Genomic DNA, 288358 nt, shown 5'->3' on the forward strand with positions numbered 1-288358 from the left:
GGTTGGTGTACGTTCACACTCGCTTATTGGCAATCATAAGGTCAGGCCCTCTTTAGCACTTGTCTTTCGTTTCCGTTCATTATAAATATTCATGTACTGTATTGAGCTTGCTTCATGGTGGGTGTACATTCACACTCGCTTATTGGCAATCACAAGTTCGGGCCCTCTTTAGTGTCTGTATTTCGTTTCCGTTCAATACAGTATATTTCATTGTAGGTCTCAGCATTAGCTTATTGAGGTCATTTAGTCAAGCATTAATTTCTATCTAAGCCACCACTAGTAACCACTGCAAAAAAGCGCACACCAATTATGAAAAATGTGTATACTTTATTAAATTATGTCATAACTAGTGTTGCTCGCCAATATTCGCAATTCGAATATTATTCGCGAATATCGCATATTCGCGAATTCGCGAATTTCGCGAATATAGCGCTATATATTCGTAATTACGAATATTCTTTTTTTTTTCTTCACAGTACACATCACAGTGATCACCCTTCTCTGCCTCCAGCTTGTGTGGTGTAAAGAAGGTTGTAATACTACTGTGTGAGACTGGCGCGCAAACATTCGCATATGCGAAAATTAGCATATGCTAATTTTCGTATATGCGAATGTTCGCGTATGTTAATTTTGTATATGCTAATTTTCACTTATGTTAATTTTCGCATACGCGTATTTTCGCATATGCGAAAATAAAACGCGAATATGCGAATATTCGCGAATATATGACGAATATTAGTCCATATATTCGCGAATATTCGCGAATTCGAATATGGCCTATGCCGCTCAACACTAGTCATAACATGAAAAAAAGAGCAAGGCTAAAATCATTTAAAAACTCTATAAACTAGAGTACACAACATGGGAGAGGGGCCATGAACCCCCCTCCACACAATCCCGTCTAACAAGGTACAGGTAATATATAAACAGAACTGACTGTGGAAACAAATTAGCATGAAGCAATCACTAAATAAATGACCAGTGACCCTCCTTAAGCACAATGCACATTATATATATAAAAAAAAAAGAGATTGACAATGATATACAAGGCATGAGCCACAACAAACCACAGGCAGAAAATCCCTATACTAGTACCAGACGGGATGCCAGAGCCCCACGCGTTCCGTCACACTGTGACTTCCTCAGGGGTATGAGATACCCCTGAGGAAGTCACAGTGTGACGGAACGCGTGGGGCTCTGGCATCCCGTCTGGTACTAGTATAGGGATTTTCTGCCTGTGGTTTGTTGTGGCTCATGCCTTGTATATCATTGTCAATCTCTTTTTTTTATATATAATGTGCATTGTGCTTAAGGAGGGTCACTGGTCATTTATTTAGTGATTGCTTCATGCTAATTTGTTTCCACAGTCAGTTCTGTTTATATATTACCTGTACCTTGTTAGACGGGATTGTGTGGAGGGGGGGTTCATGGCCCCTCTCCCATGTTGTGTACTCTAGTTTCTAGAGTTTTTAAATGATTTTAGCCTTGCTCTTTTTTTCATGTTATGACATAATTTAATAAAGTATACACATTTTTCATAATTGGTGTGCGCTTTTTTTGCAGTGGTTACTAGTGGAGGCTTAGATTGTGTTTTTCAATTACTGACTAGCAGCACCCATAGGATTCTTATGAATAGGTTGAGCCCTCTTCTATACATCTTTTTAAGAATTAATTTCTAGTCATAATTCACATTCTGTTACGCTCATTTCGGTAGTAGTGCTTGATTTTCTTCACGGTTGGTGTGTGTTCACCCTCAGTTATTGGCCACCACAGGGTCGGGCCCTCTTCGTGTTCAGCATTTATTTACGTTCACTTACAGTGATATTTCATCATAGCTCTCAGCATAGCTTTCATCATAGCTCTCTTGTTATTTTTATGTTCCATCGAGCTCATCTTGGTAAGTAGTGCTTTGAGTTTTTCATGGTTGGGTACGTTTACCCTTGGTTATTGGCCATCATGGTTCGGGCCCTCTTCAGCGTTTGATTACTCACATGTGTTGACAATAACATCTCATTTTATGACTCATCTTAAGTCTACTCAGTCAGTTATTCAAGCATCAATTCCTGGTCGTAATTTATTTCTTGTTGGGTTTAGTTCGGTACAATACAGAAATTTAGGTGCACTACTGTGGTAGATGTATACAGTGACATTGGCTAATCCCTCAACACTGATGTTAAAATTGAGACATTCGCCAGTGTATCCTTATATAAAGGACACACCAGAGCCCGCACACCAACGCCAAGGTTTCTCAGATGGCACGGGACCTAACGCTAACCTACCTGTGCGTAATAAGCAAAAACCAAGGGCCAGTGGGCAATTACAGCAGCACTAGGTCGACATGCAGCCTGCTCCCAGTTCCCTCCAGCGTGACTGAGCACACATACAATGGAAGGGGGGAGAGAGGCTACAAGCCCCACCCAAGTTGGCTGATATAGGTGCATGGCCTCACAGGTGCAACCCTAATGCTGCCTGGAAAGTGTTCAAGGCGCATTAACATATGGAGTTTTGTAAATTTCTGTATTGTATTATTCTAATTGTTACACATCCACACCATTTATCTGGTGTAGGATTCTATTGTGGCACTTGTAGTCCGCTGCAGGCATCCTCCATTGTATGCATTTTTATGCTGGGGATCGCCCCTAGCAACGGACTACAAGGGCAGGATCTGCTCCCCCAGTATAGATGCACAACTGCATTTGGGGTTGAGCACCTCCAGCCATTTGAGACCACGTTTTTTGTTGTTGTTTGTAAATTTATACGTGGAGGTGTGTAAACTCCATATGTTAATGCGCCTTGAACACTTTCCAGGCAGCATTAGGGTTGCACCTGTGAGGCCATGCACCTATATCAGCCAACTTGGGTGGGGCTTGTAGCCTCTCTCCCCCCTTCCATTGTATGTGTGCTCAGTCACGCTGGAGGGAACTGGGAGCAGGCTGCATGTCGACCTAGTGCTGCTGTAATTGCCCACTGGCCCCTGGTTTTTGCTTATTACGCACAGGTAGGTTAGCGTTAGGTCCCGTGCCATCTGAGAAACCTTGGCGTTGGTGTGCGGGCTCTGGTGTGTCCTTTATATAAGGATACACTGGCGAATGTCTCAATTTTAACATCAGTGTTGAGGGATTAGCCAATGTCACTGTATACATCTACCACAGTAGTGCACCTAAATTTCTGTATTGTATTATTCTAATTGTTACACATCCACACCGTTTATCTGGTGTAGGATTCTATTGTGGCACTTGTAGTCCGCTGCAGGCATCCTCCATTGTATGCATTTTTATGCTGGGGATCGCCCCTAGCAACGGACTACAAGGGCAGGATCTGCTCCCCCAGTATAGATGCACAACTGCATTTGGGGTTGAGCACCTCCAGCCATTTGAGACCACGTTTTTTGTTGTTGTTTGTAAATTTATACGTGGAGGTGTGTAAACTCCATATGTTAATGCGCCTTGAACACTTTCCAGGCAGCATTAGGGTTGTACCTGTGAGGCAATGCACCTATATCAGCCAACTTGGGTGGGGCTTGTAGCCTCTCTCCCCCCTTCCATTGTATGTGTGCTCAGTCACGCTGGAGGGAACTGGGAGCAGGCTGCATGTCGACCTAGTGCTGCTGTAATTGCCCACTGGCCCCTGGTTTTTGCTTATTACGCACAGGTAGGTTAGCGTTAGGTCCCGTGCCATCTGAGAAACCTTGGCGTTGGTGTGCGGGCTCTGGTGTGTCCTTTATATAAGGATACACTGGCGAATGTCTCAATTTTAACATCAGTGTTGAGGGATTAGCCAATGTCACTGTATACATCTACCACAGTAGTGCACCTAAATTTCTGTATTGTATTATTCTAATTGTTACACATCCACACCGTTTATCTGGTGTAGGATTCTATTGTGGCACTTGTAGTCCGCTGCAGGCATCCTCCATTGTATGCATTTTTATGCTGGGGATCGCCCCTAGCAACGGACTACAAGGGCAGGATCTGCTCCCCCAGTATAGATGCACAACTGCATTTGGGGTTGAGCACCTCCAGCCATTTGAGACCACGTTTTTTGTTGTTGTTTGTAAATTTATACGTGGAGGTGTGTAAACTCCATATGTTAATGCGCCTTGAACACTTTCCAGGCAGCATTAGGGTTGCACCTGTGAGGCCATGCACCTATATCAGCCAACTTGGGTGGGGCTTGTAGCCTCTCTCCCCCCTTCCATTGTATGTGTGCTCAGTCACGCTGGAGGGAACTGGGAGCAGGCTGCATGTCGACCTAGTTCTGCTGTAATTGCCCACTGGCCCCTGGTTTTTGCTTATTACGCACAGGTAGGTTAGCGTTAGGTCCCGTGCCATCTGAGAAACCTTGGCGTTGGTGTGCGGGCTCTGGTGTGTCCTTTATATAAGGATACACTGGCGAATGTCTCAATTTTAACATCAGTGTTGAGGGATTAGCCAATGTCACTGTATACATCTACCACAGTAGTGCACCTAAATTTCTGTATTGTATTATTCTAATTGTTACACATCCACACCGTTTATCTGGTGTAGGATTCTATTGTGGCACTTGTAGTCCGCTGCAGGCATCCTCCATTGTATGCATTTTTATGCTGGGGATCGCCCCTAGCAACGGACTACAAGGGCAGGATCTGCTCCCCCAGTATAGATGCACAACTGCATTTGGGGTTGAGCACCTCTAGCCATTTGAGACCACGTTTTTTGTTGTTGTTTGGGTTTAGTTCGGTAAGCAGTGCTTTGAGTTTTTCTTTGTGGTTGGGTTCGTACACCCTCGATCCCTGGCCATCACGAACTCGGGCCCTCGTTATTGATTAACTATCAATCTTAGGATGTCTTTGGTGTTGCATGTTAAGCTCTCACGAATGGTCATTCATTTCGGACCATCGTTAGTGTTCATATATTCTCCCCTGACATACCCATGTACTTACGTTTCAGGGTGTTGGGTCTTTTTCTATTCTTACCCTCTCCACAAGTCAGTTGTGCACATGTCTTCGGTCTATTAGTTTCCTTGTTATGTTTCTTTCAGACTGCGCATGTCACTCGGAGGTTTATGGCCATATTCAAGGTCGGGCCCACGTACGTCTCATCGGTAACCTGAAGTATCACAGTTCATGGTCGGCTAGTTCTTGGTGGAGTTGTCACTGCTCGTTCTGCCGAGAAGTCCCTTTTCAGTTTGTATAACACAATAGTGCTAGTCCATTACGAGTCTTGTTTAACGTGACTTTTCTTTCAGGCTCAAACACTCAATTGCTTTCCATCTATTCTTCTGTTATTCTGCAGGTATTGCATATCGTAGCGTGTGCGCTGTATGTGCACTCGTATAGTTTGTGCTGTACAGGTGTCGGTAGTTTCACTGTACATACACTCGTAGCATTTACACTGTATAAACGCTCATAGCATTTATACGATACATATGTTCATAGCATTTATACTGTACATATGCTTATTACATTATGCTGTACATTAGCTCATAGCATTTATACTGTTCATATGCTCATAGCATTCATACTGTGCATACGTTCGTAGCATGTATATCGTTCAAATGCTCATAGCATTTATACGGTACATACACCCATAGCTTCTAAACTGTACATATGCTCATAGCATTCATACTGTACATTCGTTCATAATATTTATACTGTACATACGCTCATAGCATTTATATTATACAGTCGCTCATAGACTTATATTGTTCTCATGATCATAGCATTCATATGTTCATATGCTCATAGCATTTATACTGCTCAAACGCCCATAGCTTTATATTGTTTATAAGCTCATAGCATTATACTGTACATACGCTCATAGCATTTATACTGTACATACGCTCATAGCATTTATATTGTACATGCACTTATTAAATTATGCTGTACATTAGCTCAACGCATTTATACTGTTCATATGCTCATAGCATTCATACTGTACATACGCTCAGAGCATTTACATCGTTCTCATGCTCATAGCACTAATACTGTACATTCGCTCATAGCATTCATACTGTACATATGCTCATAGCATTTACACCATACATATTCTCATAGCTTCCATACTGTACATATGTGTCACGATTCGGCTGGCAGGAGGTGGATCCTCTGTGCCAGAGAGGGATTGGCGTGGACCGTGCTAGTGGACCGGTTCTAAGCTGCTACTGGTTTTCACCAGAGCCCGCCGCAAAGCGGGATGGTCTTGCAGCGGCGGTAGCAACCAGGTCGTATCCACTAGCAACGGCTCAACCTCTCTGACTGCTGAAGATAGGCGCGGTACAAGGGAGTAGACAAGAGCAAGGTCGGACGTAGCAGAAGGTCGGGGCAGGCAGCAAGGATCGTAGTCAGGGGCAACGGCAGGAGGTCTGGAACACAGGCTAGGAACACACTGGGAAACGCTTTCACTGGCACGATGGCAACAAGATCCGGCAAGGAAGGGAAGGGGAAGTGAGGTTATATATGGAAGTGCACAGGTGAATTCACTAATTAGAACCAGGCGCCAATCAGCGGCACACTGGCCCTTTAAATCGCAGAGACCCGGCGCGCGCGCGCCCTAGGGAGCGGGGCCGCGCGCGCCGGGACAAGACCGACGGAGAGCGAGTCAGGTACGGGAGCCGGGATGCGCATCGCGAGCGGGCGCCTGCCGCATAGCGAATCGCATCCCGGCTGGGAGAGGTATCGCAGCGCACCCGGTCAGCAGGTCTGACCGGGGCGCTGCAATTGCGAGAATGTTGCGAGCGCTCCGGGGAGGAGCGGGGACCTGGAGCGCTCGGCGTAACAATATGTTCTTAACATTCATACTGTACATGGGCTCATAGCATTTATACGGTACATTTGCTCATAGATTTTTTTGGTTCACACACGATCATAGCATTTATATTGTCCATACGCTCATAGCATTTATATTGTCCGCATGCTCATAGAATTTATACTGTTCATACGCCCATAGCATTATATTGTTTGTATGCTCATAGCATTCATACTGTACATACACTCGTAGCACTTATATCATTCAAATGCTCATAACATTTATACTGTACATACGCCCATAGCTTCCACACTGTACATATGCTCATAGCATGCATACCGTACATATTCTCTTAGCATTCATACTGTACATACGCCCATAGCATCTTTATATGTTACATTCGCTCATAGTTTTATATTCACACTATCATAGCATTTATATTGTCCATATGCTCGTAGAATTCATACTGTTCATATGCCTGTAGCATTATTTTGTTTACACGCTCATAGCTTTATGCTGCACATACGCTCATAGCATTTATACAATACATAAGTTCATAGCATTTATACTGTACATACGCTTATTACATTATGCTGTACATTAGCTCGTAGCATTTATATTGTTCATATGCTCATAACGTTCATACTGTACATACGTTCGTAGCATGTATATCATTCAAATGCTCATAGCATTTATATGGTACATACACCCATAGCTTCTATACCGTACATATGCTCATAGCTAGAGATGAGCGAACTTACAGTAAATTCGATTCGTCACAAACTTCTCGGCTCAGCAGTTGATGATTTATCCTGCATAAATGAGTTCAGCTTTCAGGTGCTCCCGTGGGCTGTAAAAGGTGGATCCAGTCCTAGGAGACTCTTTCCTAGGACTGTATCTCTACTCATAGCATTCATACTGTACATTCGTTCATAATATTTCTACGGTACAGACACTCACAGCATTCATACTGTACATACGCCCATAGCATTTTTATATGGTACATTCGCTCATAGTTTTATATTGACACGATCATAGCATTTATATTGTCGATATGCTCGTAGAATTCATGCTGTTCATATGCTTGTCGCATTATTTTGTTTATACGCTCATAGCTTTATGCTGCACATACGCTCATAGCATTTATACTGTACATACGCTCATAGGATTTATACGGTACATTCACATATAGATTTATATTGTTCACACGATCATAGCATTTATACTGTTTATATGCTCGTAGCATTTATATCGTTCTCATGTTCATTACATTCATACCGTACATTCGCTCATAGCATTCATACTGTACATATGCTCATAGCATTTATACCGTACATACGTGTATATCTTTCATACTGTACATATGTTCATAACTTTCATACCGTACATGCATTCATAGCATTTATACAGTACATTTGCTCATAGATTTATATTGTTCACACAATCATAGCATTTATACGCCCGTAGCATTAGATTGTTTATACGTTCATAGCATTTACACTGTACATATGCTTATTACATGCTGTACATTAGCTCAAAGCATTTAAACTGTTCATATGCTCTTGGCATTTATATTGTTCACACGCTCGTAGAATTTATACTGTTCATATGCCCGTAGCATTATATTGTCTATACGTTCATAGCATCATACTGTTCATACGCTCATAGCATTGGTACTGTACATACGTTCATAAATTATATGATACATTTGCTTGTAGCTTCATACTGTACTTACACTTGTAGCATTTACGCCGTTCATACGGGCATATCCTTTTTATACTATACATACACTTGTAGCATTCAAACAGTACATACGCTTGTAGCTTCATGCTCTACATACATTTGTAACTTTTTTTGGTTCATATGTAGTCTTTCTGTACGTACATTTACTGTAGATATGTGGCTTTTACTGAACAGTTTGATACTGTACATATGCATAACTTTCATATCGTACATAGCCTTGTTAAAAAAATGCTAAATATTTTATCAAGAAGTCTCTTTCACGCAATACTACTAGAAACAGATCACACAGAATACTTCAGAGTGCTTCTCGGGGGAATACAGGTGCGATCTGGTTAACTCACCTAGTAGACAACCGCCTTTGGCAATTGTCCAAGAAATCTCTCTGCCTCCCTAGACACAGCACCTTTTGGCCATCTACCTAGACGCGCAGTCAAGGCGGCTTTGTATCTCGGTTTCGGCGGCTTCTTCCACACTAGCGAACTCACCAGGGTTTCTGCCAGCGATAAGGGATTTTCAAAAGGTCAGATGTCTGGAACCAGGATCATTACATTATTTTTGTTTCTATTATCCAAGCGACACTTCAGACGCCAGTCCTCAACTTCCTTTGCAGGTCATGCTTTAACCTCTTCCCAGTTTATAATTCACATTAGTCCTAGTCTTCAGTCTGGGCATTAACCCTTTGTCTTTCTCTGATTTAGGGTCGATCCCACCCCAGCCGCTTCCAACATATACTTCCTGGTCATTTCATTAGGAAACTGGGTCACTGGCGGTCTTCTTGTTTTCCCGTTACATTCCAAAACCATTCGTTAAAATGTCTCATGCTTTGAAAACTGGCGTTATAACTATTCTATAAATCACTTTTCCTACTTTGGTCAGTTTTTGCCCCCTTATAGGTTTTACCCTCAACAATGGTTTGGGCACACTGTTACCATCCTAGTTAACTACACGGATTCAGGGTTCATAATTGGTATACTGCTGTAGCCATGACCACATAAATTTAAGGCTGATTTATCAGCCTGTGTTTGTGGGAGAGGCGGAGGCTCTATAACAATAGAATGGTAAACCTTATTTGCAATGGGGTTATATGTGTGATTATACGGAGGCTCAATCCGTCTCAAGTGGTATCCAATATATAAAGTAATTCACACTTGACAAATATGTGCATTTTAAAGTGCTTTAGTAATTTAATTTTAGTGCTTTAGTAATTTTTTTCTTACAAAATGTGAGAATTCTCCACTTTTCAAATGTATACAATACAAAAAGTACTTCACCCACAGTGCTCACTAATCAATGTCCGACACCTCCTGATCCAGCCACCGACAGACTTTCCCCCTTTCACGGGCATAACGGAACTGATCCTCCTTCCTCTCACGTAGGGGTAGACAGGTTAGTGTTTGCCGGACACTTCTGATGTTTTGGAGGACACGCCCCCATTCTCAAGTGACCCTATCGTGTACCCATCACCAATTACATAGCATTCATCTCTCGTGAGAGATCTACATATGACTGTCATGCACAATTAATTAAGAAGACAGTAAATAAATATTGGGGTCTGTTGCGTGCTGACCCCAAATATGGAAAAATGTTTGAAAAATTTCCGAGATTAATATAAAAAAAAGGTAAATCATTAGCCAATTATTTGGTCCGGGCAGATATGAAAGAAAAAAGAAAAACTAAACAGTCATTTTTGTGTACAAAAAAGAAAGGTACCTTTCTGTGTTTGAGTTGTCAAAACTGTAACAGCATCATAAAAACTGATGCAATTTGCCGTCCTCTCAAAGGTATGAATATTCCAATAAAAGGCTGTTACAGTTGCAACTCGAAACACGTAGTTTACATGTTAAAATGTCCCTGTGGGCGTGTATATGTAGGCCAGACACTGAGGAATGTGAAATGCCGGATTAACGAACATCGGTGTGCAATCCGCAACATGAAAAGTAAAGAAGATCAAAGTCAGGTGGAAATAGAAAATACATTTGGGGAAACAGGAGTAGCGAAGCATTTCCATGAATTTGGTCTTAAAGTCAGTGAATTACGCTGGTTGGTTATTGAAGAAATAAAAGGCGAGTCAGAAGAAAAATCTAAAGAAAATTACTACAACGAGAAGTGTATTGGATAGAAACACTTAATTCATTGAGTCTAGATGGGCTCAATGAGTTATGCAATTCTTCAGTTTTTCTGTAAATGCCGGTAACATCTGATTAAATATTGCTGCAAGGAAATTGTTTTAAGCATGTATATGTTTATGGTTTTAAATTCGTTATTTCTCATTCCAGAAATGAACTCTCGCGAGAGATGAATGCTATTTAATTGGTGATGGGTGCACGATAGGGTCACTTGAGAAAGGGGGCGTGTCCTCTGAAATGTTCACCTGTCTACCCCTTCGTGAGAGGAAGGAGGATCAGCTCGGCTATGCCCGTGAAATGGTGAAAGTATGTCGGTGGCTGGATCAGGAGATGTCGGACGTTTATTAGTGAACACTGTGGGTGAAGTACTTTTTGTATTGTATACATTTGAAAAGTGGAGAATTCTCCGATTTTGTACGAAAAAAATGGAAAAATTACTAAAACAATTTAAAATGCACATATTTGTCAAGTGTGAATTACTTTAAATATATTGGATACTACTAGAGGCGGAGGCTCACCAAATACGGGCTGCTGCTCTCCAGATAGTTATGGCTGATTGTCAGCCTGTGTTTGTGGGAGGGGTGAGGGCTCGCCATAAATACAGCCTGTTGCTCTCCACTATTGTCGCAGGTCTCATTCTTGTGACCCTCCCTCCCCTTTTCTCACACTTTACTTTTTTAGGGTATCCCCCCTTATAGGTTTTACCCTCGACGATGGTTTGGGCACACCATCACCATCCTTGTCAACTACACGGATTCAGGGTTCATCATTGGTATACTGCTGTAGCCATGACCACAAATATTTTATTTTGTGTCTTTCCTTTGTGTTGTTTCCTCCTTTCCTTTGTCCTTTAGAAAACTGTACTTTCTCTCCCTACTTTCCCCTACTGTTATCTCTTAGTAGTAGAGGTTGGGATCCACCCTCTATGCCACCCCGCTAGTTAACCATCTAAAAAAGACAAAGGGCAACCTTTCTCTGAGCTGCTCTTGTACGCCAAACACTGCAAAGATTCAACATGCTGCTGTCTCCTTTGGGTGGGTAACTACCAATTTTTTATTTACCAAACTGTTCAACATGTTGTAACCCTGAACAGGGGTCTTTGTCAGGTACTTACACAAAGCATAGAAATAGTTATCGAAAATTGGCCTGCCAAAAATGCCCCAATAAAGAATGAGTCTAAACTATTCTTTGACCCTGAAACTTGATGTTGCTTCTTTAATGCTGTAGGATTGTTGTGATACATGATACACCATAAATATGTAAAAATTGTGTGATTGTACAGGGTGTATTAGATACTACAGGGGGCACTAGAGACCTCAATATCATATTTGCTAATCAGTTACCTTGTTTAAAATATAACTTTTAATGTGATTAACTTAAATTGTGGCAAAAGAACAAAAATACAGAAATTTAAAAAATCGCCCCGTAACCGACTAAATTGTATAGACAGGGCTGGACTTATTAAGTGGTCGGAGACTGATACAAAGAATGTAGAATATTAAGAGGGCATCACTGATAGTAGTTGTTACGCCGAGCACTTCGGGTCCCCGCTCCTCCCCGGAGCGCTCACAGCGTTCTCTTGTTCGCAGGGCCCCGGTCAGACCCGCTGACCGGGTGCGCTGCGATAATGCCCCCAGCCGGGATGCGATTCACAATGCGGGGCGCGCCCGCTCGCGGTGCGCATCCCGACCCGCTTACCAGACTCGCTCCCCGTCTGTGCTGCCCCAGCGTGCGCGGCCACGCTCCATAGGGCGCGCGCGCGCGCTGGGTCTTTGCGATTTAAAGGGCCGGTGCGCCACTGATTGGCGCATGGGTTTTATTAGCGTCTTCACCTGTGCACTTCCTCCTATATCACCTCACTTCCCCTGCACTTCCTTGCCGGATCTTGTTGCCATTGTGCCAGTGAAAGTGTTCCTTGTGTGTTCCTAGCCTGTGTTCCAGACCTCTTGCCGTTGCCCCTGACTACGATCCTTGCTGCCTGCCCTGACCTTCTGCTACGTCCGACCCTGCTCTTGTCTAATCCCTTGTACCGCGCCTATCTCAGCAGTCAGAGAGGTTGAGCTGTTGCCGGTGGATACGACCTGGTTGCTACCGCCGCTGCAAGTCCATCCCACTTTGCGGCGGGCTCTGGTAAAAACCAGTAGCAACTTAGAACCGGTCCACCGACACGGTGCACGCCAATCCCTCTCTGACACAGAGGATCCACCTCCAGCCTGCCGAATCCTGACAGTAGTAATATTCTTCTAAAGATATTGAAAGCTACTATAGTGGAGAACACAGTAGTATGATATGTAACCATACACACATACATAGCAGAGGTAAGGGGGCGTGTCCTCTGAAACATCGGAAGTGTCCGGCAAATACTCAGCTGTCTACACTTTCGTGAGAGGAAGAAAGGAAGATCAGCTCCGTGATGCCTGAGAAAGGGTGAAGCTTATCCGGTTAGCTGAACAAGGATTGTCGGGCGTATCTAGTGAGCACTCTGGGTGATAAAACTTTTTGTATCTATTGATGAATATGAAATAGGTGGTCTGTGGAACGATTTTTGTACCATGTATATTTGAATACTAAAGAAAAAGCATTAAGAAAACCTATTCAATTGTCAAGTGTGATTTATACTTATTAGTGATTGTGATTATGTAATATCTGTACCCTCCATTATCTCTGTGTAATCTTATATGCTTTTTCATCATTCATATTAGCTCCTCCCAGCCTCCAATTCCTTCTCCTGTGCTACCATTGTATCTCTCTTTATATGTTTTTTACATGGTTTTATGTGATATTTTCAATAAAAATTTATACATTTGTTATATATACATACCTTGGTCTTTTGGTATTTGGTGTTGCTGAGGGTTGTAGGACTGCGCAGGATTTTGCGGGACCTCCTGTATTTTTTGTGACAGCCTGCTTCCACCTGCTCAAGACTAAAAACTGACTGATCCCAATCCCATTGCAGTCCTCTAGTTCATAGCTTGTACCAATACATGATCAATGTGTCTTTGTTAGCATGCAGCCAGTACCTCTGTATATGTGTGGGAATGTAGCCCATGTCAATGAACGTGTAATCCTATATAACTAGTGTTAGGGTCTAAGCTGCATTGTTTTGCAGTCTGTGTCTTTGTACAGCCTGTAGAGAATGTGATAAGTTACACGCTGTATGAGCATATCCTCGGGGTGGAGAGTCCACAGTAATGTAATGTATCAGAAAGATATTTGCAGGTATACTAAAGCCATCTGGTGTAGCTGTTCTCTGACCATATGCCATCTGCTTTGAACAGACTAAAATTAATGTGGTCTAAAATATCACCTAACTGAGGTCTCCAGATTAATAAAAAAATATATTTATGTATGTGAATCAATAGCTACATTGGGTGCATGACAATTGAAGAGGAAGAATATTGCTTTTCATAAGAGTGAAAGATATTTAACAGAATTTCTTAGACTTACAGTCATAATTATGATTTTTCTCTATCTACCTATACTACAGTATATGTGAATGGAGAATCTATTATCTAACTCATATCTATCTATTGTTAGTATATAATGCCACATTTAAAGGGGTACTTTGACGCTAAGACATCTTATCCCCTATCCAAAGGATAGGGGATAAGATGCCTGATCGCGGGGGGTACCGCCGCTGGGGACCCCCATGATCTTCCACGCCGCACCCCGTTAGAATCAGCCCCCGGAGCGTGCTCCGCCCCCTCAATGCAAGCCTATGGAGGGGGCGTGACAGCAGCCCCCTCCCATAGGCTTGCATTGAGGGGGTGGAGCATGATGGCACATGGGGGCGGAGCCATGACATCACTATGCTCCGTCCCAGCACGCTCCGGGGGGCTTATTGTAACGGGGTGTGGCGTGGAAGATCACGGGGGTCCCCAGTGGTGGTACCCCCCCCCCCCCCCCCCGCGATCAGGCATCTTATCCCCTATCCTTTGTATAGGGGATTAGATGTCTTAGCGTCAAAGTACCCCTTTAAATGTGGCATTATATACTAACAATAGATAGATATGAGTTAGATAATAGATTCTCCATTCACATATACTGTAGTATAGGTAGATAGAGAAAAATCATAATTATGACTGGAAGTCTAAGAAATTCTGTTAAATATCTTTCACTCTTATGAAAAGCAATATTCTTCCTCTTCAATTATCATGGGATAAGATGTCTTAGCGCAGGAGTACCCCTTTAAGTCATACATCCTTTCCGAATAAGCCACATCCTTTTCCTATAGGCTACATCCTATTGTCCAGTTAGGGGCAAAAGTGTCTTTAAAGTATCTAAATTTACACATAATAATAATAAACTAAAAATCTGAAATAAATAATTCATTTAAGCTAAAAAAAAAAAAAAAATCAAACAAAAAGCATTACAAATAACTGCCTTCTGTTACATTGAGGTCTTGTTCAAAAAAAAAATGTCTGACAGAAAGAACGTGTTTTAGATTAAATTAAATCATAGAAAAAAACATTACAAACAACTTGCTTCTGCTTTATGATTTATGAACTAAAATAAATTAAAAAATCTTGTTAAAAAAAACTGAAAAAAAGACAGGAGGAAGGTATTCACTAGCTGAACAAACTCTGAACTTTGCCATCCGACTCTATGATTTCTGTGGGTATATGTCTCTCTAATTTTGGTTGCATCCTCCTCCATTTCTCTCCTTTCTTCGGGTTCAGTTTTCAGCTTGACTCAATGTTGCCTTGTCTGAACAAAAATTGGCCTAATGCTAGACTATGTGCCGAACCCTTTGCCCACCACCCCTTGCTGCAAACTATTCCTTATGGTTAGGGACAAAGCAGTTGGTGATGCCATGGGGGAAGCCAATGGCCCCACTGCCACATAAGAAAACATTGGTCTGCTATATTATACACGGTAAGTTAGGGATGGGGGAACTGCTTCAGATTTTACAACAGGGCCCCTCTGCCTAAGTTACACCTCTGCCTATTTTATGGTACTGTTACACTTCCTGCAGAGACATCAGGCCAGTGGATGAATAAATTGTTCTGAAGCTTCATCTTCTTCCCTGAAATGTTCTACAGCACCAGGGACAATACTCATCCTCCAAACGTATGCTGTAAATGCAAAAGCATATGCTGATCATTAGTACTAACCAATTGGTGAACACCGGTTCGTAGAAGAAGTCCATTCCTTAATGAAGAGGTAATGACTATAGGCAGGGAATAAACTAGTCAATATTTTGGGTTTATACATGTTTTACTCGTGCAACTGGATAATCTGACCTCGATATTAAAGTTTCGAAGGAATAAAAGTTGTCTTCTGATTTTCAAGGCGTGTATAAACTACAGTCATACTGTGCCATTCACATTTCCATTCTTCACACAAACTGGGTCTATTTTGTCTTTCTAAGAGTCTGTTATTTGTATGCTACATTTTATTATAAACCATCCCTTATGCATGCACATCTATTGTTCACCATACACTTATTCATCTTTTCTCTGTTCTGCAGCCGCAGCAGAAGTAATTGGTTGGCTGAGCCTGGGCAGTCAGTTTTTATAAATGGCACGCTTTTTCTCTCTTATTTTCAGCAATCAGACAAATAAATATTTGTAACAATAGACTAAAATAACTATAGCCTTATGAGGCTTTGCGCATTTCTATGTACGCAAACGGGTTCGCCAGAAGTGCTGTATTGTATTATTATCATCATTATACTTGATGAAAAAATGTAATCTCATGAGACGAGATGCTGAAGCGTTCTCTAAACAAATAGCCACTGAGCTTTGCTGAAAAGGTGGGTCAAAAGCACATTAAACCAATGAGCAGAGTTGTATGAATATATTACCAGTAATAAATGTGCCCAAACATTCTGGCAGCAGATTCATTCGGGAGCACTCCTACCTTTTCCCATCAGGCGAAATAAAAGCTATCAAGAAAGAAATAGTTAATAAAGCATTTTATTTGAGTAATAAAGATAAGGACTTGGAGAAGATTTAATTACTGGTATATTACTCGTGTAATATAATTCTGTATTCACAGTCATGATTGCTTTGCTTCAACAAGACATAAGGGCCCTTTTCATTTATATAAGTTACACACCAGCTACACTGTATGCCAACACCTTTATAATATTACAAAATCTCTTTCTACAAACCCTTTTTAATTTCCTCTTCAAATAGCTTCTCACTAGCAGCCAGACTACTGGGAACCACAATGAGCTACTTGGTGTTTGTTTTTTCAGTGCTATAGGATAAATAAAGCATAACATGGAAGCCATTAAAATAAAGTGGTCCTCGAGACCAAGAGCTACTTTATACCAGACACTTCGCTTTGGCTAAGAATGGGGCCTTGGTTGAACTCCATGGGTCCTATTAAGTCATGTGTTAAAGAATTGGTGGCCTTGTTTGTAGATCTAGCCCAATGTTAAAAAAATGTAATAAATTAATTTAATAAATCTGCTAAATAAAAAAAAATATATGAAAAAAGGCATGTGGAAGGTACCGTATATACTCGAGTATAAGCCGTCCCGAATATAAGCCAAGGCCCCAAATTTCTCCCCAAAAACTCAGGAAAAGTTATTGACTCGACTATAAGCCTAGGGTGGGAAATACATCATCCCCCCCATGTCATCATCCCCCCCATGTCATCATCCCCCCCTTCATCATCACCGCCTGTCAATCCCTTTATCATCCCCCCCTGTCATCATCCAGACCCCCGTCATTAACACCCCCGTCATCATCACCCCATCATCATCCCCCCTCATCATCACCGCCTGTCATCATCCAGACCCCCGTCATTAACACCCCCATCATCATCACCCCGTCATCTGTAAAAATCTAATAAAAACAGCAAAAATTCAAAACGAGAGACAGGTGGCCAAAGAAAGCAAAACTGATCCTAAATATTTTTTTAGATATATAAATGCAAAAAAAACAAGGACAAAGCATGATAATGGGGAGGTTGTCGCGGGCGATCAAGAGAAGGCGGAGCTACTGAATGGGTTCTTTAGTTCTGTATACACTATGGAAAAAGGAGCTGACATTGGCCAGGGCAATGCTGGTAACACATCATGTAATGTACTGAACTGGCTTAATGTAGAGATGGTACAAGGTAAGTTAAGTAAAGTAAATGTAAGCAAATCTCCAGGGCCGGATGGACTACACCCAAGAGTTCTTAGAGAGGTAAGTTCAGTAATATCTGTACCCTTGTTCATGATATTTAGAGATTCTCTGGTGTCTGGTATTGTGCCAAGGGACTGGCGCAAGGCGAATGTGGTGCCAATCTTCAAAAAGGGCTCTAGGTCTTCCCCAGGAAACTATAGACCGGTAAGTTTAACGTGCATTGTGGGTAAATTGTTTGAAGGACTTATAAGGGATTACATACAGGAATACATAGGGGATAATAGTATTATAAGTGATAGCCAGCATGGGTTTACTAAGGATAGAAGTTGTCAAACCAATCTAATTTGCTTTTATGAAGAGGTGAGTAGAAGCCTTAACAGAGGAATGGCTGTGGATATAGTGTTTCTGGATTTTGCAAAAGCATTTGATACTGTCCCTCACAGACGTCTGACAGGTAAGTTAAGGTCTTTGGGTTTGGAAATTTTAGTTTGTAACTGGATTGAACACTGGCTCATGGATCGTACCCAGAGAGTGGTGGTCAATGATTAGTACTCTGATTGGTCCCCGGTAATTAGTGGTGTACCCCAAGGTTCAGTACTGGGCCCGCTGTTGTTTAATTTATATATCAATGATATAGAGGATGGTATTAACAGCTCTGTTTCTATCTTTGCAGATGACACCAAGCTTTGTAGCACAGTACAGTCTATAGAGGATGTGCATAAGTTACAAGATGACTTGGATAGACTAAGTGTCTGGGCATCCACTTGGCAAATGAGGTTCAATGTGGATAAATGTAAAGTTATGCATTTGGGTACAAATAACCTGCATGCATCGTATGTCTTAGGGGGGGATTAAACTGTCAGAGTCACTGGTAGAGAAGGATCTGGGTGTACTTGTAGATCACAGACTACAGAATAGCATGCAATGTCAGGCTGCTGCTTCCAAAGCCAGCAGGATATTGTCATGTATCAAAAGAGGCATGGACTCGAGGGAAAGGGACATAATACTCTCCCTTTATAAAGCATTGGTACGGCCTCACCTGGAATATGCTGTTCAGTTTTGGTCGCCTGTACATAAAAGGGACACTGTGGAGCTGGAAAGGGTGCAGAGACGCGCGACTAAACTAATATGGGGCATGGAACATCTTAGCTATGAGGAGCGATTAAAGGAGTTACAATTGTTTAGTCTTGAGAAGAGACGTTTAAGGGGGGATATGATAAACGTATATAAGTATATTAATGGCCCATACAAAAAATATGGAGAAAAACTGTTCCAGGTTAACCCCCCCCCCCAAAGGACGAGGGGGCACTCCCTCCGTCTGGAGAAGAAAAAGTTTAGTCTCAAGGGGCGACACGCCTTCTTTACCATGAGAACTGTGAACTTATGGAACAGTCTACCTCAGGAACTGGTCACAGCAGGAAAAATTAACAGCTTTAAAACCGGATTAGATACATTCCTGGAACAAAATAACATTAATGCTTATGAAGAAATATAATATCCCATCCCTTCCCCAATATCACCCCTACCCCTTAATTCCCTGGTTGAACTTGATGGACATATGTCTTTTTTCGTCCGTACTAACTATGTAACTATGTAACTATCACCCCCCCCCCCCTTCATCATCACCGCCTGTCATTCCCTTCTCAGTGGTCTTCAACCTGCGGACCTCCAGATGTTGCAAAACTACAACTCCCAGCATGCCCGGACAGCCATCGACTACTGGGAACCAGAATGAGCTACTTGGCGTTTGTTTTTTCAGTGCAACAGGATAAATAAAGCATAACATGGAGGCCATAAATATAAAGTGGTTCCTTAAGACCAAGATCTACTTTATACCAGACACTTCGCTCTGGCTAAGAGTGGGGCCTCAGCTGAATTCCATGTGTCCCAATAGGTCATATGGAAAAAGTTTGTCCAAACAGAACCTTCTTTTAAAAAAGTTTTCCAGGCTTTAAAAAACATACTGAAAGCTTTGTCATGTGACATGTAATAGTAAATAACAAAAGAAAAAACAAAAATCAGCGCACTCTTCTGTGTGCTCGTGCGCAGATACAAAACGCACTTACTAGAGGACGTTGTGCAAGTCGTTGTGCAACTCAGACAGCCATAGTCAATAAATGACAAGTGGTCTTTAGAAGTGTAACAGCATCTCCTCACATCCACAGTGTGAATAATATTATGAGACTTTATTTAAACTTAGTGACCACCTCAGGGCATTTGGGGGGCAAACCAAGTCCAAGGCACCTGATGAAGGGGTCAGAGCAACCAAGAAACATGTTGTACAAGCTGAAAATTAAATCCACTATAGCCTTTATCTTTTGACTGTGCTTTGGCCTTGGTATGTGCCCAGATGCCCCGAGGAGGTCACTAAGATTGGTGAAAGTTTCACAACATGTGTAATATACTTACTTAACCATGTTCTTGCACTGATCACCATGTCCACTACTTCCGGCACTGTAAGCATCATTTTGTTCTCATGGTCATTAGCCTCACTGTCAATGGGGCTGGTTAAGCAATTAGAGGGCAGGAACACCAGGAAAATCACTCTGTATGTTTTGGCATCCCATTTAAAACTGACATCTACCCATGGCAGATCATTTTATTTTCTACATGGCAAACCTTAAAACATATTGTCTAAGGAGATAAGTTCTATTATTACAAATAGTCATCAAACAAAAGGAGATCATGTGTGGAAGCGGGGTGTGCTGAGAGCAGATGTTCTTACCCGAGGGGCAGATGGCATTAACCCCTTGTATTCGTGACGCCAGGGCGTGGGTTAGCCTAAAACCACCCCGAAGGTATACCGCTGGATCCTTGGATAGGCACGTGGGCAATAAAGACTCCGACGCCAAGTTCCGGAGAACGGTAGCTTTACTGAGAGTAGACAGTTATTCAATCTATACAGTTCAGCCAGGGCCCAAGGAGGTGACCAGTGACAAAGAGACCTTAAGGGCTTGCTGGGACTTGTAGTAGGACTGGACAATTGAATTCAGACCACACTGACTTGACAGATGACAGGGACTGACTTGACTCATAAAGCTGTGACTTTAGCTTACTTGAATTGATGGTGGCTGCAGGACTTGACTTTGAGGCCTCCAACACTCTGGATACACACGCTAGGCACGACTGCCCTGGACCTCTGCAGGAAGGAAGAACTAAGCTCCAAGCGAGCAAGGAAATAGAGCGAGCTAGCTCCTCCCAGGGCTTATATGGGGAGACTAGTAGGGAGCCCATTGGTCACTCTTGGGATCACCTGGTCACTGGTACCTCCTGGGTAACAATCACATGACATAAATCTTAAAGATACAACACATTTTATAATACAATACACAGCAGAACATACCGTATGTACAGGTAGGTAACAGGTGCAAGGGGCCCTTGGGACACTGAAGGAGGCTGCCTGACAGGGCAACAAGGGTACAGGGCAACATCTCCCATACTGGGCCACCACACATGCGTATATAATTTATTCAGCAAAGGTCAGAGAGCCTGATTTGTTCTCATTCCCCTCTGAATATCCAGGACTCCATGTGTCCTAGTAGAACAGAAAATAATGGGTGTCCACAAAGTAGGCACGTCATGTCACAACCTTCTGATTGTTATTACATAACATTTACGATGTCTTATTTCCAATAACTTAAATGTAAAAAATTTATTCATGGGGCTAAGCGGCTTCTTTAAAGACAGTATATATTGTTTAATACAATGTTTTATTTGAATTTTCTTAGCATTACAGATACATTAAAAAGTATATCATGGGGCACAGTAATGCATGCGGTCAAAATTTAAATAGGAGAAAACAAGTATATATACTAATTGGCCATTTTATTAGGTACACATGTTCACCTTGTCTTTTTTTACTTTTCATGCCACCTTCAGCCTATTTTAGTATAGCTCAAAGAAAGGTCCATTAAAGTCAATGAAAGTTATGCAAATTGTTTCCCTTTCCTGCTTTGGCTGCTTCCAACTCTTCCGACCACCTCTAGTGGTCGCAAACAGGCTGGAGGAAAATCAAAACAAAGAGATAGGACAGCCCCTTTGGCTTTGAACGTGGCATGTTTGTTGGTCAGAATATTTCAAAACTGATTTCCTGGACTTTTCACACACAACCATCTCTAGGGTTTGTAAAGAATGGTCCGGAAAAAAAAGATATGCAATGAGTGTCAGATGTGTGGACGAAAATGCCTTGTTGATGTCAGAGAAGAATGGGCAGACTGGTTTAAGATGACAGAAAGGAACAGTCACCAGATCCTGATCCAATAGAGCACCTTTGGCATGTGGTGGAAGAGATTCACATCATGGATGTGCAGCCAGTAAATCTGGAGGACCTGAGGGATATCATCATGTCCATATGGACCAAAATCTCTGAGGAACATTTCCAGCACGTTGTAAAAAGTATGCCATGATAATGAAAGCAAAAGAGCAAGGTGTACCTAATAAAGAACCCAGTGGGTGTATGTTTGTGGCCACAGTGTGGTTTGAACTGTATGAAAGGTTACACTGAGGCTGCTGCATACTGTAATTTTGAAGAAGGAAAGGTTATGCATCAGCTGAGCTACTGTATGTATCATAAGTTAATTCTACCTATTATAATTTCAGAAATCACATAAATGTTACATCAATTCCATAGTGGCTCTTAAGATTCCTATTGTTCAGCCAATCACTGGCGGCAGCAGTACCCCTTCCTGCCCTAAGAATCCAGAAGAAAAACTGGATGGAGCCAAACGGGGGCTGCGGGGGGTAGGTAAGTTATGTTAAAGGAGTACTCTGGAGCAAAATATTCATAGCACATTGTAAAGCTAGCCCAAAGTTATATAATATCCTAAATTACCTCTGTTGCGCTAACTGCACGCCTATACGATTTTTCGGAAAACCAGAAGTGCAGCCAGTATCTTACAATTATGAATTTTGTACCCCTGTATTCAGCCTGCCACGGCCATCTTAGTAACAAAACGTTATCACTGTAAAGATCCTCCCCGCTCTTGCACGGCCCCCCTAGCTGCAAGTAGGTCCCTCCCATATATTACATATTCATATATTCCTCGTTTGCGCAGCCGTCATTGGCTGGACTGCGCAAACTACTCTGAATGCCTCCCGCCTATCACATGAAGCTGAGCGCGCCGGCGCACTCAGCATTTCGCCGGGACTGAACATGTGACCACTCCTGGCCAATGATATTCCGGTTAGTTACGCTGCTGTAACTAACAGGGATATTCTTCAAACAAGTTACACATGATTTCAATGTGTAATGTTTCAACGGGGCGGGTTTAATATAATTACTAGGGAGGGGAAAGGATGAGGTAGAGAAGGACTTGAGCATGGAGGGACTGGAAGCTGGAGCAAGGCAGCATGGGGGATGACGATATTTACGTCATCCTCCACACCACCATAACCCGGAAGAAACAGGAACTTCGCGGCGCTGCAGCGGGAAAATGGCCAGACCGACTTCTGAAAGAAGGACATTGATAGAAAGGTACAGCCGTGGGGAACATTTTGGGCTAAAAGAATTGTGCACCATAGTACTCCTTTAAGTAATGTTTTTTTTCTATTTTTGTTTTTCTTATGGGACCCAGCATCAGAATAATTATAATTCAAGTGGCAGAACACACCTTTTAGTAGGGAGTAGGGGCATATGCATAGGGACCATGTCATGTTTTTAGGAACCCCATATAGTTGAATATTATAATGGCGCACAAAGCCACCAGCTCCCTACTACATAGTTACATAGTTAGTATGGTTGAAAAAAGACATACATCCATCAAGTCCAACCAGGGAATTGAAGGGAAGGGTGTAAGGGGATAAGGGGAAGGGATGTAGTTTTATAATTCTGCATAAGCATTAATGTTATTTTGTTCTTAGGAATGTATCTAACCCTGTTTTAAAGCTGTTAATTGTTTCTGCTGTGACCAGTTCCTGAGGTAGACCGTTCCAAAAATTCACAGTCCTTATGGTAAAGAAGGCGTGTGGCCCTTTAGACTAAACCTTTTCTTCTCCAGACGGAGGGAGTGCCCCCTCGTCCTTTGGGGGGGGGGGGTTTAACCTGGAACAGTTTTTCTCCATATTTTTTGTATGGACCAGTTATATACTTATATACGTTTATCATATCCCCCCTTAAACGTCTCTTCTCAAGACTAAACAATTGTAACTCCTTTAATCGCTCCTCGTAGCTAAGATGTTCCATGCCCCATATTAGTTTAGTAGCCCGTCTCTGCACCCTTTCCAGCTCGGCAGTGTCCCTTTTATGAACAGGCGACCATATTCCAGGTGAGGCCGTACCAATGCTTTATAAAGGGGGAGTATTATGTCTCTGTCCCTTGAGTCCATGCCTCTTTTGATACATGACAATATCCTGCCGGCTTTGGAAGCAGCAGCCTGACATTGCATGCTATTCTGTAGTCTGTGATCTACAAGTACACCCAGATCCTTCTCTACCAGTGACTCTGCCAGTTTAATCCCCCCTAAGACATACGACGCATGCAGGTTATTAGTACCCAGATGCATAACTTTACATTTATCCACATTGAACCTCATTTGCCAAGTGGATGCCCAGACAATTAGTCTATCCAAGTCATCTTGTAACTTATGCACATCCTCTATAGACTGTACCGTGCTACAAAGCTTGGTGTCATCTGCAAAGATAGAAACAGAGCTGTCTATACCATCCTCTATATCATTGATAAATAAATTAAACAGCGGGCCCAGTACAGAACCTTGGGGTACACCACTAACAACCGGGGACCAACCAGAGTACGAATCATTGACCACCACTCTCTGGGTACGATCCATGAACCAGTGTTCAATCCAGTTACAAACTTAAGTTTCCAAACCCAAAGACCTTAACTTACCTGTCAGACGTCCATGAGGGACAGTATCAAATGCTTTAGCAAAATCCAGAAACACTATATCCACAGCCATTCCTCTGTCAAGGCTTCTACTTACCTCTTCATGTACTACCCCATACACTTTTAAGGGAATCTGTCATCTCTGTAGCAGTTATGAAATTGCAGATCCTGGCAGATAGGTACTAGGAGGATAAAATTGCCCCTACCTTTTGTTTTGCTGATTGCTGTTTGTAAAGTTATAAAGTGTCTTTTTTGTTAGCAACCGAAGAATGGTAGAGGGAGGGAGCAGAAGTGTATGCGGGAACTCAGTGCCGCCAATTTTACTCTTCAGCCACTAACAAAAAAGCCATTTTTATGACTTTCAGTATGCTTAATTTGTCCAAACCTGCAGCTCTTTTCCTGGAATGGAGCAGCCAAGTAGTCTTGACAAGGGGAATTGCTAGCACAAGGCATTTTGACTCAGTGCCCTGGATTTTGTCGAAACTGCCACCTAAATTGAATGTGCGTTCTCCATTTCCTTAAAATATGTTATCTAAAATAAATTAATATATGAAGTGATGTTGTATTACATGAAAAAGGCAACACCAGTTAGAAAGACAAAAGAGGGTCACCTTTGACTTCTCCAACATGTCAATAGTTTATTCAAATGACAATGATGCTTAAAGGGGCACTGTCAGATACAAAAACTTTTTATATGTTGTAAAGCATTCAAAACCAAAGGGTTTTGCAATTGCTTCCATAAGAAAATTTTCAGTATTTCATACTTAAAAAGCCAAACAACTGCCCCCCCCCCGCCTCCTTGAACACATACTAGTCCTGCTGTGTCCATGAGTCATCACCTATGTCATGGACATACAGACACACTTCCTTGATTGACAGCTGTGAGCGCAGGGCTCACAGCAGGAGGAAAAATCCTCCCACTGTCAGCTTCTGTCCCGATACGGTCAGTGAGGACAAGCTGGGAGTTGTAGTTTTGCTAATTCTAGGGGAGATGTGAGCAGACAGCATACTGAGGGAGGGGGCGGAGACCTGCACAGTGAGGCCACACCCCCTCCCTTTGAGATGAATTCAGACTAGTGAGCTAAATTAAAAGTGTAATAAAAAAAAATAAAGGTGCTAGACACATAAAAATTAGATATACATGGTCAGGATTAGGTACTGAGTGATATATTTAAAAAAAATTGTTGGATCTGACGTGTACGCTTTAAGGGATACTTGTTAAAAAACTGTTTTACTGCAGAAAACTGTCACAAATGTTTCTGCAGTGAAACTATTAAAAAGGGAAGCATCCCTAAGGCTGGGTTTCTACTTGTTTTTTTTTCTGGCATTTAAGGGAAAACTGCCACTGCAGTTTGAGTCAAGGTCAGAGGTGGATCCAGTAGTAAGTATAATGTATATGCCCTTTCCCATACACTTGGCTTTGCCTCAAGAACCGCAGTGGCAATTCCCCCCCCCCCCAAAAAACAATGCCAGAAAAAACAGTGAATTCCTAGCTTTAGGGATGCTTACCAACTTTACAATTTTACTGCAGAAACATTTGTGACAGTTTTCACATGGAAACATTTATCATTAAAAGTGTACCCTACTCTTTTTTTACCGGTCTTTTTTCCTTCTAACTTTTTGCTTAGCAGCGTGTAATTTATCATCTGTGTCTACCGTAGATAATGAATTCCCCGTGGCTGTGCACGTTTGTTTGTTTTGCGCAGGGTACAGAGGTTTTGTACGTGTGCTTTTGGTATGCGTACTTTTGCGCCTAGAAATCAGGGTTAGCGCAATATTTTGTGACTTATTACAAATGTTGCATATGATAAATAAGGGTGCAGTGCATGTCTAAATCAGAAAACGGTGTACTGCTACGCAAAACGCTAGGAAACTTCTATTCAAAAAGTCGCATATAAGTTGCTAAATTTACATAACTGCGACATTCAAGTGCCAAGGATAGACAGAAAAAACGTCTATATTGAATGATATATGTCCCCCACTGTATATAAATGTTATCACAATGTCTCTGCAGTAAAACTGTTGTTAAAAATGGTATGCATTGCTGTAGTATTTTCTTTGATGTCAACCTGACTACACCCCCTCTCACTCCTGTTCCCCACAAGGACTACCACAACCCCCCCCCCCCCATTGTTATAGGTTTGTTATTTTGTTTTATGACTTCTTGTACCTTATCTCTGTTTTATGCAATGTCCACTCACTTTGGCGGTACCCAACTGCATGTACGTTGCTTGTTTTGGCACCAAAATAAATTTATACGTTTGATACTAAAAGTGATAAGTATCCCTTAAGCATCTTTGTCATTTGATTAAACTATTTATATGTTTGAGAAGTTGAAGGTGACTGCGGGAAAGTCAAGGTGAGGGGGTCCTACCTACAGTGGCATCCTTCCTACAAGTGGGTCCTACTTACATGGAGCAAACTACATATGGGGAGGGAGAAGTAAACTACCTACAGGGCAGTTTTACCTACATGGGGCAAACTACATAAGGAGGGGGTTACACCACCTACTGAAGAAAACTACAGGGTAAACCAACCCAGTTTACTGTGTGTGACACCAAACTGCGGAATGTTTACTGTATTGGACCCTATAGGTTGTACAAAGTGGTTGTTTAAGATGGTTGTCTGGTGGGCTGTGCAAAAATGAGTTGTGGATGGAAGAAGTTGTCATGATGGTCCTGGCAAAAGTAAATGATCAGAGACAATATCGATTGTTTGTCCATGTATATCACTGTTACAGAACTGTAGTTTACACAGCTACCGATGCATGCATGCCACGTTTTTGCTATACAGTTCCTGAATACGGTTTCACGTTAAAAACCATACGGAACCGTATAGCAAACTGTATGTATTGACTTAACATTGTAAACCGTATATCAAACGCATCATCTGGTTAAGTCCGTTTTCCGTCTTATACGGTTTTGTGTTTCGTTTTTTTTACCCGTACCCAAAACCATAGACTACTACTATGTTTTTTGGTCCAGGTGAAAAACCGTATTAAACCGTGTAAGTTTTTTTTAACATGGGAGTCAATGGGAACCATACAAAACCTTATGTACAGACGGTTCCATCCGGTTTGCACCACGCGGTTTTTGAATTAGCAAATTTTTTTCTAGGAATTTCAATCAAACAAGTGAAACTTTAATCAAAATAGAGTGAAAGTTAAAAACGTATATTGTTTTTTCTTAAAAAACGGATGCAACCGGACACCATTTTTCCAACCGGGAACTGTATTGCAAAAATGTGGTGTGCTTGCACCCTAACAGAGATATATTGATATTGTATTTTTAGAATTTTTTTTTGTCTTTCATAGATTATTTGGTATGGGTGTCCCGTTGTAAAAAAAAAAAAAAATAATTACGAGGGGTGTACCGAACTATAAAAGGTTGGAAAACACTGCTTTTAATGTTGGAAGCTTTTGCATTCTTTCTTACAATCCAGTATGAAACAAAAATCAAACATTCTTGCTTAGAAGACAAAAGGGAATGTAAGAAACAACATTTAGAGGTTCAATGTATGAAATGTTAAGTATGCAAGGAAATGTACTGGAAATTCAAGAACACTAATGCTAAACTTGGCATATCCTATTTCATACTATGTAATGGTCAAATTAGATTTACATAGCTTGTTTATTAGAATATATCAGACCAAACAAACTCATTTTCAGTGTATATAGAAAGTCTTCAGACCCTTTTCAATTTTTTTTCCAGCCTTATGCTAAAATAAAACAAATATATGTTTATGCAATTTTACAGTCTCCATTCTTGCCAACATTTAAAAATCCAAAATCCACATCAGTAAGGTTCATTTACAGGAACCATATACTATCCAGGTAGTGTGGTGGCTTTGAAGATATATATATATATATATATATATATATATATATGTAATTGTATATTGTCCCCTATGTTATGTATATAAGAATGTTGCATCTTTAAGAAAGACTAACATGTTATCACCAGTTGTCATGTGAGTTGTCATGTGATTGTTACCCAGGAAGTATCAGTGACCAGGTGACTTAAGAGTGACCAATGGGACCCCACCAGAGTCTCACACAATAAAAGCCCTGGGAGAAGTCTCTTCTCTCTCTTAGTTCCTGAGTCTTTGCTGAGGTGCAGTCGAACCTAAGAGAGTGTCTGGAGTCATAGGAGGCCTCAAGTCAAGTCTGCAGCCACAAGCTACAAGTCTACAAGTAAGCTAAAGTCACAGCTTAGTCTGTCTCCAGTCAAGTCAAGTCAGTCACTGTCATCGTCAAGTCAACGTGGCCTGCACTAAATTGTCCAAAACCACTGCAAGTCCCAGCAACCCTTAAGGTCTCTGAAGTCACACAGAAGACGAGATTCTTCTCTTCTATGTCTTTATTAAATACCTCTCAGTAGCAATAGCAGCAGCATGGAAAGCATTATAAATCAATAGAGAACTGTCACGTATGGGCAGAGAAGGAGTGCAGCCCTGTTGTCACCCACTCCCTCTGACCCTACCTATCCACCCTTAAACAGCGGATCGACAACCACTGTGATGGTCCCTTTCTAAATAAGTGAAGGATGTCACTGTCAACAAACTTAACTACAAAAACAGACACAAGTTAGGATACAGTCAGGAAGCACTCAAACTAACAGAAATAATATAAAACCAATACACACAATAAGTCAAAGTCGGCTAGCCGAGTCTTTACCAGGATATCTCAAAGGTGCCAAATCACAAGTACAAGGCAAAGATCAGAAAGCCAAGCCAAAAAGTCAGGAATACCAGAAGATAAGGAATACAATATAAATGCTAGCTACTGGAGATAACCTCTTTCATAGGCGAGGTCTGATACTACACTGAAGGTTTATATAGGCAGCTACACAGATGAAAAGCCAACTGGGTTAGCTGACCAAACAGAAAGCTAAGTTGCTGACATGTTAATGTTTGTATATGCACATTTGCCTGAGGAAGTCCCCGATCCGGGCAAGAAACGCGTTGCCACTGTGTGCTCAATAAATACCTCTACATGAATTATGAATGACTATTGAAATCTTCTTCACTGCTGTTTACTGCGCCTATTGAGGATCATCTTTCCTTTCCTGTTCCTGATATCACTGCATGCCGGCCAGCTACGCTGATACCGAAGGATCCAGGCTACATTCAGCACACCACATTAAAACTCGAGCTCATCTAGGTGTTGTGCGCATAGCGCAACACCACTCGGTAAGTGGAATATTAACCCCTTCCCTTACCTCAAGGTCTGGAAGTATCACACTAGGGGCGCGTGTCCTTTTTCTTCTTTTTGTCAAACAGAAAGCTAGGCGTAGCCCAACAACCAAAATAACAAACTTTCTCAGGGATGTTTAACCCTTTGGGTTCTTACAGTACCCCCCCCCCCCCCCCCTTTAAGAGGGGCCACTGGACCCTTAACTACCTGGGAATACAGAGGTACCAATTTGGATAAAGATGGATCATCAATATCTTCATCTGTATCCTCATCCTCAATGTCACACCCCTCATTAGTGTCCTCACAATCATCCTCCAAAACCTCATCAGCAACATCCTCGCATCCTCGCAATCCCTACAATATCTACTGGCTTATTAGCAGCTCTAGATGGCAAATCGGAACAGACTGCAGATATATTAATGCCACCCAAAGGAATGCTACCAGGCTTAGATGCCTGAGAGGTGAGACATACCTCCATGAATACCACTTGGATGCTGACGCATTAGACTGGATGAAGTGTGTGTCCTCTTCAAAATAGAAACACAATCCGTTGATTTGACGAAATCTATCTGCATGGGTTCATCCTGAGGCACAGGTTGATGAAAAGAGACAGTTGAGGAGTCAAACAAAAAAGGTGAAGTAAAGGAAGATGAACACTGCCATTTGCGTTCTGGCAGATGTCTATCCAAGACCACAGCTAACGTCAAAGCTTGGTCAAGGCTGTCAAGAGAAGGGTACGTAACTAGCATGTCCTTTAAGGTATCATATAACCCCAGTCTGAACTGACAAACTAACGCTGGGGTGTTCCATTTAGAGACTATGCACCACTTTCTAAAGTCTGCACAGTATTCCTTCACAGGTCTGCGCAACTGGGACTCAGCATGTGCAGATCTGTCAGGTTCTGCATACAAAAGTCCCAAACCAGCAAACAAATAATCCACTGAGGACAACTCAGGTGTATCAGGATCTAGGGAAAAAACCCACTCTTGAGGACCACCTTGTAAAAGGGACATTATAATCCCCACTCTTTGGGCCTCAGAACCAGAAGAGTAGGGTCTTTACCAAAAGTACAGTTCACAGCTTTCACGTAAGGTCTTTAACGTCTTCCGGTTACCGGGAAAACAATCTGGGAGGTTAACTTCAGGCTCCACTGGATTCTGGCTAACAAGCCCTGGATTAGCTTCTCCTGGTCTTGCTGCCTCTGGGTCAAAGTCTGGACTAAACCAGATTGAGACTGAGATGACTCGTGATGCTGAATTCCTGGACCAGCTGAGTAAGACTCCGCATTTGCTCCAGCAGAGCAGACATAGCTTCCATAACAGCAAATGCAGATATTGGGCCTGCAAAAATGTCATGTGTGAAGTGCAGCCCTGTTCTCACCCACTCCCTCTGACCCTGCCTACTTGCCTATCTGCCCTAAACAGCGGAATGACAACCACGGTGCCTCATACATTTCAACAAGCTGCCTCAACTTCATAAACATTAGCAGAGGAGGCAGGAATAATTTTTCAGTGCAATTCTGTGTATTTGTTCCACAACAAATCGTCTGCTGGTTTTACTAGTCTGTAGATGGTATAATACACAGCAGTCCATTCCTAATAGTCCTTGACAGAGCAATTTTGTGTTTAGTGCACAGCTTTTATGTGCTGCAGCACAGTTGTGTACTGCTGGTGTTGTGCAAAAATGATTTTTTTTTTTCAAGTATACTGTACCGCATTTTTCTGCCCTCATAAGTGCATACCACATACGTACATCTAAGTTATGTACTATTTTGTACCTGTTAATCTGTCAAGGGCCTAGAAACTGTGAAAGTCCAGGCAAAAGTAATCACCAGCTGGTGTTTTACAAAAATTACAGAGTTTTTAGGCTCATTGTAGCCCATTTTTCTGCACTCATAAGTGCATACCACATACCTACATCTAATTTAATCAATTTAAATTTCAAAATTAAAGGGGTATTCCCGGAAAAAACTTTTTTTATATATCAACTGGCTCCAGAAAGTTAAACAGATTTGTAAATTTCTTCTATTAAAAAAATCTTAATCCTTTCAGTACTTATGAGCTTCTGAAGTTAAGGTTGTTCTTTTCTGTCTAAATCCTCTCTGATGACATGTGTCGGGAAACGCCCAGTTTAGAAGCAAATCCCCATAGCAAACCACTTCTAAACTGGGCGTTTCACGAGACAGGTGTCATCAGAGAGGATTTAGACAGTAAAGAACATCCTTAACTTCAGAAGCTCATAAGTACTGAAAGGATTAATATTTTTTAATAGAAGTAATTTACAAATCTGTTTAAATTTCTGGAGCCAGTTTATATATATATATATATATATAAAAGTTTTTTTCCTGGAATACCCCTTTAATCTTTTAATCTTAGGGATTGTGAAGCCCTAGTGTCTACTCATGCTCCTGCAAGCTCCAGGCTGTGTCATTCAGCAACTATATGGTCTCCTTGTGCTTCAGCCACATCCAAGCTGGGGGACACGTTTTGATCAAAAAGTGCGCTAAGAGCCTCCATTTTGTTGACCAAGTGTGCTGCTGCCATTTTCTTTTTTTACATGTTTTGTACTTGCCACAGCAGCGTGCACCCGTGTATTGGGTTTAGGTGCTGGCTACATTTTCAGTTTTTTTTTTCTTTGCTGTGCAAATTTGGGGGGAGTGGCTCCCTCTGTAGCCGTGCATCCCCTCCCCTATTTTCATAGGAGGTGGTTTGGATCGTTAGTGGATCCAACATGTCACCCAGCCTGAGGTAGGTGAGTGTTTAGGGACCCATCAGATAAGAGGCCACCTCCGCATGGTGGATGTGGGACACGTTTTGATCAAAAAGTGCGCTAAGAGCCTCCATTTTGTTGACCAAGTGTGCTGCTGCCATTTTCTTTTTTTACATGTTTTGTACTTGCCACAGCAGCGTGCACCCGTGTATTGGGTTTAGGTGCTGGCTACATTTTCAGTTTTTTTTTTTCTTTGCTGTGCAAATTTGGGGGGAGTGGCTCCCTCTGTAGCCGTGCATCCCCTCCCCTATTTTCATAGGAGGTGGTTTGGATCGTTAGTGGATCCAACATGTCACCCAGCCTGAGGTAGGTGAGTGTTTAGGGACCCATCCGATAAGAGGCCACCTCCGCGTGGTGGATGGGGGACACGTTTTGATCAAAAAGTGCGCTAAGAGCCTCCATTTTGTTGACCAAGTGTGCTGCTGCCATTTTCTTTTTTTACATGTTTTGTACTTGCCACAGCAGCGTGCACCCGTGTATTGGGTTTAGGTGCTGGCTACATTTTCAGTTTTTGTTTTTTTTTTCTTTGCTGTGCAAATTTGGGGGGAGTGGCTCCCTCTGTAGCCGTGCATCCCCTCCCCTATTTTCATAGGAGGTGGTTTGGATCGTTAGTGGATCCAACATGTCACCCAGCCTGAGGTAGGTGAGTGTTTAGGGACCCATCCGATAAGAGGCCACCTCCGTGTGGTGGATGGGGGACATGTTTTGATCAAAAAGTGCGCTAAGAGCCTCCATTTTGTTGACCAAGTGTGCTGCTGCCATTTTCTTTTTTTACATGTTTTGTACTTGCCACAGCAGCGTGCACCCGTGTATTGGGTTTAGGTGCTGGCTACATTTTCAGTTTTTTTTTTTTCTTTGCTGTGCAAATTTGGGGGGAGTGGCTCCCTCTGTAGCCGTGCATCCCCTCCCCTATTTTCATAGGAGGTGGTTTGGATCGTTAGTGGATCCAACATGTCACCCAGCCTGAGGTAGGTGAGTGTTTAGGGACCCATCCGATAAGAGGCCACCTCCGCGTGGTGGATGGGGGACACGTTTTGATCAAAAAGTGCGCTAAGAGCCTCCATTTTGTTGACCAAGTGTGCTGCTGCCATTTTCTTTTTTTACATCCAAGCTGTGTCATTCAGCCACTATATGGTCTCCTCATCACTATATGGTCTCCTCATGCTGACAACACCTCCACACTGTGTCCTTCAGCAACTATATAGTCTCCTTCTGCTTCAGTCTCATCCAGGCTGTGTCATTCAGCCACTATATGGTCTCTTCATGCTGCCACATACTCCAAGCTGTGCTATTCAGCCCCTATATGGTCTCCCCATGCTGCCACAAACTCCAGACAGTCATTCAGCCACTATATGGTCTCCTCATACTAATGCCTCTTCAAGGCTCTGTCATTGTGCTGCCATGTGGCATGTGACTCCTTGTTTGATTTGGTCCTTTGTACCCACATCCCAGGGCCCAGGACATTAAAACTTGGGAGTTAAAATTTCAACTTCAAACTTAAAATTAAAAATGTTAAATTTCAATGGTCTCCTCATGCTTCAGCAACCTCCAGGCTGTGTCATTCAGCCAATATATGGTTTACTGATGCTGCTGCGCCTGGGCCTAAAAAATTTTAATGGTAGCACTAGCTACCATAAATCAGCCCGTGTCTACACATTCTGTTGCCAGCTCCAGGCTGTGTAATTCAGCAACTATATGGTCCCCTCATACTGATGCCACCTCCAGGCTCTATCATTGTGCTGCCATGTGACACCGGGGCCTGGGACACTTAAACTTGGGAGTTAAAATTTCTATTTCAAAATTTCAATTTTAAAATCTTCCAGGCTGTGTCATTCAGCCAATATATGGTTTACTGATGCTGCTGGGCCTGGGCCACGGCCTAAAAAAAATTTATGTTAGCACTAGCTACCATGAATCTTCAATTTAAATGTCAAAATTAATCTTTTAATCTTAGGGATTGTGAAGCCCTAGTGTCTACTCATGCTCCTGCAAGCTCCAGGCTGTGTCATTCAGCAACTATATGGTCTCCTCGTGCTTCAGCCACATCCTAGCTGTGTCATTCAGCAACTATATGGTCTCCTCAGGCTGACAACACCTCCATGCTGTGTCATTTAGCCACTATATGGTTCCTTATGCTGACAACACCTCCACGCTGTATCATTTAGCCACTATATGGTCTCCCCATGCTGACAACACCTCCACGCTGTGTCATTCAGCCACTATATGGTCTCCTCATGCTGACAACACCTCCACGCTGTGTCATTTAGCCACTATATGGTCTCCTCATGCTGCCAACACCTCCACGCTGTGTCATTCAGTCACTATATGGTCTCCTCATGCTGCCAACACCTCCACCCTGTGTCATTCAGCCACTATATGGTCTCCTCATGCTGACAACACCTCCACGCTGTGTCATTTAGCCACTATATGGTCTCCCCATACTGCCAACACCTCCACGCTGTGTCATTCAGCCACTATATGGTCTCCTCATGCTTCAGCCACATCCAAGCTGTGTCATTCAGCCACTATATGGTCTCCTCATACTGATGCCAACTCCAGGCTCTGTCATTGTGCCGCTCTGTGGCAGTGATTCTAAAAGCGATGCCTGTAATCTGCATGTCATACTGAATAACAGTATTATTTCACTACCCCAGCACACTCCATATGCGTGTTAGATCAAAGCAACTTTTTCTACACCCCCTATTGAGGCTTTCTGAAGACCAGAAATAGCCGTTTTAAATATAGATTTGCCATGAATAAATTCGGATCGTGCCACATTTTTTTTGAAAAATTCGGCAAATCATCCGAATAAAATTTTTCAAAAGTTCACTCATCTCTAATTAGTACATTTTGTAGTGGATCTCCACATGAAACAAAACCATTATTTCAGTTTTTAAGTTTTTGATTCCTGCTAAGAGCTTGAAAGGTTTGTAATAATGGAACATCTTGTTCATAAAAATACATGGGATTGGAAAAAAAGGAACAGAGAGTGGCGGCAATGCATTCAGTTGCTAGTAGTGATAAACATGCAAACACTTGTGCACACATATATACACACTCTATACATATGTGTGTGTGTGTGTGTGTATGTATATATATATATATATATATATATATTGTTATATTGTTATATTGTATATATAGTGTTTTTCATTTTATAACTAAACCTCAACAAACCAATGATTCAATGATTTAATATAAGCAATATGACTGTCAAAAATAAAACCCAGAACAAATGACACATAATTACTATAAGTGAAAGGAAATTGTCACTGGTAGAAATATGACACGCACAGTCTAATCACTGTTCAGCATGTGGACATCTGCTTGTTAGTTTTTAGTTGGGTTTTTATTTTGCTGCTTACTGATTTTTGACCCATAACATAAGCTTTTAAATTACCTTTTTTTTTTCGTGACTGTTGTTTCTTCATTTATGAACTTAAAGTGAAGCTGTCTCTTTGATGATTCTAAATGTGCTGCAGCCATTATGTTATACAGGAAGAAGAGCTGAGCAGATGTGGGTAAAGTTTCATGATAACTTGTCGTCTGCTCAGTCTGGACTAAGTAGTCAAGTGGGCAGTACTACTCAGCGATTGACAGCTCTCTCTATGCACACTTATACATTGATAGCTTTAAATCACTGAGTAGGACCACTCACTTGACTACTTAGAACGACTAGAGGTTTTCATGAATAAATAAGTTGTTCCAGGATTTTCCCACAAAACAATACAACAATCTGCCCAGTTTCTCTTTGTGACACAACGTGAATGAGACGCGACAGTTGTGAAAAAAAGCATTTTTGATGGACTTTACATTGCAGATTGGAATTTGCTGTAAGCTGCTTGTAACTTCTCTGAGTGTTTACTATTCTTTCAACACACAAATCCCAACTATAATAAAGTTGAGCGACAATTTTGACAAAATCTTCGACATGTGTATAGTCTTATAGTCCTTGCTTTTGATTATTTTTGGGTCATAGGTAACATGGTACTTTGACAATATGTTACTTGCACGCAGCTTTTCTGTGATTTGGCTATTCTTCTAAAGGCCAAATCGCAAGTGTAATATAGGAGTGTGACAGCAAGTAGCACAAATTGTTTGGTCATGCAACATACATGTGACACATGTCGCCAGGTAGTCTTATCCTTATAGTCAACGGAAAAGCTTTTATTGATCAGTGAGGGTCACAGCAAAAATGCAGGTCATATCGGCTATCTTTAAAAAACTTGTTTGGCTGAGTTCACACTGCGTTTTGTGCTTACATTTCACTGTTTCCACCTCACTACATTTAGTTTTGCTGAGGTAGATCAATTGTTTTTTTTTATTTTTTTTATATAAAGAATTTAAGTCAACAGGAAACGGACCCAGGAAACGGGTGGAATACTGGAGAATCTGTTGTACGTATCCATTATCCTCTTGACGACAAAGACGAGTATGCTCATCCTTCGGCTGTTAAGAGAGTATCGTGCAGGATCGGGACTCAAGCCCGCTTCATACCTGGCAGCCCACCCGCTGCTGGCTATTAAGCCCTTAGACGTCTTTCTAACCATACAGATGTACTGCAATGCTCCCTTGCAAGCCATTCTATTAAGATCTGCACTCTAATAGAGGAGTTCTGGCAGTCAAAGAAGTCTAGGTAAGTGTTCAGGCTGCAGTAACAATGGGTCAACTCCCTGCAATGACCTGAACTATATTGGTGCAATGGTTTGGGTCATCACAGGGAGCGGACCGATTGTTACAGCAGCCTGAGCCCTTACCTAGACTTCTGTGACTGCCAGAACTCTTCTAAAAGAGTACAGATCTGATTTAGGGTCGCCACCTGGCCGGTATATCACTGGCACAGCCAGTATTTTGGCTACCCTGACGGTATTTTTATGTTAAAATTACCAGCAATGCAGTGGACGGTATTTTTTCAACAAGCAAGCAATATCTCCACACAGTGTCACCTATACAGCAGAGGGATATTGGATGGGCGAAAGACTGTAGCATATCTGAATCATACTTTAAACATGAGTCCCAGAGGTAAAGCAGACCTGCGCTATGAACATCAGTTATAAAAAGCACCAGAAATGAGCACATGACGATCCAAAAAAGTTTGAATTAATAAAATACTTTATTAAACAAATATGCTTAAAGTGACATAAATTTTAAAACAAAGGTGCTGGAGGAACCAACTAACAGGTAGAGACTACGCACTTAGCATGAAGCTTAATAATAAATGTGAATATAATCAATATGCATCATAGGAACCATAGTGGTTACAGTGTATTAAAAATAAGTAAAGTGGCATAGTGCATGAGACATATGAGTCGCAGAGGTCCACAAAAAAATCACACATGTAAACAAAAGCATATTAACACAGTATCATTACTACAATGGAGAGGAATGAGCGTGCGAGCCTCCACCACCCAACGTTTCGCCAAGGCTTCATTCGGGGCGTGCAATGCCCCAGATGAAGCCTTGAGCGAAACGTTGGGTGGTTGGGAGGCTCGCACGTTCATTCCTCTCCAATGTGGTAATGATAGTGTTAATATGCTTTTGTTTACATGTGTGATTTTTTTGTGGACCTCTCTGATTCATGTATCATGATTTGGCCCATATTCAGCATGATACGCAGCTCCATAGAGGTTGCATTACTCGATCCGTAGTACTGTGGTAAATGTAGCAGGCTGTCAGAAATGGGCCTGGACGGATGGGTGTGGCCTTACACCTCAATCCTGACAATCAACACTCCTGCAATCTTCTCTTCCTTGTGAACTGCAATGATGGACAGGCAAGTGGGCAAGGTTTGCTGTGGAGGCGTGGTGTAGCTGAATCTAGTCCTCTTTGGTTGCTAATTTCTGCAGCCAGCCAGGCACACTGCAGACACTGGGGGTCACTTGGTGCAGACCACTTATAACCATGCTGTGGGCTGTCAATCAGTTCTTCAGGAAGTTCACCACTAATACTGTATGTAACTTGGCAATGCACTGGCATACATTAGCACTGGACCTCAGATACTAATTTAATTATAAGTCCATCAGCCCTGTAGATTCTTGCCATATGGCTCAGTGGCTGAAGGATTCTGAAGTTATTTGGAAATAAGCTAGAATTACATACAATCAGCTGTATGTAGTCATATGTGTTCTCTATAGGCTGGCATAGACATGTAATACAGTATCTAGCTGCTGGCGTTGGGGTGAACGCTGCTTTGTCGTAGTGGCTACATATGTTGCTTGCATCAGGAAAGAAAAACAACATTTACTGAGGACTAACCATAGATTTGTCTAATAAACAGTGTTTGTAGAAATGAATGGGATGCAAGAAAGGTATGAATTTTTGCAAGAAAGGTGGCAACCCTAATTTCATTGATCAATGAAGTACATTTGTAGCAAAGAACTGATTTTACATGTTCCCTAGGGGGATTAAAAAAGTCTAATATAAATATTCCAAAACTGATTTTTAAAAAGGTAAACAAATCCCATAATAAAGTAAACAAATTCCATAATAAAACTTCCAATCACCCCCACCCTTCTCGAACTGAAAAAATTTAATAGAAAACACACCCCAAAAACATATTTACTATCATTGGCCCTCATTTACTTAGAAAATCGGGTTGTAAGTCTATCTTGCTTTCTTACCCGACTGCTTTTTTCGCCTGGTATTTATTATTATGTCGCATCCTGTTTGTCGCACGTGGGTTTTGTAGGTTTTGGTTTCCAACTCCTCTGAGTTGTCGGGAAAAAATCCACAACAATTCAACATATTTGGGTTGGAAACCTTTATAAATACGTGGGAAAGCTCAGAAATGTCGGGTTACGCCCCTTTTTCGGGTTTGGGAGAATCCACATCGGGTCCGTCAGGAAAAAATGTTGCATTGTGTCGCAGACTGGCGCACGATGTCTGCGACATGGCGCAGACAAAGATGCGCCAAACAACCCGACAAAAGAAGTCGGGTTTAGAATAGTAAATGAGGGCCATTGTGTACAACAGCAGGAGGTGACTGCTGTGTGCCTCCAGCTGTTGTATAATGCAACTCTCAGCATGCACAGCCAAAGAGCATGCTGGGAGTTGTGGTTATGCAACAGCTGGTGGCACAACTACAACTCCCAGCATGCCCTTTCGCTGTCTGTGCATGCTGGGAGTTGTAGTTATGCAACAGCTGGAGGCACATTTTTTCTATGAAAAAGTGTGTCTCCAGCTGTTGCATAACTACAATTCCCAGCATGCACAGACAGACAAAGGTCATGCTTGGAGTTGTAGTTGTGCCTCCGGCTGTGGCATAACTACAACTCCCAGCATGCCCTTCAGCTGTCAGCACTTGCTGAGAGTTTTAGTTTTGCAACAGCTGAAGTAACACTGGTTGCGAAACACTGGGTTAGGGTTTGTTACCTAACCCAGTGTTTCACAACAAGTGTGCCTTCAGCTGGTGCAAAACTACAACTCCCAGCATGCACTGAAAGACCGTGGAAGCTGGGAGTTGTAGTTACGCAACAGCTGGAGGTACACTGCTGCGGAAACACTGCGGTAGCCTGTTAAAATGGGGTCACATGTGGGGGGTGGGGGGTCTGCTGTTCTGGCACCATGGGGGCTCTGTAAATGCAAATGGCTCCCGGCTTCCATTTTAACCAAATTCTCTCTCCAAAAACACCTGCCACTCTTTTTCTTCTGAGCCCTGCAATGCGCCAGCAGAGCACTTTACATCCACATATAGGGTATTTCCATACTCAGAAGAAATGGTGTTACAAATTTTGGGGGGCTTTTTCTCCTATTACCCCATGTGAAAATGAAAAATTTGGGGTAACACCAGCATTTAAGTAAAAAATAAAAAATTTTCATTTTCAAGTCGGGGGTGTAAAGGCTCACTGTACCCCTTGTTACGTGCCATGAGGGGTTTAGTTTCCCAAATAGTGTGCCATGTGTTTTTTTTTGTGGCTGTTCGGGATGTCGTATATAGAGATGAGCGAATTTTAGAAAATTTCTAATTGGCCGATTTGCCAAATAAAAAATAAAAAATCTATATCGTTCTGAATTTATTCGCAGTGAATTGCTATTAAAAATGGCTATTTCTGGCATACAGAGAGCCTCAATAGGGGTGTAGAACACCTTGCCTTGTCCTAACATGCATAGGGAGTGTCCTGTGTTAGTGAAATAATACTGTTATTCAGTATGACATGCAGATATTAGAATCACTGCCGCAGAGTGTCTGGATGTGGCAGCAGGGAGACAATATGGTGTCAAAATTGAAAAGAATGAATAGATTTTTTAATGTCATTTTGATGTAATTTAATTTCAATTTATTTACAATTTTTGAGTACCCCTGGTGGTCCGCCGCAAGGCAGGCTACTACCTGTTCCAGCCCATGCCTCTTAGCAGCCCCGCCCCCTAATGTATGATGTTGACGACCATAGGGCCTCAGTCTTGAAAAGATTACATCGATTATTTTAAATTGAAATTTATGATTTCACTCCCAAGTTTATTTTAGACCAAATCTAACAAGGACTCACATGTCACATGGTGGCACAATGACAGAGCCTGGAGGTGGCATCAGTATGAGGAGACTATATAGTGGCTGAATATCACAGCCTGGAGTTGGAGACCACATAAGGAGAACATATAGTGGCTGAATGACACAGCGTGGAGGTGTCGGCAGAGTGAGGAGAATATATAGTGGCTGAATTACACAGCGTGGAGGTGGTGGCAGCATGAGGAGAACATATAGTGGCTGAATGACACAGCCTGGAATTGGCGGCAGCATGAGCAGACCACATAGTGGCTAAATGACACAGCCTGGAGTTTGCAGCACGAGGAGAACATACAGTGGCTGAATGACACAGTGTGAAGGTGGCGGCAGCATGAGGAGAACATATAGTGGCTGAATGACACAGCCTGGAGTTGGCAGCAGCTTGAGGAGACCACATAGTGGCTGAATGACACAGCCTAGAGTTGGTGGCAGCATGAGGAGAACATATAGTGGCGGAATGACACAGCGTGAAGGTGGCGGCAGCATGAGGAGAACATATAGTGGCTGAATTACACAGCCTGGAGTTTGCAGCAACATGAGGAGACAATGTAGTGGCTGAATGACACAGCCTAGAGTTGGTGGCAGCATGAGAAGACCATATAGTGGCTGAATGACACAGAGTGGAGGTGGCGGCAGCATGAGGAGAACATATAGTGGCTGAATAACACAGCCTGGAGTTGGTGGCAGCTTGAAGAGACCATATAGTGGCTGAATGACACAGTGTGGAGGTGGCGGCAGCATGAGGAGAACATTTAGTGGCTGAATGACACAGCAAGGAGGTGGCAGCAGCATGAGGAGAACATATAGTGGCAGAATGACACAGCCTGGAGGTGGCAGCAGCAGCATCAGGAGTCCTGAAAGTGACCCAGTGACAGAGTGGTGCAGTGGGTGGCAATACCAGTACCCGGTGACGAAGGTGGTAAAGAAAAGGAGAACTTGGCATCAGGCGGGTGACAGGATCAGCATAGTAGCTGAGGCAGGTAGGCAAAAGAAAACGGTCTCTTTCGTAAAAGTGTTAGTGTGCACAAGTAGGTATTGAGGATATGCATTACGTAAAACTTAAATTTTAATAATATGTTTAGGATAAAATATATGGCCCCCAATTTTGTTTTTTAAATCAAACCAAAGGAAAGGTGTGTAAAAAACACCATGTACCACTTACACCACCAAGTATCTATGTGATGCAAAGACCTCTTACAGGTGGTAGGGAATAACGTATGGTCCATTGTAACCGGTGGGGGTAAAAACTTCCCCTGTAAGGCCCTACTCTCTCATTATTAATTCCCTTCTTGGAAAGCGTTACTCGCCCTTAAAAGGGCGTCCCCACACAGGAACTTCTCCCTATTTCCACCTACAAACACTGCCATTTCCCAGGGTTTTTAGGTGGAAATAGGGATTGGTTCCTGTGTGGGGCCGCCCTTTTTAAGACGAGTAACACTTTCCTCGTAAAGGTGGAAGGGAACAACGTATTGTCTATTGTAGCAGGTTGGTGTAAAAACTTCCCCTGTAAGGCCCTACTCTCGCCCTATTAATTCCCTTCTTGGCAAGTGTTACTCACCCTAAAAAGGGTGGCCCCACACAGGAAACTCTATTTCCACCTATAAACCCTAGGAAATGGCAGTGTTTGTCGGGGGAAATAGGGAGAGGTTCCGGTGTGGGGCTGCCCTTTTTAGGGCGAGTAACACTTGCAAAGAAGGGCATTAACGGGGTATTCCAGGCAAAAACTTTTTTTTATATATATATCAACTGGCTCCGGAAAGTTAAACAGATTTGTAAATTACTTCTATAAAAAAATCTTAATCCTTCCAATAGTTATTAGCTTCTGAAGTTTTCTCTCTAACTGCTCAATGATGATGTCACGTCCCGGGAGCTGTGCATGATGGGAAAATATCCCCATAGGAGCTGCACAGCTCCTGGGATGTGAGTTATCAGAAAGCAGTTAGACAGAAAACAGCAACTCAATTTCATAAGCTAATAACTATTGGAAGGATTAATATTTTTTAATAGAAGTAATTCACAAATCTGTTTAACTTTCCGGAGCCAGTTGATATATATAAAAAAAAAAACATTTTGGCCTGGAATACCCCTTTAATAATGCGAGAGTGGGGCCTTACAGGGGACGTTTTTACCCTCACTGGTTACAATGGACCATACGATGTTCCCATCCATCAATACTTGGTGGTGTAGGTGGCACATGGCGTTTTTTGCACACCTGTCCTTTTGTTTGATTTCAAAAAAATTTGGAGTATGTATATTTTATCCTTAGAAAAGTTAAGTTTTAGCTAATGCATATCCTCAATACTTACTTGGGGTCTGATGGTGAGAAATGTCTGTAACTGGGGAGCAGCACCTTAAACATGTTTTGCACTATACATATTTGTGAAGTGTTGTGTGGCACCATGGTCAATCTACTCTGATGCATCAGGCATTGGTGGGTGGAAATCGTGGCTGATCCATGCCTGATTCGTCTTCACAAAGGTCAGTCTCTCCGCATTCGTGGACAGACTAGTTCTCCTTGGGGTTGCTATGGTCTTCGCCGCACTAACACCTGCTCTGATGCCACACTACTGGCCAGGCAGAACAACTTTTCCAGGGCAAACTCTGCTAGTTGCGGCCACAAATCAAGTTTGGCTGCACAGAAGTCCAGCGGATCTTCAAGGTGTGTTGGAATGGTCATGTCAAGGTATGCCCTCACCTACTGGTTGTCTTGCTCCATGTCTACCTGCTGCTGAAGAGTTGCTTCACTATGCGAGTGAAGAAAGGTACTCATCAGCGATTGTAGACTCAGGCTGCTGCTGATGGAGCTGGTACTGCTCCTGCCACCCCCCCCCCCCCCACCCCAGCAGCCATGATAGTGGAAGGTGAGTGCAGAGGGCCTCCCGAGTCAGACCTGCAAGAGGATGGACGATGGCACCGACAGGCATCGGCCAACTGACTACGTGGATGTCTCTGTAGTAGGTCAGTTTGTCCTCCCTCTCAGTGGGTGTAGAAAAGTCCCCCATTTTGTGCCGGTAGCAAGGGTCCAATAAGGTGGAGAGCCAGAAGTCATCCCGCTGCCGAATGGTGATAATTCGGCGGTCACTACGCAAGTAAGTGAGCATGCTTCGTGCCATTTGTGCAAGTGACTCAGAGGGACTCCCCGCCTCCATCTCCACTGCATACTGCCACCGTGTGTTTGGGTCCTCTGTCTCACATTCCTCATAACCCTCTAGCTCCTCTAGCTACACCTGCTCCTCCACTCCTGTTAGATGACTAGAAAAACCACCCATCTTGCGAAACCTAAGCTGTGCTCCACTGTGCCCCTCCCCCTTCTCCTCCTCTTCCAGTTCAGTCCCCACAGGGCTCATGTGGCCGTGAGATGTAGGCGCCACATCTCCAGTGCCCTGACCAGCCATTGTTTCCAACACGTGTTGTAGTAGATGAAGCAGTGGAATGACGTTGTTCATCCCGTAATCCTGGTGACTGACTAATATTGTGGCTTCCTCAAAGGGCCTGAACAAATGGCAGGTGTCATGTATGAGATGCCACTCACTGGTTGACATTGAAGTTACACAGGGAAGTCCCCCTATCCGCTTGGATCATCAAGAAATCAGTGATGGCTTTTCTCTGTTCGGTCTAACATATGGAGGGTGGAATTCTAACGTGTGGAAAGGTAGCAAATCAGACTATGTTGGGGGATGCCGTTCTTACGCTGCAGCTCAAGGAGGGTGTGCTTTGCGGTGTACGAATGGCTGAAGTGCATGCAAAGTTTCCTTCCCATTGCTAGGATGTCTTGCAGATGGGGGAACACTTCAGGAACCGCTTGACAACCAGATTGAACACGTGTGCCATGCAGGGCACATGTCTCAGGCTTCCTTGTCGCAGCACAGACAAGATGTTCTTCCTGTTGTCGGTCACCATGGTTCCCATTTGCAGTTTTCGTGGAGTAAGCCATGATTCGATTTATTGATAAATGACTTTTAGCAGTTCCTCCCCTGTGTGATTCCATTCGCCATGGCAAACCATGTGTAGAACAGCGTGACAACGCCGTGCCCTGCACACATGGTATGCTGGAGGGGCACTGAGACTTGTCCATGCAGTGGAGGCTCAAGACATGGTCGAGGATGAGGATGAGGAGTTGCCACTGTAACAGGACCAACAGCCTGAGAGTGTGGAGGCAGAAGCGGTGTGACCTGTCCAAGTTGCTGTTGTTGTGGCTGTGCAGGAACCACATTCACCCAGTGGGCTATAAAGCACATGTATTGTCCCTGACCATAGTTACAGCTCCACACATCGGTGCTGCCGTGCACTTTGATACACATTGACAGGCTCAAGGATTGTCCCACCTTCTGTACCATAAAATTGTGCAGGGCTGGTACTGCCTTCTTTGCAAAGAAATGAAGGCTTGGCACTCTCCACCTCAGCTCAGCACAAGCCATCAGTTCTCTGAAAGGTGCAGCGTCCATCACTTGAGAAGGGAGGGACTGCAACACCAGCAACCTGGACAGGAGCACATTCAGCTTCTGCACTGTTAGATGAGTGGGCACATACTGTTGTTTCTTGGACATGGCTTCGACGATGGATTGCTGATGCCCTCCATGGCTTCGACATCACTGATGCCCTCCTCAGGTTCCTCAAAAGTGTCTGCTTCAGTAGCCTGAATGCTTGCAACACCACCTCCCACGCCAATCTCCTCATCACTACTTTCTCGCCTAGTGTAGGAAGCAGTGGATGTCTCCTACAATTCTTGGATGGGCAGTAGCTGCTGACTGTCCTCTAGATCGTCTTCACTAAATAGTGGAGCTGAACCCACAGCATAAGATACTTCTGTGGGGGAGGGAACAGCATAGGACAGAGGCAATGGGAGGACAGGGACTGCTCGCGGGCCATGCCAACTGAATTTTGTGTCTAAGGAACCCACCGACTGTTGACTGGGGGTGTCAGATGTCACTTGTGATGAAGTGGATGTCCGTGTTAACCAATGATGGCAGATGGGTTGCTGGTCGAGACACAACTGCTAGCTGATACTGGGAGCTCAGGCCTCTCACTGCGACTCCTGCTGCCACGCGCCCCTAGTCTGCTGTGACCTCTGCCTCATGAATTTAGGCCTCTGCCACTCCTCTGTGCACGTCCTGGCACTTCTCTGCCTGACATACTTAGTGCGATATGAGGGGAGTACAATACGCTCCACTGCGCTTTATAAAAGTATTTGTGTACAACACCAGCTGATGAGTACTTTTGCCTGGTCTTTCACAGTATCTAGGCCCTTGAGACTTTAACAGGTACAAAATAGTACACCACTTAGATGTACGTATGTGGTATGCATTTATGAGGGGAGCACAATGCACTCCAGTACACTTAAAAAAGTATTTGTTTACAACACCAGCCGGTGAGTACTTTTGCCTGGCCTTTCACAGGATCTAGGCTCTTGAGACTTTAACAGGTACAAAATAGTACACCACTTAGATGTACGTATGTGGTATGCATTTATGAGGGGAGGACAATGCACTCCAGTATGCTTAAAAAAGTATTTGTGTACAACACCAGCGGTGTGTACTTTTGCCTGGCCTTTCACAGTATCTAGGCCCGTGAGACTTTAACAGGAAAAAAAGTACACCACTTAGATGTACGTATGTGGTATGCACATATGAGGGGAGTACAATGCGCTCCAGTACGCTTAAAAAAGTATTTGTGTACAACACCAGCGGTGTGTACTTTTGCCTGGCCTTTCACAGTATCTAGGCACTTGAGACTTTAACAGGGAAAAAATTGTACACCACTTAGATGTACGTATGTGGTATGCACTTATGAGGGTAGTACAATGCGCTCCAGTAAGCTTAAAAAAGTATTTGTGTACAACACCAGCAGTAGACACCAGTGCTGCCGCACACAGTCCCTGTGTACTACACCCAAAATTGCACTCTCTCTCTCAATCTCACTCCCTTCCCTATCAGTGCTTCAAGGAAGGATTTGTGCTTGAGCTGAATCGCTGCTGTTCTGTGCAACACACTGCTCTCTGTAATAGAACGCTGTAGACAGTGACTCGGAGGTGAATCACTCCAGTAAGAATGCTTTTCTGTGAAACACACACACTGCTCTCTGTCGCTCTCGCTGTGCAACAGAACACTGACTTGACAAGGAGGTAAATCACTGCTGGAAAAAAGCTTTTCTGTGCAACACATAGTCCTATCTGTCCCTATCTATTTCTCTGTAGTGAAAGGCTGAAGTGACTGTCCGCAATATAGCTGCCGATTATATAGGGCTGTGACATCACAGGGGTGACTGGCTGCTGATAGGCTGCATGCTTCATGTGATTCAGGGTCATCCCGCCTACCCTTGTTCCCGCCTTCCCAGGATTCCTTGCCCCATGTCCTCACATGTGGATCCGCCATTTTAGATGCCCTGGAGCCTGGACCGCACAAAATGGAGTTTAATGAAGTGATTTGTGCGATAGAATCGCGGCGATATTCGCATTAGTTGCAAAAAAATTTTTCCTGAAATTCATAACGAATTTAAGTAAATAGGTAAGTAACTGGCTCAGTGATAGGAAACAGAGGGTGGTTATTAATGGTACTTATTCTGATTCGGTGACTGTTACTAGTGGGGTACCATAGGTGTCAGTCTTGGGTCCTGTTCTATTTAATATATTTATTAATGACCTTGTAGAGGGGTTAAAGAGTAAAGTAACAATCTTTGCAGATGTTACTAACCTCTGTAAAGCGGTAAACACCTGCTTTAGATCTGGATAGGTTGGAGGATTGGGCTGGGAAGTGGCAGATGAGGTTCAACACTGATAAATGTAAGGTTATGCACATGGGGATGAAAAATCGTGGCTGGGATTATGTATTATATGGGAGCACACTTGGGACGACTGACGTGGAAAAGGACTTGGGAGTCTTAGTTAACAGTAAATTTAGCTGTAGTGACCAGTGTCGGGCAGCTGCTGCCAAGGCAAATCAAATCATTGGGTGCATCAATAGGGGCATAGATGCCCACGACAAGGAAATAATTCTACCGCTGTACAAATCACTAGTCAGACCACACATAGAATACTGTGTACACTACTGGGCACCAGTGTGTAAGAAAGATATAGTGGACCTGGAGAGGGTTCAAAGGTGGGCAACCAGAGTAATACGGGGAATAGGAGGACTACAGTACCCAGAAAGTTTATAAAAATTAGGGTTATTTAGTTTAGAAATGACTCACGGAGCACTTTATATCCACATATGAGGTATTTCCTTACTCGTGAGAAATTGGGTTACAAATTTTAGGGGACACTTTTTCCTATTAGACCTTGTGAAAATGAAAAATTTGCGGTAACTCCAGCATTTTAGTGAAAAAAATTAGATTTTTTATTTTTATGTTCCACTTTAATGAAAGTTCATAAAACACCTGTATGGTGTTAAGGCTTACGCTACCCCTTGTTACATTCCTTTAGGGGTGTAGTTTCCCAAACAGTGTGCCATATGTTTTTTTTTTTGCTGTTCTGGCACCATGGGGACTTCCTAAATGCGACATGCCCCCCAAAACCATTTCAGTAAAATTCTCTCTCCAAAATCCCAGTGTCGCTCCTTCCCTTCTGAGCCCTGTAGTGCGCTTGCAGAGCACTTTACATGTACATATGAGATATTTCCTTACTCAAGAGACATTAGGTTACAAATGTTTCTCCTTTTACCCCTTGTAAAAAATGGAAAAAAAATGGCTCTACACGAACATGCGAGTATAAAAAAATTAAGATTTTTGAATTTTCTCCTCCACTTTGCTGCTATTCCTGTGAAACACCTAAAGGGTTAACAAACTTTCTGAATGTCATTTTGAATACTTTGAGGGGTGAAGTTTTCATAATGGAGTGATTTATGGGGGATTTCTAACATAAATACCCTCAAATTCATTTCCAAACTTAACTGGTCCCTGAAAAATTTAGATTTTAAAATTTATGTGAAAAATTGGAAAATTGCTGCTAAATTGAAGCCCTCTGTTGTCTTCAAAAAGTAAAAACATGTCAACTTTATGATGCAAACATAAAGAAGACATATTGTATATGTGAATCAACATATAGCTTTTTTGGCATGTCTATTTTCTTTACAAGCAGAGAGCTTCAAAGTTAGAAAAATGCAAAATTGTCAAATTTGTCATGAAATTTTAGCATTTTTCACCAAGAAATTATGCAAGTATTGACAAAAATTTTACCACTAACATAAAGTAGAATATGTCACGAAAAAACAATCTCGAAATCAAATTCATAAGTAAAAGCATCCTAGAGTTATTAATGCTTAAAGTGATAGTGGTCAGATTTGCAAAAAATGCTCTGCTTCTAAAGGTCATAATGGGTTTGGTCCTTAAGGGGTTAAAATATGTTAATGTAGTAAACATTAAAAAAAGTAACAACTGCCAGAACTGTGGAGTTTTATTTTTTGGTTATATAACATCCCACAAAAAATGGAACAAAAAGAGATGAAAAAAATACAAATCATGCCAAAACTGTACTGGTTAAAACTAGATCGCATGGTGCAAAAATAAATTTTTGTAGACAGAAAAGTTAAAACGTTATAGGCTGCATTCACACTGCGGTTGGAGCGTATGGTTGCCGGATCCAGCTGGGGCAGGGGAAAACTGTGCGCTCCCGTACCCCAGCCAGACTGGCGCCGAACTCCATTGACTTTAATGAGCTGACCGAAGTCAAACAGTGACTCCGGTCGGCTAATTTTTGCCCCGTATCCGATTTTGTGACCGGACCTAAAACCGTAGTTTACTGCGGTTTTAGGTCCGGTCACAAAACCCGATACGGGCCAGAAATGAGCCGACCAGAGTCACTGTTTTACTCCGGTTGGCTTATTAAAGTCAATGGAGTGTGGCGCCGGTCCGGCTGAGGTATGGGAGCGCATGGTTTTCCCTTCCCCCAGCCAGAATCGGCAGCCGTATGCTCCAACCATAGTGTGAATGCAGCCATAGGGGTTCAAAATGGCAATAAAATCTATATATATAAAACTCAACGTGTGTGTGTATGTATGTATGTGTGTATGTTCCAACATCACGTCCAAACGGCTAAAGATATTAACATGAAACTTGGCACACATGTTACTTATATGTCAACAACAAACATAGGATAGGTGATTTAACCCTTACTCCCCCCCATTTGCCAGGGGCGGGGTTTATGTTTAAAGTCCCATACAAGTCAATGGGAAATATATATTAGTGGATAACTTTCAAAAGGATGGAGATATTTCGATAATACTTGGTCACATGTTACTTATATGTCCACTTAAATATAGGATAGTTAATTTAACCCTTAACTACCCCCATTTGTAAGGTTCGGGGTTTTTGTTTAAAGTCCCATGCAAATCAATGGGAAATGTATGTTCCCACATAACTTCCATACGGCTGGAGATATTTCAATAACTGGTACACATATTACAGGTCGGGATAGGAGGTTGGGATAAGAGGATGGGATAGGAGGATGGGATAGGAGGACAGGATATGAGGTCGGGATAGGAGGACGGGATAGGAGGACGCGATAGGAGGGCACGATAGGAGGAAGGGATAGGAGGTCAGGATAGATGGACTGGATAGGAGGACGGGATAGGAGGTCGGGATAGGAGGTCGGGATAGGAGGTCGAGATAGGCGGTCGGAATAGGAGGTTGAGATAGGAGGACAGGATATGAGGATGTGATAGGAGGTCGTGATAGGAGGTCGTGATAGGAGGACGGGATAGGAGGTTGGGTTAGATGGACTGGATAGGAGGACGGGATAGGAGGACGGGATAGGAGGACAGGATAGGAGGACAGGATAGGAGGACGGGATAGGAGAACCGGGATAGGAGGTCGGGATAGGAGGTCGAGATAGGAGGACGGGATATGAGGACGTGATAGGAGGGCGCGATAGGAGGACGGGATAGGAGGACGGGATAGGAGGTCGGGATAGATGGACTGGATAGGAGGACGGGATAGGAGGTCGGGATAGGAGGTCGAGATAGGAGGTCGAGATAGGAGGTCGGAATAGGAGGTCGAGATAGGAGGACAGGATATGAGGACGGGATAGGAGGATGGGATAGGAGGACGGGATAGGAGGTCGGGATAGGAGGACGGGATAGGAGGTCGAGATAGGAGGACGGGATAGAAGGTCGAGATAGGAGGACGGGTATAAGGACGAGATGTGAGGACCGGATATGAGGAAGAGATATGATGATAGGCTAGGAGGTCGGGATATGGGGTTGGGATATGACAACAATATATGAGGACAGGATATGAAGTCAAAAGCTTCCTCCTTTTATTTATCTTCCTCCCAAACAAGGATTAGGAAGGAAAAACCGGGCAACGCCGGGTATTCAGCTAGTAAATAAAAAAATCAAAGGTGAATGTTAGGATTCGGCAGGCTGGATGTGGATCCTCTGTGTCAGCAAGGGATTGGCGTGGACCGTACCGGTGGACCGGATCTAGCTTGCTACTGGTATTCACTGCGGCGGCGGTAGCAACCAGGTCTTATCCACTGGCAACGGCTCAACCTCACTGACTGCTGAGAAGGCGTGGGACAGAAGGACTAGACAGAGGCAAGGTCAGACTTAGCAGAAGGTCAGGGCAGGCGGCAAGGTTCGTAGTCAATGGTGATAGCAGAAGGTCGGGAACACTGGTATGGCAAACACAGGAAACGCTTTCTTTAGGCACAAGGGCAACAAGATCCGGCAATGCTGGGAAGGGGAAGTGAGGTTATATGAGCAGGGAGCAGGTGGAAGCTAATTACAGTGATTGGGCCAGGCACCAATCAGTGGTGCACTGGCCCTTTAAATCTTAGAGAGCTGGCGCGCGCGCGCCCTAGAGAGCGGAGCCGCGCACGCCAGGAAGTGACAGCCGGGGACCGGGACAGGTGAGTAGCTTGGGATGCGATTCGCGAGCGGGCGCGTCCCGCTATGCGAATCGTATCCCCGCCGGCAGTGTCAGTGCAGCGCTCCCGGTCAGCGGGTCTGACCGGGGTGCTGCAGAGAGGAACACACGCAAGCGCTCTGGGGAGGAGCAGGGACCCGGAGCTCTTGGCGTAACAGTGAAGTGCAATGAAAAGTAACATATTCGGTATCCAAAGGATAGGGGATAAGTTATAGATCGCGGGGGGTCCAACTTATACCCCTCGCAATCTTCTGAATGGGGCCCCGTCAGTCTGCCAGAAACGGCCGTTCAAACCCCCGAGTTAGCCGTGCCGACACGTCCCCTCCATGTATCTCTATGGGACACTTGGAGGAGGCATGTCAGTAGCTGCTCTGTGCTGGGGTCGGCACGCCCCTTTCCAGCAGACTGCCGGGGCCCTGTTAAGGAGATTGCAGTCTGACCCCCGCGATCTACAACTTATCCTTTGGATAGGAGATAAGTTATCTTTCACTACACTACTCCTTTAATTAATTCATTTAAAAAAAATTATATATATATATATATATATATATATATATATATATGGATAGTAAGACCACACCGGGAATCTACCTCTGTGCCTGTGGTTGCCCAGGCTGCCAGCCCAGGGTAAATAAACAGCAAATCCAGAAAATCACCGCACAAGCATATATATATATATATATATATATACCGTATTTATCGGCGTATAACACGCACTTTTTAGGCTAAAATTTTTAGCCTAAAGTCTGTGTGCGTGTTATACGCCGATACACCCCCAGGAAAGGCAGGGGGAGAGAGGCCGTCGCTGCCCGCTTCTCTCCCCCTGCCTTTCCTGGGGTCTAGAGCGCTGCTGTCGGCCCTTCTCACCCCCTGGCTATCGGTGCCGCTGCCCATTCTGTCCCCCTGACTATCGGTGCCGATAGCCAGGGGGAGAGAAGCGGCGCCGACAGCCAGGGGGAGAGAAGGGGCAGCGGCACCCATTGCCGGCGCCGCTGCCCCGTTGCCTCCCCCCATCCCCGGTGGCATAATTACCTGAGTCGGGTCTGCGCTGCTGCAGGCCTCCGGCGTGCGTCCCTGGCGTCGTTGCTATGCGCTGAACGGCGCGGCGCATGACGTCAGTGCGCCGCGCCGTGCATAGCAACGATGCCGGGGACGCACGCCGGAGGCCTGCAGTAGCGCGGACCCGACTCAGGTTATTATGCCACCGGGGATGGGGGGAGGCAACGGGGCAGCGGCGCCGGCAATGGGCTGCCGATAGCCAGGGGGTGAGAAGGGCCGGCAGCAGGGCTCTAGACCCCAGGAAAGGCAGGGGGAGAGAAGCGGGCAGCGACGGCCTCTCTCCCCCTGCCTTTCCTGGGGCTGTATCGGGGTATACACGCGCACACACGCACCCTCATTTTACCATGGATATTAGGGTAAAAAACTTTTTTTACCCAAATATCCTTGGTAAAATGAGGGTGCGTGTTATAGGCCGGTGTGTGGTATACCCCGATAAATACGGTATATATATATATATATATATATATATATTTTTTTTTTTTTCAACTTAGAAAACTATACAATTGGGTATCATCGGAATCGTACCAATCTGCGGTGTACAGATATATCAATGTTATAGCACAGTTAGAAGTATAAATATAAAATGCCCTAAATTAGAAAAATTTCATTATTTTTTTTTCAATTTCCCCTCACGAATATGTGTCCTTGTGGTGTGGATGTGGTGCAAGGCAGATGGAATTACCCTGGAGCAGATGGCATTAACCCCTTGTGTTCGTGACACCAGGGCTTGGTTTAACCGCTTCACCACCCAAAGGTAGGCCGCTGGATCCTGGGCTAGGCACAGGGGAAAATAATGACTTTGACGGCAGCTTTACTGAGTCAGACAGGTGTAACAGTCTATACAGCTTGGCTAGACCCAAAGAGGTGACCAGTGACTTCAGAGACCACAGGGCTTGTTGGGACTTATAGTGGACTTGGACAATTTCATGCACGGTCACGCTGACTTGAGACAGATTGACTTGGACTGACTTGACTGAGACTGACTATACCCCGTTTGTAGCTTACCAGGTTTTGACTTGGACCTGGGGGGGTAGTGAACTTGTGGATCCGTGGCTGCGTCGTAGACTTTAGGCCTTCTCTGGACTCCATACACACTCTTACAGGACTTGACCTTACTGCAACTCAGCAAAGCAGGAAAAGAGCCAGCAGAGACTCCACCCAGTGCTTATATGGGGGAGACTGTGGAGGAGTTACCTTCCCTGGTAACAATCACATGACAACATGTACAATACATTATATAACATAGGCATAGGTGAGGGAGGGCCCAGACATAGGTGAGGGAGGGCCCATGGGACACAGGATGGAGTCTACCAGACAGGGCAGCTAGGGTACAGGGGTGCAACTCCTGTACTGGGCCACCACAAACTCCCCCTCTTAACAACAGCCATTCTTGTTGCCCAGTCCTGTAGGACGGACAACAGAAAGTGGCCACAGGGGCCTGGAGAAAACATAAGCAGTTCCTGGGGCATTTGTGAATGTCCTTCTTATGGCTGATACAGAAATCACTGGGGAAGAGTCCATGTGGCATTGATGGTAATGTCCTTACATGCTCCATTTTTGACAAGGGTATTTGAAAACTGGGATCGTGACACGTGTGGAATTTTTAACTCTTGGAACTGCATACTTGAACACATATTTAATTTGCATCGGGCTGCCAGAGGCTTTCTATCCGAAAGCCTTAGCTGCTGGGGCCCTTCGGCAATAGCTAATTCTCCCCAGAACATTATATAAACTGATATACATTTTTTTCAATGGCAATAGAACAATTTTACCTACATACATGGTAGCTCTGTCACTGTACATGTTTATCTAGGCTTCCAGGAGAACTCTCGAGCACCCTGTACACGATGGACAGGAAAATGGTTAGAAATAAGACATTACTGACTATTATGGACTTTGTAATATACATAGGTTAGCTACAGTCCTGACTAGACATGACATTTGACTAGTTAAGATACACACAATGCTATGTACAACACTGACTTAGCTATACATGAACTGACATTAGCATTATTTATGCCATAATGACTATAATACAAAGGTACTATCACTCTCTGTACCTGGCTGGTAACTGTCATGGCAATGAGGTAGTAAATACGCTTCTCCCGACCTAATCAGGATACCTTCCATATAAATTGCTGAAAGGATCTGCTACTCCAAACTATATGTCCCTGGAATAATTGCCCTGGTTCCCCCTTAGTTTGTGTGACCTTCCCTGGCACCAGGAGAGTTTCTCCCTCATAGGAAAAGATGACAGACAAGTAGTTATGAAGAAAACACACTGACTTTATTATTATCAAGTATCAGTATATAAAAGCGAAGGGCGTATCTACCAATTTTGGGGAGCTGACGCAAGCAAATAGTTGTAGTTTTAGCCAATCACAGAAAGTTTCAATTCTTCGGTAAAGCGACGTCAGCTACGGGAAACAAAACTTATTAAGAACAAGACCTTGAAAGAAACTGGGAATTTAGAGGAAGAGATAAAAAATAAAAATAAAATACTAATGAAGGAGAACTCTCCTGCAACCTTTCAATTGCCATGGCCAAAAAAACATGCAATATTCCAGACATTTCTGTCTAAACACGTTATATACATTTTATTACACTGGGCCTTAAACAGTACAACAATGACAATATTTGCATTCAATATTGTGCAAAAAGTAATAAACAAAATATAGAGTACAGCTCCACAGTCCTGGTACATTTAGAGTTCTCAGTTAAGGATCACGGCTATAAGCTAGGCACGTACACTTATGCAAATAGTTACAGGAGTTCTTGGTGAGTCCACCAGGCGTTTTTCTTGAACGTTGCAGGAACCTGAAAACAACAATAATGCTTCTCAAAGCAAAGTTAGTCTCATGACTTATTAGCAAAGTTATCACACACACCCTTCAACCTGTGAATTTTCCATTACGTGGAACCATGGCTGCATGGTAGACTCCAGACACACTCTTACAGGTCTTAACCTTACTGCAACTCAGCTAAGCAGGAAGAGAGCCAGCAGAGACTCCACCCAGGACTTATATGGGGGAGACTCTGGAGGGGTCCCATAGGTCACCCTGTAGGTCGCATGGTCACTGGTACCTTCCCTGGTTACAATCACATGACAACATCTCTTGAAGGAAAACTGTCACGTTTTCTCCTGCACTATCCATATGGTACTGATGGATAATGCGGGAGAAGCTGATTCTAATGAGCCCTACCTTGCCCGGATCCGCCCGGCCGTACGCCCACAATGGTAGTTTTATGACATGTGGAAATCTTGCTGTAACTGGCATGGGTGGGGCTTCTGCAGCTTAACTGGCGCTGACGTCAGAGCCGCTTATGAATATTCATCCCCCCTCCCTCCAGATCTCCCTCTTCGCCGCTCCTAACTGAAGGGAGGGGGGATGAATATTCATAAGCGGCGCTGACATCAGTGCCAGTTAAGCTGAAGAAGCCCTGTCCGTGCCAGTTACAGCCAGATATACACATAGAATAAAACTATGATTGCCAGCGAACGGCCGGGCGGATCAGGGCACAGAAGGCTCATTGGAATCAGCGTCTCCCGCACTATCCATCAGTACCTGTGGATAGTGCGGGAGAAAACATCTGACAGTTTTCCTTTAAAGGGTACCTCTCATCAAATAAACTTTTGATATATTTTAGATTAATGAATGTTGAATAACTTTCCAATAGCATGTTAATAAAAAATATGCTTCTTTCTATTGTATTTTTCCCGATCAGTCCTGTCAGCAAGCATTTCTGACTCATGCTGGAGTCCTAAACATTCAGAGCTGCCAGCCTGCTTTGTTCACAGCCAAACAGGCTGTGAACAAAGCAGGCTGGCAGCTCTGAGTGTTCTCCTTTGTGAACAAAGCAGACTGGCAGCTCGTAGTGTTTAGGACTCCAACATGAGTCTGAAATGCTTGCTGCCAGGACTGGTAGGGAGACCCCTAGTGGTCATTTCTTCAAAGTGGAAAATTAAATAGAAAGAAGCATATTTTTTTTAATAACATGCAATTGTAAAGTTATTCTGCATACATTAATCTATAATATATCAAAAGTTTTTTTGATGAGAGGTACCCTTTAAAGGTATTACACATTATATGTACAATACATTATATAACAAAGGCACTGTTGGTGATTTATACAAGACATAGGTGAAGGAGGGCCCAGGGGTCACAGGATGGAGTCTTCCGGACAGGGCAGCTAGGATAAAGGGGTGCAACTCCTGTACTGGGCCACCATATTGTTTTGCAGTACATTTAATGGTAAAATGAGCGGTGTCATTACAAAGTACAATAGGTCCCGCAAAAGTCAAGGAGGAAAAAAAACTAAACAAAACGTAAGGATGAAAATTCAAGGAGATAAATACAAAATTATAGAACATATATGTTAAATAGAAAGGCAGTGTAAAACCAAGCCTTACCAGACTATTTTATTAATATTTGCAAAAAACTAGCAGCAAACATATTTTTTTTCCCTCTTTACATTTTACAATACTGGAGCACTAGTCTAAGGAAGACCCCACAGAAGTGTTTCCCAACCAGGGTGCCTCCAGCTGTTGCAAAACTACAACTCCCAGCATGCCCGGACAGCCAAAGGCTGTCCGGGCATGCTGGGAGTTGTAGCTTTGCAACAGCTGGAGGCACCCTGGTTGGGAAACACTGCCTTAGAGTGATGTACAGAGCACAGAGGAAGAACCCGGAACTAAATGCATGCATCCAGTGTACTGAGGGGGACTGGTATGTGAAGCGCACGCCTGCAGTTGCTAGGAAACCATTGATCGTCCTTTTGTGGCCTGTGCTGTTTTTTTCGAGAGGCTGCGGGTACAATGCAGGGAGAAGAGGAGGATTTGTCAGTGAGCATTGCCCATATAGTGCAGAAACTGAAGGGCACCACGCTGCACTGCCAGCTGGAGAAGGAAGCTCGGGTGAGTCCTGGTGCAGACAAAGCTGGCATCGCCCGGCTCAGCTGTCACGTGTCATGTCACGCAGTGGCCACTAGAGGCGCAGTGAACACAATACATAAGAACAGCGAGCTGACTTGTCACAGTCTCCTATCTTTTCTATATGCACCATGGCATATTTTACATTGGCATCTTATGTGGCATGCCCAGTGCAGAGGTATTTTATCCTAGAAGCAACATATGGCTCTGTGTGCATGAGACTTTTTATTGAGTGAGGGAAGAGTGACTATTGGGTACTATACTGCAAAATATCTGCACAATAGGAGAGAATGGGAGTGTTGAATGGCATTCTGGAATTTGTTGTTCCACAAGCATGCAGCTTGCAGCATGCAGCTTGATCGGCACCATGGAGGTGCTAGCACTATGTAACCAGATGACTGTGGACCACATGGTCTTCATGTCATGTATTCTAGTACTGCATCAGGGTGCAATGTTATACACCACTCTGATCCTATGATTTAGACCAGTGGTCTTCAAACTGTGGCCCTCCAGATGTTCCAAAACTACATCTCTCAGCATGTTTTGCAATATGCAGAGGTTCACAGTTTGGAGACCACTGATTTAGGTTATCCGGGACAGAATGGCGCCTGTCAGGGGTGGGATATATTTGCTCTCAAGTGAACCATCTACATTTGATGCTGATTTGTTGGAACCAGAAAAAGTGGGTTAGTGTAAGGCTAGGTTCAGACTATGGAATCTCCAGGCAGAAATTTTCCGCCCAGAGATTCCGAGTGCGGCCAGCGCTGACTGAATCAGTCGGCGCTAGGACCGTGCGGACACTGCAGTCTCCAATAGACTGCAATGTGTTCCGCACGGATTTCCGCCTGAAGAAAGAGCAAACCCTTTCTTCAGGCGGAAATTTCCGTTCTCAGATTCCGCTTCACAAATTCCGAAGTGTGAATTTGTGAACGGAAACCCATTCACTACACTATGCATTTTAGCAAGGGGAATCTCCGCCTGCAATTTCAAAGAGGAATTGCAGGTGGAAATTCCGTAGTCTGAACCTAGCCTAAGGGCTAGTTCACGCTATAGAAATTCAGACCGGAATTTCTGCAAGAATTGCGCTTGCAGCAGCCTCTCATTAAAGGGGTACTCCGATGCTTAAACATCTTATCCCCTATCCAAAGGATAGGGGATAAGATGCCTGATCGCGGGAGTCCCGCCGCTGGGGACCCCCGGGATCATCCACGCAGCACCCCGTTTGTAATCAGTGCCCGGAGTGTGTTCGCTCCGGCTCTGATTATGGTCGACCGCAGGGTCGGCGGCGTGTGATGTCACACTTCCGTCCCCCGTGTGATGTCACGCTCCGCCCCTAAATGCAAGCCTACGGGATAGATAAAAAAAAAAAAGTCCAAAAGAAAAAACAGCTGAAAATTCATCTGTTATTTCATTTAGTGGTCTCCAAACAGTGGCTCTCCAGCCAATAGCTGTCCTGGCATGCTGGATTTTGTAGTTTTTCAACATCTGGAGAGCCACAGTTTGAAGACCACTGATTTAGGTTATTGGGGCACAATAGCACCTATCATAAATGGTTCGCTAAAGAAAAATAAAAACCAGCTGAAAATACAGCTTAAAAGCTATCCATTTTTTATTTTAAAAAAAGTCCCTTTTTTGTATTTTGTAAAATTACAGCTCAAAAATGATGTGTGAACTTAGACGTATCTCCTATCCACAGGATAAAGGACAAGTGCGTCATTGCGAAAGGTTCTCGGCTATCTTCACCAGCTCCCATAAACAACAGTGAATATTCCCCAAGGCAACCAACCATTTTCCAAATGTAAATGGTTGTTTTGAGCAATCCCTTCATTTCTCAATTTTGGTAGTTTTCATAAATTGGCTTACCTCTGCTTCCCTGGTGTCTGTGGCTCTCTCATTGATAGAGCCTGGCTGGACTATGCTCTATCAATGGAGTGCAGAGCACACAGATAAATGGAGTTCAATAGAACTCTGTTGATCTGTATGAGGAATCTAATGATTCCTCCTAAAAGTCCAATAAAGTGTAAAAAAAAATAAAAAAGTTTTAATAAATGTTCAGTCACCCCCTTTTCCTATATAAAAACATGTAAATATAATAACTATATTTAGTATCGCTGCGTGCATAATTGTACGAACTATTAAGATATAACATTATGTATCCCGTACGGTAAATTATGTAAATGTAAAAAAATAAATACCGAACCACAGAATTGCAATTTTTATAATATCCCAGAAATTTTTTATTTTTTTTTAAAAGCGATTAAAAAGTCACATCAATACCAAAATGGTACCGATACAAAAAACGATTATGGTGCCCAAAAATGAGCACTCATACAGCCTGGTATACGAAAAAAAATAAAAAATGAAAGCTACAGGGGTCAAAAAATGGCAATTCAATTTTTTTTTTAAAAGTTCAGAATTTTTTTTTTTAATTTGTAAAACATGACGGAAACTATACAAATCTGGCATTGTTGTAATGAGGCTGGCCTAAAGTATCAAAACAACATGTTATCTCAACCACAAGGTAAATGACGTAGAAAAGAAAACCACCAAATTTGCTGAATGGGGAATGCAGGCGGAGGTAAGTAAAACTTTTTTCCTTAAAACAATTAAACATTTGCGACTTTGACAAATGGGGGGGAGATGAGGGTGCATTAATGACTGTGGCACAGAAGGAGAAGTAAGGGGACAGTAATGACTGTGACACACGGAGGTGAGGTGACAGTAACGACTGTGATAGACAGGAGGGGGATGAGGGGACAGTAATGACTGTGACACACGGAGGTGAGGTGACAGTAACGACTATGATAGACAGGAGGGGGATGAGGGGACAGTAATGACTGTGACACACTAGGGAGGTGAGGGACATGAATTATTTTGACATATGGGGGAGATAAAGGGACAGTAATGACTGACACGGGGAGAGATGAGGGGACGTGAATGACTGTGACTAGGGGAGATTAATTACTGTGACACAGGGTGAGAGGAGTGGACACTAATGACTGTAACACATTAAGAGACGATGTCCTGTTGCATGACATCACATTATATGTGGCATCCTGGCTCATAACTTTTTGTACTTTATATATTGGAGTAAGTACAATGCTTCATTGGATGATGTATGCTGTGTGTCAGCACTATAGAAGATTTCTTCGTGATTGTTGAAGTATCGGTGATCTGCGGTGAATTATCATTGCTTTTTGTAACAATTTTGAGTCCCCTTGACATTACCTTGAAGGAACCTCATTACTTACCTTCATGGCTGGGATCATGAAGTGTGAATCCTATAATTAATGCAATATGTGTCATTTCACCTTGTTCTAATTACATAGAATGACACCTAAATGACTCATATATCTGATTTCATTTTCTTTCAGTACTGGTTTTACTTTTTCTAATTGTTATCTAAGGGTGGAAAAAGTTCAACCTATAGACCTACTGTGTTGATACAGAGAAAGGCAAAAAAAAACTTGTGAGGCTGATGCCAGTTGCCCCATGAGAGGAACTTAGCTTGTCCAATTGTATCTTATAGAAAAAAAAAATCACTTTTTTGTTTTCATGTTACATCATTGCTGTTTTTAAGAACCATTTGCAGTATTTAAAAACAATGGAGACATCGATCAGTCATAAAAGTAAAGCCACCTGCCTTGAATCCTTTGGCATCTGGCACCAAGACTTTAGCAGCGGACTCTTTAATTCATTCATTTAAGTAGTGAGGTACAGCCTCCATATGTCAGATTTGTTTTTTTCAGCACATCCAAAACATAATCAATTGGCATGAGATCTGGAAAGTCAACAGATGGGGAATTTATGAACATGGTGTGCCAGTTTTCTGGCAGGAAAAAGTCACACATTTTTGTGCAAGTACCGTTTTTTGCTAGTTTTTACCATTTTACGCCACACTCACTGGGACTTAACATGGATGGTGCGTGGCCTTCCACAGCGTGGCCAGTTTACTATAATTCACACCGGATCTACTTATATTTCATTCTTTGGTGCACGGTCAGCCACAAATGCAACAAATGTAATACACATGCTCTTTTTAATAAATATGTAGCAACTTATTCCAGCATAGATTAGCTAAAGACTGGCCATTCTTTAGTAAATCTGGTCCTTTGTATTGTTTCTCAACACATCCCTGAACAATTTTTGTATTGTGTATGGAACATTATTCTGACAAATGAGGGCACTGCTAAGACCCAAGGTGTTCCAGCAGAACGTTGCTTAGAACATCACACTGCCTCCTTTGGCTTGTCTTCTTCCCTTAGTGCCATCTCTTCCTCTTGTAAGTGATGCACATAGACCCAGCTGTCCATGTGGTATAAAAGACAACATAATTCATCAGATCAGGCCATCTTTAGTCATTGCTTCTTGTTCTAGTGCTAATGCTCATTTGCCCATTGTAGACACATAGGCTTGGACAAGGGTCAGCTTTGGCTCTCTGCCTCAACCTGTGTAGCCCCATGTGCTCAACATGTAGCCCCATGTGCAGCAAACTGTAAAGCATTGTATTTTCTCTCTCCTTTCTATCATAGCCACCATTAACCTTTTCAGCAATTTGTTCTACCGTAGCTTTTTTGTGATATGAGACTGGACAGGCTAGCCTAGACTCCCAAGTGCATCAATGAGCCTTAGGCGTCTATGACCCAGTTTTCATTTAACCAGTTGTCCTTTCTATGACCACTTTTGGTAGGTACAAACTACCACTATAACACTCCACAAAACCTGCTGTTTTTTCAGATGCTCTAATTCAATCATTTAGACATCGCCATTTGGCCCTTTTCAAAGTCGCTCAGAAGCTTACACTTGCCCATTTGTTTTTTTTGTTTTCAATACATAAATTTCAAGGACTGACCGTTCACATCCTGCCTAATATAACCCACTCCTTCAATAAATATAAAATAAAAATTAAATATGTAAAGTTAACATTTTAAACCATTTGAAAGTTTTAGTTTTCTGGTCCTGTCGTAACACACACTTTTGGCATCACTATGATCATGAGAATTACAAGATTTGTTTTGGGAGTAAACTTTATCTTAGGTCAGAATGTTCAAAAATAAAGGCGAAAATAATTTTCTGATCTCAATAAAAATGTACTGTCTTTCAATTAGAATCATAAGAAAGACAATAAAAATGCTTTATTATAAAAATTCATAATTATAATGATAAAAATAAAGTTTTAAACTAAAATATATTTGTAAATAGTAATAAAAAAAATAAAATAATAACCTTTTTAGTATTCTGAGTTTCAAATGGTTGGCACTTTTGGCATCAAGACCAACAAAAACATGGTAATGGAAAGGATATAGGGGGAGATTTATCCAAACCCATCCAGAGGAAAAGTTGCTGAGTTGCCCATATTGCTTCTTTCACTTTTGAAGAGGCCTCTGAAAAATTAAAGAAACGGTCTGCTTAGTGGCTATGGGCAACTCAGCAACTATTCCTCTGGACAGGTTTTGATAAATCTCCTCCATATATTTTTTTTCTATTTATCATAACCTTGCGGTGTAATCTTTGTACACGTAGTGTTAGTGTTTTTGTAAATGGTACAAGTTAGTTTCCCTGATTTCTTGGCCTCATTTCTATAAATAAAGCGTTATCATTTCTTGTGTTTGAAATTTCTTATTTCTACCTCCTAGAAACAAGATTGTAATAATGGAGACAATACTAACAAATGCTGTTCTCTTTGGTGGTCTCAATCCAGACAGCGATTGTTATTTTTCGTTGTAAATAGATTATCTGCAAATCCAAACATGTCTAAGGGCTCATACACAATGCAGAGCAATCCTCCTATAGGAGTTTACCACTAGAGATGAGCGAACTTACAGTAAATTCGATTCGTCATGAACTTCTCGGCTCGGCAGTTTATTACTTATCTTGCATAAATGAGTTCAGCTTTCAGGTGCTCCGGTGGGCTGGAAAAGGTGGATACAGTCTTAGGAAAGAGTCTCCTAGGACTGTATTTTCCAGCCCACCGGAGCACCTGAAAGCTGAACTCATTTATGCAGGATAAGTCATCAACTGCCGAGCCGAGAAGTTCGTGACAAATCGAATTTACTGTAAGTTCGCTCATCTCTATTTACCACCATACACATGGCAAAAAATCTGTTTCCCACTGTATAAAATCAATGGTATTCAGAGATGTAGAGAGCCCCATGTAGCCCTACTATGGCTTTATATGAAATGGAGCAGTATAACAGCCAGGGCACTGCTAGCTGGGAAACCTGATATCATTATAGTCCTCCCTCTACCTAAAGTTTGACACCATAAAGCAATTATGCCTTCTGGATCCTCTGATTCCTCCACCAATCAGCTGTTTAAAGGGGTCCCAGTATTCATCTGCTGCCTCTTCAATGTGCTTGCCCGTTCATTGTGGTACTTTTAGTAGCAGAGGTGCAAGATACTCTAGCCTTGCATTGTCCACTTGAATGGGACAATACTGCAGTTCCTTACACCGCCGCCACTGAAAGGATAAATGTTGGTAAAGAAAACAAAACAATGTACATTATAAAAATATCATCCACACCTGCTGACTATTCCCATGTGGTCCTATGAGCCTGCAGGTTTGTGCTGGATTTCACCACTGACAGTGCCGCATCCATGGTGAATTCACAGTAAATTCCATGTCTAATATATGTTGCTTTTGCGGCTAATACCCTATGTGTAATAATTGTATTTTAAGGTCAGGTTTTCACTACGCAATGTGCATCTGGATACATTCGGGGCAGACATTCCGTGCACAGCAGTGCCTAGTTAGTGCTAGAACGGCTCAGATATGCACCATTACTATTACATTGACGGCAATACATTTCTGAACAGATACCCCAAAAGCATGAATATTTTTATTCTTTCAGCGGAGTCTGGAATTTGAATTCAAGTGTGTACAGTCTAGCAGAATCCCATTAAAAAGAATGCAAGACTGCTGTAACAGAATTTCCAAGCAAAGTTTTCACGTTGGATTGTGCCTGGACATTCTGTCATGTGAATGGGCCCTAAGGCCATGTTCACATGGCAGAAATTTAGCAGAATGTCCGCCTGGAAAACACAGGTGGATATTCTGCAAATAGCAGGTGCTGGAAGAAAATGCTGGTTCTAGGTCTGCTTAGAAATGCACCGTCTTCATAGATGTGAACATAGGCTCATACTGCTGTTCCAGAGATTAGATCCCCATTAGTGACCAGTCACTGTGTGTACAATTCTGGTTTGTTATCTGTCTATTCTGTAGCATTTAAGTCTATGACAAATCGTCTGGGTGACTCATGGAAATTGATGGCTGTCTGGGTGTCCTCAGTGTTTGCTGAGATTTTTTTTTAACCAAAGGAAATTCAATTTATGAAATAGTTACCATATCTTTACTCAGGAAATGACAAATTCCACTCCGCTACCTCTGTATATGTAGATATTAAAATATTTATGCCTCCCAACAAAACATTTAGATTAACGTTTCTTTGTGTACTCAGTTCTTATCTAATATTAATGACAATAAATATTATGAATTGAATATGTATTGAGGTATGGCAGATAAAGAATTATTTTGTGTGGCTGATAATGATTTTGTATACTGTAGTTTTATGGTCTTTACTTTGTGTATAACTTAAACTTGGAACATTTGATTGTTAATGAATTTGACACGTTTTAATGTGTATTCCTTCTGCGGACTCCACATGGAAATGCATTGCCGTCTATGAGATGGCTCACTTCTGATCGATCCTAGCACCAGCATGTACTGTCGACACTCCACTGTCAGGGGAATGTCCACATAGAAACATTTTCTGTGCAGACATTGCTTCATGTGAATATAGCCTAAGGATACATTCACATGGACGGATCTTCAAGTTTTCTTCTGTGTTTTCTATCAGTGATTAAACATTGTTGGCCTCTTCTGACAATGTAAAATTCCTTGAAAACCCCTTTAAAGGGGTACTCCAGCCCTAAACATCTTATCCCCTATCAAAAGGATAGGGGATAAGATGTTAGATCGCAGGGATCCCGCTGCTGGGGACCCCCTGCGATCTCTCTTGCAGCACCCCTGTTATTCATCTGCACAGAGCGAGGATCACTTTGTGGCTGATGACAGGCGATGCAGGGGAAGGAGTATCGTGATGTCACAGCGCCGCCCCCTTGTGATATCAAGCCCTGCCCCCTCAATGCAAGTCTATTGAAGGGGGTGTGGTGGCCCCTGCACCGCCCGTCATCAGCCACAGAGTGATCCTCGCTCTGTGCTGATGAATAACAGGGGTGCTGCAAGAGAGATCGCAGGGGGTCACCAGCGGCGGAATCCCTGCGATCTAACATCTTATCCCCTATCCTTTTGGAAAGGGGATTAGATGTTTAGCGCCGGAGTAAACCTTTAATGCTATTTACATTACCTGTGTACCATATGGACCAAATTTGTAAAATTTCATCCATATAAATGATACTATATTTCGTCTTGAATTTTGTCTGCCAAACCTACAGATAACCTCCGCAGTGAATTGACCCAGTCACACGGGCAGATCTTCTGCAAGTTTTCCACTGTGGAAATCCGCAGTCGATTTTGGTCACTTCATTGGGGGGGTCTGCTATGGATTTTCGGCTACAGTTTAGCCGCAGCGGATCTTCCACAGCAACCCATAAACCCACAGCTAAAATGGGTGATCTGTCCCCTTTGGATAATAACATCATATTAGTAAGTTGCTTTATTATACATTTTGACACCATACAAAGGTTGGTTCTTTCGCTAGATAATCCCTTTAAAGTGTATGACTATATGCTTGTGAATTGATATGCTCCAATACACATTAGTTGGTTGGCTGGTCCTGTTACCCCACAAGTAGCCATTCGAGACATGTTTTATAGTTCTATGCAGCACCTAATAGAGCAGAGGAGAACAGTGTCAGAAAGCTCCTTACCTGCCAGGTCCTGGGGCCCATCTATGAGGCACATGGGACCTGACAAGTTCTCTATAAATAGAAACTGTGGGCCAAGAATTTAAAAGCTTTGTGAGCAATGGCTTTTGATACTTTTCACCTTTTCTTCATCCCCCCTTTATTTCTAGACGTACATTTTCTTGTTATTAAATTTGTAAGGTCTATAAAAGGTTTACAGCAAGAAGAGCAGGCGCTTGGTGTAAAGAGGTTTTAGACACGTTTTTTTTAGTCTCCTTAGAGAGCTATTTGCTGCAGAGTAAGTGCAGTATTTTGTACACTTCAGTGATACTCTAGGTCTGGCTTTTGTTCTTCATTACATTTGCCAAGAGAACAAAGGACTTTGGTAAGTATTAAGACTGTAAAGGGCTGTATTTGTGCGAGGGGCATGAGTATCCATCACCCCCTCCACCTCTAGGCAGGGTTATAGGAGTTAGGGTGGGGAAGGATGTGTATATATAACGCCCCCCGTGTTCCTTAGGGCAGAGCGTACATGACGTCTTTGTAGAAGCAGGAAGTTGTTCTGTGGTGGACATTTGAAGAAGCAGGAAATAGTGCTGCTCCACGTGGGGATGGGGTCATCCAGGGGGTAAGAGCCGGTCTCCGGCATTCAGGTATGCAACCGGGTGCCACAGCATTATGGGCCAGGGACACGTCTGCCTGCAGTGCACTCTGATTTTCTTTTGGTGCCTGTGTTCTGCAGCAGGCATTTGAATTTCCCGCCAATTTTTGCCACTTCGGCACCCAGCTGTTGCTGTGCCTACTCCTGGCTTCCGTTGCAGCCCATCTGCTGCTTCAGTGCTGGATGCTGGGCTGTGCATTGCCCGTGATAGCACTGGGTGAGTGACGGTTTGCTGTGTCCAGGGGGGAGCGGAGGAGCTTGGGGGCTGTGGCGGTGAGTCTGGTGGTACACAAGGACATAACCACTATGGAGATCCCTCACATGGTCCCCTCGTTTCTAGCTATGCATTATTATGTTCACAGTGTATTATGTTATTTTCTTCAGACATCTAAAACAAAAGCAGTCCATCTGGCAGTGAACAAAAGAATATGTGGATAATATGCAATATGCAGGCCTTAGATTATAATTTTATAGAACTACTAGCCCTCATTCAGAAATATTCTCTGGAAAATGTATTTCACGCTAGATACAGTGGCTATTGGTCTTCTTATTAGTTAAATTTTGTATATTACTACATGGTGCATGCCTTCATAGCAGGTATTCCGCACATACTTGCATGACATTATTGCCGCATATATATTCATAGCATTATTTCTGCACATGCCGTCATAGCACTCATTCCGCACATACCTTTATAACATTTATACCTTTTTATAATATTTTTCTGTGTGCATTGTACCGTATGTACGCTCATTGCATTATATGCTCATTGCATTTATACATTACGTACGGTCATAGCATTACACGGTATGTACGCTCATGGCATTATGCGGTATGTACGCCCATAGCATCACACGGTATGTACGCTCATAGCATCGCACAGTAGGTACACTCATAGTATAATGTGGTATGTAAGCTAATAGCGGTTATTCAGTACAGATGCTCTTTGAATTTATACAATACATACGCTCATAGCATTACACCGTGTGTATGCTCATAGCATCACACAGTATGGACGCTAATAGCGGTTATTCAGTACGGATGCTCATTGCATTTTATAATACGTACGCCCATAGCATTACATGGTATGTACACTCATAGCAGTACACTGTATGTATGCTCATAGTATTACATGGTACTTACGCTAATAGTATTACACGGTACTTACGCTAATAGTATTACACGGTACGTACGCTCATAGCAGTACACGGTATGTACGCTCATAGCATTACACAGTAGGTACGCTCATTACAGTACACCGTATGTACACTCATAACTTTATACGGTATGTACGCTCATAACCGTTATACAGAACAGATGCACATAGTGTTTATACATTACATACGTTCTAGCATTCATCCAGTATATGTGATCATGGCATTGGGCAGTACATGCGCATATGGCACGCTGTACACATGCTCATGGCATTTGTGCTGGGTGTATGCTCATAGCGTTCATACAGTATTTACGCTCATTGCTTTTACACAGTGTGCACGTCGATACAATAAATACGCTAATAGCGCTCTTACAGAACGTACTCTGCTAATATTCATATGCTTATAGGGTTTATACAGTATGTACGCTCGCAGCAGTCATATATTGCGGAAGCATTTATCTAGCATTTGTTGCTCATAGCATTTACAATTTTCTGTGTTGGCACCCCTGAAATTTTTCGAGAAAATGAAGTGTTTCTCACAGAATAGGATTGCAGTAACACATGTTATGCTATACACATGTTTATTCCCTTTGTGTGTATTGGAACTAAACCAAAAAAGGGAGGATAAAAAGCAAATTGGACATAATGTCACACCAAACTCCAAAAATGGGCTGGACAAAATTATTGGCACCCTTTCAAAATTATGGAAAAATAAGATTGTTTCAAGCATGTGATGCTCCTTTAAACTCACCTGGGGCAGGTTACAGGTGAGGGCAATATAAAAATCATACCTGAAAACAGATAAAAAGGAGAGAAGTTCACTTAGTCTTTGCATGGTGTGTCTGTGTGTGCGACACTAAGCATGGACAGCAGAAAGAGGAGAAGAGAACTGTCTGAGGACTTGAGAACCAAAATTATGGAAAAATATCAACAATCTCAAGGTTACAAGTCCATCTCCAGATATTTACCTTTGCCTTTGTCCACAGTGCGCAATATTATCAAGAAGTTTTCAACCCATGGCGCTGTAGCTAATCTCCCTGGGCATGGACGGAAGACAAAAATTTATGAAAGGTGTCAATGCAGGATAGTCTGGATAAGCAGCCCCAAACAAGTTCCAAAGATATTCAAGCAGGCTCAGGGAGCATCAGTGTCAGTGCAAACTAGCCATCAACATTTAAATGAAATGAAACTCTATGGCAGGAGACCCAGGAGGACCCCACTGCTGACACAGAGACATAAAAAAGCAAGACTACATTTTGCCAAAATGAACTACATTTTGCCAAAATCCTTCTGGGAAATGTCTTGTGGACACACGAGACCAAGATAGAGCTTTTTGTTAAGGCACATCATTCTACTGTTTACCAAAAACGGAATGGGCCTACAAAGAAAAGAACACAGTACCTACAGTGAAATATGGTGGAAGTTCAATGATGTTTTAAGGTTGTTTTCCTGCCTCTGGCACTGGGTGCCTTGAATGTGTGCAAGGCATCATAAAATCTGAGGATTACCAACGGATTTTGGGTTGCACTGCACAGCCCAGTGTCAGGAAGCTGGGTTTGCGTCTGAGATTTTGGGTCTTCCAGCAGGACAATGACACCAAACATACGTCAGAAAGCACCCTGAAATGGATGGCAAAAAAGCGCTGGAGAGTTCTGAAGTGGCCAACAATGAGTCAAGATCTAAATCCCATTGAAAACCTGTGGAGAGATCTTAAAATTGCTGTTGGGAAAAGGCGCCCTTCCAATAAGAGAGACCTGGAGCAGTTTGTAAAGGAAGAGTGGGACAACATTCCGGCTGAGAGGTGTAAGAAGCTTATTGATGGTTATAGGAAGCCACTAATTTCTGTAATTTTTTCCTATGGGTGTGCAAGTAAATATATTAAGTTATTTGCTTTTTTCCCTCCCTTTTGTGATTTAGTTCCAATACACACAAAGGGAATAAACATGTGTATAGCAAAACATGTGTTACTGCAATCTTTTTCGAGAAATACTTAATTTTCTTGAAAAATGTCAGGGGTGCCAACATTTACGGCCATGACTGTATATATAATATATTACGCATGCTCATGGCATTATATAGTAGGTACGCTCATAGCATTATAGATCACAGATGCTCATAGCTTTATTTCATTTTATACGCTCTCGTAGTAGTCACGTCAAGAGCACTTTCTCATAACAATAATTTCATGTATAGGCTCATAGTAACATAGTTCATAACATAGTTCATAAGGTTGAAAAAAGACCAGAGTCCATCAAGTTCAACCTATAACCCTAATAAGTCCCTATTGAGTTGAGTTGATCCAGAGGAAGGCAAAAAACCCTCATACTAGAGGTAAAAATTCCTTCCCGACTCCAATATGGCAGTCAGAATAAATCCCTGGATCAACCTTCTGTCCCTATAAATCTAGTATACATAAACAGCAATGTTCTGTCCCTATAAATCTAGTATACATAACCAGCAGTAGTCATTTTTACGCCCTCAGAATAGTCATGTCATGTATATGCTTTCATAGTAGTCACTTCAGGTATTTTCTCTTATGGCAGTCATTGCAGGTATACGCATAGTAGCAATTCTTACACTCTCGTAGTGGTCACTTCATGTATTCACTCTTATAATAAGTCATTTTTATGCTCTCACAGTTGTCACTTCGCGGATACGCTATCATAGTAGTCGTCTCATGCATACGCTTCCATAATAGTCATTCTTACGCTCTCATAATCATTTCAGGTATACACTCTCATAGTAGTCATTCTTACGCTCCCATTAGTGGTCACTTCATGTTACTTTCTCATAGTAGTCTAGCTTACGCTCTCTTAGTTGTCACTTCATGTATATGCTCTCATTGTAGTCATATTTTACACTCTCATAATAGTCATTGCATGTACACACACATAGTAGTTCATGTATATGCTCTCATAGCAGTCAGTTCATGTAGACGCTCTCAGAGTAGTCACTGTATTTATACAATCTCATAGTAGGCATTTCATACGCTCTCATAGTAGTCACTTTATGTATACGCCCTCATTGTAGCTATTTCAGATATACCCTCTCATAGCAGTAATATCATGTATATGCGCCCATAGTAGTCATTCTCACGGTCTCATATGTGTCACTTCTTATACACACTCTCATAATAGTCACTTCATGTATACACCCTCATAATAATCACTTTATGTACACGCTCTCATGCATAGTGTTTACGCTCTCATAGTATTCACTTCATGTTACGCCCTCATAGTAGTCGCTTCATGCATACACTCTCCTCGTAGTAATTTCATGTATACGCTGTCATTCTTACGCTCTCATAGTTGTCACTTCATATATACGCTCTCATAAGTCAGTTCATGTATACGCTCTCATAATAGTCACTTTATGTTTACGCTTTCATAGTATTCAATTTATGTTTACGCTCTCATAGTTGTCACTGCGGGCATACACTCTCTTAGTAGTCATTTCATGTATACGATCTGTTAGTAGTCAATTCATGTATAGGCTCTCATAGTAGTCAACTAAGGTATTTACGCTCATGGTAGTCTTTCACACACGCTCATAATAGTCATGCACATGCTCTCATAGTGGTCTTTTTAGTAATTCAACACAAGTGGCATTCCTCACAGTACCTGACACGTTGTCAGGTGAGAAGCGATTTTCATAATTATAGTTACTGACACGTTTTCAGAGCAGTAATACCTCAACATATGGGTGGTTTATCCCCACAGTACCTGACACGTCTTCATGTGAGAAGCGATTTTCAAAACTATTGTTATGGACACTTTTAAGAGCAATAATACCTCAACATATAGGTGGGTTTATCTCTACAGTGCACAGCAAAAACAAAAAGAAACATAGCCAGAACAACCTACCTTATACACGGGTGCACGCTGCTGTGGCAAATGCAGAGTATACAAAAAAAGAAGGTTGCAGCAGCACTCTTGGTAAAAAAAAAAATGGAGGCTCTTAGCACATTTTTTGATCAGAACATGTCCCCTATCCACCATGCAGATATGGCCTCATTTCGGATGGGACCCTAACACTCATTTCACTCACCTCTGCTGGGCATATGGCCTCTGACTGGGTGACACTATCAATTTTGATCAAAAAGTGTGCTAAGGGCCTCCATTTTTTGACCGAGTACCTGACAAGTCTTCAGGTGGGACGCGATTGGCTCAATTGTTATTATTGACATGTCTTCAGAGCAATAATACCTCGACAATATTGGTGCTTGTATTCCTACGGTACCTGATTCGCAGTCAGGTGGGAGTTTAACAGTTATTGTTAGTGACACGACTTCATAGCAATAACCTCTTGACACATAGGTGGTCATAGTCTCATGGTTTGGGATGTATTTTGGTGGGATGCATCCTTGTGGTTTAAGCTTGGGAGGTAAGCAGCATACTGTTACTACAGCAGATATACCACGTACGTTGTTACCACAGCCTAGTTTATACATAGCATGCCTTCCTTGCATACGCCCGCAATAGCAGATATGTCAGACATGCCTGTGCTGTGGTATCTTTCTACACATATGGTTTACTATGACACTGTTACAATGCAGTTGATACTACAGGGAATAAGCGATGCATTCAGTTATCAACATTAGGCTGTTGTTATAGTTTAGTCTCATAATTCGCAAGTCTATTTCTGTCATTAGGCTGGCAAATTGGCGTTGTTGTCACAATAGGCGATTAGGGTTTTGCGTTTGTTTGGGACATGGCTGTCACTTGTTAATACATACGGTCATGACTAGCGTTTTCGCGCCCCTTGACAAAGCCTTAGCGAAAACGCGTTCGGGGTGAGGTGAGGTATTGTAGGAAGGGTATATGGTTTGGCCGGTCTTTCTACTTTCTCCGTTGACTTTACTGTTTTCCAGCCGTCATCCGTATCATTTTGTACAGATTATTAATTGAGTCATTTTCTGCTCCTTTTCTTTTGCCACCAGACACATCACTTAGTTGTGCCTGTGTCTTAGTTCATTACCTAGTACCAAATAGGTTGTTTATTATTGCCAGGTGCTATATACGATATCCTCATCTCTCTTTTCTGTATGTACAACCATCCATTCATGTAATTTTTTAAAAAGTTGAATGTTTTAAAGAATTTTTTGTAATAAACATTTATATTTGTCATGACCATTCTTTTCGGCCTTTATTTTTTGGTGTTTAGAACTACAACTACCAGCATGCCCAGACAGCTGTTTGGGCATGCTGGGAGTTGTAGTTTTGCAACAGCTGGAGGTCTACAATTTAGAGACCACTGCACAGTGATCTCCAAACTGTAGCCCTCTAGATCTTGCAAAACTACAACTCCTAGCATGCCCACACAGCAGTTTGCTGTCTGTGCATGCTGGGATTTGTAGTTTTTCAACATCTGGAGGGCCACAGTTTGGAGATCACTGTGCAGTGGACTCTAAACTGTAGCCCTCCAGATATTGCAAAACTGCAAAACCCAGCATGCCCAAACAGCAAACAGCTGTCTCGGCATGCTGGGAGTTGTAGTTGCGTACCTCCAGCTCAGTACATGCTGGGAGTTGTAGTTGCGTACCTCCAGCTCAGTACATGCTGGGAGTTGTAGTTTTGCAACAGCTGGAGACACACTGGTTGAAAAATACTGAGTTAGGTAACAGAACCTAACTGAAGGTTTTCCAACCAGTGTGCCTCCAGCTGTTGCAAAAGTACAACTCACAGCATGCTCGGTTTGTCAGTACATGCTGGGAGTTGTAATTTTAAAACAGCTGGAGGTTTGCCCCACATGTGAATGTACAGGGTACATTCACACGGGCAGGTTTACAGTAAGTTTCCTGCTTGAAGTTTTAGCTGCGCCAGTGCGAATGTACCCTAAAAACACTACACTACACTAACACATAATAAAGGGTAAAACACTACATATACCCCCCCTTACACTGTCTCCCCCCCCCCAATAAAAATGAAAAACTTATTGTATGGCAGTGTTTCCAAAACGGAGCCTCCAGCTGTTGCAAAACAACAACTCCAAGCATTTCTGGACAGCCACTGACTGTCCAGGCATGCTGGGAGTTTAGCAACAGCTGGAGGCACCCTGTTTTGGAATCGCTGGCATAGAATACCCCTATGTCCACCCCTATGCAATCCTTAGTCCTCAAATGTGCATGGAGCTCTCTCCTCTCAGAGCCCTGTTGTATTTCAAGGAAACAGTTTAGGGCCACATATGGGGTATTTCCGTACTCGGGAGAAATTGCACTACAAATTTTGGAGGGCTTTTTCTCCTTTTACCCATTATGATAAGGAAGCGTTGTGGGCTACACCAGCTTGTTAGTGTAAAAAAATTTAAATTTTTACACTAACATGCTGGTGTTGCCCCATACTTTTTATTTTCACAAGCGTTAAAAGGAAAAAAAGACCCCAAAATTTGTAACGCAATTTCTCCTGAGTACGGAAATACTCCATATATGGGCGTAAAATGCTCTGCGGGCGGACAACAAGGCTCAGAAGTGAGAGTGCACTATGTACATATGAGGCCTAAATTGGTGATTTGCACAGGGGTGGCTGATTTTACAGCGGTTCTGACATAAACGCAAAAAAAGAAATACCCACATGTAACCCCATTTTGGAAACTACACCCCTCACAGAACGTAACAAGGGGTATAGTGAGCCTTAACACCCCACAGATGTTTAATGACATCACAAGGGAAAATAGGAAAAAAGCCCCCCAAAATTTGTAACCCCATTTCTTCTGAGTAAGAACATACCCCATATGTGGATGTAAAGTGCTCTGCGGGCGAACTACAATGCTCAGAAGAGAAGGAGCCCCATTGGGCTTTTGAAGAGAAAATTTGTCTGGAATTGAAGGCCACACACGTATGTTTACAAAGCCCCCATAGTGCCAGAACAATGTGACCCCATTACACCCCTCACGTAATGTAATAAGGGGTACAGTGAGCATTTTTCCCCCACAGGTGTCTGACAGATTTTTGGAACAGTGGTCCGTGAAAATGAAAAATTTAATTTTTTATTTGCACAGCCCACTTTTACAAAGATCTGTCAAACGCCAGTGGGGTGTAAATACTCACTGCACCCCTTATTAAATTCTGTGAGGGGTGTAGTTTCCAAAATAGGATCACATGTGGGGGGGGGGGGGGGTCTGCTGTTCTGGCAGCACTGGGGACATTGTAAACGCACATGGCCCCTGACTTCCATTTCAAATATTTTTTTTCCCAAAATCTCAATGGCGCTCCTTCTCTTCTGAGCATTGTATTGTGCCAGCAGAACACTTGACATCCACACATGGGGTATTTCCATACTCAGAAGAGATGGGGTTACAAATTTTGGGGGGCATTTTGTCCTATTATCCCTTGCAAAAAAAAAATTATTTGAGGGAAAACTAGCATTTTAGTGAAAAAATTAATAAAATCATTTACACATCCAACTTTAACGAAAAATCGTCAAACACCTGTGGGGTGTTTAGGCTCACTGTACCCCTTGTTACGTTCCTTGAGGGGTGTAGTGTCCAAAATATAATGTCATGTTTTTTTTTTTTTTTTTGCTGTTCTAGCACCATAGGGGCTTCTTAAATGTGACATGCCCCCAAAAACCATTTCAGAAAAACTCACTCTCCAAAATCCCATTGTCGCTCCTTCCCTTCTGAGCCCCCTTCTGCGCCCGCCTAACTCTTGACATACACATATGAGGTATTTCCTTACTCGAGAGAAATTGGGTTACACATTTTAGGAAGATTTCTCTCCTTTTACCCCTTGTAAAAATTCAAAAATTGGGTCTACAAGAACATGCCAGTGTAAAAAATGAAGATTTTTAATTTTCTCCTTTTAATTTGCTGCTATTCCTGTGAAACACCTAAAGGGTTAACAAACCTTTTGAATGGCATTTTGAATACTTTGAGGGGTGCAGTTTTTATTATGGGGTCATTTATGGGGTATTTCTAATAAGAAGGCCCTTCAAATCAACTTCAAAACTGAACTGGTCCCTGAAAAATTTCGATTTTGAAAATTTTGTGAAACATTGGAAAATTTCTGCTATACTTTGAAGCCCTCTGATGTCCTCCAAAAGTAAAAACATGTCAACTTTATGATGCAAACATAAAGTAGACATATTGTATGTGTGAATCAATATACAATTTATTTGGGATGTCCATTTTCTTTTTAAGCAGAGATCTTCAAAGTAAAAAAAAATGCAAAATTTTCAAATTTTGGAATTTTTTACTAAGAAATTATGCAAGTATCGACAAAATTTTACCACTAACATAAAGTAGAATATGTCACGAATCAGAATGAAAAGTAAAAGCATCCCAGAGTTATTAATGCTTAACCCCTTAAGGACGCAGCCCATTTGGGCCTTAAGGACGCAGAAAATTTTATTTTTACGTTTTCATTTTTTCTTCCTCACCTTCTGCGCGACCAGATGTCCGTTGTAATGCCATCACTCACTTTACCATAAAATGTATGGCGCAACCAAAAAATTACTATTTGTGTGGGGAAATTAAAAAGAAAACCGCAATTTTGCTAATTTTGGAAGGTTTCGTTTTCACGCCGTACAATTTATGGTAAAAGTGACGTGTTCTTTATTCTTTGGGTCAATACGATTAAAATGATACCCATGATAACATACTTTTCTATTACTGTTGCGCTTAAAAAAAATCACAAACTTTTTAACCAAATTAGTACGTTTAATATCCCCCTATTTTGAAGACCTATAACTTTTTCATTTTTCCGTATAAGTGGTGGTATGAGGGCTCATTTTTTGCGCCGTGATCCATACTTTTTATTGATACCATATTTGCTTATATAACATTTTTAATACATTTTTTATAAATTTTTTGGGAAATAAAATGTTATAAAAAAAAGCAGCTATTTTGGACTTTTTTTTTTTTACGTTCACCCCGTTCACCGTACGGTATCATTAACATTTTATTTTAATAGTTCAGATATTTATGCAGATATTTATTTTTTTAACACTTTTTGGGGGTGAAATAGGGAAAATGGGGCAATTTAAGTTTTAATTGGGGGAGGGGGTTTTTCAAAATTTTTTTTACTTTCTTTTTTTTACTTTCTTTTTTTACTTTTATTTTTACACTTTAATAGTCCCCATAGGGGACTATTTAAAGCAATCACTCGATTGATAATCCTGTTCAGTGCTATGTATAGGACATAGCACTGATCAGGGTTATCGGTCATCTTCTGCTCTGGTCTGCGGGAAGGCGGGACCTGCCGTGCATGATCTGGGCATCGCTCCGATGCCTGCGGTTATGCTTAGGATGTAAATGTACGTCCTGGTGCGTTAAGTACCGCATCATCAGGACGTACATTTACTTCCTTCGTCGTTAAGGGGTTAAAGTGACAGTGGTCAGATGTGCAAAAAATGGCCAGGTCCTACAGTGAAAATTGGCTGGATCCTTAAGGGGTTAATAGCTGGGACCTGGGATAGCATTATGTTTATGCCTGGCAAGCATAGAACAGTTCCCTCCTTGCCGAATTGACATAGGTAAGTTGGCAAATATATACAGTAGCTAGGAGGTCAACCTGGTTTGGCATTGATTCAGTATATTCAGTATGGGCGTCACTACCACAGCTTCTCATTAACAGGTATCAGCTCATGTGGTTACCAGTTGGCAGCTGCAATAATGTCTCACGAAATATAGTTAAGCCTAGGGGACATGAGGGTTGGGGTGGCTAGTGTGTGAGGTATAATTACAATAATTTGTAATTGTTCTTTCTATTAGGTTGACTTTTGCCCTCTATAGGCGTGCCCTCGAGCCCGGTTTATGGCACACCTCTGTCCGCTTTACTAAATGTTATGTTATTTCTTACAGGTAGGTATGCAACATTGCAGCCACATGTACGAGTTTGTAGCCCCGAGTACAAGTATTAAGCCTTAAAGGGCTGTATTTGTGCAAGGGGCATGAGTATCCATCACCCCCTCCACCTCTAGGCGGGGTTATAGGAGTTAGGGCGGGGAAGGATGTGTATATAATGCTCCCTTGTTCCTTAGGGCAGAGCGTACGTGATGTTTTTGAAACCCGCCCAACCCTCTCTTATTTATTCATTCATTTATTTATTTATCCACAGGGTATGCTCTCTATAGGCGTGCCCTCGAACGCGGTTTATGGCACACCTCTGACCGCTTTACTAAAGCTATGTTATTTTTTACTGGTAGGTATGCAACGTTGCAGCCACATGTACGAGTTTGTAGCCTCGAGACCAAATGATTTTAAAGATTTTCTGTAAAATGTATCAAGAATGGATAGAACTTGAAAGTTCAGTATAATTTCTTGCCTCATAATCAATGATAACTGCAGCGGCTTTTGCGGTGCCAGAGACCGCCGCCACCCGCTTCTCTCCCCCAGCCTGCCCTGGGGTCCTGAGTCCTATCACCACCACCGTCCCCCGCACCGTGCCACTGCCTCATTGCCTCCCCCATCCCCGGTTTTATAATTACCTGTTCCCTGGGCCCACGCTACTTCTGGCTCCGGGCCCTTCGTCCTGAGCTGTCACTGTGCGCACTGACGGTGACGTCGCGTTGAGGACGTCACTCGTCATTGCGCTGCGTACAGCATAACACAGGATGGCGCAGGACCCCGGGCCCCGAGAACAGGTAATTATAAAACCGGGGATGGGGAAGGCAATGGTGCAGCGGCCGGTGCGGTGGTGGGGGGTGCGGTGCGGCGCAGTGGGGACGGGGGGCTTTTATCATTATTGGATTATCGGCAAGGTATCATTATCATTATCGGATTATCGGCCCATAATATCGGCCAAACCGATAATCTGTCGATCCCTAGTCCCAAATATGTATCCAGATCACAATAGTCTGCGGCCGGATAATCTCGAGATGTACACTTTAAGGGAAAAGACATGAGAGTTAAGTGCAATAAATCTATTAAGAGGTGCCTTAATAAATCTAGTACAGTAGTGGCTGGCCAGTTAGGCTGGGTCCAGACGGAGATTTTGGGGGTGGCCAGCACCAAAACAGAATCAGTAGGTGCTAGGACCATGCAGACATTGCCATCCCCATAGAGGGTGATCTGTTCTGCAAGGATTCCTCCAAAGAATGAGCAAGATCGTTCTTTCTGTGGCAGAATTTTAGTGGCGGGTAATATTCCATAGCAGGACTACTTGTCCAAGGGACTAAACCGGAACACAATCTACTTGTCCCTCATGAAGATCCACTTGTCCTGGTACATAAAATAATTTCAACCAAAATAGTCTGTAAATAAGGTCTTTATTAATAGAAACTTAATAGGTAGAACAGTATGTGACCCGATTAGGTGGATAGGGCCCCTGATAGGTCCGCCCCATTAAATAGTTAGTCCCCCCTTCAGGTAGGTATGTCGCTTTACCATGTAGGTACGTCCCCTCATCACGTAGGCAGGCATGAAGGGCTCCCCTAGTATGTAAATTGGGCCCCAGATATATATGTCCCCCCAGTTGGTAAAAAGGTAGGGCTCCCAGACAGAGCCCCAGATAGAAATGACCCCTATTAGGTAGAGCTCCCCCAGTAGGTAGACAGGCCCCAGATAGATATGACCCCCATCAGGTACGCAGGTAGGGCTCCCATTTAAAACAATTATGCTCCCTGAGTCAGCGCTTTCCAAACTTTTCATGGTGACGCCCTTACATAGTTTGATGACACGCTCCTTGCTATCCTGCCAATTGTATGCATCGCGTTGCGAGTCGACAATGCACAACGTAGTACCAGTATCAGCATTTAAAAAGCTGCTACCATCCTTTGCCAGTTCATTCCCCCCTTTATCACACCCTGTGCCATATCATTCCCCTGTTCCATTATATTCCCCCTTCTCTGATGCTCCCTGTGCCATTATATTTCAGCCCCCCCCGTGCCATTATATTTCAGCCCCCCTGTGCCATTATATTTCAGCCTCCCCTGTGCCATTATATTTCAGCCCCCCGTGCCATTATATTTCAGCCCCCCCATGCCATTATATTTCAGCCCCCCTGTGCCATTATATTACACCCTCCCCTCCTTTGCCACATCATTCGCTGATTCACCAAACCCCCTCCCCCTGCTTTTACCTGTCCTCCGTCCCCCTGCTTTTACCTTTCCTCCATCACCATGTGCGCTCTGGCAGGCTCAGGGGGTTGGCGGTTATGTTGCTGCACCACATCCTCGGTCCTGACTGAGGTGCGCGCGATGAGTGACTTCATCGCACGCACCTACGCCAGGACGCTGAAGTCCTGCGCGACTCACTATAGGCTGCAGCATACAGCTGCAGTCTCTAGGAGTTTAGTGATGGGGCGAGAATGATTGCCCCGTTATAGGTGAATTCCTCAGGCATTTAGCCCTGCTTGCCCGATACAATTTCCACATCCCTGCATAGTGTGCTCTGTGCAGCGTAATCCAATTGACTGCATTTCACATTTAGTAGGGCTCCTAATTGCTTATTGATTCTTAAGCCCCCACATCCTTTTCTCTGGATTGCCAGCAATGGGACAGAATAAGGCTCAGAAATTCCTTAGTCTGAATCTTGCCTTACAACAAATACTAATACACCAACTATGCACTCGCGTAGACATCAGCTAAAAGTTTTGCTATAAACTATATTAAATGAGGCTTGAGCAAAAATGTGTGACTTTTCTATGAAACTGACATACATGCCATAATAACATAATACAGCACATTTCAGTTTTTGGTGTATTTTGAGTCAGAACTCACACTGCAGGTCAATTTCTGTGCTGAATTGTTCCACAATAACAAATCCTAACCACTTTGTTTCTATAATAGCTGTGTACTTTCTCTCTACAAATCCATGGAACAGAAAATCTTTAGTGTATCCAAGCCATGTAAACATAACACTTAATTTAAGGATTGGTGCAGTGATGATGGTTTAAGTTTTGTCGGTATCTTGAAAGATTTATAAGGACCCATGCATACAGTAAAGTTCACTCAAAATTTCCAATAGGAAATTTTGAGCCAAATCGAATTTCTTTTTCCTTTGGTACCAAGAGGCGTTCCCAAGACTCTGAAGTGATGAAGGTATACTGAAGTGCTGAATGGCTTGTATGCTTTCTGCTCCCCCTTCCATCCCTGTCCCTGCCTGATTGACAGTCAGCTGGAAGCTGAGACTGGTTCCTGCTGTGTGCTTATAAATTGTGCACAGGTGTGAAGTCTGGAAAAAAGGCTCAGCTTCCAGCTGACTATCATACAAAGAGCAACAATAAGAAAATAAAAGCATTGTTCTAGGTTATGGAAGCACATACAGACAGTCATGGCCATAAATGTTGGCACCCCTGATATTTTTCAAGAAAATGAAGTATTTCTCATAGAAAAGGATTGCAGTAACACTTGTTTTGCTATACACATGTTTATTCCCTTTGTGTGTTTTGGAACTAAACCAAGAAAGGGAGGGGAAAAAAAAAGCAAATTGGACATAATGTCACACCAAACTCCAAAAATGGTGTGGACTACATTATTATTGGCACCCTTTCAAAATTGTGGAAAAATAAGATTGTTTCAAGCATGTGATGCTCCTTTAAACTCACCTGGGGCAAGTAACAGGTGTGGGCAATATAAAAATCACACCTGAAAGCAGATAAAAAGGAGAGAAGTTCACTTAGTCTTTGCATTGTGTGTCTGTGTGTGCCACACTATGCATGCACAACAGAAAGAGGAGAAGAGAACTGTCTGAGGACTTGAGAACCAGAATTGTGGAAACATATCAACAATCTCAAGGTTACAAGTCCATCTCCAGAGATCTAGATTTGCCTTTGTCCACAGCGTACAACATTATCAAGAAGTTTGCAACCCATGGCACTGTAGCTAATCTCCCTGGACGTGGACGGAAGAGAAAAATTGATGAAAGGTGTCAACACATGATAGTCTGGATGGTGGATAAGCAGCCCCAAACAAGTTCCAAAGATATTCAAGCAGTCCTGCAGGCTCAGGGAGCATCAGTGTCAGCGTAAACTATCCATAGACATTTAAATGAAATGAAACGCTATTGCAGGAGACCCAGGAGGAACCCACTGCTGACACAGAGACATAAAAAAGCAAGCCTACATTTTTCTAAAATGAACTTGAGTAAACCAAAATCCTTCTGGGAAAACGTCTTGTGGACAGATGAGACCAAGATAGAGCTTTTTGGTAAAGCATCTCATTCTACTGTTTACCGAAAATGGAATGAGGCCTACAAAGAAAAGAACACAGTACCTACAGTGAAATATGGTGGAGGCTCAATGTTGTTTTGGGGTTGTTTTCCTGCCTCTGGCACTGGGTGCCTTGAATGTGTGCAAGGTATCATGAAATTGGAGGATTACCAACGGATTTTGGGTCGCACTGTACAGCCCAGTGCCAGAAAGCTGGGTTTGCGTCCGAGATCTTGGGTCTTCCAGCAGGACAATGACCCCAAACATACGTCAGAAAGCACCCAGAAATGGATGGCAACAAAGCACTGGAGAGTTCTGAAGTGGCAGCAATGAGTCCAGATCTAAATATTATTGAACACCTGTGGAGAGATCTTAAAATTGCTGTTGGGACAAGGCACCCTTCCAATAAGAGAGACCTTGAGCAGTTTGCAAAGGAAGAGTGGTCCAACATTCTGGCTGAGAGGTGTAAGAAGCTTATTGATGATTATAGGAAGCGACTGATTTCAGTAATTTTTTCCAAAGGGTGTGCAAACAAATATTAAGTTAGGGGGGCCAATAATTTTGTCAGCCCATTTTTGGAGTTTGGTGTGATATTATTATGTCCTATTTGCTTTTTTTCCTCCCTTTTTTTGTTTAGTTCCAATACACACAAAGGGAATAAACATGTGTATAGCAAAACATGTGTTACTGCAATCCTCTTCTGTGAGAAATACTTCATTTTCTTGAAAAATTTCAGGGGTGCCAACTTTTACGGCCATGACTGTATATGTGAAAGATACCATGTGTCTTCTTACCCTAACAGCTAACCAACAGTATCTAAAGTTTGAAACGTTTATTAAAAATGTACGACTAAGCTAACTAGACCTTTAAAGGAGTACTCCTGGCAAAAGCTCCAAATGATCTTGTGAGCAGGGCCTTTTGTCAGTTCGCGGAGAACCGGCTTCTAAAGTGATGCCACAGCCTAGCCCAGTGTTTCCCAACCAGGGTGCCTCCAGGTGTTGCAAAACTACAACTCCCAGCATGCCTGGACAGCCTTTGACTGTCCCGGCATGGTGGGAGTTCTACTTTTGCATCATCTTGAGGCACCCTGGTTGGCAAACACTGGCCTAGCCAGACAGCCAGGCCCATTGAAGCATGTCACTACATGGGAAATCTCTCTGCCTATGTCAGAAAGGCAGAATTTGAGGACTTCCTCAACCATGTGCTGTGTGCTGAAGTAGGACTATGCACATATTTTATCAAGTTCATTTATTTTATGTTTCAGAAACAATAAGTAACTTTTTCTGCAATTGAACAACTGCAATAAGGGGTTAATAAGCTCCATAAGCAGTTCAGTCCTCTCTTTCATGATTATTTGTGTAGTGTTTTTGTGCCGTTCTGTTGTTTTCCTACGATGCCTATAATTTCAACCTAAAAATAACCATTAATGACATCCCTCATCGTACGTTGGTGATTTCTCTAATCTGTGACATCTCTTACCTTGTTAGCCAATTTCCATTTCATTACACTATTTGTTTAATGATTCAGCATTTCCTATGCCTATTAGATGTGATAGAGCTGTAGGAAAGTTATTGAGTGCTTTCCTTTTAATGCACAGAAGTGAAATGTACAAACACGTAATTCTTTTAAAGTGACAGTTAATGTTTGGTTTAGTGAATTACAATGATAACAAGCTAAACAGTGGGGAGCCGACCGGTCAGAGCTGTTGGCCGTCTGGACATGCTGGGAGTTGCAGTTTTGCAACAGCTGAAGGCACCCTGGTTGCAAAACACTGACTTAGAATGTCTTTTTTTCCCCACAACCTGCAGCCAAAGGATGGAGAATCACAGTTTTTTTTTTTTTTTTTTTTACACCAATGATGCATTATATTTCTTGGAGAAATTCTTTTGCAAAGCATTGAAATATTTATTAGAATTGTCATTAGGATTCGGGAGCTTTGCAGAAAACATCTCTGTTAATTTATTTTAGACTATTGATAAACATTAATGTGCATCTTGCTGTTATGAAATAGCTATAAGTTCTTTTTTGGGGGGCTCAAGTGCCCTTTAAATGTTTGTTATAAGCTGTCCTGACATTTTGCAAGTTTAAATACAATAATATTGTCAGCTTATTCTGCTTCTATGTGTGTCAGAAAGGTTTCCATGAAGTTATCTTTCAATTTGTTATAGGGAAGTCTGTTCAGTCCGGATATTAAACTTGAAACCCTTAAGGAAGATGTCAAAGATTTTTTGAAGGCATCAGGTATGTCACTGTACCATTTTATAATACTTATATATCTGTATTTCTTCTGTATTGCCATCCCACTTTATATATTTATATATAAATACAACAAGCATCTATGTAGATGTATATGTTAACATGGTTTATTTACCCCATTCAAATACATCTGAAAATATTCGAAATATATTCAAAACAAGACAGCTTGCCATATACATAAGACATGTCGGCCAAACCCACTGATTTTGGTGGAACCATCCATCTAAGATGTTTGGTGGTCGTGGCCTCGCAACTTTATGCCTAAACGGTTGAGGACCTGATCGGCATGTTGGAGCCTAGCTGCTCTATTCTTTTCTTATTAAAGGGGTTGATTTTTTTTCTAAATCAACTGGTACCAGAAAGTTAAACAGATTTGTAAATTAGGAATTATATAGATGAGTGTAGCTCACAGAAAAAAATGTAACAATAAATGTGGCAATGTACAGTATTTAAATACATTTCAACAACTGTAACATTCTAAACCTGTAAAGAAAAATGGAAAGTGTTGCCCTATAAGGGTTTCAACGTCCGTCCTGCAAGAAAGATGAATGGACAATTTGTGTAGTGTCCCAGGGATATAACTGAAAGTTCTATGCAGGGAATAATGAGCACCTATAGCTGAGAGACCTGCTGTGCCGATGGCAATCCTGATATGGAGAAAAAGACACAGGCACTTACGTGCCACTCACCCACTCTGCGATGGACCTGGTACCAGTGGTCTTCCTGCTCTAGCTAAGAACGGCTGGAGCACCGGCAAGTGCTGCCGCCGCCGCGAGCTCCCGGCGTCTGACGTAGCGGGTGGGTGGTCACGTGTCTGGCAATCAGCTGGTCAGATGGATTCGGCCTGCTTCTCAGTGGTTCAGTGGTTTGCAGCAATATTCAATACTCAAGTGGTGGTATGGATAGCAACCAATGAGAAATTCCCGCACAGATGAGTCCCTGTGATGGAGACACTGGAAAGTAGGTCCGGTAATCTGGTATAACTGTAAGGATGATGCAGAGATGGAATATCCCTTGTAAAGACAGATCCTTATCGATAGGGTGTTCTTTAACAAAATGGATAAAAACAGTAGTCCGGCAATAGGGATAATTCCAATAATCCGGAAATAGGGATAAATCCAATAGTCCGGAAATGGACAATAATATTGGGGATTGGGAGTATTCCCCGTTGTGGTTATAGACAAAGTCTCTCCAAGATTGTTAAGGTCAAGACCATTTGGTTGTTCACGTGGTCATCGGATTTTATTTTAGCCACTTTAGATGTTAGTTCACTATACACTGTCATAGAGCATAAACTTGGGATTTCAGCGGTGGGTAGATTTTTGAGGAAGGGCAACATTCAACCGGAACAGATTAATTATGTCATGACAGCAATAGAGTATATCCTTACGCACAATTATTTTTAGGGTAATTATTATTTACAGTTAACTGGTACGGCGATGGGCACCAGGTTCGCGCTGAATTATGCCATTCATAGGAGGAAGACAACATCACCCCCATACTTGGCGCGAACCTGTTGCTCTGGAAACGCTACATTGACAATATTATTTTGATTTGGCGGGGGTGCCCAGTGTGAACTTGAAAAATGCATCCCTCAACTCAATTGCAATAATTATAATCTTAAATTTACTACAACATTGGTTAATCAATGTTCCAAAAGGTCAGTTCAGAAGACTTAAACGCAATTGTACACTAGATCCATACTTTCAGGAGGAAGCTAAACACCTAACTCATCAATTCTTGGAAAAACAATATCCTCTGAATATTCTGGAAAGATCTCTGGATCAGGTCAATCGACTAGATCGAGGGCCAAAAATACTGATGGTATGGGTCAACAAATAAAAATTATTCTTCCATTCAATAGGGAATATCGAAAAGTGGAAGAAATAATTTCGAAACATTGTCATCTGATTCAAGAAGATGAGTTAATAGGGAATTCAATACCATCTAAACCCCAAATCGTCTACCGACGGGCTCCGAATCTGGGGATCACTGTAGCCCCCACTTTTAAACCCCCTAAGAAACAAGATATTTCTCAGACCTGGTTATCTACTAAAGTTTTTTTTTTAATGTGGATCTTGTTCCAGCTGCCAGTTAACGGGGGGGGGGGGGGGGGGGGGGGGGCAAAAAAGTTAAAGAAATCCAGTCTACTGTAAATTCATTCAAATGGAAAATTCCAGAACTCATTACTTGTAACTCTAGGGAGGTTGTTTATGTTCTGCAGTGTAGTTGCTCCAAGCAATACATAGGCAGGACTAAACGACCCCTTAAAGTCAGAATCTCGGAATACATGTATAATATTAAAAAAGGTTGTCTGAAACATCCTTTGTCTAGTAATTTTTCCCAATTCCATAACAAGGATCCCTCAGGGTTGTTTTTTGCAGGTATTATGATTATTAAGAAGGACTGGCGGGGGGATAGGGGTGGCTGTTTTTGATTAAAATGTCCAGGGCTGAAAGCCAAAAAATCTTTGAATTTGATAGTATGGAACCCAGTGGACTTAAAGGGATACTCCGCTGCCCTGTGTCGGAAGCTCCGCTTCCCAGCGTCCGGAAGTTTATTGTTCTGGACGCTGTGTGCGAGCTTCCATGTTCAGGGCTGCCCCTTCGTGGTGTCACGCCCGCCCCCTTGCTGACGTCACGCCCGCCCCCTCAACGAAAGTTTATGGGAAGGGGGCGTGACGGCCATCGCGCCCCCTTCCCATAGACTTTCGCTGAGGGGGCGGGCGTGATGTCACGAAGGGGGCGGGCATGACGTCACGAGGGGCAGCCCTGAACACGGAAGCCCGCACACAGCATCCGGAACAATAAACTTCCGGACTCTGGGGAGCGGAGCTTCCGACACAGGGCAGCGTACCTCTTTAATTCCAATTTGAAACTCTTTGGGTTCCTATAGGTGCCTCTCTCTTTATTTCAACTCCATAATTACTGTATATAAGCATATATGGAAATCCCGGCACTCATAGGATTATCTTCAAGCATTTTTTTTCCTGTTTATTTTGTCATAGCCTATGCAGGATAACGCAGCATGCGTTCTGCCATTGTGTTGGAAGGTGTGCTGCGTTATCTTATGTGTATGGACATTTTTGGTGTATGGGAAAAAAAGGGAGATGATGCCTAATGATGTCGAAAGTAGTAATGTTAGGGTATTGTGAGTATGGAAAATGTTTATGATATTGGTAAATAATTTTTTTTCTTTTATATATATTTATATTTTTCATTGCTCTGACATTTTTTTTCCAGGTTGGGAGAAGAAACTTCAGAATGCAGTGTATCGTGAGCTTAGTGTGTATGTATAGTCTTCAAATAAACTAAAATGACACATGTACAAATAATGTATATAATACATTTCTGCTAATCTGCATACTATATTGGAGATAAACAGCTAGACAACCATTCTTTTAACCTTTTGACCAAACAACAAGGCTATTTTTATATAAATGTAATACTGAAAAAAAAGATTGGCCAACTCATCTGCCATGTCTGTTTTATAGCATTTCACCCAACTAACAATCTTGTCTTAAAACTCTACATGGTGCCATATCTTATTCTTCTTAGAAATGTATAAATAAATTAATTATTCCCACTCATATAGATTTGTTTCTTCACATTCAGCAGTGGTTGGGCAATGTCAGAGTTTAAAGGAACATGCACCTGTGTCAAAGGGAATGAGTAACACCTATATGCCGATGTTATTCATACGTTTCTAAGAGAAATAACAGCAAATGCGCAGTGCAGAAAGAAGCCCTAACATTGCTATTTCATGTAGTATACAAGTATTTACTTTAAAGGGAACCAAGCATTAGATTTTACCATATATAATGCATTGTCAAGCCAATCTTTATCCTCACCATCCCCGGGGGCATTTTTTCCCCAGGGATGATGAGGGTATGAAGTTAAAAGTCTCCCCTGCTGCCCCGTAAGTAGTCCCCTGGGTGGGGAGCTGTACTTACTTGGTCCCGTCACTCTGGCCATAGTGATGCCCCCTCAGCGTGATTGACGGCCCGCTTCATCGCTCTGCTGCCTATGTAGACAGAGCAGAGTGGCGACACGGGCCGTCAATCACCCTGAGGAGGTGTCACTACAGCGAGAGGGGACTATGTAAGTACAGCTCCCCGCCCATGAGACTACTTATGGGGCGGAAGGGGGGGATTTTGTAACTTCATATACTCACCATCCCTGATGAGGATAAAGCTTTTACCATATATAACGCATTGCCAAGCCTTCTATATGGTAAAATGTAATGCTTGGTTCCCTTTAACAACTGACATAGCAGAGATCCTGACAGGTCTACTATAAGTGCAGAAAATATTTTTTGATCCAAATTTGAACACAAATCGGCTGTAAAATCTGCATGTTTCACATTTGTCATGGTTTATCACCAAAGAGTGAAATTTGTTGTAAATATCTTTAATAATTCTACATGCGAAGGATGATACCCTTATTTCCATAAAATTTTTTTCACCATTGGTTCTTCAAAGCCCAATCCACAAGTATTTTACTATAAATTGCTGCAGATTTGCGGTGTGCAATATGTCTATAGTGTAATGCTGAGTTCTTATCCAGGTCTGTATATGGTACAAAACTGTATAAATTATCATTTATGTCTAATTTGTATTAATACAAATAAATGCAATTCATTCTTATTCGCAGACTGCGAGAATTACTGTCATTTCCCCTCATCAGTTTTATACAGGATCTGGCCTAAGCATATGAAATCAGAGGCAATTTTCAAATACTCTATTAGGGAATTCTCATATAATAGAGTGGATCTGCCATTCAGAAACCTCTAATAGCAGTGTGGATTGGCTTCTCTCACTCTGGATGACCTGACGTGTCCATGCATCTCAAACAGTCCTTTCTTTTTAAAGGTTACTATGCAATGCTTCATTACACATGCGGTGGTGCTGTAGAAGGATAGAACCTCTGATTCCTTCACAGATTCCATCTGATTGCTCCGGATCCCTGCATGGGAATCTGCTGTGATCATCTTGTTGTTGGGAATCTTCTATTATATTGTGAATGTGCAAAGCTGGCAATCCTTACCATGCCAAATAAAATGAATTTTCCATTTCATTCCTGTTATTATGTTCTAGGCTTCCAGCTCCTTGTCATCCAGCAGCATCTGCAGAGCATATTAAAGAACCCCTGGCATATATGAGGCGCGCTCAGGTAGGTAGTGAACACATCAATCGCTCTGTCATTGCTCAGCGTTTATGTACAATTATGTTTTAGTGACCTTTAATGTTATTTCCTTCAGGCCTGGCAACTTGTGGGGAATAAGTTAGAAATGAAAACCCAAAGATAATATATATACATATATAAACATGCATAGGAACAGAAAAATATTATTTTCTGTGAAAATGCAATTTTCCATTTGACTGACTAAAGAATGGTTTTGTTTATCCAAATCTGCAAGCAGATTAAATTGGACTTATGTGCAGGGCTATACTGATGATTTGGTGCGCAGCTTGTGATAGAGCAGGAAGCACTCACACATTATATAGATATAGTTAATGTAGGAAATGTATTTAATTGTTAGTTGATATACTTAGACTTTCTCATAAGGTTCCAAGAAGTCTTCAAGCCTGACCTCCCTAAAAGTGGATACAGGGAAGGCTCTCAATCACTAATAGAAGGTGGGTGAACGTGTTGTTACCTCCAGGCCCTGGTTTCTAGAAGGAAAATCAGGAGCAACATAAATATTATTTTACTTAAAGAGTAGTAGATGCTTCCAACAGATGTGGTTGTTCCACAGTAAGTGAATGTAAGCCTTTCCTTTTTTTTATCTTTTTTTTTAATCTGTTATTTTTATTAAAGAGATTTTGAGGTACAATAACAAAACAAAAAAACCTCCACAGTAAAGAGGGTATCATAGCAAACAAAATAAGGCACTCAAAGCAAAACAAGTACAATATGCCTACATATCAAGAGGTTTGAGAATAGCAGTACAATACAAATAGACATTGGAAATATCAACGACAAAAAAAGAAGGAAAACAAAAAATAAACATGAGAGTCTGGGACAGAGGGGCAGTAGTGCCATAGAACCTAACAAACCGCCACTCAAAAAAGCACACCCCAAAAACAAGAGGAAACAACAAATAAAGAAAACAAGACCACAGAGTCAATAAAGACAACATAAAGGACAAGGAGAAATAGGAAGGGAGAGGGAGGGGGGGAGGTAAGGGAAAGGCTCAAGCGGGGAACAGAGTCTATATAACTGTCCAAAGGCTCCAACACTGAAGTGAACAGATGAACTTAATTATTTAGGGAAGCTGTAAGGACTCTAGAGAGCGGATATCCCTCATCGGGCAATGAGATCATACAGGGATGGGGGGAAGGCGACTTCTTTCAGAATTTTGCCACCAGCATTTTAGCAGCCAGTAGGATATGGAGAAACAGCTTAAGCTGTTTCCCCCCCAGGTTCTTAGGGGACAGATGCAGCAGGTAAATTAACGGGTAAATGTAAGCCTTTCTGAGATAAACATACATCTGTCCTACAAAAAAAACTAAGAAAATCATATGGACAGACTAGAGTGGTCTTTTTCTGCCGACAATCTTCTATGTTTTGACATTTTAAAAGTCCCATTAGGTTCAGGAAAATACCACATCAAGTATTGATGTGTTAATTTTTGTTGCAGATTTAAAATTTCCCGTTGAAATTAAAGTATACCTGTCATCAACAAAAACTGTTTATACTAAGTAGATAATACCGTTATATGTATATTTGTAATATACATTGGTCAAAAAATTTGTATCATTTTGTCCCTGCAGCTATTGCCTGTATGTCTCTATGATGAGTCCAAATACAGGAAGTGAGGGTGGACAAGTGGGCCCGGTGCACTAAGGAAAAGCAGGACAGTGTGCACGGAGACTCTATGACACTTTCTAGGCTCCCACAGCAGGATGATTGACAAGCCAGGAGCCTGCACAGAGCCCTGCTTGTCCCGCCCTCACTTCCTGTATTTGGACTCCTCACAGGGACACACAGGGAATAGCTGCAGGGATAGAATTTTTTCAGCCAAAAATATGCAAATTTTTTAACCAATCAGAAAAACCAAAAGAGCACAACGGAGTCATTTTTAAAAAGAAGTGTGTGTCCAAAAGACACCTGATTCTATTATTTTCGTAGAAAAAGACAGTGCATTAATCAAAAACACGTATATTGAAAAAAGGAAAACAACAACAAAACGGTGATATTACCGGCTCTGCACTGGTAATGAAGACAGTACTAGTGGTTGTTATATGTAAGGTATATCCCAAAATTAATGTAAAAAATTGTAAAAACTATAATAGAGATGGTGACAGCACACCTATTGCACATATAAAAGTTACTATGCCGCACCTATTGCACATAAGTATATATTGCACATAACAAGATTTAAAACTCAAGTGAGCTTATAGTGCTTACATATAAACAAGGTGCAGCGTGCATGTGGCGTCAAACCTGCTAAGCAGGCATGAGGGATACAGACCGAATACAATCGTACCAAAGGGTTAAGATACACTGGCAGAGACCGAGATAGCAGGTGCAGGCCTTAGGGTGACCTAGTCACTATGAATAAATATATTTTTTAAGATAAAGATCCATATACTGACCTTTTTTATGCTGTACATGTACAGGGTGGTGGGGATTCCTTACTGTAAGGCTATGTATACACTGAGGAATTTCAAACCAGAAAAAAAGTGCAGCTGGCACCAACTAAATCTGTTGGCGCTAGGACTGCACAGCCATTCCCGTCCCCATAAATGGCAATGTCTTTCTGCCTAAGGAATTATGCCTTAAGAATTACCAAGATCATTCTTTTGGTGGCACCATTTCAGTGGCACAGTTTCCATAGTGTGGACTGTGCAGTGGAATCCCATTGACAGAATATTTTAATTGGCTATTTTTTATAAAAGGTTCCTCAGTGCCTATTTTGACACTACTTATAGTAAAAGTTCTTACTATTTATTATTTGTGCCATTTTTGGAATCAGAAAGCAAAGTTTTCCTATGATGAGGAAAATAGACCAACAGTATGTGTATGGTGGCCATTCGGCTGCCCCCTCAACCTACTGGAAAGATAATCATGTTTAATTTTAACATGCTTGACCTTTTTGTTTTCTTGAGAGATAAGCAATGCCAGACACGTATGGCCTTACACGTATGGCCTTAAAGGGGTACTCCGGTGGAAAACATTTTTTTATTTTTTATCAACTTGTGCCAGAAAGTTAAAAAGATTTGTAAATTACTTCTATAAAAAAAATCTTAATCCTTCCAGGACTTATCAGCTGCTGTATTTTACAGAGGAAGTTGTTTTCTTTTTTTTTTTAATTTCTGTCTGTCCACGGTTCTCTCTGCTGACACCTCTGTCCATGGAACTTTTTAAGGAGAAGTAATTTACAAATCTGTTTAACTTTCTGGCACCAGTTGATTTAAAAAATATTTTGTCCACCATAGTACCCCTTTAACTAGTCTACCTCTCCCTATTGTTTAAAGATTCATTCTCGTGTTTATGGGCCCATTGGGGCTGAATGAGCATTTGACCAACAACTATCTTGTGTATAGACAGTTTTATGTTATTGGCTGCATCCCTTTATCCTTATCCATGAGTGCAAGTTAAAGTTTTTATAATGCAAACCTCCTTCTCCAGCATTGGTAGTGTCCACAGGAAGCTTAGTCTAGTACAATTTTAGTGTTTCAGATAACTTCTATTTTAGTTCATGTTCTCATCAGTAATTGGCGGAGGTGAAACATATATTTATAGATAATCTCAGGTCTACATTCTTGTTATTTTGCCAGTGTCCTTTTCAAAATAAGCAGATAAATTATCACTTCTTTCTGTTCTTTTATTTTAAACTGTGGTATAAAAAAAACAGACATCTTAAAACAACTCATACTGTCGGTCAAAAAATGCAGAGAAAAGAAAAGCTCTTTAATACATCTGATTAGGGATCGACTGATATTGATTTTTTAAGGCCGATACTGATAATCTGGGAACTTTGAGGCGGATAGCCGATAACTTATACCGATATTCCGGTATAAGTTATCGGCTATTTCCCCCCCCCCCCCCAGCCCCGCAGAAGCCTCTGCAGATCAATGATTTAAAGCGGGTGCTTTAAATCAATGAACTGCAGCGGCTTTTGCGGGGCCAGAGACCATCGCCGCCACCCGCTTCTCTCCCCCTGCCTGTTCTGGGGTCCTCCTGAGTCCAACCACCGCTGCCACCCCCTGCCTATCCTCTGGCCAGAGACCACTGCCGCCTGCTTCTCTCCCCCTGCCTGTCCTGAGTCCAACCACCGCCGCTGCCCCATTGCCTCCCCCATCCCCAGTTTTATAATTACCTGTTCCCGGGGTCCGCGCTACTACTGGCTCCGGCGGCGTCCTGAGCTGTCACTGTGCGCACGGACGGTGACGTCGCGTTCAGGGCGTCACTCGTCATTGCTCAGCGCAGCACACAGCAACAGCGATGGACGCCGCCGGAGCCAGAAGTAGCGCGGACCCCAGGAACAGGTAATTATAAAACAGGGTATGGGGCAGGCAATGGGACAGCGGCGGTGGCGGTCATCTCTTGTCGGGGGGAGGGGCATTATCGGCATATCGGCTAGGTAAATGCTGATACCGATAATGTCCAAAATTGTGAATATCGGCACATAATATCGGCCAAACCGATAATCGGTCGATCCCTACATCTGATTAAAGGGGTACTCCCGTGGAAAACTTTTTTTTTTAAATCAACTGGTGCCAGAAAGTTAAACAGATTTGTAAATTACTTCTATTAAAAAATCTTAATCCTTCCAATACATTTTATGGGCTGTATACTACAGAGGAAATGCTTTTCTTTTAGGATTTCTCTGATGTCACGACCACACGGACCTCTGCTGTCCATTTTAGGAACTGTCCAGAGCAGCATATGTTTGCTATGGGGATTTTCTCCTGCTCTGGACAGTTCCAAAAATGGACCGCAGAGGTCAGAAGATAGCACCGTGGTCGTGACATCAGAGAAATCCAAAAAGAAAAGCATTTCTTCTGTAATATACAGCCCCTAAAAAGTACTGAAAGGATTAAGATTTTTAATAGAAGTCATTTACAAATATGTTTAACTTTCTGGCACCAGTTGATAATAAAAAAAAAAAAAAAAAAAAAGTTTTCCATGGGAGTACCCGTTTAAAGAAAAATTGTGGCCTTCAAATGTTTGTCGGTTCAGTAGTTTTTGTGTACAATGGTGCTCAAGCAGGGAAGGGGTTTTGAATTGGGCAAGCCGATGCATGTGCTATTCCCAAACCTGGAAGTGCTGTATAGCGGGACTGGGAAACTTTAATATGTTTGCAATAAACTTTGCCAACTGTAAGAAATACAATTCCAAAAAAGTAAATGCTGTTTTCTAAAAACTGGTCTCTTTAGTTAGCAGTCCTGTTATATAACAACTATTAATGCAGTGAAAAGATAACACAAGTGTAGAAAGGCTGTACTTACGGGTAAAACACTAGCACCCAGCAGTACTTAAACATTGCCGGGCTACTCATCTGATGCAATAGTATAGGTGGGACCTAGTTGACAGCGTGGTGCACTAGATGTATCTGTGTGACTGACGCTTTATTGAAGTCTTATTTATTTGCAATTGGAATCCTAAGCATCCAACCACTTACGGATAGTAGATGTGTAAGTAGGTGTTCATCAGTATTTTGCACACACTTTTCTACTAGTATGATAAACGTGAAATAGTTCTATGTTCAAAACATAAGGGGGGGGGGGGGGGTTGGGGCTGCTGCTGATCCTGCACCAGGGCCTTTCTAAAGGTGCTGGTCACCACTGTCAGAGCTTCCTGTTCTGTCGCCTGACATGTAGGTACTGCTTACTCACTGCCAGTCACTGACCATAGAACTGACCCACATCAGCCAGTGATTGGCTGACTGGGCATTTTATTTGTGTTGGGATGGAGGACAGGAAGCCCTGATACATGGGGCCAGCAGCATCAAAACGGCAATGGCAGAGGTTAGGTAAATTCACTAATATTACCTGTTGTGCTTTTTTTTTTTTTTTTTTAAATATACATTTTGTCTTTATTCTCTTTCTTTAAGGCAAGCTGGGAGAAGAGAGTCCTGAAAAGCTTGAACAGTATGTGCACAGAGCTCAATATTCCTCTTGCACGCAAGGTACTTTGTCAGTCTACTTCAAGTGTTTACTGTGAGGTGTCATGTCTTCTGTGCAAAACAGCATTTTATAGTGACAAGTGATTGCTTGGGCCTGATATGGAAAGTCATGATGCCTTACATGATCTGTCACTTTGTATAACCAGCTCACTGTCATTTTATTAAAGGGGAACTCCGTGGAAAATTTTTTTTTAAATCAACTGGTGGCAGAAAGTTGAACAGATTTCTATTTAAAAATCTTAATCCTTCCAGTACTTATCAGCTGCTGTATATTGCAGAGAAAGTTTTTTTTTTTTTTTTTTTCTTTTCCGTCTGTTCACAGTGCTCTCTGCTGACACCTCTGTCCATGTCAGGAACTGTCCAGAGCAGAATAGGTTTGCTATGGGGATTTGCCAGAGAAGAAGCAAAGAACTGGAAGGATTAAGATTTTTACTGTTTGTCTTTCTGGCACCAGTTGATTTAAAGTGTAGCTCCCGCCATCCTTTTTTTTTTTTTTCTGGCCCTGCCTATTGCCCATCTATCCCTAACCCCCTCCCTGCTTTAAATTTATTTTTTACTATATTAAAAATGCTTTTTTGCCTGCCTGGTAGTGTGCTCACTACCAGGCAGACTTCCCCAGCAGGCACAATGTCACTGATGCCTGCTGGGGGGGCCGACTTCCGCACCTTAGTTCATCTGCACAGGGTTTCTCCAGCTTTTTCACCACTACAACTCCCAGCTTGCCATGACATCTATTGGCTGTCAGGGCAGCAGCGGCGACATGTGCGGGAGGAGTGCCTCCCGGCCAGTGGCCAGGGAGCCAATGCGCTCGCTCCCGCTTGTCTGATTAACAGGCAGGGAGAGAGCGCAGGCTGTATGAATTCGGACTGATTGCCCGGCCGGCATCGGTCCGAATTCAGGCGTGACTCCACGCCAGGCTGCAGCCGGGCACTAGTAGGGAGACCCCTAGTGGCCGGTTTTCAAACGTAAATTAAAAGGTTTTAATAAAAAAAAAAAAAAGAATGGAAATATATTAGAGATATGTTGGAGTACATATATACTGCAACATATCAAAAACATTTTTTGATGACAGTGCCCATTTAAATAAAAAGATGTTTTCCACTGGAGTACCACTTTAAATATGTTCTTATGGTCTTCATGGTCTTCTTTTATTACATTCATGTAAATAATTGCCATGAAGCCATTGATAACATTGTCTATCTTAAATAAGATATATGTTTAGTCTGAGAAAAATTATTTGAGTTATTAATACCACAATGACAGATAGAGTTGTACCAGGTGCTGCACAAACGGCCTTGTCATGTTAAGGCATTAACATAGAGTACCATTCATACGTTTTGTTTTAGAACACCCACACAATGTAAATACTGTTGGGTGTTGTGTTTAAAAAAAAAAAATTACATTTATTTATAGTAGATAACTTTGCTGTGTTATCAGTGCTCATCAATAATATCCTACATTAGCTGTACTGTACCTCAACATGAAAACCTTTCCTCTCAGTCCTCTGTTCTTGCTTAGCTTTCTCATAGGAAATGCATGTGGATCTAAAATACCAGTTATCATTGTTCACATTACAACCTAGTTGAATATAGGCAGTTGGCACCTGGGTCACTCACTACCTCAGCCCCAAGTGAGTGAACTCTCCACCTGGAGAAGACCTGAAGGTGTCCAGGTCTTTTTGCAAGACTTCTTGTTCCATTTGTGGATCAGTGAGGCATGTGGATTCTGTCGTAGCCCCTTGAAATAGTGTGAGCCTGCTCAAATGCTTCTTCCTCATTCATGAGATTATTATACTGGGCATGACAGAAAGGACCAACATTCCTAGTAGCTCTGGATTGTCATGGTACACCAAGGTGGTGTCTTTATTGGCAAACACACCCTACTGCTTGACAGACTGGAAAGATCTGCCTCTCAAGGACTGTACTTCTACCAGAGTTTAGTCAATGCGTTTAACATTGTGGCTGTTGAAGCTGCTGTTTTAGGGGATTGTAGATATTCATATTAGTAATTCAAACCATGCTTTTGGCCAGGAAACCATCCATAAATGTTCGACCTTTATTGCAAATCTTAGTTTCAGACTTCATAAAACTGTGTCTTTTCTTATCTGGCTTATTGTCTTTCCTGGTGGCCTTCAAAATGGTCTCTGCCTCTGTTCTCTTCTATCTCCGAATGATCTTTTAGTCAGGCAGCCATACATATCTGCAGGGTATAGCCCATGCTGTGCTCCAATACAAACATCCCACTCTAAAATTGGGTTGGCTTATTAAATCTTCAGTCATGTTTTAAGGATTTTTGAAGGAGCCAAACATTGACTGGCAATGAAAGCTACCATGAAAAAGTGGTGTCAGAGAGCTGCTCTGCATATCTGTTTTAGTAAATCTGTCCCATTGTTCACTTTTGCTTCAAGGAGGTCTTAAAGTATTATTTTTTGGACTGATTCCAACACTGTTTTTACTTTCTTGTTATACCCCTTTGTTCCTAAAATATTGGGATTTTGCAATTTGGCTGACTATTTGTACTTAGCACTGAATTGTCAGAAGGACAGTAAGTTTCTGCTTATCTGACAGTTGACGAAAAGTATAGTCAACCACATAAGATCCTTATATCTCAGGAACATGGGGGTATTGTAAGAAAGTTTAAACACAATTGGAAACAGGGCACCCGAAATTACAATGTGATATAAATAAGTCACAACCAAGATTCCATGTAAATACATTTTACAGAAATAGTCAATTATTCTTCTTATAGTCTGCATACAATGCCTAGTACTGACTTAGGCTGAATCAGAGTGTTTGGTAACATAACCTGCAATGCAAGATGCATCCACTTTGTGTTACATGTAGCATAAACTTTTGTTTATTTTTACAGAGGCCAATTGATGAGCAGAAAGAACTGCTCAACAAGTGGAATGAAATGGGAACCGATGAACCAGGTATATCATATCATCAAAACCTGTTTCCAACTTGTACATTATTTGAGGCTAAATTATAGTAGAACACAGTTTTGCGCCACATCACATCTATTTTTTATTATATGTTTCAATATCTGCTAAATTATTTAATGGTTGAATTTTAATGTTTTAACTGTAGCACAGCGCAAATGGGCACTGTTGTTTCAAATCACTTTGCTCCCTTTGAAAAGCCAGTAGGTCTTAACATATTTGTAAATCACTTAGTGTACCAAAAATTATTCCTTACTTACGAAAAAAAGCTCTAATGTCTTGTCCACTATGGCACAGATTTCAGTCTGTTTTTTCCATAGCAACCAGTCACATCTCAGCTCATTTCTCAAATTGCTTTGGAAAAAGCTAAACTGTAATTGGTTGTTGTGGGCAAAACCAGACAGTTTTTATCTTAGACTAATTGATATATTTGGGCCCATGTGTCTCTCCTCTTTACAGTCTGCGCTCCACTGCCTGTTGTAAAGGGATGAATGTCTCTAGTAACAGAGAGACCCAGGATAATACAGAGGTAGTGGGTGGGGCTTTGCATGTGCTATGTGCAGGAGAGGAAGAGAGCCTGTGCTGAGCAGGAGAGGGAGAAAGCCAGTGTAAATGGACGTGTATCTACTGCCTTACGTTGAGAGTATTGCAGTGTAATCTCCCTCTCCCTTTAGCTTCTCAGTAGATGTTCAATGCTTATTTTAAACCCATCATTGCTGTCCATCTGTTCTTTGCATTTCTGGTCACACAGCACCTTGCAAACTCAGTTTGTCAGTCCCGTCTCCCATCCACATGCCATCTATAGTACTATACTGTGTAAATCATCCTCCAGCATTATGTCATAACATAGCAGTAAGGATTCAGAGGGGCATTTATCATTGTGTGTCTTTTGAAAGTGTATTTTTTATGTGAAATTCGCATTTGATAAATTTGTTACCAGTGCAAAGTGAGATGCCTAAATCACAAAATTGCCTAACATCCAAATCTCACGAATTGTCTCACAAATCTATGCTTAAGTGCACCTGGGACAATCAATGTGCCCGAGCTAAGAAAAAACAGTCTCTACATTCAATGATAAATGTCCCTCTGGATACACAGCCCAGCTCAGGTGGTGGCCCCCGAAAACAAAGAGCATAAGAAATAGCTGTGCACCATTAAAGGTTCACAGCGCTTTTATATTGATGGCCTTTGCTTAGTATCCAGTTGGTGGTGTCTGACTCCCGGCACCCTGACCAGTGAGCTGATTAAGGGGTTCACTGTACTCATGTAAGCGATGAAGCCTCTTCACTTCGTATCAGGCATGGCTTGGTACACTGGGTAGCAACCAGATCTAAATTGAGCTAGAGGCAGTTCCAAGTATAGCCACTACACAATATGCTGGAAGAGAAGAGGCTGCAGCATGTGCTGCATGAACACAGTGGACTCCTCAATCAGCATATTGGCGGGGTGTTAGGAGTCAGACCTGCATTGATTGGATGATAATAATGGCTTATTTAAACACAGGTACAGTCTCTAACCAATGTATGGAGCTGTATCTGATAAGCGATGAAGGCTGCAGCCCCCTTTTAGTCAGCTAATTGGTACATGGGGAGGACAAATCTGGGCTGGGATTATGTATTAAATGGGAGAACACTTGGGACGACTGACCTGGAAAAGAACTTAGGCGTCTTATTAAACAGTAAATTTAGGTGTAGTGACCAGTGTTGGACAGCTGCTGCCAAGACAAATAAAATCATGGGGTGCATCAATAGGGCTATGCCCACGACAAGGAATAATTCTACCACCATACAAATCACTAGTCAGACCTCACATGGAATACTGTGTACAGTACTGGGCACCAGTGTACAAGAAAGATATAGTGGAGCTGGAGTGTTCAAAGACAGGCTACCATGTATAAATATATCAGGGGACCGTACAGAGATCTCTCCCATGATCTATTTATACCCAGGACTGTATCTACAACAAGGGGGCATCCTCTACGTTTATTGGAATTTTCTGCCTGAGGAGGTGGTCATGGGGAACTCTCTGTAAGAGTTGAAATGGGGCCTGGATGCATTTCTGGAGAGTAATAACATTACAGGTTATGGATACTAGATTTGTAGGGACAGAAGGTTGATTCAGGGATTTATTCTGCCATATTTGGAGTTGGGATATAATTTTTACCTCTAGTATGAGGGTTTTTTGCCTTCCTCTAGATCAGTGGTTCTTAACCTTGTTGGAGGTACTGAACCCCACCAGTTTCATATGCGCATTCACCGAACCCCTCTTAATTGGAAAATTAAAATATGATTTTTTCAAATTCAAAACATAGGAGGTATATATTTAAGTATATATTTATACATAGGTGCACAAAATAAACAAAACCATTAAGAACAAAGAACTAAACCATGAAAACATGATTTTCACACAAAAACATAATGAATATTTACTGCAAATCAGTGTGACTTCTGCTATTGTCTTTCAGAGACCAGTTCAGAAATGCACGGCTTTACCTTGGCAAGTGCCACTCTCATGTCATTTTCCCAACAATGGCAGTGTTCCCCCAGATTAGGCAGGCAGTGTTCCCCCAGATTAGGCAGGCAGTGTTCCCCCCACATTAGGCTGGCAGTGTTCCCCCACATTAGGCAGGCAGTGTTCCCCCACATTAGGCAGGCAGTGTTCCCCCACATTAGGCAGGCAGTGTTCCCCCACATTAGGCAGGCAGTGTTCCCCCACATTAGCCTGGCCGTGTTCCCCCACATTAGCCTGGCCGTGTTCCCCCCACATTAGGCAGGCAGTGTTCCCCCCACATTAGGCAGGCAGTGTTCCACCCACATTAGGCAGACAGAGTTCCCCCACATTAGGCAGGCAGTGTTCCCCCACATTAGGCAGGCAGTGTTCCCCCACATTAGGCAGGCAGTGTTCCCCCACCTTAGGCAGGCAGTGTCCCCCCACATTATGTAAGCCAGTGGTTGGCTGTCTGGGCATGCTGGGAGTTGTAGTTTTGCAACATCTGGAGGTCCATAGGTTGAAGACCACTGATGTTGGCAGTGTTCCCCCACAGACATACAGCCTCCAGCCATATACAGTGTTTGGCTGGAGGCTGTATGCCTGTGTACTGCCCACTTAAGTGCTCCGGCCACTGCTCCGGCTATAGCAGTAGGTCTCGGGACTGGTGGTCGGAGCACCGATGATGACGTGCTGCTGGTCACTTACCAAGCTGGCAAGCGCGCTTCTCCCTCCTTCTCTATCCTCTGGTCCTCGGCGCCTTTGTTTCTATGGGCGCACGCACAAGACGTCAGTGACGTCCTGGCGTGCGCTATGTCCCGGCAGCCCTGCGTTTTTAAACTTAACACGGGGCCGCAGGGAGTTAATAGTGATGGGGGAATTGCCCCGTCTCTACAGGATGGGCAAACACCGGCTCTGCTCGGGGCCCCGAGCCAGCTCGGGGCTCCAAGCAATTGCTTGGTTTGCCTGTCCTGTTGCGACCTCCCCCGCCGAACCCGCGAGACTGACTCTAGTAGGGACTCATTAGGGATATAGGTTGAACTTGATGGACTCTGGTCTTTATTTAACCTTATAAACTATGTAACTATGTATGGGTGTTGGTAGGTGGAATTCACTGATCCTCATGATAGACCATGAATAAAAATGTCCTTGAAAAAGCCTTTAACTTTTGTGCTATTTATGCATGTTTGTGCCTATTGGTTTCACAAAGTTATTACATTTTTGCATTTCATTTTTTCTTTCAGACTTAAGTCTCTTTAGACCTGTTTATGCACCTAAGGATTTTCTTGAGGTCTGTAGATATTGTCAAAGTTGGGATCACATTCTTTAAAAGGGTACTCCGGCACTAAGACAACTTATCTCCTATCCAAATGATAAAGGATAAGATGCCTGATCACGAGGGTCCCGCCGCTGGGGACCCCCACAATTTTTCATGCAGCACCTCGCGATCATCAACCTCTGGAATAAACATCCCTCTGGGTCTGATGACTCACGATCACGTTGCCGGAGTATCGTGATGTCACAGCTCCGCCCTCAATGTTCGCTCCATAGGCTGATGATAGTGGGGTGCTGCATGAAAGATTGTGGGGGTCCCCAGCGGTGGACCCCTCTGTTTATTTTTTTTACATTTTATTTATAACATTGTCAAACCAGTGTTTGTTGAGCAGTTCTGTGGCAAATACATGTAAATTTTGATGTCCAGGCCATATGCATATGTGTGTGTGTGTGTGTGTGTGTGTGTGTATATATATATATATATGTGTATATATATATATATATATATATATGCATAGGATTAAAGTTGGCTAATGCACCAATTTAGGTGTGAATAACCAGATATATAGGGAGATTTATCAAGACCTGCGCTGAAGAAAAGTTGACCCGTAGCCCATAGCAACCAATAAGATTGCTTCTTTTATTTTTTGGAGGCCTTTTCAGGCAATCTGATTGGTTGCTATGGGCAACTGGCAGTCTTTTCCTCTGTACAAGTTTTAATAAATCTCCCCCATAATGTGTATTCTGTTAACTCTACAGTCTTCAGATAGCAGAAGCAAATGAATTCAGGAGTATGTCTGATCCTTTGCTCTGATAAGCTACTGCATGAGATACCTGGCAGTGACTAATACCCCTCTAATCATTGATTCATATGTGCTATGCCAAGCTAAGTGAAGGTTGGAAAAATAGCTGTCTTATATGCATGCCTATCTTAAAGGGTTTGTTCAAGAGGTTAAGTGGATATTCCCAGTTTCAAATCTGACTGCTGTGACCCTCACTGGACCGGAAATGGAGAAAAATGTCACCCCCAAATGAATGGAGAGCACAGCACATGCATTTCCAATGCACCATCCATTCTCTTTATTATTGCCAAGTGCTGAGCCTCCATGAGCCTAAAGGGGTGCTCCGGGGAAAAACTGGAGGAACATACATTTCTTTTTAAATGTATTTTCTGTCTGACCACAGTGCTCTCTGCTGACACCTCTGTCTGTCTCGGGAACTGTCCAGAGCAGGAGAGGTTTGCTTTGGGGATTTGCTCCTGATCTGGACAGTTCCTGACATAGACAGAGGTGTCAGCAGAGAGCACTGTGGTCAGACAGAAAATACATTTAAAAAGGAAAATAACTTTCTCATTAGTATACAGCAGTACAGGTACTGCAGAGAATTTTACAGGTGGGCGATTCTTGATTTTTCTAATTTTTATTTTAAACCTTCTTCTTGTGCCAGGTTAATTTCCTAAACTCTCAGCCACTCTCTTTAAAAAATAAGATGGCCCAGCTTCACCTTTGTATTGTAATGTTATTACAGCATATACCGTGTAGGTAACAAGTTATCCACTGTATACTTCTAACTTGCAAAATGTTATGCTTACATTGTTATTTACCTGCAGGTACTAATAAACCTTCGTAACCCTAACTATGATATTGGGGAGCAGCCAAGTTTTACAAATCATCTTGGTTTAATTCAGGTCCCACTAAAAATTAAGGATATGCCGGAACTGGTGAGTATTAAGTAGGGATACTCCTACCATGCATGTATTTTTATCTATTTGCCTAAAAAAATCTAAATTTTTTACATAAAGCAGTGATGTACAGTGTGGAAATATATCCTTTAACCGATCTATTGTTTATTCCACTATTTGTCATTTCAGCAGGGACAGTTCTGCAAGATTGGCTTGTCATTATACAGGGAAATCCCCAAAGTATAAAAAGACGCATTTCTGCTGGGGATAATGGAAAGTACAGTGCAGAAAGGAAATTTATCTTTATAATGAGTGTGCTTGAAATATCACATGTGTAAGAAGACATTGTAGGACATTGGAAAGCTTGTGATGTTGCTCATGACAGCCTGTCACATTCTTTCCTAGTTATATGGTACAGTTTGGAAAATTTTATATATATATATATCAATGATCCCAATTTTACTTTCTGATCCATGCTCTTCAAGGTCTCCACCCACCTCCAGTTTATGTAATAGACAAGAGGAGAGCAGTCCAGCATCACTTTCAGTGTATGTTAGGGTTTATTTAAAAAGTTTACCCTTTGTATATGGGTTGGAACATTGCTGCTGTTTTCATGTACATGTTTATTTGAATAAAAGGGATGCTGGCCTGCTCTCCTCTTTTCTATTATGGCAAAAGTTTTGATCAGTCGGGGTCTCCATGGTGAGACCCCCACCAATCAGGAGAACAAGCTCTTCGCGTTACTCAGTGATCTTTGTCTCGCTGCTCCATTATAAGTCTATGGGGCAGTGACATGTCAAGGATAACAGGTACAGTACACTTTAATAAATTACTCCTTTTTGATCCTAGTGTAGATGGCTATAGCTGAGGTAGTTTAGCTCTCTTGGTGTGTCTGGGTGTACAGATTTAAGAGGTCATTTAACTCTTATAATGTCAAGTGGTGTTACCCTATAAACTTGTTCTAAAACATTACATCACATTCAACTTTAAAAAAAAAATGACATGTATTCTTTACATTTTATATTTTTTACTTGCCGTAAATTGATAATTTAGGTCTAAATTAAAGCCAATACAGTCCCTTTAAAGTACATTATTTAATTTTAGATAATTACTAAATTAGCTACATCAAAACCTGTTTATTATGTTTACAGAGGGAATTTTTTAAAGAACTGAGTCTGAATACTGGGCAGCTTGGCGTGGATGACTCTACCCCAGTCCCTCCAGGTAGGCAAGCATAATGCATTTATCTTTTGTGAAATGCGTTCACTAGTTTTCAATGATTGGTGACATTTGCTGATGCTATGTTTCCTGTAATTACTTTTTCCTAAGTTGTATAAAGCACTATAGAGCAGGGCTATATCTAAATTATTGCTGATTTTGAACTTTATTTTTGATTTAGACTTAGAAATTGCCCTGAATTACTTAATTCTTCATCTTTTTATGGTTCGAGGCTCTGTTTTTTTTGTTAGAGGGACATATTTCCTAATTCTCACATCATGGATTAAAGGGGTTGTCTAGAACAATATTTTTACCTTTTTTAAGGCTTGGTTATTTTATTTTGTGGCCTAATTTTTGTGGCAAATTGGTGCATAAAACTAAATATGCGCCCAATTTTAAGCAGTGTGAACCCAGCCCCAACTGCTCAGGGCATCAAAAAAACCTGTTCTTACCTCCACTTCTGGTGCAGTCCCCCACTGTCAGCCCTTCTTTTTCTCCATCTCAACACATTGAGTGAGATGGAACTTCCTATGCATTGATCAGGAAAACTCTTACAGCAGGGACCAGCACAGTTGCAGGGGATTGGTAGCAGGTAAGTACATTTTATTTATTTTTTTAAATACTGACACCCTGAGCAGTTTTAACGATAAAAAATAACTCCGGAATACCCCTTTAGTGATAAAAAGTTCTGTTTGCCTACAGTCATATAATTCACTACCCAATGAGTAATATGGGTAATTAGGAGCTCTGTATCAGCAATATGGAGTCTCAACCTTGATAGCACAGTGCTGAAGTTTTGCCTATTATGCATTGATCTTGCTTCTCAACTCAAGTTAGGTGTACAAATTGGTTTCTACACATAGGAGGCCAAATTGATGGATTGTTGACTTGAACTACAGTGGCCTGCAGCTGTGCTCAGCAGGTCACCTCATATCCAATAGTTGCTCTTGTCTATGTTTCTGAAATGTGTAATAACAAAGTAACTTGCAGAGTAATACATAATGAACTGCAAGGGGTCCAATTGCTCCCAGCTATAGAAAATAAAGAAAAATGTACTAGAACACAGCAAGTACAGTGGGGAGGTGCCTAAAACTTAAGTTTTAATAACGTATGTAAAAAACACCACGTTGTGCTCAAATCCAAACCCAAAATAATAATAAATATTAAAACTGACTGGGTTTGTCCGGTGTTTTGTTGCCAAGTTGGTAGTTACCATACCTAATGTCAGTATGCGAACTTAGTAGAGAAAAAAGCAAAAAAGTGAAGATCAGCTCACCAAAGTCCATATGAATTAAGCATCTGTCAATGGTCCCGGAGCACGGGTGCAGGGAGCTTCCACTCCCCGTAACATGTAGAAAAGAAGATTGTAGCAAGGGTCCAGCTCCTGGGTATGCAAAAATCAATAAAACGTAGCCTTTAATAGTGCGCATAAAAACATGGAAAAATCGCCACTCGGTGGCAAGTGATATGTCACTTTAATAGAAAGGCGAAACGCCGACGCGTTTCGAGCTGTTGCTCTTAGTCATCAGAATCTTATTTTAAGACTAAGTTTGCATACTGACATTAGGTATGGTATATTGTTTTTTTTATTGCAGGAGAAAAGAAAAACACGATTCCTGCCGGATTATCAGATTAAGTCTCATTGGTGCTCAGTTGCAATATATTGTGATTTGTGGAAATTAACCTCACTATCTATATACTTTGTTTAATGGTTAATATACTTGATAAATTGGTGGCGATTTAGTAGGTCTCTCCTGAGGACACCACATAATTTTGGCAGAAATGCGTCGACAGCTATATTATTGAGAGAGCTATATTGTTCACTCTTTGAGCCACACTGTTGGACAACCATTGATGGGTGAATAAATAGACCCTTATAAGGGCATATTATGATCCTTTGATTGTTTTGTTGGCCGGTTGCTGGGTGTAACGACATCCCGGCAATTGAATAGCCACACTGCTAATGGATGAGAGCCACGGTGAGGGACAACAACTGTTGATGAGTGTTCAGATAAATGTAATTTGAGCACATTATCATTATCAGTTTGTACTGTTGACTGGTTGCTAGGGGCAACAGCATCCTAGCAATCTCAATCATTACTTATAGGTGATATATTGGACCCTGTCTGATTCTTACCTAGTTATCATCGTATATAGGTTGTTAAGGGTAACTACCAACTTGCCAACAAAACACCGGACAAACCCGGTCAGTTTTAATATTTATTATAATTTTGGGTTTAAATTTGAGCACACGTGGTGCTTTTTTTTACATATGTTATTAAAAGTTAAGTTTTAGGCACCTCCCCAGTGTACTTGTGGTGTTCTAGTACATTTTTGTTTATGAAATATCTAATAGAAATCCTTTTGAGATGCAAAAAGAAAAGCTGAGGATATCAGCATTCCCAAAATCATCTTTTATTGTACCATAAATGACTAGTAGCAACGTTTGGAAGCTGGAAGCTGTTTTTAAAGGAAATGTGTCATCATTTACCGTATTTATTTTTTTAAATCATGTTTTATGTTAAAAAAATCAGAATTCGTATGGTTGAATCAAAGATAAAAAAAAGAGAGCATTTTGGTAATGCTGACTATTTTAGTAATGCTGACCCATTTAGGCAGACTGACGCATTATATTTCTCTTTGTGAAAAGTGTGTTGCTTTTTACTGCCCCATTCTTTATTTGATCTAGAAGTCTTTTCGTCTTTACATTCTGCCCTCTTAATGATCTCTTAAGTATAAGAAACAGATATTTATAAATTCCCCTCCATTATTTAATGTATGCTAAATGTCATATTCTTTACTTTAGTTACAATCAATTTTCATGTTTTTATTTGTAGAATTGTTTGAGAATGAACACTTCCAACTTGGCAAAAAAGGTAATTGTAAATATTATAAATATTATTTTGCAATGTCTTTCCAGCTGCTTCTAACTACAACTTCCAGCATGTCCTGTCAGCATGTAAGCGAGGCAGGATAATAATGTGTACTCCTCTCAATTGTCATGGCAGAGGAATAAATAAATAAATATGTTTAGGAGTTTAAATGTCTTCTCTTTCCTTTTTACTATCATTGTGTGTATAGCATTTTATTTTTGCCATACCCTACTAGTGTTCCTTAACCCCTTAACGACGCGATGGTACTTAACGCACCAGGACATACATTTACTTCCTGTAGATGACTGTGAGTATCAGAGCGATGCTCGGATCATGCGCAGTAGGTCCCGGCTACTGATAGCAGCCAAGGACCCGCCGGCAATGGCCGACATCCACGATCGCGCGGAAGTCCACCATTAACCCCTCAGATGCCATGATCAATACAGATTACTGCATCTGCGGGAGTGCGGTCACTAAATGAATGATCTGATCGCCCACGGGGATCCGATCATCCAGAACGGCAGATGGAGTTCCCCTCACCTGCCTCCGTCCGTCTCCCAGCGTCTTCTGCTCTGGTCTGAGATCGAGCAGACCAGAGCAAAAGATGACCGATAATACTGATCAGTGCTATGTCCTATGCATAGCACTGAACAGTATTAGCAATCAACTGATTGCAGTAAATATTACTATTAAAGTGTAAAAATAGAAGTAAAAAAGTAAAAAAAAAATTTAGAAAAATCCCCTCCCCCAATAAAAATGGAAATTGTCCCTTTTTCCCCATTTTACCTCCAAAAAGTGTAAAAAAAAAAACAGGCAAACAAATTTTATAAGCATATTGGCTATCACCGCGTGCGTAAATATCCGAAGTATTAAAATATAATGTCAATTATCCCGTACGGGGAACGGCATGAATATAACATTTTATTCCCCCCCCCCCCCCAAAAAAAAAAATTATGTATTTAAAGTTTTATATATGCAAATGTGGTATAAAAAAAGTACAGATCACGGCACAAAAAAATGAGCCCTCACACCGCCGCTTATACGGAAAAATGAAAAAGTTATAGGTCAGCCAAATAGAGGGATTTTAAACTTACAATTTGCTTAAAGAGTTAGCGATTTAGTTAGCGGTACAATAATAGAAAAGTATGTAATCATGGGTATCATTTTAATTGTATTGACCCACAGAATAAAGAAAACATATCTATATTACTGTAAAGTGTACAGCGTTAAAAAGGAAACCTTCCAAAATTAGCAAAATTGCTGTTTTCCCGACACAAATAGTATTTTTTGGGTTGCACCATACATTTATGGTAAAATGAGTAATGTCAATACAAAGGACAACTGGTCACGCAAAAAACAAGCCCTCATACTAGTCTGTGGTTGAAAATATAAAAGAGCTATGATTTTAAGGCGAGGAGGGAAAAACAAAAACGTAAAAATAAAATTGTCTGAGTCCTTAATGCCCAAATGGGCTGCATCTCCTTAAGGGGTTAAAGTGGAGTAATGAGATATATATATATATATATATATCTCTTTATCATTACTCCACAAGGCATCCTAGCTGATTTGTTTTAAAATCGTCTCCCATAGCCCCCATAAACAGCCTTTGAAAATCCAGCTGTGTAAGGCAAAAGACCATCAGCACCTGCTCTGGTTTCCTGTGTGAGCTGCTGAGCTGGGTGGCCGTTAGATAGCGAGAAGGTCACATGGTTAGAGATATAGTGTATAATTATGAGGGAGGTGTGTGGGCCTCAGCCAGTCAGGGACAATCACACACAGCACACTGAAGCACGGCTCTTTAAGATGAGAAGAAGGGAGTGTGAAATGTTGTCTACTAGTAGACGCAAGTCATCATGTGTGATAAGATCTACTGGACTTCCTACCTGGGGGGAAAAACTGAGAAAAACAGGGTATGTGCTCAGTAAACATTACAATTCGTATTGCAAAGTTATAAAACTTTAACAAGTGCAGCTATATAAAGGTAATGAGGAGTACATATATAGAAAGGGAACAGAAAAAAAGAGCGCTCTCTAAGTGTAGATGTTTCCCAGATAAAAATCAAATACTGTTAATACAGTGATTCGTGATGTCAATTATAAGGTGAGATTTTCCACTCACCTTTCAGTGTTGTGCTGCATGCACAACACTGCGATGCGCATGTATGAGTGTGGACACTCAGTAGGAATCCCTGTAGCAGCCTAGCGTCCTGGTCCCGGTCATCAAGGATGGCGGTCTGGCAGATCAAAGTTTGGAGAGGTATGCACCCCTCACTGGTGAGGATCGCAGTCCGGCGCTGCAGGGAGGCTGCCTGTCATGAATTCACAGCCGGCAGCAGAGGTAAAAACCAAGCAGGCGCTGTGTAGCAAGCAAAACTACCAGAGCACCCGATATATCGGAAATCATTATAGAAAGACACCAACGCCGCAAAATTACTAAATATACTAAGAAACCAATCATGCAGAATATTATTCTTATATGTATATACACACCCTTCCACATATCTGTATACAAGGTGTCAATATAAATGCACTATGCTTCTAACCATTATTTTGCTTTCCCTGTAATGCGGATGTGACGGAGATAATTTATGATGTTACTCCTGTTTTGTAACACTGCCGCGTTTTTTAAATATTTAAAGCCTGTTTTTACAGTAATACTCCAGACCTGATGAAGCAAGGGGTTCCTTGCGAAACGTGTTGTCTCTGTATACTTTACTTTTAAATCAATAAACCTGCTTGGTTTTTACCTCCACTGCCACTGTGAATTCATGACAGGAAACCTCCCTGCAGTGCCGGACTGCGATCCTCACCAGTGAGGGGTGCATACCTCTCCAAACTGATATATAAAGGTAATGTCATTTGGCTAGAGTTCTTTAACGTTGGAAAAAAAAAAAACACCTCTTTTAGATTTACTGAATTCTGAGGCCTCCACTACAATAATGTGATCAGCTGCTATCAGCCCCATTCTGTCTCCTTTTAAAGTTAATGCACATTTCCCAGGGTGAAGACTGTTTTTTATTATGCTGACTGACAAGTTTTCAGCTAATCTAATTGCTGCCCTAATAAACCTTCATATCATCTGTTTCTGAACTGTCAGGGGGTTCTCTGAAATCTCAGCCAGTCTCATAGCTGTGAATGAATTGGCAGTAATGCAAGATGTTGTCTCACCAATATAGGTATTTATTTTCATAAATGTAAGTGTCAACAATTATTACTCTTATCAAATGTATTTTCAAATGTCACTTACCCAGAATGCCTAATTAAGGAGAAAACATTGTCAGAATAGTGTCAGTTTGTGAAGAAATAGGTAAAAGTAAGCAGAGTGTACAAATGTGTATGCAAAGATTAATCGGTGTGATTTATCGAAACCTGTCTAGAGGAAAAGTTGCTGAGTTGCCCATAGCAACCAATCAGATCACTTATTTAATTTTTCACAGGTCGTTTAAAAAAATTAAGTAAGCAATCTGATTGGTTGCTATGGGCAGCTTTGCAACTTTTTTCTGGACAGGTTTTGATACATTTTCCCCCAATGTGTTTATTCACAGGTTAAAAAAAAATGCATGTGATTAGACTTTGTTTTCATATTGTATATTTGGACTGTCCTTAGTTCTTGCAGAACATGACAGTGCGGCTGCTCAGCAGTATGTGCGGCAGGGATGTCCAACAGCTCTTCGGGCAGATTTATGGGCACTTATCCTGAACATCTCAGACCAGCCCGAGGTATGTGATAGAACATTGGTTATGGTTTTTACAATTTTAACAGTTGGATTAATTTTCGCTATGTAACTGCAATATACCATAAATGAAAATATCCTGCCTTAAAGGGGTTATCCAGCCTTGAAAAGTTAATGGCCTATGCACAAAAAGTACAGTGTTTGCAAGTATAAACCAGCCTGCAGCCAATGTAAACAATAAGTAGGCTGCACAAGCATTAAAGCCCTATCCTAGAAATAAATGATAAATAAATGAGAACTAGAACGATAAGTATAAACCTTCCCACGCATTTTATCAGTCTGCAGGATATCATAATAACAGTTTTATTAAAAATCTGCAAAGAATACATGGGATTATTTCCTTCTGATTTGTTCCAGTTTGACTGTCAGATGGAGACAGTGCTTAAAGGGGTACTCCTATGAAAAACATTTTTTTTAAATCAACTGGCTCCAGAAAGGTAAACAGATTTGTAAATTACTTCTATTTAAAATTCTTAATCCTTCCAGTACTTATCAGCTGCTGTATGCTCCATAGGAATTTATTTTCTCTTTGAACTTCTTTTCTGTCTGACCACAGTGCTCTCTGCTGACACCTCTTTCAGGAACTGTCCACAGCAGGATGGGTTTGCTATGGTGTCAGCAGAGAGCACTGTGGTCAGACAGAAAGGAAATTCACAAAGAAAAGAACTTCCTCTGTAGTATACAGCAGCTGATCAATAGAAGTAATTTACAAATATGTTTAACTTTCTGGCACCAGTTGATTTAAAAAAAAATAGTTGACCCCTTTAAAGTGTACTTGTTATTCATAAAAACTTTTGACATGTCACATAGGCAAGTCAAAAGTTTTGATCAATCGGGATTCACTAATCAGGGTAATGAATGTGAAGAAACAGGTGGTGCCGTGCTTCACTCCCTGGTTTGTAGCTACCTTCTTTCAGCTTCTGCCCCATAGACTTATAAAGGGTCTGCAGGATGGAAGAGTAAAGCACACGGAGACCCCGACTGATCATAACTTTTGTTAAGATTTTTTTTTCAATGTCAGGTACGCTTTAATGAGCATTCAAATATTAAAGGGGAATTCAAGTTTTTTTGTTTTTTAATTATGTATAGACAAGGACAAGTGTGAAAAATAGAAAAGCTTATAACCACCCCTCCTGGGCCACATGCAGTAGATTTCCTTACGGCCTCTTCCTGCAGGTACTTCACATGACCACTAGATTAGTGATTGGCTGCATGTGCACATATAGGGTATGTTGCCCCAGCTTTTTTACAGATCACAGATAGGACACAAAATATTATTTATTAGTTAAACATTCTAGCTGGCTTTCAGCTTTAACTACCATGAACTGAAAATTCTCTGCTCCTGGTAGTTTAATCCCTTATATTTTGCCTTAAAATTGTGATCTCAACATCTAGGGATATGCACAGGAAGAAAATAAAAAATGCAAAAAGATGGGTTCAGTTTATTTCTGAAGACAAGGGTACATCTTCAGTGTAGGAAGGGAGAGACACAGATACCAGCTCCGGAGGAGCTGGAAGAGCAGAGACGGTCCGTTTTGCAGAATATACTGATTGATCACGCTAGCTTGTGTGGGATGGCCCCGAATTATATACATGGTCCCTATGACCAGGTGAGGGTGCGCCTCCACTTGGACAGATGTGTGTTAGAAGCCAAACATGTGATGTGAGGGATGATGTAATGGATATGACGAGATGCAGGAGTACTAGCGCCGGGGATCTGGAAATCGATGATCCGCAGCTGGGTCCTGGATCGGCCCAAGTGTACTGTATTCTGCACAGTCATGGGGCAATAGAGGAAGGAGGGATAAGGTGAGATGATGTGCGAAGAAATGTTAAATATCAATATGGAGCAAGGAAAATAAATTTAAGGGGTTCTCCGCTGCTCTGCCTTCCGGAGCTCCACTCGCAGGATCCGGAAGTTTATTACTCTTAACGCTGTGTGTGGGCTTCCGTGTTCAAGGCCGCCCATTGACTTTTGTTGAGGGGGCGGGCATGACGTCCCGAGGGGGCGGGCGTGACGTCACGAGGGGGCGGCCTCAAACACGGAAGCCCACACACAGCGTTCGGAGTAATAAACTTCCGGACGCTGTCGTTCATATATTATAGGCCAGTCTAAATCTAGGAGTAACAAGAATGAGTCATATGATGTGAAACCTGCTGGATCTAGCAGAGCTTATGTGGAGCGAAGCCTTGCTCTGAAGGAAACCTAAAAAAAATAAATAAATAAATAAAACATAGGCAACAAGTTAATGAAGAACTCTCTATTTGAATTAGTTGCCTCAGTTTATGCCCACCATGTAAGATGGACATGCATTCTCAGATCACACTCGGTGTTCTGTGTGCTGCTTCCTGCTCTTTATACAGACAAGAGAAGCGGCAGTGCCGGGCTAAGTGCACATTTGCATTGTCAAATAAATGTTCCTGTCTGTCACAAGAGCAGAAAAATAGGAATAATGGACGTCTGATTCTGTTGCACGTTTTTACGGAAAGAACAGTGCTGCATGCTTTTCTCTTCTGCCCATCAAAGATGATAACACTCAAAACAGTGCCTCGCACGTAGAGGTGGTGTTCTTATCTTATGAGATAAGAGATACAGGTGGTACTTACTGCTGCTCGTTTCTACTATATAGCAGTTATCTGCTTTCTTAATGATGTCATGGTTAATCCTGTCCCCCTGATTCCACAGTGTATGTCTATTAGGTATGTTGGACCCACCCCCCCAAACAAATGCTGAACTGATATCCTGTAATTGGACCCATCGCTGTCCTATTGATTTTCTGCCTGAATGTTTGCTTTGTCATGTATTATTTTATTATATATTGAATTGTATCAATTATATTTTTCTGCAATTCACCCAGTCATAATTTTTATAATTTTTTGTTTGACCGTACCGACAGCCGACACATGTTGGGGGTTCTGTTTCATTTTGTTAGCTTTTGATAGCTTCTATTATTGCTGATTATATTTGTTTGTCCTTCCCTCTTATGTTGATTCCACTTTTTTATCCTAATATTTTGCCTTTGCACTTACTGACAGATGTTTCTTTCACTTTACTCTCTCTGTACAACCATACCTTATATTGTATAATTCTTACATATTATTCATTGCATTTGTACTTTCTAGTTTCAGTACACAGTTTTTTGAATGACACACAAACAGCCATAATAAAGATTAAAGAGGTTATCCAGGAATAAACTTTTTTTTATATATCAACTGGCTCCAGAAAGTTTAACAGATTTGTAAATTATAAAAATAGGATATTAGTCCTCAGCTCAATATCAAGAAACATTAATGGGGGATGTCTGGTATCAATAATAGAGAAAAAACATAATTGGTATATAAATAATATTTAATAGATATTTAATAGTGCGTTCCCGCAGGGCCCTACGGTGGCGCACAATTGGTTAAAAAGTGATAAATATAAAAAATGCAACAAGTTATTACACTACAGAGCGAATGATACTCCTAATAACAAATGTATCTAGTATGGCTAACAGCCGTATAATGATACACTGGGTGATGATGTGACATACAGTGTTACTCTGATCAGAATGGTAATAAATTCAATGTGCACAAAAAATAAATATAAAACGTTCCTCCTGGAAAGGAAATGGCTTAATAGAAAAAATAATAAAAAATGCAAAAAGTCCTGTAAATAAAAAATGACAGTCCTATAGATGATGGAGTTGTGTCCTGTAGGGTGGATCCTACAATTGGCCTGAAACAATGTCCTGTGAAAAGATCGTATGCTGTATATGATTATAACATATGAATTAATTAGTGGGTATTAGAATTGGATCGCTGTTGCCGGTTTCTCCACTCCACAGCCAAATGGCCTGCAAATAGAAATATAGTCGCTGGCACGATTGTGCCACTCACCGCACCGCTGGTGGACAGATGGACGATGGACAAATGCGCTCTAGCCGGGGCGGCGTGATGGTCACAGGATATACAGCCGTACTCACCGACGAGCTGTCCCTTGGCGTCAGGTGTACTCTAGCCTGGGCGGAGTGTTGGTCGCAAAACATCCAGCCGCTCTCACCGGCGGGTTGACTCTTGGCGTCTGACGTAGCAGGTCAGCTGATGGCAGGTCAGCTGACCTTGTGCGGGAGGTTAGTTGATACTAGATGACGTTGGATATCAATGATGCATGCAGATAGAAATATTAATCCAATGATGGAGGGTTCTGCACCGGTTCAGCAGATGGATTAGAATACAGGACCATGTAATGGATGAATAGTAAATGAGATCTCTCCAGAGAGGAACTATCCGATCAATGCTTGTGTAACCGCAGCTGTAGTGTGAACTAGACCAATATAAAAAGGCTCAATCACAGTCACCAAACGCGTTTCGGGGTTCAAAGCAGATTAGTAGTGCCCCTTCCTCAGTGGTGTATGACCATATGCGGTCTCTGTTCGTTTTTATAGGCCTCCAAACAATTAGAATTATATCTAAGACCAGGTAAGGAATAGTGGCATGAACTCTGACTATCGGGTAAAAGAAAAAATCGGACATGGGTGATATATCTAAGTGAGAGAATATGCCAACACAGGTTTTTATAATGTATCAAGAAAGTGATCATTAGTATTTATATAGGACATTACATGATGTATATAGAATATCAGATAAAGTAAAATTAGAATAAAGATGAAATTGAAATGAAGATAAGGGTAATAAAAATACAGATAGAGTGAATATTAAAAATTAATAATTAAATAAATAAAAATAAATGTAAATAAAAATAGGAATAAAAATAAAAATAAAATAAATTGAAAAATAAAATAAAATATAATATATAAATAAAAATAAATAAAATTAAAAATAATAATAAAAATAAATAAAAATGAAAATAAAATAAAAAATAAAAATAAAGATAGAATATAAAAAATAAAAAATAAATGGAAAGAGCAAATGAATGGTGTATAAAAGATGATGAAAAATAAATAATAAATAAAAATTAAAATAAATAAAATAAATGAAAATAATGATGATAACCAAGAAGGGATCATTGGTGGACAGGGTACAATACAGGAGACCAGGGGATAGCATATAGTGTTATCTAGAACATCAAATGAGATATTACTAGAGAAAACCAAATAGTTCTAGATTGGAATTAAGGCCTTTAGGTTCAAGACTTTCAAATTCAAAGATTTTTTGGGCTTCAGCTCTAGACATATGAGTTAAATAACTCCCTCCCCTCCAATCCTTAGAAATGACTTGAATCCCAACAAATATGAGTCCAGTAGGGTCTCTATTGTGAACTTGGGCAAAATGACACGATAGAGGATGTTTCATGCAGCCTTTTCTAATGTTGTATACATGTTCAGAGATCCTAACTCTAAGGGGTCTTTTTGTTCTGCCAATGTATTGTCTGTTACAATTACATTGTAACATATATAGGACACCCTTAGTAGTACAAGTGATCAAACTCGGTATTTGCCATTTGAAACCATTGATGGTAGATATCACCTCCAATGTTTTCTTTGGGCCTCCTAATTGAAGGCAAATTGGACATTTACCACAACGAAAGAACCCTTTGGTGGTCAGCCACGAAGATGATTTTTGGGAAATAGTTTTTTTAACTGATGGAGCTATAGTGATACCTAAATTGGGAGCCTTGGTGTAAACTATCTGTGGTCGGAGTGGCATCAAATTCCCTATCAGTTTGTCCTGTTGGGCCAGGTGCCAATGTTTGAATATGATGTATTCTATTCTTTTATAATCCCTATTGAACGGTAGAATAATCCTAATAGATTGGTCATTCATTTCTGAATTGTCATCGACAGTAAAAAAGGATGCCCTATCTAATTTATTTACTTCATCTAATGCCCTATTTAACACATGTTGGGGATATTCTTTCTCTAAAAATTGTGAAGTCAAAAGTTTGGCTTCCTCCTGAAAATCAATATCTGATGTGCAGTTGCGTTTCAAACATCTATACTGTCCTTTTGGAACATTGATTAGCCATCTAGGTAGATGGCAACTATTGAATTTGATGTAACTGTTTTTTGCCGTGGGCTTTGAATATGTTTTACAATGAAGTTTTGTGTTCACTGGGAAAATTTCTATATCCAAAAATTCTATCTTGGTTTTTCTGTAGCTAGAAGTAAATTTCAAGTTGCGGTCATTGTTGTTGATGCCGAGGATGAAGTCGGCCAACTCACACTGGGTACCCCTCCAAATTAAAATGACAGTATAGACGTTTGAAATGCAACTGCACATCAGATATTGATTTTCAGGAGGAAGCCAAACTTTTGACTTCACAATTTTTAGAGAAAGAATATCCCCAACATGTGTTACATAGGGCATTAGATGAAGTAAATAAGTTAGATAGGGCATCCTTTTTTACTGTCGATGACAATTCAGAAATGAATGACCAATCTATTAGGATTATTCTACCGTTCAATAGGGATTATAAAAGAATAGAATACATCATATTCAAACATTGGCACCTGGCCCAACAGGACAAACTGATAGGGAATTTGATGCCACTCCGACCACAGATAGTCTACACCAAGGCTCCCAATTTAGGTATCACTATAGCTCCATCAGTTAAAAAACCAATTTCCCAAAAATCATCTACGTGGCTGACCACCAAAGGGTTCTTTCGTTGTGGTACATGTCCAATTTGCCTTCAATTAGGAGGCCCAAAGAAAACATTGGAGGTGATATCTACCACCAATGGTTTCAAATGGCAAATACCGAGTTTGATCACTTGTACTACTAAGGGTGTCCTATATATGTTACAATGTAATTGTAACAGACAATACATTGGCAGAACAAAAAGACCCCTTAGAGTTAGGATCTCTGAACATGTATACAACATTAGAAAAGGCTGCATGAAACATCCTCTATCGTGTCATTTTGCCCAAGTTCACAATAGAGACCCTACTGGACTCATATTTGTTGGGATTCAAGTCATTTCTAAGGATTGGAGGGGAGGGAGTTATTTAACTCGTATGTCTAGAGCTGAAGCCCAAAAAATCTTTGAATTTGAAAGTCTTGAACCTAAAGGCCTTAATTCCAATCTAGAACTATTTGGTTTTCTCTAGTAATATCTCATTTGATGTTCTAGATAACACTATATGCTATCCCCTGGTCTCCTGTATTGTACCCTGTCCACCAATGATCCCTTCTTGGTTATCATTATTTTCATTTATTTTATTTTTATTTTCTATTTTCATTTTTATTTTTATTTATTATTTATTTTTCATCATCTTTTATACACCATTCATTTGCTCTTTCCATTTATTTTTTATTTTTTATATTCTATCTTTATTTTTATTTTTTATTTTATTTTTATTTTTATTTATTTTTATTATTATTTTTAATTTAATTTTTATTTATTTTTATTTATATATTATATTTTATTTTATTTTTCAATTTATTTTATTTTTATTTTTATTTCAATTTTTATTTTTATTTACATTTATTTTTATTTATTTCATTATTAATTTTTAATATTCACTCTATCTGTATTTTTATTACCCTTATCTTCATTTCAATTTCATCTTTATTCTAATTTTACTTTATCTGATATTCTATATACATCATGTAATGTCCTATATAAATACTAATGATCACTTTCTTGATACATTATAAAAACCTGTGTTGGCATATTCTCTCACTTAGATATATCACCCATGTCCGATTTTTTCTTTTACCCGATAGTCAGAGTTCATGCCACTATTCCTTACCTGGTCTTAGATATAATTCTAATTGTTTGGAGGCCTATAAAAACGAACAGAGACCGCATATGGTCATACACCACTGAGGAAGGGGCACTACTAATCTGCTTTGAACCCCGAAACGCGTTTGGTGACTGTGATTGAGCCTTTTTATATTGGTCTAGTTCACACTACAGCTGCGGTTACACAAGCACTGATCGGATAGTTCCTCTCTGGAGAGATCTCATTTACTATTCATCCATTACATGGTCCTGTATTCTAATCCATCTGCTGAACCGGTGCAGAATCCTCCATCATTGGATTAATATTTCTATCTGCATGCATCATTGATATCCAACGTCATCTAGTATCAACTAACCTCCCGCACAAGGTCAGCTGACCTGCCATCAGCTGACCTGCTACGTCAGACGCCAAGAGCGTCTGGATATTTTGCAACCAACACTCCGCCCCGGCTAGAGTACACCTGACGCCAAGGGACAGCTCGCCGGTGAGTACGGCTGTATATCCTGTGACCATCACGCCGCCCCGGCTAGAGCGCATTTGTCCATCGTCCATCTGTCCACCAGCGGTCCAATTCTAATACCCACTAATTAATTCATATGTTATAATCATATACAGCATACAATCTTTTCGCAGGACATTGTTTCAGGCCAATTGTAGGATCCACCCTACAGGACACAACTCCATCATCCATAGGACTGTCATTTTTTATTTACAGGACTTTTTGCATTTTTTATTATTTTTCTATTAAGCCATTTCCTTTCCAGGAGGAACGTTTTATATTTATTTTTATTTTTATTTTTTGTGGACATTGAATTTATTACCATTCTGATCAGAGTAACACTATATGTCACATCATCACCCAGTGTATCATTATACGGCTGTTAGCCATACTAGATACATTTGTTATTAGGAGTATCATTCGCTCTGTAGTGTAATAACTTGTTGCATTTTTTATATTTATCACTTTTTAACCAATTGTGCGCCACCGTAGGGCCCTGCGGGAACGCACTATTAAATATCTATTAAATATCATTTATATACCAATTATGTTTTTTCTCTATTATTGATACCGGACATCCCCCATTAATGTTTCTTGATATTGAGCTGAGGACTAATATCCTATTTGTATCATTTTTCTATATCTCTCTGTGGGGGAGAGCTTTTAGTTAACCTCGCTCATTTTTTGTGGTTGAGCTACACATATCTGCATTCCTAGATTTGTAAATTAGTTCTATTAAAAAATCTTAATCCTTTCAGTACTTATGAGCTTTTGAAGTTAAGGTTGTTCTTTTCTGTCTAAGTGCTCTCTGATGACACGTGTCTCGGGAAACGCCCAGTTTAGAAGCAAATCCCCATAGCAAACCTATTCTAAACTGGGCGTTTCCCGAGACAGGTGTCATCAGAGAGCACTTAGACAGAAAAGAACAACCTTAACTTCAGAAGCTCATAAGTACTGAAAGGATTAAGATTTTTTAATAGAAGTAATTTACAAATCTGTTTAACTTTCTGGAGCCAGTTGATATATATATATATATATATATATATATATATATATATATATATATATATATATATATATATATATATAAAAGTTTTTTTTTCCTGGAATACCCCTTTAAAGCTGACTATGAATCATTTGGATTGGGCCCCTCCTCATCCAAATGATTCATAGACCACTTTAATCTTTATGATGGCTGTTTGTGTGTCATTTAAAAAACTGTTTACTGAAACTAGAAAGTACAAATGCAATGAATAATATGTCTTGCGCTCTGTGGTTATTTAGGTTGGTGGTAGACAATAGGGTGTAGACAATAGGGTATAGATAGGATAAAAATCCTGTTCTCCAGACCATTTTACAAATACCTAATGCAAAATGTACATCAGTTTTCTGATCAGTGATGACTCATATGGGTCATTTATATGAATTGGAATGGGAGAATTTTGATAATGTCCACTAAATGTCAGGTCTCCAGAAACAATACCCACGATATGCAGGCATTCCATAAATTCTTTGCTGCAAGATGATTGAAATGTTCAATCTTTACTTTTCACATTTATTTTCCACCATACACTATTCCTCCTCTGTAAAGTCAAGAATGACGTGTATCTTTTCCATTAACACATGTTCCTACTTTCTCAGTTAGCTGTCATCCCCAAATTGATATGTCAAGGCTGCTGCTAAAAAGGCGCAAAGACCTTAAACTGATGAACATTTTTACTTTTTGTCTAATTTTGCACTCTATTACCCATAACCAATGCTGGAAATGGAAGGACACATGACATTTCTCCCATGGTACATCTCTTATTTAGGGAGTCTGTCATGAGTGCTGGATGTTCGTAGCAGGAAAGCCTCGACTTGTTAATTATTCCAGCAGTCGACTTGTGCCGCATGCCCAGCAGCTCCTACTGCCAATATGTTATCTTCAGAATATGTCTCTCAGGGCTAATTTAATAATCAGCTGGAACCGTTGCTTAACTCTGGCAACTTTTATTGTCATGCTGCTTCTACATTAATTGATCCTCAGAAGGATAACAAGGAGTAATGCGAAAGAAAGATTAGAACAGTTATTCATTTTGATCTGCTCATCACACGGCTTTCTTAATATGCCAGGTGTCTTGAAGAGCAGCGCACGATACCTGTAAGACAAGTTCTCACACTACTGATTACAAGCTGCACACTACTTTCTCTGGCAGCTATCTCTGGTTTGGCATAACTTAATCTTTATAACATATATATATATATATATATATATATATATATATATATATACAGAGATCAGGTGACAAGCAAAACTTGTTCTTTTCTGTCTAAATCCTCTCTGATGACACCTGTCTCGGGAAACGCCTAGTTTAGAAGCAAATCCCCATAGCAAACCTCTTCTAAACTGGGGGTTTCCAGAGACAGGTGTCATCAGAGAGGATTTAGACAGAAAAGAACAACCTTAACTTCAGAAGCTCATAAGTATTGAAAGGATTAAGATTTTTTTATATAAGTAATTTACAAATCTGTTTTAACTTTCTGGAGACAGTTGATATATAAAAAAAAGTTTTTTCCTGGATAACCCCTTTAAAGTGTACCTGTCACTTTGATAACGTATGACGTGTTGTGGAGACATGTAAAAAGTTTTCATCGAGTGGGGTCTGAGAGTTAAGACCCTGTCCGATCTCTAGATTGTGTGGGGAGAGAAGCACACAGCTTAGTGCTTCTCTCCCAGATGTCTGTGCTCGAGACCGAGATGGTTTCCTAGACTTACATTGAAAGCCTGTCTTGGTCACATGATATAGAATCTGGAGAGAACACATGCACCTGCGCGCTTCTCCCAGCTCCTTCTAGCAGTCAAAACTATGACCTATCAAAAGTGAGAGTGCCTATTTAATTTTTGCCTGGACTCTTACCACAGTGTTGAGCCACAGACATCACTTTGGGTTCTCTGGAGAAGCCCTGGTTTATTCTTAACGGTTGCGTCCATGATTCTTACACCATTTATTTGTTAAAGGGGTTGTCTGCCTTATTGAACAAATCTCTGGTAAAACAAAAAAGAACCTGTACTCACTTAGTTAGCCTGTCCAGCACCTCTGCCTTGGCTCTCTTCATCAGGTTTGCAGCCAACCACTGGTCTCAGCTGTATATAGCGCAAGAAAACTAAGGCCATTGATTGGCCGCGGTGGTGACGTAGCGATGTGGGCATATCATTGCTGTAGTGGTGTAAACAAACATAGTTGGAAGAACCAGAAGCTGCAGCACTGGACATGGTGAGGATTAAGTAGGTAAATATAGTTTGTCTGTTTTATCTTCTTTTTGTTTTTTTTGTTTAAACCATTATCCCAAGTCAGATAACAACTTTAGTGATTGAATTTTGCCTTTTACTGTAGCCCTTTGATACAATAATACAAATTTTGTTATAACGATAGTGTACACAGGTGTAGCACCGAGGAGTATGAAAAAGCTGGATATGGGTAAGTAGACATTGCTCAACTTTATTAAAAGACATTTTCCAAAGAAAATCTGCTAGGAAATGTATTTGAAATTTTATATATATATATATATATATATATATATATATATATATGTGTGTGTGTGTGTTCCAAATTACAGGTGAAACTAGAAAAATTTTAATATTGTGCAAAGTTCATTTATTTCAGTAATGCAACTTAAAAGATGAAACTAATATATGAGAGCGACTCATTACATGCAAAGCAAGATAGTCCAAGCCGTGATTTGTCATAATTGTGATGATTATGGCTTACAGCTCATGAAAACCCCAAAGCCCCCACAATTACTATGATTTGGGCAGCCATGTCATCTGCTGGTGTTGGTCCACTGTGCTTCATTAGGTCTAGGGTCAACACATCCATCTAACAGGAGATTTTGGAGCACTTCATGCTTCCTTTTCTTTTATGTTGCATTAACCCCTTAACCTCTTAAGGACGCAGCGCCCGGTTCCGGTATTAAAATGCGGGGTCACGGCGTGACCCCTGCATCATACCGGGTCGGTCCCGGTGGCTAATGCCCGCCAGGACTCTGGGCTAATAAGCGTGCGGCACCGATCGTTGTGCCGCGCTATTAACCCTTTAGATGCGGCATTTAAAGTTGATCGCCGCGTCTCAAATGAAAGTAAAAGCTTCCCGGCAGCTCAGTCGGGCTGATCAGGACCATCGCGGTGAAATCCCCTCACATGCCTCCGTCGCTTACGATCGGCGATTGATTGCTCCAAGCCTGAAATCCAGGCTTGAGCAATCGACCGCCGATTACACTGATCTTTGCCGTGTCAATGCACGGCAATGACCTGTGTATGAGATCGGTATGTGCAGTGAAATAGCCAGCGGGGGGGGGGCTAGAACTGCAAAAAAAAAAAAGGGTAAAAAAAAAGTTAATAAAGATCATTTAACCCCTTCCCTAATAAAAAGTAAGAATCAATCCCCTTTTCCCATTTAAAAAAACAACTGTGTAAATAAAAATAAACATATGTGGTATCGCTGCGTGCGAAAATGTCTGAACTATAAAAATATATTGTTAATTAAACTGGACGGTCAATGGCGTACGCGCAAAAAAATTCAAAAGTCCAAAATAGAGTATTTTTGGTCACTTTTTATATCATGAAAAAACTAATAAAAAGTCTGATCGATATAATGGAATCAATAAAAACTTCAGGTCTCTATGCAAAAAATTTGCCCTCATACCAGCCCGTACGATGAAAAATAAAAAAGTTTTATAGGGGTCAGAAGATGACAATTTTAAACGTATACATTTTCTTGCATGTAGTTATGATTTTTGTTTGACGTACGAGAAAATCAAACCTATATAAGTAGGATATCATTTTAACCGTATGGACCTACAGAATAAAGATAAAATGTAATTTTTACCGAACAATGCACTGCGTAGAAACGGAAGCCCCCAAAATTTACAAAATGGCATTCTTTCTTCAATTTTGTCGTACAATGAATGTTTTTTTCTGCAACGCCGTGGATATTTTGGTAAAATGACTAATGTCACTGCAAAATAGAATTGGTGGCGCAAAAAATAAGCCATAATATGGAATTATAGGTGCAAAATTGAAAGCGTTATGATTTTTAGAAGGTGATGAGGAAAAAATGAAAATGCAAAAACGGAAAAACCCTGCATCCTTAAGGGGTTAAGGACAAAGCCCATTTTGACCTTAACTCCTTGGGGACGGAGGGCGTATGCATACGCCCTCACGTCCCGTCACTTAAGGATGGAGGGCGTATCCATACGCCCTCGGCATTTCCGATTACTGCCACTCACCGGGCGGTGATCGGACTGGGATGACTGCTGATATCTATCCCGTGGCAATGCCTAGGGGGGTTCTGAGAACCCCCCATGTTGGCGATCGCGGCAAATCGCTGGTCAATTCAGACCAGCGATTTGCCCGCGATCCGGGCCATTCGGGTCACTGGTCGGAAGTCGGGGCGGCGAGGGGGGAACATGGCTTGCTTACCCGGACCGGCGGAGGCGGCATCCCGGAGCAGAGGCGTCAGCAAGAGGAGCGGCGGCCGGAAAGTGCGGTGGAGAAGGCTGCAGTGAAGATCGCGGTAAGTGATCTTTTCTGTGGCCTTCTAAAAGCTGCAAAACTACAACTCCCAGCATGCCCACACAGCCAAAGGCCAAAGTTTTGCAACATCTGGAGGGTCACAGTTTGGAGACCACTGTGTAGTGGTATCTAAACTGTGGTCCTTCAGATGTTGCAAAACTACAACTTTCAGTATGCACTGACTGTCTGGGCATGCTGGGAGTTGAAGTTTTGCAACATCTGAAGTGGCACAGTTTGGAGACCACTATACGGTGGTCTCTAAACTGTAGCCCTCCAGATGTTTCAAAACTACAATTCCCAGCATGGCCAGACAGCCAGGGATGCTGGGCATGTAGTTCTGCAATATCTGTCCCTTCATATGTTGCAGAACTACAACTCCCAGCATGCCTGGACAGTCTGGGCATGCTTGGAGTTGTAGTTTTGCAACATCTGGAGGGCTACAGTTTGGAGACCACTACTTAGCGGTCTCCAAACTGTTCTTCCCCAGTTGTTGCATAACTACAACTCCTAGCATGCCCAGACTGTCCAGGCATGCTGGGAGTTGTAGTTCTGCAACATATGAAGGGCCAGATATTGCAGAACTACACGCCCAGCATCCCTGACTGTCTGGCCATGCTGGGAATTGTAGTTTTGCAACAGCTGTAGGCACACTGGTTGGGAAACACTGAGCTAGAGTCTGTTTCCTAACTCAGTGATTCCAACCCGTGTGCTTCCAGCTGTTGCAAAACTACAACTCTCAGAATGCACTGACAGACCATACATGCTGGGAGTTGTAGTTTTGCAACAGCTGGAGGCACATTGGTTGGAATCACTGAGCTAGAGTCTGTTTTCTAACTCAGTGGTTCCCCACCAGTGTGCCTAGATGCCTAGAGCTGTTGTAAAACTACAACTCCCAGCATGTACGGTCTGTCAGTGCATTCTGGGAGTTGTAGTTTTGTAACAGCTGAAGGTTTGGGGCGCCCCCCCCCCCCATGTGAATGTACAGGGTAAATTCACACGGGCAGGTTTACAGTGGGTTTCCTTCTACAAGTTTGAGCTGCGGCAAATTTTCCGCCGCAGCTCAAACTCCCAGCGGAAAACTTACTGTGAACCTCACCTGTGTGACTGTACCCTAAAAACACTACACTACCAAATAATAAAAAGTAAAACACTACATATACACCCCCTTACACGTCGCCCCCCCCCCCCCCCCCCCCAATAAAAATGGAAAAAAAAGTCACATACGGCAGTGTTTCCTAAAGGGAGCCTCCAGCTGTTGCAAAACCACAACTCCCAGTATTGCCGGACAGCCATAGACTGTCCTGGCAATCTGGGAGTCTTGCAACAGCTTTAGGCACCCTGTTTGGGAAACACTGCTGTAGGGTTTTACTGTAGGTAACCGGGTCTGCCCCTATTGCAAATTCCTTATTTAGGCCTCAAATGCGCATGGTGCTCTCTCACTTCAGAGCCCTGTCGTATTTCAAGGCAACAGTTTAGGGCCACATATGGGGTATTGCCGTACTCGGGAGAAATTGCACTACAAATTTTGGGGCGATTTTTCTCCTTTTACCCCTGACTACTCTTTCAAATGGTCTCCCTCTGTTATTAAATACTTAGGGATTCATATTACCTCTGGTTACTCTTCTCTATACTCCACTAACTACCTTCTGCTTTTTCGGGAACTTCGTGCTCTCCTGGAGAAGTGGCGCACGCAGTACATTTCCTGTTTCAGACGCATAGCGGCGGGTAAAATTACGATTCTTCCGAAGCTCCTCTATTTTTCGAAACTTTTCCGATTCAGGTGCCATTTTCTGTCCTTTGTTCCTTTCAATCTGCGTTTTTTCCTTTCATTTGGGATTTCTTCAATTTTGTCGTACAATGAATGTTTTTTTCTGCAACGCCGTGGATATTTTGGTAAAATGACTAATGTCACTGCAAAATAGAATTGGTGGCGCAAAAAATAAGCCATAATATGGAATTATAGGTGCAAAATTGAAAGCGTTATGATTTTTAGAAGGTGATGAGGAAAAAATGAAAATGCAAAAACGGAAAAACCCTGCATCCTTAAGGGGTTAAGGACAAAGCCCATTTTGACCTTAACTCCTTGGGGACGGAGGGCGTATGCATACGCCCTCACGTCCGTCACTTAAGGATGGAGGGCGTATCCATACGCCCTCGGCATTTCCGATTACTGCCACTCACCGGGCGGTGATCGGACTGGGATGACTGCTGATATCTATCCCGTGGCAATGCCTAGGGGGGTTCTGAGAACCCCCCATGTTGGCGATCGTGGCAAATCGCTGGTCAATTCAGACCAGCGATTTGCCCGCGATCCGGGCCATTCGGGTCACTGGTCGGAAGTCGGGGCGGCGAGGGGGGAACATGGCTTGCTTACCCGGACCGGCGGAGGCGGCATCCCGGAGCAGAGGCGTCAGCAAGAGGAGCGGTGGCCGGAAAGTGCGGTGGAGAAGGCTGCAGTGAAGATCGCGGTAAGTGATCTTTTCTGTGGCCTTCTAAAAGCTGCAAAACTACAACTCCCAGCATGCCCACACAGCCAAAGGCTGTCTGGGTATGCTGAGAGTTGTAGTTTTGCAACATCTGGAGGGTCACAGTTTGGAGACCACTGTGTAGTGGTATCTAAACTGTGGTCCTTCAGATGTTGCAAAACTACAACTTTCAGTATGCACTGACTGTCTGGGCATGCTGGGAGTTGAAGTTTTGCAACATCTGAAGTGGCACAGTTTGGAGACCACTATACGGTGGTCTCTAAACTGTAGCCCTCCAGATGTTTCAAAACTACAATTCCCAGCATGGCCAGACAGCCAGGGATGCTGGGCATGTAGTTCTGCAATATCTGTCCCTTCATATGTTGCAGAACTACAACTCCCAGCATGCCTGGACAGTCTGGGCATGCTTGGAGTTGTAGTTTTGCAACATCTGGAGGGCTACAGTTTGGAGACCACTACTTAGCGGTCTCCAAACTGTTCTTCCCCAGTTGTTGCATAACTACAACTCCTAGCATGCCCAGACTGTCCAGGCATGCTGGGAGTTGTAGTTCTGCAACATATGAAGGGCCAGATATTGCAGAACTACACGCCCAGCATCCCTGACTGTCTGGCCATGCTGGGAATTGTAGTTTTGCAACAGCTGTAGGCACACTGGTTGGGAAACACTGAGCTAGAGTCTGTTTCCTAACTCAGTGATTCCAACCCGTGTGCTTCCAGCTGTTGCAAAACTACAACTCTCAGAATGCACTGACAGACCATACATGCTGGGAGTTGTAGTTTTGCAACAGCTGGAGGCACATTGGTTGGAATCACTGAGCTAGAGTCTGTTTTCTAACTCAGTGGTTCCCCACCAGTGTGCCTAGATGCCTAGAGCTGTTGTAAAACTACAACTCCCAGCATGTACGGTCTGTCAGTGCATTCTGGGAGTTGTAGTTTTGTAACAGCTGAAGGTTTGGGGCGCCCCCCCCCCCCCCATGTGAATGTACAGGGTAAATTCACACGGGCAGGTTTACAGTGGGTTTCCTTCTACAAGTTTGAGCTGCGGCAAATTTTCTGCCGCAGCTCAAACTCCCAGCGGAAAACTTACTGTGAACCTCACCTGTGTGACTGTACCCTAAAAACACTACACTACCAAATAATAAAAAGTAAAACACTACATATACACCCCCTTACACGTCGCCCCCCCCCCCCCCAATAAAAATGGAAAAAAAAGTCACATACTGCAGTGTTTCCTAAAGGGAGCCTCCAGCTGTTGCAAAACCACAACTCCCAGCATTGCCGGACAGCCATAGACTGGGAGTCTTGCAACAGCTTTAGGCACCCTGTTTGGGAAACACTGCTGTAGGGTTTTACTGTAGGTAACCGAGTCTGCCCCTATTGCAAATTCCTTATTTAGGCCTCAAATGCGCATGGTGCTCTCTCACTTCAGAGCCCTGTCGTATTTCAAGGCAACAGTTTAGGGCCACATATGGGGTATTTCCGTACTTGGGAGAAATTGCACTACAAATTTTGGGGCGATTTTTCTCCTTTTACCCCTGACTACTCTTTCAAATGGTCTCCCTCTGTTATTAAATACTTAGGGATTCATATTACCTCTGGTTACTCTTCTCTATACTCCACTAACTACCTTCTGCTTTTTCGGGAACTTCGTGCTCTCCTGGAGAAGTGGCGCACGCAGTACATTTCCTGTTTCAGACGCATAGTGGCGGTTAAAATTACGATTCTTCCGAAGCTCCTCTATTTTTCGAAACTTTTCCGATTCAGGTGCCATTTTCTGTCCTTTGTTCCTTTCAATCTGCGTTTTTTCCTTTCATTTGGGATGGGAAGAGGCATCGCCTACCTATGACTGTTATAATGGCTAGTACGGCGGGGGGGGGGGGGGGCGGGTTGGCGGTCCCGGATGTCATTAAATACTATTGGGCTGCCCACTTGCGCCATCTGGCTGCGTGGTGTTCTTATCATGCATATAGCTGCTAGATGGAGCTGGAAAAGCTTTGGCTAGCCCCTGTACCCCCAACACTCTACTCTGGTCTCTTCCTGCCTCCACTGTCTCCACTGTCTCTCTCTCCCCCTCTGCCAGGTCCCATGACTTTCTCCAGGTATGTCTGGGGTTACTGCTCTGTGAAATTTAAACAGTTTTCCTCCTCCTCTCAGGTTGCTCAGTGAAGTTTTGGGTGTCCTGGTTCCCTTGGACCCCCTTGTTTATCTCCTCCATCTTTCTCACCCTTCCTTATCTAAAAAACCCTTCAAACTTTTTCAACATATTGTCTTAGCTGCCAAGACCCTTGTAGCCAAATATTGGAAGACCACTCTCCCTCCCTCTGAATCGGCCTTCATGGCTCGTATTAGAGAGAGTCACTCTCTGGAATACCTGACAGCCTCCCTCAATAACACCATTCCCTTATTCCTGTCAGTCTGGGAGCCCTGGGATCGCTTCACTGATAGGCAGCCACCTTGACTCCCTCTCTCTCTCTCTTCATCTTTTCTCCCCCCCCCTCCCTATTTCTTCCTTCTTCTCTCTCCCCTTCTCTCCCCATCTTCTGTGGTTGTTATGTGTTAGTTTTTGTGTGTCTATTGTTCATTTCCCCTCCTTTGTTTGTGGTTTTTGTCAATTATATACTCAAGAACGATGTTGCGTGGAAACACGCTGGTTTGGGCTGTTTAATGGCCACTGCGGTGTCCTCGGTATACAAAATTGTGGCCCTCTGTGACTTTCAATACCTTTATTGTTCTACCTAGGCCTTACTTTCTACTAGCCTTTTGACTTCCGTATGACAACTGTGCTTGGGTTTTGGCCCTTGTGATTCCTTTGCACTGTTTGTGCTGGGCTATGGCCCTAGTATTATTATGTTATTGTTTTCTTTTCTTGTTTCTGGATCTATGTTTCTGCAAAAACTTTTAATAAACATTACAGTTGAAAAAAAAAAAAAAAATTGCCAGTTTACTTACAGAAAATATCTGCAACAGGTGGAAGAGAAAGGACTAGAGAGGATTATTTAGTGAGGACTATGGAAAACAAAGCTGTCACCGGCTTTTTTCGATAGTTGCAATGCAGGCAAACTAAAATGATACCCACAGGCAGCAAGGAGCAAAGCTATTTGTAGAAAAAACTGAAAGAGGTTCTGTCAGCACTCTTCACGTACCTGTTTTAGTTAATAATCATATTCCCCATGAAATTACTATTCTTGAGCAAATTCTACTTGAAATCTGTTTTGTGTCAGATTTTTTTTTATGATAACTGGCCATTACCATTCCTGTTGTCAGTGGGTTATGTCCATGCAGAGAGTGTAATTTTCAGAGGTTACAGAAATGCTCTTTTTCATGTGCATTATTGAAAATAATTTCACACCATCCATGACATTTCAGCGTAACCAAATTAGACTGAAACAGTAATTAAGCAAATAGAAAAAGTTAGATGATTCAGCTCTGGTTAATAAAAAAAAAATATATATATATATATATATATATATATATATTTACGTTCTTTACCTGTCTTTAGAAGGTGAAATCATAGGAAAAGTTGACATTGTGTCCTCTATCACCATGGTAGTAGTATATATATATATATATATATATATATATATATATATATATTTGGGTACATGACCATTGATTTTTTTTGGAGGAGGATGAATGGGAAAAAGCAGCACTTCTGCAATTATTTTATGAGATTTGTTTGTACTTTCTGTAAAGTATATGTAAAGGACATTATGAGGACATTTATCAATGTTTTTGTGTAGGTTTTTGGCAAAAAATTGTGAAAAAATTATGAGCATTTTTTTATTTGTGCCTTTCCCTATTTTTAGTGCAAAAATGTTTGACTTTTTTTTTTATGCCAGTTTTCTGACATTAATGAATTACCCCCTCTAACTTTAATTGTTTTGTTGTTACAGTTATTACGTTACCACATTTATATTTTTTTGTTTTTCTACAATAGTACAATTTGTAAATAACTTGATTCTGTGTTGCTGCATTCTAAGAGCTATAACTTAATTTTTGCATCATTGACTTGACCCTTTGATCCTTAGATCACTTGGGCAATAAACTGTTGTAACGCAGTGCATTATACATTCAATGGCAACCCATTGACACCTTGCAAGGGTGATGACAGGGAACAAGGTTAAATATCAGGGATTAAAGTTATCTCTGATCCTGGTGGTGACACCTGCTGTAATTGGTATGGCACAGCTCCTGATGTAGGTTAGTACAATGTGGTGTAGAAATGGGTTAATAAAATAAAAAAAATATATATTTTTTTTAATAATAATGCTTTAAAATATCGAATATAGGGCGCACATAGATGTGGTGCCTTGTCGTCTACATATTTATACATTTTGCTCATTATTTTCAGACTAAATTGACTTATTTTGAATATACCTATTAAAATTTGCTCTGCACATGTTATTTTAGCAAACAGATATCCTCCCAGGGGACCTTCTATTACATTGTTAAACCAAACAGGCCTTAATCCGATGAACTAGACCAAGGCATAAATTATCATAATATGGACAGTTTAAAGGGAAATGTCAGGACATTTTCCACCCAGAAGAGCATTTGTGCCCCTTCATTCACTCTACCCTTTAAGTGACATTTGCGGTGATATCAATTTTGCATTTGAAAACACTCTATCAGCATGCAGCAACTTTAGCTTTTAGCAACACAGTACGGGATGATCAGGGAATATCAAGGGGAAAAAAAGGATACATGGAAAAAAGCAATTTACAGATGTCATAAAATTGTAGTTTTCATCATGAGCCACTGTCTTGAAAATGCATCCTGAATTTGCCCTCATTGCCTTTATTGGCTCTAAAGTAACAGGCAGGGTCTCTGAACACGTTACTCTATAGGATATCAGCAAAGTGAGAAAATTAAACCATGGAAACGTGCAGCTATATAAAGTAGGAGAATCGGTAGTATTCTGTGCACAGATTGTCTTCAACATGAGATGTTCTTCAGAGCACAAAGGTTGTGTCTTTATTGTCCAATCTAGATCTTATGACTTTAGGAAAAAAAATAATGCTCATTGGTAGTAAAAGAAGGATTTCAAGCATGCTTGACAAAGGCTTGTACGTCGAAACATTGCACCCCATGCTCTAATGCAATAAAGAATCTTAACCTGCATTTAATCTGGACCCAGTGATTGGTGCTGTTTTCTTGAAAAGAGCACTGTTTGTATATCCAGCCTAGCAAGCTGGGGGATACCTGCACCACACTGATGGCCTTCCTGTGCTGAAACCTTCTTTCTACATATATATACACACACACACACGCACACAAATACACTCTTGCTTGCATGCACACATACATAAACAGACTTGCACTCATATAGGTGCAGTATAAGTCTCCGCACATTAGGTTGGCAGTAAAGTTCCCCTACATTAGGTTGGCTGTATAGTTCCCCCACATTACGTTGGCAGTATAGTTCCCCCACATTAGGTTGGCAGTATAGTTCCCCCACATTAGGTTGGCAGTACACTTCCCCCCACATTAGGTTGGCAGTACACTTCCCCCCCACATTAGGTTGGCAGTACCGTTCCCCCCACATTAGGTTGGCAGTACCGTTCCCCCCACATTAGGTTGGCAGTACAGTTCCCACCCACATTAGGTTGGCAGTATAGTTCCCCACGTTAGGTTGGCAGTATAGTTCCCCACATTAGGTGCAGTATAGTTCCTCCACATTAGGTGCAGTATAGTTCCCCACATTAGGTGCAGTACAGTTCCCCACATTAAGTGCAGTATAGTTCTCCACATTAGGTGCTGTATAGTTCCTCCACATTAGGTGCAGTATAGTTTCCCCACATTAGGTGCATTATAGTTTCCCCACATTAGGTGCATTATAGTTCCCCCACATTAGGTTCCCCCACAGACATACAGCCTTCCGGCCACCGCTCCTCCAGTCCAGGGTCATGATCTACTGTTGTGGCCTGTGACTTACCATGGTGACGGCACATTGCCACGCGGTCCTACAGCCAAAAGTATCGCGGCGGCCGCCAGAATGGAGTCTCCGCTCGCGGAATTCTGCGAGCAGAGATTCCGTTCATAATCCGTAGTGTGAACATACCCATAGCCTTCTAATGTCATAAAAAAGTAAAAGAATGTTTAACAAATGATGCCAGCATAAAGTATACATGTTGTGAATGTGAATTAATAACTAAATCTATTTGGCATGACTATTTCTCTTACAAGTAGAGAGTTTCAAACATAGAGAAATGTTTTAGAGTTTTTCACATAAAATCGCTTCATGTATCAACAAAAAATTACCACTAATATAAAGTACAATATGTCTCGAAAAAAAACAGTCTCTGAATCACTTTGCAAGGTAAAAGCAGTTCAAAGTTATTACCACTTAAAGAGACACATGTCAGATTTGATAAAACGCACTGGGTCATAAAGCCCAAAACTAGCTGGGTCATGAAGGAGTTAAATCAACTGGTGCCAGAAAGTTAAACAGATTTGTAAATTACTTTTATCCTTCCAGTACCTATCAGCTGCTGTATAATACAGAGTAAATTCTTTTCTTTTTGGATTTCTTTTCTGTCTGTCCACAGTGCTCTCTGCTGACACATTTGTCCATCAAGAACTGTCCAGGGCAGCATAGGTTTGCTATGGGGATTTGTTCCTGCTGTGGACAGTTCCTGACATGGACAGAGATGTCAGCAGAGAAATCAATGTGGACAGAAAGAAAAGAAATCCAAAAAGAGAACAATTTCCTCTGTAGTATACAGCAGCTAAGTACTGGAAGGAATAATATTTTTAAATAGAAGTAATTTACAAATCTGTTTAACTTTCTGGCACCAGTTTATTTAAAAAAATAAATATATATATTCCACCGAAGAACCCCTTTAAGGTTATTATCTCAACCATGACCTTTTACTGGAAAAGGTCAAGGTTACTACCAGCTTGTAAAGGGGGCATGAAATTAGATTTCATGCCTCCTTAAATTTCTGGGACTTTATAATGGGCTGTGAAGACTCCCTGTCATTAACTCAATCATTGCTGTAATGCATTCTTTTTCTGTAGTAGATGAAGACTCAATACCAGAAAATCCTAATGGACCATTAGTTAAAGGGATCTCTCCCTTATTATTTTCTATGTTAGAAAACCACTTTTTCAAACTGAGTTTACATAAAGATTTAAACTATCTACGATACCAAATGATTCATGAAGGCAAAAAAGAAGTCTCTTTGAAAGGACTTACATCTCTGCATCACTAAAGAAAGTGTCCTTGAAATGTTTACAACTGCTGAGGGGTCTTCCATGAGACCTGCTTGTGTTTCTGGCTCCCTTTTAGAATATGCCGCTTCCCACTAACATCCTGTATCAGCATTTGTCTCTGTACGATATCCTTCTTTGAAGGGCATGGGACATCCAAAGAGCTGGAATCTGTAGTCCTGAAGTCAGATGTGTTATGCTTCTGGACTTTTAATCTTCAGATTCCTAATATTTGCCCTTTTCTGAAAGACCTGACCTTATTCATATTTCATCTTATCCCAAAGATACATATCTTTTTTGATCCTTTATTGTTGCTTGTAAAGAATTAACTTTTTGTGTCAGGTATTTTTAGAAGATTTTCAGTTAAACGTGGCAGAGCTCAGCTGTAAAAGTTGAATACTTTGTCTTCCGACCTTTTACTGGAAGACTCTACTGCTGGTGGTGGGGAACTTCTCCCTTTACACAAACTAACTGTCTGGTGGGCAAAAAAAAACTATTGAATACTCTTTCTCATTTCATTCCAACGCAAGATGCATAGATGTGTCTAAAAATAATTGGGTCCAGAAAGTCATAAATTTACAGTCTTCCATAAACTGAGAAGCCTCTTTAAAGCATTGAAGTCCTCTTGGTACTCTGCCGCAAGCTTCATTAGATTTTAGGAAACTAACAGTCCAAAAGAGTTGCATGTCCTTCTAAGCTAGGGCAAACAGTTTCCATTCTAAGCTTTTAGTACTTATAAAGTGTCCTTTGCACCACATTGCATAAAAAAAGTCATGGGCATCTGCACTTCCTATTTGCACTTTATTTTCCATCTCAATTTCCATTATAGGAGAAGGCAAAGCATGTGCTCATGCATTAAAGTCTCTATTCAGAGTGGCTACAGCCTACAGCCGCTCTGAATAGAGACTTGCATATTAGCATAGTGCCAGCAACTCACTATATCTCTACCCACACACGAATTGGAAATCCTGTCAATGTTCACATTCGAGTAAATTACAGATCCAGTCACTACAGTAATTTGCATAAAGGGAAGTCAAGTCCATTCTGAGTCCAGTTTCATCACTTTGGGCAGTAAGGAGGGGTATATGTGCAATGTTGGCTTTTACTTATAAATCATGCATCACCTTATTTGTATGGTTTTGGAGTTAGATATATTTATTGTGTCTATGATTATTTTTCCCACTGCCAATATGTGTTTTTTTAACAGAAAATTTATATCTTGATTTTTTTCTTTATTTTCTTTTAAGGACATCTTGTACTATGAGCAGCTTAAATCGAATGTAATTCAGCATGACCTTTTATCCGACAGCCTGATTTATAAGGTTAGTAATCTGGGTTTATTGCTTTCTGTCACAAGTCAAGAAACATTTGTATTTCATCAAGTTCATGTGGCTCAATAAAATTATGAAGATGCTGTCACAAGGCAGATTCAGGAAAACCAGGTGCTTTTGCGGTATAAATTTTTTTACAAAACAGGATAGGACTGCGTTGTGTCACAGCAATAACATCACATACTTTTTCTCTATGGTGATGACTATTCTTTCTTCTGTGAGAATTATAATAATGTTCTGTCATTTAAAAAAAGTTTCGACGTGTCACAAAGGTTTTTATCGGTCAGGGTCTCGGTGCTGAGATCCCCATCAAAAAGGAAAGCGAGCAGGGATAAGTGCGTGGTACCACGGAGACTTCGACTTCTTCTATCTCCACTCTGATACAGGACAGCCTGTGTGATCTGCCCAAGATTTGCAAACTTCCCCTCTTACAAACTCCAATATGTGATAAACAATCTTCTTCCCCTCTCTGCTGCTTACTCTAAAGGCAGCCATACATTTTCAATAACTGTCGGCCAAATTTTTGTTCCGCTGGCCAGTTGTCTCTCCCAACCTAACAACACAAGAATGTTCAACACAGCCAAATGTTTGTTTTGTCTATTAAATTGACCCTTTAATCTGTTTATGTCTTAAATAATGATAGTTAAACCTTTCTGAAACAATCACCCAAAACTGCACAAAAAGTGGTCTTCTAGGGGGTGTTGGGCTTTTGAAAGAATACTGAAAATCTGTTCTAAGTAAGAGGGTGGTCTCAAAGAGGTGACCTTTTGAAAAAGGTTCTACTGTATTAGGTTGTGAGCTCAATTGGACAATAATCTCTGTACATGGCAGTGGAAACTGTTGTATGTATTTTGGCAATATAAATAAATATTCATTAACCAGGGTTCTAAGTAGGGATTGACCGATATCGATTTTTAAGGGCCGATACCGATAATCTGTGGAGGATAGGGCCAATAGCCGATAATTTATACCGATATTCCGGTATAAGTTATCGGCTATTTATCCCCCCCGCGACACCACTGCAGATCATTGATTTAAAGCGGGCGCTTTAAATCAATGAACTACAGCGGCTTTTGCGGTGCCATAGGCCCCGCCGCCACCCGCTTCTCTTTCCCTGCCTTTCCGGGGGTCCTCCTGGGTCCTATCACCGCCCCCCACCGCGCCGCGTCGCACCCCCCACCGCACCGCCCCAGCCCCATTGCTTCCCCCATCCCCGGTTTTATAATTACCTGTTCCCAGGGTCCACTCTACATCTGGCTCTGTTGGCGTCCTCCTGAGCTGTCACTGTGCGCATTGATGGTGACGTCGCGTCACATCACTCGTCATTGCGCACAGCGTAACGCAGGACGCAGCAGGAGCCAGAAGTAGCGTGGCCCCCGGCTCCCGGGAACAGGTAATTATAAAACCGGGAATGAGGGAGGCAATGGGGCCGGGGCGGTGCGGTGAAGGGTGCGATGTGGTGCGGTGATGGGTGGGGGGCGGTCGCGGTGCGGTGGGGGCGGTGCGTGGGGCATTATCGGATTATCGGCAATTACCGATAACGCTCAAGATCGTGAATATCGGCCGATAATATCGGCCAAACCGATAATCGGTTGATCCCTATCTCTAAGTAGAAAATTTTCAATACTTATTTTACGCTTCAAACTTGCAAGTAGAAATAAAAGTGGAACTCACCGGATCCGATGCAGCAAACTTCTTTATTTTCAGTGTAGGGGAGCAAAGACTCTGGTGCTGCCAGTAAGGAAGCTGTTGTTTAGTACTCCCTCCGCTCATGCTGTCAGTGCTAAAATACACCTGTGTGACGACATCAGTGGGACCATGTTTCCAAACACGTGCAAAAGATAAAATCAGTTAAAAGGAACGCAAAGGGAATGAAATATTGGTGGTAAGCAAGACTATCAAATGAAAATACTTAGGTCTAACTTGTCATTCAGCTCTTGTTTTTGAATAAAATATATTCTGATTTGAGCAGAGAGGGAGAACTATCTATTTCTATTTGCCCTTAAAGGGGTACTCCACCCCTAGACATTTTATCCCCTATCCAACAGTGGAAATCCCTTGGCATTCAAGTGTTTCGGGATAGAAAGGTTGTATATAAGAGATGGAGTTTAAAGGCAAAAGGGATTACTGCAGGGTGAAGCACACTGGATCATGCATACTAGCACACATATTGGCTGAATGACAAGTTAGACCTAAGTATCCAAAAGGGAGATACAGTTCAAAGTTGGCACTGCCTCTGGGTACACTCTGGAAACACCACTCGGTTGCTAGGCACATTGTGATCATAAATAGGAAGAGGAGGAGAAAAAAGGCAGTGGTCATTGATTAAGCGCAGATGCGCGAAACGAATCATCGACTGAGCATTACCTGTATACCTGACTTGGAATAAATCACCCGCAGCAAAATCGAGTACCTCCAGTTTCTCTCAATTTTGTGAATTTTTTAGACCTAAGTAGATTTATTTGAAAGTCTTGCTTACTAAGGGTTTTTCATGGCAGTTGTGTTTCTTATAATTGTTTTTATTATTTGCGTGTTTGGAAATGCCCTCCCACTGATGTCTTGACGGCACCGGAAGAGGTAGTGATCTGAGAAAGTAAACAATGTGTACAAAATGGCTGTAAATCACTAGGTGGTGCCAGCGTCTCTGCTCCCCTACAATTTGGGTATGACATTGCACTGAAAATAAGGAAGTTTGCTGCATCGCATCCGAGTTCCTCTTTTATTTCTACTTGCAAGTTTGTTGATCTTTGAATCCACTGCAATGCATAATTATTATACATACGCCTTAAGTCCGGTACCTATGTGAGACTGTAACCAGGTGATTGTATGAAATAGAACTCTACTGTGCCAGATGCTGTTTCTTACTGGTTGAATAATTTTACATTTTGAGAAGTTTTTGTATGCTTTAGAATTAGATTCTTCAAAGCACTGGAGCGTTATGTGTTACTTTCTTTCAATTTAAAGCACATAGTAATTGAGCGTGGTCCTCCATGGGCGATGTAGGTGCAAAAGATAAACATTGTTTTAGAGGTAATGTACGGCCTTCAAGCAATCTAGTATACCTTCTTTGAATTCCAAATGCACTTTTGTTTATCTACAGTGTTTATAAAAAATGCTAACCCCTCTGGATCTCTTCATGTTATTGTGTAGCAGCAGAAAACACTTCAGTTCAAAGTGATCAGAAATCTAATAAAGTGAAAGATGCAGGTATATTTAAATTATGGTCACTTAGGAGTTATTCCAAGATTAAAGCTTTAAACTTATATACAGGATACTGCAGGTTGTAAGTATATGATTGGTGGTGGTCCTAGTGGTCAGACCCCACAGATCACGAGATCTATATTGGTGATAAGTTTTGATAACACCTTTAAGACACTTATTCGTGAAGAGAGCATCCTTACCGCCTTGTAAGAATTCCAAGTCACTGGGAAACCAGAGAAGGGAACACAGATAACATCAAAACCAAGGGGCAAAACAAACTGGGGACAGGAATACCAAAACCAGACAGGCAACATGGCAGAAAGCAGACAACAGTCAGGCAAGACAATTAATTTGCAGGCAGGAGTCAGGAGGCCTTTTCCTGCTTTAAGTGGGATGCTATGATTTGGGCTGCCCTAGCGACATTATCATTGTACACTGTTGCCATGGAAACACAATACAGTGGCCCATAAGGAGGATTGTGCTGGATCAAGGAGCAGAATGTAACATTACCAACCAATAATAAAGTGGAAAACGTATTTTCCCCAAGGACATAACAGCTATAAAAATTAGCTTTGTTCATTCACATTTGCTTTTGCAGAGATAGGAAAATCATATCCAATGTTATAGATATACTCCTGAACTATGTACAGTCAGGTCCATAAATATTGGGACATCGATACAATTCTAAAATATTTGGCTCTATACACCACCACAATGGATTTGAAATGAAACGAACAAGAGGTGCTTTAACTGCAGGTTTTCAGCTTCAATTTTAGGGTATTTACATCCATATCAGATGAACGGTGTAGGAATTACAACCGTTTGCATATGTGCATCCCACTTGTTAAGGGACCAAAAGTAATGGGACAGAATAATAATCATAAATCAAACTTTCAATTTTTAATACTTGGTTGCAAATCCTTTGCAGTCAATTACAGCCTGAAGTCTGGAACGCATAGACATCACCAGATGCTGGGTTTCATTCCTGATGATGCTCTGCTGGCCTCTCCTGTAACTGTCTTCAGTTCCTGCTTGTTCTTGGGGCATTTTTCCTTCAGTTTTGTCTTCAGAAAGGGAAATTCATGCTCAATTGGATTCAGGTCAGGTGATTGACTTGGCCATTGCATAAAATTCCACTTATTTCCCTTAAAAAACTATTTGGTTGCTTTTGAAGTATGCTTTGGGTCATTGTCCATCTGCCACTGTGAAGCATCGTCAAATGAGTTCTGAAGCATTTTGCATTTTGCTGAATAAATACAAGAGAACTAGTTCCATTGGCAGCCATATATGCTCACGCCATGACACTACCACCACATGCTTCACTGATGAGGTGGTATGCTTAGGATCATGAACAGTTTCTTTCCTTCTCCCTATACTTCTCTTCCCATCACTCTGGTACAAGTTGATCTTGGTCTCATCTGTCTATAGGATGTTGTTCCAGAACTGTGAAGGCTTTTTTAGCTGTCGTTTGGCAAACTCTAATCTGCCCTTCATGTTTTTGAGGGTCACCAATGGTTTACATCTTGTGGTGAACCCTCTGTATTAACTCTGGTGAAGTCTTCTCTTGAGTGTTGACTTTGACACACATACGCCTACCTCCTGGAGAGTGTTCTTGATCTGGCCAACTGTTGTGAAGGGGGTTTTCTTCACGAGGGAAAGAATTCTTCGGTCATAATCCACAGTTGTTTTCCTTGGTCTTCCGGGTCTTTAGGTGTTGCTGAGCTCACCGGTGCATTCCTTTTTAAGAATGTTCCAAACAGTTGTTTTGGCCATGCCTAATGTTTTGGCTATCTCTCTGATGGGTTTGTTTTGTTTTTTCAGCCTAATGATGGCTTGCTTCACTGATGGTGACAGCTCTTTGGATCTCATCTTGAGATTTGACAGCAACATATTCCAAATGCAAATAGCACACTTGAAATAAACTCTGGACCTTTTATCTGCTCATTGTAATTGGGATAGTAAGGGAATAACGCACACCTGGACATGGAACAGCTGAGAAGCCAATTGTCCCATTAAGTGGGATGCACATATGCAAACTGTTGTAATACCTATACCATTCACTTGATTTGGATGTAAATACCTGACAGCCTGCGTTTAAAGCAAATCTTGTTAGTTTGATTCAAATCCATTGTAGTGGTGTATAGAGCCAAAAATGTTAGAATTGTGTTGATGTCCCAATATTTATGGACCTGACTGTAACATACTCCTTATATCACAGTTAGCATTTTAGACTCCCTTAGATTTCTTCCATCTAGCATCTCTTCCCATAATATAATTTTTTTTCCTGGCTGTGATACATTTGGAAATCTGCCCTTACATCAAAACATATTCCTAATTCACTCCTTCTCCTACCACTTGACAACACTGTCAGGTCTGCACAAACACAGATATGACTTAATTTTACATTAACCTGTTAAGGACCAAGAGCATACCTGTACGCCCTGAGTCCGCTTCCGTTCTATAACGCGGGCCACAGTGGCATCCCGAATGACTGCTCAGTGCCTGAGATCCAGGCATGAGCAGTCAAGCAGCAGAATTATTGATCAATGGTTTCCTATGAGAAACCGTTGATCAATATAAAAGATCAGTGTGTGCAGTGTTTTAACCCCCTATGGGAGCTATAACATTGCAAAAAAAAAAAAAAGTGAATAAAGATCATTTAACCCCTTCCCTAATAAAAGTTTGAATCACCCCCCTTTTCCCATAAAAAAAGTGTAAATAAAAATAAACATGTGGTATCGCCGCATGCGGAAATGTCCGATTTATAAAAATATATTGTTAATTAAACCGCACGGTCAATGGCGTACGCGCAAAAAAAATCCAAAGTCCAAAATAGCAAATTTTTTTTCACTTTTTATATCATGAAAAATGAATGAAAAGCAATCAATAAGTCCTATCAATGCAAAAATTGTACCGCTAAAAACTTCAGATCACGACGCAAAAAAATGATCCCTCATACCACTCCACACACGGAAAAATAAAAAAGGTTATAGGGGTCAGAAGATGACAATTTTAAACGTATACTTTTTCCTGCATGTAGTTATGATTTTTTTCAGAAGTAGGGTATCATTTTAATCGTATGGACCTACTGAATAAAGAGAAGGTGTCATTTTTACCGAGAAATGTATGGTGTAGAAATAGAAGTCCCCAAAAGTTATAAAATGGCGTTTTTTTTCTATTTTGTCTCACAATGATTTTTTTTCGCCTTAGATTTTTGAGTAACATGACTGATGTAATTACAAAGTAGAATTGGTGGCACAAAAAATAAGCCATCATATGGATTTTTAGGTGCAAAATTGAAAGAGTTATGATTTTTTAAATGTAAGGAGGAAAAAATTAGTGCAAAAACGGAAAAACCCCTGTGTAGAATATAGAATGCATGAATGTTTACTATTATGTTATATTAGTAAACATGGCAGCAGTACCATAATACTATCTGTGTATATATTAATTACGATTATAGAGATTTATCTGACGTGCAGTTTTTATGTGTTTTGTAGGATGTTAAGTTGACAGCTAGCAATGATGATTACTACTTTGTGTTTGAAGATTATCTTTATCAGGTATGTCATATCAGATTATTGTTGAATTTCATTTATCTGAATTATGTGATGTTCATATTGTTTCTCAATCACTTCTCTTTGTTCTGACAGTTCATATTTGGCTGCTTAGTCATCTGTAGGAAAAATGTTTAACATATAATTGTATGTTTGTATATTGTATGCTACTTATTTAGGCTTCATTCAGATCTTAGTTGCAAGAAAAAATAGTTCAGCTGTAGAATACTAGACACCAAGACAGAAACCCTCATGCAATGGATCACTGCCATTATTTTAATTGTTCTGATGCAATAATTGACAAGAACAATAAAAACAACTACTGCAGCTTTGATCAAAGCCTTTGTGTTGTTCTGTTCTCCTTTAGGTTTTTGTTACATGATTAGTTATTCATTTGTTTTAATAAATGTTCAGTTTGGGAACGAGCGCATAGAGTTCCAGCAACCCCCCCCAGGTTTGCCCCTAGGAACGCTTTTGATTAAGATATTATGGAGGCTGGGGTGTGTAGGGAGTAAGTGTAGTTAAGGGGTTCATGTCGATGACGTGGATCTACACGGGGGGGGGGGGGAGCGTATAGGGGGCTTAGTAAGGGGGGGGGGGAGACCAGCCACTTTGTCTCTCCCGAAAGATGAGTGTAGGTTAGGAGGAAATGAGCAGGTGGAAAGGGAATGTCGACGAGGGAAGAAAACAGGATAATAGTCTGGAATATAAGGGTGATTAAGGAAAGAGGAAAACGTGTTGCAATGTTCTATTGGATTAAAAATTATCACCCCGCAATAGTTTGCGTAATTGAGACTCATCTTACTAAAGATACAGAGAATTTAATTACCCGAAGATGGGTAAAGGAGACATTCCATTCCACCCTCTCAAATTCCTCCTCTGGGGTTTCGGTGTTAATACATAGGGGGATCGATATCCAAGTCTTAAGGTATGTAATAGATGGGAGAGGAAGATTTGTATTTTTACAAACTATTTGGGAAGGGAGAAAAACGGTCCTCGCATTTGTATATATTCCCCCACCCTTTACAGTAGAAGTTTTTGGGAAATTGATAGAATTTGTTGAAGATATCGATAATTACTGCCTATATGTATTGGGAGATCTAAACGAAGTAATGAATAAAGAATTGGATTGGCAGGGGAGAAAATTACCAGATAGAGAAACCCAATTGAACGGATGGTGTCTAGAGATGGGTTGGCTTGACGCATGGCGTGAATTACATCCATATGAGAAAGTATACACGTTTTAATGCCACGCACAAGACAGCCTCAAGAATAGATTACGTCCTGGTCAATAAAGAGGCAGTGGGGGAAATTAGAGAGATTGCATATGAACCCAGATGCCTGTCAGACCATACGATGATAGTATGCTCAGTACGCAAGAGGGCAAAAGAGATAGGAATGGTAAGAAGTATGTACATTAATCCACATTGGTTGACAATTGAAGAGGTGGTAGGCGGAATTAAAGAGGAAATTAATAACTTCTGGGAAATTAATAAAGTCTCGGCAGATTTACTTATTGTGTGGGATACGCAAAAATCCTTCCTTAGAGAAATACTCTGCAGAAATATAGCAACATTTAAGAAAAAATGTAAGCAGAAAGAAACAGAGATGAGGGATAAAATTAAAAAAAAAGCGGAACAGGAATATGGGAATTTTCCCTCTATAGAGAACTCAGAAAAATGATGGTTCGTGCAGGATTTATATCAGAAAACATTGATGGAAAAGGCACAAAATGCGCTTTTTTTTCAGAGGTCACAGATCATATGCAGAAACAGGGAAGCCTAACAAAATATTGACATGCATGATTAAAAATCAAGAAAACAATAATAAAAGTATCTATGTCTTAAAAAATAGTGAAGGGGTAAAAATAGTGGTTGAGTATTATCAAAAACATTATACTAGGGAAGGACAAGAACTGGAGAGTGACATCCAGGATTATTTAAAAAGAATTAAACTACCTGCTGTGGGGGAAGAATGTCAGATGGAATGGTTTTTGAAATTTACAAAATATTTGGGGACCCACTACTCTAATTTTTAATTGAAATATTTAATGAATCCGTAGAGAGAGGTGTGATGCCCCCCTCAATGTCAGAAGCAATCATTTTGTTGATCCCCAAAAAAAGGAAAGGACAGTGTAGATATGGATTTTTTTAGGCCAATATCTCTGTTAAACACAGATCAAAAGATATATGCAAAGGTCTGGGCTAGGCGACTGCAATGAGTTATTACCAAACTGATAGGTAAGGAACAGAAAGGGTTGATCCCAGATAGAAATATTTATAGTAATTTCAGAAGAGTTTATTTAAACATGCAATGTGTAGAGGGGAGGGAGACCCACTCCATCCTGTCACTAGATGCGCAAAAAGCGTTTGACAGGGTGGAGTGAGATTTTCTCTTTGGGGTTATACAGTGTATGAATTTGGGGGGGAAATTTCTGAAAGTGGTAAAAATGCTGTATAATAAGCCAAAAGCAAGGATTAATTTAAATAATAAACTCACCAGCAGGGTGGTCGAAATGCAGAGGGGAATGAGGCAGGGTTGCCCCCGGTCCCCAATGTTATTCGTACTTTTTGTAGAACCACTAGCGCAGAAATTTAGAGAGAGAGATTTTCGAGGGATTTGGCATTATAGGTGAAGAGCAAAGAATTTTACTTTATGCCGATGATATAATATTATTTATAAAAGATCTAGAAAAGAAAATTTCAGGAGTTATTGGGATTATAGATGAGTTTGGTCTCCTTTCACATTTCAAGATAAATTGGGGGAAGTCCGCAGTGTTGTCTCTTGAGGGAGGAGGACAAGCAGATATTGAGGGGTGCCCCACTACTACAGAGAGGTGCAAGTATAGAATACTTGGGGATCAGAATCTCCCGTGAGACCAGGCATTTTGCTCATCTAAATATAATACCATTGAAAAAGAAAATTAGGGAAAACATTTTGGTTTGGAAAAAAACTTCCTCTTAGTATGGCAGATAGGGTATTGTTGGCAAAAATTATTCTACTTCCGATGTCTTTGCATGTGATCAGATCTGCCCCAGTGTGGATTAGTGACAAATGCCTTAAGCAATTACAGAAAGAAATTACTGAATTGGTATGGGGCCAAAAACAAATTCGTATGAAAATGGAAATGTTGAGTTCATCAATCAAAGCAGGTGGTTTGGGTATTCCTGTATTAAAATGGTACTATATAGCTGCACAAATATAGTTTATGAAGAAGGAGGCCGAAGCTATAAAAAAGGTCTTCCATAAAGGTGAATTCACTGAGATGAGTGTATTTGAATTAGTGGAAGCTGGTAGACTGAAACACGATGACTTTAATAAATTACATATAGCGAGATTATTTAACAAGACATGGGAATTTCTGAGGAAAATTCTAGGGGTAAACGGAAGTTTATCCCTAGGGTGTGGGAGAATTGTAACTTTCCTGAATTAAATAAAATACGTGAGTCTGTTAATTGGGAACAATATGGGCTGAATTGAGTAAGTCAATTGGTCACGGATAAATCAATAATCGAGTGGGACACTTTGGTAGAGAAATATATAATGAAAAGAAGTAAATGTTTTGAATATGCACTGGTGCACAGTGCTTGGGAAAAAGACAGGTATAATCCGAGATGGGAAGTGGAGCGACATAGTTTGATGGATTACATTTTCAGTTTACAGGATAACTCAAAAAAAATTCTGGGGATAACTTATAAAGGTATGGTAAAAGCTGTTTCAAATCATAAGATACTAAAAAGGAAAGACAAGTGGGTGGGGGAAGTTGGAGTTATAACTGAGGAAGAGTTCGAAGAAATGTTTCATAACATTAATCAAGCCTCAATAAATGAGAATCATAAAATTTCTTTAATAAAAATAATACATAGGCTTCCGTACACACCAAAATTTTCGCAGAGTATTGGCAAGAGGGGTAGCGCTGAGTGTCCAAAATGACATTCTCAAGATGCACATTTAATCCATATCTCTGGTGCTGTCAGCAGATTCAAAAATTATGGGGAGAAATCTTTAACAAAATAGAACAACAACTAAAGGTTAACCTAACCTATGATGTGAGAACAGCAATTCTTGGAATAGGGCTGAAAAAGGTAAAAAATAAATTGATAGTTAATGAATTACTAGGTATAGCAAAAATCTGTATTCTGAGGAAATGGTTTGCCCCTTCAGGAACTAAAATAAATGAATGGAGTAATATGGTGGAAAGAATTAAGATATATGTCATTATTAATAACCAGAAAGGAATAAAGAAGGAAAGGCAGTTATGTAAGGAATGGAAGGAGTGGAAAGGATAGTCCAAGCGGCTGGTGGGGGCGGTGGGATAAGTAGCTTAGATAAGGGGGAAGGGGGGAGATGTAGGGGGGAGGGGGGATAAATTGAAATGTCTATTGATGATGTGAAAATAATTACCGTATTTATCGGCGTATATAACACGCATTTTTTAGGCTGAAATTTTTAGCCTAAAGTCTATCTGCGTGTTACACGCCGATAAGCCGCTGCAGTTCAATGATTTAAAGCGGGCGCTTTAAATCAATGAACTGCAGCGGCTTTTGCAGGTCCAGAGACCTGCCGGCTTCTCTGCCCCTGCCTATCCTGGGGTCCAGAGATGGCTGGCGCCGCTGCCCCATTACCTCCCCCATCCCCCCCCCCCCCCCCCCCGGTTTTTCTGACCCCGCAGAAGCCCCCCTGGGGCTCTCTCTCCCCCTGGCTATCGGTGCCGCTGCCCCATTGCCTCCCCCATCCCCGGTTTTATGATTACCTGTTGCCAGGGTCAGATCCGCGCTGCTTCTGGCTCGGGTCCGCGATGCTTCTGGCTCGGGTCCGCGCTGCTTCTGGCTCGGGTCCGCGGTGCTTCTGGCTCCGGTGTGGCGTCTATGCGTCGTTGCTATGCGCTGCGAGGAGCAATGACGAGTGACGCGACATCACTCGTCATTGCGTAACGCAGCGCAGAGCAACGACGCATAGACACCACACCGGAGCCAGAAGGACCGGAGACAGAAGCAGCGCGGACCCGACCCTGACCCCGGCAACAGGTAATCATAAAACCGGGGATGGGGAGGCAATGGGGCAGCAGCGCCGATAGCCAGGGAGAGAGAAGCGGAGGTAGCAGGGCTCTAGACCCCAGGAAAGGCGGGTAGTGACGGTCTCTCTCCCCCTGCCTTTCCTGTGGGCTTACGGTGAGTATGCTCTAGTTTATTTTACACCCCATAGCAGGTCATAATTATTTTTTATTAAATTGGAGAACCCCTTAAAGTTTTCTAGCCAATAGAAAAGGCCACAATAAGAGTGAGTTTTTACTGTGATTAATAACATTTATACAAGCAAAGTAGCTTCAGGGTTCAACTGAATTTCACCTTATGACATGGTCCCCATGCTCTGCTGATGAAGGTATAAACCCACTATATCCCTGGGGCCACATTGTATTCATAACATCATCGGGAGTGCCAGGAGATTACATCATTATGGGAAGTAAACTGAGGAATTGGGGCAGACCAGAGTGCTAACATTGGACTCTGCAAGGCCAGTATATTATTTATGTATAAGCTGTGATTCAGTCTGCCATAAAAGGGAAAATTGTTTTCTGACTTCAAATGATTGAATCTCTGGAAAAAAAAAAATATTGTGCACCTGGTGGACCCCAAAACATCACACGCAGGTGCACACTGCTGTTGCGAATACAAAGTTTACAAAAAATAAGGTTGCAGTAGCACTCTTGGTCAAAAAAATGGAGGCCCTTAGCGCACTTTTTGATCAAAACGTGTCCCCCATCCACCATGCAGAGGTGGCCTCATTTCAGATGGGACCCTAACACTCATTTCACTCACCTCTGCTGGGCATATGGCCTCTGACTGGGTGACATGCAGGATCCAATATCAATTTATAAAACTTCTTGTGAACAGGGAGGGGTGCACGGCTACAGAGGGTGCCACTCCCCCCAAATTGCACAGCAAAAACAAAAAGAAAAATAGCCAGCACAACTACCTAATACATGGGTGCACGCTGCTGTGGCAAATAAAAAGTATACAAAAAAGAAGGTTGCAGCAGCACTCTTGGTCAGTTAATGGAGGCTCTTAGAGCACTTTTTGATCAAAATATGTCCCCCATCCACCACGCGGAGGTGGCCTCATTTCGGATGGGACCCTAACACTCATTTCACTCACCTCTGCTGGGCATATGGCCTCTGACTGGGTGACATGCTGGATTTACAGGCTGCTGCTAAGTCACAGTAGATGAAGCCCACAAGTAAAAGCTAAATATCTGTACTCTACTCTTGTAGCATTTTCACTATCGCTGAGTAGATGTTGACACTTATCCAAACCCTTAGATATCACGACCAATAGCAGGCTCAACATATACAGTGGGGCAAAAAAATATTTAGTCAGCCACCAATTGTGCAAGTTTTCCCACTTAATAAGATGAGAGAGGCCTGTAATTTTTATCATAGGTATACCTCAACTATGAGAGACATAATGAGAAAAAAAAATCATAAAATCACATTGTCTGATTTTTAAAGAATTTATTTGCAAATTATGGTGGAAAATAAGTATTTGGTCAATAACAAAAGTTCATCTCAATACTTTGTTATATACCCTTTGTTGGCAATGACAGAGCTCAAACATCTTCACAAGGTTTTCACACACTTTGCTGGTATTTTGGCCCATTTCTCCATGCAGATCTCCTCTTGAGCAGTAATGTTTTGGGGCTGTCGCTGGAAAACATGGACTTTCAACTCCCTTCAAAGGTTTTCTTTGGGTTTGAGATCTGGAGACTGACTAGGCCACTCCAGGACCTTGAAATGCTTCTTACGAAGCCACTCCTTCGTTGCCCGGGCGGTGTGTTTGGGATCATTGTCATGCTGAAAGACCCAGCCATGTTTCATCTTCAGTGCCCTTGCTGATGGAAGGAGGTTTCCACTAAAAATCTCACGATACATGACCCCAATCATTCTTTCCTTTACACGGATCAGTCATCCTGGTTTTTAGCAGAAAAACAGCCCCAAAGCATGATGTTTCCACCCCCATGCTGATATGGATTTTATCAGTGATCTTGTAACTATCTTACTCCCGGCCAAATCCGTATACAGAATTCCCTATACCGAAGTATACCAAAGTAAGTCAAACAGAGCCATGTCAGTTCCAACCCTGACTAGGGGGACAAGTATAGCTGTGGAATACCATATAAGGTATGCTTTTCCTGAAGTGTTGGTGGGCTCCAAAAAGTCTTTGTCCAAGAACTTCTACTCGATGGTGGGGGTCAAACAGGAAGGAGCAGAATAGCATGAGTGGAAAAGAGGCCCCTAAATGAACATTTTACATATAAACAAGCATATATATATATATATATATATATATATATATATATATATACACATCCATTACAATGCTTCACAGTAGGAATGGTGTTCTATGGATGCAACTCAGCATTCTTTCTAATCCAAACACAACAAGTTGAGTTTTTACAAAAAAGTTCTACTTTGGTTTCATCTGATCATATGACATTCTCCCAATACTCTTCTGGATCAAATGCTCTCTAGCACACTTTAGACGGGCCCGGACATGTGTTGGCTTAAGCAGGGGGAACACGTCTGGCACTGTATGATTTGAGTCCCTGGTGGCGTAGTGTGTTACTGATGGTAGCCTTTGTTACTTTGGTTACAGCTCTCTGTAGGTCATTCACTAGGTCCCCCTTGTGTGGTTCTGGGATTTTTGCTCACTGTTCTTGTGATCATTTTGACACCACAGAGTGAGATCTTGCACGGAGCATCGGATCGAGGGAGATTATCAGTGGTCTTGTATGTCTTCCATTTATTAATAATTGCTCCCACAGTTGATTTATTCACACCAAACTGCTTGCCTATTGCAGATTCAGTCTTCCCAGCCTGGTGCAGGTCTACAATTTTCTTTCTGGTGTCCTTCGACAGCTCATTGGTCTTGGCCACAGTGGAGTTTGGAGTGTGACTGTTTGAGGTTGTGGACATGTGTCTTTTATACTGATAAAAAGTTCAAACATGTGCCATTAATACAGGTAATGAGTGGAGGACAGAGGAGACTCTTAAAGAAGTTATAGGTTTGTGAGAGCCAGAAATCTTGCTTAATTGTAGTTGACCAAATACTTATTTTCCACCATAATTTGCAAATAAATTCTTTAAAAATCAGACAATGTGATTTTATGGATTTTTTTTTCTCATTATGTCTCTCATAGTTGAGGTATATCTATGATGAAAATTACAGGCCTCTTTCATCTTTTTAAATGGGAGAACTTGCACAATTGGAGGCTGACTAAATACTTTTTTGCCCCACTGTATATGGTTAGACAGAAGAAAAGTGCTTTGTCTGTCACCTAGTAAGTCTAAGACCCTGTGTTCAGTGATCAGTGGGAATCTCGGCACCCAAACACCCACCGGTCAAAATGTCTCGACATGTCTTTATGATTTACCAGATCTTCTGTTTTATAAAAGTATAGTTAACACTTTACAAGCTATACAACAGAGATACCAAAGGAAATAGACAAAAATTTTACCAAAATAGACAAATTAGACAAAATAGACAAAATGATACATAATAGACAGACACAATGATACATGATTTAAAAAAAAAAAAAAAAAGGTAAAAGAAGAGAAATGGACAAAAAAATAGGCGTCATCACCGGCACAGATCCATAAGGTGCTAAATAAATATATAAGCACCAACAAGATAAACAAAAGGATGGTACAGAAGTAAATAGAAGCAGCAGCCACTAAATCAGGGGTCCTCAAACTTTTTAAACGGGGGGCCAGTTCACGGTCCCTCAGACCGTTGGAGGGACAGACTAGTGGGCTACCCCCTTAAGTACGCAGCACAGTTCCACCCACATTAGGTTGGCAGTATAGATCACCCCACATTAGGTTGTAGTTCCCACACATTAGGGTTGGCAGTACAGTTCCCCGACATTGGGTGCAGTACAATTCCCCCACATTAGGTGCAGTACAGTTCCCCCACATTAGGTGCAGTATAGTTTCCCCACATTAGGTGCAGTATAGTTCCCCCACATTAGGTGCAGTATAGTTCCCCCACATTAGGTGCAGTATAGTTTCCCCACATTAGGTGCAGCATGTTCCCGACATTAGCTGCAGTATGTTCCCCCACATTAGGTGCAGTATAGTTCCCCCAGATTAGGTGCAGTATAGTTCCCCCACATTAGGTGCAGTATAGCTCCCCCCACATTAGGTGCAGTATGTTCCCCCACAGACAGACATACAGCCTCCAGCCATACAGTGTATGGCTAGAGTCTGTATGCCTGTGTTCTGTCCCACTTCAGTGCTCCGACCACTGCTCCTCCGTTCCGGACACTTACCAAGCTGGCCAGCGCACGTCCTCATCGCTGCTCTGCTCCTCCGCAGTCCGTTGCTATGGGCGCATGCACGGGACGTCAGTGATGTCCCTGCGTGTGCCACCTTCCCGGCAGCCCCTGCGTTTTTAAAGTTTGATTGACAGGCAGGGAGCGAGCGCAGTGTAAATGAATTAGGACCGATTGCCCGGTCGCAATCAGTCTGAATTCAGGCGTGACGTCACGCCATGCTGCAGCCAGCCACTAGGAAGGAGACCCCTAGTGGCCGATTTTCAAATGTAAAATTCACCCATAAAATTAAAAAATAAATAATGAAAATATATTACAGATAAGTACATATATTACAGATAAGAACATAAGTACTACAACATAAGTACATAAGTACTACAACATATCAAAAAATAAAGTTGGTGACAGTGCCCATTTAAGGGGTACTCCGGTGCTTAGACATCTTATCCCCTATCCAAAGGATAGGGAATAAGATGCCTGATCGCGGGAGTCCCGCCGCTGGGGACCCCCATGATCTTGCACACGGCACCCCGTTTGTAATCAGTCCCCGGAGCGTGTTTGCTCCGGGACTGATTACCGGCGACTACAGGGCGGGCGGCGTGTGACGTCACGCCCCCGTGTGATGTCATGCTCCGCCCCTCAATGCAAGCCTACGGGAGGGGGCATGACAGCTATCACGCCCCCTCCCTTAGGCTTGCATTGAGGGGTGGAGCGTGACATCACACAGGGGCGAGGGCGTGATGTCACACGCCGCCCACCCTGTAGTCGCCAGTAATCAGTCCCGGAGCGAACACGCTCCGGGGACTGATTACAAACGGGGTGCTGCGTGCAAGATCACGGGGGTCCCCAGCGGCGGGACTCCCGCGATCAGGCATCTTATCCCCTATCCTTTGGATAGGGGATAAGATGTCTAAGCACCGGAGTACCCCTTTAAATGTTATATAAAACAATAAAATAATTATGAAAATTAAATAATGATTAATTAAGGAATGTACTATAAATAATATGTAGACAATGAAGAAAACTAAATATATCAGAAAAAACGAATACATATAATAAATATAAAGAATTATCATAATAAATTATTATAATAATGTAAATATGAAATGAGAAAACAACCAATAATTGGTTGTTATTGTATTACTACATGCATAAACCGTACTCTGTGCTATATGTGAGCTAGTAAAAGAGAATTTGCATAATATGAGCCTCCGTCTTGTAATAAAATCAACATTATCAACCAAAGTGCAGAGTAATAGCCTGGGTCCCAGGATGCCACCACCCCAACACGTGTTTAGAGCCTTCTCAGTGTGAATCCAGACTAACTATCTTGTTTTTTCCACAGCAACCAGTCATAGATCAGCTTTCCTATCTTAACGACTTCTGGTAAAATGAAAACTGAGCTGTAATTGGTTGCTATGGGTAAAACCAGACAGTTTGGGTTTCAGGCAGATTGATAAATCTGGGGCAGTGAATTTTCTGTTATTAAACTGCCGCCTTTAAATTCTGACAATGGATTTTAATGTACCATTTTACACTACTGAGGGACATTTACAAAGACTGAAGTCAGTTTTGAACTTGTTTAGAGCACAAATGTCGTGGAGAAAGGGGCGAACGTGCACCAAATTTATCAAACATCGCACAGACTTTGATGAATGACCAACGAACTACTCTATCTTAGTCTGGATAAATGTTGCAGCATAGTGGTGGCTGTCCGACAATTGTATCAAATGTCGCACAGATACAATTTAATACAATTGTTGCATAGAGCTATTTATATAGTTCTATACAGCAGGGTTAACCTGCCCTGTGAAATGTCTAAATCTGGCCCCATGCAACTTTTTTGCAACATTTCACAAAAAGTTGCACAAAGTGCTGTAAATAAAATCGTTTTATAGCCAGGAAATTTAAATGGTCTAAATGAAATGCCAGCCTGCGACTTTTCCTGCAACAAATTTCGACAAAAAAGTAGTCTAAACAGATTGATAAATTCCCCTCTATAGTACTGCGTCATAATTGCAGCAAACTATTTAAGCAAGTAGATTGCCTACATACCGCACTCCTTAATTATTTGACAATTGAAATTGCAGTGACAGACTTTGCATCCTTATCATTTTCCTTTTTTCGCTAGATTTAGATCAAAAGCTAATGGAGGAATTAATGTAGATTTTGTTATTACTTATAGGTTACATCTTTATTTTCTAAAATTAGAAGATGAATAATGTGTCATATGGGGGTATGTTTCTTCGACCCTGTTTCCCTTAACAACCAATCAAATCACAGTCTTAATGTAAGAACCCGAAGGGTTAATCTGCACTGGGGACTTTTGTTGTTCTGGTTACTGTGGAAATGCCCTGTTCTCTGGATGGTCAGCTGACCTTGTTGGCTTTTCACCTGCTTAGCTCCCTATTTAAACCCTCTGTATTCATCCAGCCCTTGCCTGCGAAAGAGATCACACTCCTAGCTAGCGTTTGTACTGAATCTTGTATTTCTGGCATACTTGACCCATTGGCTCAACTCTCTGACTTCTCTCCTGTTTCTGCGATTTGGATTTTCTGTTATCTCTTGGTTCTGGCTCGGCTTTTGGACTGGGACATATTGTGTGTGTATGTTTAGTTATTATTTCTGTTAGTGTGCGTGATTCCTGTTGTGCGGCAATAACTCAATTATGAATTATGGGCATAAAAATATTAATTATGAAAAATAAAAAAAATTGAAAATTATTAAAAATACCAAAATTATGACCTAGTGAATTGTAGACAAAGCCAATCAATACAATTCACATCTGAGTCCTACTATTTCCTCAGATATCAACAAGTTAATTTTATGATGGGATGACATTAACACTTAAAGGGGTACTCCCCCGTCCCGTCCCCCCCCCCCCCAGACATCTTATCCCTTATCCAAAGGATAGGGGGTAAGATGTCAGATCGCCGCGGTCCTGCTGCTGGTGACCCCCAGGATCCCCGCTGCGGCACCCTGCTGTCAATACAGGGGACAGAGCAGCGTGACGTCATGGCTCCACCCCTCGTGACATCACGGCCCGCCCCCTTAAAACAAGTCTATGGCAGGAGCGTGACGACCCCCACGCCCCCTCCCATAGACTCATATTGAGGGGGGCGGGCCGTGACATCACAAGGGGCGGAGCCGTGGCGTAACGATGCTCCGGCCCCTTTACTGCTCGTCATTACGTGCAGGGCGAACTCGCTCTGTGCAGTAATGACAGCGGGGAGACGCAGCGGCAATCCCGGGGGTCCTCAGCAGCGGGACTGTGGCGATCTGACATCTTATCCCCTATCATTTGGATAGGGGATAAAATGTCTAGGGGTGGAGTACCCCTTTAAGGATGTAGTTTTGCAATATACAATAATACACAGGTATTATAAAAGTATGCAGATTTATTGGTTAGAAGGTTATAAACATAAATGAGTAATAAACACAATGATATATGCAAATGAATATCAATTAGATATATTAGTAAACATTACAAGCTTGTTAATTGACTACATATAGTAGAACAATACATGTGAGTAGTAAGTAACTTGTTACAATGAAACAAAAGCTACTAGGTTAGGAATATCATATAAGAAAAAGGTTACTTATCACTGTGTTCAAAGGAAACCTTATGATATCAAGATGGGCAATATCTAATCATAGACATAAATATGAAATGCTAAATACACTCCCTGCCCCCTTCTAACCAACTACAAATCACATGACTTCAAGAATGAGCAAATCCATCTAAGGATATAAATAGGGAAGAAATTGAATATACTTCCGCCCCATTCTGGACTATTTTCTATTCATGATCTTGGTAAGACATTAAGACAAATAGCAGAGTTTTATGATCTCGCTAAACTATATTTTAGAAGGAAGAACTTGAAACAAGTTTCCTGTGTGGGAAATATAATTATATACCACTTAGTTTGGCGAGTAGGAATTCTATCAATGTCTAAGCAATTATTTAATGCTTTGATAGATTATGAGTCTTGATTCTTCTGCAGGTAGAATGAAGTCTCACAATATCCTAAAACTATAATCTCAATATAATATAATTAATTTATTTGCCAATCTAAATGGTATAATTTCATCTACATTATCCAAATTAGTCTTAATTAAATGGAATACCATTTTTGTGTCTCTTACCAAGTCTATGTAAGAACCTTACTTCTGGTCCTAGGAAAATTGAAGGATCCATCTCATCGTCATGGGTAGCCATTGGTCTGGTACCATGTGATCAGTCTGTCTTGCTGGGATCTCACATGGCTTTCCCACCTGGTTGGACCTCTTTCCTGTGTCTTTGTGTGTTCTTTTACAGTCCATAACATCTGGTTTACCAGACTTTTTAATTAGTTAGACACACCCTCCTAAATTGGAATTCCCCGATGAATGTAGGTTTGGTGTGTGCATATGGTAATGACTATGACATCACTATAATACTCAGAATGCATTGAGCATATCACCCATAATGCCTTTCCTGTGGGTGTGATGTCAACTACCCATACGCTAGGGGGTGCTATTGCATAAGCAATTAGCATCATTACCATTAAGGGTTAACTGTCAATAACTGGTCTTAAACCCACATTCCACACTTGACATGTGGAGCCATAATTAACAATTCAGGGATTATTTTTGACATCTATAAGTAATCAAAACCTGGATTCTCATAGACATCTTGGAGCCTACCTAGACATCCAAATTTATTAGAGAGATAAAAATACAATGGATGATTCTCTAACACAGATGTGTGAATGTCTAGAGAATGTAACTAGCCACATTATCTTAACAGCCATAAATATCTAAAGAGACAACAAGTATTCCACTCCCAGACTGGCACTTGAATAGGAGAACTTTAGAATACACTGTGGTCTATTTAGAACATACACAAAATGGCCAACATCATGCTATTAAAAATATTAAACATATTGATTCATTTTTGGGGCGTATAATTAGCATGACATTCCATACAGTGTCCTGACCTCCGTCTCTATTATAAATTTATTTTGTTGACGTTTTACTCCCTGCAATTATTCAGGCAGAGACTGTCACCGTGGTTGTGGAAACTTCACCTAGGGCAGGTATGCAAGTAGACAGGGCAAGTGGGAGCGGCTGGGTTTAGGGCTTCACTCTTCCCTGCCCATACATGACATTTAATTTCATAAACATATTGAACAATTAAAGCCGCATTGGCAATTGGTTGCTGTTAGCATCAAGGTTTTAGTTTGTGACACCCACTATCTACCATTCTGGGGGGCAGATCTAAGCCCTAATGTGTGATTGCAAAATAAGGGTCGTAAACAGACAAAAGGAAAACATGATATCCCCAAAAGGATTATTTTAGTTAACATTTGAAACTCTGGGGGAGATTTATCAAAACCTGTCCAGAGGAAAAGTTATGGACAACTTTGCAACTTTTCCTCTGGATAGGTTTTGATAAATCTCCCCTTATGTATTTAACTAGTTCATCCCACTTTGATTACTCTTATGTTGTCCTTCAATTATGGACACTATCACGTAAATTATTTAAAAGCTTACTACAGTATTTATTTTAAATAAAAAATAAACTTATCTATCTCCAATCCCTGCAGCGGCATGTCAAAAGTTTAGATCAGTCGGGGTCTCAGTGCTGAGTCCCACTCCAATTGTTAAAGGTAGCCAGGTAAAACATACAGCAGCACACTATTCTGCTCTCAATGTAATAGAGGGGCTCCATAGACATATGATATATTCGGCAATTAGATAGCATGAGCACCCCACCAGGGAGTGCAGTGTGCTTGACCTGGTTGTATATAATGATCGGAAGGGGGTTTAGCACTGAGACCTCTAAACATTGAAATGTCTGCATTACATGTAAAAAGTTAAATTCAATGCTTTAAAAGTGTTGTCCAGCATTTAAAGTGGCCAGTCTGGCCAAAGAAAAACTGACTCTTTTCCTGCTCTCACCATTTTTCTGGTTTTCTTTTCAATGCCTCTCAAGGAAGTGTCCACTTCACCTGAGCTAGTGTTTTCCTGGTCTTTGTGTTGAGACCAGGAAAACGGTGCATCAGGGACTGGGCAATGTCAGAACAATGTCAGAATTTAAAGGGGTACTCCGGTGGAAAACTTTTTATTTTAAATCAACTGGTGCCAGAAAGTTAAACAGATTTGTAAATTATATCTATTAAAAAATCTTAATCCTTCCTGTACTTATTAGAGGCTGTATACAACAGAGGAAATTCTTTTCTTTTTGGATTTATTTTCTGTCAGGACCATAGTGCTCTCTGCTGACACCTCTGTCCATTTTAAGAACTTTCCAGAGAAGCATATGTTTGCTATGGGGATTTTCTCCTGCTTTGGACAGTTCCTGACATGGACAGAGGTGTCAGCAGAGAGCACTGTGGTTGTGGCAGAAAAGAAATCCAAAAAGAAAATAATTTCCTCTGTAGTATACAGCCACTAATAAGTATTGGAAGAATTGAGATTTTTTTAAAATAAGTAATTTACAAATCTGCTTAACTTTCTGGCATCAATTGATTTAAAAAAAATAAAATAAAGTTTTCCACCGTAGTACACCTTTAATAAAACGACAGTGAGATTCAGCAAACCTCAAACTGATGAGTTGAATATCGACACAAATAGTATTGGAAAATAGTATTGTAAAAGCGTTTCTAGTCCCAAAGTACCATTTTTAAGACCTCTCTATGGGATCAGACAACGTGGACAGCAAAATGACTTTTAAAAGACAAAATGCATCAACTTTTATTTAGAGTTTGGCTCCATATACCATTTTCTGGTGATACATTATACTGTGCTGTAAAATGGGGAAAAAAAAATGGATTTAAAAGACATGTGTTTGTCCCTCTTATTTTGGGACAAGTGATTTCTTATATTTTATTCATCACCTTAGAAAAATGATTTAAAAAACTGATGCATTTTGGAATTTGTACATTAGGTTTGTAGGTTTTTATACAGTACTCCTATATGGAAGGATATGTGTTTTTGTCAGATTTATGAAATTTTGTTTTATAAAAAATACCCAAAGCAAACTTAAAGTGAATTATTCAGTTTTACTGCATATCTCATTTTAATGTATGGCAATATACTATATTACTAGTATTTTGACTGTTATGAGAACTGTATTCCTTTTGAGCTTTGTACAGTCTGGGATATTAATATAAAAGGATTTTGTACTGGGATTCGATAACTCCTGAACAAATGCAACAACTGCCAGGCTCTTGTGCAATTAATTCTCTAAATTATTAGATTGATAACTTTTTTATGAGCATTTTAGCATAAATTCCCAGGGCTATTCTCACAGTCTGAATTTAATAACAAAGTCTGAGGAAAGGATTGGGCAGATACCTGCTATTTTCACCTCATGTAGTACGACATCCTTGGATGCTGTAACCGTCTGCGCAGAAGGAAAGTAATTTAAGTGAAATTACATGACTTCCTTGAAATTTCTGCTCTGGGAAGTAAATTGCATTTTTCAGTGTCTTAATGATGGATTTGATTGCAATGTCAATATAAATGTCATGGAAGAAAATGACAGCGACTCCTTCTCCTTCTGTTTGATTAAATGTAAATTAGTCACACTTGTTGGGATCTGTTACACTAAAGAGAGGGCAAGACCTGCACGCACTAGCATTATAAAGGATTACGTGTAATGGAGGCCCTCTGTGCAGTTTCCTATTTTCATAACAAGTTGTGTCCTTTTGAGATTTGAATACAAGGTCAGCAATGATGTAGTGGATGAAGTAAACTACGATAAACTTCTGGGAGGCTGAATGGTGCTCTTAACTTGACTGTGGCTTCAGCATTTAAAACCTTAGGGATTAAATTAGTTTTCAGTATGAGTGGAGATCTTGTTTTTGTTGAGGTGGATGTAGTAATACATTTTTAACCCCTTAAGGAGCAGATGTTTTTCCATTTTTGCACTTTCATTTTTTCCTCCTTACCTTTAAAAAATCATAACTCTTTAAATTTTGCACCTAAAAATCCATTTGATGGCTTATTTTTTTGCACCACCAATTCTACTTTGTAATGACATCAGTCATTTTACCCAAAAATCTACAGCGAAACGGAAAAAAAAATCATTGTGAGACAAAATTGAAAAAAAAAATGCCATTTTGTAAGTTTTGGGGGCTTCTGTTTCTACGCAGTACATTTTTCGGTAAAAATTACACATTCTGTAGGTCCATACGATTAAATTTATACCCTACTTTTCTAGGTTTGATTTTGTTGTACTTCTGAAAAAAATCATAACTACCGTACTTATCGGGCTATACCATGCACCGGCCTATAACACGCACCCTCATTTTACCAAGGATATTTGGGTAAAAAAAGTTTTTTACCCAAATATCCTTGGTAAAATGAGGGTGCGTGTGTGTGCATGCGTATACCCCGATACACCCCCAGGAAAGGCAGGGGGAGAGGGGCCGTCGCTGCCCGCTTCCCTCCCCCTGCCTTTCCTGGGGTCTAGAGCCCTGCTGCCGCCGCTTCTCTCCCGCTGGCTATCTGCGCCGCTGCCTGTTATCTCCCCTGACTATCAGTGCCGGCGCCCCATTGCAGGCGCCGATAGCCAGGGGGAGAGAAGCGGCGCCGGCAATGGGGCAGCGGCGCCGATAGCCAGGGGGAGAGAAGGGGCAGCGGCACCCATTGCCAGCGCCACTGCCCCGTTGCCTCCCCCATCCCCGGTTGGGGCGCCGGCACCGATAGTCAGGGGAGAGAACGGGGAGCGGCGCAGATAGCCAGCGGTAGAGAAGGGCCGGCAGCAGGGTTCTAGACCCCAGGACAGGCAGGGGCAGAGATGCCGGCAGCGGTGGCGGCCGCTTTAAATCATTGAACTGCAGCGGCTTATTGGCGTATAACACGCAGGTAGACTTTAGGCTGCAAGAAAATTTATACGTATAAAATTGTTATCTTCTGACCCCTATAACTTTTTATTTTTCCGCATATAGGGCAGTATCAGGGCTCATATTTTGCACTGTGATCTGAAGTTTTTAGTGGTACAATTTTTGTATTGATCGAACTTGTTGATCGCTTTTTATAAAAATTTTTATGATATAAAAAGTGACCAAAAATACACTATTTTGGACTTTGGAATTTTTTTGCACGTACACCATTAACTGTTCGATTTAATTAATGATATAATTTTGGACATTTCCGCACGCGGCTATAACACATGTTTATTTTTATAAAAAAATGTTTTAAATGGGAAAAGGGGGGTGATTCAAGGGGAGGGGTTAAATTATCTTCACTTTTTTTTCACTTTTTTTTGCAGTGTTATAGCTCCCATATGGGGCTATAACATTGCACACACTGATCTTTTACATTGATCAGTGGTTTCTCATAACAAACCACTGATCGATGATTCTGCCGCTTGACTGCTCATGCCTGGATCTCCGGCACTGAGCAGTCATTCGGCGATCGGACACCAGGAGGCAAGGTAGGAGACCCTCCTCGTGTCCCACAGGTGTTCGGTATGCCACGATTTCGCCGCTGACATCCCGAACAGCTCCCTGAGCTAACCGGCAGTGATTTACTTTGACTTTAGACACGGCGTTCAACTTTGAACGCCATGTCTAAAGGGTTAATAGCGCGCAGCACCACGATCATTGCTGCGCGCTATTAGCCACGGGTCCCGGCCATCGTGGCCCCGCGTTATAGATTGGAAAGCACTCAGGACGTACCGGTATGTCCTTGGTCCTTAACCTGTTAAGGACCCAGGGCGTACCTGTATGTCCTGAATCCGCTCCCGTTCTATAACGCGTCATAGCGGGTCAGGCCCGGCCCGTGGCTAATAGTGCGTGGTATTGATCGCGGTGCCGTGCGCTATTAACCCTTTACACGTTTAAAGTGAAACTAAATCACTGGCGGTTAGCTCAGGGGGCGGTTCGGGATCGCCGCGGCGAAATCGCGGCGTTCTGAACAGCTGAGGGAAACGAGGAGGGTCTCCTACCTTGCCTCCTGGTGTCCGATCGTCAAATGACTGCTCAGTGCCTGAGATCCAGGCATGAGCAGTCAAGCGGCAGAATCATCCATCAGTGGTTTCTTATGAGAAACCACTGATCAATGTAAAAGATCAGTGTGTGCAGTGTTATAGCCCCCTATGAGAGCTAGAACACTGCAAAAAAAAGTGAATAAAGATCATTTAACCCCTCCCCTAATAAAAGTTTGAATCACCCCCCTTTTCCCATAAAAAAACAAAAAACTGTAAATAAAACTAAGAATAAACATATGTGGTATCGCCGCGTGCTGAAATGTCAGAATTATAAAAATAAATTGTTAATTAAACCGCACGGTCAATGGTGTACGCGCAAAAAAAATTCCAAAGTCCAAAATAGTGCATTTTTGGTCACTTTTTATATCATGAAAAAATGTATATAAAGCGATCAATAAGTCCTATCAATGCAAAAATGGTACCGCTATAAAATTCAGATCACGGCGCAAAAAATGTGCCCTCATACCAGCATGTAGTTATGATTTTTTCCAGAAGTGCGACAAAATCAGACCTACATAAGTAGGGTATCATTTTAATCGTATAGAGCTACATAATAAAGAGAAGGTGTCATTTTTTCCGAAAAATGTACTGTGTAGAAACGGAAGCCCCAAAAATTTACAAAATGGCGTTTTTTTTTCAATTTTGTCTCACAATTAATTTTTTTCCGTTTCGCCGTAGATTTTTGGGTAAAATAACTGACGTCATTACAAAGTAGAATTGGTGGCGCAAAAAATAAGCCATCATATGGATTTTTAGGTGCAAAATTGAAAGAGTTAGGATTTTTTAAAGGTAAGGAGGAAAAAACTAAAATGCAAAAAGGGAAAAACCCCGGGTTCTTAAGGGGTTAAGTGGTTAAGGACCCAGCCAATTTTCACTGTAGGACCTGGCCATGTTTTGCACATCTGACCACTGTCACTTTAAGCATTAATAACTCTGGGATGCTTTTACTTTTCATTTGGATTCCGAGATTGTTTTTCGTGACATATTCTACTTGTTAGTGGAAAAATGTTGTTGATACTTGCATCATTTCTTGGTGAAAAATTCCAAAATTTGATGACAAAATTGCAAATTTAGCTTTTTTTTTTACTTTGAAGCTCTCTGCTTATAAGGAAAATTAATATGCCAAATAAATTATATATTGATTCACATATACAATATGTCTACTTTATGTTTGGATCATAAAGTTGACATGTTTTTACTTTTGGAAGACATCAGAGGGCTTCAAAGTATAGTAGCAATTTTCCAATTTTTCACAAAATTTTCAAAATCGAAATTTTTGTGGGGCTAGTTCAGATTTGAAGTGGATTTGAAGGGCCTTCTTATTAGAACTACCCCATAAATGACCCCATTATAAAAAACTGCACCCCTAAAAGTATTCAAAATGACATTCAAAATTGTTAATCCTTTAGGTGTTTCACAGGAATAGCAGCAAATTGAAGGAGAAAATTCAAAATCTTCATTTTTTACACTGGTATGTTCTTGTAGACCCAGTTTTTGAATTTTTACAAGGGATAAAAGGAGATTAATCTTCCTAAAATGTGTAACCCAATTTCTCTCGAGTAAGGAAATATCTCATATGTGTATGTCAAGTTCTCTGTGGGTGCACTAGAGGGCTCAGAAGGGAAGGAGCGACAGTGGGATTTTGGAGAGTGAGTTTTTCTGAAATGATTTTTGGGGGGCATGTCACATTTAGGAAGCCCCTATGGTGGCAGAACAGCAAAAAAAAAAAAAAAAAACACATGGCATACTGTTTTGGAAACTACACCCCTCAAGGAACATAACAAGGGGTACAGTGAGTCTTAACACCTCACAGGTGTTTGACGACTTTTTTTTTTAAGTTGGATGTTTAAATGAAAAAAAAAAAAAAATTTCACTAAAATACCAGTTTTTCCCCAAATGTTACATTTTTACAAGGGGTTATAGGAGAAAATTACTCCCAAAACTTGTAACCCCATTTCTTTTGAGTATGGAAATACCCCATGTGTGGACATCAAGTGCTCTGCTGGTGCACTACAATGCTCAGAAGAGGAGGAACAGCATTGAGCTTTTGGAAAGAGAATTTGTTTGGAATAGAAGTCGGGGGCAATGTGCGTTTACAAAGCCCCCCGTGGTGCCAGAACAGTGGACCCCCCCTCCCCCCCCACACACACACATGTGACCCCATTTTGGAAACTACACCCCTCACAGAATTTAATAAGGGGTGCAGTGAGTATTTACACCCCACTGGCGTTTGACAGATCATTGGAACAGTGGGCTGTGCAAATGAAAAATTACATTTTTCATTTTCACGGACCACTGTTCCAAAAATCTGTCAGACACCTGTGGGGCGTAAATGCTCACTGCATCCCTTATTACATTACACGAGTGGTGTAGTTTCCAAAATGGGGTCACATGTGGGGGGGTCCATTGTTCTGGCACTATGGGGGCTTTGTAAACACACGTGGCCTTCAATTCCGGATAAATTTTCTTTTCAAAAGCCCAATGGTGCTCCTTCTCTTCACAGCATCGTAGTTCACCCGCATACTCTGAAGAAATTGTTTTTCCTATTTTCCCTTGTGAAAATGAAAAATTTAGGGTAACACCAGCATTTTAGTGAAAACATTTTTTTTTTCATTTTCCCATTCAACTTTAATGAAAATTCTTCAAACACCTGTGTTAAGCCTACCCCTTGTTACATTCCGTGAAGGGTGTAGTTTCCAAAATAGGGTCACATATCGGTATTTTTTTTTTTTGCGTTTATGTCAGAACCGCTGTAAAATCAGCCACCCCTGTGCAAATCACCAATTTAGGCCTCAAATGTTCATAGTGTACTCTCACGCCTGAGCATTGTTGTGCATCCGCAGAGCATTTTACGCCCACATTTGGGGTATTTTTTTTTTTATTACATTAAGAGGCTGGTGTAGCCCCCAACTTTTCCTTTTCATAAGGGGTAAAAGGAGAAAAAAAATGGTAGTGCAATTTCTCCCCAGTACAGAAATACCCCATATGTAGCCCTAAACTGTTTCCTTGAAACATGACAGGGCTCCGAAATGAGAAAGCACCATGCGCATTTGAGGCCTAAATTAGGGATTGCATAGGAGTGGACATAGGGGTATTCTACGCCAGTGATTCCCAAACAGGGTCCCTCCAGCTGTTGCTAAACTCCCAGCATGCCTGGACAGTCAGTGGCTGTCCGGAAATGCTGGGAGTTGTTATTTGCAACAGCAGGAGGCTCCATTTTGGAAACACTGCCGTACAATACGTTTTTCATTTTTATTGGGGGGGACAGTGTAAGGGGGTGTATATGTAGTGTTTTACCCTTTATTATGTGTTAGTGTAGTGTAGTGTTTTTAGGGTACATTCGCACTAGCGGGTTTACAGTGAGTTTCCCGCTAGGAGTTTGCGCTACAGCAAAAAATTTGCCGCAGCTCAAACTTCAAGCAGGAAACTTACTGTAAACCTGCCTGTGTGAATGTACCCTGCAAAACTGCAAGTCCCAGCATGTACTGATCGCGGAAGGGCATGCTGGGAGATGTAGTTATGCAACAGCTGATGGTACGCAACCACAACTCCCAGCATGCTGAGACAGCTGTTTGCTGTTTGGGCATGCTGGGATTTTCAGTTTTGCAACACCTGGAGGGCTACAGTTTAGAGACCACTGCACAGTGATCTCCAAACTGTGGCCCTCCAGATGTTGCAAAACTAAAAATCGCAGCATGCCCAGACAGCAAACAGCTGTCTCGGCATGCTGGGAGTTGTAGTTGCGTACCTTCAGCTGTTGCACCTTCAGCTCATGCTGTGTGGGCATTCTAGGAGTTGTAGTTTTGCAATTTCTAGAGGGCCACGGTTTAGAGATCACTGCACAGTGATCTCCAAACTGTAGCCCTTCAGCTGTTGCAAAACTGCAAATCCCAGCATGCTCACACAGCAAACAGCTGTCTGGGCATGCTGGGAGTTGTAGTTTTGCAATATCTGGAGGGCTACAGTTTAGAGACCTCTGTATAGGGATCTCAAACTGTAGCCCTCCAGATGTTGCTAGGCAACTCACCGGCTTCCGTAGGATCCAGAGAGCCAGCCACACATCATCGCCGCCCGCTGCCGCCGATGGGTAAGTGGACCTTCGGCGACGATCCTTGTCGGTTTCCCTGTTCTGCCCCGCCTATTGTGGGTGGGCAAAACGGGGAAACCGAAAGTTAAACCCCCCCCGCCCCCGATCTGCTATTGGTCGTTGCTTCTGGATGACCAATAGCATGGATAGGAGGGGTGGCACCCCTGCCACCTCACTCCTATCCCTTCAGGGGAATCGTTGGTGTCTTGGACAACCCCGATCCCCCTTATTTTCCGGGTCACCATAGACCCATATGACCCGGAATCGGTGCAAATCGCTGGTGTGAATTCACATGGGGAGGGGGATCCTTTGCGCGGGGTGCCTGCTGATCGATATCAGCAGTCACCCCGGTCTGGTCCCTGCCCGGCGCGCGGCAAGGACCGAAATTCCCACAGGCGTACAGGTACGCCCTGGGTCCTTAAGTACCAGGGTGGCAAGGCGTACCTGTACACCCTGGGTCCTTAACAGGTTAAAATTATTTTTCTACATTATCATTATTCTCATATGTCTAAGTAAGGAAATAATTTATTAAAAACTAGTGCAATGGAAGGACATGTAGACTCAACATCATACTGGTTTAAAAAGGAAAGCTGTTTGAAAATGATTATCAGGACAACCTCTTAAACTAAATCCAATCAGTCTTCTGCAACCAGCCATACATGTATCTTACTGAAGTTGCTGAAGACATTTTTTTACATGCCAACTAGTGAAATGATTGATGAACTTTATAATGGGTAGACAGATCTAGGCCATCAGGAAGAAAACACTCATTGTCGACAGCGCTCTGCTTTGGCTAAAAGAGCTGCGCTCTAACACTTATGTGCACACTCTGTTTTTAGCTTAAATCTACATGTATGTGAAATAGTTTGCATTACAAACCTTGCATTGATATTGCAGTGCCTCATTTTTTTTTTTGTTCTACTGGTTGCCATTGGCACCAGCCTTTTCTCTGCTGTTAGTTATGTAGCCTAAGATGAGGTTTAGGTGAGGTCACCCGTGGCATATCTTTGCTTTTAATTTCCGTGTCGAAAAACCTCAGACGATTAACGAGCAGCCAAGTGAATGAAATTTTGAAAATCTGATCCACATGGTGCAGATATTAAAGGGGTATTCCAGGCAAAACCTTTTATATATATATATATATATATATATATATATATATATATATATAAATCAACTGGCTCCGGAAAGTTAAACAGATTTGTAAATTACTTCTATTAAAAAAATCTTAATCCTTCCAGTAGTTATTAGCTTCTGAAGTTTTCTGTCTAACTACTCAATGATGATGTCACGTCCCGAGAGCTGTGCATGATGGGAGAATATCCCCATAGGAACTGCACAGCTCCCGGGACGTGAGTCATCAGAAAGCAGTTAGACAGAAAACAACAACTCAACTTCAGAAGCTAATAACTATTGGAAGGATTAAGATTTTTTAATAGAAGTAATTTACAAATCTGTTTAACTTTCCGGAGCCAGTTGATATATAAAAAAAAAAGTTTTGGCCTGGAATACCCCTTTAAATTCACATTATGTAAATGATTGTGTCGGATCCACTGTGGATATATTGCATATTTTCTTCATTGACCTAAATGGAGAAGTTTAAATCCACAATAAATATGTCGATTTAGGGGAATCCACAATAAATCTGTGGATGTGTTGGTGTAGAGTTTTCAGGGACCTTACCTCCTGCCCTGTCATGCATGCCACCACCATAGTGCCTCCAGTCAGTGCCTATATTAAAGTGCTTCCATTACCGGGAGTTTTGCAGCCTTTCTTTGTGGCTGTACTCCCAAGCTTCAGTAGTCAGTACATGTTTATGCCATCTTGCTTTCTCCCAGCCGGCTCCTGTCCACCATCTTGGCATTTCTGGTGTGCGTCTTCTCCAATTCCCCACTGATCTGCCTTTGCTCAACTCACATCCACTATTCACCCCTGGCTACATGCTTGGAGTGTGAGTAACTTGCTCCTGCATTTATTGTATCGTGTGGATCTGTCCCCCTGCTGTGTGTGTGCTTTTTTAGTACTCTTCTGACTGGAAAGTAGAGACTTTCCCTCTTTAATTTTGTTCTGCAATGACTGTCCTTTACCCTGAGCCCTCCTCCTAGGGCAAATTCAATGCCCTGATCTGGGTCATCCTCGTTGAGATGCTGTAGTAGCTGGAGTTTGTAAGGGTGCCATTTGTGAGTAGCTAATATGTGCCGAAGGGATGTTCGACTAATGCCAATCTCCAGTGACATGCGGCGAGTGCTACGCTGTGGGCTCTTGCTGAATGAAGCTAGGACAGCCACTGATGTTCCTTCATTAGTGACGGATTTGCCAAAATGTGGACGCATGAAATCTAACACTGAACCAGTTTCACGAAATTTAGCAAGCAGTTTGCAATGTATCTAGATGCATTTCAGGGTACTCAATATATCTGTACGACCCCTTCCTCAGTAGATAGAATTCTATCTACTGAGGAAGGGGTATCCGTGAGCAAACCTCCCAGTGTCTAGCTATTCATGCTATGTATTAGCATTGTTACAATACAGCAACATCATGTCAACATGGGTATTTTATACATATAAGAACTTCACAATCTATCCAAAACCATTCAAAGTAATTTACCATCTGCCTTAATATTATTAATGGACTTTCTTTGAGATTAATTATTCTAATGCCGATATCATATAGTAACCATTGCAGATTAATTCATCCTACTATTTACCACTAGGGCCCAGTGGTAGAAATCTTTATTTTTATAAATTAATATTGGTGCTTTTTTTTTATAGTTTTTTTTATGTATGTTTTATTAATGCATTTATATTTAATCACATTGTAATAAAATTCTGCATTTTTTCAAACAATTCTGTCTTCATCAATATCACTGTGTACCATCTAGTATGACGAGATCTTTGAGGTGTGGTTCATAATTTCTGTTATATAACAATGGAAACTCCCAGTTAGGTCCGCAATATGAAAACATCTTGGAAAATTGTCATTGCTCCTATTGCCAGCACAATAGAGGATCGCAGGTGGTTTATATACTCTATAAAAATATACTGTAGAGTTAGGACAATCTACTTGCTGTTACGGCGAGCGCTCCCGGTCCCTGCTCCTCCCCGGAGCGCTCGCATCGTTCCTCTCTCCCGCTGACCAGGAGCGCTGCACTGACACTGCCGGCGGGGATGCGATTCACATAGCGGGACACGCCCGCTCGCGAACCGTATCCCAAGTCACTCACCTGTCCCGGTCCCCGGCTGTCACGTCCTGGCGCGTGCGGCTCCGCTCCTTAGGGCGCGCGTGCGCGCCAGCTCTCTAAGATTTAAAGGGCCAGTGCACCAATGATTGGTGCCTGGCCCAATCAGTCTAATTAGCTTCCACCTGTGCACCTGTCTATATAACCTCACTTCCCCTTTCCTTCCTTGCCGGATCTTGTTGCCATTGTGCCTTGAGAAAGCGTTTATTGTGTTTGCCATAACTGTGTTCCTGACCTCTTGCTATCTCCATTGACTACGAACCTTGCCGCCTGCCCCGACCTTCTGCTACGTCTGACCTTGCCTCTGTCTAGTCCTTCTGTCCCACGCCTTCTCAGCAGTCAGCGAGGTTGAGCCATTGCCGGTGGATACGACCTGGTTGCTACCGCCGCAGCAAGACCATCCCGCTTTGCGGCGGGCTCTGGTGAAGACCAGTAGCAACCTAGAACCGGTCCACCGACATGGTTCACGCCAATCCCTCGCTGACACAGAGGATCCACATCCAGCCTGCCGAATCCTAACACTTGCCCTACATTTCCCTTCCACTTATGCATAATGTATTTGAGACTTAAAGGGGCCCCTCATGACTTCATGCCCCACCCCCTCAATACAAGTCTATGGGAGGGGGTGTGACACCCCTTCCATAGGCTTACATTGAGTTGGCAGATGTGACATCCCGATGCCCTGTCCCCTGCACCGCCCATCATCAGCCTCGGGGGAAAACTTAGATCCGGGATGCTGAGATACTGGGCTACTGCGGGGGGGGATTGCGGGGTCCCCAGCAGCGGGCCCCCCACGATCAGACATCTTACCCTATCCAAAGGATAGGGGATAAGATGTCTAATAGTGGAGTACCCCTTTAAATGAGGTGTCTTTAGTGATCATATTGGAAGTCTATTTTGAGTGTCAAAAGCATGGTAGAGCTGGAGATACCAGTAGAAGCTACAGCTTGGCAACTGGTTTTTATTCTGCAATTTTTTTTATTATTGTCTGACTATAAACTTAGTGATGCCCATTACTCTCCAAGACTCAACCCGTCACAATCTGGACTGTTCAGGAAAAGGCATCTTTATCCTAGAGCATTTTCGTACCTCTAATGCAGCGGCTAGATCTCTGGTTTTGAGATAATAGCTCTACATCAAGGCCGACATATCTTATGCATCTTCTTTTCCCAGCCCCCAACCCTATTGTTGGAGTAAAAGGAGTCGGCACTCGTGTCCTAGGTGGTGCATGCAGACCAGAGACTAAATCGGACAAGAGAAATGAAGTCTCGGCACTCACACGTAATCTTGCAAAGATTACCTGTGAGGGCCGAGACTTCATTTCTCTTGCCCAACCCTATTGTTGGCCTTGGGCAGCAAGGAAATAAAGCCATGGGTTAGGGAGGGCCAACCCTTTATCAGGCTTTTGCCTCTGTGAAGTCTTTACTTTCATCCTAGGATGCACGCCCTTTCAAATCTAGTCTCTAAATAAAGCATTTATATGGTGGAATCTATTGAGAGGCAGCCAGACCAGCGCATTGTGAAGAACTTAAACAGTTACTGCATTAGTACTATTGTGATTAGTTTTGCCCTACCCTCTACCTAAGGGAATGGTTTAAACTAAAACAATAATGGCCTCAAATTTAGATTCTCGAAAGAATCTGTAATCTGGATCCCCAAATAGGAGAATTGACTGACACAGGGTATGTAAGTTATCAATTATTAGTGTGTGACTTTGTCTGGGGCCATAAGGGATGATTATATTCTCATTCATTGTGAGGCCAGATAAAGAATCTAAGTGAGACATCACTCGAGTAATAGAAGGGCCCTGTATCCTCCATAAACAGTAAAGTGTCATTCACATACAACGCTATCTTATTATTCACCTCACCTTAGCGAAACCCCCTAATAGCAGTATTATAAATAGTTTCCACCAAGAGCTTAGTTGCAAGAGAAAATAGCAAGGACACTCTGACCTAGTCCCCCTATAAAGTCTAAAATACCTAGCCTTAGTCCAGGCTGTAGGAGAGGTATAGAACACTTTGAACCAGTTGATAAAGTTGGGGCCAAAGCCTATGCGTTCTTCAGTATGCCACAGCGCATGTTGTATGAATTTTCAGTTTGTTTTTATTATTAGAAGTATGACATGATGTTATCGACTTGATGATACCTATTTTAGTGAATTATATCAATGTATTCCTGTGATAAATTGTTTTGAAACGTCGCTTTAAACCATAATTGTGAGGAATTGCATCATGAATGCTAGTCATATGTGGCTTTTCTCAACACATCCCAGGAATGTGGTGCTGTATTATGTGGCCCTCTCAGATATAATGGATCCATGTATTACATTCTTATATTGATAATTGCTGCTGCATACATTACCTTTGATGTTCTGTTATGAATTGATCACTGTACTTGCATGGTTACATTCATTTCATTTTTGTTCCCTTGAGTTAAATACTGTAGCTGTTATTATTGTGTTGGCTTTTCACACCACGGCAAAACAAAATAATAAAAAATTTACAAATGCTTAGCACTGGAAATCTCTATACAAATGGTTATTTCTTTGCACAATGTGTTCACAGTGTTTAAAACTTGCTGTTGGCAAATTCGATCTTGAAGGAAATTGGAGTGGTTAAAGTACACAGCTGTTATCACGCTGCATTTCTGAAACCTCTCAGTGTAGCCTACAATGCTGAATATATATAAAGGCAAACGTTCAAGTAACATCTTGTCATTTATAGGTCCAACATTCTCACAGGTAATATCTTTTTTTTTTTTTTTTTTCTAAATGACATTTTTTTAAAGATTTTCATGGCATGGCATAACAAACCACTGGCACAAATCTTAATGCCATTGGCAGATGGTGACTAAAGAGTACATTAAGAAGGCAATTGGCAAAGAGAGAGGACCTGTCACCTACAGGGTAATGGTTATTGCCGAAACAAGGAAGAGAATGTCCCCGCATTCTAGCTGACCTTTAGTAAGATTTGTCACATTGAGTCAGATCCGGGCTTGACCATTAGACCAATCCACTGGAGAAAGCAAAACAAGATAACATAAACCAGGCCCAGATAATATATAACAGCTAGTCATAAGGGAGTGGCAGCTACTGCATAAAGGAAGTCCCTACAAATGTGGTCATGAAGAGGTGGTTATAAACCATCAATTAACATATATTTAAAGGAGTACTCCAGCGCAGTAAAACCTATCCCCCCTATCCAAAAGATAGAGGATAAGCTTTTAGATGGGGGGGGGGGGTGACTAACCGCTGGGACCCCCCCCCCCCCCATCTCCATCACGGCACCCCTGCAGTTCCCAGGAGGAGAGCATGTCGACTCTTGCACAAAGTGGCGGCTAAAACGCTCCCTCCATGTGTTTCTATGGGAGAGCTGGAAATACCCAAACGCTTTATCTCCGGCTCTCCCTTAGAGATACATGGAAAAGGTGTGTCGGACGCTGCATGGTGTGGGGGTCAACACGACCCCTTTCTGGGGACTGCCGGAGTGCTGTGCAGGAGATAGCGGGGGGTCTCAGCGGTTGGATCCCCTGCAATCTAAAACTTATCCCACATGCTTTGGATAGGGGATAACTTTTAAGACAAGTTAGATAACAAGTCTCCATAAAGTACACGTGAAATGTTCCTGACGAAGTAGAGTGGTATGGAACAATCCACCAGAATGAGGAAAGTCATGGGGCTTTCAAGGCCCCCAAGGAGCCAGAGAGTTCTGCCAGTGCGTACCACTGGATACTCAAAATGGACGCATTATAGGTTCTATTTAGTCAAGATATTAATAGTAGGCGAGAAACAGTTGCCATCTACAAAAAACTTTTTTGGCATACGTTTCTTATCACATAGAACCTCAATCATATCCACAGTAAATAGAAGTTTCAGTGCTGTGACTAATTGTGGTATAGTGGGAGGGGAAGGGGGCAAATATTCACACAACGAACACTATCTGCCCAATGTAAACACTGAATGAGCAATTGCATTGCGGTTATATGCATATATGACGAAGAAGACTCAGAACTATCAACTCTGATATGGAAAAGTGCTTCATAGTGGCCCAAGGATCCAGTAAATGATCTTAATTTCCTGAGAAGGCCCAATACCTGATTCTAGTAAGAGCAGACCTGGGCAGTGGTAGACTTCCGCCTTGGGAACTTTGAACTTAGGGCAGTGATCACACCTTTAAGGATTACTATGTAAAGGGAGCAAGGTAAATGCATATATAGCTAAATGTTTTTATTTAAGTTGCGAGTCCAGCTTCATCATCCAGCTTCAAGATCTATCATCAATGGTTAAGCTTACTTTTTTATAGCGGTCAGAACTTTTTTCTCTGATACAGGGCACCATATCCCCTTTTTGGGTTTTAAACTATACAATAAATCCTTTTTTTTTGTTTTGTTTTGTTTTATAACATTTACCTCATACTGTTTTATTATTAAGGTCAGTGTATAAATTGAATCCATCTTGAACTTGATGACCAGATCAAGAACCGTTGTTTGTGAGCCTCCCTTTTCTCTCCTAAGAGGGGAACATTTGTCAATGTTGGTGTGAGGTAGTAGAGATTTTAGCCCTGTTTTCATGTTGTATTTTCTACACAGTTTTAGACAATTTACCAAAATGGTGCACAGAATTCTGTGCAATTATAGAAAGCAGTGAGCTGCAGAGTTAGGTTTAAGCTTTGTGTTCTGGCATCTGACACATTTGTAAGTGTCCTGTTAGCTATTGTACACTTGCGCAAAAAAAGCAGATTTGCGCAATTTTACAAATTTTATTATCACAAATAATAAATACAGCTCCACACTGCAAATAGTGTGTAAGGTGCACCAAACAGTAGATATTTGAATTATGTTCTACCAAAAATTGTGCAAAAAAAAAGTTTGCAGGGACATTTAGAACCGTAACGTGGTGTAAAGGCAATGATAAATGTCCCCCTGAGAGTGTAGGGGCAGCTGTCGCATCCATGCCCTTGTGTCTGAATGGATACAAAGCTCCATCTGTCACATAACAAGACATAAATATTATTAAAAAAAAGGACATGGTAGATAAAGGTCCCTGTTTCAAATTTTAAATTTGAAAGAGTGTAATAAGAGGCACTCACCATTCAATATACTTCATAAGATTTATTGATTTCTTTGTTCAGATAAAAATGCAGCAAGGTCGGAAAAAGAACACCACCAGTGAACCTGTTACAAATTTTGCATTGAGATCCAGAAGCTTTAGGTTATACTACTTGCTACGTCTGATGCCAATCTTAAATTACAAGCTGTACCATCTTTATTTCTTTAAATTCGCCTTTTGTTGCTTATCACCACCCTTACTACGCACTGTTACATGTACTGTTAGCTATAATAATAAAAATGTGTGTGTGTGTGTGTATATATATGTATGTATATATATAAGAACAGTGATGAAGTGATAAATATCGACATATTTATTTTGACAACATTGGTAAATGCAACCTTTTTATTAGGGTTAAAGTCCCTAGGCAAGTTTTCCACCTGCAGTGATTGGAAAGAGAAGAGACTCTAAAGAGGCCAGTGATACATAAAATGAATGTCTTTAAGATGATCTATTGCTTTTAATATTGACTGAAATCTGTTGATATGTGTCTAGCTACATTCTCTGTAGAGTACTGTCAATTTCTCAGGATGACTTGATTATTACTACTACTGTACTACTATAATTACCGTACAATTTCAGGGGAATCAGTAAGCTGCAATACTGAGAGTCTGTGCAGATTAAAAGCAACTTTTTAGAAAGATGAAAGTAAATTTCAGCTCAATTCCCAGCTCTAGTTTATCTATAAACCTCTATACAGTATATAAAACTCGATGTGTGTGTGTGTGTGTGTGTGTGTATGTATGTATGTGTGTATGTATGTACTGTATGTGTGTATGTTCAAGCATCACTTCCAAACGGCTAAAGATATTAACATGAAACTTGGCACACATGTTACTTATATGTCAACAACAAACATAGGATAGGTAATTTAACCCTTACCCACCCCCATTTGCGAGGGTCGGGGTTTTTATTTAAAGTCCCATGCAAGTCTATGGGAAATATATTTTACTGCATAACTTCCAAACACCTGGAGATACTTCGATAATACTTGGTCACATGTTACTTATATGTCCACTAAAAATATAGGATAGTTAATTTAACCCTAATCTACCCCCATTTGCGAGGCTCGGGGTTTTTGTTTAAAGGTATTCCGGGCAAAAACATTTTATCCAAAGGATAGGGGATAAGATGTCAGATCACGGGGGGCCCGCTGCTGGGACCCCCGCAATCTCCCTGCAGCACTGGCATTCTATGCAGGGACTGTGTCACTAGTTTCAGAAACCTCCGGGTTTCCGGGACTGGGGACGTGACGTCACGCCACGCCCCCTCCATTCATGTCTATGTCTGAGGTCACGTCCCCAGTCTGGAACGTTTCCGAAACTAGAGACGCAGTGCCCACATAGATTGCGGGCGCTGCATGGAGATCGCGGGGGTCCCAGCAGCGGGCCCCCCCGCGATCAGACATCTTATACCCTATCCTTTGGATAGAGGATAAAATGTTTTTGCCCCGAATACCCCTTTAAAGTCCAATGCAAATCTGTGGAAAATGTATGTTCCAGCATAACTTCCGTTATAGTATTATCGAAAGTATTATCGCTAATACTTGGTCACATGTTATTTATATGTCAAATAAAAATATATAATTAAATTAACCCCTAACCTACCCCCATATGTGAAGGATGGGGTTTTTGTTTCAAGTCCCCTGCAAGTGTATAGGACTTCTGGTGCCTTACTCCACAAGCTCCGCTCTGCATCTCCTGGTGAATGCGTAAGTCACTGGCAAACCACACCCTCCCTGCATGCTATACCCCATCTTGCAAAGACACACCCACCCTTTAAGCAAAGACACACCCTTTAAGCCACACCCCTTTTTATTTTCAGCTTACAATACCTTTATTCACAACTCAGCCCCACCTGGGGATGGGATATGAGGTTGGGAAATGAGGACAGGATATGAGGATTAGATATGGAGATGGGATATGAAGTCGGGATATGAGGTTGGGATATGGGGTCAGTATTTAAGGACAGAATACGAGGACAAAAGCTTCCTCCTTTGTTGATTTTCCTCCCCCACAAGGATAAGGCAGGTAAAACCGGGCAGCGCCGGTACTCAGCTAGTAGGAAAAAAAAAAGCTAATTTCTACGTTGCCAAACTTCATCTTTTTTATATCTCAGCCAAGTGTCAGGAAGGCAGAACCAAGCTGCTCAAGTGCCAGAGCCTGGCTTACCTCTTCACTCGCCCTCCCCTCTTACCCCTCCTTGATTGACATACAGAGCCCTGTACATCGATCAAATAGGGGCTGGGAGGTGAGGGCGAGCAAGGAGGCATGCCAAGCTGTGGTACTTTAGCAGTTCGGCCCTAACTTGAAACTTGGCTGAGAAATAAAAATGTGATTTTGTAAGTATGGCAGCCATCATCAGCTCCAGGAAAACTACTGGTTGCTTTTATACCCTAACAGCTCTCCAACAGTGTCTGCACCTCATAGCAGCAAATAGAGCTGACAGATTCTTAACCAATAGTAGCTTTTAATCTGGACAGAATCTCAGAATTGTGGTTTCTGCAGCTGACTGTTTCCCCTTAAATGAAGAGATATGCCAGGCTCTGGCACTTGGGCAGCTTGGTTCAACCTTCTTGACACTTGTCTTACACTGAAATCTTCTGTAAAGCTTAATTGTAAAGCTTGTTGGTCATTTAGTGTATACTTAACAGTCTGTATGGCAAATGATATGGAGTGGTTGACAAGGCAGAAACACCCTGGGTAGAAGGTATAGCAGCTGTGCATTAAGCCAAGGGGAACCTATCTGGTAGTGATCAAAGTGGTAGGTGTAAAAGAAGAAAGATAGGGAGCAGTAAAAGATTGATAGCAGAGCTCACGAGAAGATGAGAATGTGTAGAAGACACAGGACAGTGCAGAGGTGGTAAACTTAGCTGCTTTAGGTCTTTGAGCCCTACTTCAAGTTTTGCTTTAGGACCTTAGATTTTTCAGACCAGAGGCATGCCAAATAAACCTAAGTATGCACAGTGTGGGCTGGAAAAGCTTAAAGTAATTTAGTAGAGCCCTCACCTTTTCTCATATAATACTGGCAGATGGTCTACAGCTGTGATCTGTTTGATCACATTGAGAATACTGTATCACCGTTAGATGGCATTCATATCATGTTTGTATGTACACCAGTGTGTATTGGTGTACCATTAAAAGGGTATTCTGACATATATAGCAGCATGGCCATAGGCTTTAAGGGCTCTATTAAATGAGCCAACATGCGCTTGTTTACAGAGCCTATTTTTAGGCAATATGAGCAACCACTGGATCATTTGTGGGCCCATTTGCTTCTGCCATTTGCCAGCCGCAAATTCCCTTTTCTCCATTATAAATATGCACATCAATGCTCTCATTTTAATTGGATAGAAGGGTCTCCAATTTGTTGTCCTCCATGTCCCCCAGGACTGGCACATGGCAGGCAAATGTACCAATATTTAAAAAGGGGACAAAAGGTGACCCCGGAAATTATAGGCCTGTTAGTTTAAACTCTGTTGTAAATTGTTTGAGGGTTTTCTAAGAGATACTATTTTGGAATATCTTGATACAAATAAATGTATGACTCCAAATCAGCATGGCTTTATGAGGGATCGTTCCTGTCAAACTAACCTGATCAGCTTTTATGAGGAGGTGAGCTCCAGACTGGACCAAAAGGAATTGCTGGATGTCATATATCTGGATTTTTCCAAAGCATTTGATACGGTTCCACATAATAGGTTGGTGCATAAAATGAGAGGGATTGGGCTGGGGGAGAATGTGTGTAAGTGGGTAAGTAACTGGCTCAGTGATAGGAAACAGAGGGTGGTTATTAATTGTACTTATTCTGATTGGGTGACCGTTACTAGTGAGGTACCACAGGGGTCAGTATTGGGTCCTGTCCTATTTAATATATTCATTAATGACCTTGTAGAGGGGTTGAATTGTAAAGTAGCAATCTTTGCAGTTGATACTAAACTCTGTAAAGCGGTAAACACAATAGAGGACAGGGCACTGTTACAAATGGATCTGGATAGGTTAGAGGCTTGGGCTGGGAAGTGGCAGATGAGGTTCAACACTGATAAATGTAAGGTAATGCACATGGGGAGGAAAAATCCGGGCTGAGATTATGTATTAAATGGGAGCACACTTGGGACGACTGATGTGGAAAAGGACTTGGGAGTTTTAGTTAACAGTAAATTTAGCTGTAGTGACCAGTGTCAGGCAGCTGCTGCCAAGGCAAATAAAATCATGGGGTGCATCAATAGGGGCATAGATGCCCACAACAAGGAAATAATTCTACCGCTGTACAAATCACTAGTCAGACCACACATAGAATACTGTACAGTACTGGGCACCAGTGTACAAGAAAGATATAGTGGAGCTGGAGAGGGTTCAAAGAGGGGCAACCAGGGTAATACGGGGAATGGGAGGACTGCAGTACCCAGAAAGATTATCAGAATTATTAGAGTTATTTAGTTTAGAAAAAAGAAGGCTTAGGGGAGACTTAAATACTATGTATAAATATATCCCATGATCTGTTTATACCCAGGACTGTATCTAAAACAAGGGGGCATCTTCTACGTTTAGAAGAAAGAGGTTTCTACACCAGCACAGATGGGGGTTCTTTACTGTAAGAGCAGTGAGACTGTGGAATTCTCTCCCGGAGGAGATGGTCATGGTGAACTCTGTAAAAGAATTTAAAAGGGGCCTGGATGCATTTTTGGAGAGTAAGAACATTGCTGGTTTTGTATATTAGATTTATAGGGACAGAACGTTGATCCAGGGATTTATTCTGACTGCCATATTTGGAGTCGGGAAGGAATTTTTACCCCTAGTATGAGGGTTTTTTGCCTTCCTCTGGATTAATTCGGTAGGGACTCATTAGGGTTATAGGTTGAACTTGATGGACTCTGTTCTTTTTTCAACCTTATGAACTATGTTACTATATGTTGCCAACATCTGTATGCTGGGAGTTGTAGTTTTGTAACATCGAAAGTGCCAAGGTTTGGAGACCATTGGGATAGAGAAACACAACAAGCAGTATCATAAAAAATTTAATTTGAGAAACTGACTTTTTTGGTCTCTTTGATCATTAAAAACAACGGAATTGGTACAGACTTCGGGTTTACTGATGTTTTGTCTGAGTGACAGTAACCAGTGTATACTATACACAGTGACTCTAATATGCATCGTACATATTATTGCTTGGCCAATCCACAGTTTAGGTCTTAAAATAATAGATGTTAATTTCTACCCTTCTACTCTGTATATGACATTCAGTGAGCCCCAAGCTTACCTACTGCTGGCTCCATGGAGCCTGAATTGTATCATAGGTCTAAATGAATCATTAGAAGCTATATATAAAGATATATTTAGAAAGTAATCTGCACAGAAAGTGGGCCTAAAATTGACATGGTAATACAATGAAGACATTCATTTTAAGCATGGTTCTCACCTAGGCTAAAGTCTTGTTTTCTTAATAATAACATTTAATTGCATCTCAGAAATAATTGCTGCCGAGCAACCTTTTTGTTGTCTTTTCATAGACCTGAACACGACACAACTCTATTAAGTCACATAAGATAATTTTAGAGCGTGTGCACTTAAATAAATGCCATATAATAAACCATGAAGAACAAGAGGTCACATAGGGCATCCCTAATAGGAGTCCAGGCTAATTTACTTGTAAATATCTGTGAGCTAGGAACCTGCGCCTTTCATTATCTCAAAATGCTGTTTTCTGAATGTTATATGGATGGCCAGTCTTATTAGGTCTGCAGTTTAACATCTTGAAGATCTCTGCATGTTTCTTTGCTTAATAGCTGCATGCAAATAGGGCTTTCTTTTTAAATGTTCTTCTTAAACTACTGTTATTTCCCTAGGTTTTGCTCTGCTTCTCCAGGGATACCTCTGTACTAGAACACTTTTCATACAACAGCGCTTCTCCACCGAAGTCTTACATTCGAGGTAAATTGCTTCTTTTTTTGCCATATTTTATAGACTTTTTTTTTTTATATTAAGCAGAAAGGAATGTGAAAATAAAATACCATTTGTAGGTTTAGCATTTTTCCTATCAGTTTTATAGAGTATAACTCTTCCCCAATGAATGCTAAGAAATAGAATAGTGGGGAGTTTTTATAGAGCAAATAATAGATTTTTGGTTGTCATACCAGGGGTAAAAATAGTAAAAATTACTAAAATGTTCAAAGTATTCCATAAAGAACTTATGGGAAGTATGTAAAATATTCAAGGAGCACAGCATTGCATAAATTATGGATACCGAGAATAATGGTAGAATAATGGTCACTGTTGTTTTAAACCTGAAGGAAAATCAAGGCTTCCTTCTCATCATCATGCATGAAGCTCAGTTTTCCCTTGTGTAAATACAGTGACCCCCCCCCCCGACCTACAATGGCCCCGACATACGATAATTTCAACATGCGATGGCCTCTCAGAGGCCATCGCATTTTGAAGGCAGCATCAACAGACAATGCTTTTGTATGTCAGGGCCATCGCATAAACGGCTATTCGGCAGCGCTGACTGCTTCAGCTGCCGCCGGATAGCCGTTTACAGTGCCCCGTGTGCTCCGGTGATGGTTTCCTACCTGTCCTCGGGGCTCCGGAGCGTCCTCTTCACGATCCCCTCCATCGCCGACGCTCTCCTTCGTCGTCATCATGTCGCGCGCAAGCCGTCCCGTCATCCAATAGGAGTGGCTTGCGTGCGTAGTGACGTGAGGATGGAGAGCGGAGAGCGAAGATCCCAGGTAAGCAGAGACGTCCGGAGCGCCGGGGACGCAGCGACAGCGATGGAGGGCGACATCCAGGGCAGCGGTGACTGGTCCGGAGCGGCGGGGACAGGTGAGTACAGCTTCCTATACTTTACATTGCATGGATCCCTCAACATACGATGGTTTCAACAAACGATGGTTCATTTGGAACAGATTACCATTGTATGTTGAGGGACCACTGTACTAGTGTTCCAACTACTGTATGCCCACAGTGCTGCCTCCTGAAGGTAATCTCCATCTACCACCATTAGCAGTTTAGTGCTTAGTGTAACCTTTTCCCTGCGTTGATCCTGCTGTTGCTTTTCTTTCTGTCCATGTAGCACCTTGTAAACCTAGTGCATCAGTAACCACTACCCCCCCCAAATGTTATCTATGTGATAGAGTACCATGTAAATCATTCTCCAGCACAGTGTGTTTATTCCTGTGCACTTTCTCGAGCACTATGTCATGACAAAGCAGAGAGGAGTAGGTGGGCTCCCAGTGATTTCCCCCTCCACCCTAGCAGAACTTGAGAAGATCTGCAGTAAAGAATGACAGAAAATCCCCAAATCCAGGTGAGTAAACCTTGTGGCCTCATCCCCTAGAAGACCGGAGGCTGTAATCACTGCCAAAGGGTTATCAACTAACTAGTGAATCAAAGATCTGAATACTTGTGGCAATGCAATATTTTTTTTCCTTTTAAATAAATTAGCAAAGAATTCTAACATTTTGTTTTCACTTTGTCATTATGGGGTATTGGGTGCAGAGTGATGGGGAAAACACTTTTTGTTTTGATTTTATGACAAAACTGCAACATAACAAAACATACAAAAAGTGAAGGCTCTATGAAGTCATCTAGAGAAGTTGGTCTGGTCTCCTGGCCAGCCCTGACACCTGTTTACCCCTTACTTAACTTACTTAAAGTGCTACTCCGCTGCCTGTGTTGTTTTTTGACCATATTCCCTTGTTTCTCCTAGCTATGTGTTAGCCTGTGTTTGGTTTCATTATTGCTGAGGGTTTAGTGAGAATCCTACCTTTATTTTTGGCCGGATGTTGGATAGTTCTGTTTAGACCTCTTTACTGGCGACCACTTTTTTGGGGGCTTGTCCTCCATGTTGTGCTTGTGACGTGGTTTTCCTATTTTGTGAGGTGCATTGCACCATCCCACCGTGTGATTAATTCTGCTCTGCCCCTTCTTGAATATTCATTTGTTATTACGCTTATCTCCTCTTTTCTTTTGCCCGTCACTACCCTGTGTTTGTTCTTATTGGTTGCTTCTCATCCAATCAGGTAGTTGCTGTGACGCAGGCGCGCGTCTGCATCTCAGTGTCTTTTCTTCCTGTGTACTTAGATTGGCCTGAGTGTTCTTGCCGCGATCATGCAGATGCGATTGGTTTAGTTTGCGAATGCGCACACCATGTTCCTCGGCTTCATGACAGTACGTTACTGCCGGTAGGTGCGCACACAATAGCAGGAGGATGACACAGTCTTAAAGATCCCTGATTGGCCCACGCCTCACAGACTTCAGTGCTAGCAGGTTAGACTGCAATTAACCTGTTGAATGCCAGAGCCAGAGGAAAATAATGGAGGCGTGGCTAAGGATATTGGAATAAGCAAAGGAGGCAAGGTTACACAAATGAGGAAGGGTGTATAGGGGCGGAGAAAGAGAAACAGAGGGCAGAAAACAACAAGCAAAGGGGCAGTTTTTACAAAGACACCACGACCGCAAAGACTACTGGGAAATGTAGTTCCAAAAGGAAAAGAGACAGGAAGTCACAGCAGAAAGCACAAACGAGCATAACACAATGGGGAAGCTACACAGCAGTGTGTACAGCCCAGGTCACAACGGAAGGATAAGGTAAGCTACAATATAGAAACACACTTGGGGCACAAAATACACTGGCCCAGCGGAGTACCCCTTTAACTCACCAGGACGTGCATTTACATCCTGTACATGACCGCGAGCATTGTGTGTCATGCACGGCAGGTCCCAGCTGCAATCAGCAGCCAGGGACCCGCTGGTAATGGCAGACAGCAGTGATCTGCGGGGATCCGATCATCCATAATGGCGGACGGAGGTCTCCTTACCTGCCTCCGTCCGTCTCCAGGGGTCTTCTGCTCTGGTCTGAGATCGAGCAGACCAGAGCAGAAGATCGCCGATAATACTGATCAGTGCTATGCCCTATGCATAGCACTGAACAGTATTAGCAATCAAATGATTGCTATAAATAGTCCCCTATGGAGACTATTAACCTCACGGGGATGCAGGGCGTGATATAATGCAGGGTCGCGCGGTGACCCCGCGTCATATCGGGTCGGTCCCAGTGGCTAACGGTAGCCAGGACACGGGGCTAATACCGGATATCACCGATCGTGGTGATGTCTGGTATTAACCCCTTAGACGCGGCAATCAAAGTTGATCGCAGCATCTAAAATGTAAAAAAAAAAGCATTCCCGGCAGCTCAGTCGGGTGAAACCGCGGTGTCCCGATCAGCTAGGACACGAGGAGGGTCCCTTACTTGCCTCCTCCGCGTGAGATCCAGGCTTGAGTAATCGGCTGCCGATAACACTGATCAGTGCAATGCTATGGCATAGCATTGATCAGTGCTGGCAATCAATGTACTGCATGTTATATTCCACTATGGGGGCTATAACATTGCAAAAAAAAAAAAAAGTGTACAAAAATGTTAATAAATGTAAATTTAATCCCTTCCCTAATAAAAGTTTGAATGACCCCCTTTTACCATAAAAAAAAAAAAAAAACGATATAAATGAATATCTGGTATCGCCGCGGGTGTAAATGTCTGAACTATAAAATATATTATGAAACCGCACGGTCAATGGCGTACACGTAAAAAAATTACAAAGTACAAAATAGCGTATTTTTGGTCTCATTTTATACCATAAAAAAAATGTATAAAAAGTGATCAAAAAGTCAGATCTAAACAAAAATTATATCGATAAAAACTTCATTATGTAGTTATGATTTTTTTCAGAAGTAAGACAAAATCAAACCTATACAGTATCATTTTAATCGTAGAAAATACACTGTGTAGAAACGGAAGCCCCCAAAAAGTAACAAAATTGTGTTGTTTTTTTTATTTTGTCACACAATGATTTTTTTTCCGGTTTTGCAGTAGATTTTTGTGTAAAATGACTTATGTCATTACAAAGTAGAATTGGTTGCGCAAAAAAAAAGCCATCATATGGGTCTGTAGGTGCAAAATTGAAAGGATTATGATTTTTTAAAGGTGAGGAGAATTAAAACGTCAAAAAAATAAAAAATGGTCCCTTTTTCCCATTTTACCCCCAGAAAGTGTAGAAAAAAAATAAACCTATTTGGTATCTCTGTGTGCATAAGTGTCCTAACTATCAAAATATAATGTTATTGATCCCGTATGGTGAACGGCGTAAACGTTAAAAAAAAAATTTTAAAAAAATGTCCAAAATTGCTGCTTTTTGTCACATAATATTAAAAAAAAAAATACAAATTTTAAGTTTCATATACCCAAATGTGGTATCAATTAAAAGTACAGATCACGGCGCCAATAATGAGCCCTCATACCGCCCCCTTTACGGAAAAATGCACCAATTTGGTTGAAAAGTGGTACAGTAATAGAAAACTATGTAATCATGGGTATCATTTAAATCGTATTGACCCACAGAATAAAGAAAACATGTCATTTTTACCATAAATTGTATATTGTGAAAACAAAGCCATCCAAAATTGAGGTTTTCTTTTCAATTTCCCCACACAGATAGTATTTTTTTTGAATTTTGCCATACATTTTATGGTAAAATTAGTGATGTCATTACAAAGGATAACTGGTCGCACAAAAAACAAGCCCTAATACTCGTCTGTGAATGGAAATATGAAAGAGTTATGATTTTTAGAAGGTGAGGGGAAAAAAAAACGAAAATGCAAAAATAAAATTGGCTGTGTCCTTAAAGGGTACTCCACTGGCCAGCGTTCGGAAGTAATTGTTCCGAACACTATTTTCGCACGGCAGAGGTCGGCCACGCCCCCTCAATGCCAGTCTATGCATAGATTTGCATTGAGGAGGCGTGGCCGTGGTGTCACGAGGGGCGTGGTCGACCCTGCAGCGCAAGAACAGCGTTCAGAACAATTACTTTCAAATGCTGGCCAGTGGAGTACCCCTTTAAAGGGGTACTCTGCCCCTAGACATCTTATCCCCTATCCGCCGCTGGGGACCCTCGGGATCTCGGCTTCAGCACCCCTCTGTCATTACTGCACAGAGCAAACTCGCAGGGGCCGGAGCATCGTGACGTCACGGCCCGCCCCCTTAATGCAAGTCTATGGGAGGGGGCGTGACGGCTTTGTCCTTAAGGGGTTAAAGGATGCAGGCATAGAGATTACCAGCTAATTCACTGTTCACATGTTCTGCCAAAGTGTCAATTGTTTTGATGGGAAAAATACTGCTGCTGGCTTGGAATCATTTTTTTTGCATTCCCATGATCCCACCCAAAATTTAATAAAGGCTAAATATTATTTAATGTAACATAGTCAGCAGATAAAGTACAACTCATCCCAAGAAAAAAATAAAAATGTGAAGTAAAAATGTAGTAATATCTAGAATGTGGAACAAAGCAAAATTTAAGTCCAAAAAGTGGCCAGCATTTACAGTTTGTGAATTATCCGTATCTTTGTAAGATTTTTATAAGTTACTGCACAATATTTATTCACTTTTTGCTTTTTGAACATCCATTCTGAATATGCCGCTTCTCTTTTTTTTTTTTTCACAGGAAAGCTTGGCCTGGAAGAGTTTGCTGTCCTCTACCCACCAAATGGTATGTTGTGCTTTGTCTCTCTCTAGTGGTGAACAGTGAGATTGCACACATATACACACTCATATGAATCCAGAAGTCTTTAACATGTGGTTGCCCAGCCGTTTCAAGGCTACAACTCCCAGTGTGCCCTGGCAGCACATGCTCAGAGTTGTAGTTTTGCCACAACTGGGGAATCACAGGCTGAAGACCACTACATTAAAGGGGTATTCCAGGCAAAAACTTTTTTTTATATATCAACTGGCTCCGGAAAGTTAAACAGATTTGTAAATTACTTCTATTAAAAAATCGTAATCCTTCCAATCGTTATTAGCTTCTGAAGTTGAGTTGCTGTTGTCTGTCTAACTGCTTTCTGATGACTCACATCCCGGGAGCTGTCCAGCTCCTATGGGGATATTCTCCCATCATGCACAGCTCCTGTGATGTGACATCATCATTGAGCAGTTAGACAGAAAACTTCAGAAACTAATAACTATTGGAAGGATTAAGATTATTTTTTTTTTTTTGCCTGGAATACCCCTTTAATATTACATATTATTTAGAAGATCACTTGTTTATTTACTATACAACAAGAATAATATTTAAGATACAGATTTTACATTTTACAAAGACTGTGTAGGCCAATTTAGAAAATATCAGCATTGTGCTTCAATTAGTTTCCCCAACAAACCTGGAGAGGTTACAGAAGAGGATTTAGTAGCTATGACTGATGTTTAAACATTGTGTCGGGATTATTATGTAGTTGCCGCTCGTAAATAATGTATAGCAGTAATGGAGTCCATTATTCTTAATTGCCTTTGAAGCAAATCTCTAGCATCATCATAATCAAGTGAACGAGTGACTGGGATATTAATCATAAGCCATTTGGGGTAATGCTAATGTATAGCCAACACAATAAATGTCCATGTTTTATTTTATTATCAAGGTATAACATAAAATGTGATATAGTAGAACAAAGACAGTAAAAAAAAAGAGTAGGCACTACACTTTCAACAAACTTTGAATAAAACTGGTGAAAAATACCATTTAGATTTTAGAAGTTAAAGGGTACCTTTCATAAAAAAAACTTTTGATATATTATAGATTAATGTATGCAGAATAACTTTCCTATATCATGTTATTAAAAAAATATGCTTCTTTCTATTAAATTTTCCACTTTGAAAAAATTACCACTAGGGGTCTCCCTACCAGTCCTTTTTTATAGATTTCAGACTTATGCTGGAGTCCTAAATCTCAGACTGCAGCCGGGACACAGACAAACTCCCTGGCAAGGAGCAGTGGTGAGTTTGTCTGTGCTCCGGCTGCAGTCTGAGATTTAGGACTCATGCATGAGTCTGAAATCTATTTTTAAAAAAGGACTGGTAGGGAGACCCCTAGTGGTCATTTTTTCAAAGTGGAAAATTAAATAGAAAGAAGCATATTTTTTAATAACATGCTATTGGAAAGTTATTCTGCATACATTAATCTATAATATATCAAAAGTTTTTTTGATGAAAGGTACCCTTTAAATAATGGCCAGAAATACTGCTGCTCCTCATGGACATATACAAGGCAGCTTATCATAAAGTTTTTCCTAAAAGTCTAGCTATACTTCACAGGTTGTCTTTAAATGAAAAACATGTTTAGGTCAGTGAATGACATAATATTTCTTTAATATTCCTTCCTTTTTCTTCTAATAAAATATTTTGCACCCCAAAAAAGAAATATCAGAATAAACCTAGTAAAATCAACATGTTTTGAATGCTTGTGGGCCATTACTCTTGGGCCATGATTGGGAGCTCCATGAACATTCAAAACATCAGGAAAATCACTGCAGCCCTTTACAAGCACTGCAGTGGCTGTCTGGGAAAGAAGACCACTCACCTAACTTTCTTCCCATCCACCTACCTACCTAAATAACTAAACATCCATCTACCTATCTAACTACCAAAACAGCTACCCACCTACCTAAACACCAACCTTCCTATCCCTACCTACCCACTCCCCCCTACGTACAGATGCGTTTACCTATTGGGGGAGACTACCTTCCTGAGGACATTCCTGCCTATGTGGGGATACCTGAAAAGAGAACTAACTACTGTGGGACATACCTACTTAAAGGGGTATTCCGCCCCTGGCATCTTATCTCCTATCCAAAGGATAGAGGATAAGATGTTAGATCGCCGCGGTCCTGCTGCTGAGGACCCCGGGGATCGCCGCTGCGGCACCCCGTCATCATTACTGCACAGAGCGAATTCGCTCTGTGCGTAATGATGGGCGATACAGGGGCCGGAGCAGCGTGACGTCATGGCTCCGACCCTCATGACATCACGGCCCGTCCCCTTAATGCAAGTCTGTGGCAGGGGGCGTGACGACCGCCACGCCCCCTTCCCATAGACTTGTATTGACGGGGGTGGGCCGTGACATCACGAGGGGCGGAGCCGTGACGTAACGATGCTTCGGCCCCTGTATTGCCCGTCATTACGTGCAGAGCGATCTCGCTCTGCGCAGTAATGATAGGGCGGTGCTGCAGCAGCGATCCCCGGGGTCCCCAGCAGCGGGACCCCGGCGATCTGACATCTTATCCCCTATCCTTTGGATAGGGGATAAGATGTCTACGGGCGGAATACCCCTTTAAAAGGGTTATCATTAAATCTTACCTCCCTCACTAATTTGTAGCCTCCAGTATCGGCACCCCAGTATATGCTGACACCTGGCTTCCCAGAGCTGTAGACCTGCCATTGCATCGGCACTCTGACAATCACTGACTAATGTAGGACAGCGCTGCAGACAGTGATTAATGGAACAGCGATATGACGTCATGTCTGTTTGGAAGCAAAGTCTTATTGGAAGCAAAGTGTCAGCAAAGCCGGTGTGCCGGTAATGAAGGCTACGAAGTACAATAGTTACATACTACATAAACAAATTCTACTACCTACATTTATTTCTTAATTTTTATGGATGTGCAGTGTTTTGCGGCTCTCAAACATCTAAAGTCTATGAAATATTGCTCTTACGTTGAGCAACTTTGCTTACCCCTTGATTAGATACTTATTGGTAATGGGGATTGCTTTGTATTCCAATGGTCCATCAGCTAGGTTGTCAAGGTATAAAGCAAATGCTATATATACATAAGAGGGATCAAACAAAAACTCTAAACATGGTTGAGCCACATTTCTTACTGAGGCAAGTGTGTAACAACAGTCACCAGGGTTGTTAGGCATATTATATATTACTGTGCCAGAGAAACTTATGGTTATGCCATTTACTATATTATGTACAGTATTCAGTAAATGAATCCGGCTATTCATAACATGTAAACTATCAGGAGGTTACTGAGTGCATCCTGTGCAGACACAATGCTTACCCATCACAGAGACTTGATATTTTGTCTGAACTTTTATCTTATTAATCACATTTTACATCTGCATTGTTTTATGTGTTTTTAGGTGTTATTCCTTTTCATGGATTTTCTATGTATGGTAAGTGTATTACCGAACTAGTGAAATATGATAGGACAAACTACACAAGTCACCTATTATTTAACATCTGACTCAATTGTAATGGACTTTTGGTATTAAATGATAGAACTGTAAATTATTTTCAAGGAACCACGATATATTTCCAACTTTTCCAAGTAAAGAGAGCAGAAATAGTAGGAAAATCTTTACTTTGGAAAATGTTTTTTTGTTTTTTTTTACCGTCCTCACTATCACCATCTTTTCCAGAATATATGGATAAACTAGTATGACTATTTTAACAATGCACATGGGTCTATGTCTATATCTACTCATGCTGTTGTGCTACCTGAAGGTGTTGTGGGGTCTTCCAATGTAGTAAAAGGTAGAATTTGAGACCCCCCTTTCCAACTTATATACATATATCAGCATTCAGATAATTTGATTGGAGAATGTTTTATCTAAATGGGCACTGCCAGATACAAAAAAATATATATGTTGTAGATCTTGGCAAAACATTAACCTTTCTAATATACTTCATAAGAAAATTTTGGTATAAAGTAAGCCTAAAAGATAGTGTACTAAACAGTCTTAACATGTACCAGACACATTTTTATCTTGCCACTATAGGTTTCCATTAACATAACGTTTCAAGGCTCCATTGCTGGTCTATGCCACCGTACCGCCGCCTTTATAAAAACGTAGTTTGCTTTGCTGTCCCATTTTCAAGACGTATATTGTCACAGCTCAACTGGAGTCATTCTTAGACTGGGTTTGTTCCTTTAAAGACTATGGCTTCAGCATGGGTTTGCCACAGTATACAGCTTCGTGTCTGACCTATATCAGCGATGAAGATGTGATGTAAATGGGGGTTTCTCACACTAACCTAAAGACCGAAATCTGAATCATAAGTATTATGAACCCATAGTCGTAATGTAAGTTGTAGTAATAAAAGTGTAACTCATACTGGAAAAAAATATGTGTAACCAGTCATATGATGTTTTTATGAGAGGACTGTTGTGGAATTTTAATGGAGGACCCTTCCTGAGCCGGACACATACGTAAAGCTTTGGCACCAGTCGTATTTATGTAAGAGCAAACATGCTTCCTGTACTGCTCCTACATTTAAAGGTGTCATAAGTATGAACACACTGGAGATTAATGATTTACCCATCATCTGCAGCTCTGTAGACTTTCCTGTCTTTGTATTACATAAGCTGGGAATTTCTAAATAAGTCTATAAATATTGTATTATAGCTAGAAATAAAATTATATTCCACAATGGGTGGAAGCCGTTTCAACGATACAGTATTTCATAGTATAAGACTCACAGGATAATAAGATCAACTCAAGTTTAGATGAGGGGTAAAGACCCACCATCGGACAGCAAGACATTAAAGTGGTTTAGCTTTGTTTTGTTTTTTTTATAGTCACACTCCAAAGTGCGGATATTTAGTAAGAACAATATTCAAATCTCAAGATGTCATCTCTAATGTAAGGGCATTTGAATGTCACAGAGGGGGGGGGGGGACGCCTCTCTGTGAGCCTGGGCAAAAAGCCACTTACAAGCTATATCAGTTACATGAACGGACATTCATTTGGCTACATGAAAAACAGTACTACATTCGCCTGGTAGCAGCCAATACAGAGGAGATGTATAGTCGCAATTGCTCTTTGCTCTTAACCCGAGGTTGTCTGTGGTGTGATAGCCTCTTTAATACACACCCTTATTTATGCAACAAACAATGGGCCCAAACTCTAAAGGTAAGTTCACTTGGGTACAAAAACGCACCTGTGTGAAGCTCTGTGGCTCTCTGAGCCGCAGACAGCACAACTCATGTTGGCTTTCATGGGAGCAGACTTTTGAAAGTAAAACCGTGCTGTTTAGGACATGGAAGTCTGCATGTTTTCTGCGTCCAAAATGGTGCGTTTTTTTCCCCCATGTGTACTTTAACTAGCTGTGAGAAAAAAAAGTTACTGAATTTTACTAGGACGTAATTACCGTATATACTCGATTATAAGGCGACCCGAATATAAGCCGAGGCTCCTAATTTCACCCCAAAAACCCAGGAAAACTTATTGACTCGACTATATGCCTACAGTGGGAAATACATCATCCACCCATGTCCTCATCCCCCCCTGTCATCATCCAGACCCCCATCATTAACACCCCTGTCATTTTCACCCCGTCATCATCACCCCTTCATCATCACCCTGTCATCATCTCCCCCCTTCATCATCACCGCCTGTCAATCAGTGGTCTTCAACCAGCGGACCTCCAGATGTTGCAAAACTACAACTCCCAGCATCGCTGTCCGGCCATGCTGGGAGTTGTAGTTTTGAAACATCTGGAGGTCCGCAGGTTGAAGACCACTGCCTTCGTCATCATCCAGACCCCCCTTTAGTTTTCTACTCACCTCCCCTCGGTGGGAAGGAAAGGTGGGCTGGTCTGGGCCATCTATGCTGCAGGGACCGTCCGGTGGGGGGGGAGGGGTGGTTAGTCTTCCGGGCTTTCCGTTTTCACCGGGAGGCCCTCTTCTCCGCTCCGGGCCGGCCCCGGACTAGTGACGTTGCCTTGACGACGACGCACATGCGCAGGTTCTTCTGCTGTGCTCGGACGTCCTTGTGCGTCGTCGTCAAGGCAACGTTACTACTCCGGGGCCAGCCCGGAGCGGAGAAGAGGGTCTCCCGGTGAAAATGGAAAGCCCGTAACCACTAACCCTCCCCACCGGATGGTCCCTGCAGCATAGATGGCCCGGACCAGCTCACCCTTCCTTCCCACCGAGGGGAGGTGAGTAGAAAACTTAAAGGGGGTCTGGATGATGACGAAGGCCCGCAGTGGTCTTCAACCTGCAGACCTCCAGATGTTTCAAAACTACAACTCCAAACATGCCCGGACAGCCGATGGCTGTCCGGGTATGCTAGGAGTTGTAATTTAGCAACATCTGGAGGTCCGCAGGTTGAAGACCACTGAAAGGGATTGACAGGCGGAGAGTTCACTCGAGTATAAGCTGAGGGGGGCGTTTTCAGCACGAAAAAACGTGCTGAAAAACTCGGCTTATACTCGAGTATATACGGTATATATAAATTGAAAACAAAAAGTAAACACTGATAATCACTTCAAGGAATCTAATTAAAAAAAATTATCAGTCTTAAATAATCAAATGTTAAAAAGTATGAAGATTATTTTTGCTTGGTCCCTCTGAATCATGGTAAAGTGTAGCACTTGATCGGATATACTGTATATAGATTGCAATTGATGGCAAATATGTAGTAGAAAAGTTATAAATGAATAAGTATACATATATCCACCAATTCAGAAATAATTGTATACTCAATAAAATATATGTACTTCAAAATTGTCTCGATACAAACCAGGGTTAGGTCATTGTATGAGATGTAGCATACAATGTTGGAGCATGTGCTTGGCCTCTGGACTACAGGGCCCAGTCCCCCCCCCCCCACCCCCTTCCATAGTTTTGTCACATTGTCACATAAAGGCTTATCATCTTTACACATGATTGAAGGGTATTGCTGCATTTAAAGTGCAAACACTATTGTCTAGAACCAAGGTTATTGCACAGAACCCTTTTATGGTCCTACATAAACTCAGTAGTTAAATGTTGATCTAACGATGTATATTTATTTTTTTCAGTTGCACCCTTATGCTTCTTGTATAATGAGCCTGCCAAACTGTATCAAGTATTCCGCGAGATGTATGTGCGCTACTTCTTCAGGCTCCACTCAATCTCCTCTCATATATCTGTAAGTCACCGAAGATCTTTTTTGTGAGAAAATTAAACTTTTCCTTTGTTGTCATTCTGTACTACAATTGATTAAATGTTAAAGTTTTTAGTGTGTTGCAATCCAAAATATTGTTCTTGCCGATAGATCAGTTCATGTGTGCATCGGAGGGTCTGTTGGAGATTCCATCATATATTTGGGAAATATAGTCCTGCATGCAGCACAGTTTTTCCCTTTAAAACATCGGACATCTTGGCACAACATGACAACCACCATTGTTAGTGGTTCATCAGCAACCTATTAAACCTATTAATATAGTGTGTGGCTAGAATTATTAAAGATGGTTTGTTAATAGTATGTTGTTTTACTGGGCTTGGAGAGACACAACTGTGCGTTAGGACCTACACTTGCAGAGATAACTCTATGATGCATAATGCACAATACTTGTTGGATGTTGTATTGTTACTTCAGCTACTGTTCTGTCCACCATGATGAAGTGAACTGTAGGAATGCAATCAGTGGAGGAATAATATAATCTCTTCTGTATACTAGTGTGCATGTGTAGTAGAGATAAACAGCAGAAAGCACTACAGAGGTCACAGAGGTCAACCCTATCCATAAGCTCTGTTAGGGTAAATGGAGTAATAGAAGGGGTATCCTTGTTTTGGAACTCCCAGTGTTAGCCAGATCCACAACAACAGCTCCTATTCTAGGGAACTTAGCATGGTCATGCATTACATGGCTGCCCATTATTTTGTATGGGTATCTTTTAATGCCTTGTCACTTTTGCAAAAGCAATGTGTCAGCTTCTCTAATGTTAGCAGAGAATTGCTAGGGGTTATAGCTCGCATGTCCTTAGCAAAGAGTCCTATACCTGTGAGTCTTCATTTAAAGGGGTTGTCCAGATGAATAGGCATACAAACAGCTGACTGTCCTCACCGACCGACTATGCAAGGAAGAGCTACTATGGGAGTTCTCAGCAAAGAAGTTAACTAGTATGAAGGATTTACCATATTCCATCACTTTTGTTTTTTATAATGGTAAAGGAATACAGGAATTAGTTCCAAACAACAAATACAATGTCCTGGGTGGGCCAAGTCATAACTTTATGTGAAAACTGATCAGGCTTTAAAAATTTATAGGCATACAGTCTTATAAAATTCCTGCTAGATGGACAATTATAACAAGTACAGTGAAACGTCTCCAAACAACCACCGCTTTAAGAAGACCCCCTAATTTTCTATGACAGATTTTCAGTTCCTCATATATTATGCATTCTTTGAGAAGCTATTTTAAGTGGTCATCCTACAGAGCTTTCACTGTATTTAGTTTTATTCAATTGTTATACCTTTGAGTGGTATTGTCTATTATATTTGTGTTATGTCATACTGTTCAGGATGTCCTGTTCTGCTTGCATACTGAGTACAATTATAATATTTCTCACATAGGGAATAATGTCGCTGTGTCTGCTGTTTGAGACTCTTCTACAGACTCACCTTCCACAACTCTTTTATCATCTGCGGGAGATCGGCGCACAACCGTATGTTGCTTTTAGTAATTTTATTTATTTAGTTCACATTCACTACATAACAATTACTGAAACACTCTAGAAAAGTGGGTTTAATTTGCCTTGCCAACGCTGTGCCTATGGAGTCTATTGTTTTCGAGCTCTATTCAAGCACAACCGTTTCTTTTCTAACACATAGTAGGTTTGGTTACAGACAAAAATTTTTTTTTTTTTATTGCCTTATCCATGAGGCTTTTACGTAACTAGGCAGATCTTAAGAAATGTTGATTTCATTTCTCCCTACTACGCTGATGGTTAGCATTTAAAGTGTTTCTTCAGGGTAAGTAGAAATACTGAAAAAATCCTTTAACATTCATGCACCGAGTCTATTCTGTATGTGGGGTGTTGGCTCTTCCCCACTAGCAGATGTCAGAAAAAATGAGAATTGGGCATTTTGCATTTCAGCTTGCCCAATTTTTTGTTCTTATAGCAGATTGTCTGTCAGCTTCTCCGAATTATGAACACATACACACTCAGCTCAGGGTTGGAAGGAATAACGGTTATCCAAACAAAGGTGTTCTAAAGTACCATGGTATTCAAACAATAAGACACATGTGACTATAAGAAGCCCCCCTGGTTTATACAGCTGAAAACAGGAAAAAAAATTATACTAGTTAAAAGCAATTTGTCAGCTGTATTTGCTGCTAAGAGTTGCAGACACTGTGGGATAGCTGTTGGGGTATAAACGCAAACTGTACCTTTCTTAGAGCTGTTCGTATTTGCCACGCAGCCAAGTGTCAAGGAGGCAGGGCCATGTGCTGCTTAAGTGCCACAGCCTGGAACACCTGCTTGCTCTCCCTCACCTCCCATTGCTCTTTGACTGATGTGCAATGCCATAGCATAGCATTGATCAGTGATATCGGCGCTCCTTTACTACTGCCTGCCATGGCTGGTTGCAGTGTAGGAGTGACAATCGGACAGCACTGAGCATGTTAAGGGACCTCCGGCCATCCTCAGCGGATTAAACTCTGAACAGGACAATGTGATTTCACCGCAGTGATCCCGATCAGCATCCCTAAGCTAACCGGTGTCAGGATTTTTAGATGCCACAATCAACTTTGATCGCAGCGTCTAAAGGGTAAATGCTGGACATAACAGCTGTCGTGATGTTCGGCATTAGCCACAGGTCCCGGCTATGACATGCGTGCTGTAGCACAGGGCACCTCCATGCACAACCTCTATTTAGCAATGGCAGTAGTATATGGGCAAATGAGGTGTCACTTTATCTTTAAAAGGAGACTAACAGGCTGTTTCACCGCACTAAACCCAATACACTGGGTTAGTGTTGGTGAACAGGAGTTAAGAGATAATAAGGGTGATAAGACAAATCATACCTTTTAGTTTTGCTGAAGAGCATTTTTTCCTTTGAAGCTCAAGTGCCACAGAGGCGGCACAGATCTGCAGCATGTAGGCCTCCTCCCTCCCATAAGCTTTCTACTTCAGGAAACATAAAGATACATACACATGAAAAAACAATTGTAAAGGTCAGATTATATTCACCTGTAGACAACCATGTAGAGTATTTGCTGTATTCTATAAAATAATCATTTATCTTTATATTACGCTTTTTTGTCACTTAGGCTGCGCGTATCATTTAAATGGATGGTCCGAGGCTTTTCTGGCTATTTGGCTACAGATCAGCTTCTCCTGCTATGGGATAGAATCCTTGGCTACAACTCTTTGGAGATTCTTGCAGGTAAGGCCAGTTGGTTTAAGGGATTGCCCCATAAGCTTTTAAAAACATAAGTGTTCAAGCTACATAAAGCAATCTGGTATTTTTTGTACTACTACACATACTATAACAGGTTCTCACCTTTCCCCTAATTCCACTGTAGATTTATTTAAGTGAGCTTTAAGGTCCTTGTTTTGCTCACTATTTTCAAGACCTTTTCATTGTCTGCAACACTCTATTTCTACTCTCTATTTGTTGTAGTTTAAAAACACATATGGATCAGCTCAAATCCCTCTCCTGTTCTGGACGTTGGTTACAGTGTATCCATACAGTAAACTCATGGCTATTTAGCTTAAATAGAACTGCCAGATACAGTTGTATCAAAACCACCCATTACGAATGCAATGATATGCCACCTTAAGGGGATTTACTAGTATCCAGCTATTTAAAAGGGTAGTTTGAAGGGGAAAAAAATTCAAATCAACTGGTGCCAGAATAAAATCTTATTTTTTCCACTACTTATCAGCTGCTGTATACTACAGAGAAATTGTGCAGTTCTTTCCAGTCTAACCACAGTGATCTCTGCTGACACCTCTGTCCGTGTCAAAAACTGTCCAGAGCAGGAGCAGATCCCCATAGCAAACCTCTCCTGCTCTGGACAGTTCCTGACATGGACAGAGGTGTCAGCAGAGAGCACTGTGGTCAGACTGGAAAAAACTACACAACTTCCTCTGTAGTATACAGCAGCTGATAAGTACAGAAACTATTAAGATTTTTATATAGAAGTAATTTATAAATCTGTAGAACTTTCTGGCACCAGTTGATTTGAAAACTGGTCAAAGAATAACAAAATGTGAAAGGGTCTAAAGACTTTTTCGAATGCATTGTATATTGTCCCTTTTCATAACAGTTTAACCACAGAATGACAGTAGTTCAGTTTTTTAAGTGAAAAGCAATTCCCCTAAGTAGGTAGTGTAATCAAAATAAACATTTTGTGTCTAGTTCATTTCTTCTTCTAGTTTTTTGGAGTTATATAAATGTTCCTTCCATAACTCATTCATATGTAACTTGGCAGCCTGACTCATACATGTGGTGTCAGCTGGAGGACATGTGTGAATGATCTCTCCAGATGGTAGCTGCTGTCTTCTGTACTTCTGTATGCTTTATGAGAAAGTTTTCTTGTAGCTTTTAACCAAACCATCATGCTATATTTATACTATCACAACTACAAATGTGTTATAATGTTAAATGGGCACTGTCACCAAACTTTTTCTTTTGATATGTTGTCGTACTTATGTACTACAACATATCTCTAATATAGATCCAGGAATTTTTTTTATATTAAAATAGTTTATTTTAATTTTGAAAACTAGCCACTAGGGGTCTCCCTCCTAATGACCAGCTACAGGCTGGCGTGACGTCACGCTTGAATTTGGACTGATGCCGTCCCGGCAATCGGTCCTAATTCATTCAGCCTGTGCTCGCTCCCTGCCTGTCAATCAGATAGGCGGGAGCGAGCGCTGAGAGCGCATTGGCTCCCTGGCCTCACACGCCAGCCCCGCCTCCCGGCATTTACACGCCACTGCTGCTGTCTCAGGACTCTGCACTAGGGTATGTCTTGGGGAGAGTGGGGTTCGGGCTTTTGAACACAGGGGTTGGGGGAGAGCGGAGTTCAGGGTTTTCAACACGGGGGGAGCGGGGTTCAGGGTTTTGAACACGGGGGGGAAGCGGGGTTCTGGGTTTTCAACACGGGGGGGAGGAACGGGGTAGCGTTTTCAACACAGGGTGCCTCCAGCTGTTTCCCCACTACAACTACCAGCATGCCCTGACAGCCAATAGATGTCAGAGCAAGCTGGGAGTTGTAGTGGTGAAACAGCTGGAGGCACCCTGTATAGGTGAACTTATTATTATTAGTAGTTTTTGTGTTTTTTTCCCCCATTTATATTGTTTTATATAAAGAAAAACAAACATACACACATGGCAGACATCTGGACTTTTTGACTACTGCTAGGATTAGGGTTATCTCTAATTCTAGATGTTGCAGCAGGGTATCAGTGCAGCATACATTTGTGGCATTTGGAGCTAAATGTAATGTGGCAGTTCTGTAAATGTACAGAGTGTGTCACCAGGAGATGAGGCCACTGCATACATAGTAAGTAATTAGCAACCGCCAGGTACTGCACTGGAGACCACATCCCTAGATGCTATGATTTACAGTGATCTCGGCATCTAAGCAGTTACTTGACAGGTGCCAGTCTATCACATGTCCAATCGCCACCCTGTGCAGAATGCCATTGCGGGGTACCAATGAGTTGTCATGACAGCTAGAGGCCTTCTGAAGTCCTCCATGGCCATGTAAGGTCCTTGCATCCTACCACAGGCAGGTTTTAAAATATATAAGTAGTAAAACAGAACAAAAACTATATAAATTGGGGTTTGCTAATTATACTGACCTAGAAATAAACACAAAATGGAAAAAAAAGTAATTAGTTTGTCTGAAATCTACAGTCTTAAAATAATTTTTAACCCCTCCGATTTTTTTGTCTGTTCCTATTTTAAGATAAAGGGTTACTGTCCAAAGTTTTGATCCCACTAGAAGTAAGTTAAATTCGATTAAAACTTTTTACTTGTGTGGCAAAAGCTTTTTGTAATGACAGTAACACTTCAAGCGGTGCCTGTCATTCGTATACATCAGGTGGAGTTGCCAACAGTATCACCCCAAACATTTTTGTAAATATTTTGTTATATCTTTTCATGTGAGAACTGTCTCATTGGGCAGGAAAAAGTTCAGCCGTGAGCTCACCTAGACCATTGTCCTTGCCTTTTGGGGTGCCTACCTCCTTCATAGGATGACCCTAATCTACCACAGTGCTTGTCAAGCTAAGTTCAAAACAATAAACAAACACTGTACAGAAGTCAAGGAAACAGGTCAGGACACAATGGGTTAAAAGGCATGTCATGACACAAAACAGAGGGGATAAACAGACAAACAGTAAAATAGTAGTCAGACAGGACAAATTCAAACAAAGAAAGCTTGTAAATCCAATATGGGAGACAGAAGACTAGTCGGGTCACTTAGCCAAGGGTGCAGAAGACTCAAAAACAGGCAAATTGGTCATACTGACCAGGTAGTTATATCCACCTCAGAAGGGCATGAATGCTGAGGCCAGATGTGATTGTCTCTAGGTCCAAGCCTCCTGGTTAACCCGGGCATTACCACAGCAACACAGAATGCATCAGCCCGACCTGCTGTAACTAGATCAGCTTGTTAAAACAGCAAAAAAGAAAAGACACACTGCTACAATGTAAAGTAGTTCGTGCACAGTGTTTAATGTTGCTGTCAAAATAACTCATCACACAGCCATTAATGTAAAAACTTTAGCAACAAAAGTAAATACACCCCTAAGTGGAAATGTCCAAATTGAGCCCAAGGTGTAAAAAAATTGTGTCCACTATTATATTCCAACACTGCATTAAGCCTCTTGTGCATGAAGTTCACCAGAGCTTCACATGTTGCTACTAGAGTCCTCTTCCACTCCTCCATGATGACATCACAGAGCTGGTGGTTGTTACAGTTCCTGTGCTTCCCCACTTCTATTTGAGGATGTACCACAGATGCAAAATAAAGTTTAAGTCTGGAGACATGCTTTGCCAGTGGTCATTTAGGAGTGGTGTTTAGTGTTGTTATCATGTTGGAATACTGCCCTGTGACCCAATCTCTGAAGGAAGATCATGCTGTGCTTCAGCATATTACAGTACATGTTGGCATTTATGGTTCTCTCAATAATCTGTAACTTCACAGTGCAGCACTCATGCAGGCCCAGACCATGACACTCCCTCCATCATGCTTGACTGTAGGCAAAACACACAAGTCTTTGTACTCCTCATCTGGTTGCTGACACATTCTTAACATCAACCTCATCGGACCACAGGACATGGTTCCAGTAATCCATGTCCTTTGCTTTCTTTTCTTCAGCAAACTGTTTGCTGGCTTCTTGTAGCTACTATAACAAGAGGGTGTGAATATTTAATGTCCAGGTAAGTAACATAGTTCATAAGGTTGAAAAAAGACCAGAGTCCATAAAGTTCAACCTATATCCCTAATGAGTCCCTACTGAGTTGATCCACAGGAAGGCAAAAAACCCTTATACTCGAGGAAAAAATTCCTTCCTGACTCCAAATATGGCAGTCAGAATAAATCCCTGGATCAACGTTCTGTCCCTATAAATCTAGTATACATAACCAGCAATGTATTATACTCCAAAAATGCATCCAGCCTGTTTTGAACTCTTTTACATAGTTCACCATGACCACCTCCTCAGGTAGAGAATTCCACATTCTCACTGCTCTTACAGAAAAGAACCCCCGTCTGTGCTGGGGTAGAAACCTACTTTCCTCCAGACGTAGAGGATGCCCCCTTGTTATAGATACAGTCCTGGGTATAAATAGATCATGGGAGAGATCTCTGTACTGCCCCCTGATATATTTATACATAGTTATTAGGTCTCCCCTAAGCCTTCTTTTTTCTAAACTAAATAACCCTAATTCTGATAATCTTGCTGGGTACTGTAGTCCTCCCATTCCCCGTATTACCCTGGATTTTTCCTCCCCATGTGCATTACCTTACATTTATCAGTGTTGAACCTCATCTGCCTTTTCCCAGCCCAAACCTCCAACCTATCCAGATCCATTTGTAACAGTGCACTGTCCTCTATAGTGTTTACTGCTTTAGAGTTTATATCATCTGCAAAGATTGCTACTTTACTATTCAACCCCTCTACAAGGTCATTAATGAATATATTAAATTGGACAGGACCCAAGACGGACCCCTGTGGTATCCCACTAGTAACAGTCACCCAATCAGAATAAGTACCATTAATAACCAACCTCTGTTTCCTATCACTGAGCCAGTTACTTACCCACTTGCACACATTCTCCCCCAGCCCAATCCTTTTCATTTTATGCACCAACCTTTTATGTGAACTGTATCAAATGCTTTGGAAAAATCCAGATATACAACATCCAGTGATTCCGCCTGGTCCAGTCTGGAGCTCACCTCCTCATAAAAGCTGATCAGGTTAGTCACTTTTTGACCCCTTTTTAAATATTGGTACCATATTTGCCATGCGCCAGTCCTGGGGAACAGTCCCTGTCCCTTTAGAGTCCCTGAATATTAAAAATAGGGGTCTGTCTATTACATTACTTAATTCCTTTAGAACACGGGGTGAATGCCATCTGGACCTGGTGATTTGTCTATTTTCATTTTTTTGTAAGCGGCACTGTACTTCTTCCTGGGTTAGACAGGTGACCTGTACTGGGGAGTTTACCTTATCTCACTATATTTCACCTGGCATTTCATTTTCCTCGGTGAATACAGTGGAGAATAATTTGTTTAATATATTTGCTTTTTCCTGATCCCTGTTTATAATTTCTTCCTCATCATTTTTTAAAGGGCCTACACTTTCATTTTTGACCTTTTTGCTATTTATATAGTTAAAGAACATTTTGGGGTTAGTTTTACTCTCTTTGGCAATGAGTCTTTCTGTCTCTATTTTGCAGATTTTATAAGTTTTTTTTTACATATTTTACATTTTTCTATAGCTTTTTAACCCCTTAAGGACGCAACTCATTTTCACCTTAAGGACACAGCCCTTTTTTGCAAATCTGACCACTGTCACTCCAAGCATTAATAACTCTGGGATGCTTTTACTTTTCATTCTGATTCCGAGATAGTTTTTTCGTGACATATTCTACTTCATGTTAGTGATAAATTTTCGACCATACATTCCAAAATTTGATGAAAAATTTGAAAATGTTGCATTTTTTTTTAAACTCTCTGCTTATAAGGAAGATGGACATCCCAAATAAATTATATATTGATTGACATATACAATATGTCTACTTTATATTTTCATCATAAAGTTGACATGTTTTTACTTTTGGAAGACATCAGAGGGCTTCAAAGTTCAGCAGCAATTTTCCAATTTTTCACAGCATTTTCAAAATCAACATTTTTCAGGGACCAGTTCAGTTTTGAAGTGGATTTGAAGGGCCTTCTTGTTAGAAATACCCCATAAATGCCCCCATTATAAAAACTGCACCCCCCAAAGTATTCAAAATGACATTCAGTAAGTGTGTTAACTTTTTAGGTGTTTCACAGGAATAGCAGCAAAGTGAAGGAGAAAATTCAAAATCTGAATTTTTTACACTCGCATGTTCTTGTAGACCCAGTTTTTGAATTTTTACAAGGGGTAAAAGGAGAGAAATGTTCCTAAAATGTATAACTCAATTTCTCTCGAGTAAGGAAATACCTCATTTGTGTATGTCAAGTGCTCTGTGGGTGCACTTGAGGGCTCAGAAGGAAGGAGTGACAATGTGACTTTGGAGAGTGAGTTTTTCTGAAATGGTTTTTGGGGGGCATGTCACATTTAGGAAGCCCCTATGGTTCCAGAACAGCAAAAAAATAAAAAAAATAAACCCACATGGCATACTATTTTGGAAACTACACCCCTCAAGGAACGTAACAAGGTGAACAGTGAGCCTTAACAAGGGGGACAGTGAGCCTAACCTTTTGGCATTTTGTAACTATGCTATACATTCAGGTTCCCTTCCCAAGGAAAATTTTGAAGCACTAATCACTACCCTTCCCAATCCTGGAAAGCCCATGGACCTGCCCCAGAACTTTTGCTCCATATCATTACTCAACCAAGACATAAAAATATATGCCAAGGTCCTGGCCATCAGATTAGCTCCACTTCTTCCTTCTCTCATCAGCCCCGATCAGGCAGGTTTTGTTCCCGGCAGGCAAACCTCCGATAACACAAGGAGGCTTCTCCACGTCCTACACTGGGTAGACGTGTGTTCCACCCCTGCCTTGATTATGGCACTGGACGCCGAGAAGGCATTCAACCGACTACGCTGGTCCTACACCTTCTCGGCTCTACAAGCAATGGGTTTTATGGGCAAGATACTCTTCCCCCTCAGCCCAATATTGGCTAATGGGTGCTTGTTGGACCCCTTTGGGGTAAAAAACGGCTCCCGTGAGGGCTGTCCACTCTCACCTGTAATATACATATTGTCAATTGAACCCCTGGCACAATCCATGCGTCAGGATTCCCGAGTATAAGGAATTACAATAGGAGCTCAATCACATGTCATCACACTGTATGCAGATGATGTAATTCTGACATTATCTGACCCTGCAGACTCATTACCAGCAGTGATGGAGGATATTAAAATTTTTGGCCACTTGTCTTACTACTTCCTAAATAAAACCAAAACGCAAATCCTACCTCTTAATCTCCCACACCCCTTGCTATGGGAACGAGACCTAAATGTGGCATTCAGCCCTTCAGATTGGCACAAAGCCTTTAAAGCCATCGCTAAATCTTTTCTCTGTGCTACTCATATTGAGTCGGCCTACAAAACCATGCTCAGATGGAACTTCGCTGAGAAAATTGCTAAGGCCTACACTGGCTTCTCGGACAAATGTTGGTGAAACTGTGGCCATAGGGGTACTCTGTTCTCTGGACCTGTCTTCTGATACAAGAATTTGTTGACAAGCCATTGGAAAACTGCTAATATTTGATAAAATAATAGCCTCCGGCTCGGGCACCTTCTCTTCCTTTAAAAAGAAATGACAATACTGGATAGATTCCACACTGCCTCAACCTTTGAACCTCCTCACCCTTCTGGTGCCTTCATGTGCAAGAGACCGTACATCTACATATGTTACTCTATTAGTACTTATTGACCACATTATCTGTACGATAGGGTTAGACGAAACTCTATGTTTCTTGCTACTGTATATTTCATGCCATTACATTTTAGGGATGGACACTGTTTATATACGCTATCATTTGTTGTCCTAACGACACTGTTATTTTGTTGATAATTGCGGACCTGTCGGGTCCATTGTTTGTATTGTATACCGTTATGTAAAAAAAAAAATTTCAATAAAAAACTATTGAATGTTAAAAAAGAAAATCCGAAATTGCTGTGTTTTGGTCACATCACATTCCAAAAAAAAAAATGCGATTAAATAGTCACATATATGTAAATGTGGCAAAAAAAAATAAATTACAGATCACTGGGCAAAAAAATTAGCTATAGGTGGTCAAATAGGGCAATTTTAAACATACTTATTTTGTGAAAAAGTTTGAGTTTTTTTTTTAAAGCAGTACAATAATAGAAAATTATGCAATTATAGGTATCCTTTTAACCCCTTCCCTCCCCAGGACATGGGTACGTCCTGGAAAGGGGGAGCAGCTACGAGCGGGATTGCCAAGTCATCCCGTTCTGTACCTCTCGACCCCCGGCTGGAATCAATAGCCAAGGGCCGCAGCTAATAGCCTTCACTGCGATTGCCTCTGCGAGGCTATTAACCCTTTAGATGCCACAAATGCAAATATAAAAGAGCTATGATTTTTAGAAGGTGAGGAGATAAAAACAAAAACACAAAAATAAAATTGGCCCTGTCCTCAAGGCCAAAATGGACTGTGTACTCTGGGTTGTAAAAATTGTATTTCAGACTGCTGGCAGTAAAAAAACAAAGGGATACATACCTGCTGCCGCTCCCCCTGTCCCTCCGGTCCGCTCTGGCCTCCGCCGTGATCTTCTTCCTGGTTGCCGGTGGTAGGTGAGTCATATTGCACTCAGTCAATCACCGGCCAGAAAGAATACCAGTGCCAGGGCCGAAAACTTCACACTGCCACTCAGAAATTCGCTGCAGCAGTGGATTGGCTGAGTGCAGTATGACTCATTGACCACCGGCAACCAGGAAGAGGATCGTGGCGGAGGCCGGAGCAGGTTACCAGAGGCACAGGGGGAGCGGGTATGTATCCCATCATTTTTTTTACTGTCGGTGGTCTGAAACACAATTTTTACATCCCGGAGTACTCCTTTAAGGGGTTAAAGTGGCATATCCAGGCCTTGCCTGCAATTACCAGAATGTATGAGCAGTCAAGCACTGGGATCTGGGAATATGACTAGAAAGAGGATGCACCCAATTCCTTTCTAAAAAGGTTTCAGTTGCCAGATTTGCTCTTTAAAGGCAACACAGCTATAAAACAAGAAAATGACTTCCCTTTGTATCATACAAAGTACTAGTATTTTCTGTGTCCCCCATACTTTAATGGTTTTCCCTTAATTCTCCCCACAGTAATGGTGTACACATACAGAGTAAAAGTTTCCTGCCAGTATTGCTGCCAAGTACCTTCCACACAGTAATTGTGTCACACTCTCAAAATTAGTTCCCTCAAGTTAGTAGTGTGCTGTTTAGTGTCCCCTGCTTAGTACTGATGCATGTTTGTACCCTATACTCAGTATTTTTGCCCCTTTAGTGTCCTAATGCCTCACACTTAGTAATGATGACCCACTCAGTAACCACACCCCTTAATGTCCCCACTTATTAATGAAGATTCCCTTAGTGCCTCCACTTTTGATGTCCCCCTATCTACTAATATCCCTCCCCTTAGTGTTACTTACTCATGTTCTATCCCTAGCTGAAACCCCTAGCATTCCATACTTTAACTTCTGACAAGCTGTGAACATTTTTATTGCCGTGAAGAACTGAAACAAAGTATGAAGCTTGAACTTATTTTGATATATAACAGTGTAACAATGCCTCTTTAAGAACGTGATTTTGATTCCAATGTTCTAGACTCCTCTTATTGCAGTGTCTCCTTGATTGAGCTACATTTCTCGTGCAGTGTCCTGTCACACTGAAATTCGAGACTTATAGACTTGGGCCTTGACTGTGCAGTATTTACTTGAATTACATTCATACTACCGAAGGCGTGTGTGTATGTGACATTATATGCATACATGTGTGTCGCATGTGACACATAAATGATAAATTATTTATAATGATAATTAGTAGGTCAGCAGTTGAAATGTTCTGCATTCTTTTCCAGTGCTGGCAGCTGCTGTGTTTGCTTTCCGAGCAATGAACCTGATGGAGGTGACATCACTGGCTGCTGCTGAAGTAAGGATAAGTTACACTCTCATGAGATTGGAATAGTTCCTGACCCATTGCCAACCAAAGTAACCTAAGCTTCCCATGTTCCTCTCAAGAAATGCAAGCCCCTCTGCCTAGATTCTTACTCTGACTACACATTGAAATGAAGCCGTAGCCGAATGCGAGTGCCTGTACCTGTTGACATGTGGTTTAGATTAAAAAGCTTGATGCTTGTCACCTTATTTTTTTTCTTTTGCTTCCATTTATACCTTTGAAATCTAAATCATTTTTCTGCACTTTTTTTTCCCTAATTTAGTTGAAATTGGTGATTTTTACATAGTATAGAGTATTTTTGTTTATTATTATGTTCACTCAAAAACTGAATGATTTGCTCCCCTTAAAGTTTTCTGCAAATTTTACAGATTTTCTATTAATTGTAATTTTTTTTTTTTTTTAGAGAAGATTTAGTTGAGCAAGAAGCTGGCACATTGATGAGTCACATTGCTAGACTGGAGAATTAGCTGTAAAATAAATATTGCTTACGATGTAGGCACAGGATTCATAATGTGCTTGTATTTTTAGCCCCAACTTGAAATTTTAGACCTGTTAAACACTCATGATACCATCTGTATTTGCAGCATGTCTAAAGGCCAAGATAAAATATACTTCCTTAGCCGACTGTGGGAGGAATCATTAACATTGACATACCTGGGTTTTTACAGTCATTTACAAAGCTGTAAGATACAAGCCTGGAACATAAGAGATCACTTTTTAGACTACTAGATCAGTAAGGCCTTTGCCAACTTCCTTAGTGGTCAAATAACATTTCTTAGATTTTTCAGGTGCCACAGTGAAGAGTCATATGAGTAGCTAGGGCTGATGCACCTGCTTTGTACAGTGAATGTATGTAGTTGTTGATGGTAGAGGCACCATTTAGCTATACCCTTTTCTTTGGAATAGTGAACATAGTAGAAAAAATTATTTGGTTGAACCAGGCAAACCAATATACTAGTACAAAAATAATAATATGATATATATATATAAATATATATATATACAAATTATACGTGACCAGTCCTCAAAGGTATACAAGAGAAGAAGATAGTTAGATCCAGTACAATGAAAATGCAATGTATTACGTAGAATAACTGAAATCTAGCCCAGGGCCCTTGGGCATAATCCAGATAATTATTGTAGATATAGGTACAATAGAAAACAATAACAGCAAGCCAAGATACTATGTGTTCCTCACTATTAGTTTGGGGTATAATAAATAAGGCTAAATGATACAGGTGGAGAGAAAATGATTAGGGATAAGATAGGTATAAAAATAGTATAATAATGGTATTTAAAAAAAAAGTATAAAAATAGTGCAAAGTCCGCTAGTGCAAAGATTCACTAAAGTTCTCTATATTGCAAAGTCCGTTGGTGCAACGTTCGCTATAGTTCTCTATATTAGTTTCACTGGAGTAACATAGTAGAATTTACATGATGATAATAGAAATTAATGGTATTATTGGTGCACAGCACCACCCTATTCTTTCTGGGTGCTCCTTAGTTCAGCGTCAGATGCGGGCTGGCCTGATGCTATGCTATGTCCATGCCAGAACGCATCCGGCGCTGAATAAGGGGGTGAGTGGTGCGGTGCCCCAATAATACCTTTAATTTCTATCATCATCTTGTAAATTCTACTATGTTACTCCAGCGGAACTAATATAGAGAACTACAGCAAACTTTACACCAATGGATTTTGCAATATAGAGAACTATAGTGAACCTTTGCACTAGCAGACTTTGCACTATTTATATACTTTTTTTAAATTTATTTTTTATTCTATTTTTATACCTATTTTATCCCTAATGATTTTATCTCCCCCTGTATCATTTAGTCTTATTTTTTATACCCCAAACTAATAGTGAGGAACATATAGTATATTGGCTAGCTATTATTGGTTTCTAATGTACCTATATCTACAATAATTATCTGGAGCCTGCGCTAGATTTCAGTTATTCTATGTAGTACATTGCATTTTATTTAATAAATACTCGTATTTCATTGTACTGGATCTAACTATCTTATATACCTCTGAGAACTGGTCACATATCATTTTTATATACTGTATATTTATATATATATATATATATCATATTATTATTTGTGTACTAATTTCTAGCCTATTTGGGTATAGACAACACCAGTAACCTCAGGTATATTTTGTTGCTAAGTGAGCTGCAAGATTTTTTTAAACCAATATACTCATCCGCACTTTGACTTTAGGCAGATCACCTTTATATTTGGTTACCATTACAATGGTATCACTAATTCACATTTTTGGGTTATTTAGAGGGCCAAAAGTGAGCCCTGACTTCTTAGAAACATAGAGGGATATGTTTTATTATTGTTTTAAGAGGCCAAAATAAAATGTCAAATACTAAGGTAATACTATATGCATGGACCACCCTATATGTGAAGCCAGATCTACATGATAGGATGTGGTTGGGTGGGCTGTGCCCAAGGCATCCTTTTCTGCACTATTAGTAATGTGGAGCATTCTGCCTGTACTGTGCAGAAGTGGATAAAAAGGGTAATTGCAGCTTTCTGTGAGGCAAAGGGGAATATCTGCAATAGAGGAAGGGATAATGGGGAGGGATTAAGAGCAGTTCTCAGAAGGCATTGGGTGGTCAGAGACTCAAGATGGCAGGAGGTCTAAATGAGGAGGATAGATACATCCTTTAAGGGAGGGGGGGTTGCTAAGAGGTCATTAAAAAATAAACTGAAGTTACTGCCTGTACAGGAAACGGACAGAAGCAACAACTTCAGGATTCCCATGCCCTGGATTGGAGATCTTAAAGGGGTTATCTAAGATTAGAAGCTGATGCACAGAGCTGATGCGCCACAGCTGTCCTTAGGTTGTACGGTGACGTCCGGCCAACATCTTCATTGTAACGTCTTCTTCCCTGTGCCGAGCCGCAGCAGAGTTGAGCTCTATTCTGCAGCAGAGGAGTCTCACAACAGAGGAGGAGACATTACAATACACATCCAGACCAGATGTAACCATGCAGGGGCTTGGGAACGCCCCCAGGCATCAGGCTCCACTAGCATATACCCAATACCGGGCATACAGAAGATTGGAGGCATGGAGTAAGGATCCCTTGCACTACCCTTTACAAACAGGTTAGTGCAGGGGACACTGATTCCCTTTAGTATATGCCTGGTCGGCCCTGGTTCAGTAATCAATGAGCACTTTCTCTCAATACAAACAAAAGCACTTATCGGTCAATGTAGGCTCCTGTCACATGGCATACCCTGAGACTGTGTGATGGGCAATCATATTAACCAATGAGTCCTTTATCCTTTCTCTTACATAGTTTTAGCCTTTGACTGTGTGACTAGGCCGACCTATATTTGCTGTGTTGGCTTAGTCACAGGGTAAAGAAAATTAATGTGGGATTGCTTCAAGTACTTTTCAGACCAGTATGTTTCAGAAAACCATGGAATCACGACTTTATAGAAATTAAAAACTGATCATCCTGTACTCCAAGTAATGTAGGGCTAGGTTCACATCTGCAATGGAGGCTTTGTTTGGGACTTCTGACGCAGATTCCTTTCAGGGGAGTAAATAGAGCAAGACAGTTCACTACATGACGAATACCAACGTGTCTCAAAAGACCCCTTAGACTTCAATGGGGTCTGTCATTTTGCAGGATTCTAATGGGACAAAAAATACTACATGTAGTAGGGTTTTCCCCATTATTTAAAGATAATCTGGGATAGAGCCTGAATGGAGCCTCCAATGCAGATATGAACAAAGTCTAATATTCATAGAGAATATCCACAGTAAACCAAGCTGCAGTTGTATCATTAGTTCCTCTTTATTGTTATGTCTAGTACCATTTTAAAGATAACATTTTTTCTTTTTATAAAATCAGAACATAAAGGAAAATATGTAAGATGCCACATAATTAAAGTTTCTGAATAATTAACATCATTTCCCTCTTTCCTCAGGCTGTCCTGGCTGATATATCGACTCTGAAAGTCATGCCTCTTCTTCAGATTTTTCTCTTTGCAGTTGTCACTTAATCTACCTACCAGTCTCCAATACCACAAGAACCAGCCAAGAGCTATGCAATGTATACAACCAAAGCAAGACTCTGCTGCTCATAAATATCTTGTTTCACTGAATTTATGAATACGCATTTGCTGGTTTACAAGCAAGTAGCATGTATCATGTACAAAAAGTCTCCTTTAGGAACATCATGATTTCTTAAGTATTTAAATTATTTTGCACTGAACAGAACTGTAAATAAAGCATGATAACATGTGGGGTCTCCTGTTAAAATGTGTAATCTAAGTTGCTACATTTTGTCAATAATCCTATAAAATATAGAGAAAAATGTTAGCCCTCACCCCTTCCCAGGAAAAATAAAAACTACACATGTGATCTTAATAATACATTTTAATTATTAACCCCTTAAAGGAGTAGTCCAGTGGTGACTCAGTGGTGAGCAACTTATCCCCTATCCTAAGGATAGGGGATAAGTTGCAGATCGCGGGGGGGTCCGACCGCTGGGGCCCCCTGCGATCTCTTGTACGGAGCCCCAACAGCCCGCGGGAAGGGGGCGTGTCGACCTCCGCACGAGGCGGCGGCCGACACGCCCCCTCAATACAACTCTATGGCAGAGCCGAAGTGCTTCGTTCGGCAATCTCCGGCTCTGCCATTGAGATGTATTGAGGGGGCGTGTCGGCCGCCGCTTCGTGCGGGGGTCGACACCCGCTATCTGGGCGGAGAGCCTGGGCCCCGTACAGAGAGATCGCAGGGGGCCCCAGCGGTCGGACCCCCCCGCGATCTCAAACTTATCCCCTATCCTTAGGATAGGGGATAAGTTTTTCACCACTGGACTACCCCTTTAAGGACCCAGCCATTTTTTGCACATCTGACCACTGTCACTTTAAGCATTCATAACTCTGGGATGCTTTTACTTTTCATTCTGATTCCGAGAATGTTTTTTCGTGACTTATTCTACTTTATGTAAGTGGTAACATTTTGTCGATACTTGCATCATTTCTTGGTGAAAAATTCCAAACTTTGATGAAAAAATTTAAAATTTTGCATTTTTTGACTTTGAAGCTCTCTGTATAGAAAAAAGACATTCCAAATAAATGATATATTGATTTACATATACAATATGCCTACTTTATGTTAGCATCATAAAGTTGACATGTTTTTACTTTTGGAAGACATCAGAAGGCTTCAAAGTATAGCAGCAATTTTCCAATTTTTCACAAAATGTTCAAAATCGAAATTTTTCAGGGGCCAGTTCAGTTTTGAAGTGGATTTGAAGGGCCTTCATATTAGAAATACCCAATAAATTACCCCATTATAAAAACTGCACCCCTCAAAGTATTCAAAATGACATTCAAAAGGTTTATTAACTCTTTAGGTGTTTCACAGGAATAGCAGCAATTTGAAGGAGAAAATTCAAAATCTTCATTTTTTACACTGGCATGTTCTTGTAGACCCAGTTTTTGAATTTTTACAAGGGGTAAAAGGAGAGAAATCTTCCGAAAATGTGTAACCCAATTTCTCTTGAGTAAAGAAATATCTCATATGTGTATGCCAAGTGCTCTGTGGGTGCACTAGAGGGCTCAGAAGAGAAGGAGCGACAGTGGGATTTTGGAGAGTGAGTTTTTCTGAAATGGTTTTTGGGGGGCATGTCACATTTAAGAAACCCCTATGGAGCCAGAACAGCAAAAAAAAAAAAAACACACACATTGCATACTATTTTGGAAACTACACCCCTCAAGGAACATAACAAGGGGTACAGTGAGCCGTAACACCCCACAGGGGTTTGACGACTTTTCGTGTTAAAGTTGGATGTGTAAATTATTTTTTATTATTTTTTCACTAAAATGCTAGTTTTCCCCCAAATTTTACATTTTTAAAAGGGGTAATAGGAGAAAATGTTGTACAAAATTTGTAACCCCATCTCTTCTGAATATGGAAATACCCCATGTGTGGACATCAAGTGCTCTGCTGGCGCACTACAATGCTCAGAAGAGGAGTCACATTTGGCTTTTGGAAAGCAAATTTTGCTGAAATGGTTTTTGGGGGGCATGTCCCACTTAGGAAGCCCCTGTGGTGCCAGAACAGGAAAAAAAAAAAAAAAACATAGCAGACAATTTTGGAAATTACACCCCTCAAAAAACGTAACAAGGTGTACAGTGAGCCTTACAGGGGTACTCCGCCCCTGGCATCTTATCCCCTATCCAAAGGATAGCGGATAAGATGTCAGATCGCCGCGGTCCCGATGCTGGGGACCCCGGGGATCGCTGCTGCAGCACCCCGCTATCATTGCTGCGCAGAGCGAGTTCGCTTTGTGCGTAATGACGGGCGATACAGGGGCCGGAGCAGCGTGATGTCATGGCTCCGCCCCTCATGACATCACGGCCCGTCCCCTTAATGCAAGACTATGGCAGGGGGCATGACGACCGCCACGCCCCCTCCCATAGACTTGTATTGACGGGGGCAGGCCGTGACGTCACGAGGGGCGGAGCCGTGACGTAATGATGCTCCGGCCCCTGTATTGCCCGTCATTACGTGCAGAGCGATCTTACTCTGCGCAGTAATGATAGCGGGGTGCTGCTGCAGCGATCCTACACTAACAGGCTGGTGTACCCCCCAACTTTTCCTTTTCGAAAGGGGTAAAAGGAGAAAAAGCCCCCCAAAATTAGTAGTGCAATTTTTCCCGAGAACAGAATGATTCCATATGTGGCCCTAAACTCTTTCCTTGAAATACGACAGGGCTCCGAAATGAGAGAGCGCCATGCGCATTTGAGGACTAAATTACGGATTGCATAGGGGTGGACATTGCATTGGGGTATTCTACGCCAGTGATTCCCAAAAAGGGTGCCTCCAGCTGTTGTTAAACTCCCAGCATGCCTGGACAGTCAGTGGCTGTCCGGAAATGCTGGGAGTTGTTGTTTTGCAACAGCTGGAGGTTCCGTTTTGGAAACATTGCCGTACCATACGTTTTTCATTTTTATTGGGGGGAACAGTGTAAGGAGGGTGTATATGTGGTGTTTTACCCTTTATTATGTGTTAGTGTAGTGTAGTGTTTTTAGGGTACATTCGCACTGGCGTGTTTACGGTGAGTTTCCCGCTAGGAGTTTGCGCTGCGGCGAAAAATTTGCCGCAGCTCAAACTTCAAGCAGGAAATTTACTGTAAACCCGCCTGTGTGAATGTACCCTGTACATTCATATGGGGGGAAAACCTCCAGCTGTTTCAAAGCTACAACTCCCAGCATGTACTGACAGACCGTGCATGCTGGGAGTTGTACTTTTGCATCAGCTGGAGGCACATTGGTTGGAAAACCTTCAGTTAGGTTCTGTTACCTAACTCAGTATTTTCCAACCAGTGTGCCTCCAGCTGTTTCAAAACTACAACTCCCAGCATGTACTGATTGCTGAAGGGCATGCTGGGAGATGTAGTTATGCAACAGCTGGAGGTACACAACTACAACTCCCAGCATGCCAAGACAGCTGTTTGGGCATGCTGGGATTTGCAGTTTTCCAACATCTGGAGGGCTACAGTTTAGAGACCACTGCACAGTGATCTCCAAACTGTGGCCCTTGGGATGTTGCAAAACTACAAATCCCAGCATGCCCAGACAACAAACTGCTGTGTGGGTATGCTAGGAGTTGTAGTTTTGCAAGATCTAAAGGGCCACAGTTTAGAGACCACTGCACAGGGATCTCCAAACTGCAGCCCTCCAGCTGTTGCAAAACTGCAAATCTCAGCATGCCCAGACAGCAAACAGTTGTGTGGGCATGCTGGGAGTTGTAGTTTTGCAACATCTGGAGGGCTACAGTTTAGAGACCACTGTATAGTGGTCTCCAAAGTGTAGCCCTCCAGATGTTGCTAGGCAACTCACCGGCTTCCGTAGGATCCAGGTAGCCGCATCGCCGTCTTCTGCTGCCACCGATCGTCCCAACCGGCGCCGGTCCCTGTCGGTTTCCCCGTTCTGCCCAGCCTACTGTGGGTGCTCACAACAGGGGAATCGAAAGTTAACCCCTCCTGCCCCCGATCTGCTATTGGTCGTCGCTTCTTAACGACCAATAGGAGGGGTGGCACCCCTGCCACCTCACTTCTATCCCTTCAGGGGGATCATGGGTGTCTTGGACAACCCCGATCCCCCTTATTTTCGGGTCATCAGAGACCCGTATGACCCAGAATCTCCGCAAATCGCCGATGTGAATTCACCGGTGATTTGCAGCGATTGCCAACATGGCCTGTCTGATACCCCCCTGGGAATTTGCGCGGGTGCCTGCTATTCCATATCAGCAGTCACCCCGGTCCGGTCCCCGCCCAGTGCGCAGCGGGGACGGAAATTCCCACGGGTGTAAACAAGACAATTTTAGTATTCTTCTTAAGGACTTTTCTTCCACTATCCACATGGGTAGTTTTATTGTGTATGAACATACACTGTGGGGGAGATTCTCAAAGAATTTTGCGCCCAAAAAAAAACAATTTCGCACCAAAATTTTCGACCACATTTTCAAAGAGCTTTGTGCCGCGGTTTACACTGTTCACGTCAGTTTTGTAAAAGTGGGTGTGTCCACGTATATTGTCTGCTTTACATGATATTTTCAAAGAGTTTACATCAAAAAAAAATGTTGTATTCGTTTTTTCGGCAAAAGGTGTTATTTAACTTCTTAAGGACCGTTTTCCGTTTTTGCATTTTCGTTTTTTGCTCCTTGCCTTTAAAAAATCATAACTCTTTAAATTTTGCACCTAAAAATCCATATGATGGCTTATTTTTTGCGCCACCAATTCTACTTTGTAATGACGTCAGTCATTTTGCCCAAAAATCTACGGTGAAACGGAAAAAAAAATCATTGTGCGACAAAATTGAAAAAAAACGCAGTTTTGTAACTTTTGGGGGCTTCCGTTTCTACGTAGTACATTTTTCGGTAAAAATGACACCTTATCTTTATTCTGTAGGTCCATACGATTAAAATAGAGAAACTATAGAAAGAAAAGGGAACAGAAAAAAAGCGCAGCAATGTGCCGTTACTCCCAATAACTGAGGGTAAATGAGAAGAGAAGCAGTTCTGCTCACCTTTGGGTGTTGCACTACGGGTACAACACCATATAGTGTAGTGAATAGAATGTCCGGGAGTGCTGCCACGTCACCTTCTCCGTCTTAGGATGATCCTAGGCGGTCTTGGAAATAGAGGGAACTGTGGTCTGCATTGCAGCAGAAAATGCCGGTGCGTTCAGGTGCTCTCCTCGCAAGTGTAGATCAATCCAAGGTTGGATACAAATCAAGTCCAAAATGGGAAATGATATATAGGCAAAAGGATTTTATTTAACATAAAAAAATATATATTAATAAAATGGGGATAGTAAAAGAAGGCCGTAACATGGGGGGGTGGGACAACGCGTTTCGAAGGGCGTGATCCCTTCTTCGTCAGGTCCAATGGTTATGCAGATGGAGATGTCGTCATTTATACTGGTGAGTAAAAGACCGCGAAAATCATACACAGGTGTTGCGGAACAGTAAATCTCTTAAAAATGACATATCTTTAGTTCTAAAACAGTTAAAAATTAATAAAAAAGGATTTTAACAAAACAATTTGATGTTATAAAAGAACAATGAATAAAATATGCGATTACATTTATAAGATTGTGCATAAACTCAATACTACAGTTACTGATAGCTCTCTCTTCGTACAGAACTTCGGTGTACTGGTATGCTAGGAAAAATGCGGACTCTGTTTAGTGCAACAGGATGGGACCTGTCCATTCTTAGTATGGGAGACCCTTGTCCCCATCGCCGTGCCTCGGGTCTGTTGCATGGTTTTCCCATCATAGATTTTTTCATCTATGATGGGATAACCATGCAACAGACCCGAGGCACGGCGATGGGGACAAGGGTCGCCCCATCGTATGCTAATTTGTTTATGGGCCAATTTGAGGAAGAACATCTTTCCAAAAATGCCCTTTTCCAGGAACCCGCCATAGTCTATAAACGTTATATAGACGATCTGTTCATACTCTGGAAAGGTTCATTAGGACAAATTGAAAATGTTATCTCTGATATGAATAAAAACAACTGGGGCATTAACTTTATCCCTAATATATCAGACACGACCATCGAATTCCTAGACCTTTCGATTTCCCATGAAAATAATAAAATTACAACGGCTACATTTTTTAAGACCGTAGATTCAAATAGTTATGTCCCTTTTCTCAGCGGACATTACAAAAAGTGGAAAGCGAATATTCCTTACGGCCAGTTCCGCCGAGTCAGAAAAAATTGCACAGATTCAAGTACCTTTTCCAAACAGTCCATAATTCTAAAAAATCGTTTTATAGCCAAGGGCTACCCAAAAACACTTATAAATCATGCATATAACAAAGTACGAAGACTTACCCAGGGGGAGTGTCTGTCGCCTGGTCCCGGCTCGCTTCCAGTTGTTGGCGGACTTCTAGATGTTAAGTCTACAGAAGAAAAAGTGAAGGCCAATTATAATATCAATTTTATTACTACTTATTCTATGGGTCACCATAAAATAAAAAACATCCTAAATAAACATTGGAACCTTTTGAAAAGTGATCCATACCTGAAGGATATTATACCATCCCATCCGGGACTTACCTTCAGGAGAGCGCCTTCTTTAAAAAATATCATCGCTCCAAGCAAATTGAAGAGACAAACTTACAAAAAAGTTAATACAATAGAATCTTCATATAAGAAAGGGGTTTATAAATACGGCAAGAGAAGATGCCTCTGCTGTCGGAAAATCGAAGATGGAAGTATAGAGTTTTTCAGCTCATACACAAAAGAAAAATTTCCTATCAAGTTCCACATGACCTGTCAGACCAAATTTGTCATTTATCTTGTTACCTGTATCTGTGAAAAATAGTATGTGGGCCGGACATCACAGCAGTTACACATTAGATTAAATCAACATAGATGTAATATTAAAAAGAACTACATGTGCCATAGCCTCTCCAGGCACCTGTCGACAAAACATGGAGGAACCGAAGACAGCATAACCATTTTACCTATAGACCATATCCCAGAAAATTGTGGGAACCGTTTGGAAGCTCTAGCAAAAAAGGAAATGTATTGGATCTACCATCTCCAAACGTTACAACCTCACGGGCTGAATGAAGTGATCGAATTGATTCGCTAAATCTGGCCAGCGCATGAAACTAAGATAATACTAAATTTCCTGGAGATACGATATCAAAAATATAAATATCAAAAATACAAATAATCATACATAAAAATATGAATGTGTGCAATAGAGATATACAGCCTTTTTGTTCCCCCGGAGTCTCCCATACAAAGAATGGACAGGTCCCATCCTGTTGCACTAAACAGAGTCCACATTTTTCCTAGCATACCAGTACACCGAAGTTCTGTACGAAGAGAGAGCTATCAGTAACTGTAGTATTGAGTTTATGCACAATCTTATAAATGTAATGGCATATTTTATTCATTGTTCTTTTATAACATCAAATCGTTTTGTTAAAATCCTTTTTTATTAATTTTTAACTGTTTTAGAACTAAAGATATGTCATTTTTAAGAGATTTACTGTTCCGCAACACCTGTGTATGATTTTCGCGGTCTTTTACTCACCAGTATAAATGACATCTCCATCTGCATAACCATTGGACCTGACGAAGAAGGGATCACGCCCTTCGAAACGCGTTGTCCCACCCCCCTATGTTACGGCCTTCTTTTACTATCCCCATTTTATTTATATATATTTTTTTATGTTAAATAAAATCCTTTTGCCTATATATCATTTCCCATTTTGGACTTGATTTGTATCCAACCTTGGATTGATCTACACTTGCGAGGAGAGCGCCTGAACGCACCGGCATTTTCTGCTGCAATGCAGACCACAGTTCCCTCCATACGATTAAAATGATACCCTACTTATATAGGTTCGATTTTGTCGTACTTCTGGAAAAAATCATAACTACATGCAGGAAAAATAATACGTTTAAAATTGTCATCTTCTGACCCCTATAACTTTTTTATTTTTCCGTGTATGGGGCGGTATGAGGGCTCATTTTTTGCGCCGTGATCTGAAGTTTTTAAGGGTACCATTTGGTGCCAAACTCGGCAATATGGCTGCAACAAAAAAATAATTTTGCCACGAAAAAAACACAAGTGGTGCGAAAATGAATTTTTCATTTTTTGAAAATGGGAGGAGAAAAAAAAAAGATGTGATTAATATAGCTGGAACAGAAATTACAGTAGTTTTTGAGAATCTCCCCCTGTGTGTCTGCCCCATTCTATGGCTGTGGGAACCTACATAAATACATGAAGATATTTTGTATACAGTTATTATCTTATATGTATGACTTCCATTCCCCGGCATATTTCCATCAGCATAATACTGACTGTTTTTCTGAGTAGCCGATAAAGCCAGCCATGGCCAAATAATCATTGATACTCCGGTTTGGGTCAGTTGATAGGGTGCTGAAGGAAGATGCAAAGTGAAGCACCACTGCTGACTTTCCAGTGTGTACATGGGCTGAAAGTGTGTTCATACTTGTAAATGTCATACTGATTGTAGTAATTGTGCAAGGTAGTGCCGCAATCTCCTGTTCAGTTGAATGAGACAATATAACAGTACCTTGCACCACCACTGTAAAGAATAGAGTGTTTGCTAGAAGTAACATGCAATGCAGTAACAAGCTGGTATATGTACCAGGAGTAAGACCCCTGCCAATCTAATATGGATGGCCTATATCAGTGTTTCCCAACCAGGGTGCCTCCAGATGTTGCAAAACTACAACTCCCAGCATGCCTGGACAGCCTTTGGCTGTCCAGGCATGCTGGGAGTTGTAGTTTTGCAACACCTGGAGGTACCCTGGTTGGGAAACACTGGCCTATATCTTGGCGATACAGTTGCTGAGGCCACTGTATGATGCCTAGTGAGTTCCGTGCATGAGCCATTTCCTAATGAGAGGGACACATGCACAGAACTTGCTAGCATTGTACATCTTTTTGCTACTGTACCACCCAGGAACAGCTGCATCTCTTCACACCAATCTGTGCAGAATGGGAGGAAGAGCAGCTGTGGACTTAGACTTTAAAGGGGTATTCCAGGAAAAAACTTTTTTTATATATATCAACTGGCTCCAGAAAGTTAAACAGATTTGTAAATTACTTCTATTAAAAAATCTTAATCCTTTCAGTACTTATGAGCTTCTGATGTTAAGGTTGTTCTTTTCTGTCTAAGTGCTCTCTGAGCAAATCCCCATAGCAAACCTCTTCTAAACTGGGCGTTTCCCGAGACACGTGTTATCAGAGAGCACTTAGACAGAAAAGAACAACCTTAAATTCAGAAGCTCATAAGTACTGAAAGGATTAAGATTTTTTAATAGAAGTAATTTACAAATCTGTTTAACTTTCTGGTGCCAGTTGACAAAAAAAAAAAAAGTTTTTTCCTGGATAACCCCTTTAAGCTACATATTGTGAATCGTATAACCTAAAATGTGTAATGCCTTTATCTTCCTATAGTTTGTGAAGAGGGCAGTTCTGATAACATATACTATTTCATTCCCATATATTAAACTATAGCTATCAGTGTCTGTTATTGACCCCTATGATACCAGTCTACAGGCAGGATATAAGATACTGAGGAATATGTAAGCATAGTCCAAGGTTATGTCTCATTTAGTTGGTGCAAGGTGAAGAGGGTCAGCATTTCATCAGCTGGATCATGATATGAGCGGAACATCGCCTTTGAATTCCTTCCCTTTCTTTCTTCTGCTGTCTGTAGCCATAAACATCTTCTGCTTTTCTGTGCCCTCGCTGATATTCTTAATCTATGCCAGAAAGATTTAAATTCTTTTTCAAAGCATTTCCTTATCTTAATATATCCACACAGGTCATTCCAGAGGTTATTATAATCTAGAATTTCAAATGCTGGGTATCAGACAGGCATTTCTTAACTTTCAGTGAAGTGAACCTAATACACTGGCCAAGCTACTGTATGTAAGAGATTAATACGCTTTCTAAAAATTACTCAAATATCTTAAAGACACAAACTCCCTAGAACAACAAAACAAAGTTTAGCAACGTGAGACAAGAAGAAATAAGTTCAACTTGATTATTTGCATATTGTGAGAAAATCAGTGAGAATTAAAGGGGCACTCTGCCCCTAGACATCTTATCCCCTATCCAAAGGATAGGGGATAAGATGTCTGGTCGTGGGGGGCCTGCCGCTTGGGACCCCCCCGGCCCAGCACCTCAGCAGTTTTCTCCAAGGCTGATGATGATGGGCGGTGCAGGGGACAGGGCATCGTGATGTCATGTCACGCCCCCCTCAATACAAGTCTATGGGAGGGGGCGTGACATGTGACATCACGATGTGATGTCACGAGGGGGTGGGGCCGTGACGTCAGGCTGCCCTGTCCCCTGCACCGCCCATCATCAGCCTCAGAGAAAGCTTAGCTCCAGGCTGCTGAGGTACCAGGCTGCTGCAGGGGGGATCGCAGGGGACCCAAGCAGCGCCCCCCTCCCCGGGTCTAGGGGCGGAGTACCCCTTTAAAGCAATACTCCATTTTAGATGCACATGTTGTGAAGCAGAACATTAAATTTTTTATTTACCTTATGCAATTATCATACGGAATTGCTTTATTTACAAGTGGGAACCATTACTATATTAAAACAAGATGTAAAAAAGGACATCAGATTTCCTGTTGTTTGGCTGTAGGTGCTACCAGTAGAATATTGATGATCTATAGTGGCCTGTACACTGTTAATGACATCCTCATTCACACAAAGTCAATTGCTCATTCTACCAGCCCCTAGGGGAAAGGTTTTAAAACACTGGAGTACCCCTTTACTTAAAGAAAATAATCATTAAAGAGACTCATTTACCTATGAATATGTATGCCTATTATAGGTTACATATTCATGAAATATATACATATAATATCTAATACTTACCTTTCATGGGGGCTCTGGGGTACAGCCTATGAAGACAGATTCTGACTGGCCCTCCAGATTACCAGAGGATTCTAAGAATAGCCCAGGGCCTGATATAATAATGGGCCCCAAAGATTTAGCTGAACACCACCCCATTTGAAATGGACAATGGAGCCAATAACTTACCTTTAGGGTCTTTTTCTGATGGGGTGATTCACAAAGAATCCATTCGATCTTATTGGTGATATGTCCTATGCGTGCAAAAACATAAAATCAAAGTGAACATGCACATGTTCTGTATTGGTGAAGGGTGGACCCTCTGTAGGGCCCAAGTCCAAAATTTGAACACTGTAAGGGAATTGTTGATCTTTCAGGCATGTCAATGTTCTCCTCGCATAGTACATGCTTAACCTTTAAGGAATTTTGCTTACTTTCTCTGGCTGCCAACTCAGGGAATAATATATGGCAGCCACAATACATTGTCAGGATTACATTTAATGTGTCATCAGAAATTGACCTATTGTTTAAATCAGCTTAAAAATATTATGCGATTTCTCCATTTTTGTATTTATATTAGGGACCAATGGGATTGTGTCTATGAGGGGACCAAAAAGCTGGCGTATAGAGTCTTAAAAGTCATATAATGCTCCATGGAATTATAAAGTATGGAAAGTTGCTTTGCAAGGGGAAAATAAGTTGCTATACATTTTCACCTACTAGAGGTAGCTTCCCTTCAAATTAATGTATGACCAACTAAAGAGCCTTAAAAGATGATCAGGGATAATATGCCAAGCCAAAACCTTCATATTGACCAAGTAGGATTTGTTTGAGGACGTCAGTCCCTTGATGGGACTAGGTGTTTTCTGAACATTATTGCAAAAGCCAAACATAATCGGGTGCCTTCTCTGCTATTATTACTTGATGCGGAGAAGGCATTCGATCGTGTGCATTGGGGGGTATCGCCCTTTATGCTGTTCGCTATATTGGCCTTATATTTAAAACCTTCATCAAGGGGGTCTACATTGGGGGAGTTATATCAAGGCAATTCTCTATTACTATCAGTACCAGGTAGGGTTACTCTTTATCTCCAATTATCATTGTTTTAGTAATCGAACCTTTGGCACAACTTACAAGGAATTCAATGGAGATTAGTGGCATCCCTGTTGGGCCTATGGACCATTGCATAGGGCTATTTGCCGATGACGTTCTCCTTTCCGTTTCAGACCCCTGCAGATCACTTAAGGCAGTGACGAGGATGTTAGAACATTTTAGTCATGTCAGCTATTATAAATTAAACTCAACAAAATCAACAATTCTCCCGATAAATTTAGACGCAAATATAATAGCGGATTTAGAGGCAAAATATCAGTTCTCATGGGCAACAGAATCCCTTGCATATTTGGGAATTAGATTGACATCGTCCCCAGCAAGCTCTCTCTTGGTTAATACAGAGTCACTCTCATCTCAGATAAAAACAGATATCGCCACCTTCTCCAAATTACCAATCTCATGAGTAGGCCACATAGCAGTAACTAAATCATTTCTTCTCCCAAAAATAATATACTTTTTTTGCAATCTTCTGGTAAAATGCCCTGGAGTAGTGATTAGAAAGATACAATCACTGCTTCTGAAGTACATCTGGCAAAATTGTACAGCCAGTGTTTCCTCTAAGATATTATATATGCCAGTTAAGGAGGGAGGGCTAGGCTGCCCAGGCCTACGCAATAATTATAGAGCAGCTTTACTGACACAACTACAAAGGTGGTGGCATAATGACACGGAAGCACACTGGGTAACTATAGAAACATACTTAATTGGGCCTCCTTCTTCTAGTGTAGCCTTGTAGTCTTCTGCTCTACAAGGCAAAGTCCATTAGCCCTATCTTGGATGCAAGTCTAAATGTATGGTTAAATGCCCTGTCACAACAGACTTTAAACCTTGTTATATATACAACAATACCCCAATTGAGGTATTACAATTTTTATTACCTACAGCAGAACTTTCTAAATGGAAGAGACGGGGATTGGCACATTGGGGGATATCAGTAAAGAGGGTAGTTTACTGCCATTCAGTGATATTTGTAATAAATATGAAATACCAGTTAAAGATTTTTATAAATATTTACAGCTTGCCATGATTTTGTCACTCTGTTGACATTGTTGGCCTTGTCGTTCTGAGTTTTACATGATGACGCCACCATAAATTGGGTGGTAGAAACACGTTGGCGGTAAACTATAGTTTATACACCCGGTGTGACAACTTGGTGCGGTTCTCTTGCACCCCCGGAATGCGGTACCTCTGGGCTGGCTTTGCCCTGCAAAACCCAGAGTGTGCCTTGTACATTTGTAATTAAGACCAAGTCTGTATGTTTAAACTTTCACTTGGACACATCACAATTCATCTCATATATTTCTATTGAGAATCATTAAAAGTTATGTTTTAGGCACAGCCTGAACACTTGTTCCTTTAGTATTACCTCCTTGAACTGGGCAAGGTGTACCACCACAGGCCCATACGAAACTTATTTTATGAAACCTTCCAGAGGTAATGGGGGCATATCAATAAGTTTATTTCCTTCCAACTAAAGTATCGCATTGTGTTGCCCACATATATGGTGGAACTGCTTGTTAATTCACTGACTTTGGGAGGAGATATATAGTGTGTTAATAAAACCTTATGCAAATCAAATATGTTGGGGACCAGCAGTAGCATGACTATCAATTGGACTTGAACCCATGCCCCATAAGAACTTAACCATTGTGTTTCATATATTATCCACCTCACGTTTAGCTATTGCAAAACATTGGAAAACAGGAGTCATACCTAGTTTAAAGGAAATAACTATGGGGGAGATTTATCCAAACCTGTGCAGAGAAAAGCTTGCCCAGTTGCCCACAGCAACCAATCAGATTGGTTCTTTCATTGATAAGAAGGCCTATGAAAAATGAAAGAAGCGATCTGATTGGTTGCAATGGACAACTGGGCAAGTTTTCCTCTGCACAGGTTTTGATAAATCTCCTCCTATATCCCTTCAGTATGTTTGCATTATGGAACGCATGAGGTTGAACAGAATAGCAAGTACTAATACAACAACATATCAAAAAAAAGATTTGGGATGAGCTTGGAAGTGAATTGAGGGAACTATAAGCATGAAAAAATTCTGCTAAATGTACATGACTATTATTCTTAAGATAAAAGTCAGATAAACTAGGTGCAGATCAAGTATGTGTGGTGTTCCGGTACCGCATTCTATACCGTACCTATTTATGTATGGGTCCCCATAGCCAGAGTCCCTAGGACGTAGGGATCCCTGTCATCCAGTCTACCCCTAGTCGCCTCTTTTTTAGTTTATAGATCGGTATTTTATGCAAAGGTTAATGTAAATAGGATAAAATATATGTAAATAAATGGTTAATTACTTGTTTCCATAGCGTTGCAGGACCTGTGGGTCATGTGACTAGGTGAACTCTATGGTATTAAGCTTAAGGACCTTTGGAGGCCCTGTGACGTAAGCAATCCCATTACACCATGTAATCGTGAATGGCAGATGTTCGGACCAATCAGATTCGCCAAACCTCCTGCCTATATAAGGGAGAGGCGGCCATTTTATCTCTCTCTCGTTCCTGTGCAAGCAAGCAAGCAACAGCTCTTACCTCGTGGGCTGTCATGAGAGAAGGATCTGCGCAGCAATTATCACAGTGAGTTAGGCCCGAGCCTTGCGGCAACGGCTGAACAATTCTAATTATAGAGTGTATCAATTCCCAGACACTCTGCAGCATCACCGGACCTAATAATTCCCCTAAATCCGGACGGATCTGCAAATCTCTCCCTAAATTCAGAGACTGTATAACTAGCTCAAGGTCCGCAACAACTGTCAGTCACTAAGCAACCTAAGGACTGTTTATATGAGACTGTTACTGTGCCGTGGATATTGCAAGCACTTCAGTAAACTTGTTCAAGTTCAATCTTCTTGTGGACCTTCAGTCATTTCATGCACCTATCGTTACTGGGAAGGGGCGGCGATAGGCCGGAACATTGATTCAGCATACCAGCCCTCAGCCTGGCGTCACGAACTATAGGGTTAACATTAACCCCTCATATACCGATACCATACCACCACTACCATAGACCCCCAAGGGCTACCACAAAGCCTTTTTGGCGTCACGAACAGGATTCGGGTGTGTGCCTACTATTGCCACTAGTGAAAGTGTATTCCCCCCAGAAAGCAAACTTTATTCATGTGTTGCTGTGTACAAGAATGGTGCTTGTGGTGCACCATACAAGGGGGCCAAGAGAAAAGTAAGGGGGGAGGCGAAGATTTGTCTACAGTTGAAATGTGTAAACTGCTCAATGAGTTCATGCTGTGATCCTCTGGTCTGGTCGGCACAGACGGAGCCGAACTGCTGCCGGAAAAGCGCGCGAAGAAAGCCCGCGCTGCGCCACGCCCTGGGCGTGGACGCCAAGTTGCTGTATCCCAGCTGAAAGGGAACTCAGAGATGCAGGAGTCGTTTCTGGAGGGACCGGAAGTCGGGGCTGCACAGATAGTGTCCTTCCTGCCCAGCGCCATTTTAGAGAAGCCTACTATAAAAGACGCCACACAGAGCAACCTTTCCAGTCTGCAGAGATAGCCAGAGAGTACAGACATGGCGGAGAGCAGCGTTCCACGTGGTCAAGTTGGCAAAATGGTGCTGGAAACACGGAAAGTTGTGGCAGTCGCAGCCCAACTTTTTCACCACAGGACCTGGGGCTCATGGGCCAAGATCCCGTCTGCTGTGAGTACCCCACCAGAGGCGGCCTATTCTTCCTCCTCCAGCCCTGAGGTCATTCCTCGATCAAGCTTGCCAAGTGCATGACCGTGCTCACCAAAATTGCCACAATGGGTGTTCGGAGATGAGCCGGAGCTGATCGTGTACATGCACAGAGTACTTCAACCGTTACCTGGGAAGCCACTCCCACCAATCCCAACTGCAGAAAGGGAAAGGGCCCGTCAAGAACCCGAGCTGGCCGAATTGATGGAAAAGCTGAAGGCCCAATACAAAGAACTCTACGCTCCAAAGAACATACATTTGCCTTATGAAGGAAGAGTGCGGTATCAAGAAAATACCAAAGAAATGGAGGCATTGTACATCCGCAAATGGGATCACCCCCGAGAAGGGGAGGAGCCATTAGAAAGGAGAAGAGTAACTGTGGCCAAGTTCGACAAGGTCAGAGGTTATGGGACACTCCTTGACTGCCACACTGGGCAGACCATCCTCGTAAACCGGCGAGCAGTGCAAAGGCCATATCTCCATAAGAAGTTCTACACCTTGGAGGTGGGTGAAATTGTGGAGTACACACCAGTCCAGAGCCTTCGTGGAGAATGGGCTGCAGCGGTCAACAGACCAACAGCCCCAACACAGCTTCCCTTCAAGTATTTCCCATCAACGGATTGGGAGTCCGATCCCTTCAACTTGAGGCCGACAAGGTCTGCTCCTAAAGCCTCCACCAGCATACCCAAGGAGGAGGAGCCTAAAGAGTCAAGTTCATCATCTGCTATGTACAGCAAAGAACCAAGTTCTTCATCTTCTTCATCCCGTCGAGAGTCAAGTTCTACACAGGGTGAAGAAAACAGGCCAAAATTGCAGCCACCCAAGTCGGTACCTAGACCCTCTCGGAGCAGTGAGAGTTTGTCTAACCCTGGGGTATCCACCAATGTACCAAGGCCCTCTCGGAGCAGTGAGAGTTTGCCAATTCCTACGGTACCAACGAAAGGGTCATGGGTTGCTCCTAATTTGGAGATGTGCTCAAGCCCTATTGTCCCACTGTGATCCGGCTAGTAAGCCTATAACCCCTTCTCAAGCTGCCTTCCACAACTCCATTCTCACCAATGTGGTGTGGCAAAGCTATGTCAAGTCTGATCCTGCCCCTGATGTTGGCAGATATAGGGGAACCAAGAGAGGCACCACAAGAGTGAAGAAGAACATCTTCTAAAGAGACTCTAAAGTAATGTCATATTGTTTTTCTGTCTAACAATTTTGTCTTACAGTAACCAAGTTCAAGAAAAGTGCCTAGCAGGACTCTGCTAAGTTTTGTTTCAGTTTAAAGTTCAGCAACGTAACCACTAAGCTTGTGCCTGACTATTAAGTCAAGAGACTCCTAGCCTGTAGGAGATTCATCAAGGCTGAGTTGTGGTTAAGGCCGTGTTCACTTTTCAATTGAACTCCTAGTGTAGGTGGACTGCTGATCCTTACACGCCTGCTTCATGTATATACCACCAACTTCATAAGAACTTTTATGATAAATGTTGCACTTATCGGGTGAATGCACCTGAAATATGTTGGAGTGTTGATAAATGTATAGTGAATTTGTATATGGTTCTGTACACAGAAAGCTGTCCTTGTGTCTGTGTACATAAATATTAAGTAAGGTTTGTACATAGATAATATAGTCAAATGTCTATGTACATTAAAATAACTTAGAGTTGTACACAGAAAATATCGACGTACTGCACGTGTACACTCAATACTAAGAACATAACTAATTCTTGTACATACAAATGTATAATAGACAAAAGGTGTTTAGTAGTAACTCAATAGGGGACACCTCAGGGTAGTATTATTGCTGTCGCCCATCGCTAGCACCTGTCTCAACAAAAAAGGATAGGGAGGATTCCCTTTCAGATAGTACTTGCACATAGTATCCTAGATTACTCACTTAATGTACTACCTCAAAATTTCTCTAGTACATACACAAAAACAAATAAATATCTCACTTAAGAAAACACTTAAGGAATTGTAGCATATTGATACCCAATTCCTGCCACTGTTAGCTTTTTGGTGTATGTGAAGAGTGAAATTTCAGAAAATTTGACCTGCACAAAATTTATCAAATTCTCTGTGACCATTTAATAAATTTGTAGCTGTAGAAAAATGCTTCACTTACTTTCACCTACAATGATAAATGCCGGCTATAATGTCACTGAAAGACATAAACATTTGTTTTATGGCTTTCCCTGATGATTTTGTGTCATTTGCACCTACTTTACACCTCATTATTTTCCTATATACATGGTCAACAAAAAAAGCTTTGCAATTCTCAGACAGGCCTTTAACAATGAATATGCCACAAGTGTTTCAGACCAGACAGGCGTGTGCCCATTAAAGAGGGTGTGGAGTACAAGACCGATCATTAAAACATCCAGGAGTTATCATTTCAAGCTATTATTCTGCTCATTGTTCCAAATTATAGTTATAGTCAAAACTGTGTTGGTTCCAAGACGTGTGGTACTGTTCAGGATAGGTTCACATTGCTGTTTATAAAAAAAAAAAATTCTTGAGCCAAACAGACCCTGAAACGGGTCGAATGCAAACGCCTACTGTCAGGGTCCAGACTAGCGGCTGGTGAGGACACTGGAGGTGGATCCTCTGTGCCAGAGAGGCGATGACGCGGGTCGTACTGGGGAATCGGTTCTAAGCAGTTACTGGTGTTCACCAGAGCCCGCCGCAAAGCGGGATGGACTTGCTGCGGCGGTAACTACCAAGTCGTGTTTCCCAGTAGCGACTCGTCCTCTCTGGCAGCTGAGACTGGCGCAGTACACAAGGACTGGACAGAGGCGAGGTCAGACGTAGCAGAAGGTCAGGGCAGGCAGCGAGGTTCGTAGTCAGGGGCAACAGCAGAAGGTCTGGGTACACAGGCTTGGGAGCACACTAAAACGCTTTCTCAGGGCACAAGGCAACAATATCCGGCAGGGACAGGAAGGGGAAGTGGGTATATAGTGTAGGCAGGTGATTGGAACTAATTGGGCCAGGCACCAATTAACGGTGCGCTGGCCCTTTAAATCTCACAACATCGGTGCGCGCGCGTGCTCTAGGAAGCGGGGCTGCGCGCACTGGGACGAGACAGTCACAGGAGGAGGGTGAGTAGAACGGGGCACGATCCGTGAAAGGGTCTGACCCGTCCCACGGATCGCGTCCCTGCCGGGACGAACACAGCAGCACTTGCGGTCAGAGACCGGAGCGCTGCTGTTACTACAACGCTGCGAGCGCTCCGGGGAAGCCGCTGGACCCGGAGCGCTCGGCGTTACAGTACCCCCCCCCCTTAGGTCTCCCCCTTTTTTTGGAGCCCAGGAACCTATGGATGAGCTCCTTGTCGAGGATATTGTCCTTGGGCTCCCAAAACCTCTCTTCGGGGCCACAATTCCCAGTCAACAAGAATTTTTTTTTTACCTCTGACAACCTTGGAGGCGAGGATTTCTTTTACCGCGAAGACATCAGAGGAGCCAGAGACAGGAGCAGGAACGGTGACCTTGGGGGAAAAGCAGTTAAGAACGAGAGGTTTGAGAAGGTAAACATGAAAGGAGTTAGGAATACGAAGAGAAGGAGGAAGATGAAGCTTGTAGGAGACAGAGTTGATTTGACTTTTGACTTTAAACGGTCCAAGGTAACGTGGACCCAGCTTGTAGCTAGAAACACGAAACCGGATATATTTGGCAGAGAGCCACACTCTGTCACCAGGAGCGAAGACAGGAGAAGTTCTTCTCTTCTGATCCGCATGTCTCTTCCTTCAAGAAGAGGCCAGTGAGAGCGACTTTTGAGTTTCTTTCCAGATCGAGGAAAAGTCCCGGGTCAATTAATCTACAGCAGGAACTCGCAGATGAAGTGGGGATGGGGAGGGGGGAAAGCGGGTGACGGCCATACACCACAAAGAATGGAGACTGGCGGATGCCTCAGAGTCTTTGAAATTGTACGAGAATTCAGCCCAGGGTAAAAGGTCGACCCAATCGTCTTGGCGGGAGGAGACAAAATGTCGCAGGTAGTCACCAAGGGTCTGGTTCACTCTCTCCACTTGTCCATTGGACTGCGGGTGGTAGGAGGACGAGATATTTAATTTAATCTTCAATTGAGTGCAGAGTGCTCTCCAGAATTTTGAGATGAATTGAACTCCCCTATCAGAGATGATATGCGCAGGCAGTCCGTGGAGACGGAAAATGTGCAAAAAGAATTGCTTCGCCAACAGTGGCGCAGAAGGGAGGCCAGGAAGCGGGACAAAATGAGCCATCTTGGAGAATCGATCAACGACCACCCAAATGACGGTGTTGCCATGGGATACAGGAAGATCAGTGACAAAGTCCATCGCTATATGTGACCATCGCTATATGTGATCGCTATTTGTGACCCTGTGCACCGGCAGGAGAAGGAGAAGACCTGCAGGCTTCTGGAGAGGAGTTTTGTCACGAGCACAGACAGTACAGGACCGTACGAACTCAGTCACATCTTTTTCAAAGGCAGGCCAACAATAGTGTCTGGCAATCAACTGGATTTCTTGATTCCAGCGTGACCCGCCAAGTGGGAGGAATGACCCTATTTGAGAGTCCGGAGACGAAGACCTGGAGGGACATAAGTTTTTCCTGGAGGAACTGGCACCAGAGAAGCAGGAGCATCAGAGATCAGACACTCAGGAGGGATGATGTGTTGGGGAGAGGCTTCCGCGGCATCGGTGGAACGTGATAGGGCATCCGCCCTGACATTCTTGTCTGCAGGACGAAAATGGATCTGGAAATTGAAGCGGGCAAAAAACAATGACCACCTGGCCTGGCGAGGATTTAAGCGCTGGGCGGACTGTAGGTAGGACAGATTTTTGTGGTCAGTGTAGATGGTGACAGGGTGAAGGGATCCTTCCAGGAGATGTCTCCACTCCTCTAGTGCCAACTTAATGGCCATCAATTCACGGTCACCAATAGCGTAGTTCCTTTCTGGAGGAGAAAACGTTTTAGAGAAAAAAACGCAAGTGACGTTTTTTCCTTTAGCGTTTTTTTGAAGAAGAACCGCCCCGGCTCCTACCGAAGAGGCATCTACCTCAAGGAAGAATGGTTTCAGAGGATCGGGCCTAGTCAAGACTGGGGCAGAGGCGAAGGCGGCCTTAAGGCGAGTAAAAGCTTCTTCCGCTTGGGGAGACCAGGATCTCGGATTCGCATCTTTCTTTGTCAGTGCCACAATAGGAGCCACGATAGTGGAGAAGTGGGGGATGAACTGACGGTAGTAATTAGCGAATCCGAGGAAGCGCTGGATAGAGCGAAGTCCCGAGGGGCGTGGCCAATCCAACCAAGTATCCCAGGAAAGGAAGACAGCTACGTTCAAAGAGACATTTTTCAATTTTGGCGTAGAGATGGTTAGCACGGAGGCGCACTTGACAAACATGGAGGCGGTGCTCCTGTAGGTTGGAGGAGAAGATTAGTATGTCATCAAGATAAACCACTACGCAGGTATACAGTAAGTTCTGAAAGATTTCCTTGACAAAATCTTGAAAAACTGCAGGGGCATTGCAAAGTCCAAATGGCATGACGAGATATTCGAAGTGGCCATCTCTGGTGGTAAAAGCGGTTTTCCACTCATCACCTTCTCGAATTCTAATGAGGTTATAGGCGCCCCTGAGGTAAAGCTTTGTAAACACTTTTGCTCCGCGCACTCTGTCGAAGAGCTCAGAGATGAGAGGCTGAGGGTAACGGTTCTTTACTGTAATTTTATTGAGGCCACGATAGTCTATGCAGGGGCGTAGTGAGCCATCCTTCTTAGCCACGAAGAAGTACCCCGCTGCGGCAGGCGAAGAAGACTTCCTAATGAAACCTCTCTCAAGATTTTCCTGGATGTATTCAGACATGGCCTTGGTCTTTGGAGCGGAGAGAGGATAAATTCTGCCACAGGGGGGTGTGGTACCAGGGAGCAAGTCAATAGGACAGTCATAGAGTCTATGTGGTGGCAAGACCTCCGCTTGTTTTTTTTACTAAAGACGTCAGCAAAGTCCTGGTAGGCCTTGGGAAGACCAAGCAGTGGAGAAGGGACGGGGACTTGGCTGATTGGTACAGATTTAAGGCAATGTTTGTGGCAGGAAGCGCCACAGGACTTAATGTCCCCAGTGGTCCAGTCGAGGGTGGGAGTGTGTCGCTGGAGCCAGGGCAAGCCAAGCAGAATGTCCGAGGTACAATTTGGCAAAACAAAGAATTCAATTTTTTCTTGGTGGAGTACTCCCAACAGTCATGAGTAAGGGTTCTGTGCGGTAATGCACGGTGCAGTCCAGATTCTTTCCGTTTACAGATGAGATGAAGAAGGGTTTGAGGAGACGGGTAACTAGAATATTAAATCTGTTGATGAATGAGGCTTCAATAAAGTTTCCTGCAGAACCAGAGTCCAGAAAGGCCACCGCAGAGAAGGAGGAGTTAGCGGAAGGAGAAATCCGCACTGGAATAGTCAGGCGTGGAGAGGAGGAATTCACACCTAGTAACGCCACTCCCACGTTAACTAGGTACATGCGTTTCCACTGACGCGGAGGACGAATAGGACAGTCTATAAGGACAAGCACAGATTTCCACTTCTGCGGCGAGTCCTCTCTTCTTGGGTCCGGCGAGACCGGTCCACTTGCATAGCCTCCTCGGCGGGAGGCACAGGGGTAAGTTGCAGAGGACTCTGGAAGAGAGGTCCCAAGCGAGGAAACCATCGGGTGTAAACAAGATACTTTTCTTGGCGGAGCTCCAAGCGTCTCTCCGTGAAACGCATATCTATGCACGTAGCCAACTGGATGAGTTCTGGCAAGGTAGCAGGAATTTCTCGTGCGGCCAGAACATCTTTGATGTGGCTGGATGAACCTTTCTTTAAGGTCGTGCAGAGGGCCTCATTGTTCATAGCTAGCTCAGAGGCGAGGGTGCGAATCTGGATAGCATATTCGCCCACAGAAGAGCTCCCTTGGACGAGATTCAGAAAAGCCGTCTCGGCAGAGGAAGCCCGGGCTGCCTCCTCAAAGACGCTGCGTACTTCGGAAAAGAAGGACTGGACTGAAGCAGTGGCAGGATCTTTGCGGTCCCACAGCGGTGTGGCCCAGGACAAGGCCTTTCCAGATAACAAACTGACCACGAAAGCCACCTTCGACCGTTCTGTGGGGAACTGGTCTGACATCAATTCAAGGTGCAGGGAACATTGGGACAGGAATCCCCGGCACATCTTAGAGTCCCCATCAAATTTCTCTGGAAGAGACAAGCGGACTCTAGGGGAAGTTGCAGCAACTCGGAGTTGAGGAGAAGCTGGAGCTGGTGGAGAAGATGGTTGACACTGGGCAGGCAGAAGCTGCTGGAGAATGGCAGTCAACTGCATCAGCTGTTGTCCTTGTTGGGCGATCTGCTGGGACTGCTGGGCAACAACGGTAGTCAGATCAGCAACACTCGGCATCTCAGCAGGATCCATGGCTGGATCTACTGTCAGGGTCCGGACTAGCGGCTGGTGAGGGCACTGGAGGTGGATCCTCTGTGCCAGAGAGGTGATGACGCGGGTCGTACTGGGGAATCGGTTCTAAGCAGTTACTGGTGTTCACCAGAGCCCGCCGCAAAGCGGGATGGACTTTCTGCCACGGTAACTACCAGGTCGTGTTCCCCAGTAGCGACTCGTCCTCTCTGGCAGCTGAGACTGGCGCGGTACACAAGGACTAGACAGAGGCGAGGTCAGACGTAGCAGAAGGTCAAGGCAGCGAGGTTCGTAGTCAGGGGCAACAGCAGAAGGTCTGGATACACAGGCTTGGGAACACACTAAAACGCTTTCTCAGGGCACAAGGCAACAAGATCCGGCAGGGACAGGAAGGGGAAGTGGGTATATATAGTGTAGGGAGGTGATTAGAACTAATTGGGCCAGGCACCAATTAACTGTGCGCTGGCCCTTTAAATCTCAGAACATCGGCGCGCGCGCGCCGGGACGAGACAGTCAGAGGAGGAGGGTGAGTAGAACGGGGCGCGATCCATGAACGGGTCTGACCCGTCCCATGGATTGCGTCCCCGCCGGCACGAACACAGCAGCGCTTGCGGTCAGCAGCGCTTCCGGGGAAGCCGCGGGACCCGGAGCGCTCGGCGTTACACGTACTGACGGCTCCCCACGGAACACATGTATGGGGTCCGTCAGTGATCCAGTAATTTACAGGAGTCTAGTGGGGGAAAAAATTGTACTTGCACAATTTTTTTTCTCCGCTAAACTTGATGGAACTGCTGACGGAGCTCCACCTAATGGAGCCCGACTACAGTGTGAATGGGCTCTCAGCTGTAACTGAGAGTAATTGTAAACCTACAACAAAGATCTGGTGTGACTGTTTACCTATACAAGTGACATTTGCAAGTCACGTCAATAATAAATCTGGTCTACTTGTCTGCAATTCAATCTCAGTTCTATTACACATGTATGAGACACAGCAAATGTGTGGAATAAGGTGTTCTGGTCAGATAAGACCAAAATTTTACTTTATGGCCACAAAACACTATAGGGGAGATTTATCAGATTGCTTTGAGACACCCCTCACTGCATAATGCTGGTATAGTAAAGCGACACCTCTCACTGCATAATGCTGGTATAGTAAAGCGACACCTCTCACTGCATAATGCTGGTATAGTAAAGAGACACCTCTCACTGCATAATGCTGGTATAGTAAAGCGACACCTCTCACTGCATAATGCTGGTATAGTAAAGAGACACCTCTCACTGCATAATGCTGGTATAGTAAAGAGACACCTCTCACTGCATAATGCTGGTATAGTAAAGCGACACCTCTTACTGCATAATGCTGGTATAGTAAAGCGACACCTCTTACTGCATAATGCTGGTATAGTAAAGAGACACCTCTTACTGCATAATGCTGGTATAGTAAAGTGACACCTCTCACTGCATAATGCTGGTATAGTAAAGAGACACCTCTCACTGCATAATGCTGGTATAGTAAAGCGACACCTCTCACTGCATAATGCTGGTATAGTAAAGCGACACCTCTCACTGCATAATGCTGGTATAGTAAAGAGACACCTCTCACTGCATAATGCTGGTATAGTAAAGCGACACCTCTTACTGCATAATGCTGGTATAGTAAAGAGACACCCCTCACTGCATAATGCTGGTATAGTAAAGCGACACCTCTCACTGCATAATGCTGGTGTAGTAGAGCGACATCTGTTACTGTATAATGCTGTTATAGCAGAAAGACACTCCTTACTGCATAATGCTGGTATAGCGGAGAGCAGTGGTGTTGGCAGGGGGCTAACTGCGCTATAGACCCGGGCGTGGCCTCATAGCCCCGGTGTAGTGCCATATTTTGTGTTTTGCCGTGGAATGTGTTACATTACTCGGCACTTTCCAGTGCTGGACTAAGACAGCTCCATTGGCTGACACACGCACACCCGCCCCCTACCATTGGTTCCTAGGGGGCTGGGGGAGGGGGGGACGTGCGCATGTCCCGTGACCACAAATATGCTGTCTGAAACACTGTTCCCTTCAACGTGTGTTCGGTTACCACAGCAAGAGGACATCTCCTGCTGTGATAGCCGAAGGGCTGCGGCTGTAATGTAATTGATTCCCTGCTATGGGGACCGTACGCCTGCGGGGGGATCTGTATGAGATGCCAGCCGCTTCTGCCTTAGCCCAGCATTGGAAAGTGCTGAGTCATGTAACACATTCCACAGTAAAACACAAAATATGGCACTACACCGGTATTTCTCCAGCTCGCTCGCTTATGGGGATCCAGGACACTTGTCCCAGATTCCCAGGAGAGCGAGTGCAGCTTTCAGCTGTATGCGCATACAACTGAAACTTCCCTTTCAGTGTAAGCTCCCACGCAGTGCAGGTGCTATGATGTCACTCATCGTTGCCTCCAGTGTGGAGGAACAAGGACACGGCCAGTCTCTTCTACTGATCGCTGCTTTGGATTTTATGATTATCTGTGTTTGTTTATTTTTACTGTATATCCAACCAGGCATAAAGGAAGGGAGGGGGGGGGAGTGGGGACTACAAGCTTACCAAATTACCTAGCTAATTACATACTGGCAACCTACATACCTGGCTACCAAACTACCTGGCTCCTTACATACTGTCTACCTACATACCTGCCTACCAGGGTACCTCCATAAGTTGCAAAACTAAAACTCCCAGAATGCCGAGACAGCCAGAGGATGTCCAGGTATTCTATGAGTTTTAGTTTTGCAACAGCTGGAGGCTTCCTGGTTTGGAAACACTGACCTACCTACATACCTTGCTACCTAACTACCTAGCTACATACCTGCCTACATTACTATGTACCTACATACCTGGCTACCTAACTAGCTACATACCTGACTACCTAACTACCTAGCTAACTACCTATATACCTGGCTACTAAACTACCTAGCTACATACCTGACTACCTAGCTAACTGCCTGACTAGTTAACTACTTACATACCCAACTACCTAGATAGCTACCTACCCGGCTACTTACCTGCTACTTTTACATTATTAAAATTTGGGGGGACTATAGATGAGGAGAGTGTGTAGAGGAGGGCATTGGAAAAATGCCCTGCAGATGGCAAAGAGATTAAGTTTGGGCTTGAAAATGTTGGCATGTCGGTCTGAGCTAGATGGAGAAAAAAGGAAAGAGGACGCCACCAGTCATTAAAGATGTCTGTGATTTCCCCAGATGTAACTTTGTGGGTACATTTATGCATATTGCATATTTTCTGCTGCAGATTTGCTTCAGTAAATTTTGCTGCCCATAGACTACAATGGGTAGAAAAATCTACCCTTAAAGAGTACCTGTCACTAAATAAAACTTTTAATATAGTGTTCCTTGTGTAATTAGCAGACACTTTCCCATTTACTTGCTTTTAAAATCATCAACATATATATGTTTAAAATGTAATATAAAAACGGCCTCTAGGTGGCTCTGTTCTGTTCCTTGCCAAAATTAATACAGTGAGTATGGTCTTCTCCTGGCCTGGCAGGAGACCAAACTCAGGAAGTGTTTGATTGACAGCTAAACAGAAAGTGAAGGCTCCACAGATTCTCACAGAAAGCTGCACAGACTGAAAGCTGCAGGAGAGCCTCACTGATAGCAACACAGATTGAAACATGCACAGAGCCTGATGTCTTCTATTCATCACAGCTCTGAAACCATGTGAGGGCTATGCAACCATGGGAGGTCCCCCAGCAGGCTTCAGTGATGTCATGCCTGCTGGGAAATGCCCACTTTCTCTTGCTGGGAGATTGCACTATGTGAGCAAGAAGAAAGCTTTTTAAAGCTCTGAATTTTTTTAAGGGCTTGGGGGGTGTTAGGAGTAGTTAGGAAACATAGCCTGAGTTAGTTTAGAACAGTTTATTTGGTGACAGGTACTTTTTAATCACTTATATAATATACAGATTCTGTGTACAGATATCTACCTTTATATAGCTCTGTACATAATCACTTATATGAAATACAGATCCTGTGTACAACTGGTATATACCTCTATATAGTCCTGTATCATTAACATGGTATGCAAATCCTATGTACAGCTGGTATCTATCTCTGAAACACCTCACACTGCATAATGCTGATATAGCAGAGGGACACCCCTTACTGCATAATGCTAGTATAGCTTCTACCTGTAGGTAAGTTCCTACCTGCAGGTGCAGTGTCTGTGCTAAGTATTTAAGGGGTTAAAGAACATATATCCTATCAAAGCCTATTATTTTTAACACTTGTTTGTGGCGGTGCATAATAACACCAACAAAGGAGATTACAAAACCATCTCTAAAGAGTTTGGACAGATCCTCAGTATAAACAGAATTGCCTAGATATTGGATATACCATATGCATAGACAATCTAGAATTATGCAGTGTTTTGGTCATAGTATGGCACCATCCATTACTGATTTCATAGCTATTCACAGCACAGGAACTTCTGACATAATTCATTCAAGGGACAGCCAAGAACAACACTTACATCCCGTGTCACCTGTGTAATGAGAAAAGGACATAACAGGGTGTGCAAACTGTTAGCACAGCAAACATCTCCATGTGCCGGCCATACATAGAATAATGCCACAGTTCATTATTGCAGTAGCTTCCTCAGGCCACCCCATTATTTACTCTGTAAAGACAGGACAGACATGATGTTATTCAAGATATGGGACTAGGTCCACATCCATTGAGGCCTGGGGCTGTGCTTATAGTGTCCATAATGATGTATCCTATTGTAGGCAGGAGTATGACTGTGCATGCTTCAGGAACATGATGTAATATACATTTCCATTTCATGTCACAACAGGAGCCAAAGTGTATAGCTAAAATCCTTCTTCCAGCTGACTTCTCACTTCACTCGTATCCGTAAAAGTGTTTTCTCGTTATGACCCAGATGTTTACTTCACTATAAAAAAACGTGAGCACCATAAAAAACTTCTATTAAAAAAATCTTAATCCTTTTGGTACTTTTTAGCAGCTGCATGCTACAGAGGAAATCGTTTACTTTTTGAATTTCTTTTTTTGTCTTGTCCACAGTGCTCTCTGCTGACACCTCTGTCCGTGTCAGGAACTGTCCAGAGTAGCATAGGTTTGCTATGGGGATTTTCTCCTGCTCTGGACAGTTCCTGATACGGGCATCAGGTGTCAGCAGAGAGCACTGTGGACTACACAAAAAAGAAATTCAAAAACTAAAGATTTTCCTCTGTAGCCAAACAGCTGCTAAAAAGTACTGAAATGATTCAGATTTTTTAATAGAAGTAATTTACAAATCTCATGATATCCGTGAAGAGAAATGAAAATATCGGCACTCACCAATGTGGCTGCAGGGTCTTCTTTATTGAGACATACTCACATGCAGGGTACAGAAGAGAGGGGAGTGGGGGGACAAGTGGTGGCGACCGAGCTCTAGTTTCGCACACTTGGTGTGCTTCGTCCGGCCATGACCCATACTGCCTATGACTGCCTTATATACAAGTGAACCTAGTGCTTCACCTATCACGCACCTGAACATCTCTCACATGATCAGGTGACGTGGTAGGGGGGAGGTGTGTTAAAAGCAAAGATAGTTAGAAGCATGCTGAGAGCTCCGTTTTGTCGTTTAACCCTATGTTGCCTGTGGCATTAGTTTTAATGATCCATAGTGTCTCCACTCGTAATAATTTCGATTCTATTCGTTCATACTTATTACATGACACTTTTTCTAAGCCTACAAAGCGTAGTACATCAGGGTTATTATTATGGGCTTCTCTTACATGGGCCTGCAGACGGGACGCTCCTGGCTTTCCAGCGCGTATGGTATAAAAATGTTCCCTAATACGCATCTGGAGCTGGCGTTTCGTCTGGCCTATGTAGAAGAAGCCACAGGGACATGTTATAGCATAGACAACATTTTTCGTGCGACAGGTAATTAACTCTTTAATAGTATGAAAGACTGCTCCTAGCCTTACGTGTTTAGTTTCCCAGCAATATCTGCATTGGTTGCAGTTCTTACAATGGTGGGTACCTTTAGGTGTGATGTCACTAAGCCAGGTTTCTTTTTTTGCTGATGTATTGCTACTCTTAGATTTATTTCTCAATTTATCTCCTATGGTAAGGTTCTTTCTGTATGTTATGCGTGGTTTGTTTTCTGCTCTTTTTTTCAAATCCTCATCGGCTTCCAATAGAAACCAGTTTCTACGTATAGCTCCAGTGATAGAGCAAGCTATACGTAGAAACTGGTTTCTATTGGAAGCCGATGAGGATTTGAAAAAAAGAGCAGAAAACAAACCGCGTATAACATACAGAAAGAACCTTACCATAGGAGATAAATTGAGAAATAAATCTAAGAGTAGCAATACATCAGCAAAAAAAGAAACCTGGCTTAGTGACATCACACCTAAAGGTACCCACCAGTGTAAAAACTGCAATCAATGCAGATATTGCTGGGAAACAAAACACTTAAGGCTAGGAGCAGTCTTTCATACTATTAAAGAGTTAATTACCTGTCGCACGAAAAATGTTGTCTATGCTATAATATGTCCCTGTGACTTCTTCTACGTGGGCCAGACGAAACGCCAGCTCCAGATGCGTATTAGGGAACATTTTTATACCATACGCGCTGGAAAGCCAGGAGCGTCCCGTCTGCAGGCCCACGTAAGAGAAGCCCATAATAATAACCCTGATGTACTACGCTTTGTAGGCTTAGAAAAAGTGTCATGTAATAAGTATGAACGAATAGAATCGAAATTATTACGAGTGGAGACACTATGGATCATTAAAACTAATGCCACAGGCAACATAGGGTTAAACGACAAAACGGAGCTCTCAGCATGCTTCTAACTATCTTTGCTTTTAACACACCTCCCCCCTACCACGTCACCTGATCATGTGAGAGATGTTCAGGTGCGTGATAGGTGAAGCACTAGGTTCACTTGTATATAAGGCAGTCATAGGCAGTATGGGTCATGGCCGGACGAAGCACACCAAGTGTGCGAAACTAGAGCTCGGTCGCCACCACTTGTCCCCCCACTCCCCTCTCTTCTGTACCCCGCATGTGAGTATGTCTCAATAAAGAAGACCCTGCAGCCACACTGGTGAGTGCCGATATTTTCATTTCTCTTCACGGATACCATGAACTTTGCTTATTATAGTATCTGAGCACCACCAGAGGCATTACAGCTACACCAACTCCCACCTGCCATTCCTAATCCAGCACACTCACGCAGTGCCGCACTACCTCCTTTGTGAAGTAATTTACAAATCTGTTTAACTTTCTGGCACCAGTTCATAAAAATAAAAAAAATAAAAGTTTTCCACCGGAGTACCCCTTTAACGTCTTAAGGACGCAGGGTGGTATACAACGAGGGGCCCCGCCGCGACCCCGCGTCATACCGGGCCGGTCCCGGCGGCTAATGATAGCCGGGACCCTGCTAATAGCGTGCGACACCGATCATTGTGCCGCATGCTATTAACCCTTTAGACGTGGCGATCAAAGTTGATCATCGCATCTAAAATGAAAGTAAAAGCTTCCCGGCAGCTCAGTAGGGCTGATCAGGACCATTGCGATTAAATTGCGATGTCCCGACCAGCTCGCACGCGAGCGGAGGTCCGCTCACCTGTTGCCGTCGCGTCTGATCGGCGATTGATTGCTCCAAGCCTGAGATTCAGGCTTGAGCAATCAACCGCCTATAACACTGATCAATGGCTTTGCAGTGAACAGTGTAAAAAAAGATCAGTGTGTCCTGTGTTATAGCCCCCTATGGGAGCTATAAAACTGCAAAAAAAAAGTTCAAGGGGTACTCCGGTGGAAAACTTTTATTTTTTTTATCAAAAGGTGCCAGAAAATTAAACAGATCTGTAAATTACTTTGATTAAAACATCTTAATCCTTCCAGTACTTATTAGCTGCTGAATACTACAGAAGAAATTATTTTCTTTTTTTGAACACAGAGCTCTCTGCTGAATCACGAGCACAGTGCTCTCTGCTGACATCTCTTTCCATTTTAGGAACTGTCCAGAGTAGAAGAAAATCCCCATAGCAAACATATGCTGCTCTGGAAAGTTCCTAAAATGGACAGAGATGTCAGCAGAGAGCACTGTGCTCCAAAAAGAAAAGAATCTCCTCTGTAGTAATCAGCAGATAATAAATACTCAAAGGATTAAGATTTTTTAATAGAAGTAATTTACAAGTCTGTTTAACTTTATGGCACTCGTTGATTTAAAAAAAAAAAGTTTTCCACCGGAGTACCCCTTTAATAAAGGTCATTTAACCCCTTCCCTAATAAAAGTTTGAATCACCCCCCATTTCCCATAAAAAAAAGTGTGTAAAAAAAATAAATAAACAAACATATGTGGTATCACCACGTGCGGAAATGTCCGAATTATAAAAAATTATTGTTAATTAAACCGAACGGTCAATGACGTACGCGCAAAAAAATTCCAAAGTCCAAAATAGCGTATTTTGGGTCACTTTTTATATCATGAAAAAAAAGCGTTCAAAAAGTCTGATCAATACAAAAATGGTACAGCTAAAAACTTCAGATCATGGTGCAAAAAATTAGCCCTCATACCGGCCCGTACGCAGAAAAATAAAAACGTTATAGGGGTCAGAAGAGGAGAATTTTTTATGTATAAATTTTCCTGCATGTATTTATGATTTTTTTTCGGAAGTACGACAAAATCAAACCTATATAAGTAGGGGATCATTTTAACCGTATGGACCTACAGAATAAAGATAAAGATATTCTGGTAGTCAGCATATTGTCACTGAATAAGGTGTTGGACATAACTCATAAACACAAAATGAACACATTTGTGTTAAGTATATGAGTGGGATTATTTTGTGTATGCAGCAGGCTAAGATTTGTTACCAGTAAAAATGGATTTTATTACAGGACGGAGACTTTACATTATGCTAATCTTTCTTTACTGAAAATTGTTGCAGCAAACAAATAGTTAAATTTATATATAGAAAAAATTGTAGCATGGAATGATCCATAGGGTATAATGGTACAGTCCAGCATATATAATGCAGTTATCAGTGAAACTCCTCCTCTTTCTTTGCTGCTATGCCAAAGATAAATATTATGTGGGAAGAAATTTCTATATAGTATCCTTTAGATTTACTAATAATCTATTCCATCGATATTGCACTCACATTTTATTTCAAACATATAGATATATCTGTATATTTACACATATACTCTTTTTACTTTATATATAAAACTGCCTTCCTCATTATCGGCACTTATCTGTATATTATTATTCCCTCAGAGATATCTTTATATTATTATTCCTTCAGCTGCGGTCTCAACGCTACCACTGAAGGACTCAGCTCAGCTGGCGATCACCTGACCTATTTCCCGCAGTTCATTACCTCACAGCGCTCGAGCCTGTCAGTCAGAAGCAGCCAGTTCATGCCACTTACTGTCATGCCGTTATGACTAAAACTCCGACTCCCGGCTTCACAGCAGTCTTCTGGCATCTTTAGGAAAGAAAGCATTACTTTATTTCAATATCCTTATGCTATGTCTACATTATATAACTATATATGCTATGTCTACATTATATAACCCTATTATCCCACATTTGGGATATATATATATATCTGCATACTGTTATATTAGTAGATATTCAGGTCACTGTATATAAATTGCTTGCTCCATATTAATTCATTTTAGATATTATTAATTATTTTTTCTTACATATAAAAATGTATACTAATAATTAATTATTCATTAATTATTATTTTATTATTATTATTTTATTAATACATTAATTGATAATAATTTCATTAGCTTCATACATTTTTATATCAGTTCATATTAAACTTATACTAATTCATATTATTTACATAATTCATATTATTTACAACAAAATATAGTTAATACTCTATTGAATTATTTTCCTATATTAATTCATATATATTTACAATGTCTTCTGAAAAAGCTAATACTATGGTGAATTCGCCTTCTTTCGAAATGGTGGAAGAGGATATTCTCCAAAAAATAGTGAATCAGTCTGTTCAAAAATCCGTCCAGACTGCTGTTACCTTCAGCCATGTCCTCCATACAAGATGTCATAGCAAAATCCATAGCAATGGCCATGACCCGCCCCAATACACAAGGTTCACCTCAGAACCCCTCTACACCATCAGAACTATTTTTCTCAGCTGATGATTCCACCTTTAAATTGGCCCAAGGCCTTAAAACATTTAAATGCTCAAAAAAACTACCGGTCCTTCTACATCTAAGTATATAAAAAAAAATCTGAGGAAAAGGTCAAATATAAAGCTTTGTCACAAAGCAATATACTTGATGTGTCAAAATCACATCCCATACCCTCAGCCCCTGAGGAAGAAGTGCACAAATAGAGGGCTTCTAAGGCATCAGCGAAAGCTAAGCCTGTTATTCCTCCTAATTCCCCTAAACATTCTTCTAATGAGGATGATGATGCTTCCTCTGAATGGGAGGATCAATCAATCTATGAAGACATCTCTGATGTTGGGGAGAATTATGACATCCTTGAAATGGATGATTCTGGTTCCGTTATCTTAGATAGTGAGGGAACCCCTTATTTTGATCCAGGAAACATCAAGCACCCTAGATCAGCGGAATGGTTACCCCATCCCCAAGTATCCAAATATGTAAGTTTATGGGTAAAAAAAAGCCTTTAGACAAGGCAGCCAGGAGCAAACTAAAATTAGAGTGCCTTAGGCCTACACTCTCACAGAAACTTTCTATTACTTCTGATCTAGACCCAACTCTGGTCAAATGTCTAAATCGGGTAAAAACCCTAAAAAGGGAGTAGATAGATACTTTAGATCCGTTCAGGATAGATTTTTAGACCTCCTTGGTCCACTAACCAAGATATTAGACCTCACAGAGGAGGCATCCCCATCAGGAGAACCTGTGAATTTAACTGTATTGAGAGGATGGGCTCAGAAAGCCATTTGCCTCTTTGGGAATGCTAATGCCTCCCTTTGTACTGAACGGAAGAGATCCGTCTTAATGAGACTAGATCCACAGCTTATTCATTTAGCCAATTCCGAAGAGAGTACTTCAACAGACGGACATTTATTTGGTGAATCTTTCATAACAGAAATAAATAAATATGTCTGACTTTTTTCTACTTTGGATAAAGCCCAAACTAACTTAAAACGAGTTTTTAGAGGGCGTGTTTTTTCAAGGGCTGGGAAAAGAAGAGCCTAATTTGCCAGCCAACAATCTCGAGGCAATCAAAATGTTAGGGCTCCACCCACATACCCTCCACATACAGACAGATTCCAGTATCCAACAACTACCTTCAGTCAAGTTCCATTCTTCCCCACAAGAGGATGGCCCTGGAGGGCTAGAGGTTTCAGAGCAGCTTCCAAAGCAAGACCCAACACAGGTGAGAACCTTTCTACAATATTCTTCTCCCATTCCACTGGGTGGCAGAATACAACATTTTTTCCAAAATTGGTCTATGATAACATCACACTCATGGATCCTCAATACAGTTTTAGGTTATTAGATATAATTCGTATCCCCTCCCTTTCAATTTCAACCTCCTCATCCTATAAAGTTTGCTTTGACAGATCAAAATCTTGTACAACTAGAAATCAGGGAACTGTGTTCCAAAGGCACAATTATACAGGTTCCTCTCAATTCCCCAGTGTTTCTGAACAACCTATTCTTAGTGAAGTAAAGATGGATGGAGGTCACAGACCAGTAATAAATCTAAAAATCCCTCAACGATTTTGTTTGTTATCAACATTTCAAAATGGAGGGAATCCATCCTTTAAGATACCTATTACTAGAAAAGAACTACTTAACCAAAGTAGATTTGAAAGACGCCTACCTCACGGTGCCTGTGCATCCAATGTCTCAATACTATCTGCAATTTGTTTGGAAGGATCAGAAATGGCAATTCACCAGTCTGCCATTTGGTCTCTCGCATTCGTCTAATAATATATCTGGACGATATTCTTATCATGGCCAGCTCTCTAGAGCTATGCAAACTTCACACACTTTCATTATTTTCCGATTTGGGATTTTTAATCAATCACCAGAAATCTATTCTGACACCTTCAAAAGAATTAGAATTCCTTGGGTTCCTTATCAACACCCAGACAACAATATTGAGTCTTCCCTCCAAAATATTGAAGAGAAATACATATACTATTGAACAAACAACTAATTTTCCTCCGCTCAATTTCCCATTTAGTAGGCCTACTTTCCTCTTCCATTCAGGCTATCTTCCCCGCTCCCCTGCATTACAGAGCTCTTCAACTCTTGAAGATAAAACATCTCAGGGAAGGTCTGACCCACTCAGACACCAAAGAGGAGCTTTTATGGTGGCTTCACCATACCCAATCTTGGAATGGGAAACCCATTTTCAGGTCTCTGAAAATAATAGAATCGGATGCCAGTCTATCCAGTTGGGGAGCTCGATGTGGTCCTCTTTCCATGGGAGGAAAATGGTCGGAGACAGAATCTCTTCTGCATATAAATCGTTTAGATTCTTTCGCCCTGAAAAGTTTTTTCAAGACAAAACTCATTGTTGTATCCTATTATGGATGGACAATATATCCACAGTCCAATATATAAATCGATGAGAAGGCACCAAATCAAAAATTTTGACCAACATCTTTAAAGAATTCTGGCATTTCCGTCTGGACAGAGATATAATCTTGAAAGCAGAATATCTACCAGGATTATCCAATTCCATAGCGGATTGGAACTCTCGCTTCCTAAGCGACAACAGCGATTGGAGGTTAGATCCTCTGATCTTCTTCCAATTGAATCATCTATGGGGTCCCATTCATCTAGATCTCTTCACTTCACGTCTGAATCGTCAAGTACAATGATTCTTCAGTTGGTGCCCAGATCCGGAATGTCATGGCACAATGCCCTTATCCAAACCTGGCCATCAGATACCCTGTACTGGTTTCCCCAGATATTGGATGATTCTCCCTCATCATCCTTCAATATTACTAGACCCTTCAGGGAATCCTCATCCACTAATATTGTCAGACCAATTATGTCTAGTAGCTTGGTTTATATCGGGTCATCAAGATCTGATTTTGTACTTTCAGAATCAGCTTGCAATATCCTTTCAGACGCATGAGCCCCAGGTACCAAAACAGCTTATGGATCCGCCTGGAAGATTTGGTCTCATTGGTGGTGCAATCAACGATCTTTGGATCCCATACATGCACCTTTAAATCACACTATTAATTTCTTATCAGATTCTTTTGAAGCAGGCAAGGCCTATAGAACTATCAATGTATACTGTTCAGCCACATCGTATTACCATGCTCCCATTCATGCACTACCTACTGGAAAACATCCCTTAATTTGTAAATTATTAAAAGGTATAAAATTCAGAAGACCTCCTTTACCAAAATATCAGTCCACATGGGATGTCAATTTATTTCTAAATTTATTAGGTTCTTGGGGTGAGAATGATCTTCTCTCTTTAAAACTATTTTCCTACAAACTTACCATGTTGTAATGGTTAATTTCTTTTAAAAGGGCTTAAGATGTCAGAGCCCTAGAATTATCTCATAGACAATTTTCTCCTTAAGGAAGTTACTTTAACCATTCATAAAAGAATAATTAATCAATTAATTATTTCCTATTGTAAACCATACTTACCTGTGTCTTCCCCTACAATAGCTAGATGGATAAAACAAACCATGTCCTTAGCTGGATATGATACATTTATTTATGGCGCTCATTCTACCAGAGGAGCTATGTCTACAAAAGTCAGACAAGCTGTCGGCACTTTAACTGATATTCTAAAAGCCACAAACTGGTCTTCAGAATCCACGTTTAAGACTTTTTCTTTCAGACCAGATCCTCATGTTTATTCAATACATCCTAATTTATTATGGCATATATATATATATATATATATATATATATATATATATAATATATAAAATTTAAGCTTTAAACAAGCATAATGTGAAGTCTCCGTCCTGTAATAAAATTGAAAATTTTCCTATCCTTGGTGATGCAAAATATAGATTTTATTAAGGACAGGAGATGAAGATTATCCCTCCCTTTCTTACCGACCCCTTTTCTATTGACATATTTCTTTTATTTTTCAGTTTAATCGGAACTGCATTTCCAGTTGCAAAGTTTTTCCTCATCATAAAGTGGATTTATCTACAGTAGAAGTTATTGTTACAGTTGTTCGTTATATGTAGAGATGAGCAAAGTTACAGTGATTCGATTTGTCACGAACCTCGCGGCTCGGCGTATGCTGACTTTAGCCTGCATAAATTAGTTCAGCTTTCAGGTGCTCCGGTGGACTGGACAAGGTTGACACCTTTTACCGAACATGGCCCAGTTGACTTTTTTATTCTACCCCCTCCCCCAACACTATTTGTCTGTACAACGTATTATGAGATATAGTTATAGTACTTAATACCAGACATAAGAAAGACCTCAAGTGTTGCATCTCTATAAAATTTCAGTCTTTGAATTTGTAAGTAGAAATAAAATGTTATACCATGAAAAAGATAACCTTGTGAAGAAGAAGTGAATAGATGTGCGGCTGGCGAATGACAGAACTAAAGGGGCGCCTAAATGTTCCAGCAACCATTTGTGCCGCACTGCCCACCCTATACAGAACAGTGTAATAGTCAAAGTAAACAAGCCCTGAATCTTTAAGAGAAATATTAGCCAGATGGTACGGGGTGTTGTTACCCCACATGGGGCTTTATGTTACACCTATGGTGGGATTGCCTTCTAAGCAATTGATACTAGGATAAAATATTTATAATCTATAATCAGGTCTCTGGGAGTAACCAAGACACCACAAATCAGTCTACCATCCACTGTTCTATGGAAGACATATTGGTAGATGACCCCAACAAGGTTGACACCTTTTACCGAACATGGCCCAGTTGACTTTTTTATTCTACCCCCTCCCCCAACACTATTTGTCTGTACAACGTATTATGAGATATAGTTATAGTACTTAATACCAGACATAAGAAAGACCTCAAGTGTTGCATCTCTATAAAATTTCAGTCTTTGAATTTGTAAGTAGAAATAAAATGTTATACCATGAAAAAGATAACCTTTGTACATTTTTTTCTTACAATTTAAAAACAAACAAACTTGAATATAAGTGGTACTCCAGCATGTGGAAATGGGATAAGATTTAAAACACAGGAGTACTCCTTTAAAGGGGTACTTCGTCCCTAGACATCTTATCCAAAGGATAGGGGATAAGATGTCAGATTGCCGTGGGTCCCGTCGCTGGAGGTTCTCTGGCTAATTCCTCCCAACCACGGAGACGGAAGATCGAGACACCACGACTCCGCCACCGTGTGACGTCACGTCCCGCCCCCTCAATGCAAGTCTATGGGAGGGGGCGTGACGGCCGTCACGCCCCCTCCCATAGGCTTGCATTGAGGGGGTGGGGCGTGACGTCACACGGGGGCAGAGTCGTGACGTCACGATCTTCCGTCTCCGTGGTCGGGAGGAATTAGCCAGAGAACCTCCAGTGATTTCGGAAGCAGTTACTGGTGGGTGCTGCTTGCTGTATTGCAGGGGTCCCCAGCGGCGGGACCCCGGCGATCTGACACCTTATCCCCTTTGGATAGGGTAAAAGATGTGTGGGGACGGAGTACCCCTTTAAGGAAAAAAATACTGTTGTGTGTTATTTACATACCTTTGTGTCTCCATGGTAACAGTCTACAAACAAACTGTGTAGTCTGATGCCCTTTTTTCCCCCTAGTTCTTGTTATCATACGTTTGCCAGGATACAATATGGATGAGTTGTATAGTGTAAACAAGAAGACATTAATCTGCATGGAAGCTGTATGCACAAAACGGTAGGCTGTTCGCAAAATTGCTTCATTTTTTCTAGTTGAGAAATACTGGAGCAATAAAAAAATAGAATATATAGAAGCACTTTATCTGAAAACAGTATAAGTTGAAAATCAGAACGTTTCTCAATATAATGTAAAAATCGCTGAGCTATTACTCCTAAATTCCCGAGTCCCTATCAGTCAAAAACAGACAATTCTTTAATGTTATAGGGGAGAGCCCTCTATATATTATCATGTCCCGTATTTACCCCTTCACAGTGAATGGAGACAAATCTGCAGTCACATTGTATAGTTCCCTGACAGCAGATGGATGTCAGTGACAAATGAGAGGCCAGAACATGGTGGGATTTATGAGAGGGAATCAATATTTCATGCTTCTGAGAGAAATGAATTTTCTTACAGGATATAAAATTAGAACCTGTCTCCAACCTGTAAACATATCACTTCTGCCGCTTCGGAATGTGTGCGCCATTCCTGCACAGAGCGTAATTTAAGGCTGCAGCAAATAATTGTACCGTTCACTCAAATCCTGGAAATAGACATTACAATAGAGTCATTTCTCATCGTGTAATAATAATGTCAATTATGTACAGGTACCAACTATCTGCTTCCAGGAGAACGGATCAAACAACAAGCACTAAATGTCGGTACATGTAATGAAAAGGAAAGAGATACTTACTGTAGATAACATCTATTGTCAGTACCCCTCTCTCATTACTGTTTATCTATCTAATCCAGTGTTTTCCAACCAGGGAGTCTTCAGCTGTTGCAAAACTACAACTCCCAGCATGCCTGGACAGCCAAAGGTTGTAGTTTTGCAACAGCTGGAGGCACACTGGTTGGGAAACATTGATTTTAGCTATCTCATATCTGTCTAATTCATACCTATCTATCCATCCAGGGCCGGCTCTACCTATAGGCAAGATAGGCACCCTCTTGATGGGGGCGCTGCTCTGCTGCACACAGGTCCTGACAGCAACTGCTCCTCCCCCTCCCTAGAATTATGCTTACTCCATCCCTCCGCCACCTCCCCCAACTGGCCTTCTAGATGCTGGAGGTATAGGACCTGTGATGATGTCATCATCATGGGACCAGTAATTACATAAGGAGAAGGTTTGTTACAGTGTTTCACCTCAGTAGTAAAGTAATTATATGAGGAGGAGGTTTGTTACAGTGTGTCATCCCAGCAGTAAGGTAATTATATGAGGAGGAGGTTTGTTACAGTGTGTCATCCCAGCAGTAAGGTAATTATATGAGGAGGAGGTTTGACACAGTGTGTCATCCCAGCAGTAAGGTAATTATATGAGGAGGAGGTTTGTTACAGTGTGCCACCCCAGCAGTAAGGTAACTATGTGAGGAGGTTTGTTACAGTGTGTCACCCCAGCAGTAAGGTGATTACATGAGGAGGGGGTTTGTTACAGTGTGTAGCCCAAGTGGTAAGGTGATTACACGAGGAGGGGGTTTGTTAAACTTTGTTCACATGAGATTCCGGAGCAACAGAATCCCATTGTATTCAATGGGATTCTGCTGCGCTGTGCACATGGCGGAATTTCCACGTCAGATGTTTCTGGCCCAGAAATTCTGTTTTCCGTGTCCACAAAAAAGAATAAATCTGTTCATTCTTTCTGCAGACTCCGCACGGAATGCATAGCCATCCCATGTCACCCAAGCAGTAAAGTGATTACATGCGGAAGAGGCAGCGGTGAAGTTCTGGTCAGGAGCCAATGTAGATTCACACAAAAACAAGTCCATTCCAAAAAACATTTCAGCTGCCCATGAGCACAAGAGCAAAGTGACCATAGTGGTAGTGTTATTATGGTAACACACATATAAATTATTACATTGATTACAACAATTAATACCTAGGGGTACATTAGGCAGACTGTTAACAAAACTGTCATAGACATGGTGTGCCTGTACTGCGCACGCGCAAAGGCGCTTGGCTTTAAAACACAAAGCCAACATCATGTCTCAGAGTGTGCATTTGTATGCGCACAAAGTTCTGAGATGAGCGGCAGCCCAATGAGAAAGTTGGGTCTCAGGTCACATGGTGCGCAGCAAAGAACTCCAAGTCACTTCTGCGCACAATGGATACCTGATCACCCAGTGGCCATCTTGTTAACTGGTAGGAATGGAGGCAAAGGATGAGAGATGGTGTATTACATAAGTGGGTGGCTGAGTCCAGTTAGAAGCAGCCGGACCAGCCCTCCACATAATAAAAGGGCAACTTTAATGAGTAATGTCAACCCCGGGCTAGTAAAATACCCAAGGGGATGGACTTAAAGGAAACAATCAGTAAAACACACACATGTAAGCACACACCACCAAAATCCCTAGGACTAGCTTCCAACCTACCTGCTGTGCCATGGGCCACATGTTTGTGTCGGGACACCCACAATGGCCCACTGAGAACACATAAGTATACCCCAACTGGGGGGGAGGAGGAGCCTACACTTGGGACCGATTAAAAAACCAGAAAACCTCTAGGGGGTGCTGATCCATGAATATATATATATATATATACACACACACACAAGCATCCATATGCATCTAAGCATCCACATAAATAGCAAAGTATTGTTAACACAATAATATAGCAGAACAGAAAAAGATATTGAAAAACAGTATCCAACATGACCCATTTACATGGCTGACTTTAATACCGGAACCTTAGGAGTAATAATATCGATATTCATAATAACAAGAAGCAAAGTTGGCAACCGTGCTCGCCTTCCTCTACCTAAAAGCCATAAAAAGGAGGAAAACATTTTTAGCTAATTTTTTGAAAAAGGTCACACATACATATCTGAATAGACCTAATCTTAGGATCAAAGGACAAGGGGACTTTATCTAGAATTATAAATCTGTGGTGTCACTGTAAACTCAACATTAAGTCCTTTCAGACGCAAAGTCTCTAACTTATGAGTCCACTGTAATTTGCACGGTCACCGCCATTCTTTGAGGATGGCACATAATCATTCAATAGAAATTTAAGGTCACGTTCATAATGTTTTGCTTCTACAAAATGCTTAGATACAAGTAAATATAAATGTTTTCTAAAGGTGTACCTGTGGTGGTTGAATCTATAGAACATCTGTGTTAGGAGCTGAAACCTGCAGAAACCTTCACACCTAACATAGCTGGAGCAGTATCTTGGAGTCGGCCAAGAGACCTGGAGACAAGGGCAGAAGTAGAGTTACAAAAATCAATGGATCGCAGTGACTGCCTCAAAAGGTTGTACAACACAATATTACGTTCGGGTACCATCATTTGTGTCCAGACCAGTTTCATTATTTTGTTTTTCAATGATTCCGTTGAACCACAATATACAGTAAAAGCAATGTCTTATTTTCATCAGTCAATTTTCAGTAACTTTTATTCATTATTATTTAGTTTCCAGCTATTTCAGGGAGCATAGTGATGTTTTATGTCTTTAACAAAAGGGTATCAACAATTTTGTCCACGTCTTTATATGTTTTGCATTGCACTGTCAAACTTCCAATGTCCTATTACAGCCTGCCATAAGCAGGCTGTAATAGGACTTCTATTATGGCAGCTATGGAGTTCTGTAGCTGCCATGACAATCAATCAAATCCATTGCAGTGGGGGTGATGGGACCCTGTAAGTGACCCTCATGCGGCTGTTAACCACCTAGATGTTGTGGTCCCCATAGATAGATAGCTCCCATGCCAGTCCCTGACTGTGGCCATCAGCTGCCAGATATAGAGATAGCTTGCTACTTGGGGTTTTCCATACATCATGAGCACTACCATGATGTAATATTAAGGGTGTCTTAAGAAGTTAAAGCTCCCGGAATCTACCAGAAACAGGTCAGTTACTCCATGGCCCAAATTTATCAAAGAATGTCTACGGTAGAGCTATTTTCCCACATTTATTTGGGTGGTGGGTTTGACTAGCGTTCATCTTATTTATCAAGAAGGTGCAGCAGGATGATGAATTTTGCGCAGTACTGGTGTGGTGGGAAAAGCTCTACTACATACACATACGGTCCCCGGTTTTTACTTACTTTCACAGAGCTGCCGGGACATTTTTACTTGCATTTTAGACGCTACAATCAAATTTGATTGCAGTGTCTAAGGGGTTAAATCTGGGCATCACCGTGATCGGTGACGTTTGGCATTAGAAATGGGTCCTGGTGGCAGATAGCGGCCAGGACCACCCAACTATGACCTGCGCTCAGCTCCTGAGTGTGTGTCATAGAAGGGGAGTGGGATGCTGTTGAACACAAGAGGTTAATGTTGAATTGCGCAAGGTAGAAGTGATTCTCACGCCTACTGGTAGGCGGTGTAGCTTTGCGTCTAAAAAAAAGTTCCTTTGCGCACAAAACAGCGCCTTTTGACAAAAGTCGCAAAAGATAAATGCGTGACCACTGCATGGTCAGAAAGAAAAAGTTCTACGGATAGGCAAAAAGAGTGAAACTGTCTATATCAAAAGGCGCATAAAAGTCGATAAATATGCTGCTTGCGCCTGAACTGCGCCAAAACATAGACAAAAAAATGCTCTAAAAGCAATGATAAATCTCCCCACATGTGCTCCTTATAATGGTGGTATAATAGTTTTTGTTGTAAAGTCACCATTTGAAGTTTGACTCATAGGGTCTCTGCTATGTGCATAACCCCGATCATTTAAACCTACTACTTTCACACCTGAATGGAAACATTAACATCCATTAACGTATTGTGCAAACAATTCCCACTGACTGAAATTGGATATGTATAAATTCAGCGAGGAGTCATATGCCAGACATGGGAATGACACTATCCGCAGATTAATATATAGTCATATATCTTGTATTATGTGCTTCTTATATGATGTGTGCATTCAATACATTTATACAATCTATTTACTTATATCTCACATGTAATGCAGAAGAATATAATACAGTTCTTCGTGGATAGATTTCCCAGTGGTCAGCAGGGGGCAGCAGTTTGTCACCATCAGGTGCCAGAACTACAGTGGATGCAGTAAAAACTTTTCGCTTGGGTCGATTGCAGATTCTGCTAGATTTATAGAGGGAGCAGATGTTACTTCAGTTTATGCACATAAATAGGATTGAGGCTCCGTAAATCTGGGTTTTAATGCAAGGTTAGTAAATGTGCATAATATTAATGATGATGTGATATACAACTGGGTCATAAATCGAAAGTTTATGTGGGTTCGAGAGTGAAAATGGAGCACTGCTGTAACTTCATGCTATCTGAGGAGAATTTCTCAACTATAATTGGAACGCGGCGCTACTTTGGGAAATAGTAATGTCTGTTCATTTACTGTACGTCGGCAAAATTGTAACTTAAATCTCCCGGGCCACAACACTAAATCTGCTACAGGGCTCCCACCTACCATGGGTCATTTATATATTTTTGTATATTCATAATATTTATGAAAAAGGACATCTCAGACACACAGTCCTATTAAAGGGGTATTCCGGGCAAAAACATTTTATCTCCTATCCAAAGGATAGGGGATAAGATGTCTGATCGTGGGGGGCGCTGCTGAGACCCCCGCGATCTCCCTGCGGGTGCTGAATCTCCAGTTTCGGAAACCTCCGGGTTTCCGGGACTGGGGACGTGATGTCACGCCACGCCCCCTTCATTCATGTCTATGGGAGGGGGCGTGATGGCCGTCACGCCCCCTCCCATAGACATGAATGGAGGGGGCGTGGCGTGACGTCACGTCCCCAGTCCCGGAATCCGAAACTGGAGATTCAGCACCCGCATAGAATGCAAGTGCTGCAGTGAGATCGCGGGGGGGGGGGTCTCAGCAGTGGGCCCCCTGCGATCAGACATCTTATCCCCTATCCTTTGGATAGGGGATAAAATGTTTTTGTCCGGAATAGAAAAGATTTATTGCAACCTGTCCAGAAGAAAAGTTGCCGAGTTGCCCATAGCAACCAAATAGTTTCTTTCATTTTTTTAAAGGCCTCTGAAAAAAATGAAAGAAGCGATCTGATTGGTTGCTATGGGAAACTCAGCAACTTTTCCTCTGGATAGGTTTTGCTAAATCTCCCCCTAAATGTAGGAAAGTTCAGTGACGATAGTTATAGCAACAATCTACCCTTCAATGCTCTTGAAAGTCCCATTTTGTAAGGGGCGATTATCAACTGAACAGGCCAATATCACCCAGTGTAAGAGAGCAGCAATGGTTAAAAAAAAACATTGTTTGTCGTACGCATATGATGTAATAGGGGATGTGCAACCAACAAAAGATTAGAGCAAAGAGCTGCATGAATGATCCATCAATCGATCATGATTCCCGGCATAATTGTCAAACATTGTACTAGGAGCTGTAATGAGAGCCAGCCTATGAGATTGGCGCTAATTTACTTCCCACATAGGGTCATGGGGCCACTTTTTGTAACATCAGTCAAGACACTGACAGCCTCAAGCCCAAAATCCTATACTTACCCCAGAATTAGGGGGTGATATTCCTTTGCCCTGGGGGTCTTATCTTTATTTTTTAACCCACAGAATTACATGAAGTGCTGTCTTCTTTTCTTTTGCCTTCTCTTCCTAGACCGATGACACTGGACACTTCTTTGTGAAGGTGGGAGTCTGGAGGCAATTGTGGTGGGGAGTCTGGAGGCAATTGTGGTGGGGAGTCTGGAGGCAATTGTGTGTGTTTGGGGGGGAGAGTCTCAGTGCATTTGTGGGGGAAATCTAAAGGCATTTGTGGGGGGTATGGAAGCATTTGTGGGGGTAGAAGTCTGGAGGTACTTGTGGGGGAGGGGGTCTGCAGGCGTTTGTGGGCTGGTGGGAGTCTGAAAGCATTTGTGCTGGGAAATCTAGAGGCATTTGTTTGGGGTAAGAGTCTGGAGGCATTTGTGGGGGTGAGAGTTTTTTTAAGGCATTGGTTGGGGGTGGGAGTCTGGAGGCATTTGTTATGCAGTGGGAGTCAAGACATTTGTGGGAGTCTGGAGGCATTTGTGTGTGGGAGTAGTCTCAAGGCATTTGGGGGGAGTCTCGAATCATGGGGATGGGAGTCTGGAGGCATTTGTGGGAGTCTGGAGGCATTTGTGGGGGTCTGGAGGCATTTTGGGGGGATTTGGAGGCACTTGAAGAGGTGGGAGTCTGAAGGCATTTGTAGAGGAGGATATCTGGAGGCATTTGTGGAAGGGGTCTGGAGGCATTTGTGTGTATGGTGGTGGTGTAATCTGGAGGCATTTGTGGAGGTAAAAGTCTGGAGGAATTTGTGGTGGGGGGGGGATCTGAAGACATTTGTGGGTGGGGGACGCTGTCCTCTTTTCTTTTGCCTTCTTCTCTTTCTAAACCCACAACACTGGACCTTTCTTCCCAGAGAGAACCCTCAGTGCAGCTGCACCTCCTGCACAACCCTCTGTGAGCCAACAGCTCCCAGGTACTTGGGACGTTGGAACAGGGGAGTCTGGAGGTATTTGGGTGGGGGGTCTGGAGGCCTTTGCGGGGGTGGAATTATGGAGGCATATGTAGGGGGGGTAGTCTGGAGACATTTGTGGGGGTGGGAGTCTCAAGACATTTGTGGGGGAGTTTCAAGGAATTTGTGGGGGAAGGAGTTTGCAGTCATTAGTGTGGCAGTGGGAGTCTGAAGATATAGAGGGAGGTTTATCAAGACCTGTGCAAAGGAAAAGTTGCCCAGTTGCCCTTAGCAACCAATCAGATCACTTCTTTCATTATGCAGAGGTCTTGTTAAAAATGAAAGAAGGGATCTGATTGGTTGCTATGTGCAACTTCTCCTCTGGACAGCTTTTGATAAATCTCCCCCCTTGTGTGTAGGGAATGAGTCTGGAGATATTGTGTGTCTGTGTGTGTGTGTGTGGGGGGGGGGGAGTCTGGAAGTATTGTGTGTGTGTGGGGGAACCTGGAGGCCTTTGTGTGTGTGTGTCTGTGTGTGTGTGTGTGGGGAGGGGGTCAGTCTGGAGGTATTATATGTGTTGGAAGTCTGGAAGTATTAAGTGTAGAGGCTGGAGGCTTTGCGTTTGGGGAGAGGCTGGAAGTATTTAGGGGGAGCCTTGAGGTATTATGTGTGGGGTTGCTATATTCATTGTGTGTCTGGAAGTATCGAGTGGGGGGGGGGGGTTGGGACTGGAAGCATTGTCTGTGTGTGTGTTTGTGGGGGGGGGGGGTTGTGTTTGGAGACATTTAGGGAGATTTATCAAAACCTGTTGCTGAGTTGCTCATAGCATCCAATCATATTGCTCCTTTCATTTTTCAGAGGCCTTTTAAAAAATGAAAGGAGCAATCTGATTGGTTGCTATGGGCAACTCAGCAACTTTTCCTCTGGACAGGTTTTGATAAATCTCCCCCATTGTGTGTGTGTGTGTGGGCGAGGGGGGATGGGTTAGCCTGGAGATATTGTGTGTGTGGGCGAGGGGCATTAAGGGGCAATTTGTCCATGACAAGCTACCTGCAGAGGAGTCATATATGAACCTGCAAACTACCTATAGGGGCAAGTTACCTTTAGGAAAATCCTACTCCTCAACTGACCTACCCATCCCTGAACCAACCCACTTTACTGTGAATGATGTTGAATGGTAGATTTATTACTGTTTAGGACCTTAGAGGTTAAGAAAAAGTGAGAAGCCTTAGATGTTTTTCTGGCAGGTTATGCAGTGAAGAATTATGGCTGGAACAAATCATCACGATGGTCTGGGTCAGATGGAAAAGAAAAAGAAGAGTGAACCGCTCTGAGAAAAGACGTCACCTGTGAGTCACTGGTTATAACAGCACTGTAATCTACACAGCCAACAGAGATATATATATATTTTATGAACAGCTACTTTTTAGCCATTTTTTTGTTGCGGTTCCCCACGGAAAAAAAAGTTTGGGAAACACTAGTCTAGAGTATAAAGAGACAAGAATAAGATATTTTATTCTACAAACAGCGCCTTTCTTTGCCATAGACTGTCTCCAGTATTGTAGGCCTACCTCAATCTCTAGAACAGAGTAATTCTAAAATTATAAACATAATCCCTGCACAAGGGTGGGGTTTTTTTTTTCCTGGAAAAAGAAAAGTGCAACCTTTTTTTTCAAAATTTTCAACTGCTTTATTGCAACTTTGTATTTTTTTGTAGAAAGAGAATGGAGCTTTGACCTCTGATGAATTATGATATGAAATGACAAAAATAGAGTCTTTGGGGGGAATTTATGAAGCAAAAATTTGTAACTCTTTACTGAATTTCCACCGCAGTTGGCAAAAGTAGGCGGGCCCTGCCATTTAAGAGGCGTGGCCACTTTGGTTGTGCAAATGTAAAAATGATTTTTGCCAAACAATTAGTTTAAATCATAAATGAAATCTATGGCAGCTTGAATCTAGTGTAGATTTTCACTGGGGGGTATTTATGAAAAGTGGTGTAGGTGAAAGTCTTTTCCATTAATTTATGTGGTGGAAACTGTGTATCTGTCCCAAATGTATTACATGGTGCAGGGCATGGGATAAATATGCTGCTGACCACATTTCAGTACACCATTGTGTATGATGCTTCCTCTGTGACTTTTTGTGTACAGCCAGTTTGTAAGCCAAGTCAGGGCTTGTGTAGATTTGCGCCTCAGATAGCGCAGTTGCGGCAAACGATGCAACAAACTGAAAAGTTCCACATGATAAATTCCTGACCACTGCATGATACTAACTGGAATCACAACTTGGTTTGTTCTTTTCAAAATAGTCTTTTAAGGCAAAAGTCACAATAAAAAGTCTCTAAACAGCATCTGAGACAAACTTTGTGCAACAAAATTACCCCACAAAACCAGGGTAAAACCAATGATAACTCCCCCCTTCCCCCCCCCTCCCCCCAAGACTGTGCAGTGCTTGGGTCAGTGTCACGATGCCGGCTGGCAGGAGGTGGATCCTCTGTGCCAGAGAGGGATTGGCGTGGACCGTGCTAGTGGACCGGTTCTAAGTCACTACTGGTATTCACCAGAGCCCGCCGCAAAGCGGGATGGTCTTGCTGCGGCGGTAGTGACCAGGTCGTATCCACTAGCAACGGCTCAACCTCTCTGACTGCTGAAGATAGGCGCGGTACAAGGGAGTAGACAGAAGCAAGGTCGGACGTAGCAGAAGGTCGGGGCAGGCAGCAAGGATCGTAGTCAGGGGCAACGGCAGGAGGTCTGGAACACAGGCTAGGAACACACAAGGGAACGCTTTCACTGGCACAATGGCAACAAGATCCGGCGAGGGAGTGCAGGGGAAGTGAGGTATAAATAGGGAGTGCACAGGTGAACACACTGATTAGAACCACTGCGCCAATCAGCGGCGCAGTGGCCCTTTAAATCGCAGAGACCCGGCGCGCGCGCGCCCTAGGGAGCGGGGCCGCGCGCGCCGGGACAGGACCGACGGAGAGCGAGTCAGGTACGGGAGCCGGGGTGCGCATCGCGAGCGGGCGCCACCCGCATCGCGAATCGCATCCCGGCTGGAGGCGGTATCGCAGCGCACCCGGTCAGTGGATCTGACCGGGGCGCTGCGGGAGCGAGAGTGTAGCGAGCGCTCCGGGGAGGAGCGGGAACCCGGAGCGCTCGGCGTAACAGTACCCCCCCCCCTTGGGTCTCCCCCTCTTCTTGGAGCCTGAGAACCTGAGGACCAGATTTTTATCTAGGATATTGTCCTCAGGTTCCCAGGATCTCTCTTCAGGACCACAGCCCTCCCAGTCAACCAAAAAGAAGGTTTTTCCTCTGACCTTTTTGGAGGCCAGTATCTCCTTTACGTGAAAGATGTCTGAAGAACCGGAGACAGGAGTGGGAGAGATAAGTTTAGGAGAGAAACGGTTGATGATGAGTGGTTTAAGAAGAGAAACGTGAAAGGCATTAGGAATACGAAGAGAAGGAGGGAGAAGAAGTTTATAAGAGACAGGATTAATCTGGCACAAAATTTTGAAAGGACCAAGATAGCGTGGTCCCAATTTGTAGCTGGGAACACGGAAGCGGACATATTTAGCGGAGAGCCATACCTTGTCTCCGGGAGAAAAAATGGGGGGAGCTCTTCTTTTCTTATCAGCAAACTTCTTCATGCGTGATGAAGCCTGTAAGAGAGAATTTTGGGTCTCTTTCCATATGGTGGAAAGATCACGAGATATTTCATCCACAGCGGGTACACCAGAGGGCAAGGGAGTAGGGAGGGGGGGAAGAGGGTGACGGCCGTACACCACGAAAAATGGGGATTTGGAAGAAGATTCAGAAACTCTGAAGTTATACGAGAATTCGGCCCATGGTAGAAGATCTGCCCAGTCATCCTGGCGGGAGGAAACAAAATGCCGTAAATAATCACCCAGGACCTGGTTAATTCTTTCTACTTGCCCATTGGATTGAGGATGATAAGCAGAAGAAAAGTTTAATTTAATCTTGAGTTGTTTACAGAGAGCCCTCCAGAATTTAGACACGAATTGGACGCCTCTATCCGAGACGATCTTCGTGGGCAACCCGTGAAGACGAAAAATGTGTACAAAAAATTGTTTTGCCAACTGAGGCGCAGAAGGAAGACCAGGAAGAGGGATGAAATGTGCCATCTTGGAGAATCGATCAACGACCACCCAAACAACAGTGTTGCCACGGGATGAGGGTAAATCTGTAATAAAGTCCATACCAATCAGAGACCAAGGCTGTTCGGGAACAGGCAGAGGATGAAGAAGACCAGCGGGCTTCTGGCGAGGAGTCTTATCCCGGGCACAGACAGTGCAGGCTCGCACAAAATCCACAACATCCGTCTCCAGAGTCGGCCACCAATAGAAACGAGAGATGAGTTGCACGGATTTCTTGATGCCCGCATGACCTGCGAGATGGGAGGAGTGACCCCATTTGAGGATTCCGAGGCGTTGGCGTGGGGAGACGAAGGTCTTCCCTGGAGGAGTTTGCCTGATGGAGGCTGGAGAAGTGGAGATCAGGCAGTCAGGAGGAATGATGTGTTGCGGAGAGAGCTCTACTTCCGAGGCATCCGAGGAACGAGAGAGAGCATCGGCCCTAATGTTCTTATCGGCAGGCCGAAAGTGAATTTCAAAATTAAATCGGGCAAAGAACAGAGACCACCTGGCCTGGCGAGGATTCAGCCGTTGGGCAGACTGGAGATAGGAGAGGTTCTTGTGATCGGTGTAAATAATAACTGGAAATCTTGATCCCTCCAGCAGATGCCTCCATTCCTCAAGTGCTAATTTAATGGCTAGTAGCTCTCGATCCCCGATGGAGTAGTTCCTCTCCGCCGGAGAGAAGGTCTTAGAAAAAAAACCCACAAGTAACAGCATGCCCGGAAGAATTTTTTTGTAGAAGGACCGCTCCAGCTCCTACTGAGGAGGCATCAACCTCCAATAGGAAGGGTTTAGATGGGTCAGGTCTGGAGAGCACGGGAGCTGAAGAAAAGGCAGACTTGAGCTGTTTAAAGGCGTCTTCCGCTTGAGGAGGCCATGACTTAGGATTGGCATTCTTTTTGGTTAAAGCCACGATAGGAGCCACAATGGTGGAAAAATGTGGAATAAATTGTCTGTAATAATTGGCGAACCCCAAAAAACGTTGGATAGCACGGAGTCCGGAGGGGCGTGGCCAATCTAAGACGGCAGAGAGTTTGTCTGGATCCATTTGTAGTCCCTGGCCAGAGACCAAGTATCCTAGGAAAGGAAGAGATTGACATTCAAACAGACATTTCTCCATTTTGGCATAAAGTTGATTGTCACGAAGTCTCTGAAGAACCATGCGGACATGCTGGCGGTGTTCTTCTAGGTTGGCAGAAAAAATCAGGATATCGTCCAGATACACAACAACACAGGAATATAAGAGATCACGAAAAATTTCATTAACAAAGTCTTGGAAGACGGCAGGGGCGTTGCACAGGCCAAAGGGCATGACCAGATACTCAAAGTGTCCATCTCTAGTGTTAAATGCCGTTTTCCATTCATCCCCCTCTCTGATGCGGATGAGATTATAAGCACCTCTTAAGTCCAGTTTGGTAAAGATGTGGGCACCTTGGAGGCGATCAAAGAGTTCAGAGATGAGAGGTAGAGGGTAGCGGTTCTTTACCGTGATTTTATTAAGACCGCGGTAGTCAATGCAAGGACGTAGGGAGCCATCTTTTTTGGACACAAAGAAAAATCCGGCTCCGGCAGGAGAGGAGGATTTGCGGATAAAGCCCTTTTTTAAATTTTCCTGGATGTACTCAGACATAGCAAGAGTCTCTGGGGCAGAGAGAGGATAAATTCTGCCCCGGGGTGGAGTAGTGCCCGGGAGGAGGTCAATAGGACAGTCATAAGGCCTGTGAGGAGGTAGAGTCTCAGCTTGTTTTTTGCAAAAAACATCCGCAAAGTCCATATAGGCTTTAGGGAGACCGGTTACAGGGGGAACCACAGGGTCACGGCAAGGAGTACTGGTAACCGGTTTAAGGCAGTCCTTGAAACAAGAGGGACCCCAACTCTTGATCTCCCCTGTGGACCAATCCAGGGTTGGGGAATGGTGTTGAAGCCAGGGTAGTCCAAGGAGAATTTCGGAAGTGCAATTGGAGAGGACCAAAAACTCAATTTTTTCGTGGTGAGGTCCGATGCACATTAGGAGGGGTTCCGTGCGGTAACGCACGGCACAGTCCAATCTTTCATTGTTAACGCAATTGATGTAGAGAGGTCTGGCGAGACTGGTCACTGGGATGTTGAACCTGTTGATGAGAGAGGCCAAAATAAAGTTTCCTGCAGATCCGGAGTCCAAGAAGGCCTTAGTGGAGAAGGAGAAGGTAGAGGCAGATATCCGCACAGGCACAGTAAGACGTGGAGAAGCAGAGTTGACATCAAGGACTGTTTCACCTTTGTGCGGAGTCAGCGTACGTCTTTCCAGGCGGGGAGGACGGATAGGACAATCCTTCAGGAAGTGTTCGGTACCGGCACAGTACAGGCAGAGATTCTCCATGCGGCGTCGTGTCCTCTCTTGAGGTGTCAGGCGAGACCGGTCAACTTGCATAGCCTCCACGGCGGAAGGCACAGGAACGGATTGCAGAGGACCAGAGGAGAGAGGAGCCGGGGAGAAAAAACGCCTCGTGCGAACAAAGTCCATATCCTGGCGGAGCTCCTGACGCCTTTCGGAAAAACGCATGTCAATGCGAGTGGCTAGATGAATGAGTTCATGTAGGTTAGCAGGAATTTCTCGTGCGGCCAGAACATCTTTAATGTTGCTGGATAGGCCTTTTTTAAAGGTCGCGCAGAGGGCCTCATTATTCCAGGAAAGTTCTGAAGCAAGAGTACGGAATTGCACGGCGTACTCGCCAACGGAAGAATTACCCTGGACCAGGTTCAGCAGGGCAGTCTCAGCAGAAGAGGCTCGGGCAGGTTCCTCAAAGACACTTCGAATTTCCGAGAAGAAGGAGTGTACAGAGGCAGTGACGGGGTCATTGCGGTCCCAGAGCGGGGTGGCCCATGACAGAGCTTTTCCAGACAGAAGGCTGACTACGAAAGCCACCTTAGACCTTTCAGTAGGAAACTGGTCCGACATCATCTCCAAGTGCAGGGAACATTGAGAAAGAAAGCCACGGCAAAACTTAGAGTCCCCATCAAATTTATCCGGCAAGGATAGTCGTAGGCCTGAGGCGGCCACTCGCTGCGGAGGAGGTGCAGGAGCTGGCGGAGGAGATGATTGCTGAAGCTGTGGTAGTAGCTGCTGTAGCATCACGGTCAGTTGAGACAGCTGGTGGCCTTGTTGCGCTATCTGTTGTGACTGCTGGGCGACCACCGTGGTGAGGTCGGCGACAACTGGCAGAGGAACTTCAGCGGGATCCATGGCCGGATCTACTGTCACGATGCCGGCTGGCAGGAGGTGGATCCTCTGTGCCAGAGAGGGATTGGCGTGGACCGTGCTAGTGGACAGGTTCTAAGTCACTACTGGTATTCACCAGAGCCCGCCGCAAAGCGGGATGGTCTTGCTGCGGCGGTAGTGACCAGGTCGTATCCACTAGCAACGGCTCAACCTCTCTGACTGCTGAAGATAGGCGCGGTACAAGGGAGTAGACAGAAGCAAGGTCGGACGTAGCAGAAGGTCGGGGCAGGCAGCAAGGATCGTAGTCAGGGGCAACGGCAGGAGGTCTGGAACACAGGCTAGGAACACACAAGGGAACGCTTTCACTGGCACAATGGCAACAAGATCCGGCGAGGGAGTGCAGGGGAAGTGAGGTATAAATAGGGAGTGCACAGGTGAACACACTGATTAGAACCACTGCGCCAATCAGCGGCGCAGTGGCCCTTTAAATCGCAGAGACCCGGCGCGCGCACGCCCTAGGGAGCGGGGCCGCGCGCGCCGGGACAGGACCGACGGAGAGCGAGTCAGGTACGGGAGCCGGGGTGCGCATCGCGAGCGGGCGCCACCCGCATCGCGAATCACATCCCGGCTGGAGGCGGTATCGCAGCGCACCCGGTCAGTGGATCTGACCGGGGCGCTGCGGGAGCGAGAGTGTAGCGAGCGCTCCGGGGAGGAGCGGGAACCCGGAGCGCTCGGCGTAACAGTCAGCCACTGCACAAGCAGACTTATTAAGGTGTTGGCACCTCTTATATATATACACCGAATCAATAAGCGTCAGGAATTGACTTAAAAAGTACCTGTCACCAAATAAACTGTTCTAAACTAACTCCGGCTATGTTGTCTAACTACTCCTTACACCCCTTACACCTGAAAAAAACATTTAGAGCTTTAAAAAGCTTTGTATCATACCTTTATTCTTGCTCACATAGTGCAATCTCCCAGCAGGAGAAAGTGGGCGTTTCCCAGCAGGCACAACATAACTGAAGCCTGCTGGGGGACCACTTCCGCCCTCACATTGTTGCAGAGCTGTGATGAATAGAAGACCTCAGGCTCTGTGTATCTTTCAGTTCGGTTCTTTGCAGCTTTCAGTGAGGTTCTGTGCAGCTTTCAGTGAAGTTCTGTGCAGCTTACAGTGAGGCTCTGTGCAGCTTTCAGTGAAGTTCTGTGCAGCTTACAGTGAGGCTGTGTACAGCTGTCAATCAAGCTCAGTGCAGCCAGAAGCACTTCCTGAGTTTGAACTCCTGCCAGGCTGGGAGGAGACCAAACTTACTGTATTAATTGTGGCAGGGCAAAGAACAGAGCCACCTAGTGGCCATTTTTTCTATTACATTTTTATGTTGATAATTTTAAAAACAAATAAATGGGAAAGTGTCTGCTAATTACACAAGGAACACTGTATTAAAAGTTTTATTTGGTGACAGGTACTATCTAAGATTGAGGTGTGATACACCGGTTTAAGTAAACTCCCCCCTTTGCTTTTTTTACAGCGCCTCTATTGTACATGGTTGTGTTGGGTATTACAGTTTAGCTCCGTTCACTTGAACTGCATAATTAGACAATGTCTATGGGCAAGAGTGGTACTGTTACTGAAGGAGGACCCTTTATCCAGTCTTGTACATCATTTAATGAAATGGAGGAACCAGGTATTAGAAGAAAAAGAGGAAAGACTTCTAATGAACTTTATTATTATAAAAAACATTAAAATGTCAAATGCATTAGTTAACATAGACTGATGCACAGTTTGAATTGTTGGTGACATTTTCATAATAGACATGACCAGGAAAGTGCTAGATAAACATTTACACTCATAAGGGGATATGAAAAGGCTAAGAAATCCTATTGCACAATGATAGGTTACATTAGAAAATAAGAGGAAGAAGTGATTGCACAGAAGGCGGCTTCTTTGTTCCCAAATAACCAGATCAATTTCATGTGGCAGATGAAAGGAATTGTGATATGGGTTTCATCAAAGAGATGCATTGGAAAACATCTTCAATTGTAGATACAAGGACAGAGATATATTGTGTTTGCAGGTGTTTCCTAGGAAATGACAGCCCAGTGCATAAAGATGGAAGCCCAGATAACATCTACAGGGACCATCAATATCCCACTGTTACTGCACAGCAACATTTATTATCTGATGGGATCCAGATTATAAGTGGACAAGTCCTACAACTCAGATTGCCGATAATGGCGCTTGATTTTAATGGAAATATATTACAGCTTTGTAGAAAATGACCTAGATGTAAATGGGAAAACCGAAACGTGATAGAGACAGATGTAGGGAAGAGGAATGTATTATTTATTAGGGTATTCCAATCACAGATATTTATGGCATATCCACCGGATGTCTGATGGATCTGTAAACCAGGGTCCCCTAACATCAACTAGACTGGCTGGTGGTCAGGAAAACACAAACAGCTGAGTGGGCTGTTCAGTGCTGTTTCTGTAACTCTTATTTAAAGGGGTACTCCACTGGAAAACATTTTTTTAAATCAACTGCTGCCAGAAAGTTAAACAGATTTGTAAATTACTTCTATTAAAAAAAAAAATCTCAATCCTTCCAGTACTTATCAGCTGCTGCTATGATCCACAGGAAGTTCTGTTCTTTTTGTATTTCCTTTCTGCCTGACCACAGTGCTCTCTGCTGACACCTCTGTCTATTTTAGGAACTGTCCAGAGCAGGATAGGTTTTCTAAGGGGATTTGTTCCTACTCTGGACAGTTCCTGAAATGGACAGAGGTGTCAGCAGAGAGCACTGTGGTCAGGCAGAAAGGAAATTTTAAAAGAAAATAATTTTCTGTGGATCATAACAGCAGCTGATAAGTACTGGAAGGATTAAGATTTTTTTTATAGAAATCATTTACAAATCTGTTTAACTTTCTGGCACCAGTTGATAAAAAAATAAATGAAAAAAAGTTTTTCAGTAGAGTACCCATTTAAGTGAATGAGAGAAACACAAACAGCGTAGTACTCTGAGCAGTCAAAGTTATGGAAAAAGCGCCTCTCACAGTGCTACGCCCAATGGTGGGAATTACAGAAATAGACTGCTTGGCTCTGACAGATACAGCCAGACGGGGTTATTAGGGCCCTGTCCTTAAGATGGGTGCAGGTCCCAGAGGTGGAACCAACATTTATAGGACACTAGCTGAGTACCCAGCATTTTTCGATCTTCGTACCTAAATGTTGTGGGAGAGGAAAATCACTTATAAACTGTGCTCCATATGGGATCACATCCCAGCATTTCTGTTTGACTATTCATTGATTAGCAGCGACCTGTGATGGAGATGTCTCTCCCATAGTGGCGCTCTTCCGCACATCTGATGGTTCTGTCCACTTATTAGTAACTTTTGGTCTGTTACACAAGCTCCCACTATTGCCCCATGGATTGATAGAGTCTGACAACTGTTTAGGATGGAGGTAATTGTAAGTTGGATTTAGGTCTTTCATGTTGAATTCCTGAAATTGTGGGACCCATGGAGAATTATTCGATACTTCTGATCTGCACATATGTGATATCCTTTAGGTATCTGGCCTGACAACTCTAGCCTTTCCTGCCTCCTCCTTCCCCATCTCCACATCCCTACTGGGGCCCTAAGTTTTTCTCTTTAAGTATTTGCTTTAAATTTGTTTGTTATGCTTTAATTTTGCTAATCTGTGATCTGCGTAATTTTTCCCTCAATTAAATACACAGTTGATATGTATTAATTTGTTATTTGTTGATTACTTAATAAAAAATAAAAAATAAATTAGCAAGGAAAAGTAACAATGATAACAAGATGTCCACTCTCAACAAGTGCCAGAATTTGTTTTGTACTCATGCCTTCTCCCTGTCATCACACTAATGTGTTCTCTCCCCTCCCCCATTCTTTCCTCAGCCTGCAATAAATCTCTCCTCTGCCCACTCTGTCCCCTTTCCTGTGCCTCCAATTTAAAGGGGTTATCCAGAAAAAAAACTTTATATATATATATATATATATATATATATATATATATATATATATATATATATATCAACTGGCTCCAGAAAGTTAAACAGATTTGTAAATTACTTATATAAAAAAAATCTTAATCCTTTCAGTACTTATGAGCTGCTGAAGTTGAGTTGTTCTTTTTTGTCTAAGTGCTCTCTGATGACACGTGTCTCAGGAGCTGTCCAGAGTAGAAGCAAATTCCCATAGCAAACCTATTCTGCTCTGTGCAGTTCCTGAGACAAGCAGAGATGTCAGCAGAGAGCACTGTTTCCAGACAGATAAGAACAACTCAACTTCAGTAACTGATAATTATTATTAAGGATTAAGATTTTTTAATAGAAGTAATTTACAAATCTGTTTAACTTTCTGGAGCCAGTTGATCTAATAAAAAAAAAAAAAAAAAAAAGTTTTTTCCTTTAATACCCCTTTAACTATTCTCTGCACCTGCCTGCCGGACAGTGAAATAATACTTTACCATGACATTGATCTTGCAGCAGGATGTTTAAAACTCCTGGGCAATCTCTGAATCCTGAAAGTAACAATCAGAAGATGTACACAAATTTCCATAGACTTGCATGGGACTTCCTGTACATCTCATCACGTTACTCTACAATAGTTTTATTTGCCACATAAGAAACATCGACCAAGTTTAATGGAAATATCTCCAGCCTTTCAGAATGGCTGAATACATACTTTATGTGCATCATGATCAAGGGGCAAACATATGATAAAGAGAGACCATGGGGCTGCTTTGAGTCACTTGGAGAGTTAGGACCATCCTATTCGCGAATAGTTGGAAAGAACCTGTGCAGGACCATTCAAGGATCTCTCCAATTGTCTGAAAATAAGTAGATGGAGCAAGTGGTGAATACCAGGCCACTTTGTTGTGGGTGGCAAAGCGCAGCACCATAATGGGGAACATTTTCATGGTTGGTATGGGTATCAGAGACCTTAGGGCTTGCTGGGACTTATAGTGGACTTGGACAATTTGGATGCAGGCCACGCTGACTTGAGACAGGATGATTTGGACTGACTTGACTATGACAGACTAGGGGACACTGTATGGAGGCTGGGGACACTGTATGGAGGCTGCCTGACAAGGCAGCAAGGGTACAGGGGGGCAACTCCTGTACTGGGCCACCACAGTTCTATTTCAAACTATGGGGCATTTGCAAAAGAAAATCTGGGCCTCTGTGCCAGCAAAGCTTAAGAGAGAAACAAAAACTTTGTTCTGCTTTGCAAAACTCAGCCCTTTTAAAATAAAAAGTGGTTTCATACTTATGTGATATGGAGTGTGATGCAGGGCAGATGGAATTATCCTAGGAGCAGATGGCATTAATCCCTTGTATTCGTGATGCCAGGGCGTGGTTTATCCTCAATACCACCCAAAAGTATACCGCTGGATCCTGGGCGAGGCACGGGGTCAATAATGACTCAGACGCCAAGTTACGGACAAAGGTAGCTTTGCTGAGGTTAGACAGGTGGTAAAGTCTATACAGTTCAGCCAGGGCCCACGGAGGTGACCAGTGACTTCAGAGACCTTAAGGGCTTGTTGGGACTTGTAGTAGAGGTGAATAATTTAGTGCAGGCCATGTTGACTAGACAGATGAATGTGACCTGACTGACTTGTGACTGACAAGACTGTGACTTAGCTTTGTAGCTTGAGGATTGTAGCTTGTGGCTGCAGACTGGACATGAGGCTTCCTATAACTCTGGACACACACATAGGCACGACTGCACTGGACCTTAACCCCTTCATGACCCAGCCCATTTTCACCTTTAGGACCTGGGCATTTTTTGAAAATCTGACCACTGTCACTTTAAACATTAATAACTTTGGAATGCTTTTACTTATCATTCTGATTCCGAGATTGTTTTTTCGTGACATACTCTACTTTATGGTATTGGTAAAATTTCACTGATATTTGTATCCTTTCTTGGTAAAAAAATCTAAAAATGTCATGAAAATTTGGAAAATTTAGCATTTTCTAACTTTGAAAGTCTCTGCTTGAAAGGAAAATGGATATTCCAAATAAATTACATATTGATTCACATATACAATATGTCTACTTTGTGTTTGCATAAAAAAATTGACAAGTTTTTACTTTTGGAGGGCACCAGAGGGCTTCAAAGTTCCGCAGCAATTTTCCAATTTTTCTCAAGATTTTCAAAATCGTAATTTTTCAGGGCCCAGTTCAGGTTGGAAGTGGATTTTAAGGGTCTTCTTATTAGAAATACCCCATAAATGACCCCATTATAAAAACTGCACCCCCCAAAGTATTCAAAATGACATTCAGTAAGTGTTTTAACCCTTTAGGTGTTTCACAGGAATAGCAGCAAAGTGAAGTAGAAAATTCTAAATCTTCATTTTTTACACTCGCATTTTCTTGTAGACCCAATTTTTGAATTTTTACAAGGGGTAAAAGGAGAGAAATCACCCTAAAATTTGTAACCCAATTTCTCTCGAGTAAGGAAATACCTCATATGCGTATGTAAAGTGTTCGGCGGGCGCAGTAGAGGGCTCAGAAGGGAAGGAGCGACAATGGGATTTTGGAGAGTGAGTTTTTCTGAAAGGGTTTTTGGGGGGCATGTCCCATTTAGGAAGCCCCTATGGTGCCAGAACAGTGGACCCCCCCCACATGTGACCCCATTTTGGAAACTATACCCCTCATGGAATTTAATAAGGGGTGCAGTGAGCATTTACACCCCACTGGCGTTTGACAGATATTTGAAACAGTGGACTGTGCAAATCAAAAATTTTATTTTTCATTTTCACAGACCACTGTTCCAAAAATCTGTCATACACCAGTGGGGTGTAAATGCTCACTGCACCCCTTATTAAATTCCATGAGGGGTGTAGTTTCCAAAATGGGGTCACATATGGATATTTATTGTTTTGCGTTTGTCAGAACTGCTGTAACAATCAGCCACCCCTGTGCAAATCGCCTCAAATGTACATGGTGCACTCTCCCTTCTGAGCTTTGTTGTGCGCCCCCAGAGCACTTTGCGCCCACATATGGGGTATCTCCGTAGTCGGGAGAAATTGCGTTACAAATTTTGGGGGTCTTTTTTCCCTTTTACCTCTTGTGAAAATGAAAAGTATAGGGCAACACCAGCATGTCAGTGTAAAAAATTTATTTTTTTACACTAACATGCTGGTGTAGACCCCAACTTCACCTTTTCATAAGGGGTTAAAGAAGAAAAAGCCCCCCAAAATTTGTAAGGCAATTTCTCCCGAGTACGGCGATACCCCATATGTGTCCCAAAACTGTTGCCCTGAAATACGACAGGGCTCCAAAGTGAGAGAGCGCCATGCGCATTTGAGGCCTGAATTAGGGATTTGCATAGGGGTATTCTATGCCAATGATTCCCAAACAGGGTGCCTCCAGCTGTTGCAAAACTCCCAGCATGCCTGGACAGTCAATGGTTGTCCGGCAATACTGGGAGTTATTATTTTGCAACAGCTGGAGGCTCCGTTTTGGAAACAGTAGCGTACCAGATGTTTTTCATTTTTGGGGGGGAGGGGGGCTGTGTAGGGGTATGTGTATATGTAGTGTTTTTTACTTTTTATTTTAGGTTAGTGTTAGTGTAGTGTAGTGTTTTTAGGGTACAGTCACATAGGCAGAGGTTCACAGCAAGTTTGCCGCTGGAAGTTTGAGCTGCAGCGCAAAATTTGCGCCATCTCAAACTTGCAGCACTCACTGTAAACCTCCGCCCATGTGAGTGTACCCTGTACATTCACATTGGGGGGGGGGCAAACATCCAGCTGTTGCAAACTCCGAGCATGCCCTTTGGCTGTCCGTGCATGCTGGGAGTTGTAGTTTTGCAACAGCTGGAGGAACGCTGGTTTGGAAACACTAAGTTAAGTAATAAACTTTCAAGTGTTTTGCAACCAAACTTAGTGTTTCCAAACCAGTGTGCCTCCAGCTGTTGCAAAACTACAACTCCCAGCATGCATGGTCTGCCAGTGCATGCTGGGAGATATAGTTTTGCAACAATTGCAACAGCTGGAGGCACTGAGGTAGGAAACGGACAATGTTTCCCAACTAGTGTGCCTCCAGTTGTTGCAAAACTACAACTCCCAGCATGCCCAGACTGCCCAGGCATGCTGGAAGTTGTAGTTCGGCAATATCTGAAGGATCAGATGTTGCCGAACTACAACTTCCAGCATGCTTGGGCAGTCTGGGCATGCTGGGAGTTGTAGTTTTGCAACATCTGGAGGTCCGCAGTTTGGAGACCACTGTATAATGGTCTCCAATCTGTGCTCTTCCAGATGTTAGAGAACTACAACTCCCAGCATGCCTGGACAGACTGAGCATGCTGAGATTTGTAGTTTTGCAACATCTGGAAGAGCACAGATTGGAGACCATTATACAGTGGTCTCCAAACTGTGGACCTCCAGATGTTGCAAAACTACAACTCCCAGCATGCCCAGAAAGTCAAGGGCTGTCTGGGCATGCTGGGAGTTGCAGTTTTGAAACTCTCAGAGGCAGCAGTGAGATCGCTTTACGGCGATCTCACTGCTGCCAATGAAGATGCCGCACTGCTGCTGCAAACTCACCTCCGGGACGCAGCGCAGCCGGGACCGCATGGAGGACGCCGGTACCGCTCGGGACACCGCTTGGACGGGTAAGTGACGCCGGGGGACGGGTCAGGGACACTTAGCAGAGCGGTGTGTGTCCCGATCCCCGTGATCGGGACTCACACACGGCGCTGCTAAGTATTTTAATAGCGAAACGCTGCTATCAGCTAGTCAGATTTGACCAGCTGATAGCAGCGATCGCTGGGGGTGGGGGTGGGGGATGAAACCCCCCGTGGTCGCACGGTAAGATGGCTGGCTATCAGTGATAGCCACCATCTTTCCGGGCGCTGCGGGGTGCCGCGAGTAGCGGCAGTAATGTTCATGACGTACCTGTATGACATGGGTCGGGAACACCTTGCCACCCATGACGTACAGGTATGTCATAGGTCGGGAAGGGGTTAAGAGAGAGTGCAGAGGCTCCACCCAGGGCTTATATGGGGGAGGCGCTGGTGGGGTCCCATTGGTCACCCCTAGGTCGCCTGTTCACTGATACCTCCTGGGTAACAATCACATGACAGATCACATGGTAAACAGTCTTAAAGATATAACACTCTTACATATATAACATAGGGATTATATACAATTACAATAAACAGGTGCAGGGGGGGGGGGGCAGGGGACACTGCAAGAGGCCAGCAAGGGTATGGGGTAACACCTCCCGCACTGGGCCACCATACTTATGATGGATGGAATCTACAGCCGGACCTGCGTTAGAAAAGACCAGAAATAGGTGTTTACCAGTCTGTCCGTCATTTCCTCATCCCTTGATTCCCAGAGGTGTTACATGCTGTGGCCGCCCTCCCCAGGCCCCATTGTCTCACTGTGAGCATACACTTACTGTTCGTGTGAGACTGTGTCACATATTCTAGCTATACGAGTAGTGTTCTATCACAAGGGAAATTGGGAGGCACCTTGGCAATGTGGATCATGTTGCACCCTTGTTGGGCTGGATCCATGGAACTGACCAGGGCCCACTCTGTCTTTTTATGCCTTTCCTGAGTTCATCGCAGTTTCCTTCTGGAGCTTTGGGTTTTCCCCGTAGTTCAAAAGAATACTGACAGGATATTTCACTTCCCATGAAATTCTGCAGGAACATGACAGGAAGGCTATATTAAAGCTTTATTCCATGAATAAAAGATTATTACCAGCTAAGATATATTATACAAATCCAGTTTGTCACCATGTACAGCACCGATCCTCAACCTGAGGCTCTCCAATTGTGACACAACTACAAGTCCCAGCATGTCCTGACTGCCTTCAGCTGTTAAGGTATGATGTAAGTTATAGTTTTGCAACAGGTTGGGGAATGCTAATGTACAGTATGAATACAGTATTAAAGGGGTATTTCTATCCCAACTAATATTCCTGCTCCTTTCCTTCACTTGTTGATAGCTCGTTGCCTAGGTTACAGACCACCACTCCACTCTAGAAGAGGTGGTTTGGCAGGTGTGTATATATGTTTCAGTTCAGTGGTAAACCATGTTATGGGCAGTTTGGGTGGCACTACGAGGGCCCTCTCTAACCGCCCTTCATCTGCACATGCCTACTTCTAAAGGTATATTCAGACACAGTGGTCATAGTGTGGTTTATTGCCATGGCTACTGTAAAACTGTCAGGAATATGCTGTGTCTGAAAATACCATTATGGGCTCTGTTTTGTACCTATAACCATAGGAACCATAGCAATGCCATACAGTTATGGCCGTAAATGTTGGCACCCCTGAAATTTTTCAAATAAATGAAGTATTTCTCACAGAAAAGGATTGCAGTAACACATGTTTTGTGTGTATTGGAACTAAACCAAAAAAAGTAGGAAAAAAAGCAAATTGGACATAATGTCACACCAAACTCCAAAAATGGGCTGGACAAAATTATTGGCACCCTTTCAAAATTGGGGATGAATACGATTGTTTCAAGCATGTGATGCACCTTTAAACTCACCTGGGGCAAGTAACAGGTGTGTGCAATATAAAAATCACACCTGAAAGCAGATAAAAAGGAGAGAAGTTCACTTAGTCTTTGCATTGTGTGTCTGTGTGTGCCACACTAAGCATGGACAAGGTGCCACTGGTTTTCACCAGAGCCCGCCGCAAAGTGGCATGGTCTTGCTGCGACAGGTGGCACCAAGGTCGCTACCCCTGGCACAACTCGTCCACACAGGTAGCTGGGGGAACGGTGTGGAACAGAAGGAGACTGACAGGACGTGGCTAGCAGGACGTGGCGGGATGGCAGAAGGACAGACAGGTAACACAGGTATAGTGTAGCCAGGAACAGATACACAGTAACAGGAGCACAGGAACACAGGACTTCCCAATGGCATAGACTACCAAAGATCCGGCCCAGGGAACAGGGAGGAGCAGATACTTCAGGTATTGCCCTGATATCATTTTTCACTTTTGGGTTACTAATAAAGGTGACAATACATTAAACAAATCTGCAACAATTAAAATGATCTTTCCATGATATTACAGATCTCACATGACCATAATATTGGCACTATATGCAGGAATGCATTACCAATTGTTCAGAGCATACCTCAACTTTAAAAAGTATCGGTCACCAAATAAACTGTTCTAAACTATATTAGGCTATATTCCCTAACTATTCCTAACACCCCTTCCACCCTTAAAAAAAAAAAAGAGGAGAAAGTGGGCGTTTCCCAGCAGGCATGGCATCACTGAAGCCTGCTGGGGGACCAACAACAGAAGAAAAGAACATCTGCACTCACCGCTCAGTATCGGCCGTCGCGTCCAGACAAAGCACACTGTTGTGCGAAATACCGGTATAGTCTCTGAGTGCTTCCTGCTACATGCAGCGCCTGTAACCCCGGATCTCCGGACGCGACGGCCGATACTGAGCGGTGAGTGCAGATGTTCTTTTCTTCTGTTGTTGATTCTATGATTCTGCCGTGAGTTTTCTGCAACCCGCAAATCGGCTTCACTTTGAACTCCCTGGTACTCCAGAGCCAGGGAATGGTCTACAAGTTAGTGCCTGCCATACGTTGCTCGTTTTTTCCTACCTATTAGTGTGCTCTCCTCATGCTTGTAGTATACTATACCCCTGCTGGGGAACCACCTCCATCCTCACAGGGTTGCAGAGCTGTGATGAATAGAAGACCTCAAGCTCTGTGCATGTTTCAATTTGTGCAGTATTCAGTACAGCTCTCCTGCAGCTTTCAGTCTGTGCAGCTTTCTGTGAGAATCTGTGGAGCTTTCACTTTATGTGCAGCTGACAATCAAGCTCAGTGCAGAGAAGCACTTCCTGAGTTTGGACTCCTGCCAGGCCGGGAGGAGACCAAACTCACTGTATAACTTGTGGCAGGGAACAGAACAGAGCCACCTAGTAGCCATTTTTTCTATTACATTTTAAACATATTTTTGTTGATAATTTTTAAAGCAAGTGAATGGGAAAGCGTCTGCTAATTACACAAGGAACACTATATTAAAAGTCTTATTTTTGACAGGTACTATTTAAGGTATTCTTTTGGGATAAGTTGTCATGTGCACACCCTGCATTACACTATATCTCTGTAGCAAAGGCAGAAGTTGTGGCAGCATGGAGAACATTATAGAGCAGTACTTAGCAGTGTAAGCTGTGAATCCAGCCCTGGGGTGAGATCTAACACTTACTAGAGCTTTATGCAGCTTCTTTGTGCCATTGTCTAACTCCAGGCTAACTCCTCCACTTGCACTCCCTCAATTAACTTCTAACATGGGCATGTAACCTGATCCCTAAGTAAGCTGATTCATTTCCATTTCTCAAGTTGGACTTTTAGCAGTTTTTCAGAGTAAATGATACGTTTTAGGAGGCAGGTGGGTAGATGAAAGGAGAAAGAGGCATTTTTCTTGAATAAGATATATTACAATGTTTCTACTTCATAAGTTTGTACAATTGATTTATGCAGTGTGTTAAAATCTTAGTGTCCATTTATGGTTGATACACAGGATGATCTGTGAATTATTACTTTGACTTGTTTATTTTTTCTGTTCATAGCATTAGATTCCTCAGATGGAGAGACTGTCATCTTCCCCCAGGACCTTTCCTATTTTTACTCTTTGTGTAAATGTTTCATTTCAGGCTGTCTATGACAACATGTAAAGGTCCCTTTATTTTATAAAGCTGTGGACTATAACAAATTATTATGGATCATCTGGATTTCTTCCCTTGTCATCATCCAGGTTTCTTCCAAGCTGTTTGATGAAATCTTGTTCTGTATCATTCATACTGTAAATGAGAATATTTCTTATATATAAACACTGCTTTGCTATTTTATGAAAGCTGAAATAACATTAAGAAATGCATTGAGTCATATATAAAGTAAGTTTCCGCTGTCACTGTCCTCTTCTTCAGCATATATACAGTACACCCGGTATCCACTAATCTTTATCTCTCTGTAACTAATATTTATTATTATCTTGATGTATTGGAATTCATTTTTCCAGTAATTAAAATATTTAACCTATTTAGGAAAAAGAAGATAAATGTTAGATCGGTTAGGATCTGACTGCTGTGACTGCTGCCTAGAATGGATGACCCAAATCCCTCTGCTCTTTCCCTCAGCATGTCCATGATGAGAAAATGGTATAAGGAGATATGGACAAGCATCGGGGGGCTTAAAGGAGTTGTCTGGTAAAAAATAACTTATCCAACTTTCTGGAGCCAGTTGATATATAACAAAAAGTTTTGTCCTGGATAACCCCTTTAAACAACACAATGTAACTCCAAGTCAATCACACTTCTGTGAAATCCCACTGTACACTCAGGAAGCAACACTAATTGACAATCAATTTCACATGCTGTTGTGCAAATGGCACAGACAACAGGTGGAAATTATAGGCAATTAGCAAGACACCCCCAATAAAGGAGTGGTTCTGCAGGTGGTGACCACAGACCACTTCTCAGTTCCTATGCTTCCTGGCTGATGTTTGGTCACTTTTGAATACTGGCGGTGCTTTCACTCTAGTGGTAGCATGAGACGCAGTCTACAACCCCCACAAGTGGCTCAGATAGTGCAGCTCATCCAGGATGGCACATCAATGCGAGCTGTGGCAAGAAGGTTTGCTGTGTCTGTCAGTGTAGTGTCAAGAGCACGGAGGCGCTACCAGGAGACAGGCCAGTACATCAGGAGACGTGGAGGAGGCCGTAGGAGGGCAACAACCCAGCAGCAGGACTGCTACCTCCGCCTTTGTGCAAGGAAGAGCAGAAGGAGCACTGCCAGAGCCCTGCAAAATTACCTCTAGCCACAAATGTGCATGTGTCTACTTGTTTCTTTTTTTATAAAAAATTTTAAATTATGTTTTTATTTAACTGTTAACAGTGTAATCGCTAGTACAGTACAATCCAGTGCTTATATACATATACTTATGTACCATAGTGTACTGTGATCTTAAAGATTTCCCAAAACAGCCTGTTTATGGCTATTATAGAAAATCTGCTCTATAATGGCAGCCACAAAGGCCTTTTAAAGACTCACAGCTGCCATGATTGCATTTTGGGGGCTTCCAACCAGCTACATGCTGCAGTAGCTATTGACTAAGTGACTGGAGGAAACTCCAATGTCGTTTACTAACAGAGGCTGTCAGAATCCACCATGTTTGTAGTGGGCAGCCTATGCTCACCCAGTGTATACCTGTCATATATGTACAGCAGATGTTATCAAGAAATAGATACACACACATACACTAAGGCTCCTTTCACACTACCGCTACTGCTCGTCAGTAGCGGGTCCGTTGGAAGATAGCGGGAGAAAAATTTGAGCTTGCAACTACTTTTTCTCCTGCCATCTTCTAGCGGAATAACGAAAGCAATAATGGACGTCAGAGAATCCCATTAAAGTGAATGGGATCCTCTGTGCCCATCATGCCTCCTGTTGGGCTCCATCACACTAACAGCCATTAAAGGCAAAAAAAGAAGAAAAAGAGAGCCTAAACAGCCATATCTTCTGATCTCTAGCAGATCTATTACAATACAGTGGTCCCTCAACATACGATGGTAATCCGTTCCAAATGGACCATCGTTTGTTGAAACCATCGTATGTTGAGGGATCCGTGCATTGTTAAGTATAGGACAGTAGTCTACAACCTGCGGACCTCCAGATGTTGCAAAACTACAACACCCAGCGTGCCCGGACAGCCAACGGCTAGTTTTGCAACATCTGGAGGTCCGCAGGTTGAAGACCACTGGTATTGGAGGTTATACTCGCGTGTCCCAGCCGCTCCCGACCGTCACCGCTCGTCACCGCTGCCCTGGATGTCGCCCTCCATCGCTGTGGCAGCGTCCCCGGGGTGTCCCCGATGCTCCGGCAAGGCCTCTGTTTCCCCGGCATCCTCACTCTCTGTCACCGCCATCACGTCGCTACGCACGCCGCTCCTATTGGATGACGGGACGGCGTACGCAGCGACGTGATGACGACGATGGAGAGCGCCGACGATGCAGGGATCCCGAAGAGGACACGCCGGAGCCCCGAGGACAGGTAAGTGATCATCAGCGGGGCACCGTAAACGGCTATCCGGTGGCAGCTGAAGCAGTCTGCGCTGCCGGATAGCCGTTTATGCGATGGCCCCGACATACAAAAGCATTGTATATTGATGCTGCCATCAACATGCGATGGCCTCTGAGAGACCATCGTATCTTGAAATGATTGTATGTCGGGGCCATCGTAAGTCAGGGGTCACTGTAGTCCCGGGAGGCTGTGGAGGGGTCAGAACCCGAGATAGAAAACTGATATTGAGTGGAGCATGGTAAAGGCAACTTCCTGGTACTTAGGTATTGTTTAGCAAATGCAGACGGCTATGATGAGTCCTCCCCATCCTCTTAGATGGTTTCACATTATCCTCAATAGTGTTGCTCGCGAATATTCGCAATTCGAATTTTATTCGCGAATATCGCATATTCGCGAATTCGCGAATTTCGCGAATATAGCGCTATATATTCGTAATTACGAATATTCTTTTTTTTTTTTTTTTTTTTTTTTTACAGTACACATCACAGTGATAGATAAAACTTCAAAGTTCAAAGTGATCTCCATTGGTGACATGGCAGATGTCTAGGCGGCAGTCCAGTGATGCATTGTGTCGGGGCGTTCAGATGCTGAGGCTTGAGGGGAGGGGGGGGGGGGGGAGATACACTAAGGGGGAAATTTATTAAAACCTGTACAGAGGAAAAGTGGAGCGGTTGCCCATTGCAGCCAATCAGATTGCTTCTTTAATTGTTAAAAAAAAGTATCATATCCTTCATGTAGCTCCATAGAGTTCCATTCAGGTATCCGTACATCCAATTGGAAATGTGTAGTTGTCTCATCCTGCTTATAGACTGTTTGGCAGATCTTCCTGTATCTGTGACATAAGCCATTCCCATAAGATAAGAGTGGCCAGTGACAGTATGCTGGGCAAAAAGGAAAAGACTTTGCACCTGCTCATTGCAGAGACTACATTTTTGCAATTCCCCAATTTTTTTTTTTTTAGCTTTGATGTTGTTACCTCACACTGTGTAAGCACATTGTAAATTTGGCTAAATTGTAAAAATGAAAGCTGAGCTGTTATTGGTTACTATGGGCAACTAAGCCAGTTTTGTTTTCATTTTTAGTCACTGGCCATTTACCACTGATGTTACTTTTACTATGTATCTACTCTGGATTTTAATAGCCCAATGCCTATTTACAAAATAATAGTTAATAAAAATCCTAAGTAACATAAGTAGACTCTTCATCTAAGACTGTAACAATAAAAGGGATAATCTTCGCCTTGTGTGGGCACTAGATCACGTTTCCAGCTCCCCCCGAGACGACATACATAGAATGGTTGTTCTTCTAGCTGGAACACGACTCCATAGTATTGCCTTTCAGAATACTTTGTGCTTGCCAACCTTACCTAGAACAATTGGTATAACCTCCATAGTATGAAAGGAAAGTATTATTTTCGGTGTATTTGTGGCAACCACAGATTACTAATGACAATTTCCAGTAAATTACTATACAGTGATCCCTCAACATAGGATGGTAATCCGTTCCAAATGGACCATCGTTTGTTGAAACCATCGTATGTTGAGGGATCCGTGCAATGTAAAGTATAGGACAGTGGTCTACAACCTGCGGACCTCTAGATGTTGCACAACTACAACACCCAGCATGCCCGGACAGCCAATGGCTATCCGGGCATGCTGGGAGTTGTAGTTTTGCTACATCTGGAGGTCCGCAGGTTGAAGACCACTGGTATAGGAGGTTATACTCACGTGTCCCTCCCGCTCCGGACCGTCACCGCTCGTCACCACTGCCCAAGATGTCGCCTTCCATCGCTGTCGCCGTGTCCCCAAGGTGTCCCCGACGCCGCCATCACGTCTCTATGCACGCCGCTCCTATTGGATGACGAGATTGCGTACGCAGCGACATGATGACGACGATGGAGAGCGCCGACGATGCAAGGGATCCAGAAGAGGACGCGCCGGAGCCCCGATACAGGTAAGTGATCGTCAGCGGACCACACGGGGCACCGGATAGCCGTTTATGCGATGGCCCCGACATACAAAAGCATCGTATGTTGATGCTGCCTTCAACATGCGATGGCCTCTGAGAGGCAATCACATGTTGAAATGATCATATGTCAGGGCCATCGTAGGTCGGGGGGTCACTGTATATAGAAAAATATAGGATACACATAGATCTATCTCCCCTTCCTCACAAGAAAGCAATCTTCTGACTTTATTAAGGCACGATATGGTTGATTGACATGTTTTGACGTGTGCGTAGGATGGGAAGTGGTTAAAGTGATGTATCTAAATTAGGTTACATTTATTTTCACACTGTTTCAAATTAAATAGACTTGTAACATCTGCAGACAGAAACTGTTATGAAACAATAGTATAAACCATCAGAATGTGTTTTGCATTGCTAAAATATGTTGCATAAACTATAAAATAAGTGATTACAACTTACATTATGCTATAAAGTTTTCCTTCAGATGGTTGTGTTAGTCATGTAAGTGATGACATAATTCCAATGGTTTACAGCTCAATCATTCATGGGTCAGGGGTGGCAGAGTTAGTGGACTCTCCATACCACAACTGGTTAAAGAGGTATGGCCTTTGCTCCAGGGTACTCCGTTTTCCGCTGCGTATTTGAAAGTGGGCGGGCTCTTCTCGACTGTCCGCAGCAGATTTTCCGCGGTGGAATTTACGCTGAGGCAAATCCGCCACAGTCCCCAATGACTTCAATGGGGCTTGCCGCGGTTTGTCCGCAGTGTACATTCCGCCACGGAAAATCGGCTGCGGACAGCCGAGAAGAGCCCGCCCACTTTCAAATACGCCGCGTAAAACCCGCTAAAAAATCAGCGCATGTGAACGTACCCTAAGATTGTATTCCTGGGATAGTTTTAATCAGTAGCCTAAGCACTACTTGAACAAACAGAAAATTGACAAACATGAAACCAAATGTCAAACTGAAGGTCACATGGTTGAGGTGCCATGGAGCAGATGAGAAGCAAAAACATAGATGTAAGGAAAGGTTTGCGACTGGAAGCAGGGAGAAGTGAAGACACAGGAATGGGAAAAGGGATAAGAGCCAGAGACATAGAGACAGAAAGAAAGTGCCGCACTAGATGTGAGCAAGGTGAATAACAGATGGAATATCTATGCCCGAAAATGTTAAAATGTCAGCTTTGTGCTGTACCATTGTGCTCTTCACAGTTGACCTCCCAAGTGTATTTCAGACTCTTACAAAATATATGTGGGTGCACGCTCCCTACTGCCAACAGATTCATCTGAAAACACTAAAGCGTAAATGTCACTTCAAAGTTTAACTTTCCATCACTTTGAAAAAAAAAATTCCCATTATAAAACTATTTTAGTAACATTTCATGACATCTGAGACTATTCATTAGAACGGAAATGGTTTTATTACAGAACCTGTAATGTATGCCTCAAGATAATGTTTCAACACGTTGCCTCTGAGAGTAAGACCCTATTCCACAAGTGTTAAGTGATGGCTTTGCCCCACCAACCCCACCCACCTAACTTGTCAATAGGTTTCAATATCTTTTGTTTAAGGTATCTGATACTGTAATGTTCATACAATCACAAAGAAAATATTTGCGTCACGGTTTGCAAGTTTTGGTGAAGATTTATGGATACCAGATAATAGTTCAAAAACTTAAAGGACAACTGTAGTGGTACACTTTTATATATGCCCGTGCCCGTGCCTCAAAAATAAACAAAATAAACTCATACATGCCTTCCTACGAGCCCCCGTTGGTCCGGCACAGGCCTCACGGTCCGGCAGTGCTGACGTCATTCCACTTCCTGGGGACGGGGACGCCGCAGAGCCATCGGTGTATCACCGGTCGTAGCAATGTCCCGCCCCATCATGTAAGGAGCTCTGGCCGGCTTCTTACATGACAGTGGGCTCAGCCTATCACCAGCCGGGTTGGGACATCGCTACGGCCGGTGATACGGCGACGGCTCTGCGGCGTCCCCGTCCCCAGGAAGTGGAATGACGTCAGCACTGCCAGACCGTGAAGCCTGTGCTGGACCAACAGGGGCTCATAAGAAGGTATGTATGAGTTTATTTTGTTTATTTTTGAGGCCCGGGCACAGGCATATAGAAAAGTGTACCACTAGAGTTGTCCTTTAATAGAGAAAAACAAGGAAATTAAAAGACCAGGGTTATTCTGCATTATATGAACTCAAATACTTGGTTTCAAAAGTTAGGTGTGGTTCTAGAAAATGAGGTGCAACAGGTAAGTGGTCAAAACTACACTGACACTACACTGGCAGATCAGTACAGCATCACTACAAATGGCTTGAACTGGTCGGTCTGAAAACTGTACTGACTTGTATGTGTGTAAGGTTTTGGCAAAATCAAAATTGCTTCTCACCACTACAGGAAAACCCAACTTGAGTCTAATTTTATATTAACCGCAAATTTTTTATGGCCATTGTGCCACCACATTTGGGCATGGTGTTGCCACATGTGGAAGCCACAATGTGGGAATACACTCTTACAGCTGCATGATATCCTAGCAGATACAGTCATGGCCGTAAAGTACACTGCTCAAAAAAATAAAGGGAACACTTAAACAACACAATGTAACTCCAAGTCAATCACACTTCTGTGAAATCACACTGTCCACTCAGGAAGCAACACTGATTGACAATCAATTTCACATGCTGTTGTACAAATGGAACAGACAACAGGTGGAAATTATAGGCAATTAGCAAGACACCCCCAATAAAGGAGTGGTTCTGCAGGTGGTACCACAGACAACTTCTTAGTTCCTATGCTTCTTGGCTGATGTTTTGGTCACTTTTGAATGCTGGCGGTGCTTTCACTCTAGTGGTAGCATTAAACGGAGTCTACAACCCACACAAGTTGCTCAGCTAGTACAGCTCATTCAGGATGGCACATCAATGCAAGCTGTGTTTGCTGTGTCTGTCAGCGTAGTGTCCAGAGCATGGAGGCGCTACCAGGAGACAGGCCAGTACATCAGGAGACATGGAGGAAGGCAACAACCCAGCAGCAGGACCGCTACCTCCGCCTTTGTGGAGGAGCAGGAGGAGAACTGCCAGAGCCCTGCAAAATGACCTCCAGCAGGCCACAAATGTGCATGTGTTCACTCAAACGGTCAGAAACAGTCTCCATGAGGGTGGTATGAGGGCCCGACGTCCACAAATGACCTCAAAATGACCTAAAAACTGCACGCCTCAAAGTATTCAAAATGACATTCAGTAAGTGTGTTAACCCTTTAGGTGTTTCACAGGAATAGCAGCAAAATGAAGGAGAAAATTCAAAATCTTCATTTTTTACACTCGCATGTTCTTGTAGACCCAGTTTTAGAATTTTTACAAGGGGTAAAAGGAGAAAAATCCTCTAAAAATTTGTAAGCCAATTTCTCTCGAGTAAGGAAATACCTCATATGTGTATATCAAGTGTTCGGCGGGCGCAGTAGAGGGCTCAGAAGGGAAGGAGCAACAATGGGATTTTGGAGAGTGAGTTTTTCTGAGATGGTTTTTTGGGGGGCATGTCATATTTAGGAAGCCCCTATGGTGCCAGAACAGCAGAAAACCCCCCACATGGCATACCGTTTTGGAAACTGCACCCCTCAAGGCATGTAACAAGGGGTACAGTGAGCCTTAACACCAGTCAAGTCGGATGTGTAAATGAAAAAAAAAAACATTTTTTACTAAAGTGTAGTTTTTTCCGCCAAATTTACCATTTTTACAAAGGGTAATGGGAGAAAATGGCCCCCAAAATTTGGAAATATGGAAATACCCCATGTTATGATGCAAAACGTTCTGTGGGCGAACTACAATGCTCAGAAAAGAAGGAGTCACATTTGGCTTTTGGAAAGCAAATTTTGCTGAAATGGTTTTTGGGGGGAATGTCACATTTAGGAAGCCCCTATAGTGCCAGAACAGCAAAAAAAAAAAAAAAAAAAAAAACACATGGCATACTATTTTGGAAACTACACCCCTCAAGGAGCGTAACAAGGGGTACAGGGAGCCTTAACACCCCACAGGTGTTTGACGACTTTTTGTTAAAGTTGGATGTGTAAATGAAAAAAAAAAATCCCTATAATGCTGCTTTTCCCCCAAATTTTACATTTTTACAAGGGTTAATAGGAGAAAATGACCCCCAAAATTTGTAACCCCATTTCTTCTGAGTATGGAAATACCCCATGTGTGGACTTCAAGTGCTCTGTGGGTGAACTACAATGCTCAGAAGAGGAGGAGCGCCATTGAGCTTTTGGAAAGATTTGTTTGGAATGGAAGTCAGAGGCCATGTGTGGGTCACATGTGGTGGTGGGGGGTCCATTGTTCTGGCACTATGTGGGCTTTGTAAACACACATGGCCTTCAATAGCCCAATGGTGCGCCTTCTCTTCTGAGCATTGCAGTTCGCCCGCAGAGCACTTTACATCCACATATGGGGTATGTTCTTACTCAGAAGAAATGGGGTTACAAATTTTCCTTTGTGAAAATGAAAAATTTAGGGTAACACCAGCATTTTAGTGAAATTTTTTTTTTTTTCATTTTCCCATCTAACTTTAACGAAAATTTGTCAAACACCTGTGGGGTGTTAATGTTCACTAGACCCCTTGTTACAATCCATGTGGGGTGTAGTTTCCAAAATGGGGTCACATGTGGGTATTTATTTTTTTGCGTTTATGTCAGAACCGCTGTAAAATCAGCCACCCCTGTGCAAATCACCAATTTAGGCCTCAAATATACATAATGCGCTCTCACTCCTGAGCCTTGTTGTGCGCCCGCAGAGCATTTTACGCCCACATATGGGGTATTTCCGTACTCAGGAGAAATTGCATTGCAAATTTGTGGGGGTCTTTTTTTTCTTTTACTTCTTGTGAAAATAAAAAGTATGGACAAACACCAGCCTGTTAGTGTAAAAAATAAAAAAAAATGTACACTAACAGGCTGGTGTAGCCCCCAACTTTTCCTTTTCATAAGGGGTAAAAGGAGAAAAAGCCCCTCAAAATTTGTTAGGCAATTTCTCCCGAGTATGAAAATACCCCATATGTGGCTCTAAACTGTGGCCTTGAAATACGACAGGGCTCCAAAGTGAGAGAGCCCCATGCGCATTTGAGGCCTAAATTAGGGATTGCATAGGGGTGGACATAGGGTATTCTAAGCCAGTGATTCCCAACCAGGGTGCCTCCAGTTGTTGCAAAACTCCCAGCATGCCTGGACAGTTCATGGATATCCGGCAATACTGGAAGTTGTTGTTTTGCAACAGCTGGAGGCTCCGTTTTGGAAACAGTGCCATACCTGATGTCTTTCATTTTTATTGGGGGGGGGACAGTGTAAGGGGGTGTATATGTAGTGTTTTACCCTTTATTATGTGTTAGTGTAGTGTAGTGCTTTAGGGTACATTCGCACTAGCTGGTTTACAGTGAGATTCCCGCTAGGAGTTTGCGCTGCGGCGAAAAATTTGACACAGCTCATACTTGAAGCAGGAAACTCACTGTAAACCCGCTTGTGTGAATATACCCTGTACATTCACATGGGGGGGGCAAAACTACAACTCCCAGCATGTACTGACAGACCGTGCATGCTGGGAGTTGTACTTTTGCAACAGCTGGAGGCACACTGGTTGGAAAACCTTCAGTTGGGTTCTGTTAACTAACTCAGTATTTTCCAACCAGTGTGCCTCCAGCTGTTGCAAAAAAACAACTCCCAGCATGTACTAATCGCCGAAGGGCATCCAGGGAAATGTAGTTATGCAACAGCTGGTGATACGCAACTCCAACTCCCAGCATGCCGAGACAGCTGTTTACTGTTTGGGCATGCTGGGATTTGAAGTTTTTCAACATCTGGAGGGCTACAGTTTAGAGACCACTGTATAGTGGTCTCAAACTGTAGGCCTCCAGCTGTTGCAAAACTGCAAATCCCAGCATGCTCAAACAGCAAACAGCTGTTCGGGCATGCTGGGAGTTGTAGTTTTGCAACATCTGGAGGGCTACAATTTAGAGACCACTGTATAGTGGTCTCAAACTGTAGCCCTCCAGATGTTGCTAGGCAACTCACCAGCTTCCGTAGGATCCAGGGAGCCGCATCGTCGTCCTCTTCTGCCGCCGATCTCTGCCCGCTGTCACCGCCGATGGGTAAGTGGACTTCGGTGCCGGTCTTCCTCGGTTTCCCCATTCTGCCCCGCCT

General features: G+C 42.1%; 1 protein-coding gene across 5 annotated transcripts; it reads left to right on the plus strand.

Annotated features, from left to right (window-relative positions):
* Window positions 1–57625: 57625 nt before the first annotated feature.
* TBC1D19 (TBC1 domain family member 19) lies at window positions 57626–211707 on the plus strand. Of its 5 annotated transcripts, none has more exons than XM_056556005.1 (22): window positions 57626–57815; window positions 78566–78649; window positions 84766–84838; window positions 88096–88141; window positions 89949–90024; window positions 95918–95992; window positions 98858–98921; window positions 102662–102708; window positions 104302–104412; window positions 105525–105597; window positions 108429–108467; window positions 112071–112183; window positions 136884–136958; window positions 143669–143731; window positions 181318–181402; window positions 186967–187011; window positions 190437–190469; window positions 194101–194210; window positions 195638–195729; window positions 197337–197452; window positions 207343–207413; window positions 211392–211707. In XM_056556005.1, exons 1-22 carry the CDS (start codon window positions 57717–57719, stop codon window positions 211464–211466), a joined length of 1665 nt encoding a protein of 554 aa, XP_056411980.1. In that variant the 5' UTR covers window positions 57626–57716; the 3' UTR covers window positions 211467–211707. The 5 variants fall into 5 exon arrangements, with proteins under 5 accessions (XP_056411980.1, XP_056411998.1, XP_056412007.1 ...); XM_056556014.1 differs by lacking the exon at window positions 57626–57815 and adding an exon at window positions 57930–58008; XM_056556023.1 differs by lacking the exon at window positions 143669–143731.
* Window positions 211708–288358: the final 76651 nt, after the last annotated feature.

Source organism: Hyla sarda, chromosome 1 (assembly GCF_029499605.1).
Source record: "Hyla sarda isolate aHylSar1 chromosome 1, aHylSar1.hap1, whole genome shotgun sequence".
In the NCBI taxonomy this organism is placed as follows: Eukaryota; Metazoa; Chordata; class Amphibia; order Anura; family Hylidae; genus Hyla; species Hyla sarda.

Excerpts from the sequence above, each read along its gene's own strand:
- TBC1D19 (XM_056556005.1), top strand. The coding sequence starts at position 57,717 with ATGCAGGGAGAAGAGGAGGATTTGTCAGTGAGCATTGCCCATATAGTG. Across the intron at positions 84,839-88,095 it reads AGATTTTTTGAAGGCATCAG|GTTGGGAGAAGAAACTTCAG; the intron begins GTATGTCACTGT and ends TTTTTTTTCCAG. Across the intron at positions 187,012-190,436 it reads TGTCCTCTACCCACCAAATG|GTGTTATTCCTTTTCATGGA; the intron begins GTATGTTGTGCT and ends ATGTGTTTTTAG.